The sequence below is a fragment of the Aethina tumida genome, chromosome 1 (genome assembly GCF_024364675.1).
Source record: "Aethina tumida isolate Nest 87 chromosome 1, icAetTumi1.1, whole genome shotgun sequence".
Classification (NCBI taxonomy): domain Eukaryota; kingdom Metazoa; phylum Arthropoda; class Insecta; order Coleoptera; family Nitidulidae; genus Aethina; species Aethina tumida.
Window position 1 is genome coordinate 42,083,452 of NC_065435.1, and position 264,385 is coordinate 42,347,836.

General features: G+C 31.4%; 18 protein-coding genes and 4 long non-coding RNA genes across 33 annotated transcripts; 14 read left to right on the top strand and 8 right to left on the bottom strand.

The window, feature by feature from the left end:
- Positions 1-3,973: 3,973 nt before the first annotated feature.
- On the top strand, positions 3,974-8,889 carry LOC109594361 (ras-like protein 2). Its single transcript, XM_020009581.2, has 4 exons — positions 3,974-4,190; positions 4,406-4,493; positions 5,197-5,384; positions 6,452-8,889. The coding sequence occupies exons 1-4, from the start codon at positions 4,086-4,088 to the stop codon at positions 6,671-6,673; spliced, it is 603 nt and encodes a 200-aa protein (XP_019865140.1). The 5' UTR covers positions 3,974-4,085; the 3' UTR covers positions 6,674-8,889.
- An 86-nt stretch (positions 8,890-8,975) lies between these two features.
- LOC109594351 (CDK-activating kinase assembly factor MAT1) lies at positions 8,976-10,333 on the bottom strand. Its single transcript, XM_020009567.2, has 3 exons — positions 10,187-10,333; positions 9,940-10,067; positions 8,976-9,885 (listed from the first exon to the last, which is right to left on the bottom strand). Exons 2-3 carry the CDS (start codon positions 10,061-10,063, stop codon positions 9,074-9,076), a joined length of 936 nt encoding a protein of 311 aa, XP_019865126.2. The 5' UTR covers positions 10,064-10,067; positions 10,187-10,333; the 3' UTR covers positions 8,976-9,073.
- A 387-nt stretch (positions 10,334-10,720) lies between these two features.
- LOC109594354 (pterin-4-alpha-carbinolamine dehydratase) lies at positions 10,721-11,514 on the top strand. Its single transcript, XM_020009575.2, has 3 exons — positions 10,721-10,995; positions 11,048-11,170; positions 11,229-11,514. The coding sequence occupies exons 1-3, from the start codon at positions 10,855-10,857 to the stop codon at positions 11,409-11,411; spliced, it is 447 nt and encodes a 148-aa protein (XP_019865134.2). The 5' UTR covers positions 10,721-10,854; the 3' UTR covers positions 11,412-11,514.
- On the bottom strand, positions 11,503-13,970 carry LOC109594344 (L-threonine ammonia-lyase). Of its 2 annotated transcripts, none has more exons than XM_020009560.2 (9): positions 13,751-13,970; positions 13,198-13,317; positions 13,073-13,143; positions 12,732-13,019; positions 12,519-12,681; positions 12,249-12,404; positions 12,062-12,198; positions 11,782-12,007; positions 11,503-11,724 (listed from the first exon to the last, which is right to left on the bottom strand). In XM_020009560.2, exons 1-9 carry the CDS (start codon positions 13,796-13,798, stop codon positions 11,584-11,586), a joined length of 1,350 nt encoding a protein of 449 aa, XP_019865119.1. In that variant the 5' UTR covers positions 13,799-13,970; the 3' UTR covers positions 11,503-11,583. The 2 variants fall into 2 exon arrangements, with proteins under 2 accessions (XP_019865119.1, XP_049816955.1); XM_049960998.1 differs by lacking the exon at positions 13,751-13,970 and adding an exon at positions 13,520-13,642.
- Positions 13,971-15,061: 1,091 nt separating this feature from the next.
- Positions 15,062-17,067, top strand: LOC109594364 (protein farnesyltransferase subunit beta). The gene is made up of 9 exons (XM_020009586.2): positions 15,062-15,362; positions 15,415-15,558; positions 15,609-15,721; positions 15,770-15,895; positions 15,952-16,122; positions 16,182-16,311; positions 16,453-16,582; positions 16,638-16,846; positions 16,904-17,067. Exons 1-9 carry the CDS (start codon positions 15,270-15,272, stop codon positions 17,012-17,014), a joined length of 1,227 nt encoding a protein of 408 aa, XP_019865145.2. The 5' UTR covers positions 15,062-15,269; the 3' UTR covers positions 17,015-17,067.
- A 674-nt stretch (positions 17,068-17,741) lies between these two features.
- On the top strand, positions 17,742-43,731 carry LOC109594363 (unc-112-related protein). The gene is made up of 10 exons (XM_020009585.2): positions 17,742-17,782; positions 17,849-18,029; positions 38,184-38,346; positions 38,425-38,773; positions 38,831-39,018; positions 39,080-39,290; positions 41,658-41,848; positions 41,907-42,144; positions 42,196-42,408; positions 42,463-43,731. Exons 2-10 carry the CDS (start codon positions 17,888-17,890, stop codon positions 42,898-42,900), a joined length of 2,133 nt encoding a protein of 710 aa, XP_019865144.1. The 5' UTR covers positions 17,742-17,782; positions 17,849-17,887; the 3' UTR covers positions 42,901-43,731.
- Positions 25,948-34,021, bottom strand: LOC126266494 (histone H1E-like). Of its 3 annotated transcripts, none has more exons than XM_049970607.1 (3): positions 31,289-31,412; positions 28,713-29,081; positions 25,948-26,505 (listed from the first exon to the last, which is right to left on the bottom strand). In XM_049970607.1, exons 1-3 carry the CDS (start codon positions 31,383-31,385, stop codon positions 26,051-26,053), a joined length of 921 nt encoding a protein of 306 aa, XP_049826564.1. In that variant the 5' UTR covers positions 31,386-31,412; the 3' UTR covers positions 25,948-26,050. The 3 variants fall into 3 exon arrangements, with proteins under 3 accessions (XP_049826564.1, XP_049826632.1, XP_049826602.1); XM_049970675.1 differs by lacking the exons at positions 28,713-29,081; positions 31,289-31,412 and adding exons at positions 30,920-31,288; positions 33,923-34,021 and having other exon boundaries at positions 25,986-26,505; XM_049970645.1 differs by lacking the exons at positions 25,948-26,505; positions 28,713-29,081; positions 31,289-31,412 and adding exons at positions 30,385-30,919; positions 33,554-34,021.
- LOC126266531 (uncharacterized) lies at positions 28,212-34,096 on the top strand. Its single transcript, XR_007548859.1, has 3 exons — positions 28,212-28,594; positions 30,802-31,372; positions 34,007-34,096. It is a non-coding gene; the product is annotated as an uncharacterized LOC126266531 (long non-coding RNA).
- Positions 43,732-45,694: 1,963 nt separating the features above from the next.
- LOC109594349 (ubiquinone biosynthesis O-methyltransferase, mitochondrial) lies at positions 45,695-50,831 on the top strand. Its single transcript, XM_020009565.2, has 5 exons — positions 45,695-45,793; positions 45,916-45,983; positions 49,757-50,029; positions 50,140-50,550; positions 50,607-50,831. The coding sequence occupies exons 2-5, from the start codon at positions 45,977-45,979 to the stop codon at positions 50,723-50,725; spliced, it is 810 nt and encodes a 269-aa protein (XP_019865124.1). The 5' UTR covers positions 45,695-45,793; positions 45,916-45,976; the 3' UTR covers positions 50,726-50,831.
- Positions 50,832-52,069: 1,238 nt separating this feature from the next.
- LOC126265378 (uncharacterized) lies at positions 52,070-52,576 on the bottom strand. Its single transcript, XR_007547876.1, has 2 exons — positions 52,502-52,576; positions 52,070-52,327 (listed from the first exon to the last, which is right to left on the bottom strand). It is a non-coding gene; the product is annotated as an uncharacterized LOC126265378 (long non-coding RNA).
- On the top strand, positions 52,533-55,505 carry LOC109594341 (transcription factor TFIIIB component B'' homolog). Its single transcript, XM_020009556.2, has 4 exons — positions 52,533-53,245; positions 53,301-53,503; positions 54,009-54,250; positions 54,345-55,505. Exons 1-4 carry the CDS (start codon positions 52,651-52,653, stop codon positions 55,147-55,149), a joined length of 1,845 nt encoding a protein of 614 aa, XP_019865115.2. The 5' UTR covers positions 52,533-52,650; the 3' UTR covers positions 55,150-55,505.
- A 216-nt stretch (positions 55,506-55,721) lies between these two features.
- On the top strand, positions 55,722-57,934 carry LOC109594340 (transcription factor TFIIIB component B'' homolog). 4 transcript variants are annotated; one of them, XM_020009553.2, is made up of 6 exons: positions 55,722-55,860; positions 55,915-56,102; positions 56,279-56,354; positions 56,406-56,590; positions 56,715-56,908; positions 56,981-57,934. In XM_020009553.2, exons 1-6 carry the CDS (start codon positions 55,848-55,850, stop codon positions 57,732-57,734), a joined length of 1,410 nt encoding a protein of 469 aa, XP_019865112.1. In that variant the 5' UTR covers positions 55,722-55,847; the 3' UTR covers positions 57,735-57,934. The 4 variants fall into 4 exon arrangements, with proteins under 4 accessions (XP_019865112.1, XP_019865114.1, XP_049822500.1 ...); XM_020009555.2 differs by having other exon boundaries at positions 56,295-56,354; XM_049966543.1 differs by having other exon boundaries at positions 55,915-56,101; positions 56,288-56,354.
- Positions 57,935-57,998: 64 nt separating this feature from the next.
- Positions 57,999-59,221, bottom strand: LOC109594339 (tRNA selenocysteine 1-associated protein 1). The gene is made up of 4 exons (XM_020009552.2): positions 59,063-59,221; positions 58,653-59,007; positions 58,229-58,597; positions 57,999-58,175 (listed from the first exon to the last, which is right to left on the bottom strand). The coding sequence occupies exons 1-4, from the start codon at positions 59,099-59,101 to the stop codon at positions 58,051-58,053; spliced, it is 888 nt and encodes a 295-aa protein (XP_019865111.1). The 5' UTR covers positions 59,102-59,221; the 3' UTR covers positions 57,999-58,050.
- A 427-nt stretch (positions 59,222-59,648) lies between these two features.
- Positions 59,649-61,582, top strand: LOC109594338 (ras-like GTP-binding protein Rho1). 2 transcript variants are annotated; one of them, XM_049966593.1, is made up of 2 exons: positions 59,649-59,754; positions 60,529-61,582. In XM_049966593.1, exon 2 carries the CDS (start codon positions 60,534-60,536, stop codon positions 61,110-61,112), a length of 579 nt encoding a protein of 192 aa, XP_049822550.1. In that variant the 5' UTR covers positions 59,649-59,754; positions 60,529-60,533; the 3' UTR covers positions 61,113-61,582. The 2 variants fall into 2 exon arrangements, with proteins under 2 accessions (XP_049822550.1, XP_019865110.1); XM_020009551.2 differs by lacking the exon at positions 59,649-59,754 and adding an exon at positions 60,248-60,410.
- A 1,417-nt stretch (positions 61,583-62,999) lies between these two features.
- Positions 63,000-63,647, bottom strand: LOC109594355 (dnaJ homolog subfamily C member 5-like). Its single transcript, XM_020009576.2, has one exon. It carries the CDS (start codon positions 63,645-63,647, stop codon positions 63,069-63,071), a length of 579 nt encoding a protein of 192 aa, XP_019865135.1. The 3' UTR covers positions 63,000-63,068.
- Positions 63,648-63,884: 237 nt separating this feature from the next.
- LOC109594359 (dystroglycan 1) lies at positions 63,885-181,110 on the bottom strand. Of its 4 annotated transcripts, none has more exons than XM_049966496.1 (14): positions 181,031-181,110; positions 159,219-159,244; positions 140,642-140,670; positions 81,567-81,589; positions 70,410-70,689; positions 69,236-69,553; positions 68,596-68,887; positions 68,279-68,478; positions 67,818-68,219; positions 67,148-67,761; positions 66,508-67,078; positions 66,119-66,451; positions 65,598-66,063; positions 63,885-65,541 (listed from the first exon to the last, which is right to left on the bottom strand). In XM_049966496.1, exons 5-14 carry the CDS (start codon positions 70,647-70,649, stop codon positions 65,288-65,290), a joined length of 3,690 nt encoding a protein of 1,229 aa, XP_049822453.1. In that variant the 5' UTR covers positions 70,650-70,689; positions 81,567-81,589; positions 140,642-140,670; positions 159,219-159,244; positions 181,031-181,110; the 3' UTR covers positions 63,885-65,287. The 4 variants fall into 4 exon arrangements, with proteins under 4 accessions (XP_049822453.1, XP_049822460.1, XP_019865138.1 ...); XM_049966503.1 differs by having other exon boundaries at positions 159,215-159,244; positions 181,031-181,090; XM_020009579.2 differs by lacking the exons at positions 140,642-140,670; positions 159,219-159,244; positions 181,031-181,110 and adding an exon at positions 97,451-97,712.
- LOC126265377 (uncharacterized) lies at positions 141,777-143,000 on the top strand. Its single transcript, XR_007547875.1, has 5 exons — positions 141,777-141,894; positions 141,964-142,353; positions 142,410-142,438; positions 142,501-142,803; positions 142,863-143,000. It is a non-coding gene; the product is annotated as an uncharacterized LOC126265377 (long non-coding RNA).
- On the top strand, positions 165,021-165,416 carry LOC126265709 (membrane-associated progesterone receptor component 1-like). Its single transcript, XM_049968053.1, has one exon. It carries the CDS (start codon positions 165,021-165,023, stop codon positions 165,414-165,416), a length of 396 nt encoding a protein of 131 aa, XP_049824010.1.
- LOC126265374 (membrane-associated progesterone receptor component 2-like) lies at positions 168,641-170,681 on the top strand. Its single transcript, XM_049966608.1, has one exon. It carries the CDS (start codon positions 169,776-169,778, stop codon positions 170,325-170,327), a length of 552 nt encoding a protein of 183 aa, XP_049822565.1. The 5' UTR covers positions 168,641-169,775; the 3' UTR covers positions 170,328-170,681.
- Positions 171,463-172,490, top strand: LOC109594360 (membrane-associated progesterone receptor component 2-like). Its single transcript, XM_049966596.1, has one exon. It carries the CDS (start codon positions 171,685-171,687, stop codon positions 172,273-172,275), a length of 591 nt encoding a protein of 196 aa, XP_049822553.1. The 5' UTR covers positions 171,463-171,684; the 3' UTR covers positions 172,276-172,490.
- Positions 177,966-184,524, top strand: LOC109594331 (myrosinase 1-like). Of its 2 annotated transcripts, none has more exons than XM_049966524.1 (7): positions 177,966-178,029; positions 182,757-182,863; positions 182,922-183,497; positions 183,559-183,656; positions 183,709-183,958; positions 184,013-184,301; positions 184,356-184,524. In XM_049966524.1, the coding sequence occupies exons 3-7, from the start codon at positions 183,038-183,040 to the stop codon at positions 184,489-184,491; spliced, it is 1,233 nt and encodes a 410-aa protein (XP_049822481.1). In that variant the 5' UTR covers positions 177,966-178,029; positions 182,757-182,863; positions 182,922-183,037; the 3' UTR covers positions 184,492-184,524. The 2 variants fall into 2 exon arrangements, with proteins under 2 accessions (XP_049822481.1, XP_019865103.1); XM_020009544.2 differs by lacking the exon at positions 177,966-178,029 and adding an exon at positions 182,649-182,696.
- A 46,908-nt stretch (positions 184,525-231,432) lies between these two features.
- On the bottom strand, positions 231,433-241,204 carry LOC126265380 (uncharacterized). Its single transcript, XR_007547878.1, has 2 exons — positions 241,068-241,204; positions 231,433-231,615 (listed from the first exon to the last, which is right to left on the bottom strand). It is a non-coding gene; the product is annotated as an uncharacterized LOC126265380 (long non-coding RNA).
- Positions 241,205-264,385: the final 23,181 nt, after the last annotated feature.

Consider the following 264,385-nt stretch of genomic DNA (forward strand, 5'->3'; position numbering starts at 1 on the left):
TAATTATTATCTCTAGTTTCCCAGACAATTCAATAATAGTTTCTGAATAAATTTAGTCAAAATACATTGTTCTACAAATTTTAAGAATATTTTTATCACAGATGTGAATGTTTATACACTATAACACAATTTACACTCTTTCCCCAAAAAATCAATAATAAAATTAGATTGTTAATACATTTATCCAAATACTTAACTATTTAAAATAAAAGTAAAATATTGAATACTTTTAGTTTATATTGAAATTTTTTATAATAATTATTACCTCTGGTAATAACAATTTTGAAGTATTTTTACTCAGACAATTTATTATTAAAAAAAGATTTAAAAATATTAATACAGAGAATTGTAACTTTTTAAGAACAAAGTTTTATCAAATTAGAGGATAAATTTTGAGAATAGTTTTATCACAGATGTGAATGATTGTGCACTTTAACACAATTTACAATCTTTCCTCAAAAAATTAATAATAAAAAATAGATTGTACTTAACTATTTAAACCAGAATATTGAAATTTTTTATAATAATTGTTACCTCTGATATCCAGAACATTTTTGAAGTAAGTTTTTCTAATTAAAGAACAAATTTTGAGAATAATTTTAACACAAACATTACTCATATTCTTTCCTTTATTTTTGTTTTTTTTAATCAGTTAAAAAATAGTAATTTTATTAAAATAAAGTATCTTTTTCCATATTTACTTTTTTATATATTCAAAATTATGAGAAAAATATTTAAAACTTTCAATTTACATTCAAAATTATTTTTTAATATTTATTTACTGAAGTAAAATAATTTTTCAATTTTTAAATGAACTGATTAAATGACGTTATGTGTGTTTAACACATTTTAAAAACTAAACACTCAATTTACATTATACATTAATTTATAATAATTAATATCCAAAAGTAAACAAAGTTTTTTGAGGTACTTTTTCTGACATAATTTGATAATGAATTTTAACAGAAAGATGATATTTTTATAATTTATAATGATAATAACTATCCGAAATAAATATATTTTTAATTTATGCAAATTTTATTTTACGTCAACTTAAAAACATATTATTAAACCTTTCCTTCCTGAGTTATGAGAACAGGTGTAATTTGTAATCCCATTTAAATGCTTTTTATACAAAATGAACTAATTTTAATAATCAATTAAGTTCAGACGTTTAAATCCAATAAGATATTTTAAATTTGAAAATAACACTCCTGTATGTTTGTTGTGTTCACTTAAAGGTACTTAAAAATAATTTATGTTTCTATTCAATAAAGGGGTTTGGATTACTTTATCAGATATGTGGCATTATATATTTAATTTTTAAATATTTTAAAGAATATGTCAAAAATCTATTTTTCTCAAAACTCAATAATAATTTGCTTCGGTGTCAATAAGGTAAAATTTCTCACAATTTTAATTAACAATGCCTTTTCCCACAGAAAAAATTCGTCAACCCCATTTGGCCGTAAAAATCGCAGACGACATTCTCGACGGCCTTCAAACCAGTACTTGAAATGTGAAAAAAGTCCAAAGCCAACCCTAATTGCACCCCGAACAGGAAAATAAGTAAGCCATTTTGTCCACATATCCTGTTGATTTTGTGGATATTTAAACTTTTGTTATTTATAAAGTTTAAAACACGATGAGGAGTGCTAGGAAAATTCCTCAATTACGGACCTGTTTGAAGGGATGCACCAGGTGGGTTGTAAGAATACGTCATCGAAAATAGTTTTTTGGGGTTGGCGGGAAATTGATAAGCATCTTGAGTATTACATAAGACATTAACTAAATAACACCAATGTGAGTAATCTGAGACAAAAATATTAATAAAGTTTTTACAAAGATTCAATCCAAACGGACTTCAAATAAATATTGATAACTGTTTAAAATAAATTTGTCCACTATTCAAGATTCCAATCCAATGGTTTTATGTATTAGTATTATATGCTGTATGTTAATAAATTACTTACCTTTTTAAATCAGTATCTGGAATTCTCACAATTTTTGGAACCATTTTGAATCTTAACATCTTAGTTTTTGGAAGTATTCCTGGAAACAAATTTGAAAATATCTATCATATTAATACGGTACATGGAAATTTATTAGAAAAACACATTGTTGTCGCATAATAATTTGCATGGAACTCTTTTATTGTCGTGAGGAAAATTAATTTGTTTCTGCCCTTATGATAGAACAAATTCTTCACACGCATTAGAGTAGTATCCGCAATTAGGGGTCATTAGCATTCCTGGTATAAAAAAGGTATAGTGGACTATTGATGGTGAGAAATAGTAAGGGTTGAATGCGTGGGACTCACATTACGTATAAGAAATGAATTATTTACAAGAAACAAAGCCCGCATCATTTTACAATTACAAGTAGAATTATGGAGGTTAACTAAACGAAACAATAAACTACGGAACTAAAATAATAAATAAATCATATTTAATTTTGAATAAACGTTTTTATTCAATTTTCTAGATTAACATTAAAATGTAACATTAAGAAACTGTGGGGAAATACATGACGTGTTGCCACTATTCTGAAAGTACTTATACATACTTAAGTGCAAAAAAATATATATTGGCGAAAACTATATATACATTGTCCGTTAAAAAAATTAACAAACAAAATCTAAAAACTGCTATTAAAATGATTTCATATCAATATATTTACGAAAAGTGGGTCTCAGGACATCTGTACACCCATCTTTTATAATCTTTCCAGTCTATATGTCGTTAAATTGCTCCAAAATTGTCGTAAAACTGAGGGCCCCGTACCAATATATACAATACCAATCAATTATGTCGATATAAATTAAAATTTCCAATATTTTCACAAAAAACTGTGCCACTGGTTGTCAACTAAACAATGTTTCCGGTTATTTGATATACAGGTGTCATGTACATTCAAAATTATAATTTTATTTATTTAATATTGTGATAAAATTGTAAATTACGCTTACATTTTAAATAATTTTGTTTGAGCCTGTTAACTAGAAATTAAATTAGATAATCTAGACATACCTAATCCTTGCAGAAGATTCATCGCAATGAAACGAAACGTCAATGTTAAAAATTATGACATCAATTGTCAAATTATATGTATAAGCTTTTAACATTTTTATACACCAATATGCGTGTGTTTTATACTGCTCCAAGTGGTAATGCTACTAAAAATATTTAATTTATTTAGCAATTTAAATTATTTACCAATTTTAAAATTATAAAAGTTCACAAAACAAATGAATAGCTTTTTGATTACTCTACAAAAATAAAATAATAATTACATCATATTTAATTTTGAATGAATGTTAAAACTAATTTTTATTAAAAAATTGTTACTTTTTGTGCTGTTTGTGACCACTCTTAAGATATTATGATATCTGAAGATTTTAAAATGTTTTGATGATAAATCTATCTTGAATAATTGTCCCTCGAACTTAAGTTTTTTCAACTCGAAAAATGAAATGAAAAGAAATGTGATACTTAAAGTCATTCTGATTATTATTTTTTCAAAAAAGTAGGTCAATATTATTAACAATTCCTCAAAAGTTTTATTATTATTTAACTAAATAAATATAAAATTACATATCTCTATAGAGTAAATTAGAACATGTATTTGATTGTATCTTTATTAATTAGTAATTAATTATTCCTATTAATTAAATATTAATAAATAATTGATTAAATTTATAATTTAAAATAGAAAAATTGTTTTAAATTTTGTACAAAGAGGTAAATGGTTAAAATCAATTTTAGATTTCGCACATTATAAATCATATTGAATAATGCATGAGCTATAAAATATCAAATTTATAACATCCTAAAATAAAATTGAACAATTAGAAATTTAAATAGTCCAAACAACCATGAGCTGTACCCACGCAATTCAAATTCTGGTCGCGTCAGTGCTGCCAATCAGACAGGCGCAGATCGAAATGTAACAGGTTAATTTGTAACTAAGTTCATTGGTAGCATTGGTAGGTGTAACTTCAAGTTTAGTTGATTCTATATTTATTTTCCCTATTTTTAAACAGTAGTTGAATAAGGTCAGATAATAGTTTTTATTTAAATAATACAATGTCAAAACAGAATGATAGGGCCCCAAATTATCAAACTTATAAACTAGTCATTGTCGGGGGAGGTGGAGTTGGAAAATCTGCAATAACTTTACAGTTTATTCAGGTAATTAAACATTTTTATGTCGTGAGGCATCCCTTTGTTGATTAATATGAATTAAAATATTTCAATTAACCAATTAATTTGACGAATCTTTAACTATATTATTTTTTCATAATTATCTTTATAAGGCATTTAATATTTCATTACCTTGTAATCCTACACATAACATTGGAATTATGTTTTGTCAAAATGTTAATTATTTCCATGTTTCTTTCTAGGGTTACTTCATAACAGACTATGATCCGACAATAGAAGACTCTTATACAAAACAATGTGTTATAGACGATATACCAGCCAAATTGGACAGTGAGTACTTTAAAATTTGTTTATTTAACATGTGTGTTGTAACATCTCTGGTAAAACACAGACAGGATATATTCAGGGCCAAGTCTTAATAAAATAAATTCTGTGTTTGATTCTACAAATAATTTTGTCTCAGTTTTTTCTCTTTGGAAAATTTTTTAATAAAGAAATATTTTTAATTTTATTCAGAGAAATTCAAATAATTGTTGTAAATAAAGTTAAAACATATAAACATTTTGTATAATACTATTAGTCTACTAATAAATTACTTTATTATCTTTATTCCAATCAAAGATAACTAATGTTTTACAAAAGTATTATTTTATTACATTTTAAATGACATCTAACAATTTTGAAACCTAAAACTTTGTTAATTAAAATCGTATTATTTTTAGCATTTTTATACATAATTACGACATAATTTTTAAGTGAGTTTTTACATTTAACATTCATATAACTAGTACCTATTAATTATAAACTGTATATAATAATGGGCACGACCTTGGTGATATACATAAGGACTGTAATTAATAGAGATAATTTTTCCATTAAATTTGCAATAATAATATACCAAATATATATACAATATACTGTACAAAAATTCTATAATCAAAGATAAGATGATATACTTTAGCAAAACAATTAAAATGTATGTTTTTGACACACACATAAAGGAAAAGATGAAAAAATTGAAATTGTTGTTTAGTCCTGGACACAGCAGGGCAGGAAGAGTTCAGCGCCATGAGAGAGCAGTACATGCGATCAGGTGAGGGTTTCCTGTTGGTGTTCTCCGTGACGGAGAGGTCCAGTTTCGAGGAGATCTACAAGTTCCACAAACAGATATTGCGGGTGAAGGACAGAGACGAGTTCCCGATGCTCATGGTCGGGAATAAGGCAAGTGGAAGCTAGTTAAGACATTTGTTTTATAGTGGGTGGTTATTTTTAAATCTATATTTCGTACAGGTGTTTGTGTCACAATCTGATATTTTTAGAATGTGACCACGCGTTTTTATCCGATTTTTTCTTTCACTGGTTCATTACGAAAAATCATGTGTATCTCATTGTGGTTTTATTAAGGCAATTTGCAATATTAAATGGAGTAATACTAATATTTATGTGTAAAGTGTATTATTTAAACTATATGAGTAATTTGTTTCTAGAATTTACAACTTGACTTTTAAGTGCGTACTATTTACAAAACAAGAATTTTTTTGAACTTTAATTTTTAAAGGGTTGTATTTTTTTAATGTAATAAAATAATTGTTTTACTTAACCTTCTGGCATATTGAAAAACACCCTTCTGTTCTGTTGTGAAATTGTTGTAGATAGTACGATTTATTGTAAAGTCTAGACCACCATCTATTGAAAAATATATTGTGCAAGAAAAAAAATTGTGGATTTCTTAAAAAAAATCTAATAAAAGTCCAACAGAAAATGAGACAAAAAATGTTAAAGTTTGTAACAAACCTTACTCTACAAAAGCTGTTCAAGGTTTTTTCATTGACCTGCAAGCAAACATGGTCCCGTTTTATCCAATTTCGTCGCACTAGTTACAACGTTCCTCCTCGCTGCTGTTCCCGGAGACGCAGGTTATAGACAGCCATTGTATCCATTCACCGATATTTTGTACTTCCATACTGTATACTTCGATTGAAACAACCAAAAAACAGATAAAAATTGTTTGGGTTACAATAATTGAAAATATTAAGAAGTAAATACTATATACAAAAGTACCAAAACAAGGTTTGTTACAAACTTTTAACATTTTTTATCTCGTTTTGTGTTGGACTTTTATTAGAACTTTTTTTAAGAAATCGACTAAGATCGTATTTAACATAGTTTAAGGAAAACTTCAAAAGACCCTCTTTCGTCTTGTTGAATATGGTTGTTAACTTGTGCCATTAAACAAAAATAATTTGTTGAAATACTCAACAATGAAATGAAAGGTGACTTATGTGTAGGTGGATCTGGATACTCAAAGAGTGGTGTGGCAGGAGGAAGCCCAACAGTTGGCCCGCCACTTGAAAATACCGTACATTGAGTGCAGTGCCAAAAGGAAGATGAACGTGGACAACGCGTTCTTCGAACTAGTCAGGGTCGTCAGGAAGTTCCAGCTTTCGGAACGACCCCCAATGAAGCCAAATTACTTGAAGAGGAACAAGAAAAAGTGCTGCGTGCTTTAATTGTATGTATTCAGCTACTTCCACCCCGTTCACGTCACGATGATACATCACTAGCCGATTATTTTTTTTATATATATATTAGTAATTCCATATTCAATACTCACACGCTCTGCGTATCAGAAAATATATCTTAGACTCCTCAAAAAGAAAAAACATACCTCAGCCTTGACCTCAGCTTAGTGGATCATTTGCAGATTCGCCGAGTTCTGTGCTACTCAAATACTTACCTTATATGAGGCCTTTATTATATTTTAACATTTAAACAAAACAGCATTTACTTTATGGCTAAATTAATCAATTTACTTAAAAAAGCAATATGAATTTGACAAACCTTTGGCCTGGTAATAAAAAAGTTGTTTCTCCAACATGCAAACTAATAGTTTTCCATATCAATAGTTACTTTTGACAATAAATGTTGGCGAAACTAATTCGATAATTTAGGTATATTTTATGATATAATGAAAGACAGCTATTTTAAATTGTAATGTGCAGTTTCTTCAAACTTCTACACACTCGTCTTGTATGTTGTGCTGTTATTTTAGAATAACTCATTTTTTATATATTAAACCAGGAAATCATCGTTTCTCTTTGAAAGAAAAACCCTGATTGGCTTATTTTTTTTATTAATTAATAAATTGTGTAATAAAGAAGTCAAGGTGTTCAGATTATTCATGTATATACCCAAACACAACTAACTATCTAGGCGTATAAATTTTAAATTCTGGAAGACTTTGGCTATTTTCGTATGCCATATGTATGTAAAGATATGCTTAGCACAAAAACACAACAAGCATCAGTATATTGTAATAGAATTAATGTTAGCACAGTGCATTTTGCTAAATACTGATTAGTGAACTGCGCTGTGCATTCTGTGTTAATGAGTGGTGGCAACGACGAAATTAAATTTAAATCTTGTTACAAGTGGATGAGAAGTGCATTCCGATTATTGGGGAAGTTGAGGCCTGTTTTGTGTATTTTCTGCCAGCAAGCAACTGACCAATATAGTTATTGCTGTACTTATTTAACACAGAAACAAGTTTATGAAAGTGTGTATATAAAAATATCCATCTAAAGAGTGAAAAACACCAATTTTATTTTTATATAAATTATATTTTTCTAGACTATAAATTTAGCTATGTTATTACAGCTATTATTAATTTGCATATTTGTCTAAATATGCATTTAATAATGTTAGTATTGTTCATTTTTCTAGATCTCCTAGTCCGTGCAAGATCTATTTCAGTAATGAAATAGTGGCGGAATGTATAATTTCTTTTAAATTCATCTCAAATTTGCAGTCTTAATAATTTCGCTATTTTCATGCATAGTATTAATTACACATATAAAGTTATCAAATGAATTTAAATGAAATTATAATTTTACACTGCCATTTTAAGTAGGCAGTAGGTCAACAAGCAACATGAAGAGTGTAATTTGTCAATTAATCTATAATATCATTGTTAATTTAATATATCTATTGGAAAACAACTCATTTTAAGGTAAACGTGAAAGTATATTTTGTTTAAGCAACAAATTTATTATCCCCAAAAACTTGTGAAGCTGATGATACTTCTCTATTTTATAAATCACTATAAAAATAACCAATTTCTTTTCTCTTTAACATTTACTTAGAATTACCAGGAACGTCGTTGGAGAAGAAATATTGAACAATTCTCAAAAGTAATTATCAAGTGAAAAAAATAAGTATTTGATATATCAATTATTGTACAATTCTTATGAAAATTCTTGCCTCTTGTCTAAGCTTAGTTTAATTTTTGATTAAAATGAGTTTTTTCCTATAAATTTAAAGTGACTATATTGTATCTAATGTTTAAAAATGTGTTATTAATTGCTTTAATATGTTAAAAATGATCTTATACTAGTTATAAAATTTTGACGTAGATTAAAATTTAGAATTGCAATTTAAAATCAACTGGTTCATTGAATTACTTTTCACGTAATTAAAAATATTGTTGAAATCTCAATTCTAAGTTTGTTTCATGCAACTAATTTTATTTATTTATTTTTTAATAATGTAATAGATGGTAGCTAATTATTGATACTGCAGTCCCATTTTACCATGAACGCACATATTTTGTTGAAGAAGAAATATTGCCTGGTGCTATTTTATCTACTCAAACACATTTTTTTTATTTACACAAATGTTTGTTTTAGATAACAGTTTATTAACGATATAATAAATGTTTAATGTATTATTATCTTTGTTTTATTGTATTATTTCCTTGACTTTTAAAATATCTCTCTAATAAAAAAATGTTAAACAAAAAGAAAACAAATAATATATACTGAAAAATCAACTTTAATAACTTAAATGTTTGTACAAAATAGTAGGTGAGCTCTGTATGTCACAGACAAACAAATATGTACATGAAAACAAAATTAGACTTTTTTAGTGTGGTACAGTCCCATCATAGCATCTTGCATTGCCCTGGTACAAGCAATGTTACACTTAAATCCTCCAGCCCTCTCCTGCTCAGTCTCACTTCGAACATGGTTAATAAAGCCCCTGCTAACAATTTCTATATCATTTGGTGGTCTGGGTCCATTTGCTTCTAAGACTATAGGTTTGTAACTGTATAATGGACCTTCATCTGTAGGAACTGGTAAGAAGGTAGTTTGAGACTGCCTGCCAAACTGTATGCCACTGGAAAACTGGGAAAGTTTTGCTGGAGCTTTGGCTTTTTCTTCTTCAGCTTCTTTGACTTGTTGAACAAAAGTGTCTAGGATATTTTGAGCATTTGCATTGGAAAACATAAGTTCATCAATTAAAGCTTCCTTTTCAAGAATCTTTTTCTTCTTTGCCTCCATCTCTTCCTTTTGAATTTCTTGTTTTCTGGACTGCTCCATTTGCTTTTCCATTTCTAACATTTCTTCAAGCTCATATTCTTCACGTCCCAGCCTATTTTTACCTTTCAGAATTTGTTCCCTATTGTCTTTTTTGTATTGCTCAATTTTTTTATTAGTATTTACTACATCAATATTATTGGTTAAATTATAAATAATAGTTTCCACTTCTTCCAAATAATTATTATATTCCTGTAATGTTTCAAAGTCTTCTTCTTTCTTATTGAAATCACGAAGTACTCTTTTTCGTATATCAACTTCTTTTTCCACCTGTGGATCTTCAAACAATTGCACACGAAAATTGTTCCTTCTTAGTGGGATTCTACACTCCGGGCATGATCCAGATCCTAATAAAAGTTGATTAATTACATAATTTTCTCAGAAAATAATTTCAAACACACCTTTTAAAAATAGTAAATCAACACAACTTTCACACAAACCATGTCCACACACATTCACCATCATTTTTAATGATGGATTTTGAAATTTGGATGTTCGACATCTTGGGCATGTAAAATCTTCCATGGCTCTAAAAAGTATATAGTAACAATAAAACACTAATAATTGATTTATTGAAACAACTAAATCAAATGAAAACATAACCTAAGATATCTTTTTAGTTATAGAAAAATTTAAACCTATGTATACCTTAACTTTCGTAGAAAATACCTTTACTAAATAATTAACTAATAACTATCACATTGAAAAAATTAGAGGTCCATAAAATTAAGGAAAACATTCACTCATTTTTGTTGCTTTACAACTGAAAACCTACATAACCAAAACCGAAGAAACAACAGAACGGTTGCACTGCATAAAATCTTATGCGCAAAATTTTTGAAATATTCCTAACTAGAGTGTTATATTTTTTTGTATTTTCATATTCAAATTAGAATTTGTTACTTCGATTTGATATTTTCAAACTTCAGTTTGGAAGCTATGTTAATTTTATTACTTATTAAAATATTTGATAAAAAATTCTTTGCATGTGTCCAATTTGTCATGGAATCCTCCATTCAGTATAATAAATTAAAAATAATAATTAAATATTCAATATTTATTATTATCATTGTTTTTAATAAATTTGAAAAATAAATATTGGCGCTCTAGTAGTTCTTTCGCACAGTTATCGGCACAGAATCTGTGCTACAGACCAGTAGTTCCAAAGACTAACGTCATAGCCGGTCAAATGTTTACAATTTTATGAAATGATAATTATCATTAACATAAACAAATTTAATTAATGCGATTATAAATTAACAAACAACCGGTTTATCTAATAAATTAAAAAATAAATCAAGGTTATTTTTATTAAGATGTTGTTCAATTCTTTTATCAAACGTTTCGCCTCATGCGCTTTAAAGTCAAAGAACCACTTTCTCTTTATTGACCACAATTTCCGTTCAACAGCCTTGAACAGTGCTCAGTGTTATTCATCGAAAACTAAAGGAAAAATGGTGAGGTTACTTTAAACAATTTTTAATTGTTCATAAGACTTATTTTTAAAAGGCTGCAAAACTCACAACTGAAGAAAGAAACACCACACTGTCCGCCCTCCTCAACCAAGGATGGTCCATGGTTAACAACAGAGATGCAATTTATAAAGAGTACTTATTTAAAGATTTTAATCAGGTATTTAAAATATATTTCAATGTTCAATACAATGTTTTAACTGATTGATGGATTTCAGGCTTTTGGTTTTATGTCCAGAATAGCACTGATGTCAGAAAAAATGGACCATCATCCAGAGTGGTTTAATGTTTATAATAAAGTGCAAGTAACATTGTCTTCCCATGATGTTAATGGTTTAAGTGGACGGGATGTTAAGCTTGCCAATTTCATGGAGACTGTTGCCAAAGGTATTTCACAATAAAATGTTTCAAACAGGGAATTACATGGTATTACATATAATAAATATATTTAGTTATTTTAAAATTTTATTATACAGTTTTAATAAATGTATGTAAATGCATAAAGTATAGTATTTATTAATATACAGATATAACAAATAAAATAATAACAAGTAATAACAACATAAAAATACTTTAGTCACCATAACTAGAAGTTGAAGATACATTGCTCTTGTATTGAATATTATCAAATCTTACTCTTTTGTATCTTGATAAGAGCAGATCTCTTAATTCTACACTATGTGTGTAATCTCTAGTTTCACATACAACTTTTACCTGAAAAAATATTTACGAATGAACTATTTAATTTTTAACTAGGATAATCAATTTTACCTCGACGCTGAACACATCAGATGTAACCCAAGCTCTTTCATGAATTACATCTTTTATGGAAACTCCAATTGATCCAATCAGTTTACAAAGTTCCGAAATACCTCCTGGTCGATCACTTACTGTAACTTTACATTTAACGAGACGACCATCAGCTGCTAATCCACGCTCTAAACATCGCCCTAAAATGGTGGTGTCGATATTTCCTCCACTGATGATTAAAACAACTCTAACAAAACATAAAATTTAATATATTAAAAATATTATAATATTATCTTAATACCTTTTGCCTTTGAATTCATCTAATTGACCAGCCAAAATAGCTGCTAATCCACATGCTCCAGCACCCTCCACAATACACTTCTCCAATTCGACGAAACGTAAAATTGACACAGCTATCCATTCTTCCTTTACCACAACCTGTAAAATTCACTTCTAAATGTGCTGTATTTATAAAATGTGAGCATTACCATTTTGTCAATTAAGTCTTTTGCGGTTGCCCAGGCATTATACCCAATCATTGGTACCGCCAAACCATCAGCTAGAGTTCCTTCTATACTGGTGAATACTGGCTTTTCCGCTTCTATTGCCTTTGCGAAACTTGCACATCTTTCCGACTCTACCCCCTGTAGTATCCATTAAAATATTTTTAAGAAAACAATTTTTTTATGTTATCACAACCACATAGGCCTTGACCCATATCAGTTATGTATGTTACGCTAATAAAATTGTTTACTTACAATTATTTTAATATTCGGATTCAATGTTTTTATGGCGACCGCCACACCCGCCAATAAGCCACCACCACCGGTGGGCACCACAATTGCATCAATATCGTCAACCTGTTCGAGAATTTCCAACGCAATTGTACCTTGTCCCGCTATAATTTGCGGATTGTCATATCTAAAAATGTGGACATGAGCGTGATATTTGAATAACGTTCATCCACATACCCATTTATATAGGTCAGTCCGCGTTCTTTCGACAATCGTATGGCGATTTTTTTCGCCTCACTCATGTCTTTGCCCTCCATTATCACCTGGGCGTTGTACTCCCTGCACTTTTGGATTTTCATTATGGGGGCGATGATGGGCATCACTACTGTCACCGGAATGCCCAACTGGTATCCGTGATAACAAACGGCCTGGGCGTGATTACCCAACGATGCCGCCACCACACCCTTCGCCTTTTGCTCTTCCGTCAACATCAGCATTGCATATCTTGCGCCTCTCTCTTTGAAACTGCAATGAAACAGAAGTTAACAATTTGTTAACAAGAGTTTGGTGAGGAATACCTTCCGGTGTGTTGCAGAAAATCTTTTTTCAAGTATATGTCCATTCCTGTTATGTTCGACATATGTGATTTCTGAAAATGCAAATTAATTAAAATAATTTATCTAAGAATGATTATGAATTTTACCGAACATGATGTGTTGACGATGCCTGACTTAATTCTATAGGCTGCCGAAGTTATTTCTTCAAAAGTAACTTTAACTGGTTTGTTGGGGTTGCACAAGGGATCTTCTGTCTCCATGATTTCCTAATAATAAAAATACATGAATTATTAAAATGGATACGACATTTTTAATTCTTATAATTTAAATAAAATGTTTTTAATTGGGATAGTTAATGAGTGCTGTTGTTTTGAACGTAACAAAACAATAACTACAATAAATTAGATCATGATAATAGCATTTTGGAAAAATTAAAGCAAAAAAGTGGCGTATTACATAGGTACTTACCGATCGCATAATGCTCAAACTTTTCATTGTAAACAATATTTAGACTAAATATTAAAGAGCAAACAGTTAATCAAGGGTCAAGAGTCACGATAATACGAAAAAAATCGTAGAAGACCTGAGACACCACGCCATTTTTAGCGAATTCCATTTTGTATTGTTGGTATCGCACTTTAATTGTTTAAGATGTGTATTAGTTATCCCAATAATTCTATAATTGAAACGCTTACTTACATTGGTTTCCTCTTCGGAATCGTCTCCAGAATATGTGTAATTTTCCATGTTTCACACGCAAAGTTCTAGCCAAAAATTAAAACTAATCGTGAATCGAACCTTCGTAGAAAATTATTTAGATCTCCGGCCTTGTAACCCTTGACTCCTCAACGCGATAAATAATTATCACAATAGATGTGAAGACCACAACCCAGAGTGGAATTGCTTTCTCATCTTCACTGGTGGTACCTATTTATCTAACATTAAGCAAAATTAAATAAACACACTTTATTTTGTATTTTTCCTTAAACATTAAAAGATAATTTACCGATCTTGCTAATCGTTGATATTAGAATAGGTCTAATAGTGATGGAAAGCACAAACAGGTAATCAAATCCTTATTTATAGGTAATAGCTGATATATAATAACAAAATTTACATAATAATTTAACAAGAACAATTTATGAAAAATAGCAAGGCACGGAAAATCTGACTTATTGATTCACAAAGTTAATAATTGGAAGAAATCGTGTCTTATCTCGAATGTCAAAACGATACTGAAACATAACAAAGTGAATTCTTTGAATATTAATTTCCAGATTTTATATATAAAACCAATGTTAAGCAACTTTTATCTATAAAAAAATGATACATAAAACATGAGTGCAAGTTTGATATTTTCAAGGTATAGGGTATGCGCGTGTTGTATATTTATAATAGTATGCATTCCATAAGAACAAATCCACTTTGTATAGCAGTTAAATAATTTTAATTTTAGATGTATTTATCATTACAAATAATTTTGATCAAAAAAGATTCTAAAAATTGTGAACTCTAAATTTCTTCTACAATGGATCCTAAATATATTTTAATATTTATTAAATATTAATTTTTGTTTGTAAATCACATAAAATATGTCGTTACAAATTATAATTAGACCGCTAATTTTTATAGCCATTTTAATTTATTAATAATAATCAAGAATAATCTTAAGTTTAATCCATTTGTTCAAAATAATTATAATATTAAAATAAAATATTTAAATATTAATTGTTAAACACGAGAAATTATTAAATATTTTTACTGTTATCTTCGATTTTTATATGATAAAATTAGTTTGAAGACTATAGACCTAAATTTTGATAATAATTAATTAATTTACCTATTGTCATACAAATAAATAAATATATTCAATATCCTATGTGTAAATCACAGAACATTCATAAACAATGTTTTGTTTACATGAAGTTTATATCCAATGCGCTTTTATCCTGTGAAAATTCGTGACTATTATAAAGTCGCATTTTTATATACTAATCTTTGGTTATGTGCGTTGTCATTAAATGCCAGTTCGTTTCTAAATATACACATATTTTTTGATATTAATTAACTTTTGTACGGTTGTTACAAATTATAAAAGTATCAAATAATAATAACACCAATCAAATAAAGGTGCATTGTCGATTAAAATTAGTGACGATATTTAACAGTGTAAACAGTTAAATTTTTAATTCGATATTTACATTAGTGCTTTGTTAAAATGGCCAAGAACTTAACTTTACGAACTATTAATGAGCTACGAGATTCTGTTCAACGGATTGAGGGTTTACCAACATTGTCCTCAGAAGAACAGGTAATACTTGAATAATTCAGTAAAACTGTTACTTAATATAATATTTTTACAGTATGCTACAGAAGAACTTTGTGCTGCTAAATATGAAGATCTACACAAAAATATTTTAGTAAATAAGAACCTCCCATTGTTATTGAGAAAACAACACATAGACTTTTTACTTCAAAACCTGAGTTACCTTCCTAGTTCATACCAAGTATGTATTATAAAAAATTGTGAATAATGCATAAATTAAGAGTAATTTAGATTTTAGATGCAAGCCGGTCATGGATGTGTTATTGGATTTTACATGCATTGTCACTGTTAGGGACAGATGTAAACAAAGAATTGAAAACAAAAATAATTTCCTTTTTAAGAAAGTAAGTTTTTGTAAATTTGTTGAATAAATACTAGTTTGGTTGTTGCAGATGCCAACACCCAGATGGTGGTTTTGGAGGTGGACCAGGACAACTCAGTCACTTGGCACCAACTTATGCAGCTGTTAACGCCCTAGTTTTATTGGGTACAGAAGAAGCTTATAAAGTAATTGATAGGTAACTTTATCAGTTGATTTTCTTTTACAAATTTTTGTTTTACTGTGCCATTATAGGGTAAAATTGAAGGAATACTTATTGAGAATGCACCAACCTAATGGGGCTTTTACCATGCATCATGGAGGTGAGGAAGACATTAGAGGAGCGTATTGTGCATTGTCAGTGGCAAGTCTAACAGGTATATTAAGTGATGATATTTTTAAGAATACCGCTGAATGGATAGTAAGGTATAAATTGAAAGGAAAAGTTATGTATAGTAATTTTTATTTTTGTAATGTTTTACTAGTTGCCAAACATATGAAGGAGGTTTTGCGGGATGTCCGGGAATGGAGGCGCATGGTGGTTACTCATTCTGCGGACTGGCTGCGTTAATTCTACTCCAAAAGGGCCATTTAATGGACAAAAACTCATTTCTGGTATGGTATAATTTTTTTTACTTATAACTTCTTAACTAAAAACAACTTTCAGGGTATCAATACACAAGCTTCAATTAAATAAACTTAAATTAATTTTTATATGGACCCCACATATATGAAAAATTATTATGATTGTTTTAGAGGTGGCTTGTAAATAGGCAAATGAAATTTGAAGGCGGCTTTCAAGGGAGAACTAATAAATTAGTTGATGGTTGTTACTCCTTTTGGCAAGGAGGCGCGTTCTATTTAATATATTCCTTACTTGCTTATGGTCAGTAATTTTTTATTAATTTATCAGGATTTTTCAATTTTCTAGATATTTTCAGATGACAACAGTCCAAAGTCGCATTTATTTGACGAGAGAGCTTTACAAGAATACCTGTTAATATGTTGCCAGAACGTCCATGGGGGTTTACTAGATAAACCAGGCAAACCCAGAGATCTCTATCATACCTGTTATACTCTTAGTGGTTTATCAGTTGCTCAACATTTTCAAAAGGAATGTCTCATCTTAGGTCCTTTACAGAATGAAGTGGTAAAACTGCGGAATATGGCTTCAGTTAGTTCATTTAATCTTTATGTTAATTTTCAGGCACTGATACATCCTCTTTACAACGTCAGACCCGATTTAGTAAAAAAAGCTATATTATATTTTAATTCATTGATTACCTGTACGGATTCAGAGGGACTTAACACGACGTAAGATTTACTTTTATAACAATCTCTTTATATCTAATAAATGAAACATTAATAGTTGCTAATATTTTTATTTACAATATCCTTATTACCATATCAATATATATTTTTAAATGTTTATGAATTTATTGTTGTTTCGTTTCTTGATCAATTAATATTTACAAAGGCAAACTTTCCATATAACTCTTAAACAGAGTTATTATTAGAAAATTATTTTTAATTTCAGCACTATAGTTTACTCACAGAATTTATAAAATAATCATGATTGAATTTATCAAGAATGTAAAGTAATTAAGTAATTATTACTTATTATTATATTATGTATATAATATAAATAATATTATTACAATCTATAGTGTGTTACTGATCACATTATGAAATAGTTTTCTTGAACAAATTATTAAATGGATATATTTTAGATGTAGCAATTGGTCAATAAATGATTTCAACTAGCTGAAAATGAGTTTTTATTAATATTTTCATATTAATTAGAAAAAAAAGAACATTTACAAAAATAAATGGGTTGTAATTGTTACTGATAGAAATAACTTTTATAAGTTTAAAAAAATATCAACGAGATACACATAAATGTGGGGTTGATTTGACTGTCCCCTCGTACATGCACATCCTGTGGAATGCGTAGCGAGCGGCATCTGGGGCTCCGTCGCTCAACCTCTCGTTGAATTTATTTTTGTTTGTTGTTCAGTGTTCCCGAGGCGCACGAATCGGTGGTAAACAGTCGTGCTGTTCGTGTCACGTAGTCGAACGGGTTGAGGTTATAAAAAGATGTGTTATTGTTTTGGTTCTGTGAGGTTCTGACTGTGTGATTTTCTGACCCCAGGTTTTGTGACGGTGAAGTGATACCACAACTGATACGAACATGATTTCGAACGGCCACTTAATCGGAGATGGATCATGGAATTTACGGGTGCTCGTAACTGATTTACAAGCGGAACGATTAATCCGGGTAAAAGGAGATGTGCACATCGGTGGAGTCATGCTCAAGCTCGTCGACGACCTGGGTTAGTATGTTATTTAATCCGGTCTTCTTTGCGTATTTGTTATACTTCTTCGTTGCACCTGTTGCGAACATTGCCAAAGGGTTATCGATATAAAGTCTGCAATTTTGTTTATGTTTATTATTATCAAGTTGATAACCGCAGATCGGCATGCACGAAATTCATTGGTACGAGCGCTGACAATATTTTTCTTCGGTTTTACTGCTTTAACCTCAAAAGGAAATGTAAAACGATATTGTAGGCGTTTTACTTAGGCGTTTTGTATTGGCGGAATGTGAATGACGTGCCAGACAATAACAATAATCCCAAAATAATTTTGTTACTAAAAATCGTGCTATAAAATTCTCTTAATTCCGATACTTAAAAACAGGTTATTATTAACAGACTGCCGTTGGCCCGTCTATTATTTCTGCAATGTCCCAGAATTTATGACATTAATTTTCACAATATGTGTTGTGCAAATCCATATGTTTACTGAAGTATTACGAACAACCAGATAATTTCTACATGGATGCAATAAACTTATTTTTGGTGATTGTTTCATTCAATTTAATTTGCATATTATACGTTTTTGTTAACGTAATGAGTTATATTTGTGGCTGTAAATAATTTAATTAGGTACCGTCATAATTATTACATATTAGAATCTTTAAATATGTACATTATGTATGTATGCATATTTTATTGATTATTTAATTGCATCTCAGTTTTAAATCAAAGCTCTTATCACCTTCAGACCCGGATTTAAAAATAAAAGGGCCTGGGCAAAATAAAATGTAAGATTTTTGTTGAAATTATATTTAAAGATAGTTTTACTTTCATTTATCAATTGAAGCTACTTAAGCTATTTCTTATCATCATATCAAAAGTATTACTCAATCTCTTACCTTGTTCGAATTAAGTAAATATGGAAGTAATAATAAATAAATAAATATGCATACATATAATATCCCGTATATGGAATATTTAGTCATAAAAAATTGTATATGATATACTCCTGTCTCCTTTTTAATGGCAAATTTAAAAATTAGTAAGCAAGAGGATTGTGAAAACTTCAATAAAATCGATTTTGTAAAAAATATAGTTTATTGTGATAGAGCTGAAAACATTCAAAACTGTATTTTTTTGAGGAGTATCTATTAAAAGTGTCGAGGAAATCATCAATCCACACATTTTAATTACTTCTGATTCTTTTCTAGCTTTAATAAATACTTGAACAAAGTGAGAAACCTTCAGTCGTATTGCAGACCATCAGTGGCATGTTGTACCTAGTTAACAAGAATCAATTGAATCAATTTAGAAATATTATGCCGTCTTAGAAGTCCTTCAGCTGGCATTCCGTGTAATGGTATTCAAATCGGCGTTCCCAGAAAAATGATTTTTGTACGGCCAAGAAGGGCGTGACAAACAAATCCGAAGCTTAAAAATCGAAAGTCCATTGTTGCGTTGCGTTGACACGGACTGCGGTGGCGGGCGAGGAAGGGTGTAATCTTCCTCGTGAACGACCGAGTCGTGTCACGGCCGTTGTAGATGTCCTAGGCAACCTATCGCGACCTTGCCCAATACACCGACCGGTCCCCCCTAGTTCCCCCCCGAACGGACGACCGCTTTACAGCAGCAAGAATCGCGCGTCGCCATTTATGGACAAACTACGTGCTTCCATATGCGTGTGCAACCGACAGTCCCTGGTTGTTTATCAAAAGAATTGTTTCGAGCGCACGACACATTAATATTTTGTGGTGTGCGGGTCAGCTGAGACAACAAAACTGGGACGGGTAGCCGATTTTTGCACGGTGAAATGAGGTTTTGAAGGCTGGAAACTAGACATTGGTTTGGCGCCCAACGATTTTACAGTTATTCACTGTCGTCTGGAATTGTTTCCATCGCACACCCATGCTGGGAAATCTTTTTTAATCTGTTACAATACGTTGGTTTTGAGATGCTATGTTTACTCAACCCACAGAGATAAGGATACGTCTTCGTTTTTGTTGTAATGAAGAATTTTATGAATAAAGATTTTTATCATCAAGTATAAGTAAATATCTTGGTACACGAGTCTTTGGCTTAAATCAGGAGTCTTTGGCTTAAATCAGGGGTCGGCAACCTTTTGGCAGACAAGAGCCAGTTATTGGCAAAGCGATAATCCATCCCTGTATCAGTGATAATAAAAATACGAGAATATATTTTAGTCTTTCAACTCTTCAGATACTCATGAGGAGTGGACTAACTAAAATGTCTGAATTATCAACATTGGTAATATTGATAAGTTCATTTTTGGTGTGCAAATTTACCAAAAGACATAAAAGTATGAGAAACCATTAATATTATTCCAAAATATTGTACAGGGTGTTTGGTGTTTCCATTTACTTCTTTACTACTTTAAATATCATTAACTTTCTTATTTCAAATGGAACCTCCACCTTAAAGTTTTTACACCATTTGACCCAGAATTTAATTCTGATTGATAAAATAGAATATTTACAGAGATATAAAAGGTGTCTGGTATTTGCATTTACTTTTTTATCACTTTAAACGACAATAGCTTTATTATTTCAGGCTAACCACCATAAAATTTTTGTATCAATGGATTCAGTATTTTATTATCTACTAATACATTATTATATTCCGTATCTAAAATGAATATTTACGGAGGTTTTATTAAAACTGGTGAAAAACCTGTAAAACTAATTGAACCTGATCAAAGTTCCTAGACCTATACACCTATCGCCAGTTTTGATATACATAAATGATAGGTTTAGTATCCAACATCACATTATTTTGGTGTTTGGCGTCGGGCAATTTGCATCAGGCTTTATTTGATCCCATCTCGATTTGCATGTTACTCAATGGAGCTATTATGTCACACCTTTTATGGGGTTCGATGACGGACTTTCTAGTGTCGCCCACGTAACTCGCACATGTGTACCCCCTTTACGACCGCACAGAATAAAACATCGTGGCGAATTTTTTCGTAAACGTTCAATTAATCTAATGCGGTTTATTAGGTGCAATTTATGGCGGTCGTAAATTGGATTGATTTATTAAGAACCTGCTTTGCAAACGGTCGGTCGATTCTAGGACAGCCAGACAGCTTAGATTTCCAATAGTTTTACTGGAAGGGAGAGAAACAAAAAAATAACATGGATAGTAAAAGTGAAAATCTTATTTTTTGTTTGATCAAGGATACGATTTTGCTCCGATTACGGTTGTTACAGTTTGCGGTGGTGTTGCTTATAATTCTCTACGAGTTTTCATCCTGCAAATATTTATTTTATTACATTTATTTAAAATGATTCATTTCTTATCACATTTTTCAGGTGTGAATCAAAAAACAACGATTTTTCTGCTCCAGCTTAAATATTAATTGGCCAGACCAATTTGATAAATGTTAATGGACGGCGACATGAACCGAATTATTGAAATATTTGTCGTAGTGGAACGGACACTCCTATTGTTTTCATGGTCAGATATCGCACATGGTTTTTATTCCGGTGATGTCACAGGAGTTGTGGCATGTGGACCGTGCATTTGTATAATTGCTCAGCTATTTGCACAACACACGCCAAATGGTTTTAAATCAGTTTCACTGGTTGATGTTAATTAATCAACGGTTTAACATACAAACAGTGACGTCATCCACAACATTAATTAGACAATTTCGATTTAGTGTTTTCTCAGATTCATTTACAGTATCTTATATTACATGATAATTATACTTATACTTATATATATATACTTTTTTATAAAGTTACTTTTAATTCAAATTTAAAATCAAAACCGACAGAATTTTTCTATATATATTTGATAAATATGTATCAAAAAAATTCATTTACTTGTTTAATATATTGATAAAACTCCAAAAAAAATTGTTCAAAACGTAAACAAAATGATAACATACTGTGTAAATTCAGAAAAAGCTAAAAATTTGAAATTCGTGTAAATAATTTCTACAAATAAGTTGTGAAATAAAAATCTAAATTATATCTTAAGAAGAAAAATAAATAGGAGAAATAATTACTGTTAAAATACAGCATATGAAATTTTTTTGTAAAAACTGTAGTAAAAGCTCGAAAATTGTGAAAAAATGATCTTTAATATATATTTAAATAGATAATCTTTATAAAATTAAAAAAAAAAAAAATCTACAATCTTATCCTTAATATTTATTAAAAAATATTCATTCAATTCATACAATTTTTAAGAAATTAAAAATCTAAAAATAGTAACAGAGATAAAATTTGATTTAATACTTAAGTGTGGTAAAAATCTAAATTATATCTAAATAATTGAAAAAGAAGTAACACTTATTAAAACACATTTTATGAAATTTGCCTGTGAACAGTTTTAAAATTGTAGTATAAAGCTAAAAATAAGGGAAAATTGAAAAGTAGTAATTACCCTAAACAACAAATCAAGGAAAGATTTATTTATATCACAAGAAAACAGTTTTTTTCACGTTGTTGAAAGAGGCGAGTTCAATCCATAGTTGATGATTTATCTGGGTTAGCATAAAAAGTGAGGTTATGACTACTATTCTGGCCAAGAACCAAAAAATTAACCTGTTCTAATAAATTGGCAAATGCGCCGTGTTGTGTAAAAGTTTATGAAAGAAAATTAAATCCATTCTATAATTAAAGTAGCTTTAAATTATATAAAAATAATATAATAGAAAAAAAAATAAAAAGCAGTAGTTATCCTAACCAACAAATCAAGAAACTTGTCTGGGCTGCAAAAAATGTGAGGTTATGTTTACTTTTCTGCCGAAGAACTAAAAAATTCAAATAAATAGGGACAATGTATCATATTTTATAAAAAAATATAAAGGCCAAACTTGTTGCTTTCCAAAATGCGGTTATAATAAAATATTTAGATAATATTTGGAAAATGATGCGCAAAGTCCAACCACATAAAAATATGTATTAAATACGAATGTATATTCAATAGCTGATTTGTTACAAGCCCTGAAACATAAAAATAGAAAAACTGTTCTAATGTTAGAAGGCTCGACGAGAAAAAAATGCCTTAACCAAACACACAGGTAAACAAACATTTTAGTGGAAAAGCGCCTCGAATCGGTCGTAGGTGGGCACGTTTTGCGGCCAATTCTCGATTGATTCGATGGCACGCCTGAAAAATAATTCCGTTGGAACGGCAGCAGTTCAATTGTGAGAATCTGTGTACGGTTTGTTTTCCCTGTAACATCTGCATATGCTCAAAGGCCGATGGAGCGGTTGTGTCAAGAGCCCCGCCACCATATGCCACAGCCAATGCGAGATGGTGAACCGCACCAGCAGCGTTGCATAATCACGAATATTTCCTTTGGCGCCGTCGACTCGAAGCGCACGACTGTGTAGTCTGCCGTTGCGGCATAAAAATTATGAAAGTTGACGGTCCGCGGTCGCCTGGGCACAATACCATTTAACTCTGTCTTAAAATAGATGACCAGGTGTTGACATCGTCCCGTGTTGAGATGTTACCGTCGTCTTCCACACTGGGATGATCAAAGCTACAATTAAACTTCAGAAATAGCCAACGAACTAATAACTCTTAATTTGTTGCCTCTAACTATCTATGTCTGCTCGACAAACCAACATTCAAGATAACAGAGGAAAACGTAAAAAACACAACAAAGAATATATTTAAATTTGAACATGTTTAATTATATTTTATACTATTCTACTTGTATTATTTATTAAATTTTACTTACCTTTATACTATACTTGTAACTTTAGGGAAAAATTCAAGTTTTAACTTTTTATAACTTTTGATTGTTTCTCTTAAGTATTACTGTACAAAATAAATAAAACATGCGGCATATTTTTCAAAAATTTTTAAACAGTGTCTAAAACACCATAACAATTGTTAACATCATATCAAATACTTTAATTAACTCAACTAGAGTTTACATTGGGGCCGTGAAGCGAACTCTGAGATTCTTCTTAGACTCATCCGCTCTGTTATTCTTACAGGCTCTAGGTAATCTTATTCTTAACGATTTAGCGCGCAATCTGACCATCTTTCGCTTCTTGATTCTTCTTCTGTTTGCTGTGGCTGCAACCGTTTGGTCTGAGGTTACGTTCCTTTTTCTTCCCCTTTTCTTTGGGGTAGTCGTAGCATTGCCAACAGCAGAGGTGCCCGCTGAGCTATCAGTGGATGGCCCAGCTGCAACCGTTTGGTCTGAGGTTACGTTCCATTTTCTTCCCCTTTTCTTTGGGGTAGTCGTAGCTTTGCCAACAGCAGAGGTGCCCGCTGAGCTATCAGTGGATGGCCCAGCTGCAACAATTTGGTCTGAGGTGACATTCCTTTTTCTTCCCCTCTTCTTCGGGGCAGTCGTAGCATTGCCAACAGCAGAGATGCCCGCTGAGCTATCAGTGGATGGCCCAGCTGCAACCATTTGCTCTGAGGTGACATTCCTTTTTCTTGCCCTCTTCTTCGGGGCAGTCGTAGCGTTGCCAACAGCAGATGTGCCCGCTGTGCTATCAGTGGATGGCCCAGCCGATGCGGTAGCTAAACTAGCAGCCGAAGTTGAAGCAATGGCCGTATTACTAGCAGTGGCAGAATCATTATTGATCTTAGCAGCACCTTTTGTACCAGTTTTAGCTGCAAGATTGGTGTCCGGTTTCTTGACGGGTTTGGTGACTGATTTTTTAGCCGAAGACGGAGCCGCTGAAGAGGTGGAAGGAATAGCAGCTGCAGTAGTAACAACCACGTTCGACTTTCTACCCCTCATCTGAGGCAGAACGGCCGTTCCTGACGTTTGGGGCTCATTTGTCATTCTGACAGCTTTAAGGGGCAACATGAACGATCCGCAAGTACCGCGTCCGGTCTTGCGAATAAGTTCCCCGTTGGCAATCTTGGCCTTAATATGGCGTTTCAAAAATGCAGTAATCCTTCTCGGATTTACATTGTAATGAGCTAGTACGTATTTTTTAATAGCAATCAAAGACGAACCTTTGCGCTTCCTCAGTTCACGTAGAGCTTCGGTAACCATTACGGCAGTTGGATCAATGAATGGTCCTCTAGATGCTGAAGGAGGTTGGGATGCCATGCTGATGAGAATGCGACTCACGACTGAACTGTGTGTGCTCAAAATGACAGAAGCTAGATTGACATGACCAATAGACTTTGAAAAATTACATTGCTGTCAATTTTGATTTGTTGTAAGGTTTAAAATAATTTCCATTTTTTATCATTAACAAATCATGATTTGAAACATCACATAATTTTCAGGTGTTTTTTAATTTAATGATAAAATCTTTCACCATTTTTCAGTTATTTTAGGAAACCAAATAAACTTTTGTTATATCTATGAGTTAAAAGTAACAATAATAATAATAAGCAAAAGATCGCTAATAAATACTAGATTTAAATTCACAGAGAGCAGCGGAAAACAATAAAGTAAAAAGTTGCTATAATTTTATATATTGAAAAATAAAAAGAATTTAATAATAATAATAATATCATACTGATTAGTTGCAGTTATTCATTCCTTCAAATTAACGTCAATTCTAAAATGTAGATTGTTTTGGTTGCGTAAACTATTTAATACGAAGAGGATTATAAACAATAAAATTTGACCTTTAAAAACCTTCCCTCAACTGATATTCGTAAACTTCAGAAATAGCCAACGAACTAATAACTCCTAATTTGTTATCTCCAACTATCTATGTCTGCTCGACAAACCATCATTCAAGATAACTGAGGAAAACGTAAAAAAACAGACAAAGAATATTTTTAAATTTGAACATGTTTAATTATATTTTTTTAAGTTTTTTGTTTTTATCATTTTTTGACTATACGACTTGTATTATTTATTAAATTTTACTTACCTTTATACTATACCTATAACCTTGGGGAAAAAATCAAAGGTTTTAACTTTTTACTGCTTAAATTGTTTCTTTTATGTATTACTGTAATAAATAAATAAAACATGCGGCATATTTTTCAAAAATTTTTAAACAGTGTCTAAAACACCATAACATTGTTAACAGCATATCAAATACTTTAATTAACTCAACTACAGTTTACATTAGGGCCGTGAAGCGGACTCTGAGATTCCTCCTGAATTCCGCTCCTTTATTCTTACAGCCTCTAGCTAATCTTATTCTCGACGATTTAGCGCGCAATCTGGCCATCTTTCGCTTCTTGATTCTTCTTCTGTTTGCTGTGGCTGCAACCGTTTGGTCTGAGGTTACGTTCCTTTTTCTTCCCCTCTTCTTTGGGGTAGTCGTAGCATTGCCAACAGCAGAGGTGCCCGCTGAGCTACCAGCGGATGGTCCAGCTGCAACCATTTGGTCTGAGGTGACATTCCTTTTTCTTCCCCTCTTCTTCGGGGCATTCGTAGCGTTGCCAACAGCAGATGTGCCCGCTGTGCTATCAGTGGATGGCCCAGCCGATGCGGTAGCTAAACTAGCAGCCGAAGTTGAAGCAATGGCCGTATTACTAGCAGTGGCAGAATCATTATTGATCTTAGCAGCACCTTTTGTATCAGTCTTAGCTGCAAGATTGGTGTCCGGTTTCTTGACGGGTTTAGTGGCAGAATTTTTACCCAAAGACGGAGCCGCCGAAGAGGTGGAAGGAATAGCAGCTGCAGTAGTAACAACCACTTTCGGCTTCCTACCCCTCTTCTTAGGCAGAACGGCCGTTCCTGACGTTTCGGGATCATCTGTCTTTTTGACAGCTTTATGGGGCAACTTGAATGATCCGCGAGTACCGCGTCCGGTCTTGCGAATAAGTTCCCCGTTGGCAATCTTGGCCTTAATATGGCGTTTCAGAAATGCAGTAATCCTTCTCGGATTTACGTTGTAATGAGCTAGTACGTATTTTTTAATAGCAATCAAAGACGAACCTTTGCGCTTCTTCAGTTCACGTAGAGCTTCGGTAACCATTACGGCAGTTGGAGCTATGAATGGTCCTCTAGATGCTGAAGGAGGTTGGGATGCCATGCTGATGAGAATGCGACTCACGACTGAACTGTGTGTGCTCAAAATGACAGAAGCTAGATTGACATGACCAATAGACTTTGAAAAATTACATTGCTGTCAATTTTTATTTGTTGTAATGTTTAAAATAATTTCAATTTTTTATCATTAACAAATCATGATTTGAAACATCACATAATTTTCAGGTGTTTTTTAATTTAATGATAAAATCTTTCACTATTTTTCAGTTATTTTAGGAAAGCAAATAAACCTTTGTTATATCTATGAGTTAAACGTAACAAGTAGGCTTTTTCCAATTTAATAACCATCAAGTTACCTTACCTTATTTGGTCATTTTAATTTTTGATCCAACTAAATCAAGTAGTTTAACTTGTTACTATGGAAACAAATTTCTCGAATGTTCTTAACCTATTTTTTCATTTTTTTTTTTTTTTTTTTCATATCCACTCCGATTATTTAATGTGGACTATTAATATTAATTTACTATTTTTTTAAACAGTATTATAAAAATCAATATTTTTTTATTTTTCAGAATTGGGCTAGACATAAATATGCTTAAAACGTAATTTTGAAAGGGATTTTTATTCTCCATGTTCTTTATAGGGTTAAAGTTTGGAGATTGGGCCAATTTTAGATTTGTTTTGGGTTGTTTTGATGTTGAAATTCATTTATTAAAAGCAAATTGTTGTTTAATGTATCCCTGTATATAAATCAGTCTAAGGAGCTTATTTGTTATTATTATATATTAAAAATATGCAGCATAGCTAAAGACAGATGGCAATACTAATACAATGATACAGATATAATACAGTACACCACAGGATGTATAACATAAGCAAATCCATAATTTTTTTAAAAATTAATTTTAAAGTCGTCATTAAAAACTACTCTCTTCTCCTCTGCTTGGTTCAGTGAATGTGATCCTAATTAAGTCAAAATTAGTCATTTTAGTAGAAACCGGTGTTTTTCTTCTTCACTGACGATTGATTTATTTCTTGTTTCTCTCGGTCTACTAATCTTTTTTTAGTAATTCCACTTCGACTAATAAGCAAAAGACTATACTACTTGTATTATTTATTAAATTTTACTTACCTTTATACTATACCTGTAACTTTAGGGAAAAATTCAAAGGTTTTAACTTTTTACTGCTTTGATTGTTTTTTTTTTATGTATGACTGTAATAAATAAATAAAACATGCGGCATATTTTTCAAAAATTTTTAAACAGTGTCTAAAACACCATTACATTATTAACATCATATCAAATACTTTAATTAACTCAACTACAGTTTACATTAGGGCCGTGAAGCGGACTCTGAGATTCCTCCTGAATTCCGCTCCTTTATTCTTACAGCCTCTAGCTAATCTTATTCTCGACAATTTAGCGCGCAATCTGGCCATCTTTCGCTTCTTGATTCTCCTTCTGTTTGCTGTGGCTGCAACCGTTTGGTCTGAGGTAACGTTCCTTTTTCTTCCCCTCTTCTTTGTGGTAGTAGTAGCATTGCCAACAGCGGAGGTGCCCGCTGAGCTACCAGCGGATGGCCCAGCTGCAACCATTTGGTCTGAGGTGACATTCCTTTTTCTTCCCCTCTTTTTCGGGGCAGTCGTAACATTGCCAATAGCAGAGGTGCCCGCTGAGCTATCATCGGATGGCGCAGCCGATGCGGTAGCTAAACTAGCAGCCGATGTTGTAGGAATAGCAGTATTATTAGCAGTGGCAGAATCATTATTGATCTTAGCAGCACCTTTTGTACCAGTTTTAGCTGCAAGATTGGTGTCCGGTTTCTTGACGGGTTCGGTGGCAGATTTTTTAGCCGAAGACGGAGCCGCAGAAGAGGTTGAAGGAATAGCAGCTGCAGTAGTAACAACCACTTTCGGCTTTTTACCCCTCTTCTTAGGCAGAACGGCCGTTCCTGACGTTTCGGAATCATCTGTCTTTTTGACAGCTTTATGGGGCAACTTGAACGATCCGCGAGTACCGCGTCCGGTCTTGCGAATAAGTTCCCCGTTGGCAATCTTGGCCTTAATATGGCGTTTCAGAAATGCAGTAATCCTTCTCGGATTTACGTTGTAATGAGCTAGTACGTATTTTTTAATAGCAATCAAAGACGAACCTTTGCGCTTCTTCAGTTCACGTAGAGCTTCGGTAACCATTACGGCAGTTGGAGCTATGAATGGTCCTCTAGATGCTGAAGGAGGTTGGGATGCCATGCTGATGAGAATGCGACTCACGACTGAACTGTGTGTGCTCAAAATGACAGAAGCTAGATTGACATGACCAATAGACTTTGAAAAATTACATTGCTGTCAATTTTTATTTGTTGTAATGTTTAAAATAATTTCAATTTTTTATCATTAACAAATCATGATTTGAAACATCACATAATTTTCAGGTGTTTTTTAATTTAATGATAAAATCTTTCACTATTTTTCAGTTATTTTAGGAAAGCAAATAAACCTTTGTTATATCTATGAGTTAAACGTAACAAGTAGGCTTTTTCCAATTTAATAACCATCAAGTTACCTTACCTTATTTGGTCATTTTAATTTTTGATCCAACTAAATCAAGTAGTTTAACTTGTTACTATGGAAACAAATTTCTCGAATGTTCTTAACCTATTTTTTCATTTTTTTTTTTTTTTTTTTTTCATATCCACTCCGATTATTTAATGTGGACTATTAATATTAATTTACTATTTTTTTAAACAGTATTATAAAAATCAATATTTTTTTATTTTTCAGAATTGGGCTAGACATAAATATGCTTAAAACGTAATTTTGAAAGGGATTTTTATTCTCCATGTTCTTTATAGGGTTAAAGTTTGGAGATTGGGCCAATTTTATTTGTTTTGGGTTGTTTTGATGTTGAAATTCATTTATTAAAAGCAAATTGTTGTTTAATGTATCCCTGTATATAAATCAGTCTAAGGAGCTTATTTGTTATTATTATATATTAAAAATATGCAGCATAGCTAAAGACAGATGGCAATACTAATACAATGATACAGATATAATACAGTACACCACAGGATGTATAACATAAGCAAATCCATAATTTTTTTAAAAATTAATTTTAAAGTCGTCATTAAAAACTACTCTCTTCTCCTCTGCTTGGTTCAGTGAATGTGATCCTAATTAAGTCAAAATTAGTCATTTTAGTAGAAACCGGTGTTTTTCTTCTTCACTGACGATTGATTTATTTCTTGTTTCTCTCGGTCTACTAATCTTTTTTTAGTAATTCCACTTCGACTAATAAGCAAAAGACTATACTACTTGTATTATTTATTAAATTTTACTTACCTTTATACTATACCTGTAACTTTAGGGAAAAATTCAAAGGTTTTAACTTTTTACTGCTTTGATTGTTTTTTTTTTATGTATGACTGTAATAAATAAATAAAACATGCGGCATATTTTTCAAAAATTTTTAAACAGTGTCTAAAACACCATTACATTATTAACATCATATCAAATACTTTAATTAACTCAACTACAGTTTACATTAGGGCCGTGAAGCGGACTCTGAGATTCCTCCTGAATTCCGCTCCGTTATTCTTACAGCCTCTAGCTAATCTTATTCTCGACAATTTAGCGCGCAATCTGGCCATCTTTCGCTTCTTGATTCTCCTTCTGTTTGCTGTGGCTGCAACCGTTTGGTCTGAGGTAACGTTCCTTTTTCTTCCCCTCTTCTTTGTGGTAGTAGTAGCATTGCCAACAGCAGAGGTGCCCGCTGAGCTACCAGCGGATGGCCCAGCTGCAACCATTTGGTCTGAGGTGGCATTCCTTTTTCTTCCCCTCTTTTTCGGGGCAGTCGTAGCATTTCCAATAGCAGAGGTGCCCGCTGAGCTATCATCGGATGGCGCAGCCGATGCGGTAGCTAAACTAGCAGCCGATGTTGTAGGAATGGCAGTATTATTAGCAGTGGCAGAATCATTATTGATCTTAGCAGCACCTTTTGTACCAGTTTTAGCTGCAAGATTGGTGTCCGGTTTCTTGACGGGTTCAGTGGCAGATTTTTTAGCCGAAGACGGAGCCGCAGAAGAGGTTGAAGGAATAGCAGCTGCAGTAGTAACAACCACTTTCGGCTTTCTACCCCTCTTCTTAGGCAGAACGGCCGTTCCTGACGTTTCGGAATCATCTGTCTTTTTGACAGCTTTATGGGGCAACTTGAACGATCCGCGAGTACCGCGTCCGGTCTTGCGAATCAGTTCCCCGTTGGCAATCTTGGCCTTAATATGGCGTTTCAGAAATGCAGTAATCCTTCTTGGATTTACATTGTAATGAGCTAGTACGTATTTTTTAATAGCAATCAAAGACGAACCTTTGCGCTTCCTCAGTTCACGTAGAGCTTCGGTAACCATTACGGCAGTTGGAGCTATGAATGGTCCTCTAGATGCTGAAGGAGGTTGGGATGCCATGCTGATGAGAATGCGACTCTCGACTGAACTGTGTGTGCTCAAAATGACAGAAGCTAGATTGACATGACCAATAGACTTTGAAAAATTACATTGATGTCAATTTTTATTTGTTGAAATGTTTAAAATAATTTCAATTTTTTATCATTAACAAATAATGATTTGAAACATCACAGAATTTTCAGGTGTTTTTTAATTTAATGATAAAATCTTTCAGTATTTTTCAGTCATTTTAAGAAAACCAAATAAATTTTTGTTATATCTATGAGTTAAAAGTAACAAGTAGGCTTTTTCCAATTTAATAACCATCAAGTTACCTTACCTTATTTGGTCATTTTAATTTTTGTGCCAACTAAATCAAGTAGTTTAACTTGTTACTATGGAAACCAACTTCTCGAATGTTCTTAACTTAATTTTTTCATTTTTTTTCATATTCACTCCGATTATTTAATGTGGACAATTAATATTAATTTACTATTTTTTTAAACAGTATTATGAAAATTAACATTTTTTATTTTCCATGTTCTTTATACGGTTAAAGTTTGGAGATTGAGCCAATTTTAGATTTGTTTTAGGTCGTTTTGATGTTGAAATTCATTTATTAAGAGAAAATTGTTGTTTAATATATCCCTGTATATAAATCAGTCTAAGATAATATTATTTATTAAAAATATGCAGCATAGCTTAAAGACAGATGGCAATACTAATACAATGATACAGGTATAATACAGTACACCACAGGATGTATAACATAAGCAAATACATAATTTTTTTATAAATTAAATTTAAAGTCGTCACTAAAAACTACTCTCTTCTCCTCTGATTTGTTCAGTGAATGTGATCCTAATTAAGTCAAAATTAGTAATTTTACTAGAAACCGGTGTTTTTCTTCTCCACTAACCACCTAATTTTTTTATTAATTCTGAAAACGGTTGATTTATTTCTTGTTTCTCTCGGTCTACTAATCTTTTCTTACTAATTCCACTTCGACTAATAATCAAAAGATCACTAGTAAATAGTAGATTTAAATTCACAGAGAGCAGCGATAGGCAAGTAAAAAGTTGCTATAATTTTATTCATTGAAAAATAAAAAGAGTTTAATAATAATAATAATATCAGACTGATTAGTTGCAGTTATTCATTCCTTCAAATTAACGTTAATTTTAAAATGTAGATTGTTTTGGTTGCGTAAACTATATAATACGAAGATGATTATTAATAATAACAAAATTTGACCTTTAAAAACCTTCCCTTAACTGATATTCGTAAACTTCAGAAATAACCAACGAACTAATAACTCCTAATTTGTTGCCTCCAACTATCTATGTCTGCTCGAGAAACCAACATTCAAGATAACAGACAAAGAATATATTTAAATTTGAACATTTTTAATTATATTTTTTTTAAGTTTTTTGTTTTTATCATTTTTTGACTATACTACTTGTATTATTTTTTAAATTTTACTTACCTTTATACAATTTTTGACTATACTACTTGTATTATTTATTAAATTTTACTTACCTTTATACTATACCTGTAACTTTAGGGAAAAATTCAAAGGTTTTAACTTTTTACTGCTTTGATTGTTTCTTTTATGTATAACTATAATAAATAAATAAAACATGCGGCATATTTTTCAAAAATTTTTAAACAGTGTCTAAAACACCATAACATTGTTAACATCATATCAAATACTTTAATTAACTCAACTACAGTTTACATTAGGGCCGTGAAGCGGACTCTGAGATTCCTCCTGAATTCCGCTCCGTTATTCTTACAGCCTCTAGCTAATCTTATTCTCGACAATTTAGCGCGCAATCTGGCCATCTTTCGCTTCTTGATTCTTCTTCTGTTTGCTGTGGCTGCAACCGTTTGGTCTGAGGTTACGTTCCTTTTTCTTCCCCTCTTCTTTGGGGTAGTCGTAGCATTGCCAACAGCAGAGGTGCCCGCTGAGCTACCAGCGGATGGCCCAGCTGCAACCATTTGGTCTGAGGTGACATCCTTTTTTCTTCCCCTCTTCTTCGGGGCATTCGTAGCATTGCCAACAGCAGAGGTGCCCGCTGAGCCATCAGTGGATGGCCCAGCCGATGCGGTAGCTAAACTAGCAGCCGAAGTTGAAGCAATGGCCGTATTACTAGCAGTGGCAGAATCATTATTGATCTTAGCAGCACCTTTTGTATCAGTCTTAGCTGCAAGATTGGTGTCCGGTTTCTTGACGGGTTTGGTGGCAGAATTTGTACCCAAAGACGGAGCCACCGAAGAGGTGGAAGGAATAGCAGCTGCAGTAGTAACAACCACTTTCGGCTTCCTACCCCTCTTCTTAGGCAGAACGGCCGATCCTAACGTCTCGGGATCATCTGTCTTTTTGACAGCTTTATGGGGCAACTTGAACGATCCGCGAGTACCGCGTCCGGTCTTGCGAATAAGTTCCCCGTTGGCAATCTTGGCCTTAATATGGCGTTTCAGAAATGCAGTAATCCTTCTCGGATTTACGTTGTAATGAGCTAGTACGTATTTTTTAATAGCAATCAAAGACGAACCTTTGCGCTTCCTCAGTTCACGTAGAGCTTCGGTAACCATTACGGCAGTTGGAGCAATGAATGGTCCTCTAGGTGTTGAAGGAGGTTGGGATGCCATGCTGATGAGAATGCGACTCACGACTGAACTGTGTGTGCTCAAAATGACAGAAGCTAGATTGACATGACCAATAGACTTTGAAAAATTACATTGCTGTCAATTTTTATTTGTTGAAATGTTTAAAATAATTTCAATTTTTTATCATTAACAAATAATGATTTGAAACATCACAGAATTTTCAGGTGTTTTTTAATTCAATGATAAAATCTTTCACTATTTTTCATTTTTTTAGGAAAGCAAATAAACCTTTGTTATATCTATGAGTTAAATTTAACAAGCAGGCTTTTTCCAATTTAATTTTTATGCCAAATAAATCAAGTAGTTTAACATGTTACTATGGAAACAAATTTCTCGACTGTTCTTAACGTAATTTTTTCATTTTTTTTTTTTTTTTTTTTTTTCATATTCACTCCGATTATTTAATGTGGACTATTACTATTACTATAGTATAAATATAGTATATATAGTATATAAAGTTGCTATAATTTTATCCATTGAAAAATAAAAAGTTTAATAATAATAATAAAATCTTATTAATTAGTTGCAATTGCATTATTTATTTTATTCATTCTTTCAAATTAACGTTAATTCTAAAATGTAGATTGTTTTTGTTTCGTAAACTATTTAATACGAAGAGGATTATCAGTAATAACAAAATTTGACCTTTAACGTAAACCAGTATAAAGTACCATATCCATTATACCTAGTATTGCTACTATGTTATCAATTATATCCTTAAGTGCTGTTGAAGATTATACATTCCTTTGGTGTGTTTATCAATGATTTCTATCCATTAAGTGCATTCGGCGAAAGATCTTAAAACTGAAAAGTCATGGCATTAAATTGTGTACTCATACCTTGTCCCAAACGTATTGATATTCATCAATCGGAATTCAAATTTATTCCTGTGCTTACAGCCTACGTTTTTTATGTATCTGCTTACAAGGAAACCGTTTTGTCTGCTACCGTTTATAATCTTCCGACGTTCTGGAATCTGTTGAACTAGATCTTCACTCTACAATCATTACCATAAACATTCCACTTCGTGAAATCGAACAGATTATCGATTATATTTGTACATTCGTCACAAAAACATTGCAAATGCAAGTTTACAAGTCTGCGTAAACGATTAAGTACTTGGTTAATTTTAGATTATGTGTCATTCAGAAGTAATAAGTTCCATGGAAAACTCAGTCCTCCATGCGAACGAAGCGTTTGAAGTTAAAAACTATTAAGCGACTATTTTAAAACTGTTGTGCAACTAACGATTTGCTAGAATAAGCATAATGCATAATAGAAAGTCCATGTGTACAAATATTTATGTGTGCTTCCTACATAAGGATTCTGAACAGATTGGTAATATGCCCGAGATTTACATTCCAATCGAGCAAACATGTCCATTTAAGCAATTAAGGCCATCGAAACACAATGGAGAGATTCAGCTAATTTAAGCAGGAGCAAACAAATTGTTAAGCACGTGCGTGTGTGAAACTTATTGCTTATCAACCCCGACCGTAGAATGGCCAAGTGATAAACACGATCCTCTCGCACACGGTGCAATCGTGCACGCGTTTAAATCTGGTAATGCAGTTAAAACAAAGGGGAACAAACTTACGTTCAGATAATGGCTTTCGCAAAACGAAATTGCCAAGGTTCACTAAACCCATCGGCGGCGACGGACGGACCCCGATAGGTTTGTATTTCGGGTCGTGATTGCACGTGCCGTTTTCTAAATGGGTTAGGTAAATAGGTCAGGTCGATCGTGTTGGAAGACGGGAACGGCAATTTTCCGGAGGAAATGGGACGTAACGCCCGTGTACGTGATGGGTGTTTTATGGCGACCAGCTGGCTCTCTGGGGTGGCATAATATCCGCTTATTATCTTGCCGACCTTTTGTGGAGTTGCGACGAAAGTTCTTTGCCAATCCGCATGGACGATGCGGATTTAAATTAATCGGGCGACATATACTCGGAGGAGTCAATGTCATGTGATGTGGCGCCAAAAATATTTATTCTGGTCAAATTATAAAATTCGTGGTTATGACATTTTCGTTAATTTATGCCGTCTCATTATTTTGGCAAAAACATGAATGACTTAAGACGCCAGTTATATATATAAATGTAGCAAGCTAACTCGCCTAACCGGTCCCAAAGCAAAAATAGTACTAAGCGGGGAACATCAGAAAGATTCAAGGATATTTAAAATTATAAAAATACATAAACAAATTTTCAATATTTACACTTTACCTCTTAATACGTACAAGATGATTAATTAAAACTATTTACCATAAATACATGTCCACTCATAAATTTACTGTAAACAGAGAATAACGCAATCTCCTGAATCGTTAAATTTAATAGTAATTTTCTTATTTGAAGACGTTACAACAGGAAATGTGTAGTAATAAAAAAAATCACTATTATTTAACTAGTCCACCTGTTTCTACTTTACTCCAAATGTGAATAGTAAAGATAAAGTTAGTGATAAACCGAAAAATTAAATAAATTTTATGTAAATTACCCTAAGCAGCGTTTCGGGGTGACGTAAAAATATTTTGATAACGAACAGGAAATCTGGCAGGATGTTTTAAATGTTCTACCGCTCGGAAATGTTCGTGTATGGCCAACACTGTTCTTGAAATTTTTCTGTTTATGCAGCCTTGCATCAAAAGTCAACACAAACTTAAATAAACAAGGAAACACATTGAGAAATGTATAAATTGTTTCTATTACCATTTCCATAGTTCAATAGATTCAAACGTAATTATTAATAGATAGTTAATTGGACATTTCTGTGCAGTTTTGAAGCAATTTACGTTTCTCCACGACCCATTTTGTTCTCAACATCTGGTCCAGATTATTTTTAGGTCAGTTATTAAAAGTTGAGGTAAATAAAATAGTGACTCAATCAATATTTCTATCGTTTACCAGACTTCTTAAATTCCATCAATTGTTCAAATGAATCCAGCCTTGACGTTAACGTTTGTTCACCCACATTTCATAAATTATTTATGACCCTATCTATTGCTTTACTTATGTTTATTGTTATTTTTTTCAATATGTTTATTATTTACGTTATATTATCTTGTTAAAAACAATTACATGTTCGTAACGTATAAAGAATATTTTATTGTCTGGAGAATATTTCCACAAAAAACCATAGTGTTTCCACTATTGTTATCAAGAAATGTGTGTCACTGAGTTAGATGAGAAATGAAATTCGAATACGCAAGCGATATTTATGACACATGCACGTTGTCTGCATACTAAAAATGGAAAAAGTACGCATTACCTCAGTCCGCGGATATCCGTTCTGAGTTTTTCTGGTGACACACAATCCACAACCTCAGCTTCCCCTCGCTTATCGTGGGATCCTATACCTTATGGTTATATTATTCAATTATATTTCTGCAAGTTACTTATCTAATATTAGAACATTAAATAATAATTTAATTACAAAATGTTTTCATAAAACAGTTTTGAAGAAAATGTTATATTAAAAGGAGAAAATACTAAAATATCTAATTTTGTTTAAACATGCTATGATGTTTGTCTTGTAATGTAAAGAAATATATCACATTGTATTAAAGTTTATTTATTACACGATTATAAATTACAGCAGGAAACATTGTTTAGAATAGTTATGAACAATCTATTCCCTGAAAATAGTTTTAAATCAAGACTGATTTAATGTGAATTTAAAAGGAAACGATTTTATCGAGGAGATATTCTGTGTAAAAACTCTCATTTAGTATTTTAATTAAGAAATTTCGTCTTCTTTACCCGATTTTTGATTTACATTTTTAAATATCAGTTAACAGTTCCGCCTACTAACTGATATCCAGAGAATTTTCGCCTACATCCTATAACTTGAATATTAAATTTCTGGTGGGCTTAAATAATACACACGTCCCACTTACTATAAGTTCACCTTTTAATTAATGCCGTAAAAATACACAATCGCATAAAAATCGACTACGCACCTGTTGTAGTCAACAAGTCTAATTGCAGCTCAATGTTTGAAGTGGCACAGATTTATACAGTTCAATTATATATGGATTTGGTTTATGTAATTGATCATAAATAAGTTCAAGTCATGCCGTATCAGCGTGTAACAACAAATAAAAATATAACAGTAGTTAATTCATACATATTTATTTTATAGAAATATTCACGGACTGGTCGGACCATGCGTTGTGGTGGCCCGAGAAGAATATGTGGCTCACAAGAACGAGAACAACTTTGGACCAATACGGTGTTCATGCAGACGCCCTTCTTCATTTCACACCTATGCACAAAATTTTACGTGTGCAACTTCCAGACCTAAGGTAAGAATCATCGAGGTTGTTCCCTGTTTCATAGGCAACTCAGATAACATCATGAATCTAATGCGACCGTTTTTCCAGATATTTGGACATGAAGGTGGATTTCTCGATAAAAACCTTCTCCACCGTGGTCCAGTTGTGTAAGGAATTGGGCATTAGACATCCGGAGGAGCTGTCTCTCTGCAAACCGCTAGAACCGAACCATCTGAAATACAACTACAAGGACATGCCCAAGAAGAAACAGCAGGAATCGAACGGTCTTCAGAAGAACGGCCATTTGCCGCCAGACACCAACACTTTCATCGCCAACAGCAGCCCGATAGGCAGCACAGGAAGCTTGGACAAGTCCCATTTCATGTGCGCTCCCGTGACGCCGTCCCGAGGTCCTCCGTCGTCGACGCCGTTCAACACTCCCAGTCCCGCAAATCATGTGAGTTGCTTTATTTGTTTACTGTTCCCTATAATACAGGTATCACATTCATTTCAGACTCTACGACGAAATGGCCAAGACGTGTGGAACACTTCGTACTCTCCGAACATAACAAACAGTTTGGAGCAACTCAATGGTAACGGCTTCGATAGCTCGCTGGCGCACACGAAATATCCCAATAATGAAGCTAGAAAACACTTGATTCGGCCGAAGTCGCTGGTTGAAAAAGCTAGGATGAACGTAGCGTAAGCATTCTCTCTTACCTTTCTACCATTATTTTGTGTTAATAAATATCTGTGGTTGCAGCTGGTTGGATTCATCACTGTCCATCATGGAACAAGGTGTTCGGGAGCATGATACGCTATGTTTGCGTTTCAAATTTTACGTTTTCTACGATTTGAATCCTGCATATGATGCTATCAGGATCAATCAGATTTATGAACAGGCAAAATGGCAATTACTTAACGAAGAAATCGATTGCACTGAAGAAGAAATGCTGCTGTTTGCTGCATTACAGGTATGTAATAAAAAGTTAGTTACCGAAATTGATAATTGTCTTCATAACTTGGTAAATAATTCGGAAATTATAAAATCTAAGCTTCATATTAGTAAACTTGTGTGCCCATTGCACTGAGAACAAAATACTGAGTCTGTAAAATTCCTCACAAAACACAAATCTTTCAAGTGGGTATAAATAAACAGGGAATTAATTTAATTGCAAGCATGGTGACTAAATTTACGTTTTAAATATTTCTAGTAAATGGAGCTTTATAGTGATTTGACTAAAACCTTTAATAACACAATTTATTTATCAGTCAACCATGGCTGAAGTCTATAAATAATACGTATTGAAAAATTGCAGAAATAGATTTAACTGAACTATAAACTTAAAAACAATGTAATTGAATTGTAATTTTGTGTATGTAGAAAATGTTTAGCAGATTAACAAAAAAATACTTCCAATACATTGTTAAGATAATTAACCGAAAATTAATTGATATCAATATTTTATACTATCATAAATAAAATATCATTTAGATTTTATAAATTATAATATATTTAATTTCAAAATCTATACATTACGTTAATATATATAATGGAATGGCAAGTCGCCACACGTCAATATACATTGTCACATGCCAGTATATACTCATTTTAAGAAATATTTAATACTAAACATAAATAGTAATTCCATTACAAAGAGTAAAATTATTTTTTTTACCTCCTTTTGGATACATCTTTTCCTTGATAAGAAATAATGTATTCTGGATAAAAGCTAAAATCATCATATTTTACAATAACATCTTCTTTCTCATTTGTTGTTGTATCATAATCATCATAGGGTACTATTATAGAATTTGATCCTACACATTTATTTCCCACCATTACTGATGCAACAAACATAATTTTATTATATGTTTTATCAGAATAATGTGTAGCATAATAGCTGATTGGGGTGAATGAAACTCCTTTACCAAACTTGTGTTTTCTGATACATCTCCAGTTGAAATTATTTACACAAATATTTGTAACATTTTCATAATTAGTTCCATGATAAAGTTCTTCTACTTTTGTGTGTTTTTCCACACTCATTGATAAATATTTCAGCTTAAATTGGGCATACAAATATGCGCTCTCAAGGCGAAGAATCTTCCTAATTTTATAAAAACTTTTGTTGGTTTGTTTAAAATGGTCTCTTACTCTCAAAAAATCCAAATCAGTAGGTTCAAGTTCGTTAAAAAAAATTGTACCTCTGTTAGGGTTGTGCTCAAATTTGTAGTTGTCATCTTGTAGTAATTCGGTAAGAATTCTTGTATTAATCTCCACTCGTTTGTCGTGTGTAATGCTCCTTGATTCACTCGCTGGTTGTGTCCTGAGATGTGAAAAATTTAATTCCCCTAGCTTGTTACTCAATTCTTCACACGCCTCGTCAGTTTTGCAACTTTGTGAATATGACGGCACACTCCTAGATTCGTGAAAAGGCGGGCCACCTCCATATTGTTGAAACGACGCCGCACTTGTCTCAAACGAGGGCACTCTCCTCTCTCTATACGAATAAACAGTGTCTTGGTATTGTGGTGTTGGTTCTGAAGAGAATAAATTTCCCATAGTGAAACAACTACTTAGTTTACGAGTGACGTTATCAGAGTGACACCAAAGACTATATACACTTTGACACTGCCACGTTTGCACGGCCACAAATGGTGGCGCAAAATAGGGTAATTCCCCCAGCATGCGCGTCATCTGTTCGCAACACTATTACTTCAGCTGGTGCAGTGAATACGAGGGTCAATCGTTACATTTTCAATGCAAGGTCACATCAGTTCAATTTTTAAAAATAAATTTTTTATTATACTATTAATTATAATATTATTATTCACTATGCAATTTCTAGAAATTATACGGGATTGATCAAAATTAATTTTTAATTTAATATTTCCGTGTCAAGGGAATTTAACACCACTGACACAGTTTGAAATTTCTAGAGGTGTAAATGAGGAGTACTTTTTCTAATCGGATGATTTGGATAATGATTTATTCACATACATAGATATTTTTTTCTGAATCACTGATATATGTATAAGTAAGTACTTACTTAAGTATATTTCTCAATCACCGACTTATTAGTCAAATCCGTTTCTCCCTAATTTGCCATTAAATTGTATATTTAAGATACTTAATATTTTTTAGAAGGTTTTCCGTGCTATTTTTATTAAATATTTTATTGTATTTACATATGTAAAATGGCATCTCTTTGAAGATAAACAAGATAAAATTCTACAAAAACTAAATTTGTCTCAACTTTACCCTATTTACCAAATAAAAGTTAGTCGCTAGAAAAAATAATTCGACAACTTCATAAAATGAGTTATGTGTATTTCAGTTTCAAATAAACAGACAGGCAGATCGCCCGCAACCTGAAATGGAAAAAGTTTCAACGCCTTCGCCGGTTGAAGATGACATTGATGCGGCCTTGACAAATCTCCAGACTACATTGGAGGGCTCCAGTCTAAATTCAACTTCAAATGATATCACAGAAGTGCCTGAATTAAAAGACCAACTGCGATTTTTAAAGTAATATATTTCTTTTATTATTGAACAGCAATAATATGTAACATGTTATTAATTACAGACCTAAGAGGTTTACTTTAAAGGCTTATAAGAAGTATTGGTTCACATGCAAGGACCTAAATTTATACATGTACAAATCTCGAGAAGATATGATGCACGGAGGTAACACAACCATGAAAATAGAACTTAAAGGATGCGAGGTTTCTCAAGACGTTAACATCAGCCAGAATAAATACGTGATCAAATTGGATGTGGCCACTCCAGAAGGGATGTCTGAAATGTTGATTAGATGCGATGATGTAAGTTGAATTTTAGATTTTTTTATTTGGGTTAATAAATGTACTCCGCAGGAACATCAATTTGCAAGATGGATGGCTTGCTGCAAATTAGCCGCAAAAGGTAGATCATTGGCCGATAGCTCTTACGAAGCTGAGAAGAAGACAATTTTGGATTTCTTGAATTTACAAAAGAGAACCGAAGGACCTGCAATCAATCCAAGCACTATTGACATCCCTGTTGAAGATTACATCTCTCCAAAATACTTGAAAAAGCCAAAGGCAAAGGTATAAATAACTTTAAATTTGTGGAAACATATGTTAATTTATTTTATTCTCTAGTTGCAACATAGGATATTGGAAGCTCACGCCAATGTGAAAGACTTATCGTTGATTGAGGCTAAATTGAATTATATTAAGGCATGGCAGTTATTGCCTGACTTTGGCATAACACTCTTTGTAGTTAAATTTATGGAGAACAAAAAAGAGGATTTACTTGGTGTTGCATACAATAGAATTATGAAGATGGACATTAACACTGGAGATCATCAGAAGACCTGGCGATTCAACACAATGAAAGCCTGGAATGTAAATTGGGAAATTAAGCACATGATGGTGCAATTTGAAGAGGGCAACATTATGTTCAGTTGTCAATCTGCAGATTGTAAGGTTATCCATGAGTTTATTGGAGGCTACATTTTCCTGTCCACCAGGTCTAAAGGTGCGAGTCAAACGTTGGACGAGGAACTCTTCCATAAACTTACTGGTGGATGGTCTTAAATTTAGTGCCTAAAATGCAACATATGCCTTAGGGTCTTTGTGGCAACACAAAATTGGTACTGATAATATAAATCTTAAAATCGGTTAACAAGGTGCTATTCAAATATATTACAGCTAATGAAAGGATAATTTTTAATATGTGGTTCAAAATGATACCATTAAATTCACATAATCATATTTAAATCGTTTTCCGCTTTGGTAATAGTTCCAGTAAATTTTGTGTTGCTGTAGATCCATAAAAATTGTAATTGTCAATTACTTTGTAGTCATTGTTAATTAATTGTAAATTTGTTAATTTGCACAATGGTTCCATATATTTCACCATTGAAAAATAACTTCCACGATTAATATCCGATTTTTGTACATAATGATTTATAAATCAGTATTTTGCGAGAAATTATACATATAAAATATATTTATTTTGTAATTTGTAACATACTTAATATAGATGCTTTTATGCAATTTGGCAAATGATTTTGTTGCTTTTTCATGTTATATAGATACTTTCGTGTTTTAAAACATGAACTTGATTTTACCTTTGTAGTTTCACTGTCGATAGTGATGTACGTTAAATTCCTTAAACTCATGATAAAAGATTTTTGTGACTTTTTTTATTCTCAAAGGAAGCATGTAATATGGTAATTTATAAAGGTATTATCAAGTGGGAGTTTATCAATGTTACTAAAATTTTTAGACAATATATTTTTACCATGTTTTACAATTTTAATAAAAGTCTTACATAAACAATGTATAGCGCCAAAATATTTTATATAGTTTGATTTTTATTGTATAAAAACTATTAATAAAGTATATTAACAGTTAATAAATTTTTTATTCGTTCTTTAAAAAAATAACTAATAATAAATATATACACTACTAAAGCTGAAATGAAAAAATTAAAATATCTCTTATTTCATACAAAATTAATCAAGATCTGTTTAAGAGTTGAATTTTCTTGCAGATGGAACAGATTCCAATATAGCCTCATATATTATAGATATGTATAATATAAATCCATAAAAATTTACATAAGTTTCTTGAGCTTGCTTCTCTATTTACTGTCGTAAAGTCAATAATAATGGAACTCTTAAGTGTAAAATGCATATCTATTACACTTTTTTGAACCTATGAAGTGTTTCTATATACGCAAATACTTGTGATAATTTATATTACAAAATGTTGCTTTTTTCGTCTATAAAACCTAAATTAATTTGTTAAAAAACTTACATTGCGTTCCCAGCTGCCTGGTTAACTTGGCTCATTCAGAACCTACCTAAAATAATTCATAAAACACTCAATTAAACGTGATATTATATAGAAAAAATATTTATTATCTTAATGCTCTCTCCCTATTGTCTGCAAGGTCTGCAAGGATTTCAGGAAAAGCTTCATTTATTCATTAATGTTAAATTAAAAAATTAATAAGAAATTAATTAAAAATCTCTATCTACGATAGTCTGTCCTGATTATGGAAAATTAAATATGAGAAAGAATATTATTTATAAAATATTTATACTACTTGTTTAAATAAAATACTTAAGAAATCAAATCAAATAATTGATTTTAAAAGAAAAAAAATAATTATTTAATTTGACTACATAACTGATTATAAATCGTTTGACTGTGTACAATAAAAAAGGAAATCCTAAAAAATTTTGTATTATACAATATTTTGAAGTAATATTGATATTACTTATTGTCATTATATTTTTTCATTTAGAACAAAAGAAAAAATATTATATAATGTATCAAACAAACAAATTATAGATTCATAAAACAATTACGTAAACAAAAAACAAAACAATAAAAGTATGTAAAAAATCAATAATTAAATTGAAATAAAGTATTATCTTCTGTAAAATATTAATAAAAAACAAAGAGAAACAACATGCCCAAGTTCTGCCACAATATTTATATTACTAATATCAAATCTAATAATATATTACTACTTTCCAAAAGATCACTAAACACTACACCAATTAAACGAAACGAGAGAGACCCTAATAACAAGAAAATCGAACCACATAAAATTGTTCTGATTCATCCGCTGACCTGGAACGTTCTGAAATTGGTTTATTTAGCGTAAAGGATGTTATGAAACCTATTGAGTGTATAAAGTGTGTGTGATTTTACCGAATTAAAACTTAATAAATGAGTAGGTAAGTAAATAAAAAACTCTTGTTTTAGTTTTTGTATTGATATGATTAGTTGACTAATGTGCGTTAAATTCAGCGCGTCTGTTAGTTTTATGACTATTCAAGCAAAATGAACTATGTGCATTATGAATTTTACTTGTAAACATAAATTAGTGTCAATTTTGCATTTATTACTAATAATTTTGGTATTTACCGGATTTTTGTCTTTATTCTGAAAAAAAGTTACGAATTCTCAAGTATAGTAATTTTATTACTAAATTTCGACATCATATCTCTTTAAATTAAAAGTTTGTGTAAACTCGAACAAACTCTTTAGTTGCTTAATTAATTAATTAGAAATCAAAAGAACATTCAAATTAACAGCAAAGATTGACCGCAAACTTATTAAATTCTGTGTTCTGATCTATTATTTATTTATTTAAACATTAAAAATGTTTCCCCGGTATTTATTGTTTCCATTGATTACATTGTTTACATGATATGCTAAATAATATTTCAAGTTAACAGACAAAGTTCTGTTCTGTTTTGTCGTATCATAAATTCTTAAATTATGATTTATAATTAAATATTAATACTTTTGAATAATTTTTTATTATATGTTATATAGAACTACTAACTTTAGTTCATATCATATATGGCAATATAACCTTAATTTTTTGTTAACAAAAAGTAAGGTTATAATTATTGATATTTTTTTAAATAAATCAAAAACAATTGTTTATTACTTCGAAATAAAGGTATGTCAAATTCTTCAATCATATGCAAAACTATTTTAAACGACGTAAAGGTATAAATTAAAAAAAATAATTATAAAATTTGTGACCTATTACAAAATTTATACTGATATATGTTTTTTTAGATACCATCAAGACGAAGTAAACAGTTTTCCATTTAATTAATGTGTTCTGCAGTTTCTCACTATGATTGGTATGTATATTAATTTCCACAATCTAATCAAAAACCGCTCTTATTAAACTATTGGTATTTTAAATATGTAATTATATTTGTAGTAATTGTGATTTTAAGAAGGTTAATAACTCTATATGTTTTCTTTACAATTTTATAAATATTTACTATAATAATAAAAATAATTTAAAGGCTATGCATAGATCAAAAATCTCCTAAAAGATTTATTAATTTTTTTTTAGTGCTACTATTTAATACAGATCATTCACTATTTATCTTTATACTGATAATATTAATTATAATAAACAACAGTTGATACAGATTTTGCTGATAGTACTAATTCAATTATTCCTTGTCTTGCTGTAGAAATACTCACAGGAACTTCTGTCTCTTTCCTGAAAAAAAGAAATAAGAAATGATAGTTTTACAACTTACAAAAATCATATACTTGTTTAATGCCACGACTACGATTCCTCCGTCAGGTCTTTTAAATGCGGATACTGGTACATCTTTATCTACTTGGGTAGAATTTATTTTATAAGATCCCCTTGGTATAAATTTCGAAAAGTGTCCCATCACATAATACATGGGTTGTTTATAAAATTCGTTTGACGTGGTATTTACTATAATCGGGGAATCTACGTTATTATTTACATATGTGGGTCCTCCTTCGGTATTCAATGCGATGTTCCAATCAATCCATCCAGTTGACCACGTATTTAAATGCTGGAAATCATATTATTTCTTATTGTTAGATAAAATTTTAGATATTGAACATCTATAACACCTCAATGATACTTGAAGCGTATTTCTCTCCTCTTTCCCAGTTACCTAGCATTACATGTTCTTCACCAATATGATCACCTTGGTAGAGAAATAACATTAGTACATTATACATATTTAACAAGTTCAATTACCATTGCAAGCTTCTGTCATTAACATAAACTTTTCAGGGTGAGATTCATGCATCACGTTGTTCAATTCTGGTGTAAACTTATCGTCAAAATACCAATGAACAGCAATTCCATCAATGTAATTCGCTGTTTCTTCATTATCGAGGACCTATCAGAAAATAAAAGGATTTTTGGTATATTTATTTGACTGCACTTCTTTGTTAACATACCCATTCTGGATACCAAGGGAGGAAAAATCTCTGATCGTCCAGCATCATAATGTTTATATCCGAAAAGTTGGAATTTCTGAGAGTTGGGCCAAAATTTTCCCTTATATATCTAGACTGGAAAATTAACACCGTCATCAAAAGTATATTTTTATATTTAATTAACTTACCATATCCCAGGGAAACCAGGCGACCGAATTTATCAGGGTAAAGAATCCTTGAATTGGTTCATTTCCGGTCGTTATTCCCCAGAATCGAATTCCTTGATTTTGATAATGCTCCAAAAATTTTAAATGATAATTTGCCCAAGACTGATACATAGCCTGTTTCAAAAATCCAAATGTACCATTGTAGGAACCATTTAATTTCATCCATTTCGGAGCTGACCACGCCGAGGCAATCAATTTCAAGTTACCTTCGGTTATATTTTTTGCCCACAAAATATATGGAATCTAAAAACTCAGTAATTATGATAATGCATAATTACAAGTTAGTTATTAAATTACCTTGTATTTATAGTCTTCTAATTGGAGTGCAAAATTTTTTAGTTCAATGTCTGGATCTGTTGTGTCGCAATATGAATATCCATGCGTTGAAAAATCAGTACCTCCAATTGGTACTCTACATAAACTGTATTCTAATCCATCTTTCGAGAAATATGAGCTAAAGATAATATTATTTTATTTTTCTATTTTAGTCTAGTTTGTAGTATTGTAGTATTTTACAATAGAATTGTACTAATTGATAACTGAACCTTGTAATGTGAGATTATCTAGACAATTCAAATTCTTATTAAGTTTTAATCCATAAGAAAGTTAATATTAAATTAAATTAAACATCTTTATGAATTATAGAAAAATATTACGATTCTATTGCTAGTTTTAGAAACATACAAAAATTTCAAAACAAACTGAACCGAAACGACATTTACATTTTACAGTCTATCGAAAATTATGTACTTACTTCATGAGTTGTTCTTGCAGATCATCAGTTAGCGAATTTATATTAATTCCTGCGGCATCAGTGAAAGCACCCCCAAACCCAAGGATTTCTTGCAACGTGACTTCTTCTTCAATTTTAAGCGTGTTTGTTTCCTCACTGAATACATTTTTTATTCGTCCATTGTTTTTATCGAATCTCTTTCCTTCCTTATTTGTTGTATATACCACATATTCTCCTGATTTTGGTATCTCTAGATGTGGTAATGTATCACACGAATTTAAAGAACACACACAAACTGTTCCATTGTAACCATAATCTCGGGGAAGGCAGTCATTGCTTATTGAAGATTTTGCGAAAAACGCTGTAAATAATAGGTCAACAAAACTTACTAGAATATTTTTAGTCGAAACATACCAATTGATATAAGAAAGATATAAACATAACTTGTCATATTGTTCACTTTTTATACTCTCTATAATGTATTGTGTTTGTAATATTTATATATCTCCCACCACTTACTAATGAGCAGAATTTAAAAAATAAATTTTTGTTTGACGTTTATCTTTTTAAAAACTTGAGATTATAGACTTTGAACGGTTAGTGTAAATCACATGAATATACGGATTATCTTTATAATATAGAATACCTTTATGTATAAACATAGAGATATTAAAGACCAACAATATTTTACAATTATAATATTTCAATTTATTGTGATAGATCAAGAAGGCAGCTGAAAAACAACAGCTTTTAAGTGTAAACCTTACCGAGATAACTTAAACCAATTGAAACATAAACAAGAATTTAACTTGCAATTAAATCTGATCAATACCACGAAAATAATAACTTATCTATTAATCAAAATGGATGACCATCGTACTTCAACCACAAAACAATATTATTTAAATCAAATTATTTGTTTGATTGTCCGTGTACGATAAAAAAGTGAAGAATTTAAATTAACTTATCTATTAATCAAAATAGATGACCATCGTACTTGAAACATGAAACAGTATAATTTAAATCAAATTATTTGTTTGATTGTCCGTATATTTAAAATACAATAAAAAAGTGAAGAAGTCAAATTAAATTATTCCCTGATGATGTCAATCATCTTAATTTAAACAAAAAAATCAATTACCAATCAATTATGAATTATTGGAATTAATTGAATCTTTGAGGAATGTATAAAGTAGATTATGATGTAGTAAAAAATAAGTAATTAATAAAAACAAAAATACACTAGTTCATCCTGTGCTATTGATTATATTATTTAAATAACATGATTCTCATAGATATCCTCAGGTTACAACACATAATTCGGGATAAAAGTATCAAGAGATTTACTATCAGTCTGCTGTGGCAAAAGATAAATAAATAGATGAGTACTATACTCCCGGGATTTTAATTTAATATTATGCAGATACGCCTATAATACCCACTTGACATATTGTATGAATTATGTGTAATCTATCCGGAATTAAATTATCATTACTTTATCATAATCCTTGTAAATCCCTATAACATCTTCATATCTTCTATTATGATACACACTTCACATGTTTATCACAATCAACTCTGACCTTGGCTGATACTTTGGGGTCAAGGACATTAAGTACTTGAAGGACATCTAAAAATTTATTTTGCACACGGGTGTACTTAACATAGTTTACCTAATCCTGGGAGATGTTGTCCATTAAATGTTTAATTATGAGCAACATTTTCATTTCAGGAAACCTGCCAAAAACGGTCCTTTGTACTCTCCCTAAAACGTTTACCAGATATTCTTCAACGACAGTAGATGCAACAGAAATCCAACAATTTTCAAAGTTCGTCGAACATTGGTGGGACAAATATGGACCGATGAAGCCGTTGCACTCCATGAATAAACTGCGAGTACCATTTATTCGAGAAGGTTTGATTAATTCGGGAGCTCTGGAGCCTGAACAGAACAAAAATCCATTACCCCTGCTCGGAATAAATGTTCTCGATGTTGGTTGTGGAGGTGAGAATGTTTCATTCTTTATTTTCTATCTTAGGTATGTTTGGCTATGCTATCTACTTGTTTATTTAGTGTTTTTTTTTAAATTTATATAAACGTTTCGTTTATATCAGGTGGAATTCTTTCCGAACCTTTGGCGAGACTGGGCTGTAAAGTTACAGGTTTGGATGCCAATCCTTCGATTATAGATCAAGCTAAGCTCCACGCTAAACAACAATTGTTGGATATAGATTACGTAGCCAGCTCTATAGAAGAACACGTAAAAGAGAACGGTGACAAATATGATGCTGTTGTGGCATCTGAAATAATAGAGCACGTTACTAACAAGGATGAATTTTTAAATGCTTGTTTAGATTGTTTAAAACCGAAAGGTTCGATCTTTATTACAACCATAAGCAAAACTGCTTTGGCGAATTTTACGGGTGTGTTTTTAGCAGAAAAAGTGTTTAAACTTCTTCCAGAAGGAACTCATGAGTTCAACAAATTCATAGAACCCCACAAACTGCAGAGGTTGCTAGAAGATAGTAAGTAATTGGATGTTTATGAAATAAATTATTTTAAAATTTTTTTGTGTTTTAAGGAAAATGCAAAACGAGTTTAATACATGGGATGTGTTACAATGTCTTTACTAATACCTGGAGTTGGAGTACGGACACTTCGATAAATTATAGTTTGCATGCTATAAAATATACGTGCTGAATATTGTTGTATTATAAAATTTGACTAGAATAGTGCTTTAATATTTAAATGTTGTTAAAAATTGTTAATCCACATTTATTAATATTAATAAAAAAATTCTAAAGTATTGTTGTTAATTTAAACATTTTATAAAAATGACAATAGAAATAGTATTTTTATATTTATATTTACTAATGAAAATAGTTTAAAATGATTGATTGAAGGATTTTGATTTAATCAATGTTTTAAATAGCGATAATTTACATGCATTTACTCGTAGCGTGACTATTGTTGCAATTTAAAAAAAATATTTATTAGTACGTATTTTAATTCAAATTTCAGATTGTTCACATTATCTTGGATTGTTTACTAACGTAATATGATATACTTCTAAACTGAAGTTTCTAAAAATGTGGTTACAAATTTGTACAAGAATAATAAGTTATAATTAGGGACTAGAGAAGTTGTTTGAAAAAATGCTTTACAAGGCTAGTCTCTGATGCTTTCTACGAAAACGAAATACGAAAACTGAGTTATGACCAGACTTCAAGAGCGTAATATTGCGCAAATAGTTATATAGTGCAAATTTTTTATTGATAATTTGTTTGTTTTCCGGACGAGTGTATTTTCTTCCTGAATGGTTTAATGAATCGCTACAATTGTCATTACTGGGCTGATCATAATCCAAGGATCTACGACGAGGCAGCTGCGAAAGTAGGAAACGACCACGCATACAATGAACACGTCAACAGACCGAGTCTTTTAGATTGTTTGTTTGTAAGTATTTGTAAAAAAGTTTAAAAAGTCTCCATCTGACACATTCAAAGGTCTACAGGAATATTTAACGCATATCACGAAGTAACACCGTCTTCCAGAATGAATATAAACATTTACTTGACGATTTTCAAAAAATAAGCAGTAATATATAGATAATTCATTTCATTTTAATCCCCATTCCCATTTGAAAAAAAATTAATTTCACCTTCACTTAAGTAGTTGCAGGTTTTTGCTATGCTTTTTGAATTTTTCGTCAAAAAATCCAATTCCAGCCTGTAATGCCTCGCTATAGGTTTTACATGAGCCAGGCTGTATATTTCTGGTTATGTTCGAGATATTTAATATTGTTATCTCTGTTTGAAGTAAGCCGGTAGGCGTGTACGATTTGGATCAGTGTGCTGCCTTAAATTTGTCCTTCCTTCGTAATCGTGGTTGCCTATTATTACAGTTTTTGTGAAAACAATTAAAGGCAAACCATTGTTACTACCTTTTTCGCTATCAGTATTTGTGGGTTTATATACTCACAGTTTTAACTTAATCGATTTTTTAAATAAATTTTTACAAGACTTATATTACCAGTTTGCGCGCGCATCGCACCATATTTATTTGATATTAATTAAAATTAATTTTATAATAAATATAAATAAGTACAATAAATATATATATATAAATATTAATTAATATTAAATTAACTAATAATAAATATTACCTACAACGAGACAAAATGAACAGTGGTTTTCAAGCAAAATGTTATTAAGGCGATTTGTTCGATGAAACAAATTTGGTGGGAATGGCGATCATTTTTTTTATTATTCTGTTCCTTAGCTCCATGTCATGCTGACAGATCTGAAAATTTCTAAATTAATGCGAGTTACGCAACAATTCGATTTAAAAGATAAGGCGCAAAACCACTCTCAATGTTGAACTTGCTTCGTGAGTTTAGCCACGGGCATTTGTGCGGTTGCGTGTTACGGATGCCCCCACTTCCAGTGATTGGAGTAGTGCCAAAAAATAACAAACCTTTAACTTTCTTATAGCCATGTGCTTTTTCCATAGCATAAACGTGTATGTTTTTATATCTCCCATATGGACATATGATGATTTAAAGTCGCGATCGTGTAATGACTGAATGAGCTTCGAGAAGATTGTAATTTTTGTTTCCTATCACTATGGCATCAAGACGAATCCGTATTAAAGGAATAGCGAACATTCCTCAGCGAAAAAAATCTGTTGTGACCGATACGAATAACGTGAGTGATGATACCACGAAAACCGATTTAGATTGTGCGAAACAGTCAGGTAATGTGACTTCTCCAGATGCTAATAAATATAATGATGAACCTGTCCCAAGTTGTGCGAAATCTGATCCTCCAGACAATACTGATATTTCTGTAACATTAAATACGAATGTTTCGCAAAATGAAACATTAACAAATAATTTACCATTGATCTCACAACCAGAAACTGCCCCAGTAAAACAAGATCCAGCTGTTTTAAGGCGAAAATTTATTAAACCCACAGTAAATGTTATAAATAGAAAATCTAAAGAGAAGGTGATAAATGAGAACAACAATCATGTACCTGAAGTTAGTAAAATATCTGCAGAAAAAATCGTTATACTGAATGATCATATGATCAAACCTGCAGTTGTGGAAATTAGATCACCATCACCCCAAAAACCTCATGTCTTTGATACACAGGAGATTATTTGTAAGGAGACATGTTTTGTTGGTCAAACAACTAATTGTGAAGTCACACCCATTGGTAAGATATTTAATATTCAATTTATTGTATAATATATATTTAATTTATATTTCAGATAGACCCATTAAACCACCACCAAGTATACATTGTGTACAAAAATTGGATATGGAATATCCTCCACCACCATCAAGTCCTAGCAAAATTAACAGATCGCGGATAAAACCTATACCTAGATTACATCAGAGAAAAACTAGTTTCAGTGCTAGTGAATCAGAAGATGAGACTAGAAGACAGTACAGTAGAATCCGAAATGATTCAGTAAGTTTCCTCATTGCAATTACTAAAAATTGCTAAAAAATCGGTTACGTAATTATTCAATATAAATGTGAACTATTTATAATTTATTTTTTCCGTTTAATTGTTTGTTCATGTTATTTGACGTAGATTGCACATTTATTTGCAGAGATCAGCAGTTATTTCTTTTATCTTATTATTGGTTATTTCTATTTTTACAATGGTATCTGCAATCAAGTCATAAATTTATTAAAAAGCAATGAACTTTAGTTACCAAGTGTGTAATTAAATTTTATAATTTTTACACCATTAATTTTGCTTAATGACCATTTGCAAAGTAATGAACTCATGGGACCATAAAATGCACAAGTAATCTGGTGGTTGGAATGTGTTCATTGTAAATTTCAATAAATTAACATACCTTTTAGTTCACCTTGAAGCAAATGTCACACATTGCTAAATAAATTATAATACCTTTTCCATAAAATATTTGAAAACTTCCTTAAAAATCCGTTTTATTTTATTATAGGTGTGTTCTACCGCTTCGATTGCTGGAGAGGCGTCATCAATTTCCGAGTGCATGTCGCCACAGAGGAATGCCCGAGAATTCAACACTGTCATAAGAGAAAAGTGCAAGAAGAAAGTGCACTCTCGTAAATTAGCTGAAGCACGCAGACAATTTAACATGAAATATTATGGCAAGATGCCTGACAGACAGAAATTGACAATGATTGACCTTATTTTCTATAATCCAACAACTAATCCCATGAAGTAATTATTTTACATTTTTGTCATGCTAGAACTAGAAATATAAATTAACACACTTCATAATGAACAATAAATTAATATATACGTATCTTTTCAGGAATGAATCTAAGAAAAAGGATGATGACACAATAATAGAGGATGAACTGGAAGATGATCCTAGTAAAGAAGAAGACATTGATGATCCTTCAGTTAACAAAAGCGACGAAGAAAATGAAATGCCTGTGCCGCAACTAAAAGTGGGTCCTGATGGAGAAATTATCTTGGATGAAAAAAGTCTGGTGGTTGAGAACAAACAAACAAAAAAAGGTCGCGAAGAAATAGAAAAATCAAAAGTTATTGATGGGGATACTTTTGACACTGGTTATGGCATTTATAAAAGAGCCAAGAGGTCTAAAGATTGGACACCATCAGAAACATTGAGATTCTACAAAGCTCTCAATATAATTGGCACAGATTTTACTTTGATGTGCGATCTTTTCCCTAAAAGAAATCGTAGGGAGTTAAAACTTAAATTCAAAAAAGAGGAGAAGGTTAACAAGAACCTTATTGATAAGGCTCTTATGAATCCTTGCACCTTTGAATATGAAGAACTGAAGTGGGAAGTTGACAGGGAAGAAAAAGAATTGATGGAAATCAGTAAAGAAGAAGAAATTAAAGCAAGGAAGGAGAAGAGTAAAGCAACAAGAAAATCGTCAATTCTGAGCCCTCCAGTGAAAAGATTGAAGACAGCAAATGGAGAGTTTAATTCAGATGAAAATACTCAAAAAAGTCAAGATGATAAACCCGCCTCTAGATCTAAGAGGTGGAAATCGTCTGATATTCAGCACATTAACAGTGATGCAGATGAATCAAGCTTAGAATCAGAGTCTGAAGCAGATTTTAAAACCAAAACTCTTACGTGAACTCGACATTCATTTGCATAGTTCTGAAGTAATTTATTAATTTTATCAATAAGAGTCTTAAGGCACAATTAAAAACCAAAACTGTTACATGAACTATATCATTTGTATGGTTGAGATAATGTATCAATTTTAGAGTCTGAAACATACTTAAAAACAAAACTTTTTATATGAATTCTACATTTAATTTATATAGTTAAGAAATAGTGTATCAATTTTATCATTTTAATATACAATTAATTTATACTGTAAATATAATGTTGAAATTATATAATATATGATGTACATAACTAATGTTATTTTAAATTTTTACCTATATTCTATTTAAAATTTTACTATAAATAAAATTTTCTATTTTATGTTTGTGTTTAATGAAAAACTTTTACGTTCAGTTTCTAGTTAAGAACAGCAGCCGCTGTTATAAATAACTTTCTCTTCAGGAATGTGGCTTATATATTTGATTACTTACACGTGTAATACCATTACCATACTGGCCTCAAGCATTAAGTAACGCGTAATCTGTGTTGCCTAAGGTTGGCTAATATCAAATGGTGCGACTGCGTGTTGCTGCCTATATCACATGAAGATTGTGAATATGAGAAAGTTTATCATCGTTTGACATGTGTTTATCAAAACATTCTTGGTTCCTTATAAGAATTCTATGACCACAGCGATGCGTAGAATCAAGTGGTTGTCGGTTGATGTGTATTAAAAGTATTACATTTAAGAACAATACTACTAAGAACGTAATTAATCAAAATTTTTTAGTGTCGGCCAGATTACGCAGTAAAGATAACCCCAATATTTGTCAGCGAACAAAACCCTATACAACAAATTCTAAAGGCAGTCTAGATGAACCAAATAGATATAAGTTAAATATTATGGATAACATTTCCTCACAAAATGTTGCAAAAAAAGAAGTAATTCTTCCATCTGAGATGACACCGGAATATATAGTAAGTAAAGAAATAAGTATAAATATTTCTGACAAAATTGAGGTGAATGAAGAACTTGATATCAAATCAAGTCAAAAATTCCAAATCCTGAAATTAAACATGTAAATGAGAATGGTAACTCAATTTTTCAAATACATATAAATAAAACATACAAAAATGATAAAAATGTTATTCAGGATAAATCAACCTTAGGTTTCACCAAGGAATCTCAGGATACTCCTGGCATGATTAGTAAAGAATTTGATTTTAATGGTAAAATATTTATTATGTATCAAAACTTAATTATACATAAGTTGATTTTAGGTAAACTACCAATAGTTTGCAACACTAATACATCTGACAATATAATACATACACTTTCACCAGATTCCAATAAAATTAATAGTAATAGACCTAGAATTAAACCTCAACCTAAGTTAAACCAAAGAAATGCTACCAAAATTAATTTTAATAAAGTTGAAAATGAAAGTAATAAGTTCTACAATGGAGTAAGTATTTATTTAATATGTCAATACAGAAACACTTGTTCATACTGAATTTCATCATAATATTCTTATAGTTGATATATTGTGACAAATTGAAAGAACTGTATTAAATGTTTGCATCCTATAGGTTTGTTCAAAGGATAAGAATGCTAAGGAAACGGCTACATTTCCCATATCTACGTCATTGCAGAATGGTAATATGTCAGCAAGTAAAACGGCTGATTATTCCACATGTTTCAAAACAAAGTGTCTCGATGGAAGAGTTAATAAACTGACCATGGGTGATTACATATATTACAACCCAAAAACTAACCCCCCAAAGTAAGTCCACAATTTTATTATATTTAAACTCATTGAATCTATAGTGGTTAAAATAACAATTGTGATTTTTAGGAATGGTCACAGGAAGAGAAGAGTGGAGACTATCGTCAAACCTGAAGATAAAATTATAAATGCAGAAGAACAAGATACTAATGTCTATGCTAATAAGAGTGATGAAGAAAATGACATGCCTGCACCACAAGTAAAGGTGGGACCTGATGGTGAAATTATCCTAGATGAGGCAAGTTTGATGATCGAGAATAAACAAATAAAAAAAGCCCGCGAAGATATACAGAAATCTGCCGTCATTAACGGTGACGACGCTTCTGATGCAGAATGCAGATCCAAGTTAAAAACCAATCGAAGTAAATCTTGGACAAAAGACGAAATATTGAGATTTTACAGGGCGCTGAGTCTAGTTGGAACTGATTTCTCTCTTATGTGTGATTTGTTTCCAAATAGAACTCGTAAACAAATTAAATTAAAATTTAAGAGGGAAGAAAAAGCAAACCCTAAGTTAATAGACAAGGCATTATCAGAACCTCCTTCTTGTGAATATCATGAATTGAAGTGGGAAGCTGAAAGAGAAATAATAGAGTCTGAATTATTGGCGAGCTTTAAGGAAGACGCGAGAAAGTTTAGAGAAGAGAGAAAAGAGCAAAAAAGGATTAAATTTATTGAAAGAAGAAAAATAGAGGAAGAGAAGGAAATGCTTGTGAATGCTAATAAGCAACAGAAAAAAATACCTGCTCCTAATGTCTCTGCTAAACCTACTAGAAAGAGATCTTTGAATATTTTTTCAATCCTTAGTGATGAGGATTTGTAATAAATTAACTTCCATTTAAGACTGAAAACTTAATTTATACTCTAAGATATATTTATTTTATAGTTTAACTTATTTATGTATAATAAGTTTATTTAATTGTAGTTGAATACAAAATTACATATTCTATGACTATTTTGCAACTTAAATTTGTAAAATTGTAATTGATAATATAATAATAAAAATTTATAGTTTCTATTTAATGAATTTTTACATACATACAATATTTTCTGTTTTAAGGGAGATCAAAAAAAGTAAACACTGCAATTTGTGATTTGATAAATATACATCACTTTAATGTACATACTAAACAATAAACTTAACATAAGGCCTCTTGGGCTTCATATGGAAACCATTTAGAACTTTCAATAGCATCCCATAAATTGCAATCTTGGTCAATTTTCTCTCTGTTAATTTTGTCAATATCAATTGGTATTGAATGATCTGAAAATGAAAAATATTAATCATCAAATTAAAATTTGACAATAATAATATACCTATTAATTCCAAGTCATCATCTTTTTTGAGTTCTGCTGCTGCTACCATATAACTTTCTGTTGACTGTGTTTCACTTGTTTGATCATAATAACCAGCAGTTTGCCAGGAGGCATAATTCTGCCAATATGTGGTAGGGTCATAATACTGACTGTAGTCTGCTGAGGAATTTGTAACTGTTGATGTGGTACTCGATGTAGTCCCTGTAGTTGTGGCACCTTTTGGTTTAGGTACTGCATTGCAAATTTTCAGTGCCTTTGACCCTAAGCCTATGTAACCATTCATATTTGTTAAACTATCTTTCATTTCATCTTCACTACCAAACCTTACAAAACCGTAACCTTTGCTGTACCCACTGTTGTCCAGTATTACTAAAAATTTAAATGTTATAGATTTTCATAAATAATGAAGAAAAAAATTGAGTACCTTTAGCTGTTTTAATAGTGTTGTATTTTGAAGAAAATACTCTGTACAAGTTGTAATCATCTACATCTGGGCTTAGATCACCTACCCACACTGAGAATTCCCTATCCAAAAGAGATCTACCAGTGTTGCTTGCATTGTTTAATCTAAATCTGACTATTGGTGATGTTCCAGGAATTGGCTTTGAATTTAATTTGTGCATAGCATCTAGTGCTTCTTCATCAGTTGCAAAATGTACAAAACAATAACCAGCAGGTTCGCCTGTAAATTTATTCCGCATAACTTTCACATTTAGAGGATTTTCACCCATTTTACGGAAGGCGGTTATTATAAATGTCTCCGTCATGTAGGGCTCCAGCTGAAAATAAAGAGTATATAATGTCAGTTTGTTAAAACCCTAAATAAATTCTTACACTGCCCATCCATAATTGACAATGTACCATGTTTGACATGTTTGCAAATTTTGAAACAAAAATACACTTTGCTATAATACGTAAACAATATCGCTAAGACGAGGTTTAAAATGCTCCGCTTGTTAGGTTAAGCTTGTTTTTATTCACTGACAAGCAGTGTCACCAACTATAATGACCTGAATGTTCCAGGTAACTCTTAAGATTTGAAAAATTTGATATCAAAATAGAAATATTTATTTGAAAAGGATTAAGAATGTTATCTATGCCTGAAAAATAACCGTTTTAATATCACATTTTCACTCTCATTTTTTCTTTGTCTGAACGCTGATACACCTACCTGTATTCAAAAGGAAAAAGACGTTACAATTATCAATTAATAATTAAACGATAAATTTTATGTTTAAGTTTATTGCTTTTTTTTAATATACGAAACTACGATCGAAAATTCTATAGATCAAAAATAAAAAATTTTGATCTAGGTTGGTTCACATTTTGTAACAAATTTATAAAAATTTATTTGAAATCATATTTAATCGATAATGTACGGTATTGAATCGGAAAATTGTAATCATTCGGAAGTTCTAGATTAGATAAGAACGTATCAAATGTAAAATTTTGCCGAAAGTATTTCAGTGAACATCCATTAAATTTTCGAATATGGCAAATCTATAATAGTGTGTTCCCAACTAAAGGTAACAATGTTGTCTTTGTAAAAAGTATATATAGTATAAAATTTTAGTAAAACATATATTTTAAAATAGCAGGTTTATTTATTATCACAATCGATAATGATAAGGGGAGTCCTTCATTTCTTGTATATCTGTTATCAGTGCTCTGGTTTAGTTAAAAGAGATCAATCTGTATTAGTTAATAGATAAACAAATACATAAAAATGGATAAAAAATCAATTATTTTCGTTCGTTTTATAAAACGTTAAAACATAAAAGGCGAACATCGTTGACTTAACATAGTCATCGTTATAATCGGCGAAGCCATAAGAAATGAAAGGAGTTTTCGTGGAATTGGTAGCCACAGAAAATCAAACGTAACCGAAATATTTCGAATGTGACGCCAAAAGTGACACAGCGATGAGTTCATCAGAGAAAGAACGAGCACCGACAAGAGTGTGACACAGACGAAGACCGAATAGCCGGGGACTTGCGCACATTAGTACCAACTTTTTAGTTGGTTTGTTTATCTTATCCGAAGTTGTGTGTCAAAAACTAAATCTATATTGTATGTTATAAATAGTTTTTTAGTGAAGAAGTACGGTAAATGAGTAAATAGAGAGGAGAAAATCCCCGCTGGATGTTTTGCTGCTGCTCGTATTCGGACGAATCTAGAAAAGGTGCACGAAGTAGTTATTGTATCTGTCTGATTGGTATCCCCGCTCTCTTTATCGTGATTTAATGTCCGCCATCTTTAAGTTCGTAGTTACTAGGCGTTAACATTTTCTGTTTTGGCAGGTCCGATGGCTGCTATAAGGAAAAAACTGGTGATTGTGGGTGATGGAGCATGTGGAAAAACGTGCCTTTTGATTGTGTTTTCGAAAGATCAATTTCCCGAGGTGTACGTGCCCACCGTATTCGAAAACTATGTGGCGGATATTGAAGTGGATGGAAAGCAAGTGGAACTGGCCCTATGGGATACGGCCGGACAGGAGGACTACGATCGTCTCAGGCCCCTCAGCTATCCGGACACCGATGTGATTCTTATGTGTTTCTCGGTCGATTCGCCCGACTCCCTTGAAAACATCCCCGAGAAGTGGACACCAGAGGTGAAGCACTTCTGCCCCAATGTGCCAATCATTCTGGTTGGGAACAAGAAAGATCTTCGTAACGATCCAAACACCATCAATGAATTAAAGAAGATGAAACAGGAGCCAGTCAAGCCCCAGGATGGACGATCAATGGCTGAAAAAATTAACGCGTTCGCTTATTTGGAATGTTCCGCTAAAAGCAAGGAAGGAGTTAGAGAAGTGTTTGAGAATGCTACTCGTGCTGCTTTACAGGTGAAAAAGAAGAAGAAACATCGTTGTGTTTTGTTTTGAACCAGCAATATATTTTATATTATTCGTTATTCGTGTCTAATCATTTAAGGGGGCTTTTGCATGTACCGACTAACAAAATAAAACCCCTTTATTTTGTCTTTAGTTCTCTTTTGTTCCAAATCCTCTCCTGTCGTGTGGACACCACATATTTTTTATATTCATATCATATCCATTGTGCAAATTTTACCATGGCTAACCAGTGTCCAATGCACAAAAATCTTTTTTCATAAGTCCACATATATTATTATTATTATTATAATTTAGATTATTTTTAGTTCTATAATGTTTAAAATTCGATTGCAACTGAACAAAATATCTATGGTGTTAAATAAAATTGTTCATTACATACATTAAACTTATTAATTTTGTTGACAACACTTAGTATACACTAGTTGTCTATGAATGTAAGCTTTAACTTTTTCCATACAATGTATTCAAAAAAAAAACGTAAATAAATTGTTTTCCTATAATTGTTTGATTTATGACTTACAGCTGCTGTTGTTTATTCTTTGCATTTCACTGTTTATGATTCACAACAATTTTAAGATTACAGATATTAAACAATCCTTCATAGAAGATGACTAATGTTAAAAACTTGACAGGTTAGTTTGTTCAAGGTAAGTAATAATTTTTAATTACTGTGTCATAAAAAATACACTTCTTTTATAACCACTCACTATTTGCTTATTGCCCAAAATATTAATTATTTTCTTCAAGTACTTACTAATTACTCTTAATAAATAAAACGAGAACATTTTGCTTACCATATTAATTAAAACATTTAAGTTAAAATTAATTTGTTTCAATAATTAATACAAATATTTATAACTTATATTTAAAATAAAGTATAAATGAATTTGGTTGCACTGAAAAACATGAATGAATAGTACAAACATACTGTAGTTCCAATAAAAGTGTTTTTTTTTTAAATCTTCTATAGAGAATTCATTCGTCCAACGGAATAAAATATATTTTCATGTATTCTTTAAATTGTTGACAGTATTTTGATGAGGTATTTGACTTCTTTAACAATTAAAAATTAGGAAAATGCAATTTTTCTAATTGGAAAATTTTTCACTTGCATCACGTATAGTAAATATTCTATAAATAACATGATTGTAATTAGAACAATTTGATATTTATTTTGAGAACTTGTAATTTTGTTATTATTTAATTAAGTTAGACAGTATCTATGTATCAGATGTTTAAAAGAAAAATACATTGTGGGAATATTGTGTTGAAATTATATAATTCGTACTAAAATTTAACTGACTATTACTCCCTAGTTTTTGCGTATGTGCAGCCAATTATGAATATAAGCATATTATGCTTTCTATAAGTTCTGATATGCGTCTCATGTCTAAATATAGATCTTTGGAATTTAAGTATTTATTTTACAAATTGAAACCAGGAGAATGAAAATCATAAGTTTCTCTACTGTATGTGTAAAATATCTAAAAAACTAGGGTAACAGAACCTGTCTTTAACTGGATAATGGTCACTTGACATTGCATTGTTACATTAAATTACATAAACTACAACTGTAAATAACATAAAATGAAAATATCACAAACATTAATAAAAATTTAAAATTTACAAACCATAAGAAACGACATTTTTCACATAATCACTTTCAAAACGCTGCAGTAAACAAATTATGAATTATATATGAATAGTCAAAATATAGATAATATATTTATTAAATAATATATATACATTATAATTATATTACTTATCATCTGTTGCCAAAAATTTGAAATTTATCTATGATAAGCCCAAAACTTTATTATTAAACAATAGTAATAATTATAATTGATAATATCTGTAATGAATTCACACATATATAAACACAGGGAACGATCCTATCCTAGTGGCGTGAACATATTTTCAAGAATTAATTTAAAATATGTGCTAATTACATCAGTTGGAATTCTTCTTCGACGAATCACGACCAAGTCAATTCGACACGTCGTGTCGGTTTGGGATCGGACATTTTTCCATTTCCTGAGCCGGTGGCATTATAGAAATTGATCGAGCACATTGGTCATCTAATAACGGTTGCGTTGTGATCGGTACAACGTCTTCGATGCTCGCATCTCCTTGGTATTCGGACGCGTCTGGAATTCCAAAACCGAACATGCTTGAAAAGAATTTGCAACAACAGAACAGACAGAAGCAGAAAAAACAGCCTGTGAGTATGACGCAAATCAACAACAACACTTTGCTCAATGTTGATGTGATCACGAAGTAGGTTTTTGCGTTCTCTTCTCCGAACTGCTCGGCTATATACAATCCCAATGTCCCGTGGTCATCGTAAATACGCTTTTTGGCGGGATCGCTGAGAATTCTGTTGGCGTGATTGATCTCTTTGAATTTCTCGGTGGCTTCGTCGTTGTTGGGATTTTTGTCAGGATGATGTTTTAGTGCTAGTCGTCTGTAGGACTTCTTAATTTCTTCTGCAGTCGCTGTTTTCGGTACCTCAAGTATATTATAAAGTGTGTCGTTTGTAGACGTTAGATTTTGATATTCGTCCATATTTCATAACTTTTCGAACAGATGCAATGTAGCGCAGCTTGATTAAAAATTGACGGTTTTCACTTCGAAAATATTTTGACAAGTCACAAAAGTTGTCAGTTTTGACAAATCAATGTTGTAACTGAGATATTTTTTTATGTCATAAACGAGTAATTTAGGATATAAGATACTTTTAAAACAATAATATACACATATACAGGATAAAGTCTATAAAACTAATTTTCAATAAAAACTCCATTATCATTTTATTTGTTATTGATTTATTGAACAATTAATATGACTGGTTAATACAAAAGTATGATATGAGATACATATGAATGATATTTCTGTGATATGATACATATAAACCATTAAAAATTATATTAATATATTCGCAATGAAGTCTTATTACTTAAGATATTGTTTGTATATTATGCCAGATCATATGACCGTTTAGGAAAAAAGGTTAATATGGTAACTTAATTAAAAAAGATACATATTAAAATAAAACAACGTTTATACAGGGTTATGCATAAACCTTGTTTAATTTATAAACATGTCACAATAGTTATATAAAAATAATGTACAATTGGAAGAATTAAATGTTGTGCGCTGCATGTGCGCTTTGTTTTTACATGTTCATATATTAAACGTACAAAAGCAAATTAAAAACAGCCTTATTTACTTCTCTAGTCTACGTTATAACGTTTTAGATATCCTGCATACTAAGATTCTAATTATTAGACAGAATGTTGCGCAAGTACAGTCCCATAATATGTCTCTTCACATGTAAATCGCACCAATTTTCTATATAGTATATTAGGTGAACTTGCATGTTGCGAGACAAAATAAAAATTAATCAATAGATAAATAAATATTGTGCAACACTCTGGTCAGTAGCTTCTTAAAACCTAGAATTGCCATGGGCAGTAATTAAAATATATTTTAGTCACATTCAGAATAGGGAAAACAATATTTCATTAAATATTATTCCATTCAGTTAAAATTGTCTGTTTGTCTAGTTCTAAAACAGTTGTTTTTGTTTCAATTTACATTCATAACAATTAATTAAAAGTATTTTTGGTTCATTGTCGACTAAAACTCACGATATTCGGATATAAATCAAGCCGGAACACTCTTCAAGAAGATATGTCAGTGTATGATATGAAAAATACAATTTCCAAAGAATTAAATATAGTTTGGTTTGTGAATAAATTGCAAACTATTTATAATGTGTATTCTTTTGAAGAATGCCTGGCTTATACCAAGTTATCAACCATAATTATTCAGTTGAAAACATTAAATAATCATGGTGAAATATCACAGACAAAGTCAAAGACAATTTTTTGTTTTGGTTTTCCCCGAATAAGGAGACGATTCGTAGTTACTATACATACACTTAATGCAGGATATTCACAAATATTTATATACTCTACAGTAGTCTTACTTTTAAGGTTTCTCGTACTTTAAGTACTTCATTTTAAGATACATTGTGTGATACATATGGTGGGTGATGCATAAATTTGGCAACAGGGAATTAGTATATAATGTACTATGATGTTAGTTACATAAAAAATTGTTATGGCAGTAAACTTGTTTGTTTTTCTCAATTTTTAAATTTTTTTCGGAAATTATTGCTGAAAAAATGTGAAGTGTAATTGTTAAGGGGGCACATAGGGTGGTGGTTTCCTATAGGTAGGGGTGGGTTTTGGTCTAGATTGTCTGCCGTTGTCCTGGGTGCGTGTGAATGGTGGCGGTGGCTGATATGGCTCCGAATCGTCGTTCAATTTCACTGATCCGCTTTTGCTGTATTCCGGCGGCGCTAGGGGAGGTTTTTCATCCTTCAATATAACCGGTGCTTTGGTACCTGGTTCAGGTTTTTCTTCCAGTTCCTCTTGAAAGATCACAGGTATGCCTGTAAGAGAAAATCATCTTCAATCATCAATCTTATGTAAATGGAGACAAGCTTACCTTTATTTCCATAACTCGTTCTTCCGTCTTCCTCCACGTTCATCTTGCCGGACATTCTCCTCCTTCTGTATAATACGCAAGCTGCAACTGCTGCTACAAATAACATTATTGATATGATGACTACAGGCACTATGAATGTAACCAAATATTCCGCTTGACCAGATTGAGGAGTGCTCTCATCCACTGGTATAACATCTGGTGCGGGTGCAACTTTAATTTTGCAATTTCCTTTTAGGTGAATTTTAATGGTGGACACTGCAAATTCTGGGTCCATAATGTTGTGAACCCGGTGTGCGATACCATGATCAATTTTATTGATCATAATGGATTCGAGTCTATTAATTTCCGATGTCGGACACTGCCAAGTTGGTAGAGAGTTGTTATACCATGTAACAATGGTTGTTTCGAATTTCGATTTGAATGGTAAAAATTGGAAATTCTTACTATTTGGCTCATTGAAAAGGGTCTGAAAAAATAGATAGAAATTAACAGAGGTAAACGTTAGCAACAAATATACCTACCATTAACTTCTCGACGAATTTTTTCTGCATACTAGCACTATGTGCGAAAGTTTCATAGCTCGTTTCTAGGGCCATACTGAACTCAACATTGTAGGATACTGGAGGGTGTTGATGGACAACCACTTCCAAACTATCAGTCACTGATAAACCTCCACTATCAGTGCATACAAGTTGGTACTCGGTACGTGAGGTCTTAAATGGAATACCATAAAACTCCCTGTTTTTACTGTCAAATTGTAACCAGTTATTTGGTGGTATTGGTTGTCTGGTTGCGGTTAATAGGGATATGTTCAAAGTACGTGGATCAACATCTTCCGGATCGTAAAAAGTGTCCTGAAATAGAAAAGTGTTTTATATTCTTCTAAAATGGATGATTATGGTTCACTTACGTCTCTAACTTTGTAGACTAAGAGTTCTCCGTAAGTGGCGTTTACACTGTCGACGGGATTTCTTAAAATTGGAGAGAAGTTGACAGGCGGAGTAGCTGGATTTGTTGGTTGTTCACAAACACCTCTTTCACTATATGTCACCTTTTTGACTCTTAATTCAGGTGCCAGGGCTAAGTTCAATTCTCTAGACGGATCACCTCTATCATTTGCTGTCAGGACTTTGTAAAGGTTTAGGATGTCGCTTCTGGGACAGTAATTTGTTGGAATGGAATCATTGGACCACGTAAACACGACCAACTCGCCACTGGCATTTATACTTCTAACAGTTATTTCCGACATATTGGTATTGTATATTTTTCCAAGAGCTCTTAATGTTTTCAAAGACCAATCAATGTAATGTGGAAACTCTTGTTGTTTTTCAATCCTAATGTGCAACGAAAATTCGTGGTTCACCACACGAGCCATCTTATGTTGTTGAACCTGTATAGTCAGTTGATCTTGTTCGTATGAACCTTCAGTGTCTGTAGCACGTACATAGTAAGTCCATTTGGAAATGTCCTTCTCCAATGGCCTTGTAATAAATAACAAAACATGTTGATAAATTTGAAAAAATATGAAAATATAAATGCAATATACTTACAGTCCATAGATTTCCCTTCTGGCAGGATTAAATTGGCACCAGGAACTCTTTGATATGTTCTCACCATTCGAGTCCAAAAATTGCAGACTTAAATTGTACTCGTCCTCGAAGTCCTTGAAGGCGTTGATTGGTACCACAAATCTGAATATCTTTCCAGCCATAACTGACATCTGTTGTAACCTGTTTTCTATGAAAGGTTTGAAGTTTCTAGCTTCGACAATTTCAGTTGTTTCGATAAATTCACGAATCGTTGTACTGGTTCTAGGAGATTCTGTTACGTGTCTTGCTGTAGTCACTTTAACTGTTGTTGTATCGTCTGGTTGAGTTGTTTTTTGTTCTTCAGTAGTTGTGGCTATTGGTTCAGTTATTGCTTCAGGTTCAGGTGATGTTACCGTAGTCATAGGAGTTGAGCTGACTGTAGTTGTGGCGGCAGTGGTTGTTGTCGTTGTAGTAGTAGTTGCTGAAGTTGTAGCTGAAGTTGTAGTTGTCAGATTGACAGAAACCGTCGTTGGAGCTTCTGTTGTGGACGTTTCCATTGGGATTGTTTCCCCGACAGTATAAACAGGAGGGCCAAAATCCTCCACAATTGCTTCAGTTGTCTCTTCCTCCACAATCTGTTAATGTAATTTGTTGCTAAATAAATATTGATCGTAAGTATTAAAGTACTTACCGTTGGTTCTGTAACAATTTGTGGTTTAGTCGTTGGAACAGTTTCCGGAACAACTTCTTTTGTTGTTTCTTTTGTGGTTGTCGATTCAGACGTGACTTCATTTTTGACCTCAATTTCAGGTAGTTTATCTAAAATTGTTGGTACTTCTGTCTCACTTTCTTCTGGACCGTCGCCAGAATCGTCACCTTCTTCGTAATAATCGTAATCATAGTTTAATGAGCTGGTTGGTTTCGGAATTTCTCTGTCATTAGATGTTGTGAGTTCTGGAACTCCCACTGTCGTCGTTCTTACAGTCGTTGAAGTGGTTGTGGTGCTAGCTGTGGTGGTAGACGGATGAGTTGGTGGTAAAGTAGCAGGAACCGTGTGCGGTATCTGGTCATGATTGTGGTGTTCCGTGAATATCTGGATTATAATAAATTTAATTGTAATAAAATTATGGGAGTATCCACGGTGAAACTTACGGTATCACTGGGATCGATGGGTTTAATGCTTTCTCCGTGATGATGTCTGTGTGGATGCGTTGGGGTGGCCTCTGTGGTCGTTGTAGTTGTTGAAGTAGTAGTAGCTGGTGGATTTGTGGGTGGATTCAAGTCATCATCCAAATCTTCGTTATCGTAATCGTCCTCATATTCGTCATAATACTCATCGTAATTTCCACTTCCTATAATGATACAAATTCACGGTTTATTTCTTTATTTTTATCTCAGGCGACAATCACGTAGCCTATAACATTGCGTTACATCACAGTGATTATGTTAACAAGGCGCAATTCACTCACCATCTTCCAATTCCCGTTTATGTCTCACAATTGGCCTGGTTTCAGTTTTAATTCTCCAACCGATCAAGGGAAGTCCTAATACTTCGGATACAGTACCATCCCTGGCCTGTTGTTTCAACTGGCGTACCATGGACGATGTCGAATCCCACAGTCTACCGTCACAACCCACGGCAACTTGCAACAACGAAGAGACTTTCGAACTTTTCGATTTCACGTTGCCAGGTCCGGCCAACACCACAGAACTGTCCGTTATGTCATCGGGAGTGGTTTGGGGTTTCATGGAGAAGGCACTCTGAAATTGGTTCGGTTGATTTGTGTACATATTCGATTGCAATGCGGGAATTTGCGTTTTTAAGTTTCCTTACAAAATAAAAATGCAATAAATTTTGCCGGAGTTGTTTTCTATGGTATGACATTATTCAGTTCTTGGAAGTGGTTTTCCTTATTTGCATTTGAAATCGTGCACTGCATAGCGCCGTAAAAACAAATACGCGGTTGTCTAGACGGAAGCAACGGCAACAGTAATTAATTTTGTTTTCTGTTTTTTAAATTTAACACGACTTCAGCATGCAAAACTCATTATACCGTCATAAGTAAAATATTTGTAATTCATGCGAAATAAGTACAAAAGTATACTTACATATGGTAATCCGAAAAATTTCGCTATGTTATTAATAGCAACTACCCTCTGCTTTGGTTTAACAGCCTTCAGACTTTTATCTATTAATAATGACAGCAATGTGATGTCCTCGTCCTGGGGACACTTTTGAACACCTTCAATATCCGAGTTTTCCATGACATTTATAGTTAGCTGATATGTTGATTTGTCTTTGGGTATTGATTTGATTATAATCTGGATGGGACCCAAATCATCGTTCAGTGGAACGCCCCAAAATGTTCCACTCGTCTTGTCGAACAGGAGCCACGATGGTAGAGGTTTGTTACCTAGACGTTTTGCCTACATGAAAACAGAGTGAAATTAAAATTCTCCCAATTGTAACTGGTAAATGTACAAGTAAATCAATATTTATTAGCATACTCTCAAAGTTTTTGTCAATGATACTGAATTATTTATTATTTATAATTATTGAATTTAATGGTGGACTCCCCAGTTTAAAAAGCATTTCTAGCGAAATAAACAGCCCTAACTGCCCTTCCTCGGAAAGGTACGCCGTTAGTTTTAACAGTACAGTAACCGTTTTTTTATCTACGTTTTTGTTTCCATTCGGAAAAATACTACAAAGTCACTTTTTATGAAGGTCATTATGGCTCTCCTTACTTATCCCCTGGCACTGTCTTGGGATGGAAACACGTTTCAGACGGCCTTACGTAACAAGTGAAAACACTGTGTTTGATGTTGTTTCGTTGTAAAGTGAGTCATGCATATAAATGATATGGTGAAGGGAATCTCTTCCTTTTTTTAAACGATTTAACGTCTCACAGGGATAGTAGTCCATTTATGGGTGTACGCAAATTATTATTTAATTTTAGAAACCAGTCCGTCCGCGTTTAAAATTAATTTGCAAACAAAAACTTAACGTGTTGAAGGATAGGTCACAGGACCCACGTCAAAGTAAACATTTATCTGGAACAGCGGCGGGGATAATTAAAGGCGGCAGCGTGACTCGTCCAAAGATATAAACCAAAACACATCGCAGCTTTGTCGGGGGCTGCGAAATACTTTACATTCGGGGATCGCAATCATTTCGCAAATGATTAAAAAAAAATTGTTCAGAACGGAACGAACGACGAGGGACGGATTGCCAGGTTTGCGCCGCGGCCTGATGAATACTCCAGCGCGGCACAACACTTACGTCCAAAGTGCGGGCGTGCGGCCCGAACTGCTCCATGGGCACCACCAAATGGAAGGTACGTCCGACCGTGGCGGTCGTCTCCTGACCGGCGCGCATTCCCGCGCCGTCATTGTGGCCGTCGAAGTTCACCGCGAAGTCGGTGATGTCGAAACTGAAGTCCTCTTCCGGCGGCACGACGGAAAACTGGGCGGGACACGCGATTGCCGCCAGCAGTACGATCAGCACACCCAGGGAAGACATGTCGATCTATTTTAGTATGAGGATGTCACGCTCGCATGGCCTGCAACAAAAGATTTGTTTGTGTTAGGATTGATGGGCGCAATCAATACCGTTCGGAGAAAGTTCGAGCTTTCATGGAGTTAATGTCACGTTTTTATTCCTATCCGCTTTGTGATAAGGACGGATTGGTTGGTTAATGAATGCATTAAGTCCACGGCCAAAACTGAGGGTGGCATTAAAAGTTTTTACTATTCTTTAATGCCCGAGGGAACGTGGAAGCGGTTTTCATCACACTGTTGCGAGCTTTATGATCTTAAACATTTAATTAATAGGAGAGGGAAACTACAAACTATTAAACACAATTATATTTTAAGTTTCGGAGAACTCGGGCCAAAGTTTCGCCAGCCACCCGTTATTATCGATGAATTCTGGGGCCGCTGAAAATGTATTTAAGTAATTAATTCCACTTCATTCCGGTGTATTTCTTGGGAGGCGCGATAAACTTGGCGGATACGGTAGTAATGTTTCAGGATGCTGAACTTTTATTTACTTAATTACGTAATTAACTTAAAAACCTTCTACCTTTGGAGTACATTGTAAACATTTTGATAAACCTTCCGTATTTTACATTAGGCGTAATTCCTCGAGTTCCATTAGCGGAATGAGTTGTTTTTTAGCGGGGAGATAGCTAAGACTTAAAATGGAACTGATTATTTCTATTTACAAGACGGATTTTCGCAATTTTATTTGCCGTATCACGCATCAAGAGACACTTTTCACCGGATCGTTCTAAAATTCCACTAAAAAGAGTCGATTTGAATCCACAAAAGACATAATAATCCCTTCGATTATGGCCACACAATGGCACAATATAATACGGTTTATATTATACGCATAGATTCGATCTGAGGAAATGGAAACGCATGCATCAATCTGTTCTCCATGTCTGGTTTGTAGTGCCATTAGCTCTGTAGAATCCCTCCTTCGTTCGCCACTTCCATAATGGCTTTGTAGCATGCCTATACCCATATCGATTTCAAGCACAAATTTTTAAATTTCACCAACAACCGTGTCAAAGTTCAACGTCGATTTTATTACATATATTTTGATTTGTCGGCTGTAATTGAGTTGTACAGAACAAATGTTTTACTTGTTTCAAATGATAATAATTTACAATTTATATTACTATGCAAACTTTAGTTAATGTCATTTTAACAACGGAAAATCTAATTTGAAGTTTAAATATTTTATAAGCATTTTAATTAAACTCGTGGCTGAGTCAATATTGATTTAGTCACATTCAAATAAAAAGCCAGAATGTCTCAAAGGTTTTTATTGAAATATTATAAAAGCTTAACTATTAAGTAAATCCACTAAAATATAGGTTTCTTTGAAAAGCAAAATCCCATTCATTTTAAAATGAGCGCAGTGTATAAAATTGCATTTACGAGTTTGTTTTATGTATGGCTCTTAATGTATTCAATGTTAATTATCCTTGTTACACAGCTTCGCTAGAACTCTCGGAGTCGAATCATAATCGGCATGAAAATTTGTGACAGTTTAACAAATCCTAAAATAATATTGAAGTAGAGGCTTCAGGATTGTTGCAGACGCGTCCCTTTCATGTGAAAATATACATGCTCGTCTCGCTCCTTTGTTAATTTTAAGAGGACGTATTCAAATGGATAAACGATCTTTTTGTTATCTTAAGAAAATTTATATTCTATCAAGATTACAACGAATTAAACACACCGAGTGTCTATTGAATTATTTAAAAAATCAGAATACCAATGGCATTATATTTATTTTCAAAATAAATTTCAATAAACATTGTAATTTCTGAAGGAGATAAATTAAACAAAATTCTATTAACAAAAAGAACTTTTAAATAGGTAATAAAATTAGTGTTACTAAATTATAATAAAAAACAGAATATTAGCCGTTATGTTTTCAATTGGATTGAAGTCTGGTACACGTGGGGGTCATATGAGTAATGTCGTGATCTGTCGTGATTTAGAAGTTTTGCTCATGATATCTTTCAACACGTTCAAGCCATGTTCAAATATCCTTTCCAAGTAATAAAATACACATTTTATTACTAGACACAAACAATTACGCCATGTTTTGCGGTGCTTCCTGTGTAACAAAGGGTGTCGAAAATGTCTTCTGGCTCCAAGATCAACTTCATCAGGTGCACGAAGCTTAGATATAAAGAATGTGTAATTTCGTCTTGTACAAATAGTCAGAAAACAGTCTTGTCTTCTGATCGTAGTTAGTTGTCCACCACCATTTATTAAACTTTGTAAGATACTATATTCAGATGCCCTGAAAAATTTTTTGTGTGGCACTGTACGGCGCTGAATAACAGAGAAATGAAGAATGAACCGAATAAAATACACAAAATGAATGTTTGGAATATTTTTATTTCAATTCCAACAATATTACTGGTCAAAATAAAACCTACTGAAAATATTTTTAAATCTATTTTTATCCAGGAAATTCAAATTAACCACTTCAAAAGACGCGCAGTGTATTTTAATTTCTGACCGTCTTTTTTTTGTTGGCGCTAGACGTTTAGTAGTAATTCGAAAAAAGACTGAAATCCATGAATGATTATGTATGAGGTATTGTCAGATCAGATCCGATTATTATTCGAGGCGTCGACCACAGCACACGTAGAAATGTAAATTGAACAAACCAAACAACTATCTTTGCATTTCTATAAATAAAATACAGGAAGCACTCGTGCACTATCTGTCTTCCTTTTACTGAACCGCAATTGCATACAGCACTGTCACACGCGTCTTGAAAAGCGCCATTCAGCTTTGTTCCATTGCGAAAACAATGGACGGTTACAATGCTATGTCTGGTGGTAAGTCTTTGCTCGCGCTCTGATGTTTTGCCAAGTGAAACTCAACCCTTTTCAGTTAATGGCCGGTTCCGTTTACTGTGCGACGTTAAGACATTAAATTTATGACTAATGCGGTGATAGCGGCGTCTCAGTTTTGCGAAATACAGTGCGAGAAGCGTAAATTCACGGAAACGTGCCGTCTCCACACTTCCACGATTCGGGATTAAAACAAAATTTCAAACGGCGTACTTCGATTCGAATTAATTAATTCGACTTCAAGATGTGCGACTCCACAAAGACGTGTCTCCTTATTTAACCATCGTTTTTCCCCATTCGCTTCTAAATGATCAGGTTTCAAATTAAAACTCGAAAAGGTTATTCAACCGGCGATCAAACGGAGTGCCTCATCTAAATGTTTACGTTCGCGAATAGCCAGCAAGATTCATATTCCGCTCTCCCCGACTCTTAATCCTGTTATTTTCCGTAATTTATAGATGCGAAACTTATTTTCAAGCCAAGGAGAAACCAATAAAGTGAAATGTTTTTCTAATCAACATTTCCACTTTGGCGTATAATTCTCGTTAAGCGCCGCCACATCCGGGGGGAGATATTTATAGGGCGAAACAGAATTACGGTGTTCTGGCCTAGGACCAATTCTCTGGCCGTTTCATAATTACGATTTAAAGGTGTACAAATTCGTAAACTGAATAAAACCCGAATTAAAATCGTGAGTGTATCCTCGACCGATCTACAATTCCATTAACACAACATTTCAGTAAATAAAACCCCTAAATCCATTTCCATTTGCTCGCTCCACTAAAATAATCGAAACCGGTTGAGCTCGGTTACTACGTTCGTCAGATCTGCCGTACTTAAACGGCAGTTGTTTTGCAAGTAAATTAATTTTATGAGTTGTTATTCACCCCAATTGTAGCAGACTGAACACTTAATTAAGTTTGCTAGACACGTATCGGCTAAATTGAAGTGAGTGTGATCAGTGATTTTCGGCGGATCGGGCCGCTTCAAAACTCGTTGTAACGAAATTAACGATTCGAATCGTTGTGCCGTGCAAGAAAATTAATACGGATCTTCGCGTCGCAATAAACAAACGGGGTGACGGCGTCGTAGGTGGGGTTAATTCCACGAAAAACAACGCCGAACTTTCACATCGTCGCCGCGACCGGAAATAAACTTTTTGCGACAACCGCCCTCCAAAAATAATAATAAAAAAAAATGATGAATTTAATATCGCATAAAAATCGGATTAAGGTGTCCCGTAATTGAGTAGCAAACGGTACCCTTTTCAATTTGCCGCGACGATCTTGTTCTTTTATCGGCGGCAGATAAGATAAATCCGCCGATTATTTTAATTAAGGAAACGAATTAGGAGGAAGAATTTATACGAGATTAGTTTTTGGGGAATTGTCCGACGATGCTCGGGTGGAATCATCGTGCGGACGACCTTTTTCGGGGGGTAGGTAATGTAAGTTTCACGAAGAAGATCAATACTCACCTGCGTGAGGATGTCAGCTTCCCCACGGCCTATCTTAGAACCAGACTTCTTGTAATCAAAACACGACAGGTCCGTATTTTATGCTGAACGCGAAACTTCAGAAACAATTAGAACGATTTTTGTTCGCAAAGTAACTGCTGGTTTGGATGTTAGGTACGGGAAAAGTAATTTAGTTGTTGTTTCACGGTTTGTTTATGTAAAAATTTTGAAGCGTTTTTTAAGATTATACTACATGTACTATTTAGTTTTACCTACACTTTATTTAAAATATTTTATTGGGTTAAAATGATGTATTTAAGTGCTACAATGTTTGCAAATTTGTTTATTTGTCCAAAAATTGGCTTAAAGCAACAGAAGAGGCATGTCGCATTCGCAATGCTTTTAGAGGGTAGTGCTGTAAGTGATGGAATCGTATTATTTTGGTTTCGTCAGTTTAGAAGTGTCAATAAATGCACTGAAATAGCCCAGTCACTAAACTGTCATCAATCAATCCTTAAAAAGGGACTTCATGCAACGAATTTGATCAAAAAGTTGCACAAATGGAATCCACATACAGAAGTATGGGCACTACAGACCCTTATTAAAATATATTAAAATTAACAAAAATGCCAGTACCTATAATAATTATTGTTTTTTCTGTTATTGTTGTGTTTACTATGCAACTGGTCTATCTAATGTTACTCTTTAAAAAAGTGCGTAATTTTTCAATGGACAAAATCGTAGTAACTTTTTATGGTCTTTCATTACTCTATGAGAATTTAATTCGATTATTTACTAGGGATATTTTGCTTATTATAATTAAATATATAGTAATATAATATTATAATTTAATAATTGGTTGAAATGAAACTGTAGGAAAATTATAATTCTGCGTTAAAAAGACCGAGAGAAACCAAGTTGTACCTTCGAAAAAATTTCTCTTAGTTCGAAAAATTTGAAAGAAAATCGAATGTCAAAAAAAAAATCCAATCTTATCGTCTACGGAAATTAAAGTCAATCTGGAGGAAATGCGGTATGCTGAAATTAGTTCAAGGTCTGTGAGAAGATGGTTAGTGTATGGAAAAACCTTCATTTCTATTAAACGTCAAAGTGTAATTTTAATTTGCTTAGGGCAGTGGGGACGAGTAGTTTTTAGGGACGAGTAAAATTTAATTGTAGTTTATAACGAGATCAGGGAGTTATTGAATGATGAATATTTTTCACAATGTTTATTGGAGAAAAAAAGCTGCAGCTTGACTATCTTTTAAAAGCATCTTAGAAACAAGAAAAGTGATAACTACAGACAAATTGTTACTGAACTATTGTAAAATTATTGTGAATTAGTTGCACTCAAAACGTGTTTTGTGCTCCTTCACCTTTGAACCTTTTCTCACAAAACCTGGGTGCGATGAGCGATGAGGAGAAAGTGTTCATCAAGATTTAATGGAAGTTGAAAGAAATTATCAAGGATTTTGGGACAAAAGTATACTGGGAGATAATCCCTGGACTCGTGAAACTTACCCAGAGAAATACAAACGATGTTCAAACATCGCCATTCACTTTTGAAATTTTCTTTATTTGTGAATAAATTTACGATTAAAAAAAAAACATTCGAAAACAATAATATTTTATGTTTTGAAAATCTGACCTGTTACTGATTCGAATTCATCAGACCAAATTACCTTGATTGCTCCAGTCCAAAACCTACTAGGGCTAAACTAATCTATTTTGATAATAGACAAGATGTTCTGCTGACAAGACAAGACAAGACCCTAAGTGGCATTATATTTATAGATTTAAAGAAAGTTTCTAAAAGTTTTGTAAATTACAATACTTTTTCCAATAACCAAAATTTTCCATAATAAATGTTTTAGTTTACAGTTCAGAAAGTAATTATTTATGTGTAAATGTAATTGGAGAGTTATTATGCCGCTTTTATTGTATTAATGATTTATGTTTCGTGTATATGTGTCATCCAGTTTGAATTGACAAAACATTACGAAATGTTTATGTGTCCCAGCATTGTCTTTTACGTAATTAGTGTTAACTAAATGTTTAATTAATAAAACGAATAATTTCTATGTGTGTATTTAGCAACCGGAAGTGTATCGTAAAATTGATGGCCTGTTAGGTTTACTATTATAATGATAAAATTTTTGTACAACTGGCACACAATGCAGCTTCCATTGTTTTAACGTTAAAAATTCAACATCCGCCAAATATATTCTATTTGTTTGTCACGTGTATAATAAAAACTGAAGCGAACTGTCGAAACGAATCTAGTTTACATTAAGCTCAATTACCAAAATTTCAGGATATTCCAACATGATTTTCAAACGTCTATTTTAGTTGCAACGCGCCTCCCGTTTGTTTAATTGACTGTGTTTACGTATATTTTTTTTTTTTTCACGTGCTACTTCCTTTTTTGACGGTTCCCCTAAAATAAACTTCGACGAGGTAAAGTAAACATTTATTTAATTTTTTGGTAGCGTCGGCCGTCTAATTAAAACACGCGCGTCAATTTTTAGTTGGAATTTTAAATATCGAATTTAATTCCAACTAGATGATTACGAAGACGCCCGCGAACTTGTCGCGGGGTGTTAAAAATTTTCAACCGGTCGCGTCGTTTAGCCATGCATATTTTAACGGACCGATTCCGTGAATACAATTTTCACTGAATTATTGACGGACGTCCCCGGAGGAGAAATTACAAGACACCGCTCGATCGTTTTGTGTCGCACGCCATACGATTGTGTGTTTTAATATTGCACGGCATATTAATCATCATCATCATCGATGAAAAACATGGAAAAAAATATAAACGATTTTATTCAATCGGTAAAAATCGAACGGCCGGCCCAGACCGTCGTCCGAGTAACAGACGTGTAAACGGTAAATATGAAACGAGAATGAAGTCAATTTTTAATGATACATCAGACATTCGCGTCACGTAGGTACATTTCCCTGGCAACTTTCGGGTAACAAGACTGTCGCAGGACTAACGAAATTTATTGCACGAAAATGAAATTCCTGCAATCCAGAAATTTCCCAGCAGTTTCTGTAATTAATTTCGACGCTCCGCACGGATACTTCTCCTGTGCCGACTATTTTTTTTTTTTTCATCCTTTCTTATTTTCGTCCGAGTCAGCGACACCGGCAGACACGGCGTATAAATTATGGATCGCATCGATGGGGGATTATTCAATAATGGGTTTTAAATATTTATATTTTAATCTGTTGACTTGTTGACTCAGATTCATTAATTTCTTAGGACGGATTCAAGGATTCAATTACACGAGTTTACAGTAAAAATACGGACACACACTCTTTTACATATTCGTCTGTTGTGCTGAACACGAAAATCATTTTCATTTTTTTTGTTTCGTTAAGCTCGTTCACCTAGATAATGGTAAATTTGTGTTTTAGATTCATCATTTTACTTAATGCGGTGTCCAGTTTGAACGCCTAATAGGGATGAATAATATTTCGTTATAAAGATGAGTAAATTATGCTTCTAAGGGTGTTTAATACGTTTCTATCGCTGTAGAAAGTTTAAATTTCCTGAAATGTTTGACGATTTTCAGACATTTTTTTACAATAAATAATTTTAATATTCCAAATTTTTACACTATTAATCCACAATTCAATCAATTACAAATATTTCAAACCCTAGTAGAATCAGATCGGATATACAATAGTGGCCATATTTATGGCAACTTATTAAAATATATTAAAAATATGAGCTCTACTTGAATACATTGATGCCAGTATATATTATTGTTTTTTATGTTGGGTTTCTTGTAAATCATTAAAAATCCTATTTATGATAAGCTCAATTCAGAAAAATAAATTTAACATTTTATAGAATATGAATATAATAAATTTTATAATACTGTATAAAACAACAGTGGTAAATTAATATTATTTTAACAGTTCACATTAAACAAAAGAGTTATGGCTAAAATATTGAACGTTTTAAAAAGTTGGTATAATAATAACCACTACTGTATAATGAAAATGTTATGAAGGAAAGAAAAATAAACGAATATTTAAATTTGCTGGTAAATGTCTATGTTTCATCCATTTGAACACTGTAAAGAGCTTCGACTTGAGTTTATCTTTTTTTATAAGTCCGAAACTACCGAGAGTCCGTCATTATTTGCTCGTCCCTGAAGCTTTTATACCTTCTTTCTATTTCAGTCGTGAGTTGCTGAAATCTTTTATCTTTTTCATCGCCCTGTCCACTTAGATTTTTTGATAAGAAAACCAAATGATTAAAGAGAAAATGAATCTAAATTGTCTTGTGTGCTCTTGAAAATTGAATATATTCATATGAGTATCCATTTATCTTTTAATGAATGAGTATTAATTGAAACACTGCCACTCGTGCATACCAATTGCGTTCTCCTTTTGTAGTAATGCGTTGATATTTTTAAATCTAATTTGGACATATGTATTGTCTCAATAACTTGTTAACGACTCTCTGCAATACTTCTAAGTGTTCTGCTCGTTATTTAATAAAATGATTTGACGACCATTCTGTAATAGGGCTTTGTAGTAGAACATTGGTTCTATGTCTTGGTATGGAGATATATTATATTATATTATAATATAGCTTCAGATCATCAGCATAAGCTAGACTGCAGCATAAAAACAAACTCAACAAGTCATTGATGAATAAATAATGAATAAATGAATAATAGTGGTCCCAAGTTAGGTCCCTGAGGTACGCCAGACGATGCAGTGTATGTGTGATATTTAAATCCGTTGTAGTTGACGTAACAAGTTCTGTTTCTCACATAACTCTCAATTAAATTAATAAGACTAGCACTAAGACCAAAAGTATCAAGTTTACCATATATCGACTATATCATGAGTCACACATGGTGGACCTGCCTAACATAAAACCAAGCTGATTAGGAGAAATTTTACAACGAACATTGATAAATGACAGAATATAACACCTGCTCAAATATTTTAGAGAAATTCTTTAATATAGGGATAGGTCTGTAATTTCTCATCTTTTTTGAATACTGGGGTAATTTTCGCAATTTTTAATGGTTTCAAAATTGTATTTTTGCAATACTTGATAAAAAATGCAGTTTTTTTGTTGGCCAACTTGTCGATACTACTTAGTATTAAGCTGAACACATAGATGATTAGAAAACACAGATTCAGCGCATCAGATCAGACGAGGTAATAAATATCCTACCAAATTCATGAGCAAATTGATACACGGCATCTTGAAGACTAACTAGTATAAGTAACGCTATCATCCCTCATTACTGGAGGTATTATAGTAATGCCTTGTTTTTGGTGAACGAAATTGCAGTAAGGCTTGAGAAATTGGCAATGTAAGTCCAATCGATTGCAAGAAAATCATTTTTCATAAAACAGACGCTATTTAAATATACCAGCTATACAATTACTTTCAGTTATCCATTTTTTATCATTTCATGTAACTTATACACTACCATCTTATTATTGTCACAACGCATTATTTTTTTATTTGATTGTAGCCTGTTATTGGTTAAAACGTTTTTCACTGAATCAACTAACGATTAATAATATAAAACTTGGTGTACATGTTGAAAAATTTACAGAAATGGCGAAAGCAGATAAAAATCGACGAAGAAGGCATTTGAACTTTCTACAGCTACTTTTCTTCCAATCGAAACGAATTATCCATGATAGGATGCACAATTTACTTATCATTCTGATGAAATATTACTTATCTCAATTGATTTCAATGTTAATTCTGGCTACCGCTTCGAATAAACAATAAACAGTAAATAAGTATGGATTGAGAGAGTCTTTTATATCTCAAAAGTTGAAATTTGAGTGAGGGAAAGTTGCTAAAACATTATTTATTAAACCCCACATAAATTCAGTCCATTAGGCACCGATCGTCAACCACATAGAAACTACAAAAAGCCAATTTTCGTTTGTTAACCGCATGCGAACAATAAAATGCGGTGCGAAACTGAATGTTGCGTTATAAAGGACAAAAAAAAAAAAACGTGCACCGTGAACGTGGGGAAAAGAACTTTTAAACATTCAAACGCACGTTATTAAACGTGTCCTTTGAAAATATCATTTTGCGAACGACGACGCAGCACGACCATCCGTCCCGTTTAATTTCGAATCGATTGAAGTCGCATGTTTTCATTGCACAGTTCAAAGACAAGATAAAATATGTTTTGTGTAAACGGCCGCGAGGTGAAGTGTAAAATTTATCGTGTATCATGAGCGAAACAACGATTTAAATATCTAGAGAGACGACGAATTTAAGGCGAAACTTCGTAATTGTAACGAATGAATTTTTCTCGACGGCCCGTCTGTCATGCCGAAATCCGCCCCTGAACATGACCCCAAGGTGCACGGTAACGAACGCTGAATATAACATTACAGAAACTGTACATTTATTTACCTTAACAATGTAAACATGTACAATAATTGCTTTGATTTAATCACAATTATGAAGAGGCAAACTTTATTATGTATTTATCGTTCGTTTGTTACGGTTTTATTAAATTATATTAATTGCGCTGGAAACTGTTCTGTTGCGTCTGTGTAAGGGTCTTTTAATACTCACCAGAATTTGACTAGTTGAATTTTCTGAAACAAAGACAGAACAAGGTATAATAAACTTGTACACATAAGTTTTTATTTGTTAGAAAAATGATTTCGTTCAAGATTATATATATATATATATATATATAACATATATCTTTTATGTGAAGGAAACACAGAACACGGATAATGCGATTAGAAAAGTATGGATTACGTTTCGATCCATCTTTTATCCTGTCGTTTGTGGAAAAAGGCAAAAAGTTAACATTTTTCTTAGACGAATTAAATAAAAAACCATTAATGTTACAACGTAAAAGCATTTTCGTGGCATGCACCTGATTGGAGCTTTGGGGAATATAATTCTATTTATGGAATGACTCCGAATTTCACAAAAAGTTTTACGTATCTTTGTTATAATTGTTGCGGAACATCTAGAATATGTTTTTACGTTGTTCTTCTAGGTGATGAAAATACAACACGGATAATAGGATTAGAAAGGCATTATGGATTACTGCGGCTCGATCCAGCCTTTATCCTGTCCTTTATAAAATATAAGCAAAAAGCAACATTTTTCTTGTTAAGATTAAATAAAAACGGTTAATGTGACACATTCAATTAATTTTGATTTGATTTTTTTTCATGGAGTGTGCCGAAAATAAACTAGACCTTGGTACTAGATACTTCAAACAAATGTTTATTTACTATTTCGGTTAATATTTATTGCAGTTAATAGAAGGTGTACGAGAAAATTTATTTTTAGATCTTATTAGAGTTGCAATATATCTCTTTGACGTATGTATATTTGTTAATCAATGAACCACACGCTCATAAAAATGTTTTAAACTATCGATTTTATTTCAAATAAACAGTATTTTCATGTTATATATTAGTTACTGGAAAAAGTAATTTAAATTTTAACTTTAATTTTTTTAAAATAACATTTATTTAACAAAATAATCACCACTAATATTCCAGGAGAGAACACTTTATTACGTAAAAAATAGGAAAAATGATAAAAATAAATAATAGTTAATTGATGAAATAACTGGACTATATGGTCAATGAGGTAGAATTTCCCATTTAACAAATTGAAGCTTCCTTTCAATGTTGAGTTAAGAACTTCTACCAGGTTTATCAGCTTCAACCTATTGTCTAGACCAAAGAAAAACGATAAGATTAATAAGATTTTTTTAAGTACTATTCCACCAGAATTACCAGTTTCAACCCATTGTCCAGACCGGTAAGAATTATCATAATCAAACTATTTTTCATCGTATGCAACAATATGGTCATCAAAAGACTCATCTGAAGAAGAAAATTGGAAGCTGTCAAATCCCTAATTTTGTTACACTCCTAAATTTATGTGACATTCTGATGAAAAATTATATGGAGCCTCTTTCTAACTATTGTTTAATGATTTTTTAGGAAGTATTGTTTAATTTCTTTGTTGGTACTGGTTTCAGAACGACTTTGATGTTGTTCATCTTCAATGCACTTATTGCTACTTCTAAATCGACTTTTCAATATTTTTTCAATACAGCGTAGAAAGAAAAATCTGGCAATTAAAAGTTGTTAAATAATACAACAATATTAAGATAAAAATGCATTAAAACTATAAATTACTTTTTCCGGCACCTAAAACGACATATTTTTGTAATAAATGTGGGACCCACTAGAATTAACACCCAGAGTTTTGAGTGGCATTTTGAATTTGCTTACCATATTGAATCTTAACAACCAACAATGCGGGTTAGTTAGTTCCATTTATTACAGTGTTCCCGATTTATGAGATAAGCAAATCCTTTGTGGTGGTAATTACCAAACCAGGACGAAATTGAGTATCTGTAAATCTAGTGCCCGGGCCGGTATCTATTAAATTTCGACCTCGTGACGAAGTTTAATCAAACGGCAACGGCAACACGACCGGACCGATTCAATCGTAACGAAAAACTTGAAATTATAATGGCGTCCTTGCGGCAGCAAACACGTACGACCGCTGCGTATCTTTTTCCCCCCCTCGCAAAAACGTTAAACGGACCAGGAAGAAAAAAATGTTTTGCATCGAGCAGATTTCATCAGCCGGCCGTACGCGCACAAAGCTCATTCAATTACGGAACAATGGGGCCGGGCCCCGCGTCGCACGCGGTCCCACATGGATTGCGTTTCGGACAAGGGGGATCACTCAGGAACTGACTCACATGTCCCGATCCGGCGGTTCCCCGCTTAATCTGGCCTTAAACTGTTCCCGATACCCGGTGCCCCCCGTCCAAGACTGCGGCGCCCTTCTCGGATGGATGTAGGCCACGAATAATGTCTTGTAATTTATTGGGTCGCTTTGGGCGTAATTAAATTCAGGCATGGCTGGCCGTGTCCGACAATACATAATTATCGGGTTTAATTGGATGTGAAATTTTCAAATGCCACAATGAGGGTGTAATTTTATTGCTTAATCAGCAGAAACCGCTGCATAAGTGCATCTATTATTACGAACAATCGACACAAGTGCAATTACCAAAACGTTTTTGCGGTTGAAACTTTGAAAATGTGTGTTTATTAGGGCAAACTCGTCGTCGCCGGGGTCGCGCCTTATTTGACGAAGAAGATGTCGACGATATTAAGTTGAGGTAGGGCAAAATAATGTAAATATTTGAATATGGGTTATTATCCGGCTAAAATGAAAAACTTTTATGATTGCTCGCCGGCTTCCCTTCGCCATTAACCAAATATCATTTTCCACGTCTTAAAACGTCGCATTCACCGTTTGCTACGTTCAATAAACATTTATATTACGGAATTGTTTCTCATTTATGCTCTCAACGCGACGCATTTAAAACGACATTAAAAAAACCTTTTTAAAATGCACGTACTCAACCAGTGAGACGAAAATATCACCCCCAAAAAGGCACTCATGAGGATAATAATCACACGTCCACAGTGGGGTTGCTAAATCGCTTTTATTATGATACCAGCGTAAACATGCCCCAGAGATTTTCAATTTTTTTTATTTTTAAATAAAGTGATCTTTTCCCTATATTACGATAGTCACGTGCTGATTTTATAACGAAAATAATCACAATGAGTTCCCACAAGATACAGAGGTCCAATTTTAACAAAATTTGTCCTTGTGAGGATAAAAAATGACTAGATTTTGAAGGATGAAACATTTTTTCCCTTATTTACTTCAAATGTCATTGGTACGTATTTTGATGAAGGTACCAGAAACGAAGAACTATCTGGAGTTGTTGGAGAGCATGGTCTAAAGAAAATCATGTAGGACGCACGAGAGGTTCAGAAAGATGTCGTGTGACAAAGGAATGTCAAGACTGCCTGTCTCCTTGGTGATTTAGCTCTATGAAATCGCATTGTAACCATTCGTGAATCATCAACTAGGGGTTTACACAAGAAGGAGGACTTCAGGATAAAGCTCGACTTCATAATACGAAGGTTACTTTGGTTTCCAATATTCTATATGCAAATTAGTTGCCATGGCTAGTGTATGGAATAGACAGGAGACTTCGACATTCCCTTCCTCCATAGGTTTTGACGGAAAATAGAGGTGACATGGAATGAGGTACCAGGATGACATTGACCACCTCATCAGATCAATGCCAAAGAGAATCGATGAGTGTCCAACTCGTTATTAGTTTGAGAAAATATTTCAAAAATGTTCCTTATGCGTCCTATTTTCTATGTTCGACTCCAAATTTATGGGAGAGCCTACAATGAGTTTCCTCAAGATCCAGAGATCCAATTTTAACAAAATTTGTCCATGTGAGGATAAAAAGTGACTAGATTTTGAAAGATGATGCATTTTTTCTCCTATTCATTTCAAATATCGTTTGTAGGAATTTTGAGGGAGGTATCAGAGTCCAAGTACTATCTGGAGTTGTTGGAGAGCATGGTCTAAAAAAAATCATGTAGGATGTACGAAAGTTTCAGGAAGACGTCGTGTGACAAACGAATGTTTGCCTGTTTCTTTGATGATTTAGCTCTATGAAATTGCCTTGTAACCATTCGTGAATAGTCCAACTAGGGGTTTATAGAAGGAGGAGGACTTCAGGATAATCCTCATAATACGAAAGTTACTTTGGAGTGTTTCTAATATTCTAACATCTATGTAAATTAGTTGAGCGTGTGAGATATCATAGGCAGGAGACTTCGGAATTCCCTTCCTCAACAGGTTTTGACGGACTTTGAACGTCAAATAAGGTGACATGAAATGAGGTACCAGGATGAAACTGACCACAACATCAGATCAATGCCAAAGCGAGTCAATAAGTGTCCAACTCATTATTAGTTTGAGAAAATATTTTCTGTTACCTATACTGTTCACCAAAAATATTCCATATGCGTCCTATTTCCTATATTCGACTCCAAATTTATGAGTAACGCCCACTTTCGCACACTGAAATTCAATTATTAAATCACAAAGGGTAAAAATGATTCCGTTCCTAGTTTCAATTGTTAAGTTTCTCCCACAGTACGAGTTTCACCGTGAATTATGCCCTCGCAATAACAAACCTTAAAAGGAGAAAGAGGAAGATTGCTCATCATTAATAACATCATCTAATTAACAGTTCCAAAACAGAATCTGGCTGAGTCATTGTTGTGCTTGCTCCTGCGAAATTCGCAAATTGAATGCACACACGAATCGAATACGAACTGTAATTTAATTAAACCAGATAATTTTCTTGGTGTGTTTGCCTAAATTGCTACGATAAATTGAAAACAATACAACTTAATCGCTAATCGCTAAGCGTCGAAACTGCAGATTTCCACGGGAGCCTGAAAATATGTTGGGATAGTTTTCGAGGGCCACTCGTGCTTCCGGTTCATGTTCTTCAAAGCCCTGTAGCTTTGTGTAACTGTTTTATTAAAGTAGGAATTTGACTGTATGAACTTTAGTTCATATCTGGCGGAACGCAGTTGTAAAACCCTTATTTATGCTAATACATGTCGCATGGCAGTTGGGTCGTCCTCGTGGATATAATGGAACTTGGAGTACGCGGAATTTATATGTATGGTACATTATCCGCAATGCAGCGTTCACAGACTGTCTTTACACACTCAGATGAATCGAATATCCACATTGTTCTGATGCATCCCACATTGAAAATTACCTGGCCCACCGCGAACGCCTTGTGTGTGCCAAGTTTATCAATAATTTCGATTCGTCATAAACGAAAATTCGCCGTCAGATCATTGTGGTGAATACTTAATCGGACCCAAGCGGATACTGCGGACATTAATTATATTAATTTTAATTTATGTGCCGTGCATTATCGATTGTTGTTGTAAAATGTCAGCTCGACGAACTGGAAAATCGGAATATTTTTGTGACCACATTAATTAGAGATAATTCTAAATTGATTTCCATTAAACTAATCCACCGTGATTGGACTTCTCAAAATGATGATTTTTTAACAAAATTATTTTTTCTTACTATCAATATACTGGTCTATACATTTTAGAAAAAATAGCTAGAAGAAGAATTTACTGCCAAAATTGTGATATCAGGTCTAGTTCTTTTTATGCTGCACACAAAGAACAGAACAGTGTGTTCTCCTAGAAAACAAAACGTTTCAAATAAACCATTAGTTCTACTTCCACCATAGAATATAAAACTAGGTCTTTTCATAAACTTTGTCAATAATGAATAAAGATGGTGCTGCTTTTAAACATTTGTTAAGTGTTTTTCCTATGTTGGTTCTCAGATAAAAAAGTTATTGAATGATGATTTTTCATAATATTTTTGGAGAAAGAGTCTGCAGTCTGATAATCTTTCAAAAGCATCGTAGAAGGTGTTCTTGGAAACAAGAAAAGTGATAACTACAGACAAATTGTTACTGAATTATTGAAAAATGATTGTGAATTCACATTTGGACCTTTCACCACAAAATCTGGGTGCGACGAGAGATGAACAAGGAAAACGTGCTCATCAAAAATTTATAAAAGTTGAAAGAACGATTTTGGGACAAAAGTATGCTGGGAGATTATTCGTGAAATTGATCCACAGAAATACAAACACAGCCATTCACTTGTAGATTTTAGATTATTTTTAATAATTTTGTTAATATTGTTAATGTTTGTCCATCGAGGTAATGTAAACACCCACACCCCTCATCAGGTCTTGGCATTGATTTAATGAGGTGGTCCATTTCCTCTTGAGGAGGATACTGAGTATATTTGAAGATTATAGATATAGAAAATTTAATCAAATTTCTATTAAAAAAAAATGCACCTGATGAAATTTGTCAAGGAGCATTAAAATATAGAATCAAGACCAGATTCGACTACCAAATGGATTAGGCCCACACTATGATCAAAGTTCGTGGCTCAGTTTAGCAACATTTGCAACCAAATGAGATAGTTGGGAGTGAAACTTTTGGCGTTGTCAAAGGACCAGCAATCGCATTATTTTCACAAGCGACGAAATGATGCCTGTGGCGGAGCAACACCAGTTCTTGTGTACGACGACCATCAGTAAATGCGGTCCCAAACACTTCAGTTGAAAGTTCAAGCTTTGTAACAATTACCACACCGGGGAATACATAACTCAATTTTCCCTGTGCAGAATACACGGTTCATTCAGTATTATCTTCGGTTAGTTAACACACACATTGTAGATATGCCAGTACGGCCCTGACTTAGGGAAATAACGTATGAAACTGGGTTTATTGCTGAAACGTTAGAGAACCGGAGTCGGGGTTTTATCTTCATTTTCAGTCACTTTAATAGTACGTACGACGCGGCTCCCGTCCGTATTCTCCATCGCCATAATGGTTTTAGTGTTTCGCTAATTGAACAAAAGAACTGGCTGTGCGACTTCGTATTACGCCGATAAGATGTTCGAAATGGATTCATCTTAATTAGGGAGCCAGTATTGCCGGCGGGGGCTGCCGGATATGATGTTTGTAATTGCTAAGGAAATTTCGTTTATAAATTGCACCCGAAACTAGACTAGATTTTCAAGATCCAACTGCGTACGGATCGTGTTCGATGAACCGGCCGAAGGCACGGGGATGAGCGCCGCGGTCTGGGAAATACTTCTTGGGCTTTTACCCCCGCGCCCGCAATAATTTAACTAAACCCGCATTATCAGATTTAATGGGAAACGTAACTGCGGTCGGTCACGTGAACAACAAATAACTTATTAAAGTGCACACATAAGTTTTATCTCGGGTCAAATAGGCAGCCAGTTGATAACGAGGCAAGTTCATATCGGGAATCGCAAACAGTGAACGAACCCGTCGAGTTTCCATCGAATCTAAGTGTTTATCAAGGTGTGTCATTCTGTTTTGGTTCTAGACTTTTGTCGTGATATTTTATGTATACGTTTCACTCGGTTTACATATTAATTTTTACACGCGACTTATGCACCATTAATTGACAACATGAAATGCTAGGTTCTTTATTTAGAATTTGAAAAATATTTTGATACTTTGATGGTGGTTTTGATGTGTAAGAAAAATTATAATAACTGAATAAGTTAATGGTTTTCTAGATTATTTAAAAAATTGCAGAGATTGGCCAAGTGGTAATTACGAAAAAATTTGGGTTTGAAAAATTTCAAAGAAAATCGATGGCAGGATAATTCAATGGGACTCGCTGATATTATTTCAAAGACTATAAAAAGACGGTTGGTTTAATATCTACTCAAAATATGAAAGTCCAATTTTGTCTTGAACAGGACCACATCCACTGGATCACAGTGGGGACGAATAGTTTTTAGTGACGAGTCTAAACTTATGTTATAATTTATGTTTATATTAAACATCCTAAAGGGATAAAACTACTCGAAAAGTTTGTTATAACCATTAGTGAAACATGATGGTGGTTCAATTATGGTACGGGGATGCTTCAATCCTTCTGGTGTAGACCCTCTTAGACTGATTTATGGACAGGGATATATTAAACATCAATTTGCCTCTACATATTGATGAAATATTGCTCTTTATGAATGTGTTTTTTAACATGAAAACCACAAACCCAAGAATTTGGAGGAATGGTTAAAAGATCAAGACCCTCGATGTTTTGCCTTGCCCGTCCCAATCTCCAGACTCTATAGAAAATATGAGGGATCACATGTACAACACTGATCTACAAATTAAAAAAAAATTGACTGGAAAAAAGGATGTTTATTAAGTAATTTGGGTGCGTAGAATTCAAAATTGTGCTATCAGGTCTAGTTCTTTTTATGCCGCACACAAAGAACAGATAATTTTCCTGAAAAACAAAACATTTCAAATAAACTATTAGTTGATTCATATGACGTTCTACTTCCACCACTGCATACCATATATAAAACTATATATTTTCAAAAACTTTGTCAAGACTATAATAAACATGGTGCTACTTTTAAACATCTGTTTTTCCTAAAATTTCTTATGCTAAAATTAAAGAAGACATATTTGTTGGTTTTCAGATCAGGAAGTTATTGAATGATGATTATTTTTCAAAATGTCCTCAGCCTGGCAATCTTTCAAAAGCATCGTAGAACGAATGAAAGTTGAAAGAAATGATCAAGGATTTTGAGACAAAAGTGTGCTGGGAGATTATTGCTGGACTCTAATTCGTGAAACAGACCCAAAGAAATACAAACGATGTTCAGAAATCAGGGATATTTTATATTTCGTAAACCTGAACTGATAGAGAAAAAACAATTACAAATTCGAATTCAACACTCCAAATTACTTTACAAACATTATTTGGTTTCTCCAGTCCAAAACCTTGTATGTGTCATTAATAATGGAGTCAATAAAAAAGATATGGCCAAAATACGTAACATTTGTCTGTGAATATCAAAATTGTCTGTAAAAGAGTTGTACAAATTTTTTGTAAAATATTTTTTGTTTTTTTATTTTTTGCGGTTCTTGGGGCTCGAAATTCCGGGAAAAGGGCGAAAAAATAATTGCATTTCACACGAGCAGACCAATGTGCGACTTCAACTACTGCGATTTGCATGAATATAACTTTTTCCGACTGTTCCAAAAACGGGGGCTCTAACTTTTAAAAAAAAACTTGGCAAAAAATTTAAAACCGGTGTTATTTGCCTTTTTTGTGTATTATCAAGTTTTATGGACTTTATTTTGACACAACTTCCGAACGATATTCCCATTCCGAAACTTTTGCAGGAACAACTCCAAACTATCGGCGCGACTTAAAAGTCGAAAGAAAAGAGATGACTCCAACGGCAGCTTTCAACAAGTGCAATATCGCCACGAACTGGAAACTTATCCCAGGTTCGCGGTACCCGAAAGTGAGTGAGCTAAATTACGACTCCCACCAAAACGAATGACGAAAAAAAAAAAAAAACGCGTAAGAAAATCAGTCGAGCACATCACAGGTAAATCAAAATGGATAAAAACCCCGTGAACCGAAGCAATTTCAGGGTCAAATGACCGTTTTTCTTTGTTCGATTTTTCACGGGAAACTTCATGCGATTAGGTCCACACGTACTGGCGCAAACATTCGCCCGATTTGTTGGGCGGTTATCTGCGTAGAACTTTTGAAGTTCGTTACACAAATAATGGATAATTTAGGAATGCAAATATTTGTCTTAAATAAACGTACCAGTTCAGGACGACGAGGAAGCTTGCACGACTGCACCAACAACACAACTGTAACCAGACAAAATAAATATCTATATATATTTTTTTTAGCAATGATTAAGTGAGTTTCGTGCATATCATATTGCCTTGTTTTAAGAATATGTGGTCTTTCCTGCAAAGTTTCCAGTTACGATGAATAATGATTTTATCATATTTTGCATGAGACAAGTTGCGGTCTTCTCAGCGAACTGACCCAAAAATAGACGTCAACAAATGACTGTTATAAATAGATCCTTCGTAATTAGGGACAAAACACAATTAATTTCCAGTTAATAATGTGATTTTCTAAGAGCCCTTAGTATTTTGTTGGTGAATTTATGAGCCTCACAATCTAAGCATTATCGTAGGTGAATTTCAGTGACGATATAATTATAATTTTAACATTAAAAAGGCGTTTCACGTCTATAATCGCAGGATATCCCGGAACGTGAGTTATGAATTTACCCTTGGCGTTCGGGGCAGTTCCGTAATAAATTTCCCAAGGCCGTTATTAGAATTTTACAGCGAAACTTTGGGAAATAGTCGCTTCGTAGGGGCGCTTAAACAACGCAATCAATAATTAAGCCAACGTTGTTAACATAATACCACTTATTCCATTTAATAACTCAATGATTTTTACTTTGTGGGTTAAAAAATAATTGGACTAGAAAAAGCGACGTTGAAATATTTCAGCCAACATTTAACATTTAAACAGCCTGAACAACTTTATGATTGATTTCCATAGAATTTGAAATAAATGATACGAAAATAAACAGCATATGCTGAAATAATAAAAAGTCGTCTGTTTTAATTAATTTTTGGTTAGTTATCCAGTTTGATTTATGGCCCAGAAACTTCTATTAAACACGACACTGTGCAATGGTGATTTCAGATTAACTAGCGAGATCCTCCACATCAAACGGTGGAAAAGTGAACGTTTGGCCGGGAATCAACGATTCCGGGGTTATTTAAGTTTAGATTTATTATGTCTGCAACGTTTAGACACAGTTTCCATTTACGTGTACTTGAGATTAGTTGCCAGTGTTTTCAGTTCCCGTTAAAGTAAAGCTCTTTATTATGTTCTCTGAAACGAGGCACATAAAAAAAACTCGGACTGGTGCTAAATTATTCAGGATCAATTTGATTACTTTTCGTAAAGAGCGAGATTATGAGGGGAAGTTTCTCGTCAATAATAAATGAGACGACTGTTTGTCTTTTCGAATTTGCTTTTATTTTGTATTGTAAATAAAAAACATATTTTACGCGGCCTATCAGGTTTATTTTTGTTGGTTTGCGTTTGGAACATATTAAAGATTGTTAGGAAAACAGTTTACTCACAAATAGGTTAATGTACTGTTACAAGGTGTTTATTGACATACCCGGTCGAAATTTACTTAATCGAAGTAGAATAATAAATCATGTTAAACAAAATCGATCTGATTTTGTTACTTCGGTCTTGAACTCATTAAAATGCTCTTGGCTGAATAGAAAATGTAATCTGAAAACTTGTCCTTACGGAGAGTCTTTGTAAAAGAAATTGAAAAAGTTTTATGACTATCCGTATTCTCCAAGCAATTTAGAAACTGTCCTGTTCTTTAGATCCATGCATTGCCTTTAATTTTTCATTATCTCCATGAATGTAAAGGGAGCAAAATAAATGCACTTCTGGAGGAATTTCAATTTCAGCAACATTTCACTAATCAGCGGCAGCTTAAGCGATATCCGCAAACGAAGAATTATTTAATTTTAACGTAAATAAATTGACCGAAACAGATAAAATGTAGCTTGAAGCAATTTACACGGAATTGAGTCGATTAAATCATTACGTCGGATTCTGGTCATATTCCAATTCTCTGCGGCTCCAACAAATCACAGTTCGGTCTGATAACGCCAACATTCGAAATGCGTCGCGTAAAATATGCCACGATTGTTGAATTCGTGAATATGTTGTGTATCAATAAAAACCGACGCTGAAATACGAAAACATTAAATAAGCAAAAAGCGATGACATTTTAACCGATTCATTTTCGAACCCGGGGATCAATTGCAACAAACATAAAGCAACAAAATAATGAGGATGGATGTTTCGTTATCAGGAGACTCCGGTTAAGAGCCGGAGCAACAAAGTGCTTTTCACGCCGCCGTATCTTTTGTGAAAAATTGTTTCTAATCTGCTTTGAGATTTGATCCGGCAACGGGGAATGACGCGCCTCTAATAACTTATGATCCATTTTCCCGCTACTAAAAGGAAGTTATCTGCGTTGCTTCGGAATGCTACGTCAAAATTCCCGGGTCGGTCCTCTTAATCTAACAGTCTACGACAAGGTGAAGGCATTCATTTGGGCCGCCGCATCACGCCTGATAAGATACGACAGATCGATAATTAAACTAAATATGTGACATGCCGCGATTTACATTTTATCCGGCGACACCTGGAACAACCCGCCGCCACCGTTACATCCCTCCCAAGACACATGTGCGTGATCAATTAGCTGCGTCGGATATTTTTCTCTCGGCACATGTTCATTCTGCAGTAATAAAATTATAACGTGCAAGAAGACCTAATGAAACATGTGTTAACTACTGCTGCGAGGGGTTATTTCATGCTGTCAGTTTGTAGTTTAGAAAATATGGAAGAAAGATCGCTTTCGACAGTCGTAATTAATGACAAATTTCGATTTGTTCTTTGACAAACTGTTTTATCGAACGATTTTCTACGATTAACCAGCTCATAATTATAGTACCTGCATAATTGCAGTAACAATATGTTAAAACAAAGAAAGCTGCTTTGGTCCAAGAGGAGCAATATCATAAATTTATGGATGCACTTTCTCTTTCAATAAATGTGACAGAAGGCTCTAGAGCATGTTGTTGACGTAAATCACTCGGAATAATATTGAGCTGAAAATGGGTTAATGCACTTTTATTAGATATTTATTGATGTTACTTGGGAGAGTTAATTGCTTCAATTTAACTCTGTTATTAACACACAATTACCAATCGCCACTTTATTACTTCAGTTTTTATCGCAAATCGTTATGTTGTTTAATAATAAATTAAAATGTTAAGACATTAACTTCTTATGGTGATGTTTTTATTAAACAACTTATTAATTTTTCTGAAATTTGGATGAATATCTTTTATTGCACATGCTTTAATTACGTTGTGTTTTGTCTTCTATCTACATTAACAATAATGAATGCATTGTGTAAAGAAGATATGGTTATTCTGCACTCTTTGACCTCATTAGCTGACTCAAATATTTTTAAATGACGTGTGCATTTTCCAAGTTACAGATAAAAAGCACAATTGATCATATGATCTAATAAGAAAAATGAATAATGGTGTTTATAATAAGATAGTATAATGTAACACAACGGTAGGGTGCGAACGCAAATCAGTTTTCCGATATATTTATTTATAGACTTCGATTGAGTCATCCTTTCTAAATAGACAAAATTTCGATTAAACATAAAAAAGAGGTCAATGTGACGATAAAATCGTCGAATGATTTATGTCAAAATTAATGATGCATCTAATTGTTGGTTAATTATCTATATTGAATAAATAAATTGTTGTTCCTTGCACTATTTAATCGTTAAGTGTGTGTGTGTGTGTGCGCGAATGTTTAATTAACTGTTAAGATTATAATTGGCAGTAAAAGGTTTCGCATCTTGCATCTCGAACGGTTTGCGAATTGCCTTAAAAGCTTTGTTTATTGGGGATTCAAAAATTAACGTCGTGTTGTTGCAAGGTCAATTAAAATTTCGTATGCGACACAAGCCTTTGAAAACAATAAAAAAATTCGCGATGTGTGTGACTCCCGGGTTTCAGACATGCAAAGCTATTTATGTAAAGGTTGGACTTGCAATTAGGTATGTTAAAAAGTCTGAGTTGCTTTATCAGTGACTTGTGTGGTATGTTTATGTATGTGATTTATAAAAATCCAGAAATGCATCAAGTTTAGTTTATAAAGTGACACCTTGCAACGAAAAAAAATCATCCCTACAGTGAACCCCCTTTCAACTGATAGTTCTAACCCCCATAAATAAATGGAAAGTAGGGGACTGTATTGAAGTATTGATTTTAAATTTATTGCATTGAAAATACAGTAAAATTATTATATTTAGAATTGTAAAATTTAAAATAAAATTACTGCAATAAATAATGATATCAAATTATAAAGATTTGAACTTACTGTTATTTTTTATAATAAATTTGAAAACATCATTATTGAATAATGAATGAAGAGATCTTTTAAATGATACATAACAAGCCCCTACTTCCAATTTAAATATTTAGGGGTCACAACTGTCACTGCAAGGAGGTGTATAAATTTCATTATATAACCTAAAATTTCGCGAATTTTTATAAAAATATTTAATAATTAAAGTAATTAATTTATTCCATATGACAGACCCATATCTTATTGATTTATAATATTTTCCTTACATATTAAAAGATGCATTAAGATATTCTAATAAAATCAGTGGAGATCAGGATTTAATTTACAAAAATTATTTTCATTAAAATTTCATCCCTACAGTGAACTCCCTCTCGTGTAACAGTTACAAACCCCACATTTTAAATGGGGAATAGAAGCTTATATTGAATAATTGATTTCAAATTTATCGACGTAAAAATAAAATAAAATTATTATTTTTTGATTTATTATCATAATTAAAATGACTCCAATAACTAATTGTACCAAATTACTAAAATTTAAAGTTAAATTTATTTACTGTTATTTATTTTTGAATAATGAATTAGGAGACCTTTTAAATGATGTATACCATGCCTCATTTAAATATTTGAGGGTTACAACAGGGGGTCCTATGTATGAATTTAATATATAAACTAAAATTTCGTGAATTTGTATAAAAATATTTAATAATAAATAATAAATTTACTCCTTCCGGCTGTCCCACACTTTACTGATTAATAATATTTTCCTTATATATTAAAAGATACATTAAAATATTTCTAATGATTATAAAATCAATAAAGATTAGGATGTAATTTACAAAAATGATAAAAAATACATACATACAACTACACTGTATAAATAGTAGTCCATTATAGATTATTTCTACTATAATTACTAAAAATGATATTTTGATTGTGGAGATAAACGTGATTATTATATGCACATTCTGTAATTGTTTATATATAAACTAAAATTATTGAAATTAGTATTTATATCGTACATGGGAATGTCTCATAAGTATAACGATGATTTAAGAATTGTAAAAAATATAAAATACTCGTAAAAATACCAGATGCTGAAAAATTGTAAGATAAAAAAATAAATAAATAAAACACAAAATTTTAGAGATAATTTAATGTTCATAAATATAAAATGGTAAAAATAAAAAGAATAATATATAACTTTAAAGGAGATAAATTCAAATATTTTATAAAAAAATATAAATATAATGATAATTTAAGAAATATAAAAAATATAATATATATATATATATATATATATATATATATATATATATATATATATATCAGATGCTGAAAAATTAAAAAATAAATAAAACACAGAATTTTAGACACAATTTAATATTTAAAAATATAAAATGGTAAAAATAAAAATAATAATGTATTTAAATATTTTATCAAATAAATAATTTTCTAGTGCTATTGGATGAAAATTTAAGATTCACAGATTTTTCGAAGCTAAATATATTAATTAACAAAATAATAAAAATAATAATAAAACTGGAGGAATAAAATTAACTTAAAATTATATTGGACAATATTGTCCCAAATATGTCACCTATTACAACTATTATCCAATTCCGATAATACTTATTGTTGTGGCAAAGAAAAGTTAAGTATAATCTTAATAATTATCTTTATTGTGGCAAAAACATTAAAACCCAAGTATGTATAAATTACAAATAGCAACAAAACTAGAGAACAAAATGTTTCCATATTGCGAGTATTGTATGTAATATATCCACAACTCGTATTTATGTATCAGTTACTTTTAATTTTTATATCACACAAAGTGATTGAAAACAGTTACTGTTTAACATTCTCATATAACAGTGTCAATAAATAAAAATAATCGACCAGTAACCATTATCTGTTTAAAAATGTCGTTCTTTATCAAATTTTGTTTGAACGGGAATGTTTGTAGCTCCGAAGTCCAGGTAAATTTGCTCATAAACATCCATGCTTCAACAGAATTTCTACCTGCAGTTCGCATCTCATTCCCAAAATAAAATCGTCCAATTCGAACAGAAAATTCAAAAAAACTACAGCAAAAAAGAAACTTAATTTAAAAACAAATCGCCGAACTTACTGAATCCCTTCGATGGGGGGGGGACAGGGTTGAACACCGCTTAAAAAAATAAAACACCGAATCCAATCGACAGGCACCGGTACCTCCGTGTCACACAAACGGCACAATTCGCATCCGATGAAGAAAAACGCGGCGGCGGGCGCAGCCAGACGAGTTGTACTGCTGGACGTCGACAGTGGAAAACCGTCTCGTTCGACGGCGAGCGACGCTTTGAGTCGACCGCAAGTTGCGAGCGCCTCGTAACCAGAACCTCCCGTTGCCGATCCAGCCGGCAGACTGGTCGAATGTCAACACATCGTACTTTATTAACACCAGAAGGGTATGTTGGCATCCAGTGGCGGCGAGATGCCGAGATCGGAGCCCCGGCCCGACGGATTTACGAGGGGGGCCGCATTCGCGGGCGGGCCGAAACGACTGTCGCTCCCGAACGTTTAGCTAGTTGACCGTGCGATAATCGGGAGGAGTGTGCATCGGAGCGTGTTTTCCTGTTTTTTTTTTCTGGAGAAAATTTCGGCGGTTCGACGGTTCCGGAACCCCGATATTTCGGGTATGGCGCGTCGGGATTCCGCCCGGCCGTGTTCGATGCTCGAAACGCATACACACCACCCGCACATTTACGATTTGGCGGGTGGATTTCGTTTTGTTTGCGTTAGGCATCTGATGTTGGGGGGTTGTAATCTCGATGGTATGCGTTAATCAATGTTACCGGATAAAAGTATTATTATCCCGGTTCGAGTTATTCAGGAAAGCACGGACGTTTTTCGGAAAACTTACGATATTTATTGAAAATGTTTAGAATTTTAGAATTTTGCGTGGACATTCATTCAGGGAGAAATGTGATTTGCTATAAAAATACCACAAATATCACTCTTTTGCGTTTAAACATTAAATAACGCAATTTGCTTTGATTAAAGCAGTTGCGGTATAACAATTTTAATTAATTACTAAATAATTGTAATAAAAAAGTTGAACCATTCTATTGGACAACAATGTTCTTCAATTTAATTTGAAATTTTAACGAATATTGTTATTTTTCTATGCATGTAATAATAAAAAGTAATCTTTGAACATTTATTTTAAGATTAAGATGAATTCTTATAAAATCTGGCTATGAAAATTATTGTATTACTTGTGTTTGTTTAAATGTCGAGTTTTCTCTATAATTTTGAATCGTTTATATCTTTGTTAATGTGTCAAATTTGCACGTTCGCGTGTCTTTGTTAAATTTCTCCGCCATGTTCAATTTTCATCATATCATAATTTTTTCAATCATTTTCATATTATTCTTGTTCGTTTAGAAACAATATGACCTAGGTGAGAGTAGTGTTTTCAGATATCTAATATTTTTATTTAATTTATTTATGATACTGCGTCATAATTTTTGTCCACTAATTTTAAATTATTATGTGCAAATTGTTGTTCAGAATTATGTTGTTACTTATGTCATTTTCCGTCCGTTGAATGTTGTTTTCACATTAATTATTGATGTATTTATTTATATACTTAGTTATATTGTTCATGAGATGTTGTGAAGATAACTGCGAGGGGATTTTTATTACGTTTATGTATGTTTTATTTGTGTTATTGTCGATAACTGATTAAAAGTCCTTCCTTTTGATGTTCTTCTAAAATTGAGACCAGGAGGAAATTGGCTTCAGTACTCGATAGAGTAGTGCATGACGATTAACAATAATTCATTTGATTTGATTAGTTATAAATATAATTACAAGATAGATTATATTGATATTCATAAAGATGTAAATAAGTCATATTTGTTAATTTTAATTGTGTTTATTATTTGTGGTCTTTCTTGATTATTCAGTTCTACGCATTCAGAATGGGGTTACTATATTTTCGTAATTATTTTCTTATCATACACAACAAGAGTTCCTAATTATTCTAGTTGATCACGTGGCCATTTCTTTGTACTTTTATAAATTCCAATGATACTCCGATTGGTACTATTACAAAGTAATAGATAATAGATAAAATGAGAAGAATTAGATAATAACAGAAAAACAAAACTTATCAAGGGAAGAAAGTAATAAAAATATATTTGTAATATATAAAGGAACGAAAATCACTGATGCAATTTTCGTCATGTATATAAAAGAATGAAAACATTGAAAACAATCGCAAGAAAAAAGAAAAATCTTGTAGAAAAGCTATATGATATTTCAATTATTTAGGAATTACAAATATTTTTGTGGGATAATCAAAAATTGAGAAAATTTAGATTCTTTTTCATAAAATTTATATTTAAACATTACATTTATATTTGTTTCAATTAAAATAGTTGTGGTACAATTTAAATTATACAAAATTAATTTGTGTCAATTTTTTCGGAAATATACTCTAATTTATCAAAATCATATATATTATCTAATTTTTTCTGAATATGCCAGGTAAACAATTAGAAATGCTAAACTTAAAAGTATATATATTTCCAAGAAAAGAAATATAAACAAATATATTTGTAATTTATAAAGAAAGGAAAATCATTTGATGTAATTTTCGTCGTCTATAAAATATATGGTAAAAGAAAATATTGAAATTAATGACAAAAAGAAAATATATTTACCTAATTTGAGATTTTTATACAAATAAGTTTTTGTGTTCATAAAGAGAAATATAAATAAATATGTTAGTAATATATAAAGGAAGGAAAACCATTGATGTAATTTGTATCGTATGTCAAAAATAAAAGAAAATATTAAAATTAATCAGAAGAAGACAATATATCAACATAATTCAAGAGTTTTATGTGAATATAATATTTATTAAAATAAACCTTGTTCTAAATTATGAAATTATTATTTTTGAGATCTTATCGAAAATTTATCGAGATTTTTATTCAAATATAATATTGATTAAAATAAATCCTTTCCTTTAAACAAAATTTATAAAGTTTTTGTATATATAAAGAAATAATAAATATAGAAGTATAATTATATATAAAATTACAAAAAATATTACTGTTTCTTTTAAACATTCGATGGAATTGAATTTGTTTAGACTAAAATAGTTATGACACAATTTAAATTTTACAGTAAAATTAAAACAAAAAGTTTCGTCAATAAAATAAATGAAATTATAATTCTTATGTGTTTAAAATTAATTAATGAATACAGTATAAAATAAGGTAAACTAAATATAATTCAATTTGTAATTTGCCTCTTGATGATTTTATAATTAATAATTGAACAAACCTTGTTAAAAATGGAATTAATTAAGAAATTATTATTATTCTATTCAAATCGTATTTATTTATGCGTAAATAACACAAATATTTACACATATACATACAAAGCCCATTCAGTAAATAAAATATTTGTTTTGAATTTAATGAAAAATATTTATGTCTTTGTAAATGTTTTAAAATTAAAATATTCGAATATTCATCCAATATTATACGGGAATATTCGAATTAAATTCGCATTGTGTTGTTGTGATTTACAGTTTATTTAACGTGCACGTCAAACAATTCAAAGGATCTAATTTGTTATTCCGCTAAATATTTGTTTTAATAAAAGTACGATTTATTAACTTTCAACTTTTGAATATGGCGTAACCGAAACCATTTTAATCCGTTCGAATTACAACAAATATTTTTGTTGGTCAAATTATGAATACTTAAACACCAATTCTCACCCCCTCCGAACCGAACCGACTGAAACATTAAATCGATACGCCACCATGAAAATTCCCCGACAAACCAAAAAAAAGCACGTGAGATATTAATTCGAAACAAATTATTCCCGTGTTTTACGTTTTCTCGCTTCGGAATACAATTCGGAGAGAACCAGACCGAAATAATACATAAACAATGTAATATTATACGTTTCCATGCGTGTGTGTGTGTTTGTTCCGTCGCATTCTTTTTTGTTGTTGTTATTTTGCGACTGCTCGATACCCGGCGGCGGGTGAATAATTAAATGTCACACGATTAGTTAGATCCATAGTGCACGTCGACTCTTATCGAAATTGATGGACGCGGGAACATCATTCGCAGAACATTACGCCAGGTTACATGTTAATCAAGCCCGCAACTGTTATTTAAGGCCTAATCCGTACTAAAACACCGATAATTATCCGAACGTTGCGCCGTGTCCGAGGCTGCGGTCATTTAACGCCGTACCTCCCCATCGCCCCGACCATTGTTGTACAAGATGCGAAACACCTGGTCCCTTCACAATTGACCGAACTTCGTCGTATTTTGCGAAATTACAGGTACACACACACACCCCATTCGACTACCCTAATTTCGTTCTTCAAGGACGCCGGTTACGGTGGCCCTCCCCGTGCATAAATCATGAGTTTCCTGCACGAAGATTAATCGTCGGCGATATTAAACTCACCAACGAGGCGGATTAACAACAAGAATCATTGACAATTGATCTTCGAAACATTTGACTTCTGAGGTTATCTCGTATTTATTTATAGATGTATAAATATTATTAGTTGCAGCCGAGATAAAGCGTGATGGTTCTGTGAAAGGGTGATTAATAAAGAACATTACATGCCACAATACCGACGAATATAAACCGCGATAAATTAGGAATTGATCCGGAAATTGCGACGTTTTTGTCGAATAGTCAACGGTTAATGACAAAGCCGTATTTAATTGCCAACGGAAGCTTTAGTGTAAGGTTCTTATAACTTTTGCGCCGGACAAAGACCGAGTTAACACAAAGTGAATTCATCGAATCCTCTTACGGGACCGTAAAATTCCGATGAAAATGAAAGCCGAAACCTGACTATGTAAACATAGAGAACATTTTAAAATTAGGTGTGTAGGTTAATTATACACCAGTGTATAAATACCATGACAAAGACATTAAGAAACGTATGTATGTAGATTCGAGATCGTTTATTCTGTACTCCCACGCAATTCGGGGTAGATAAGCCTCGTCACTTTGTTTGGGATCTTGGGATTAAAATTTAACGCTTCCTAGTGGTTTTACAGAAATCTTAAATGTTTAACGTTCAAAATTAATCCGAGGAAAATGCGGTTTATTTTAGACGATGATTACTTGAATGGAAATACGACACGTACAAGTTATTTTATCTTGTAACTGTTTTACTCGAATACTTTCATTAAAAAACTATAGATTTTACTTTGCCTGACACGATTGATTAATTTTTAATAAATCAACTATAAAAAATTAAGATACTTTTGTTCCTTTGTTTTCTTGCTTCAAAATTAATTTTTTAAGTGATTTTTATACTGAGTTATTTAAAATTACTATTCAAATATATGTTATATTTTGATTGTAAAACAAAAATGGCTCGATTTTACAAAAATGTTGTTTTAATTATTTACTTTGAAACCACAAAATATAATTACTTTGGTGAATCACCATGTTCCTTTTGTAGTTATGTATTTTATAATCATAAATAAATAATTATGTTGAAATTTATCTTTCCGGGAATAAAATTGCAAATATATATGCACTTTGATAACATTAATATGTTTATATTTGCGGTAATTTATACGAAAATTGATAGAAACGTCGTCAATAAGACTGTAAAAACTGGATCCATTGCCAGATAACGTTTGGACAACATAAGCTGTTTGTTAAATTGTTGCTGTAAGTAAAATGTTTACAACAAATATCAAATTTAGCACTAGGATAAAGTACTTTTATTCACACATGTAGTAATTTTATTTACTGTGCACTTGCATATAATTAACAGGAGAAAATATCTATTCACAGGGATAAATTACTTAAACAAAGGGGGGGATATTTTCGAAAACCTATTCAAGGTCTCTGGAGTTGGGAATCATTAAAAATAGGCCCAGGAGTCACTACAGAAGACCAGGGCCTGCAACATCTCATCCCGAGCTTCAAAAGCAACTTATTCGAGTATTTCGGTCGAAACTGTTAGGAAAAGGTTCGAGAATTATTTAGCAGAAGACAATTAAGGGTTCCACAAGTCTCAGCGCAAATAGAGAGCCGCTTCAGTTGACGTACGGAAGGTGTGACCGAATTGGAGTGGTTTTCATTTTCGTCTGATCTTAATCCCATTGAGCACTTATGGGTAACATTAAAGTTCCCTAAGAATATATAGATATATTTTCATCATTAGTCGAACTGAAACTAAGAAAAATTATAATTGGACGTAATGGCTAAGAGTTTACGACAAAATAAGTCAATCGTTTCCAAGTATTATTAAAAAAATGGAAAAACAAGCAAGCAAGTGGTTATTACGAAAAAAGTTGAAGGAATATCGATAACTGGATAATTCGAATGTCAAAGAACTAGCCAATCTTACAGTCAACTAAAATTAAAGTCAAGCTGGAGGAAATTATTTCAAGGACTGTGAGATGTTCAGTGGATCATCAGGGAGTTCGTTTGACAGCAAACCTACAAGAAAAATCCTGGTTTTTAATGATGAGTCTAAATTTAATTTATAAAAATTGATGGTTCTGCTTATGTTAAATATCCTACAGGGACAAAACTATAGAAAAAGTTTGTCACATCCGGTGCCGGAAATATGGTGCCGGTTCAATGATGCTATTTATTAACGACATCGACAAGTCTTGTCTTGACCGTTCTAATCTCCAGAATTAACATCACAGCAATGCAAGATGTTCGAAGGAATATTGACTTGTCGTATATTCAGAAGACTGTCGAATATATGTCAAGAATATGGGCCAAACACATAAAGCAAAAACATATTATTAAGGAAGTTTTAATGTTAAATTTAATAATATAGATTTAATTATTAAAAATACCTCGAAGTTATATATACATTTTATAGAATAAAAATATAATATTTTTTATATGAAAGACAAATAATAACAAAATTAGTAGAGCCCAATAAAAAAGAATAATCGAACAAACTGTCCCAACAATAAAGGAATCACGTATAATAAGAATATAAAAATGTTCTGTAAAAAGAAAAATCTAATAACCGAGCAAAATGTAAGAGTGAACTTTCGGAATCTACTTTCGTGGATGTGCGTTGAGGGAACGGACAATTAAATATAATTCTTAAAAAGGAATAAAAGAAAATATTTTATATATAAAAGTATTTCTGAGCCAATAAAGAATCCGTTGCGCAGTGTATTTCTCTAATTGCACGAAATATTTCCATGTTCATCGAAAAACCAATTCCGTATATTGAAAAACAAATTTTAACAGTTGGCTTGTCGCATCCGTCTTCATGCGATTTCCAACCGACGAGACAGAAACGTCGCGACGCCGATGTCGCGTCAACGTTCCTGATATTTTACATATTTAAATACACATATTTCGCGGGATTCAATCGAAACCCGTTCACCGTAAAAGTATACGTTTTCCTCGTCGCTCCAAAAATGTAAATATCAAAACTGCTAAAAACAACTTGCGCATTTACACAATTCCAATAACTTTGTAGCAGCAATTTAATTCCGTCCATAAATCCATACAGAACGAGATTTCCATCTCGCGCCGAAGACAATAAGAAAAACGTCGACTGTTTTGTCCTCTCGAAACTCCCGACCGAATTGAATTAGTAAAGTTTTTCTTTATATTCATGGTTCGCCTTTACTGAACTCTCACTACACTCTAACTAGGTCTGGCCTTTTTCATCGCGATTTAATGATGCAATACTTTATTTTCCCCCTTTTTTTTTTTTTAAAAAAAAAAAAAAAACTTTAGCCCGGATCGAAATTTGAAAACGGGTTGCCGCGCCAAATTGAATTTCGCCGGGCGGATGAAATTTATTTCAATCTCGGCTTCGTTATCTTTATTTAACGACTTGTTTGCAGGAAGTTTTTCCGTTCCTTCCCCCGTGTGACGTCGTCCACGACGGTTCGGAAGCTTTTCGTCCGGGCTCGCGCCAACCGCGACCGAGAGGAGTTAATTTATTTGCGGCGTGACACGGATTTGCAAAAATAGCCGCGATTGATCTAGGCCAATACGGACGGTATCGGCAATGAAAAATGAGCAGTGTGTTATTCGTTTCTAAAACGTTATCGGGCCGCGTAAATAAAATAACTTGGATGCCGCGTCCGATCGATCGACGCGACTTTCCTGCACTTGTTTAATTGCCGCGTAATTGACAAATAGATTGCCGCTTCGACGTATCAGAAGTGAATGAAAACCCGATCTTAAATTGTGGATTTCGAATTTCGAAGTAGGTTTACTATCTAACTAATTGAAATTCTTCGTGGTTCACAGAAATGTTTATGTTTATTACGTGCCTTGATTGCTGTGCAGTTTCCAATGTTGGGTACATTGAAAAAAAGGGATTTGTAAAATTACATCGATAATATTTGGTCGCTTATTGCCGCAATCAACTGTTGCAAACTTACACGAAATGAGTTTACCGATGTTAAATATCTGTACTGTAAAATTACAATTTTAGCGCTAGAAATGCACAGTCACGGTTTATCTTCTTGTAAAATCACAGTGGCATTTAAAAAAATATTAAATTATATATTGAAATTTAAGCCAAGTCACAATGTATATTTTATATTATAGTATAGTATTTCTACTATATTATTGCGAAATTACTGTGTGTAATATTACATATATTGAACAACTTACTTATACACAAACAATTCTAAATTAATTACATGTTTCTTTTTCTTAGTAGACTTGAAAAAAATATTTTTAAAGTTGTAATTTAAACCTACTAAAATATTATACGGTACTTCCCATCTAGATAAGCTTGTCGTACCCTTTTTGAGCAAACTCCAGTGTGTATAAAAACAAAATTAATGTTCAATGTTCAATGTTTAATGATAGTTATTTACAACCAAAACATTTTAACATTTAGTTTTGAAAAACATCGTAATTGTTTTAACATTATTTATACTATGAATTGATGATGTAAAACAGCACCTATCAATTTCCTAAATACTCTAATACTCCATATTGTTCAAATAGTTTATATCTTTCTTCCAATGGTTCTTGGAACTGTAGGCGATGAAATTAATTAATTTATGGTCACAACTAGAACATATTTTTTTTGATAAAATTAATCAACCATTTATAGATTATTTCATATACAACATTGATATGTTTTAAAATATATTTTATATCCAAAGAATCTTCAATATTCTGTTTAACACTATATACTCACTAAGTGGAACAACTAGTTCGTATATTTGTTAAAGATTTTTACATTTTTGGTAAAAATAATATTTATCGATTTTTTCATATCCAACATACATCCAACGTTTTAAAAATGTTTATATACGTTATTATTTAATTTTCAATATTCTTTTTATCACTCACCAATTGGAACAAGTTACTGGGATATTTGAAAAAGATTTTTTCATTTTTTGGTACAATTAATTAGATATTTGTAGATTTTTCATATCCAATATCGATATATTTTTAAATATCCTATATCCACAGAATATTCAATATTCTTTTTACCATTTTATGCTCATCAACTAGAATAAGTAGTTTGAATACTGATAAAGATTTTTCCTTTTTTTTATAAAAGTAATAAGATATTTACGGATTTTTCCATATATAATATCCGTATATTTTTTGAAATCTCTCTATAAATCTTTATATCTATAAAATTTTCAATATTTTTTATCATTTTATACTCATCAACTGGAATACGTAGCTCGAAGTCTTAATTCATATACAACAGATTATCTAAAAGTCTTTTATATTCATAAAATCTTCAACATTCTTTTTATCACTTTATACTCACCAATTGGAACAAGTAACTCCCATATTTGATAAAGATGTTTAAATTTTTTGATTAAATTAATCAGATATTTATGGAATTTTTCATATCTAATATCGATATGTTTCGAAATATCTTTTATTTCTATAGAATCTCCAAAATTCTTTTTATTACTTTATGCTCTTCAACTGGAATAAGTAGCTATAGTATTTGTTAAAGTATTTAACATTTTTTGGTAAAATTAATCAGATTTTTATAGATTTTTTCATATCTAACACAGATATGTTCTAAAACTCTTTTATAACCATAGAATATTCAATATTATTTTTATTACTTTATGCTCACTAATTGGAACAGGTAACTCGCATAATTTATAAAGAATTTTACATTTTTTGGTAAAATTAATTAGATATTTGAATTTTTTCATATCCAATATCGATATGTTTTGAAATATCTTTTATAACCATAGAATCTTCAATATTCTTTTTATCATTTTATGGTCATCAACTAAAATAAGTTGAATGTTTGATATTGATATATATGGATTTTTTCATATCTAACATCGATATATATTTTTTTAAATATCTTTTATATCTATAAAATCTTCAATAATTTTTTTATCATTTTATACTCATCAATTGGAATAGGTAGCTCAAATATTTAATAAAGATTTTTACATTTTTTGGTAACCTATTCAGATATTTATGGATTTTTTTATATCCAGTATATCGATGTTTTGAAATATTTTTTATATTCATAGAATCTTCAATATTCTTTTTATCATATTGTGGTCATCGACTGGAATAGTAGTAATTTATCAAATTATTTTACAAATTTCGGTAAAATTAATTAGGTATTTATGGATTTTTTCGTATCTAAAAGTTCTGAAAAACTGTTAAAACCATAGACTCTTCAATATTCTTTTATATAAATGATAGATTAGCGATTGTTAATCTGTCCTTTTAGTTTGATTATAACACACAAAAATACGCTTTATTACAACAAACATACATTAACCCTCGACATCTTCAGATCCTTCAAATTTATTTACAAAACAAAATAGTCTAAATAGATGTGAGCCTGTCGCATCGGCCCATCGGTGAAGATGATGGCGTAAACTAACATAAATTTATGCCCATCAACTGGAATAAGTAGCTCGAATATTTGATAAATATTTCTTGATAAAATGAATTAGATATTTATGGATTTTTCCATATCGATATGCTCTAAAATATTTTTTATATCTATAAAATCTTCAATATTATTTTTATCTTTTCATGATTATTAATTAGAACGAGTAGTTAGCATATTTGATAAAGTTTTAATTTACATTATTAGATATTTTAATTGCACTGCGTTATTACTCCAACTTTTCCAGTGCAAAGCAACAGAAAAAATTAAATTTTACGACGTATTTCACGTAATAATTAAAAGGGGAATATCGAGAAAAAAGAAAAACGAAAGGGAGAATTTGTAATTATTTAGAAGTCCGTCCCCGGCTCCATTCGTATCGTACTCTTTTTCTTTCTTTTTTTTTTTCGTTTATTTCGTGTGTCCCGGCACTGTTTGCATTTATCAAAGCAATTCGCAGAATTACAAACCGAACCACTTCATTAAAAAAAAGGAAACGGGACGCGATAAAAATCTGCTTCATTCTTTCGGGGCGGCCGCCCACAATGGCCAACTTTTTTAAGGATACTTTCAAAACGGCTTATCTCGCGGTTAGTAAGCCGAAAAAAAAACAAAAAAACAACGTTAATCCGGCCCGGTCACCGGTCACAAAGGAACAATCCTTCTGATACCGTATTTCACTTCGCACAATTGAACGTGACCACAAATAACAACCGTTAATGTTGGGGGCCCGGTTTGTTTCCTCGCTGACGGGGGGCGCGCGCGCGATCTGCGACCACTGAAAGGAATACGTACTTATCGGGACTCCCGATTCGGGAGCCGGGGCGAGGCGGCAAAGCGGCCGTGGATGACGGTTCTCTGATTTATTGAATTTAATATTCGCACTGTGACGTGCGGTAGTTGGGAGGCGAAAGGCACGCATCATTTGGGCCGCGTTTGACAAGCACTTCTCGGCTTTTCGCCGGCGAAAACGACCCAATAAAACGGTTAATGCGTTTCAACTTAGAAGACGCGTAGCAGATCACTAAATTGTTAATAAAAGGATCGTGGAAGGAGTCTTTTCGATATTATTTGATGAAATATATCAAGGAAAAAATGTGAAAGTTTTCTAGACTGATAAAACGCGACTGATAAAGTATTGAAATTTCCTAAAACATGTTGAACGAAAAAAAAAAATTAAGGGAATAATTTTGTTGGCTATTAATGGAGAAGATGTACTTTATCACTAAATTGTTAATAAGAGAATTTTTAATGAAAAAATTATGGGAAAAATTTTTTAAGATAAATAATTTCCTGAAGAAATAGAATACACAATTTTCAAAAAACATTAAAAACATATAACCAAAATAGAATTTATATCTATAAATTGAATTTAATTGAACATTTGAACTTTTATAATTGAATTTTTTGATCTTTCATTTAAATAAAAAAGAAAAATGCATAAATAAACTTTAAAAAATTTATTAAATAAAGTAATAATAAGTATTGAAAAAGAAAAGGGTAAATAGAATAAAATATTAATGGAAGATTAAGATAAATAGTTTCTTGAACAAATAAAATTATCGAAAATTTAAAAAAAAAAAAACTTAAAAAATATATGTCCAAAATCTATGTCTATAAACTGATTTTAATTGATTATTTGAATTTTTATTAATTGAATATTTTGATCTTTCAAACAAAAAACAAAAATGTATAAAATAAATCGTTTAAAAAAATTCTAAAATAAAGTAATAAAAAGAAGAACATGGAGTGAAATTTTTAATTAATAATAAACCTCAAAATAACCAAAACTATTATTTTTGACAAACGAATGTGGCGTATTGAATAAAATATTAATGAAAGATCATGAAAATAACTTTTTTAAGCTAAATAATTTCTTGAAAAATTATCGAAAATTTTCAAAATAACTTTTTTTTTGATTTTTCATTTAAATAATAAAGAAGAATGTATAAAATAATGTGTTTAAAAAAGTCTAAAATACAGTGATAAAAAGAACATGGAGTAAAATTTTAAATTTTAGAAAAATCACAAAATAAATAAAACTGAAAATAAAACTAATTTTTGAGAGTAAATTGAATAAAATGATTATGAAAAGTCATGGAAAAGAGTTTTTTAAGATAAATAATTTCTTGAACCAATAGAATTATCGAAAATTTTCAAAAAACTTAAAAAATATATGTTCAAAATCACATTTATGCCTATAAATTAAATTTAATTGACTACTTGAATTTTTTGATCCTTCATTTGATTAAAAAAGAAAAATGTATAAAATAAACTGTTTAAATTAAAAAGAACATGAAGTGAAATTTCATAATATTAAAAAATCTCAAAATAAATAAAACAGAAATAAAACTAATAATTTTGAGATGAATTGAATAAATGTTAATGAAAAGTCAAGGAAATAAATTTTTAAGATAAATAATTTCTTGAAAAAATATAATTGTTAATTGACTATTTAAATTTTGACCAATTGAATTTTTTAATTTTTCATTTAAATGAAGAAGTAAATTTACAAACCACACACTAAAATAACGATAAGAAAAACATGTAGGGAAATTTTAAGGTATTGAAAATTCTCAAAATATGTAGAATTAAAAAATAACAATAATAATTCTGACAAATGTGTGTATTAAGAATATATTCAACTAAAAATAAGATTTCGATGTGGAAGCTGGTCACTAAAATAACATATTCATAAAAGGAATGTCAATGAAAAGATCATAAAACGATTTTTTTTAAGATTTACAATCTTTTAGTTAATCAAATTATCTGAACTTATTTAAAATTAAAAAAAAAAGAGTATACTAATTTATGAATATAAATAGAACTTTATTGAGAGTCTGAAAGTTTATCAATAAAATCCTTTGAACTTTCGTTTAATCCGAAAAGAAAAAATATACAAAATAAATTGCCTCAAATATTTTCCAATAAAACGTAATGACAAAACATCAAGTGAAACATCGAAGCGACGAAAAATTCCCAAAAGACATAAAACGAAAAATAAAAAAAAGATTTATTTTCGTAAACCGTACGTAGGTGTGCCGTGCGTAAACCGTACGATTCGTCGGCGTTAAAAGCGGATCGGTCGTTTCGGCCGTGTGTTTATCAATCGGAAACGCGATAACTTTCGGATTAAACAATCCGCACACGCTCCTTTAGGGCACATCCAGTTCCTCAGAACTGAAATAACCGGGGCACGTTTCAAAAACGAGAAACGTCCGGGGGGGTGGGCGCCGGCAAAATTCACTCTCCGTCCGAATGGTTCCATTTAAAATAAAATCGTCCAATTAGCAGTTTTCCGAGCGACTTAATTTACTAGCAAATGCTTTGACAAAGCAAAATTGCGAGAGTTTTAATTCCGAGTTGCCGTGCCGCGGCCGCATAAGGGTTTCGATGTCATCCGGACGTGCGGAGAGAAAGCACCAGAAGAATCTACCTTCGCGTAAAAGATTCTTTCGTAATATATATAAGGTCGCCTTCAATCCGTTTAATACCAATTGCAAGTTAATAAGATTCGTTATAAATTCACCAAACATGTACAAGCTAGTTTTTTTTTCAGCCGTTAACGATCTTGTAGGTAAAAATCAACGAAGATCCTTTATGTTATTGCTCGTGCATGTTTTAAGTCTGGTATTCTAGTCAAACAGCTACTGTATTAATTAATTATGTCATTACGTTTAATTTGTTGATTTCATTAGTTTTTAGTCATTCCAATTACCTATATGTTTCCCCAAGCGGTTATGGCAGCTCTTTAATAATACACATCTAATTAATGGTACTGTAGTTTATTAGCCAATTAGAGAATTTAATTTTGAATAAATGATCACGTCTTTTTTAATTGTTACATACGTGTCCAACGTTTTCCATTCAATCCATTAAACTCCCCAACAATTTTAGTAGTAATAGCCGCACCATCAAATAAATTCAACCAGTTTTTTAACAATACTCCTCCATTTTAAAGTATACGCGTTTTAATTGTTATCAGCGGTGAAATTTTATTTTTTATTGGGTGCGCTGAATTGTCTAAACTAAACTCTAAAAATTAAAATGCGTGTCCAGTCGACTCTTTGATTCAACCATTTTTGTAAATCCATTCATTCCATTCCATTAAATTTCCTGCTACGGAATGAATCGTTTAAACCCCCCTTCAAACTAATTGAATGCCTTTCAAAGCAGCAATCTTAATTAAAAAATTGTTTACACTAATAATTTTAATTAAATAAAAAATTAGATTAGACAAAATAGTGTCAAGCACCACATCAATTAGACCCACAACATCGAATGTAAATTGACCAAATCAACTTAATTAATTGTCAATTGTGAAAAAATTTTGGCCTTTTTGACACTTGTCGTGTATTAACGCGTCAAACTTTAGTGGACAATTTATCGAACAATACACGTAATTATCCCCAACAAATCATGCCATTAATGAGCAGCTTTAATAGGTTTATTGCATGTTTATGTGGTTATTTTTTCCTGCAAGTATTCGTGACCGAACACCCTTAGCTCGCGGCCGAAACTTTTTATTTATAAAAAGCCGAACGAAAACTTTTACCCGATGTAAAACAAAAGATTATCCGAAACTTGCGATATGAAAGAGTTTCTAAATTGTTCGACGTCAAATATAAATTTCAGTCTAACAAGAATTTACGTATAAATTATTTACCAGTTGCTATTCCACCATTCATCAATCTTTTTTTGTTGGCATAATACGTTATGAGATTTTTCTTTTAATTAACACAACTAGGAAATAATAAAACTAGTTTACAGTAAACCTTTCGAACTTTTTCAATGTTTATTCGATCTTGATCTATGAGGGCTGTTGATTAAAAATGTGAAACATTTAATCAGACCATCAGATTTAGCAGCTCTTATCTGGATAATTCCCCCCTAGATACTTATTATCTTCTATCTACCTTGACCTTGCCCAGCTCAGTATATTATTGAGCTTACATGAGGAAAGTTGTGCTATTACTTTGTGTAGATTTTTAGCCTTGTTTAGTATTAATACAATGAACTAAAACCATGGCATCCATAAGAGATGATAATTTTATAAGAAATTTCAACATCTCAAAGGAATTACTACTGAATTACTTGCATCTAGATTAAACGAAAATAATCTACTTTATTCAGGTACCAACATTCCATTAGGACACTAAATTTATCGAAGACCTGTATCAATGAACAGATTAAAAATTTCTAAAATAAAATATTAACAAAAAGAACATAGAGTGAAATTTCAAAATATTCAAAATATATAAAACTAAAAATAAAACTAATGTTTTTGGCAAATGAATGTAGTCTATTAAGAGTAAATTGAATAAAGTGTTAAATAAAGATCATGGTAATAACTTTTAAGATAAATAATTTTTTGAACATAAAATAAAATTTAAGTCTATAAACTGACAATATGAATTTTTATTAATTGAATTTTTTAATATTTCATTTAAATAAAAAAGAAAAATGTATAAAATAAACTGCTTACAAACTTTCTAAAATAAAGTAATATTAAATAGAAGATGGAGTGAAGTTTTGAGGTATTCTGAAAACATTTAATTAAAATAAAATTAACATTTTTGGCAAACGAGTGTTATGTATTAAGGGTGAATTGACTAAAACGTTAACGAAAGGTCATGGAATTTGAATTAATAAAAATATTGAAGATTTAAAAAAATTTAAAAATTATACCCAAAATCAAATTTATATGTATAAACTGAACTTAACTGACTATTTGAATTTTTATAAATTGATTTTGTTGATTTTTAATTTAAATAAAAAAGAAAAATGTATAAAATAAACTGCTTAATCATTTTCTAAAATAAAGTAATAGTAAGAAGAACATGGAGTGAAATTTTAAAATATTGAAAATTCTGAAAACATTTAATTTAAAATAAAATTAATATTTTTGTTAAACGAGTGTTGTGTATTAAGGGTGAATTAAATTAAATGTTAATGGAAATAATTTCTTGAACAAATATAATATATTCGAATTTAATTGCCTATTTAAATTTTAATCAATTTTTTTTATTTTTAAACTTTCATTTAAATGATGAAGAAAATGTATACAAGAAACTGCTTAACAAATTTTCTAAAATAACGTTAAGAAAAATATGGAGGAGGAGTACTGATAATTCTCATAATATGTAAAATTAAAAAGAATATATTTTTGACAAATGAGCGTAATGTATTAAGAATATATTCAATTAAATACAATATTTCGACGTAGCTCTTCACTAAAATATTAACATTGAGCGTTTAGATGGCTACATGATGGTCGATTATTCGATTGAGATTGTGTTAATAATGTCAAAAATCACAAATTTTCAAGGAAAAATTAAAAAGTTATTGATACCAAAACGGTGTCTGGATTGGACGCATCCAGACCACTCAGAAAACTCAGTAAAAGTTTCTATATTCCGAAAATTGTAAACTTGTAAACCAGTGTAATTCAATTTTACAAATTGTCACCGTATAAAGTTCGCGGACAAGCCTGCATAAATAATATCTATCTAATGCATTTTACTTGTCCAATTTGGAAAGGAGCCCGACGCAAAAAACCGTACTTGTTGACACACGAGAACATTTTCTCGTGGAACGCCAAAGAATTAGAAAAGCCCATCAAAACGGCGTTCTCTTTAATGGCGCTAGTCAAGAACGCAACAAAAATAAACAACACTTAACATACATAAAATGGCCATACAGCCAGAACAAAGGCGCGTTTCTGCGAAGATCTATTTTAATAACCCCACATGTAACTTGTTCCCGGGAAACCGTATACGAAAAAGTAAAATGGAAACAAAAAAAAAGGAAAAAATGCACGGGACGGGGCGCGGCGGCGGGAGGGGGCGGCCGGTTGCACGGGCCGTCGGCTTTCCGATACGATGGGAACTGTGTGAAATGGGACACTGCCCTCGGACCTCTAATGCACCGTCCGGGGTACGGACAAGAGGAGCGGTGCGCCCGCTACAACGAAATAGTTTTAACATGACGACTTTCATCGGAAATTACGGTATCGAACTTCTGTTGTACAACGGTCGAAATGATAACGCCCTTCCGAGCGAATAATGGCTAATGCCGAACGGCGGGGATGATGATATTTTTAGAGGAAATTACAATGTTGTTGCGATTTTTTTTCTATTATTTTTTTTTTCGCGGTCGGCGTTTTCCCGTCGTCCCGAAATGGAAATGCGCTAAGTCGACAACGGGTTCCGCATCGATGCCGGCCAAACCGGATAACCTGGTTGCTCCTTTTTATTTAGTTTTCAAGGGTTTCGCAATTGCCAACCTAATTTGCTTCCTTAAACGTTGCGCAAACACAAATTACCTCTTATATTTAAATAGGTTCGGCTCCCAAATAGAATTCGATCCGATGGACAATTCAAGTTTACCCTTTTTTTTTCGAACACTAATGAAAGTCGGGATTCGGGGAACAACAAGGGTTTTGCGGAGAATTGGATAGCACAATGAGGGAGTTTGCTTGCTTGTTGCCCATTTCAAATAGTTCAATTGTAAAACCTCAAACTGCTTGAGTTGTACTAATGACCCAAACAAACACGGACTCCTTAACAAAATGTTTGTTCAGACGCTTTTAATATGTAAAACTTACATAGACGTTAATTAAAAAAATATATATGTGAACTTGATTGCAGTCTTTAAATTTAACTTATACACAAAAGATTTTAATATCATTTAATGAGTTTCTTTCACAATCTGTCTAATTAACGTCTCTCTTTCTATAAAGAACCCTTTGATAACTTTGCTGAATAACTTTAATTTGTTTAACGTATCACCTCCAGAAGCTTTTTTAATTACGTATGCACTGTACTCGTAAGAAAGTTATGTTAAACTTGTGTAACAATAAGACAGAGAATAAATGTTGACGTATGAATTGGACAGCTGTCTTGAAATTTAAATTAGTTGCAGGAAATTGTATTATAATTGATAGGGTAAAGTTGTCAAATGGAAATGGAATGACCAAGTGTTGTGCAAACACTGAATTTATTCAGAAGATCCTGGTAAAACTGTTCAGTATGCATCTTCAACGTTCTAACGTTGCGGTAAATAATATTTCATTTGAAGATAATTAAATATGCACTGCATACGAAAGAAAGTTAAGTTAAACTTTTGTTCTCATAAAAAGAAAATAAATGTTTACATATGAACTTGATTACTGTCTTTAAATTTAAATTACTTGCAGGAAATTTTACTATAATTGATGGGTAAAGTTATCCAGTGGAAATTGAATGACCAACTGTTGTGAAAACGATGAATTTATTCACAAATTCTTGTAATACTGTTTAATTTGTGTGTTCCGACGTTGCGATAAATATTATTTCTGTTAAAGTAAACTTTTTTGATTAAATATACACTGCAAACGAAGGAAAGTTACGTTAAACTTCCGTTAAAACAACTAGAAAATGTGAACTTGATTGCTGTCTTTAAATTTAAATTAATTGCAGGAATTTTTGATAATTGATGAGCTACAGTTGCTAAAAGGAAATTGGAGTGACCAAGTGCTGTACAAACGCTGAATTAATTCACAGAATTCTTCGAAAAGTTTTTAATTCACATTTCCAACGTTCCAAGGTTTCGATAAATAATATTTCCTTTAAAATAAACTTTGCTTAATAATTTTAGTTTATTTAAAATACACATCTAAAAGTTTTTTTATTAAATTATACACTTTACATGTAAGTTATGTTACATTTGTGTTACAATAAGACAAAACATAAATGGTTGCTATCTTTAAATATAATTTAGCTGCAGGAAATATAATTGATGAGGTTGTCAAATGGAAATGAAATGACCAAATGTTGTACAAACACTGATTTTATTCACGAAATCCTATAAAATCATTTAATTTGCATCTCTAACGTTCTGATGTTACGACAAATATTTTCCTTAAAGTTGATGTTGATGGATAATTTTAATTTATTAAAAACATTTCTGCACCCTACACAAAAATGTACCTGTGCTTGTTTTATCATAAAATAAGAAGTAAATATTTATAATACTTTATTGTGCTCCTTAATTTTGAATTAGTTACAGGAAATTTTACAATAATTATTGAGGTAAAGTTGGAAACCAAGTGCTGACACGAACACTGAATTCACAAAATCCATCAAAAATTGTTCAACGTCCCAATGTTTTCATAAATAATATTTCTTTTCAAATTAATTTTGCTGAATAATTTTAGTTTATCTAAAATACACGTCTCTGTTTTTTGATTAAATATGCACTTTATGCAAAAGAAAGTAATATCAAGCTTTTATTAGTTACAATGAGACAGAAAACAAATGTTTAGATGTGAATTGGATTGGTGCCTTTAAATTAAATTTAGCTGCAGGTAATGTAAGTGATGGGGTACAATTGTGAAATGGAAATGGAATAACCAAGTGTTGTACGAACACCGAATTTATCCGGGAAATCTCCTAAAACTGCTCAATTTGCCTTTTTAACGTTACAATGTTGCGTTAAATAACAATTCCTTAAAGTTAATGTAGCTGGATAATTTTAATTTATTAAAATATTTCAACTCTAAAAGTTTTTGATTAAATATACAAGGTACCTTAAGCTTGTTTTATAATAAAACAAGAGGTAAATATTTATAGTACATGTAACCTTTATTGCTCTTTGTAAATTAAATTAGTTGTCGGAATTTTTACTATAATTGATGAGGTAAAGTTGTCAAATGGAAATGGAATGACCAAGTGCTGCGCTAACACTGAATTTATACACAAAATCCTCTGAAATTGTTCAATTTGCATTTCCAACGTTCCGATGTTACGATAAATAATATTTCCTTTAAAGTTAACCCCGCTGAATAATTTCAATTCATTAAATAATTCACCTTTGAAGAAACTTTTCTGATTAAAGATGCACTGTACACTAATGAAAGTTTCCCCGGTGCACACTACTTGTAAGACTAAAACAATTTACTTCGTAATAACCCATTAATTATTTTTGTGCGCCGTAGTTTGTTTAATTAATTGTAGCGACTAATTACCCCACTAGTAAACTTAGATTGCCCGCATAATGTCTGAGGTGATATCATTTGGACGAAAGGGAGGAGTTCCTTTTGATACGTTCGTGTCGGGCGTTGATAGCATCTATAAATAAATTGAGACTTCAGATAACGTCCTGTCCTCCACTGGCAGACGAGGCTTTTAACTTGTTTCCACCCTTAAAAGCGCCTCTAATGATGCGTCTAATTATTTTTCTGTCGTGTCCCGCCGCCCTCGATTTGATGCGTTTATTTAATTGCCGAACCCACGGTACCCAGTGTTCGTAATTAGACCACTTATTCGGGTTAATATTATTTAGATTCCGTACGGATTTATGTGAAACTCTGTTTTGTCTCAGCTCTTTGATTTATTTAAACGGCTTTAACGAGACGAAACGTTCCGTAGTAAATTGTGTTTATAGTGTAGCTGTTTTGTATGTATAAACAGTGCTGAATATATTTGAAAAAAACGTGTCTTGTTTAAGATAGATTCTGGAATTATAAAGGCATAAAAGTCACACTGTGACTTTAGTGGCGGCAACATTTCTGTAAAATATCCTTACCAGTTTGACCAGACATGATTCATCGACTTTGTACCTACCTGAAAATAAAAAAAAAGAAACAATGCATTAATGAATGATCAAGTCGTTTTTGTGGTTGATGCTGCGCGCTAATTAATGAATTGATTGATTGATCTTCCCCTTAATTCGCCTCCAGGCCATCAAATTAGGCCGACAGACATAAAAAAAACGAACGGAGAACGATCAGACTACGTATGCCACTGACGTCCCTTTAGAAAAATCCAGTCAGTCTATACTACCCTCTTTTCGATACAATGGCCACACTATATCCGTTTTCGGTAACGCAAATAGCACGACGGAGCGGAACCATTGAATCGGCACATGTAGGACCTACAACGATCGCATCGTCCCAAAACCGCATGTGCAAAAGGGCGCGTTTCCCGCGAACGATATCAGAATATGGGGGGCCACATTTTAGCAAGGATTTAAAGCACGGACATTTAATTGAATGAGATTTCGCGACTAACGGTCTGGTTCGGCCGTCATGTCGTGTTTTACATAAAAGATTTTGAAATATCATATGCGCAAAATGGATGGGCTTAATTTGCTTTTCGGCGTATGCCGCATGCATAATTTAACTGACGGGTTTTAGTTTTTTGACAGGAAATTTTTGCCCGATAATGGATCTTTTATTTAAATGCACTGGAAATGTATGCGGAATAACTGGAAGGCCTTAAACATTCGAACCGGATGAGAGATCGGCCGTAGGTGCGCCTTTTTTCGTTTTCGGCCGTCCGCACAGGATTTATTCATGATCGTGCACATTATGGGCGAGCGCACTTTTTTTTTCCGCAAATAATGTTCAACAGATGTGCTAATTCTAACGGCCGATACATTCGGAGTGCATGTGTAATCAATTAACTTGTTTGGACAGCCGAAATTACTCGTGTAACATAAAAGTGACGGCAATAAAAAGAAATTAAATAAATTTTGATTGTAAAACGCTGAATGGCTGCTGAACCGGTAAAATTGCCAGTAAAATTTGGACCTTAAAATATTGGGAATGGGGAAATGTAATTTAAGTTTGGTTCATGATTTATTCGAATAAATTTTTATGGTACATTTTAACATTTTTGTATTAAACTGTATAAATTATTTCAAAGCTTTTTGAAAAGATGAACAATGTCAAGGTCGTCCTGAAATCTGTACCAAAAAAAAAAAAAAATAAAAAAAATAAATGAGCAGCAATATTCCGTGAATCATGTCCAGTCATTAAATTGTTATGAATTAACCATTAGAAAGAGGCTTCATGCAATACATTGACTGAACAAATTGATTCACCATAAATTAAGTGACAAATGCCAATTCTCTTTTTGCATGCAATGCAAATGAGCCTTTTATTGATGGTATTGTTATATGCGATGAAAAATAGGTTGGTTATGGAATTTTCGTTGATATGGACCGTGGGCTGAAGTAGGTAAACCTGGTGGAACCATTCTTAAAAAATTGTGACTTTTAGGAATTGTAATAGCTTCCCATGAAAAAGCCTAATTTTTAGTAACTAGCGAATTGTCCAAATTCATTTAAAACTTACTTAAAAAGAAGCTTATTTTTTCAACGGAAAAGGAGTTCTGGTTTTTCATATGTCTCATTAAAGACTCACTAGAAGGGATGGGAAATTCAACCTCAGTTACCTCATGATTTATTCGAATAAATTTTTATAGTACATTTTAACATTTTTGTATTAAACTGTATAAATTATTTCAGAGCTTTTTTATGCTGTCCCAAACTTTCAACTTATTTTTTTCCTACTTTCGTCTATTTCAAAGTAGTAAGGGATTTATTGAAGATGAACAATGTAATGGTCGTCCGGAAATCTGTACCAAAAAAATAAATAAAAAATATTAAACTACTTTGAATTATCCATTAGAAATAGGCTTCATGCAATAAATTCATTGAACAAACTGATTCACCATAAATTAAGTGACAAATGCTAATTCTCTCCTTGCATGCAATGCACATGAGCCTTTTATTGATGGTATTGTTATCTGCGACGAAATATGGGTTGATTATGACAATTCTCGTTGATATGGATCATGGGTTGATGTAGGTAAACCTGGTGGAACCACTCTTAAAAAATTGTGACTCTATTATGAATTGGAATTTCACACATGGCTTTCCATGAAGAAGCCAAACTCTTTGTAACTAGCGAACTGACCAAATACATGAAAAACTTACTTAAAAAGAAGTTCAACCTCAGTTACCTCATAGTCCAATTACTTCTTCGTATAACTATTATTTATTTTCAAAACTGGAGTCGATCTATTTTTCATTGTCAGGAACTTATTATTTTATTGAATACAAGTTAAACTTAAGATACTTCATTCGGCACTTAAAATTATATTACACCGTTGTCACGCGGCGTTCCATCGAAGTACAATATTTTGAATGTGATTGGCCGCATCTAATCGGATGTCACACCCCGCTACCTCTCGCCGTTCCCGAAGGATTGTCAGCTTGCCTTTTCATCAGTCAGGATATCACGTTCCAGGACTGTTCCGAAGGCTTCAGTGGTCAAACCAACCGAGACGTTCGGACCGCTCGATGGCAACCAAATTGCCGCATGGACAGGCCAGTGAATGGACTTAAATTATGGAAGAACGAATTCGGGAGAATGCATTTAAATTATTGAACACTGGACCGGATCATTCGTTGGACCGTTATCGTGTTTTTCTTTACACTCCCGGAGTCCTTTGTCCGCGTAATAACATTGTGTGGGAAAAACTTTCCGTTATTTATGAATATAAAAATAAAATTCGCAAGAACGAGCTCGCAAAGAAACAAAACATCATTTACACGTCATCGGTTCGGTTTCAAAAAATCCACAACAATTAGCTCGTTTGTATAATTTCAAAACACATATTTGCCTTAACACATTCCCAGCACAAAATCGGATTGGCCAAAGCGGATGTAAAGTTTTAATATTTGTTTTTAATTAAGTGCGTGCTTGTTTATGCGCGGGGATTAAACCAAATGTACATGTTAATCCCGGGTTGGCGTTTCCCTTTTTTAATAATTCCGATCTTTCGGTACTTTTTCAACGTCTGAATTTGGGTGGAAAAATCGATGGGCGTGAACGGCGGCCAAACTTCCAGACGAGCACCAAGTTATGTAAAACAAAGTTGGGCGCAAAGCCTATGGCCAACAATTTCAACGCCGGTTATCTTTTTAATCGGGGATTTACAAGACGCGAGATACTCGAAAATTATTAATTAAATGGGTCTGGCCTCTGCCCTTAAGTATCTGTTAATGACTGCGAGGAAAACGTCGAGGAATTAAGTGGAAGAAGGAAAAACTTCTTGTTGTACGGACGCTGCAAAATTGGTTTAGTTTGCCAGAAAATTCAGTTTGTAACACAATTGTACGTTGACAGTACGATGAAATTTAAACTTCATTATCGCAAGAGAGACGACGTTCATTGAATTCGTTAATTATTTAAGTAATAATTTGCTAATGTTTATAATCAGACAGGGGACTTGGGAACCGTCGGATAATTTGTTAGATGAGCGGCACAATCTTGATGGCGAAATATTAAGTCGCACTTACACAAAACTTTAAAAACATTTAATATTTCCATTCCCATTGTTTGCCACCGTGAATAGGTATTTGTCCGACACAATCGTGTGTAATTCAAGTTGTAACTGTCTGCTGGAAAATCCACACATACTATAAAAATCGCCCTTTTTAATTACTGACGCCATTGTTGTACGTAATGAACAGTACTTTTCGCCCTCATCCACTTTTTTTTTCGCAGAACACCTGCACAAATGCCATCCCTCCCCGATTATAATTGGCATTCCTCCAGGCGACAATTAGGCACTGCTTTCTCGGCTATTCAAAAACTCTATGACACGGACGTCTTCGGCACAATCCTCCCCCATGTCTGGAATGTTTAGGACGATTTTGAATACAAAAAAAAGTTTATTATCTTGTCTGAGGACGCCAAATGGGGATTTTAATTTCATAATTTATTTATGTAATCAGGCCGGGGATAATTATGGAAGCGGCACGGGAATACGGACGAAGATACGAAAGGGGATTGTCTAAGAATGAAAATATAAGCACTAAAGATATAAATTTTTTTCGCATTCACGCATATTATTTGAAAGTAAAAGTGTGTTTTGTTAAATTCAAATTAGCACAATTTTATCCAGCATCCCGAGGCTTCACATCATCCAAACACAACAAAAACTTTATTGTATTGTCTCAAGACTACGAATAATGGAGATTATTCATTTATGTGATCAGTCGATGGATAATTATGAAAATGATGAGAATACACGAAAAGAGAGAATACTAATGAAGTTTTCTGGTGGGTATTTGCGAAAATTTGTTCAATTGGTCGCAATTTGATCCGAGCACTTCAAGAACCTTTTTAGTAGTCTTTGTAAGTGTCATATTTAAAAGAAATTTGCAGAAAACCTTTTTGATTGATTAAACGGATTTAAATGCTTGTCTGGGACATAATGGATCGTTAAGTGCTTAAACTGGAGAAATAAATTACTTCAATAATCTTCAATTTGATTTATTCCAGTCTGGAAGAAGTAAATTTCTTTATCGTGCTCCAATGAAAATATGAAAACCATAAAATTGGTAGTGCAGAGATAAATTAAAAAACTAATATTCTAATGAATTTTATGGCCCAGTATAAAACCTAGAATCAATAGCAAATCATACCGCGTAACACTAACATCATACATCGTAAAACCGTAAAACGTCGGATCTATTATAAATTTTACGATCGTGTATTTAATGAATCTAATAAAAGATTTGCTTGAGAAAAACCCGTGCAGCTTTCCATATTTTCGAAACATCTCGCCGGTATATAAAATTATAAAATAAACCCGGAACGTTAGTCAACCTTTCAATATTAAATCCGTTCAGCAATAAAACATGCCTGCCAGACGATAATCTCGCAACTGACAAGGTGGCATTCGGGCATCCGTTCGCAGGATAATTCAGCGACGTGTTCAGGAGCGCGGGCGATGATCGCGCATAAAGAAAAGAATTTACGGTCCTGGCGTGTAGAACTCAAAGCCGTTTACGGAATGCGTCCTTAATTTATACATAACTCCTTGGAAACCCGAAGTGGGTTACATTAAAGGATTGCTTTGAGGACGTCTTACGGTTGCGTCTCGTCGCAAAAGGGGAACACAATTGTCTTCTACCTGCGGCTCCTGTGAAACTTAGTTGTGCCAAACACCAGTTCACAACAAACATTCAACTCTGTTTGGCGCAAACGAAAAAATCGCACGAGTAGTTTTGCATCGGAGCACGAAATACGTTAATTTAATTAACTGTTAAAAGGGTTCATTCGCTCGATGTCGCATTGATGTCCGTAAAACTGGGATATTGGGGGAATTCCTGCGAGAATCCCGGATCCTGGGGGTGGTTGTTCGCAACGTCTGGCCGGGGGATTATATCTACAATGGAAAGTATTGAATGCGGCCGAGAGATTGGAATTTAATATTTCAGATTCCGTCTAGACTGGCGAACTAATGGGGCATTACGAATTCACTGCGAACGGTTCCTCTCGAATTTACTTAATGCGTCCCAACAAATATTCAATTTTCTTATTGTTTCCGCGCGTAGAGCGGAATAACAGAAACACATTTCCACCGGTATTTATTGGCGGGGAGACGGGCTCATTTACTTTACGGGATTTCACTTTCGGGCGAAAGGCGAAAATGTCACTCCGTTTTTGGGGTTGATCAAGATCAATTAGCGGATCAACGCCGGCACATTTTCCAATAAAACCGCGGAAAGGTAATTTAATAAAAAATATCCTGTCAAATTGAAACACGGTCATCATCTACCACGGAGATTTCTTCAGTATAAATTAAAAGTGATTTATATTTGATCGACATCAATTAAATTATTAAATAAACATTATTTTTTGCACGAAAGAGAAAACGTTTCATCCTCAAACAATTAAAATTCAATTAACGTAATATTGATTGATTTTGGTAATGCTGGGATGAAATAGGCCGTTATAAAATCATATTTAAACATTTAGGTAAACATTTATCACTGTTTATTGTTATAACAAACATGTTGTTAATGGTCACAATTAAATTTAGTATTTAATTCATTTAATTAATTCGTTTTAATCTGACAGGTTTTTAAATATTACAATAATTTAAAATATTTTTCAAGAAAATATTCACCATTATAATCAACAATTTTCTGCGTCATGCTACGAGAAAAAAAAATCTGGGTTTATGGTACTGAAGAAAAAGTCAAGCTCATCTTTGACCTTCTCTTCAAAATTAAATCGTTTATTATGTAAAATATCTGGATTGGAGAAGGTTGTAGATCATTCCAATTAACATTTCTTGAATCTCTAACGTGAGATGTAGTGTTGTGTTGCGATGAAGAACCAGTACGCCTTGTCTATTAATTAAAAAAGCTCTACTTTGATTAAGTATTTCATGAACTTTATCAGTTTAAGAGTACCAGACCGTTACATCTTTTAGTTTCTTGGTGGTTTCTGGTTGATTGACGACATTAATACATTTTGATGAAATGCTTTATATGAAGCCTCTTTCTAGTGGTTAACTCAACACTTAACTTAACTTAACTGACTTACTTCCAAACATGTGCTTCGTTGATATAGATTTCAGGGTGTCCTTGATATTGTTCATCTTTTAAACGGAAAAACTTCAATTTTTTCCACATAAATCATGAACTAAAAACTTATGCTGGTAGTTATTCAACATTTTATAAAATTTTCAGAAACATTCCAATTAAGAAACTAATGATAATTAAAGCAAAGAGATCGAAAAAACCATTTGTATATAGACTTTCGCGGATACTATTTAGGAATGTACAATTAATTCCATGAACTGGCAATTGATTAGTGGATGATTGATGTAGTAGATTGCATTTTGTGTTTAATAGTTTCCTTAATCATCGCGAGACCTTTCCATTACCAGCAAGGAATTTATTTCTACTAATTGGCTGGCGGCCAAATTCTAGGATCAAGAACTTGGAGTATTTATAGTGCATCTTCCCGTTTAACTGTCAGGTTTTCAGCAAACAAAAAAAAAAAATTGAAAAGGAAGACGCCGTTCAAATAAGAGACTTTGAGACATTTAATATTGTCCCAATTAATTAGTTTAATTACATCGATTTAAGTTTGATGGAATTTTTTAGTAGTCAATTATTTTAACTAGTTTTCAAATTAGTAAGTCACGGCTTAACTGCACAGTTGTAAACTGCAGTTAACACATTCAAACAATTATATGTGCATATTTATTGCTCATTTGAAACAGATTGTGAACTGCATGTGGAAATCATATTAGCAATATTTTCTAATTTAATACACTTTCATTTGAATGCAGGACCGAATTTAAAACTGCCGGATGGTCAATTACTCACCCAAATTAATATTTAGTCTGGCATCCAAATCGGGATAATTAATTCCGCTAACCCATTTTAAAATTTAACTGACTACTGAATGATTGACATAGTTTCGCATTTGTCAGTTTCTATAATTAATCCGGCGAATTAAAAAGTTAAAGTCTAAATGTACGTGATTATTCAATAAAAGCCAAATGGAAGGCATGTAAATTGAAATGTAGTAAACATAAATTGATGTTGATAAAACTAAGTTAGTTGAATTACCTGCTGATGGTGATCGATCACCCTCCAGTAAAATAACACTAGCTTCAAATTACGAAATGAGTTAACACGTCGAAACAACTCCCGGACGATTTATTGCGCTGATTGTACGCTGCATGGGAAAATAACGTGCGATATTCCGAGCATGTTACACAAATTAAAATGACGATACGTTCTCGTTTTATTGCCCAAACAATTGTTTGAATATTAACACATTTATTGACACCGTCGATTTTATGGTGGTCCAACCAGTGTTGGCAGTTAGGTAAATACTGGATGGGTGTGTCGATAAAAAATGGGTGACTACCCGGTATTATTTTAAACTTTTAAATTTTTTGAGATTCCCCTTTTAACTCATATTTATCTTTGTCTAACCTAACTAAATCTATCTAAAAATATTAATTTTTTGACAACAAAGTAAAATAGCCATAAATTGTTTAAATATTTATTCTACATAATTATTTTCATACATTCATTAAATTATAACATTTTTTTAGAAATGTTTATTAATTTTGGCCTATTCTTAGTATCTTACTTGTTTGGAATACTTTAATTGGGGTGAGCAGGACACAAAAATCATATTTTTTTTCATTTTGATAAGTTATCGAGATAATGATAATCTTTGTTTTTCCATTTGTTTTACTTGTGTGTCCATAATAAACGGCAATTCAGTAGTTCCAATATCAATTGTTAACTGGTATTTTATTCAAATACAGAAACCTTGGTGGGTCAAGATCCGATAATAAAAATGATAAAATATATTTGAATTTACTGCTGAATTTTTTTATGCTACATAACTTTCCTATAAGTGGATCCTATAGGAAATCAGACAGAATTAGTCCCTGATAACGATGGCTTCTTTCTATTTAAGTCATGTGTTGGTTGAACTTCTTCTTTCTTGTTCATTGCTTTGACCACCTAGATTTTCTGGGAAAGAAATCAAATGATTGAACAGAAAATGAATCTTAATTGTCTTATTTGCACCTGGAAATGGAAATAGAATATTTTACTATGAATATATCTTAGAATGAATGAATATCAATTGAAAGATTGCGACTCGTGCATAGCAATTGTTGTTTTGTATCAATTCGTGGATCTTTTTGAAGTAATGAATGAAGTGTGTTGAAAGAAGTTGAGAATTAACTGGTACCTTCTTTCTCCCATTATAATTTTTTGTTACATCATTGTTTATTAAGGTTTGAAATGTTTGTAATTAGATAAACTATCGTTTAAAAACGTAAAACTGGAGATATTGTACTTTTTTGTTGTTAGTAAACATAAAACAACATAAATATGGCTGAAATTCGTGAAAAATACATGAAATTTGAAGATTCATTAGTTTCTATTTCATTCCGAGTGTAACGAATGCAGCTCTAGATAAGTAATTTAATCTCCTTTAAAATGAAATATTATACATTTCAATCAGAATCACAATTAATTCTAGACGTAGCTTACAGTAAAATGAATAAAAACGTTCATATTTTAATAAACGAAATTTATACACGGATGCAATTTTTAATTAACTTAATTATTCAGTGATTCGTGTAAATCTAAGAGATCATAAAATATATAAAACGAGAAAGTATTTGATTAAATACGCAAACATTTTACTCATCGAGTCCGTTGCCATCACCAATAAGAGATGATCATAAGGGACCTGCGGTTTTCCCGTAATAATTGGCCACTTTGTCTCCAAGGTGTATTGTACAACGAACAGTCCCTCCGCAAATTCCGATTGTTCCCGTCATCCCATTTTCAATTATCGACGAAAACAGGGAAATATGACGCCCGAACGATTTTTGAGAGTTCGTTAATTGGATAATTTAATTTCGGAATAGCTTAAATCCACAACACGCTCGTAAAAATACGTTTACGATCTTAAGCGCGATATGTGGAGATCGTTTCACTTTTCAATTTAAGCATTCCGCTACGGCGTAAAGTTCTGTGAGGTCATTCGACTCTCAATTGTCGAAGTAAATCTTAAACGGACCTATTTATAAGTACACCGGAGCGCGGTAATTTATGTGCTTAGCAGGATTCTATTAGCTCACACGTGACCCCGATGTGTGAATTCTGACCAACAAGTAACACGTGATACTCTTTATTAAGCCTTCGGTCTTTTTGTAAAAGGATCACGTTGCTCCTTAATCGACGGCTACTGAGAACTGTCCGACAAATTTCCGACGCTCTCCCGCATTAAATAAGAACTTAAGCCATCTCGTCCACCTCATCTGTAAACTATGGCCGTAATGAACAGTTTTTTGCCCCCCGCATTATAATATTATATTATAGTTTCTCTGTTTTCCCTTGCATGGAAACGTCGGACGGCCGTCTGTTCCGAGATTAGAAGCGGAGTGAATCCGTTTAATTTTTTTTACCGTGTGGAAACCATCCGACATCGAGTGTAAAATGTGTTCTCCAGATTAAGCCTTTCAACCCGAAAACTTTCGACCCGCCCGAAAACCGAGGCAGCAAATGGAATAATTCGTAACACGTGTGTCTGAGGGAATGGCCCGGTGGCACATTAGCGGCTAATCTAGTAATTTAGCTTGAAATTTCGTTATTTGATGTTGTTTATGGTGGTCGAGCAGCCGTGGGGAAAGGGCGGGCCTTGAAATTAGAAAAAAGGAAAAAACCGAAACTCTCCACGTCTCCATTAACGGGGAAAATGGTTCGGGCCAATTGGAGTGGATAAGAACTTTCTTGAAACCTTTGGTATGTTAATGCAACGAAGCATTGAATTATTTACTGACATACAGAGTGATTTTTATGTTCATATAATATTAAATTATATATTAAAAGAGTCAAAAGAAATCACATATGAACTTAATCTCTTTCTATATTGGAACTTACCATTAAAATGGAATGATGGGTATAGGATGTCTAACAAAGAACCAATAAAACATTTTGTCGGTGGAAGTGAAATTTTGTTGGAGAATCACAACAATTCGTAGAGGGACCGTTCCATTGGTACAAGCAAAACTGAACTTTCATAAAAAATTAAAGAACATTTTTATCTTTTGTTTAATTTTAATTTTAGCTATGCTATGTAGCGTTCCTATTAGATCAGTAACCATTTGTTACATATCAACTTAAATCTCAACCTATATTGGAATTGGTACTAACTAATTTGTTCATCAATATGGGGGATACGAAGTGGAGAGATCAATAGAAACATAAATTTATAAAATAATATTATTTTGTATCTGTAACAATGAAACATTAAAACTTTTTGTTGTGGAATTGAAATTTTGTTGAAAAATCACAACAATTCGTAGGAAGATCGTTCCATTGGTACAAGCAAAACTGAACTTCCATAAAAAATTGAAAACATTTTTAACTTTTGTTTATTTTAATTTTAGCTACGAATGTAGCCTTACTACCACTTCAATAATCATTTGTTACATATCAACTTAAATCTCAACCTGTGTTGGAACTGGTACTAACTAATTTGTTCATCAATATGGAAGATACAAAGTGGAGAGATGAATAAAAATATCAATTTATAAAATAATAGTATTTTACATCTGTAACAATGAAGCAATAAAACATTTTGTCGTGGAAGTGAAATTTTGTTGAAGAATCACAACAATTAAAAAACATTTTTATCTTTTATTTAATTTTAATTTTGGCTACAAATGTAGCCTTACTACCTCTTCAGTAATCATTTGTTACATATCAACTTAAATCTCAACTATTGGAAATGGTACTAACTAATTTGTTCATCAATATGGAGGATACGAAGTATAAAGATGAATAGAAATATAAATTTATAAAGTTATAGTACTTTCCATTTGTAACAATGAAAGATTAAAACATTTTGTCGTGAAATTTTGATGGAGAATCACAATTCGTCGTAGGATGGTTTCGTTGGTACAAGTAAAACTGAACCTCCATAAAAAAATAAAAAAATAAATTTATCTTTTGTTTAATTTTAATTTTAGCTACAAATGTAACCTTACTACCACTTCAGTAATCATTTATTACACATTAACTTAAATCCCAAGCTGTATTGGAACTGGTACTAACAAATTTTTTAAATCAATATGGAGGATACGAAGTGCAGAGATGAATAGTAATATAAATTTATAGAATTATAGTATTTCGGATAAGCAACAAAACTTTTTTCGTTTAACTGAAATTTTAATGGAGAATTACAACAATTCTTTAAATCATTAATTGGTAGATGTAAAACTAAACCTCCATAAAAAATTGAAAAACATGTTTAATTTGTGTTTAATTTTAATTTTAGTTGCAAGTGTAGTACGACTCAGTAACTATTTGATACGTATCAACTTAAAAACAAATCTGTATTCAAAGTGGAAAAATGGATGGAGGTATAAATTTACAATACTATAATATTTATGAAGAACAACAATTTAATTGCAGATGTAGTTTTGTTACAATCAATTCAATGATCAATATTAGTACTGGTACCAACAGTAATAATTCTACCACCAACTTAAATGAGTAAGATTTTGAATCAGCTCGTCCCATTCATTGACACATAAAGAAACTTCAACAAATAAAGTTTAGTTTCTATATCAGTTGCATATATAGCTTCGTTATTGTAATCATCTGTTACTAATCCCATCAGCAACTTGAAGATTATAAAATGAAGACACAGATAGATGGATAAATTGATAGGATTACAGCATTTCGGACGAGCAACAGTCAGCGAAACAATAAAACGTTTTGTTGCGGAAGCGGAATTTTGCTGGCAATTCGTCGGAGGACCGTTCCATTGGTGGATGCAAAACGGAACGGCCATAAACAATTATCCGTGGATGCGGCGCAATTAATCTTCGAGCAGCACCGTCCCATAAAAGCGAGAATGCCTTGGATGCAGTCTCGTCGTCCGCATGCGATACGCGTTTATTTTAACCCGATGACAAATGGACGAGGTGAACGATCGCCGACGCCGCGCCATCGTAGCTGCAATGTTCATTACTCCGGCCATCGTTCGGCGTTTTAATCATTGTTATTACGTCTCCCGGTTAATTGGTGCAGTTTTATATGGTTCAATTAATAGGTTCGGCCGCTGCTGACGTGATGCTGGGCCGACGCCGCGGCCGCCGTGCCGGTGCACCGGACGCCTCCGTGCGCCGTGGCGCACGTGCGTTATTCACTTTCCGGACCCGAGCTAATGCAAGCGATTTTTCAACTTGATTATCGAGGGCCGGAGAAAAATCGACCGTTGTAACGACGGCATATGTTACTGTTTATCGCTCTTTCGATTTTTGTTTTGTTTTGTGCCTCCTTTTTTTTTGTAATAACGAGTGTGCTGAAATAAATTTGCTTACAGCTGTAAAATTAATGCATCAGTCCGTTGAACGATAAATATTTTTAGTGTATCAGTGTTCGGGTTTATTGGTCGACGTTTGTTGGAATTATTTCCTAGCACGAGTGGCTAACATCTTCAAAGGTCTGATTTGGTTCGTGTCACCAAAATCGTTGGACAGATGTATAAGTGACACGAACCAAATCAGACCTCTGAAGATGGTGCTAGTGAAACGTCACAAAATAATTCCAACAAACGTCGACCAACTATAGATATGGAAATAATGCTCACGAAAGCTTCAACCTTTACGTTAAATATTTTTTAAATTAATTAGCAAATTATTATTGGACAATAATAGAAGAATGTTTAATTCAACGTTAATAAAGTTTTGGTTTAAAAGTTTTAAAGGATGCCTCAGAAAAATATATGGACAGTATTTGTTTGAAAGTACCGAGTGGCCAACTAATACAACCACTAATTGAATAGGTAGCACTCCAACTTTCAAATCATTTTCATTTCTAATTTGCTTACTAAAAGTACCTATTTGTATTAAAAATAAAGAGATTTCGTTAATCTATCCTCCATATTTTATAAAAATTTAGTAGTTTTTATACGTCTTTGGTCAATTTTCAATTTTTTGTTTATACATCAGTAAAAAATTATCAAAATATAACTCCAACTTCTTTGTTTTTAATGCTTTATTTCCCTATATCTATTCATATTCCATATGAAATTTTCAAAAAAATTAGTGGACAAACTATACTTGTTACTGGTTGATGTAAATAAAATATAAAATATATATAAATACGGACGATACAGCAAAGAAACTTCTTTCTTTCTATACCAAACTTATTGACTTTCGTTACGTCAAACAGGAGTTATCTCTTTCTCGATGTTTAACTCGTTACCAAAACTTTATTTTAATAAAATTTGAACAAAAATCATGACAAAAGTCCTCAAGATAAATAATCAAATATCCCTAATGCACTTTTAGTATGCAAATTAGATTGATCTTTATGAAAAGGTATTATTGTTCTTTATTTCCCACATTTTTACAAATATTTTTTAAATGTATTCGATTAATAGTTCACGGACCTCTACAATTTGGCCACCCAATATGTTAAGTATGTCAAGCCAGTAACTCTGACATTGAAACCAATTTAGTTTTACTAGGTGTAATAAAAACCAAAAGTTCTAAATACTTATAGTTAGGTATTCTGGAATAAGTTTAACTAACCATAAAATTTAAAGTGCCCATTTAAAAGGCATAGCTGAATAGAGTGAACAATTGTTTAGTAGAACTAGAAAATCACCGGAAATAATTGCTTACTGTTTTATTGCCAGTAATTTAAGGCGTGTAATAAATATAAATATTTCTAGTACTTGCTCTATATTTTTAAACACCCTGTCGTCAAATTTGTGTATAAATTTTTGTTTATATTTATTATACAAATTTTCTAAATATATATCTTATTTTCTTTTTACACGAATTGTTTTGTTTTAACAGAATTTTCAATATTTTATGATTTTTTTTTTGAATTTCACATTATTATATTATTCTTATTATTAAGTATAATTTATAAAATATTTAATGAATTAAAATGTGTAAAGCATGAAATAAAGTGAACTCTAACAATAATTTTTTATTATTGTTTACACCTAAACCTAATTCTCTTTTGACACGAATTTTTTGGGTACGTATCCATCGTGTAAAAAGAGAATTAGGTGAATAAATCAGTTCATATTTGACAATCGGTTTATACGTGTGTGACAATGTAAAATTTTGTTATGCGTTTTGAAGATCGAAAATAAAGCAAAATATATATCTATATACATTGTTGCAATTGTAGTAAATTCGATTTTACTACTTTTACAGTACCAATGATTTTGTAATTTGCCAATAAAATCTTGCGCCAACAAGCAATTTCGGTTCCAGTCAGCGTCAGATTTTAATCTGACATTTCCAAGGTACTGATACAATTAAATGTAATAAAGTCGTCTATTTTTAATTGTAGTTATACATTTTGCTACTTTGTTATTATGTTTTTTAGTAATATTAATTCTAATACACATACTTTTATTATTTCAAAAGCAATAAGCGGCATGAAAAGCCTTTAAAATGTAATCTAACCAAATTTAGCCATAAAGTTGCCATGTATCAAATTACCTTGCGCTATAGGGTACTATCAATTATTATTTTTATAGAAGGGGTGGAGTTGTCAAACCTTATTTGAAAGATATTTTTACTTTCTATTTCATAATATTTAGCTGGTTAAAACAGAATAAGTATTTACAGAGTTTTATGTGATTCATTTAATGTAATGAATAAACTTCAAAAAAACCTAATTATTGTTTATTATTAAAAGTTCGATATTTCTATAAAAAATAGATACTACAGGTCAATATTTACACAACATAACAGCTGTAATATCTTGTTTACTTCTGAAATGTTGGTTGAGCTTATAATAGTTATCAGGGGAGAGTCCCACTCTATATCGCTTTTCTACTAAATTATTTGTTTACTCAAGTTAATATCTTCATTTTTGAACAAATGTGATTAAGCTCCCATATAATACATTAAAGATTAAAAATCGACTTTTTTAAATACTATTAAGATTATTTAATTCCTGAAATTGTCTGTTTATGTTGTTGTGAATAAATCTAAGAAATCCATACTTCAAAAACATTCAAATCATCAAATTTAATTAATAGAAACGTTTAATTATGTTTACTTATTTATTTTACTATTAAATCATTATTTTTATAAAAATCAGATTTTAGTTGTTTTTAATTTCAGAACAACCCCGTCCACGTTCAATAAAAAGTAAACATATTTATTAGCAAATAAAATTCGTTAATGATTATATTTCCATTGTTCAATATGCGGCTTTTATAAAAGTATAATTCAAAAATGTAATAAGCTTCAGATGAACATTTATTGGTCCATTCGCCGGAACCACTAAACATTTTTTCGCTTTTTGCATTCCGGTCTCGAAATGGGTTCGTTGTCTAGTGGAGAGCATCCATTTAAGGAACATTACGGCACTAAATTACAAGTGTCTGCGACAGTGCGGCAAACTTTCGGGACGCCGTAATATACGGTTTTAGTGACGTTTTATTTTTTTACTATTTTTTTTTTTGATATTTATTAAAGTTTTTCGCACAACGACTGGAAACCAATTTTTCAGGCGGCTGCAGGAAATGTTATATTAATTTTGCGGAACGGGCGTACACTTCCTGGCAGTCGTGAAATGTGCAATAAAACTTACCGAAACTATTTAATGCATGTTTTAATAAGTAAAGCGGTGCATGCGATGCGCATTTACTGATTTTAATTAGGTGCCTGCGATTTTCGTTTCGTACGTCGAGTCGAAACATCGAAGCACAGTTCGAAGGAAAAAAGGTTGTTCCATATCATTACTTTCATGTTCGGCGACTTCATTTTCGGTGACTGATCTTACATCGTACATTTTGTAAATGTCATGCCGAAACGATAAATCAACTTCTTCAAGGGCCTGGCATTTTTTATGCGACGATTATAAACATCACATAGGTCGTAGAGTCGATAACTCGAATGAAATTAGTTGAGAATAGCAGCAAGAGTGAAAATTACATGGAATTTTTTTAAGAGAATCCGTATTTTCGTTGTTCCATTCCACTGTATTCAATGAATTTTGATGACTGTCGTCAGACCATATATTTAGGGGATAATTTAGAAAAATTATTTTGAAAGAATCTTTGAAGAACTTTGAAAAAAGAAAAGAAATAATTAAAATTACAAAATTTTTTACTTATATTAGTCTCTTTAATAGATGATAATAGAAAAAGAAAAAATATATATAAAACATAAAAAAGAGACAAAACCAAACCTTTTCTTTCAATGCTAAGTTTTATCGACTGTTCTTCTTAAATGACGTAATGTCCATTTAAATTAAAGATTAAAAACCGACTTTTTTATATACAGCCCACACTCTATTAAGATTATTTAATTCCTGAAATTGTCTGTTTATGTTGTGATTAAATCTAAGAAATTCATATTTCAAAAACAACAAATTATCAAACTTAATTAATTGAAACTTTTAATTATGTTTACTTATATATTTTATATTTTATTACTAAATCATTATTTTTATAAAAACTTAAACTAAAGCACCTTCATGAATTTATTCATGTTTTTCAGCACCAGATTTTGTTTGTTTGTAATTTCAGAACAATTCCGTCCACGTTCAATTAAAAGTAAACGTATTTACTATTATATTATTATTAGAAAAATTCTTTTGAAAAAATATTTGAAGAACATATAACACAATATATATAAAACATAAAAAAGAGACAAAAGCAAACTTTTTCTTTAGATGCCGGAATTTATCGACTTCTGTTCATCTTAAATGATTTAATGTCCACTTTAATTTTCTTCAAATATAAAAACTGAAATATTTTAAAAATGTTTAACCATAGATTATAATACTTTTTCTATAATTTATTTGATAACTGGACAACTCCATTTTTCTTTGACAAATTCTTGTTCAAGTTATAGAAGTATATCCATTAAAAAAAAATTACGTTTTGTTTTTGCACACTGCGATAAAGTTTGTGCAGTGTGGCAGCCTAATGAAATTACTTCTAATTCTTTTCACGTTGCAACGCGAAGAAAGTTATAAAAATTCGGAATAGTTAAATCAAACTTTTAACAGAATATTAACCCAAATTCACGGCGCACGAGAATTTACGACCGTCCAGAATATTTCTGCGGTGCTAAATCCAAAGCATAATTTCTTTTATAAATCAAACGCCATAAAAGCGCCAAACAAAAGAAAGCTTCGGGCCATAAATTTCCAGACTTGCTTAGAATAGTAATGGTTGTGTTCCAGTACAAAGGAGTAGTGAGAGCGGCCACTTTAATAGGAGTTAATCGAATTTCAATTCGGGCCAGTAATTTATTGCAGTTAATTTTGATTGTGGCAACAAGTGCTTATGCCGTATTATCTTAATACCATTTTGCCTCGTTCATGCGATAGAATGTTTTTATCTAAACCTGCGTATGGGCATTAAATTTTGACTGGCATTTAGACTTTATAACTTATTGATCAAACAACAGCCACTCCGGCTTCGTGCAATCAAAATTCAGTTTGCACCTGCTGCACTTTACATAATGATGATATTAATAATTTTCGCATCACGGAAACCGTTAAATAAACAACCACACGAAACAACTAAGCAGGATTTATCAATGTTAAATATATTAAAACAATGAAGTATTAAATGTGAGTTCAAGGTTCGCATATTGTGAAGTGTTCCGAGCTGCCGCTTGACACGATTTCAATAATGTTAACCGGATGTCGGATATGTTTAGCATTTGAAGAATATCGGATTAAGTGCCATTGAAATGCTTGCTAAAGAGCGTTCAATCAAACTTCAGCCAATAGCAAACACACATTGACATGTCTGAATACTCGTAACGACCTACACACGTTGGAATAATTAAAAAGTGCCTAAAATAGGCGGAATATAAACGTAAATCAAATAAATGTGTTTGCAAGAAATCGAATTAATTAGAAGGTTGACAATTTTATTTCGAATTGTTAATTAAAACGGGAAAAAGAAACAAAAAATTAAAATAGCCGAAGGCCACTTTTGATAAGGCTTATCCCCTATCACCATGGGAAAGTCAAATTAAGCGACTAATTGTATAAATTTAATTAATCAAATAAAAACAAACCGATCTCTTTGTTTATGACAAACAGCAGTGTAATTAAATGGGAAAAAAGGTCTTTGTAATGTTTAGTCAAAACAGCCACGGTTCTATTTTCCCGGTTAATAAAAAACGACGCTTTTCAACGGCATCCTAAGAGAAACATAAAACATGCGTTAATTGAAGGCGAGAAAAAAAAAATGTTTTCTGCCTTTCCATCTCCAAAGCACAGAAGCGCACTGAGAAGAGGATAAACAGAATGTCATCTTTCAGCAAAAATGCACAGAACAACTATTGTATGTGAGATTGTCCTGCAAGAAATTTCGCTGAGTACGAAGTACGAAATGTCGGCATCGGGGTTCGGATTAACGATCTTATAGGTTACGGGGGACGGTATTTTAATCATTACGCCACAATCCTTCAGGTATTTACTTAGAGATGAGAACTATCGAGTGATGCTGATCATCGAATAGTTAGAAAATGAATACACCCTACAACTATCGATTGCAATCATTCAATTAATTTTATTCATTACCATTTACACAAAAAGTTTATCCACACAGTGACATATGAGGGTGGGTCAATTGAAATGATGCTTTTAATAAATGTATTTCAATATCTGAAAACAATCTTAAACACAAATGAAAAAATTGTGACGAATAGATTAAAAGAAAACATGGGGGATTATATTTATAACCAAATTCGACAAATTTTACAAATCTAAATTAACTTATTACATCAATTCAAGTTGCTTGAAGGGATACAGACTGGTCGTACATTCGGAAATTTGATAAGTTAATTGTAACACATTCAAGAGTACTATGGTTCGAAGGGTGGTATGTAATGAAACAGGATATTTAATTAAATATAATTTAATTAATTGTTTATGCGAATTTTACTGAAACATAAATTTTACACCACATCTAATTTGGATAACTAAACACATTTATTTCCATCCGTATCCAATTAAACGCAGACAATTAAATTAAATTATTTAATGAAAGATTGAAACTAAAAAATATGTTTGAACGAAATTAAATTAAATTAATCGACTATAAATGTGTACTTATAATAAAATTAAATGCAAACATGTATAAATGAATTTATTAGAAACATCTAATACACTGAATATATATTTTAATTACTTTATGGAATTAATATAATAAAATATATTAAAATTAATCGCGAAATTGTGTTCAGTTTAATTTAAAATCAATACTAATTATTACGAGGTAAATATAAATTTCAATATACTCTGGTCAACCTGTTAATTTAGGATATTAATTTGATAGAATTTGAAATTTATTTAAAACAGACTTAATTTAATGTGACATTTATAATGACAAAGCTGAATAATTAACTTTCATTATTTAATAACAATTTAAACATTTTAGATTTAGGTTCATACCCGGTGAATTATCCAGTTTAATCATTTACTTTCGTAATTTATAACTAAATATTTGTCGTGAAATATAATTTTGTTATAAAACCATAAACTAAATTCCCAAAATTGTTGCCACAGTCAAATATAAATCTTTTAATATTAATTTCATGAAATATTATTTCAATTATTCGGTAAATATTTTGGATAATCCTAGTAACATTTTCATGTTTATATTATGTGTTTATCGGAAATGGAATGTGTAACCACATGACATCCAATAAAATAAGGCACATTTCGATATTTTAACGAATCATTTGTATGAAAATATACTGCTAGTTAATACGGTCGGTAAATGGAATAAATTGTAAAGTCAAATATCGAAATGCCGAAATATCAAAATATAAATCCCAGTTTTATTTAATATCCACGATTTACATTTCAAAAATCACTATTATCATAGGCGAGTTGAAATGGAATAAATCAATTATGAGAATAAAATAGACGAAATTAATTTCCCTTCGTGCTGATAATGTCATTATCGGAGCTTTTACAATTAGTTGAATATAATGTTTACATTTCACACGAGATAAAAACTGAAGTGTTTCATTAGTGAAGTATTAATTATCAAAAGTGTAATTAAAAAACGATAATTCTATTACTATTTCACAATAATATTGTTTCTACTATTCCATATCAACAATATTGCGTGTATAGTAAGTATTTAAATTGTTGCACATAAAAGGATATGTCACAGTGCTTTTACATGCAAAATACAACAATAAATTAAAATACAGTTTGCTGTTATCTTTTTAAACCATGCATTTACTATATTGTGCTCAGCATTTTATTGTTTATTTTAAATTCAAAAAATAATATGAAAAAAATTTATATTCTATTTACTATGCGAAAAAATACATAACTGGATTTTATATTTTCATTTAACATTATTACCATTCACCATATTTTTGTGATAATTTTGTAATTTGTCATAAATTAATTAAATAACAATTAAATTTAATAAAGGAAATAAATTATAACAATTAATGTAAATATTTCTCCTTTGTATTCTCAGGACCCTTTAAAAACCCAGTTTTCCAACAGGAACTCACATTGAATGGGTTGCTTTGCAGTGTTTCCAACAATGAATGAGTGTGGACAAGAACCTTTGAGACATTTCTCCACAGACTTTGGCGGACCTTCAGCATCATGAAATGAGGTACTCCAGGACAAAAGTGATCACCCCATTAGATTAATACCAAGATGAGTGAATGAGTATTTGAATTATCTTCGAGGTCCAACTCATCGTTAGTTTAAAAAATTGAATTTTGAACCATTTACTATTTTCTCAGAAATTTTACCATTGGATCCATGTGTGTTACCGATTGATTGATTTTATAAGCAATTAACAGACACGCATCCAAAGAAAACAAATAAGTTATCAAACACGTAAGACTGTAATTTCACGTTTCCTGTTCCTTAAAGCTGGCTTTAGTCCTATGGCAGTAAAATTGGAGAGCGTCCTGTGCATTTTGCCGTTTTACGACCCGAATAAAGGAACGATTAGTATGCCTTTATACACAAAGTTAATCTGCCGACCTTAATAACGAACACTCAAATAAATTAGGGCAATTACTATGAAAAAGCCTCACGCGACAACCGGCCATAATTCAACAAGTTTGCGACTGCTCCACACTACGATAAAGTACGCCGGAACACTTATCGCAAACACCGAAATTATTATGCAATTTACTTTTTTATTTTAGAGTTATTGTATTTTTCAGGTCTATAATTTCGGCAGCGTTTTGAATGTCCGTACCATCTTTCAGCCTTTAATATTTATGCGCTGCGGAAACTTACCTTTAAACAGAAAAATGCTGTTTGCCAATCTGAAAAAAAGAAACGGTTTATTAGAATTATTCGGTTTCTTCATCCGTATCATGGTGTTTCATTTACGTGGAAAATAATTTAAATAAATACAGGATTTGTATATAAATTGCAGTTTTCCATGGCTAAAGTGAGGATTGGCGTGTTATATGTTAATTTAATCATGCCGATGCATCTACCTCATTACTAATTAGTATTGCAGCAGGACAAAAGCACAAAAACCCGCAGTGACAGTGATGAATGTCCCATATAATATGCAAATGCAATTTTCTAGTCCCCAGTTATAATTTTTTGCAAATTATGAGTTTTCGTTACAATCCAATTAACGACCATTTCAATTATTCGTCGCCCACAAAATAAAAAAGAATTGTCCTTTTTGTTACCGCTCAATGAATATCCCACACTATTATCTGTTGATTCCGCATAACTTCCTAGGCATCCATAATTTACCAAGATACCGGGGAAATTTAAACCGACGATCGGAGATAATCCGCCCGGTACGTGGATTTCGTACTAATTACGCTTCGCAATAATTGGTGTTAATTTACACACATATTTGTGTATTAAATTGAACGATCAAGTTCACTCGATTACGCTCAATTACATATAAAATTAGATCTTGTTTCAGATGATGGGACCAATATTTCAGCAAACATGCAGGCGATTAATTCACCTAGACATTGGATCATTAAAATTAATGCTCCCGCAGTTCAATCAATTAACTATTGAGGCACTATTAATCATGCCATATGAATTTGTACGGGTAAGTGATTGGAACTGTGCCATTGTAGTTACAGCACAGATAGTATACTAAATGCTTGGATATAACAATGAATAAATAAAGCATGAAATCCAGTTAATCGAAGAAAATATCTGTACAAACAATTAAATGAAAATCTAATGTTTTCGTCGATAGCCAGAGTGATCAAATAAACATTTTTAAATTTTAAAATCATTAGGAGAAGATTTTTCCATCAGTATAATAAATTGTTTTATTCATCATTTATTGAAACTACGACTTCTCTAATATTTCAAATATCAATGATTCCTATTTTCAACTGAAGTTTGATTCTGTCAAATTTTATCAAAGCTTTCAATATTTTGAAGACGTATACCTGATTTATCATCTTTTACAAATAGTTACAAGTATGGCTATATTAACACGTTTATTCCGTACTATGTTCTACATTGGAAACAGTATGACATTACTTTTGAGCTTGACAGAGGTGAGATACAATTTATTATAAAAAGTATTAATATAATTAATCTTATGCAATCCTTCATTTTATTTCCAGATTCGGCATGCGTGCTTTCTGGTAATGCTGGTGCTCTTTCTGGCTTTTGGTTTATTAAGGCACCTTAAGCGTCCACTTAATTTGAGAAACGCCATTGTGGCCACCATCTTGACCTTCCATTGGGTATCAATTTTTTTTCTTGTAAACCTCTTCTTAAACTATATCGGATCTTTTTTGAATAATTAAGTTTAATTCGCACTAAATTTATATTAACATTTTCTACTGATTGATTGTGGTATTCCACAAGCTAATGAAAATTTCAGTTTACATTTTTTAAAAAACTACAAACAAATTAATTTTCTGGTCCTCTCTGTCAAATCATATCTTTAAAATAATGTATGTGATTTCCTATATTTTACAATATTCTACAATTTACAATTACTTTGGAGGGTAAGTAACAATTAAACATTATTATAAGTAATATAAAATCTTAAATTATGTTTCAGAAATATATTGTGCTCCTAGTGGGAAGTAAGTAAGTAACACAAAAAAGTATTAATGTTATTAATCTTAGACAATCCTTTATTTTATTTCTAGATACGACATGGATGCGTTCTGATTATTCTGGTGCTTCTTCTGGCTCTATGTTTATTAACGCAAATTAAGCATCCATTTACTTTGAGAAACACCGTTGTATCCACCGTCTTGACGGATATTTATTGGTTTTATTGGTTGCTAACCTTTTGTAAAACTATTTTGGATCATTCAACGACTAATTCCATTTTCGTTTTTTGAAAAGAAATTAATTTTCTTTACTTTCTGATGCTGTCTACCAAATCATAAAAATAATTTATCTCACCAATACAAAAAAATCTACAATTATTTTCGAGATTAAACAGAGTAAGTAATAATTAAATATTATTATAAATTATAATATAAGGTCTTACTTTTTATTTCAGAAACTTTATGGTCTGCATATGGTTGTACGTTTATTGAAGTATGGCCTCCCACTGGAAGTTTATATTTTTTACATTTCATTATTCCAAAGATGTGACAAAAATTCATTTTTTACCCCAATATATATATTTATATTAAACTACGAGGTTTTACTGATTTTTGACAATGACTCATAGATTAAGAGAAGTAACATGTACAAGAATAACTTCGTGGTCGTATTTAAATAATAGTCGGTTCTAAAATAACTGAACTTTACGAATAATCTTTGGCACAACTAATACCCCTGTGTTTCCATCTGTGCAGTGTCATTTCGAACAGCTATTTTTAGTTTTGTGACTCATGAAAGTGAAAAAAATATTATATGCATCCATTGTGCATTCACACAAACAATAACAGCGAATATGGCATTTAACCTGACCGCAGAAACCATATGTTTCCTTAAAATAGGCATTATCGTCCATGTACTATAGCCATGTGAATCATATCTGATATTTAGATGTGCCATGCCAACACTAATAATTAGTGCAATGAACAGAATTGCTTCGGTTGTTTGTAAGTAAATTGTTTTTAATTCCCATCGAGTTTATTGCTACCAGCATGCAGCAATCAAATATTTAGGCCGTTTTAATAAGTGAAATGTGTCATTAGGAAGCGGAATCACAAACACACCAGACCTATTTACATTATAGATAAGATGGCCGCTCTGCGGTCTTGATTTATTGACCAAACCATATCAAACAATCCACTTCACAGCGGTTTGCGTACAACCATTCTGATTTATATGAAACGTTTTCGTTTGGGATCCGGATTATGTCCGGCACATGTAACTCGACGCCGTAAAAAAAAGGACTGTGGCGCTAAAACCGTTGATCGGTGAAACGCGATCCGGTGCAATTGGGTTACGTTGGATTATGTGACACAAAATTGATATTTTAATTAACTTGTTGATGTAAAATTTACTGCTTGTAACTTGAGGTGTTGCATTAATACCACCAGACAATGGCGTCTAGAATTTTTGATTTAAATACTTGTTGCTTTTACTCAGATGGTCTACGTTCTGACTTCCTAAACTAAAACAGGTTTTTTTTCTGTATTTTTATTTCTTACAAGCTAATAGAAGTTTAGTTTTACTTCCATTATTCGGTATGAGAATGATTCAAGTAAGTACTTGAATACAATTTTTTGGTTTACTAAAATTATTCAGGAACTTCTTTCTTCCAATTGGCGTTGACTTTCTAAAAATATGAAAAAGTGGCTAATTTTCAGTTCATTTCAAGTACTACTTTTGTCTTAGAACTTTTATACTTCCAAAACAAGATTTTCTATATGTTTAATTATTAAAAAGCATATACAATTTTTTGCTGAATTACAATTGATTAGATACCTCCAGTAACTTCTTCCAATTAGTGTTGACGTTCTCAACATGATTATAGCGATATGAAAGTCACTAATCGTTCAATTACTGCTTTTATCTAGAAGATTTTACACAGCCAAAACGAATTTTTGTATATATTTATTTAGTGACGATATGAAACAGTGACTAATCGTTCAAGTACTGCTTTTATCTTCGTGTTTTTATATTATCTAAACAATTTTGTCAGTATTTTTATTTACTGAAAAGCTGGTACAATTGATTGTTTTGATGAAATTGATCAGGTACCTCTTCCAATTGGCATCGACTTTCTAAAAATGATTGTGACAATATGAAGCAGTGACTAATCGTTCAAGTGCTGTTTTTATCTTGGTGTTTTTATACTACCAAAATAAGCTTTCCTAAATTTTTATTTACTAAAAAGCTAATACAATTCTTTGTTTTGATAAAATTGATCAGATATTTCTTACAACTTCTTCCAATTGGCCTTTTTTTTTATAAAAATGATTGTGTCGATATGAATCTGTGCCTAATTGTTCAAGTACTACCTATATCTCTGTGATTTTATACTGTCAAACCAAGTTTTTCTATATTTTTATTTGTTAAAAATCTTCGTCCAATTGTCTTTCAAAAAAAGATCGATATGAAACAGTGACTAATTCTTCAAGTACTACTTTAATCTTGGTGTTTCTATACTGCCAAAATAAAATTTTCTGTATTTTTATTTATTAGAAAATTAATACAATTATTTATTTTATTAAAATTGATTAATTATCCCTTACAATTTATTCCAAATGGAGCTGATTTTCTGAAAATGAATGATGCAAATCGATTAATCTGTTCTGTAGTGAAGTATTTATTTAGGCGAAACATGATTTTCAGTATTTTTATTTCTTAGAGGATAAACCAATTGTTTGTTCTAATAAATCTGATCTGAAATTTTCCTTGACTTTCTAAAAGTGAATGAGTTCTATACGCAAAAGTAATTAATCATCATCAAGTACCATTTGTATCTCGATGTGTTAATACTGCCACACAATAAAGTCTTCAATTTGATTTAAAAGCTTGTCTCGTTTTCACAGGTGCGGCTCCATTTTAACCTACAACAGGATTTTTACATAAATCAACACATCATCAAACACAAACTTTTATGGACTAAAAAGGGAATAAAACTTTTCCTCGCTCTGCTAAAAAATGAATGTTTTTGATCTGCAAAAGTGATTAATCGTTCAGGTATATAAAAGCGTAGAAAAACTGGCACACGTTAACGTCAATTTACGGTACATTTCGATTAATGCTAGAGAAAATTGATATAAATCCTTTGTCCCGACGGCAAGACCATAAACCCGATGTTTTCAATCAATTCGACGGCAAATCATCAATCCAGAAAACATTACTACACATATCAAACGGAATGGCCTCAAAGGGCTGCGGCTTCACAGTAAATGAAAGTCTGGGTCATAAGAAAGAACGGATGAAAAGCGGATAAATAACCAATACAGCTGCGATGGAGGAACAGAAGATGAATGATTTTAATTATGTCGTGGACGTCGATAATTCATGTCGCACACAAAAATAAATTGCAAAAACGATCGGGTTACGTCGCACCACCGTTAAAATTACAAACAACGCTGAAAATGAAACATATGCATGTAATAAACACATTAAAAACATTTGCATAAAGATGTACTTGAATAAACATGCAATAAAATTGCAATGTTTACGAACTCGTGCCGAATTGATAAAAAAAAATCATGTAACAGTATAAAACTGAATTTATTAAATTGATATTGACAAACGTTCGAATTGAATCGGACAATAATAACCGATTTTTCACGATTTAAAACGGGATATAAAACCAAAGCCCCATAATGAAAAGGATCTGACGATCTGATCAAAAGATTACATAATTAATTGCACGTATTTTCACACCGAGTTATTCACATTGAAATACCTGCACAGTTTCAGGGGATTTGAAGATTGGGATAAGCCTAACATAATTAATGCATTCGCCGCGCCGCTCCTCACAATCCAACTCGATTTTCCACGTTAATAAACAAAACGCTGCAAACGTGTTTTCACTGATATCGTTTATTAACCGGCATTACCGCATTATGCGATGCACTGTAATTGTACACAACACTACAAAGTTATACTAAAACATAGAACTTTAGAATGTGTTTAAAGTTTTATGTTTTAATTTTATTAAGGTAAAAGTTTCAAGCAACATTTTATGTCAATTTGGAAGTTACACGAGTCAATTAAATAAAATGGAACGTGATGGACTGGAAAAGGCAACAAAAAAGTTTCGAAAGCTTAATGCTATTAAAGAATATTACCATTTAAGCAACTTCAATAATTGAATGCTTAAGTGGACGCAAGTGTTAAGTACTATTTTGCCTAAGAGATACGAATGAATTTGTAACTCCTCACTATTAAGTTGCACTCTGGAACTTTTCTATTAAGCACATAAAAAATTTCAGCTCCATAAGAGTCAAGTACAGTCAAGAGCTGGGGAGTTCCTTAACAAAAACAATGTTTTAAAAGTTTCCCACTACAAAACACTGTTCACGTAAAAGTATGTCAGATGCTCAGATTTGCATCTTATGTAATTTCACCGGTTAATAGGACAGCCCAAGAAAAAGAAACAACAAAAATAATAAAAAAAAAAACGTTAAAGTCGTCATTGTCATTCACGATGTGGAAAGTGCGGGTTGGTTAATCGCATAATTAAATTCAACGTGGCGTTACCTGCGTTTTTGCCAATTGCCTCGTCGAGATTGATGCAAGAGTCAGTCACAGCGGAAGCTCGCAAATCATGTTGGCGCGTGATATTAATATGTAGGAGGCAACACTAGGTAACTCGCCTGAATGCCGACTAACAAAATTGAAAAGAGCTTCAAGTGGTTTACATTTGTAATTTAAATCGCACATTCCGGACACATTTGATTAATTACGCATCCGAATGGACCACCCGATGCAATGGGCAGATAAAAAAAAAAACACAACCAGACGAGAGAGGGTGTGTAGAGTTCTGCAGCTGCGCCGGCATTCGGAAAAAAATAACCTCGGCAGAGTGTTCTGAATTTTAATTGTACTTTTTAAAGGATGTACATGCCCGGAAATTGATTGTTATTTTTTTTTTTACATTGGCGAGTTGAGCGGTAAATAATATCGATTAAGCGGCGGCTTAAAATTGAAACGTAACGCTAAATCTGATATATGGCTAGATTTAGAAGGTTTTTTGTTAAACCGAGTTGAAAATTTGCGTAAACCGGTTTCAAATCGAGTTATCCCAACTAAGTTGGCAGGATCCATCTGATAGTACCTAAGTGTTAGATATGAAAAAGTATTTGATTTTATAATAAGAAAATTACTAGGAAAATATTAATTTTATACATGTTTTTATCAATTAAACTGTTATATGATCTTTGAAAGAATACAGAATGAAAAAACATTATCTCTAATGAATAACATTTAATATTTAGCATACATTATAAGCAAACTACTAATTTTATATTTTACATAATACTTTCGAAAACAACAAAATAAGAAAAAAAAAAACATTATCTCGAAAGAATAGCTTTTTTTTTCTTTAAATGATTAATAGCAAAATATTCATTCTATAAATGTTTTACCAATTAAAATATTATATAACATATTTGACAAAAATAAGATAAGAAAAAACATTTTCTATATAAAAATCATCTAATATTTAAATAATAATTACTTGAAAATAACAAGATTCAACATTATTAACAAAATATCAATTTTATCAATGAAAAAAAAATAAGATTGTCCCGAAAAAAACATTTAATATTTGAAAATAATTACTAGAAAGCAACAAAAGTCAGTCAATTAAAATCTGTGAAAAAAATAAAATATGAAAAGACATTATCTTGAATGAATAACTTTTAACATTTTATGATTATAAGGATATAACAATATTTAGCACACATTACTAACAAAATATTAATATTATAAATGTAGTTACTAAGATTATATATGATACTATGAATATATAATAATAAAATAAGAATATGTTAATATTTAATATTTTAAAATAATTACTAAAAGAAACAAGAATCACCATCCATTATTAGCAAAATATTCATTCTATAAATATTTTACCAATTAACACCATATAACATATCTGAAAAAATAAGATATGAAAAAACATTATCTCGAAAGAAAGACATTTAATATTTGAAAATAATTATTAGAAAGCAACCAGAATCAGTATCCATTACTGGAACATTAATTCTATAAATATTTTGTATCGATTGATCTATTGTATACCTTTGAGGAAAATAAAATATAAGAAAACATTATATCGAATGAATAACATTTAATATTTTAAAATGATTACTAGAAAATAACAATATTTAGGATATATTACTAACAAAATATTAATGTTATCAATGTTTTTAGTTACTAAAATTTTATATGATACTTATGAAAACAGTATGATAAGAAAAAAATATTATTTCGAAAGAATAATATTTAATATTTTAAAATAATTACTAAAAAAAAAACAAAAATCACTATCCATATCTAGCAAAATATTAATTCTATTAATGTTTTTACAATTAATCTAATATATAACATCTTGAAAGAAAAACATTCAATATTTGAAAATAATTACTAGAAAGGAACCAGGGTCGGTATCCATTACTAGTACATTAATTCTATAAATGTTTTTATCAAATAAATTGTGTATAACTTTTTTGAAGAAAATGGTATATGAAAAAACAATATGTCGAATGAGTAACATTTAATAATAATAATAATATTTAGCATACATTAATAACAAACTATTAATTTTATAAATGTTTTTATTAACTAAGATTTTATACGATATTTGTGAACGATAAGATAAGAAAAAACATTATCTCGAAAGAACATTAAAGACATATTAACATTTAATATTTTAAAATAATTACTAGAAAATAACTAGCATCCATTACTACTCAAATATTATTTCTATAAACGTTTTTACCAATTAATCTGTTAAATAATATCTCTGAAAAAATAAGATAAGCAAAAACATTATCTTGAAAGAATAACATATAATCTTTTAAACGTGTTCTATTTAAATTTAAATTTAAAAATGGTTATTGATGAATATTCGGATACAGTATGATTGTACTGATTGAAGTACTGATATGTACTGATTAGTATTTTACAACAAAATTAGAATCCAAATCTAAGAAATATTATGATAATAACCTCAACTGCATTAACTAAATAATAGTAGTTTATGAAACAAAAATTTAACTTAACTAGGGACTAATACCTAGTGAAAAGAATTGACAAAATAAGTAGGTCAAGATACTTGGTAAAATAAAAGCGTAAACTCATAGTAACTCGAGTTAGTTATAATCCAAGTTACACGAGTCGACTCGAATTAACCACGACCGAAAGTTAACCTGGTTTGGAACGTGGAGTTAACCCATCTGTAGTTAGAGCCAGTCAGCGCGAAGAAAAATCCCGTATTATTCGGAAAGTTGCCGCAGCGATATACGGTGATATATACATATAAGAGAAAAATCCCAATTCGTATATTTCCCATTATTTTTGTTGCTTTATTCCGTGCCTCGGCAGCATTTATCCTTTTCAGTCCCCGCGCCACCTGCGATTAATACCTTCTCCCTTCGCATCGTTTCGCGACCATTTCCGTACACATCCGAGATTTGTTCCTCTGCAACGGAGCACGTCATCTTCCCCCCTTTTATTGTTTTTTTTTCTCTTTTCACGTTTTTCCTGGTGGGGGAGGACTGCGGTCCGTCGCAATCGTGGACACGGAGACGCGGCCCAGACCGGAAGTTGTTGCTGCCCTATTAACTTCCGATTGTCCGTCCGTTAATGGGCCCACCGCACCCCGGCCAGGCCGACGCGCCCGCCCGCCTACAATACTGGGGACTTACGTGTGCGGCTTTCCAAGTCGCAGATGGCTGGCAAAGGTGCATTCCGTCGTTTTGTAGTTGTCGTCGACGACGCCGCGCGAAAAAGAGTTGGAGGAGAGTGCAGATGTAAAACGACATCTGCTGTGCCGCCTTGTGTTGCGACTGTGACGATTGTACACATTAATAACGAATTTCTAATAAACAGTAAAAATAGTTCGGACAGCTATAATTAGACGTACTTTTGGACTGTGCCATTATAAATTGGCCGATCGATTCTGGTTGTGATTTTAAATTTTGATAGAGTTTGCTATTTTAAATTAGTGGTAATTCGTAAGAAAGTTAAATAATCTAAAATTATGAACCCTCTACCTAGAGGGTTCACTTTTACGAGAGACGAAAGATTTTTCAATTTCTTCTTTTATATTGATTAAAATCAATATAAGAGGATATTTTTTGCCTAAGCTTTTATTATGGTTCTTCTTAAGTACTTCATTGCAAAAATATAATTTTAAAATTAAGGATGTATGAAATTACCATTTTTAATGTAGTAAATTCTAAATTATTGCTTAATTAAGTAACATTGTAAATAATCTGATTTAAATCAAAGTTGAAAATTTTTTGACAATGAATATATAATTTTATTTCAGTTGAAATAATGGTAAGTAGAAAAATTTTTATTAAAAAATTCGTATTTCGAAGAATTTATAAAATTTGAATTCATCGATAATTAAAAAAATACAAATAAACCATTTTAGACCAATTATAGGTATTTTGAAAACGGGCACATTATGGGTATTTTCCAAGAGGGCATATTTCACATGTTTTTAAATCGTTAGTTTTAAATTGTTAATTTAGTTGAAATTACGAGTATGTGAAAATAAAATCAATGAAAAATTTCCACAAATTGACAGTAAATATATTTTACAGTCGAAAAAAAAATTGTTCATGAAACAATATAATTGTGTGCGATTATAATATAAAATCATAACCAGAATCAATCTGTCGATTTGAAATGCAATGGGTCAATTATAAATATGAAAGTGCATTAAATAAATGTTTTCAATATTTCGTTCCTCATATTTGAATTGTGTATATAATTCGATTTTAATGAATATTTTCAGATGAACAACAAAAACATGTCGTAAAAATTGTTGTTTGTCACCCGACAGATATCTCTTATACCGGTACAGTCAAAAAAATGAGAACAATGTTTTCTATTGAATTTATCTCTTACAAAACTGGTAAATACTGTATTTCATGTTTAGATTAGATATTGACTTAACCCATTAGTTTTCACAATGAGATAATAGTTATTAAAATATCTTTAAATATTCATCTGATTAAGAGAATACGAATATATTACAGTATATATATATATATATATATATATATATATATAATATATATATATATATATAATATATATATATATATAATATATATATATATATATATATATATATATATATATATGTATATATATATATATATATACATATATATACATATATATATATTGTACTTATTGTATATTTTCATTTTTGGGTATAAAAAACTAATTTTCACAATGTACAATAAAATCGAGTGTAATAAAAATAAATAAATAATGTTTTACCACCCAGTATTCCACAAATTAGTATATTTAAGACATCATATGAATTTTTTTTTATTAAAATGGACTTTGTATTAATTGACATTAAAATGAAAAACTTAAATAAAAATAAATTGTACATAAGGTATAAATAAATAAATCTGTAAATGACACAGTACTGTATATTATAAAAAATTAAAAATTAACATATAATACAATACCCATTATTTACGTTTCCCAGAGTGTTTGGTAAAAGAGAAAGACAAACACACCGAATCTAAAGCACGTATTATAAAAATATTATAAAATGAGATTCAATTATACGATAACTATAAACATATAGTAAAGATTTACTAGACATCTTTCTTTTATTAATTCAATAAAAAATTGAGTTGTAAATGTTAATACAGTATAAATATGTTTAATAAATAATAAAAAAATATTTACGTATATATTTAATTTACATACAGGGTGTTACGGAAATTCGTTAAAACAATAACTTTCTCAAATAAATTTTTTTCGAAAAATCCACAAAATTTCGGATAAATTATAAAACATCCTGTATAAAATCGAAAATGATGATTTAAACTTATATTTTCAGTCACTTTTTTCTGCAATTTACAAATAAATAAATCTTAATGGTGAATGATGAAATACAATGTTCTCTAGATTTTCTTTTTTCTTTTTTCCTTTTTCCTTCTTTAAATATTTCCCAATTTTCCCTTTCCAATACTCCACTTTTCCAAATTTCCAATTCTCCACACTTAAATTTCCTATTTTTAAATTTTACAAATTTATCTTTTCCAGATTTTCCATGTTTCCTTTTTTATATTTTTCCACGTTTTCAATTTTCCATTTCTTCAAATTTTCAATTTTCCAATTCTCCACTTTTTCAAATTTCAAATTCTGCACTTTCTCAAATTTTCAATTTTTTCATTTTCTCTCTTTCCTTTTTTAATTTTTATATCTTTTCGATTTTTCAATTTTTTTTTAATTTTCTAATTCTCCACCTTTTCAAATTTCCAATTTTACAAATTTACATTTTTCCATTTTATATCTTTCCATTTTCCATATTTCCTTTTTTATATTTTTCCGTATTTCCATTTTTTTCAATTCATTCATTTCATCATTTTTTCGATTTTTCAATTTGCCAGTTCTTCACTTTTCGAAAATTCCAATTCAAAATAAGTCGATTTCTTGAAAAAAATTCTCCAACAGAAAACGAGATAAAAAGTTTTTTTAAGAAATCTGGTTAAAAAATGTCGGATAAGTTATGAAACACCCTGTATAAATAGTATTATTGAATTTTTTATCATACAATCTTCTAAATGAGTATTTTAGTTCAAAGAAGAAGAAATAGCAATAGAGTTAGCAATAATTTAATCAAGTAAAGCATCGGCACGCGGAGGATACATCGGCCGCGGTGGAGCTTTTGAACCGTCAGCGTCGATGCCGATATATCTGTCGGTCGAACCCCATTAAAAATAAACGGTAGAACGTAGAAATTACTGACATAACAGCTAAACGGTCTTGACATTTGAATAAATGTACTCAGAGCAAAACGTATCTCACCCTTTGCTCAGCGCTCAATCTCGAACAAAGTAGCGCAGTTATTAAATTTAAATTGCACATGAAAACAGCCGTCCCGAAATACCCCCATGGCATGCAAATGAACAATTCCTTTTGAGCCGTTCGAAATGGATTTACCCAGAAGCCATTAAATTCGACTTGCGTTTCGGAGTGCCGTAAATCGCTATCACCTAATAGAGATCGCGAAATATCATGGCGGGGCATTAACATTAACACTTTTTGTGAGCATGAAAGAAAAAAAAAAACGAGCGGAAATTCGAGGGCGTTCCGTATAGCGGCGCGGAACCAATGAGGGAGAAGTGCCCGAGCACGGATCCGGGACGCGGGGGAAAAAAAATTTAATATTCGGATAAAAACGGAATATTGCATTAAGTCATTTGTAAAAACCAGTAATGAAATGTAAAAGGTCCGTGCGTCAAGCGTCCGTGATCTTTCTCCGACAATGAGAGTGATGAATGTTCGAAATGTTCATTTTCGCGTTCGGAGCGAACGGTCTTTCAGAATTGTCGGTATTGTTTGACTTTTCTCTCTCGATCAAACGCCTTCATTACGAAGTTATAATAACAGATAAATATCTCTTTAGTTGTTTGCTGGTGATTTTCAACAACATTCACTTCGTTGCTTACAAACAGATTTGTGCGGTTACTAACAAAAGTTTATTAATTTGGATTCGTCTCTATTTAAATTATAATTTTTCTGATTTTTTACATTCTATGACACAGTCAAACTGTCTAAGGAACACTTAAGTACTTTTAAATTATTACAATACAACCAAAAAGACAAATGTGAACATATAATGAATTAACAAAAACAAGTGTTTTTTACTAATTAAATAAAAAATATATTTGAAAATGACGATAAAATAATAAAACCCATCAATTATCCAAATATTTATTATTATGTTATTTATAATAATTTGGTATACTCAATATCACCCTATCGAGTAGGTTTTGGTCCAGTTTTCGTCATCCCTCCTGTACCATCAAAATTAGCTGCTGCAGATCCCCATAATGGTCTTCTTTAAATGGCATCCCATACTTTTTCTATTAGATTAAGGTCTGAGGAGTTTGCTGGCCAAGGTAAGATACTTGTTATTCTCTTCTAAAGCTGATCTGAAAGATGTTTTTGTGCCCAAGTTGAGCACGGGATCATCGAGGTACCCTTAAAGATTGTCTCTGAAATAGACGTTGCTCTTGGACGCGGTTTCTGGCAGTTTGAGCTGAAACAATCACATCGTGGGTCCTAAGAAGCTCTTGTCTTAGCTCAGGAGCTGCTTTTTCTGGGTGTCTCTGAGCTTGCAAAAGTAGTCTTGTACGGGGTAGTTATCCTATTGCGGCCTGGATGTCTTTCTTTTACGTTATTATACTCATTGTAACGTCTCCACAAATTGCTTATAACACACCCTCTATTATCCCAATTTTTGTTTCTCAATTACATTGTTACACTGTTTAACAGGTACCCAGAAATACGATATATTTTTTGCAATAAAAAATGTGTTATACAGTCTCTTCTTTTATATTTAGTTGTTATTTTATAATTTACAAATTAAATTATTTTTTAATTTAAGTTAATTCTATTTTTCTGGATATGGATTTCTAATAGAAAAATTCTAAAGCTGAACAACCTCGTGTAACTCCTACAAGAATCAATTTATTTTCTTTTTCCCAAACTGTCCGAATAAATTAAATACGAAAATAAAAAAGGTTATTTATTGCCCCCACAAATATGTTTTTGATGTTCCAATATTTACACACAAAACCACGAAACATTCTTTACGACAATCTTGCGTTTCCCGTTCAAATCAATATGTTATTGATAAATAAATTTACCGTTTTCCCAGGGAGCATTGCGTAAATCCTGCGGCATAACTCTTCCCGAAGGCAAATAAATTTAAGGAAGGGAGTTTTTACGCTGATTTATTTTAAAATCTTCATCTGAGAAATGCACGTAACGGTGATGTTTGCCAACCACAAATGTAAACACCGTACGCGAACGTCAAAGGAATCAAAGGAATAATAAAAAATTATATTTGTTTGTTTTATCTTGCCAAAGAGTTCGAGCTTAAGGCGAGATTTTCACATTATATGTATAAAAAATTGCGGAATGTCTAAAAAAAATATGATTAAATGATTAATGGGCACTCATTGTTTCCGCTAAATGAATCACGGACACTTTTTTAACCGCAATGAGGATACATTAGATGCGGTTTTCGCAACCATTTCATATTTTCGGATTGAGGTTTGTTGACGTCATCAGTGCTCTCTGCGTCTCTTACTATTATCGTTCAGTTAGGTTGTTTTTTTTATTTGTTAGATTGATCAATTATATTTACTAGGTTTATAACTGTGAACATGGAAGGGATTCATACTGGGTCAGTCAGATAACGAAAATTGATTCAATACAACAATACAATAGCAAGTTATTTTGTATAGAAATCGATTATTCGAAGACATCGAAGTAATAATAAAAGAGCGCTACAAAATAGGCAAATTTTTGTATATATTAATTTATTTAAATGTGTAGTGTGTGGCTTAATTTTAAATTTAAAAGAAGAATCTAAGAGGAAAATAACTATTATTTAATCTTATATTTAAGAATTTTAAAGAAAATAAAGTATATATATATATATATATATATATATATATATATATACATATATATTTAGGAGAATAGAAAAAGATACTGATTTGAAATTTTTATAACAATTCTAACTTGACTGGAACCACTTTTTTAATTTATTTTTAACAAAATTTGGGCTTGGTATAACCATTTTATTTGAAATTGTACATACATGTAGAATTTAAAAATCCAAAAACATACAAGGTGTTCCTTTGAAAATAATAAAGTTAATGTCACTTACATGATTTTAAAAAAAGGCTGTAGAAATTGGGTGTTAAAATTAATTAAACTTTTTTTGTCTGATTTTTTTTTTGTTTTATTTAACGTTTATATTAACACGTAATCAGCATATAAAAATGTATGATTAAATTTATATTTTAGTCGAAATATGTTAATAAACATTTTTACGATCAGTTTAGTTTTTCTAAAATATTATACAGTTCTTACAACTTTTATCTATAAGTTAGAACAGTATGCTACAAAATTATTGCGAAGTCACTTGGATTGCTAGAGAAAAAAATCCAAAGGTGATGCCAAAGTTAAACGAAGAACTTTCAACTAAGCAATTAACAAAAATGTCGTTTGTGCCCTCATCGCTTTTGCACATTTTCGCAGTTGCGAAATCAGTGTTTACGTATGTAATTTGGCGTTCATTGACAAAATAACACCCCTTCCGCATAACATATGTTAACAAGATAATTAAGGCAGATAACGTTACGCATCTCGTGTCTATTAAATAGGTGCGAATTCGCTACCACGCATAGTAATAAACATAACGAGCATGAGAAACTCCCCTGAAACGAACCAAAACACAAAACCGTTAATAACATACGATATCCAACTTTTATCCGGACAGAAGCGATTTATTGACAAATCGTAAGCGTACACTAACATGGTATTAATTTCGTTCGGTTTCTTTCTGCAAAGTCCATAATTTCCAATTATCTTTGACAGATTGAATCACACCATCCTTGAGTTCTCAACATCTGTGGATGCATTTTAAATCAAAAGCTTCCAGTAAACCATAAACAGCGTTGTGCGAATGTATTTTAATTATGTTTATAGGTTACCAAGTGGTTTCTATGATAAATTGTAATTTATTACTCGAAGCCTGTTTAATAATGATCGCCGGTTTACTATTTAACACATTGCTAATTGTTTATATGTTGCAAAATTAGTTCGTGGTAGAGAGGTCGGTTATTAATAATATTTAATATTGATCTTAAATCACATAAACTAACTTGTTTGATTATCGCTAATATGGCTGTTAGATAAATTTACTAACTGTAAGTGTCAATTATAAAATGTACCAGATAAATTTCTTTTATTTAGTTTGTTAGTTTAACCTCAGTCTCGTAATTTACTTAATCTACGGCCATGGCCGAAAGTAGTGCCATAAATGTTACGAGAAGACTTGGAAAAGCTGGTTTAAAAGGATGTAAGGCCCGAAAGAAACCTACGAAGTCTCGTTTAGAATGGGTTTGAGTGGGTAGTTACAGATATTTTACAGAAGAACACTGGGTAAATATTATGTGGTCTAATGAGTATAATTTTCACGAAGGTTTTATTTTAGATCTATATAAAGTTTTAAACAATAATATGTATATATTTGTAATTTTTACAAAATTTTACATAAAATTCAAGATTTTTCAAAATCTATGTGTACCCACTGTAAATGATGGAGAAGGGAATATTATGGTAAGGAAGCATTACTAAAGAAACAAAATTACTGGAAATCAATTTATATAAATTTATTTATTTTATCTTTAATAAAAAATTATGATGTCAGAAACCTAGGTGGTTCTAGGAGAATCAAATTAGGCGGTGTCTTTGAAGAAGGAAGGTAAAGTGCTCAACATAACATTGAAGACAGACCTAAACGTCATCCTGGGAAAATATGGAATGGATGCAATTTGTTAACTATATTTACAGTTATAAAATATAAATTCAACTCAAAATAGGGTGCCATTAATTTTTCGGTTAATAAGTATTAAATACAGAATGAGTTTTAGGATAATCAATTTTTACAGATTAGATTACTTGGGTCTAGTAAATTAAATCTGTAAAGTTTTTAAACTAGAATGTAAAATGAGGGTCAGATTACTCTTATATAGACGTGTTGGTTTATTTTTCGTTAATAATTATTGAAAATAATTGTTTAAAACATTTGTAAAAAATATTTTTATTCATACAAGGTAAAATATAAGAAATTAAAACTTCCCCTGTCTAGATTAAAATTTAAATCCAGTTAACATAAATTTGTGATCATTTCAAACGTAAATTTCAATCGCAAATACGTCGGAATTCATTAAAATCGTGCTGTGATAACTGAACGATGATAATTTTTAAATTCAGAATCAATAGAAAAGGTGACCAAAATTACAAATTTGTTACAGTTTACTTAATTATAAAACTAGAAGAGATAGACAATCACTTGAGTGGAAGAATTTAACAATGTTATAAAATCAAACAGTTCCCCGAAAACGTGTGAACTTCCCAGAGTACTTGGAAAGCCGCAAACAATAAAACCCCTCCATAAAATGGCGTGTATCAAACGGAAATCGAATTCACCAGACGTCAAGAAAACAAATTTCGCAAACACCGCAGATGAAAACCGCCGAGTAAACGAACGAAAAACCATCAACAAATTAATAATGTTTATAAGCCGACCGCCACAAGAGAACCATAAAACTACGTCACTTTCGAAGAATGCTGAAAGCGGCTGCGGGCCCGCGTTTATGGCCCAATTGTTCTAATTAGAGCATCGTCTAAATTTAATCAATTAGATCATACGATCGGCCAGGCCGCTCCGTGACATTAGCTCGGAAGAGCGTTTCGCAAGCGGTTCGCGATGCCGTTGCATGGGTGGCTTCGCCGATGCAATTGTATCCGAGAGCGAGGGTGGTCTCGGAATTTTAACGGTCCAGAAATTATTACTTCTTTTATGTGTCCGTGATTTTTCTTCCCTCCCTCCTTCCACGGACGAACGTTTCCATTAATTGTTCCCCCACGGACGTTAATCAATTGGGCCCAACTTAATTTAATCTTCGTATGATGCACAACGCCAGAAAAAAGCCCTAAATATTAAAGATGCCACCCCGTTTTGACAGTTGTACAGGCATAAATTTTGTCTTAAGACGGAAGACGCACATGGAGTGTTTAACTTGTCTTAATAAATTTTATGCGCTCACCTTCCTTGGTGTTTATTAATAGCGTCTGATAATTATTCTTAATAATGAGGACTTTTATTATTTTATTTAATCTAACTCTATTTACCTACATTAGGAAATGGACTAATGTCTGAACCTGAAACAATAAAATATTCTATTATTAAAATCCTATATTAAACATTTAATTTTACTTAATACTTATAAATTTATATTCAATTACATATGTTTCAAACCCCGGTACACCAAGATCTGATAAATACTTAAAATATTACGATAGAAAAAATAAAATAGACGAAAATTTCTTCTTTCTTTCTTATTCACTGAAGCTTTAATATATTTTTTCCATTTTCATCATATCTTGGTGAAACTTTTCACCTTGTACATTGATTTGACCATCGATATTTTCTAAGAAGAAAACCAAATATTTTAAGAGAAAATTAATCTTAAATGTCTCATTTAAATCTGAAAATCGATATTGTATATTTTGATATGAATATGTCTTAGTATTAAAACACTGCGACTCCTGCATACCAATTACGTTGTACATTGATCTAATTGGAACATTTGTATTGTCCCAAAAGCTCATAGGAATGCTCCTAAATGAACTGCTTCCAAATATTCATTAAATACATTTGTCATACAATGTAATTAATGATTCGAAGATATTTTTAAATATTTACTTCAATTAGTTTCAATTAGTTTACATGAATGACAATTATCGAGATTTAGGAACCAACTTATACATTGGTTTCTTCTTTCTATCTATAAGATTTTCATTTTTCATCCATCCATCATCTTCGTCTCTTGAGATTTACAAAGTTTGTATGAATAAACTACTGAATAAATGTGTAAAATTGAGGATCCTGGAATTATAAATGTTTATGTACTTTAATATAGAATGTGTTGAAAATTGTGAAAATTGTATGAAATGCAAGTTTCATCGGTTGTAATTCAGCCAGTTTGCTTTTAATAGAAACGAATTATGTACCGTTGGATGTATAATTTAATGGCCTTTCTCATGAAATATTATTCATGTCAACCGGACTTACCATTAATTGTGTATACCGTTTTAAGTGAAATGATGAAAAATTTAAATTTGCCTTCATCTAGGTGAAATTACCCAAAACAAATGCATATTTCAAAAGTGGTTATTTGCAAATCAGTGTTATCATCCTATTAGCAGGAATCAGAATTTTAAACACAGAAAGAACCGGCTTGTTATTATCCGAAAAAAAAATTTATTTGAACACGTAAACCGTTTACCACCGACTACATTTAGAAAGTTACATTGGCATAAACGAGTTCCGCAGTTAATGCAATAAAAATGAAACACTCCAAACTTTATATGCGTCGAAATCGAATGGGGAGGGAGAGAGAGCAAACGTAAATTCACAAACATTTCGGTTTGCCGATTGCGTCAAGTTTTCGGATCGAGTGTTCGAACGCGAAAGTTGGACGGACGAAAAGTTTTTCTTTTTTTCTTTTTTTTTTTGCTCGGCATTTTGGAGACCCATTGTCTTACACTTTTCAGTTGGTAACTTTCACCACTTGACTGAAAAACTCAAACATCCTCGAGCGCGGGCTGAAAAAACGGTTTCAGGGTCACTTCAGGACTCGGCGAAAAAATTACGGGGCTGTTATCCTTTAATATGGAGGCACTTGAGGGGGAAGCACCGAACGTCCGTATAATCTGACCATCAAATTATACGATGTTATACAAGTTATTTTGGACTTGATCGAATTTACAATAATGGCGGATGCGCCGGTTTAATAATTCACTGCGCATTTTCTCTTATACGGATGTTTCGTAATTAATAGCGAGTCCGGTTAAAAATTAAAATATCGATAACTATGATATTCCAACTACATCAAAGGTGAATTAATATTTCACAAAGTCTTTGTGGTATTAATTATAAACAGAGATATATATTCAATGTATTAAATTGGAACTTTGACAGAAATTAATTATTATATTTATCACGAAGCAAATTGAATAAAATTATCTTCACTAGATTAATTAAAAACATATTCTCATTTTACAAAATAATTTTAATTTGAAATATAAAACAATATTGTTGTATTTTAGTTACAGTAAATTATTGTTGTCAAATAACAAAATATTTCTAGTATAATAAAATTTAACATAATTCATCAAAAATATATATCTTTTTAAATGAACAGAGTCAAGCGTTTAGGGAACACCTAAATATTTTTAAATTATTGAAATAAAACAAAAACTAATGTGAAAATATGATGAATTAAATAAAAGTGTTTTTTACTAATTAAATAAAAATATTTTGTAACCCCTTCAAAAATTAAAATAATAACATCCACCAAATATCCAAATATTTATTATTATGTTATTTATAATGATTATGCCATATTTATTTTTTTTATTAAAAACTTATACCCAGATGGACCCCTTTTGTTGATTATGACTGTCCTACATCGATTTGACGTACTCAATATCAGCCTATTGTGTAGGTTTTGATCCATATGTTGCCACAGCCTCTGTAACGTCAAAATTATCTGCTGCTGGTCTCCAAAAAAGTCTTCTTTTCATAGTATCCCATAGTTTTTCTATTGGATTAAGTTTTGAGAATTTGCGAGGCAAGATAAATCGCTTATTTCATTCTCTTCGAATGCAGCTCGAGTGATCAGCGTAGTAGCTCAGCGTTATCCTGCTGGAAAATGGAATTTCGGCCCATATTGGTTAAATAGGGTAACACAATGGGTAAAAATATGTTATCGCAATATCGAACTACGTCCAAAGTGGTTTCCACTAAAAAGAGCTCGGTTCTTCCGCCAGTATTAATTCCTCCCAAAAATATCAATGAATCTCCACCAAAATTCACCACCTCACAAGCATGTTGTAGTCGTGCTTGGTTTCCAGGTTCCCTCCAGATACGTATCCTTCCAGAATTTGGGTGGTGGCAAAATTTTGACTCATCAGAAAAGAGAATGTGGCTCCGATCATCAGGACGCCACCAGGACCCCAATAAAGATGTTCTTGTGTCCAGGGTACCCTTAAAGGTTGTCTCTGAAATAGACCTTGCTCTCGGTCACGATTTCTGGCGGTTTGAGCTGATACAATCACATCGTGGGTCCTAAGAAGCTCTTGTCTTAGCTCGAGAGCTGTTTTTTCTGGGTGTTTCCGAGCTTGCAAAAGCAAAAACCAGTCTTGTACGAGGGTAGTTATCCTACTGCGGCCTAGATGTCTTTCTTTTAAGTGATTATGCTCATTCTCCACAATCTGCTTAACACTCATGGATGTGTCTGTAATTGCTCTTAATTTTTGTTTGTCACTTAGATCGTGACTTTCCATAATAAAAGTATTTTTATAAAAATTTGGTGAATATTGGGTCATAACAGAAGATATACTAAATGGCACTGTTTACCGGGTATCCATAAATGCGATATTGTTATAATAAATCGACTACTGGATTTATGTGGTATGTTAAATTAATAAATTAAAAATATATATATTTTCTGACAATTTTCTTATTCAGTTTTATAATAAACGAGTATTTGAATTATGAGACAATTTAAATATAATTGTTAAAAGAAAAAATTAGAAAACAGAAACATTTTCTTATTTTATAAAACAACTTTAATAACAAATTATTAATAAATTAATTCCAAAATTTAACGAAATTATTTTATTCAGATTATACTAAATTATTGTATCAAAATATTTCTTGAAAATAAAAATATAATTCAATTTATCGACAACATTTTAATTGAAGTGAATTTGATGTTTTTCTCATTGAAATAAATAATAAATAGAACGTTTTTTAAGGTAAATTAAATTAAAACGTCACAACAAGATAAATTTGTTTTATAAATAAATATTAATTGGAAAAATACACCAATAATGATTTATTTTAATCATTCACCTAGTGTGATAAAATATCAGATGTAGATTAAATATGTAAAGCAATTCATCAAAAATATTCATTAAAGTGTATTTAACTAGTTTCCCGTTCAAGTCATTAATAAACTGGGCATTTGAATATGGCGTCATCCGAATGTGGCTAATCACCGAAATTAGTGAATTGAAAACAGTAATATGCACACTGATTCGCGACAAATTATAATTATATTTCATTTATCCCAATTTGACTGTATCGCGTTCAAATTACGACCAAATTAACGTACAAGTTTACTGTTTGAATTACAGGTGCGATCACGTCGAATTACGAGCAATTTAATTACAACAAAAGCGATTTACATTCATCATTCCCATTGTCTAAACGCTAATTAATTGTTTTTAAACGTTGACTAACCGAATTTAGTGCGCAAACCCATTCGACGGCTGTGCACAAAATCAAATCCTTCATTAATGCAATCAGCAAATTGAATCAACGCCGTGTCATTTCTGTGATCTGAGACATCGCGGAGGGCACGCGGCGACGTTACACCGCCCCAATTCGATTCGAATTCGTTATTAAAGTTAGACAATCGATGCAGAATCCTAATTAATCCGTTTATGACATGTACAAGTCACAGTTTCGGTTCGGGCGTGTTCGATGTGTAAATTTAAACTGAAATTATACAGTCCGATATATACTAGGATGCTGGGGGTGGATTCAATTTGCCGGCATTAATATTGTGCGGGGCATATTTTTGGGCACAATGCGTGAAATTCTTTTGGTTATTATGCAAATTGCCGCGTGGCAAAGCGCAATTTCAGACGCGAAACAAAATCGAATGAATGTTCGACGAACAATGTGTAATTACTCTAATAAAACAAGAGGAAAAAAAGATTGGATTAACACACGTGTTTTGCAACTTTAATTTGTTTGGTGTCAGATCTGGGAAAGAGAAGGGAATTGTGGTGTAGTGTCCATAATTTTCTCATTTTACTAAGCAATTTTTGGAAAACATTTGAACTTTTAAATCAGTAATTACATTACAAAATTATTTAATATTAAAAAAAAAAACAGATTGTTAAGTGCAACATTTTTCAATCAGTACTTGATCACATGGTTGGTTCCTCTTTGTTCTACGAACAGCTTCCATGACATACAAAAAATTAGTGAACGAATAAATTCTTGATCTATAGCTCACTGGTTTCGAGTGTAAATTTTCTCTTTGAAGATGGTCCCAAACTTGTTCAATGGAACTGCAGTTTGGTGGAAAACGTATCCTGTTTCTAAGTCCAGCTTCACACAACCTTCTTCTTATCGTGGACTTACAGCTATAACTATAAAATGTAAAGAGTGTGTGATTTCACCAAGCAAAAAGAATCACAAAACTGTCCTGTCTTCTGGTCATAGCTCGTTGTCGACCGCAGTGGACGTATATTATACTTTGTGAGACATTACACATATAGAATATATTATATGTTATTGATTCAGATAGTCATGGTCTAAAATTAAAATAAAAGCGATAAAATCTTCATAAAAAAGTCTACTTTAATGTTTAACGGTGCTAAACAACAGACAAATTTAGAATGAACCGAATAAAATCTATCAAAATCCACAAAATACGTTTTCTGAAAATAAAAATTTTACAAGAAATAGATAAATAAAAATAAAATAAATAATTTTTATGTTTATGTTTATATAATACATATAGAAAGTAAAAAAAATAGTGGAGCTACAAATATTTGAATAACATTACTGGTCAAAATAAAACATTTTTAGGTACTCCAAGGCATGTGTTTCTCTCATGTAATAAAATTTAAATTTCTCATGTTTGTACTGCTTAAATATTTCGATTATCTGTGTTACTGTTGGTAGTTCCGTAAACATTACTTGACAGTTTGGACAATTCACAAGAAAAATACAAAATGCCATAAATACTTCCATTTTTTATTTTCATAAATCATGTTATATTTTAGTTTATTGTATTTTTTACAATTTGCTACAACCCCTGCACCCCTCACTCTAATTAGTCGTCGGTCCGCCATGGATTTTTTTGTAGAAACGTTCCAAGCTCATTATATTCTGATAAACGTTACCATATCCGTATTGATACTGGAGATGTCCCTGTTCATAGAAATTGTCCACGAATCTGGACCGCCAGGACCATACCTGTCGAAAATGAAGAAATGCGACTTCACACTGTACGAACTGAAGAAGTACAACGGGGTACGTAGGCAACGTATTCTCATGGCCGTGGACGGTCAAGTGTTGGACGTAACAAAAGACATCAATCTCTACGGACCGTGTGGCCCGTACGAGTCGTTCGCCGACAGAGATGCCAGCAGAAGCTTCGTCACTTTCAACACCCTCAACGTCAAGTGGGGCGAGTACGACGATCCTTCCCAAAACATCATTCACCACCTCACGAGCATATTGTAGCTGCTCTTGGTTTCCAGACTCTCTCCACATACGTATCCTTGGTGGCAGCAAAATCTTGACTCATCGGAAAAGAAAATACGACTCCAATCATCGGGACCCCAATTAAGATGTTCTTGTGCACAAGCTAAACGGGCAGTACGATTTTCAAGGAGCAATCGAAATACCTAATAGTAGACTCTCTGACACCGTTTCTGGTGGTTTGGGCTGACACGGTCACATCGTGGGTGTCAAGAAGTCCTTGTCTTAACATGGGAGCTGTTTTTTCTGGGTGTTGCGAGCTTGCAAAAGCAAAAAGAGGTCTTTTACCGAGGTAGTTATCCTACTGCGGCCTTTCTTTTATATGGTTATACTCATATATATATAACATCTCCACAATTTGCTTATAACACTCACAGATGTGTCCATTTGACGAGTCACTTCACGTGGTGATGATCCACCCTCTATCATCCCAATTGCTTTTAATTTTTATTTGTTACTAAGATAGTACCTTTCCATAATAATAAAAGTATTTTAAAAAAATAATGAATATTGGGTTAATAACCCAAGATATACTAAATTGCCCCGTTTGAGGGTACCCAGAAATATGATAAATAGTAAAAAAATATTATTACATTGTTTTGCATTACACATTAAGAAAATGTGTTATAAAATGTGTTCTTTTATTTTTAGTTGCGTTATTTTATTATTTATAAGCTATGTTAAAATGGAGTTGTAAATATTCAAATAATATTAGTAAACATGTTGAATATACTTTCAAATCTATTTAATCTGGTGTAAATAAAATTTTCAGCACCAGATAAATTTGTAAGAAACACATTTTCTGATTTTATTAAACAACATAACCAAAGACAAACGATCGAATTAACATAGGTGTTTTGTAACTAATTTGTTTGGTGTCAGACCTATAGTGGAAGACAATATTGTGGCGCCGCCGTACATGATGGTTATTGCTTGTCACAAATCAACTTGAGTCATCTCGCATTTAGGATGGATTCGAGTTTATTAAATAGCATCAAATTTACGAGCCTGTTAATGAACCGGTGACGCAGAAATAAACTTGTACGGATCGAAATAAACGCAGCTAAAACGCCAGCTTTGAAATAAAGTTACTGCAACAAAAAGAATCCTCAGGTACGAGAGAAAAAAAAAACATACACAAAAGACTGTAGTAATGAACATCCATAATGAAAACTCCAGACTTCCTCTCGAGACTATACAACAATAACCTGCATATTCCTTTAAGATGCTCTTGAGAAATTGTTTGATGTAAGTTTCTTTTCAACAAATTCTTACAACGTAAATAATCCGATGTTTGCCGTAGGAGTACAATTGCCCGAACACAATTTCGCTCTTTAACTTCGACTCAGAGATTGACACACGTTGCGTATTGTTCAGGTGCAAATTTCAGTTCAGTTTACCGCCCCGCCGAAATTTTTTATCATTGTTCGAAAGTTAAAGACGCAATGACTACCATTGTCATCATATTGCTGAACTTTGGCAAGAAGTTGTCGGGAGAGTTTTGGGAACACAATTCCGCACAGCCAAGCAAACTAATTTCGTCCGGATCTTGTTTTGCAACTTTCCGGATTCTATAATATCACGTCAGATAAGAAGCGACGGTTTCAAATTTCTGGAATTAAACGTCTTTGTAGTTGCGTTCGGAACGGCGGGGATTTATGATTTGCGGTAAATCCGGGACTGATAAGTTTGCCGAGTAAAAAATGTATGCGAGGCACGCGCTTTGTTGTGTTTAATTTTAATATTGGAAAAGCGTTTTCCCAGGAAATTTAAATAAAATATCCTTCCCGTGGAAGTGAACACTCTCGTCTTGTTTTCAGGAAAACATTGCAACGGCTCTGCGTGAATTATTCATGCCACGTAATAAACCATATAATGGTATTATGCGAAATTTTATAATATGTTGTGTGTGTGTGTGTGTTTTTTTTTTAAATGGCTTTAACATGTCAATAAAACAATCAGTTAGCTCGGCATAAGCAAACACGACAAAAATACAATCAAATATCAATAAATGCATATCCACTCGTCGTTCAGTTCAAATTAATTTAAATACAAATACAAATCAAAAGCAATTAATCAAAACGCCGATTCAATAAAATCGAACGTTGATGAATGCAATGGTCCGTCGATTAAGCACGGATTGATAACTGCATAAGCCGAATTTGTGTAAAATATACTCAGTGACATTGAAAGTGACACACACTTTTATTCTACAGTTTTTATGTGTGTTAAATTCGTATAACGCAGTCAATGTTCAGATGAACTGACTGATAAACGACGAATTTTTGGTTTAAAAGATGCAGATCTTGTCGGAAATTGGTAATCGGATGAATGGAACCGAAGAACTGTTTGAAATTGTAGAAGAGAGTGGTCTGAGACTTCTAATAGATTCAAGAAGACGTCCAACGACAATCGAATGTTAAGACCAACGCCTTAGGGTCCTAACTCTATGATATATAACCACTTGAGCAATTGCTAATTAGTGGTTTAGAGAAAACCTTTTGGAATTCAATTGAAGTACTTTGGATGACAATAATTTTGGGATGTGGAACGGAACGAATTCGTCTTCAATGATAAAATTCTTGTTTGCTCTTGAAAAGGTACCTAAAATTCATCCCCCTAAACCAAAATACCCTTTAATATTTAAAGGATTTTTTTCATTTGTATCTTGTAACACGTGGTTTGAAGAAGATGGTCAACTTCAGCTCTCCGAGATCATTCTGTGACAACTTCCGCCAATGCCAATCAATAGTTTACAGAAGAAGGAAGGTTTATCAAAGACTGAAGTGGTGTAATGAGGGACAGTATTGAGATGTGGAACGGAATGAAGTAGTCTTCTGTGATGAGACTCAATTTTGTATGGCAATGGATGACGGGGTACGTGTCACAAAGCCTTTCTATAGAACTCTTCAAAATCTAACTTAGCAATTGGATAATGTCCGATGTGACAAAACGCATCTTCGAGAAAGGTAAAGTCTATATTTTTTTGAAGAAAGGTGTCTTTAAGCTATATTGAATAGCTGGTTATGGTTTGGTGTGCCATTTCCTATGGAAATTGGTCATACGTAATCCATTCAAGAATACATCCAGAAAATTATGGAACCACATTTCCTCCAATTTCATAGGACACTTCAAAATCCATTTGGATAATACCCGACGAGACATAAGGCACTGTGGGGGAATCTTTTTGTATAAATGTTTTTATATCCAATAGATGGAGTTATTATTTGATGTGCCATTATGTATGGTCACTTGTATCTTAGAGGTAATTTGACAGCTCAGCGATTCATTCAGGAAATTATAGAACTTCAAAATCGAGTATCCCAACAGGATAATACCTAGTTCCATATTGCGAGAGATACTTTGAATTATTTCCGACATTGCGATATAAATTTTTTACAATGGCCATTAGGATCTCCGGATTTATTAAAAATTAAACTCGCATGGGACGTTCTAAGCGGACTTTGGAAGTTCAGCTATTCCTTTGGCGAAGCTTCAGTGTCAAGTAGAATTATTGTCCAGGTGAGTCCGTGAGTGTCTGGATCAATCTCATCACTACCATCATCATCATACACATTAGTAATTAAAAACAAATTATACTAATCTCTATTATCCCAAACTCTACACTAAAAACCAAACAAATCTCACCACTGGATTTATCTATTTATTTTCTATGCCATTGAGTGTACAAATCGTTAAATAACGGTAGAAAATTTGCAACTGTGATTATTTGATTTAACGGTTTAAATCTTGCGTGGCAAAAAAACAAACAACAGCCCGGCAAAACTAAACAGAACTCTAATAATTCCGATAAAACCCAGAGTGCATTAGCATATTGCGAAACTTTCAGTCATTACAAAGTTTCGGTCGGAATGGCTTTAGGGCCAACATAAACGATGTTTTGCAAGTCGCGAATTTGAAATATCGATGCAATACGTTACGCTCGCCCCGTTTTTATTGCCAATGGAAAACGGTCGCTTTAAGTAAAGACAGTTTCCCGAAGTGTCCGGAAGAAAATTTAAAGTGTGCAACTCCTGACATTGGCCTGTTTATACTGTTGCTCGTCGAGTTTTTTTTTTTTCCTTCGTTTTGATGTATCGTCGAAACATCGATACTTCCGAACGATTATGTAAACAATGCAGCGTGACGACGACTTTCCAAAATTGAAAAATAGATTGCGTTATACTGATAGAATTTAATGCAGCAAAGTTTAGACGCAAAGTTAGCGGTTACGTGCGCGGAATATTTCCCGCATAAAAATAAAATTACAACCGATTGGTTGCGGCGACGAAACTGACAAAAACTTCAAAATGACATAAACATAAACGAGATTTCGCTAACATGGATGGGCAGGTTGGAAATTCAAGTGGGAATTCGATATTGGAAACAATGGGCACCCATTACATTCTCGCCAATGTCGTAATAGCAGCAATAATTTTGATTGTCGTGATCGTGGCCGAATATTTCCGGGACACCACGGCTCTGGTACCTCACCTGCCCAAAATGAAACGGCAGGATTTCACGCTGGACGAGCTCAAAAAGTACAACGGGAAGCGTCGGAAGAGGATATTGATAGCCGTGGATGGGTACGTCTTCGACGTTACCAAAGACCAAAACCTGTACGGTCCGAATGGTCCGTACGAGTCGTTCGCAGGTAGGGACGCTTCCAGAGGCCTGGCAACGTTCAACACTCTCAACGTTAAAATTGACGAATACGACGATCTTCGTGATTTTACCTTTGATCAAATGGACGATGTGAGAGAGTGGGGCATTCAATTTAGGGAAACGTATGATGTGGTCGGAAGGCTCATAAGGCCCTGGGAGTCACGCAATAATTACACTGACGAACAATCTGCCCCAATCAATACCCAAGATCATGAACATTATCAATAAACATTTAATGGCTGATAAAATATAAGATTACAATCTTTTATATTTGTTTTGCTTGAGTTAGTGTTTCAAATAGAAGTAGTCTAAAAATAATAAATGTTAGCAGAAGCAGAATTATTTAAAAAATCAAATTAATCAAATAAAATTAATTTAATTGAAAACAGAATATTAACAGATATATTTTTCCAATCACTACTTCCACCTTTGCTCTACGAACAGCTTCTACCGTCCTTGACGTACTTAATATTAATGAACGAATGAATTCTTGCTCCATAGTTCGCCATTCTTCTCCAAGAGCATTAGCAAACTCCTTCAAATTTTGAGGCTGGTATCCAATGTAAATTTGGTTAAATAACTAAGTTGGTTGAACTTTTATAGTTTCTCGTATAGCCTCTAAAGAAATTCCATCCTATACTCCTACAGAACCACCTCCAAAAGTAACAGTTGGAGTCATGTTTTCTTTAACTACATTCACGTTATGTACAATATGGTTATCCAAGTAGCATAATGTTTACTTATCTGTGAACAAAGAGTTACCCTATTCAACTGTAGCCTATAGTTGGTGATCGTTGGTCCATGTTCTACGGGCAATCAGATGATTCCTGTTTAACAGAGGGTGCCAAAAACGTCTTCTGGTTCTAAGACCTGCATCATACAACATTCTTCTGATGGTTGATAGACTTACAGTGACTCCAACGTCTGCACCAAGCCAAGATGTAGAGAATGTGGGATTTCGTCTAGCAGGAATAATCACGAAAAGGTCGTATATTGTCATTCATTACCAGTTTGCCAATAAATATTCCAAGCCCGATTTACTAGACTTTGTCATAGGCTAAAGTTACAATTATACCAACAAAATCTTCAGAGAAAGGTCTTGTTTAATGTTTTACGGTGCTAAACAACAGACGAATTAAGAATGTATCCAATAAAATGTATCGAAATCCACAAAAAGTGTTTTCTGAAAATAAAAATTTTGTAAAAAATTGAAAGCTTTTTATGTTTACGTCTATTAATACATATACATAAGTAAAAAAAATAAAATAATGGAGCTACAAATATTTAAATAACATTACTGGTTTACGAAAATTTTTTAGGCAGTTTAAGGCATGAGTTCCTTTTATTTAATAAAATTTAAATTTCTCATGTTTGTACCACTTAAATATTTCGATTATCTAAGTTACTGTTGGTAGTTCCGAAAACATTACTTGACAGTCTTGACAATTCACAAAAAAAAATTACAAAATGCCATAAATGCTTCCAGTTTTTATTTTCGTAAATCACGATATACTTTAGTTTATTGTATTTTTTACAATTTGCTACAACCTCCGCCCCCTTCGCTCCAGTCAGTCGTCGGTCCAGGATGGGAGACCCGTGCGTTAACTCATCAGCCGCCATGGATTTTTTTGTGGAGACGTTCCAAGCTCATTATATTCTGATAAACGTTACCATATCCGTATTGATACTGGGCATGATGCTGTTCATAGAAATTGTCCGCGAATCCGGACCGTCGGGACCGTACCTGCCGAAAATGAAGAAACGCGACTTCACGCTGTACGAACTGAAGAAGTACAACGGAATACGTAGGCAACGCATTCTCGTGGCCGTGGACGGTCAAGTGTTCGACGTAACAAAAGACACGAAGCTCTACGGTCCGTGCGGCCCGTACGAGTCGTTCGCCGGCCGCGATGCCAGCAGAGGCTTCGCCACTTTCAACACCCTCAACGTGAAGCGGGACGAGTACGACGATCTGGGTGACTTCACGTTTTCCCAGATGGACAACGTCAGGGAATGGGGACTGCAATTCAAGGAGAACTACGATCTGGTTGGGAAGCTGATCAAACCGTGGGAGTCGCATACGAATTACTCCGATGAGGAACCAGATCCAACCGACATGGAGGATGCTAATGCTGAGGACGAAGCTAAGAAGGTGGCCGAACCAGATAAGCAATAGTATTATTCATAATTTTAACGAAATTATTAGTAGCATAAACGAAAGTGTATATCTGATTTTGAAGATAATACTGAGACCTAATATTACATTATAATATATATGTATTTCTACAAAATTTATAGCCATATAATCGTGTGACAATAATATTCACACTGTTTTATTATACCAATTTTTTTGTATAAAACCTGAAGCTATATAAATATATATGTATTATGTATTGATTAAAATCTTTTTATCGTAAACTAGACGTTACATTTTAATATCAAATGCTACAAATTCTCTTCAGTTTATCTGACAGATGGAAGTGATAATATAGAAGATTTATGATGTTACAGATAAAGGATCATTATTTTCTCGAAATATTGCCTCGAGAACCCCGGTACATATTAAAACATCTTGTTAACACAACACCCTTCTCAGCACTTGTTCAAAGAGATCGAATTTCAATGTTGTATACATATGGGGTGTTAAATTAATTGTAGCCATTTGTAACTGTTGACATAGGCATTTGTGACGAGGTGAAAGGTTTTTAAGTATGTTAACTAGTCTGACTTGAAGTTCAGTTGATATAAATAGGTATCACTGAAATTTTTCATTTACAGTACTGACCATAATTGTAGGAACTTGTCAAAATGTATTTAAAAATATGAGCTGCACTACCAATAACGTTTACTGCTTTTTATGTTATTGTTTTGTCTACTGTGCAACTGGTCAATCTAATTTTATTCTTTAAAAAACTACGTCCTTTTTTATTTCTCCATGGACACAATTATAACAACTTATTACTTTGGTAACTTTCATTGCTCTAAATTTAATCTGAAATTAATTTAAATCGATTATTTCAGTTAGGCTATTGAGATGCTTCATTTCTTTTGGTGTAGGCCCCCTTAGACTGCTTTATGTACAGGGGATATATGTATACTTAGTGACAAAGAAATTGCATCATCATAAACATTGTTTTGGTAAAACATAGATATTATAGCAAGGAGTAAATCATTAAAACATCAAAGATTTTAGATTATTTTTAATAATTTTGTTAATAATGTGTTTGTTTATCGAGGTTATCTAAACACTCCCCAACAGGTCTTGGCATTGACTCAATGAGGTGGTCTATTTCCTCTTGAGGTATAGTATCCCAACCTACCTGTATTTAATGTCTTAGAACCTCCAAAGGTCATGGGAGCTGGGATAAAAGCTTTCTACTCATCATATCCCAAACATGTTGGATGAAAAAGGTCGGGGGATCTGGTCATGGCATCATATTCACATGGGTCTCTTCAAAAAGGTTTAAACTAACACTGGCGAGATGGAGCAGAGCTTATATTGCTGAAATTTGGATTCCTGGGCCGATTAAGGTAAGGAAAAACATTCGGCTCTACTACTTCCTGAAGATAACATTGCGCTGTCATGTTGCTTGTAATAAAGACCTACTATTATGAGCAATTTAAATGAATTATAGCAATTCAAGAGGCTTGAAGAAATATAGACTTGTCATATATTTGGAAATCGTCACATTAAATAAAAGAGTTAAGGCTAAAATATATAACATTTTTAAAAGCTGTAATAATGACCACTACTGTGTGTAGAAATCGAAAAGTTAATTGTTTAGACACGCGTATTTTAATTTGTAATTTTTATATGGAACACTTGTTGTTATGTGTTGCACAAACTCCCAAAAATGGTAAAAATTTAATTTAATTGCCGTTTGAAATAATATTTACTGCATGATACTCAAAATATTTACTCGCAGGGAAAAAACAAATGATGTTTACGAAGGAAATACTGTAAATAATTTATATTTTGTTTTTAGAGTGACATATTCCTTATCGACATTTATACTCATTAATTGTAAATCGATGTGCAGCAATAAACTCAAAAACACTTTTATATAGTGTTCTAGCACACCTGTTCCTCGAAGACCACCCATGCACCGTACCAATGGGGTAGGAACGTCGCGTTCGCATCAATACATAAATATCGGGAGGCCCATATGTGTCGGAGCCGTAAAGTCAAATAAACCGGGTACCCGGGGTGACGTTTGATTGATTGCGTGCAAAGAAATTTGTTCGAGACGTACTCAAGTCCCATTTTCGGTAAAGCGATACGACAATGGTTGCGCTCTCGAAATATTTCACTGCCATGCCGGAGGAGCCATCATATATCCTCGATGAACCCTAAATGGGCAGAGTGTGAAGGAAAATGGGAACGAAGTGACAGAAGCAGAGATACACATATTTTAATGTACCTATTTTGTGCCTTTTATAAGATGCGGTCTGTGATTTATAGTGGCCGTGGTATTTTTCAAATGTAGGTTATGGGAGCGGTCGCACATCCTTCTCCAAACATATTCGCATCCAATAAACGCACCGGCATCTATCCAAAAGCGGATTTATAGATTGATATTGGTTTTTTAACGCATCAACTTGGAAACGCTCGCACATATTTCTTGTGGTTAGCCATTCCGCTCAGTTTCAGTGCTCAATTAATCTTTGGGATTGATTGCATCAACCACCAATGACATTTTAAACTCCCACGTCAATCTTAACGGTTCCTTTAAACCTGTCGAAGCACAAAGGAAAATAATCGCCGAGGATTCCCTCCTTGAACCAACTGCAAAGTCAGCCTTTAAATCGGGCCTTAAACTTGCACGGTTTTTCCGGCGCGATAGTTTAGCTTCAACCGTAATGATTTAGTTCAATCCGGCGATTCCTTAATACTGTTTCGTAAATTGCGAATGTTTTATTCATGCGTTTGCGGATGAAAAATGGAAAGACGTGACTTAGACCCGGCATGTGAGTTTTCTTTGATGTCGGAAACGAAAACCGGGCGAGACCAAAGGGCCTTGACGAGTCCGAAACAAACTTTGTGCAAAGTTCGTGTTTATAATTAAGCCCGTCTGCCTGTCCGTGTTCCTTCGGACGCTTTTTGTTTGCTCAACAATAAGATAAATATGAGCCGGGGTTTCAAAACAAAAAAAAAAAAAAAATCCACCACCCTCTCGTGTTGCGTTGGAAATTAATCGTGCATTAAGGGATCAGTTTTCGGCTGAACGTTATGACGTGTGGTGTATTAAGGACGCTAAATAATTAAATTATTTACCAACAGAAAGGGGTTTTTCGCTTTCATAATGTAGGAGAGATGCTCATGAATATTTTCCTGTGTCATAAAAGAGCGCAGAACCTGAAGATAAAAAGACTTTGGAAGCGGGTATTACACATAAGCATGTATCAGATTATATTTTTACTCTCGGAGTCGCAAAAAGGGGCATAAAATTCAATCAGAACTTATTACAGATAATTTACGAGTCTTCTCTGCTGGCGTCGGCTTTAAAACAGTCACAGCGAAATGTCATCATCGATCCATTAAAATGTCAACGACCAAAAACGTGGAAACTCTTCGGTTTTACGAGGAACGCTTCTGCAGAACTTCCACATCGACTCATCGACTCCTGTGTGGTAAATGGTACAGGAAAAAGTAATTTAGGATTTGAGTTCGTGATTTATTTAAATCAGTTTTTATATTTTAATATTTATACACATATTAAATTGTAAATATTACTGAAAAGCTTAATTAAGTTATTTAAACTATTAGATTTTTTTATAAATTTGTTTTATGAATTCAAAAGTTAGATAATGTTGTATGAGCATTCGGAAAAGATGATGGAGTCGCACGATTTACCATAGTTTTCTCGGATTAAAAGCGACAATGAATGCATTGAAGATGAACAACGTCTAGGTCGTGCTGAAACGAAGAAACGTGTGATATGGAAATAGGCCGTGATTAGAAAGAGGTGCACGCAATGAATTCGATAAAAAAATTTGACAAATGGATTCTATATAAATTAAATGAGGATAACAAAATTAGCCCTTTGACATTTGCCAATTCTCTACTTGCACGCAACACAAATGAGCCTTTTATTGATCATGTTATTACATATGACAAAAAATGGCTTGATTACGACGATTCTCTTCACTTTAGCTTCGTCTAGTAATCCTGGTACGTCTGTTAAAAAAATGTTTATCCCAACAATTTGCTTGATGAAGAACAGATTGAAACTGAATAAGGTAACGACATTTTTTTATATTTTTTATTTAAGAAGAGTTAGATTAGACAACACTACAGCACGTGTGGCATTAGAGACTCAAAGGAAACTTCAAATTAGTAAAGGTTTTCTTTGAATTTCCTAAATTAAATAGATTTATAAATACTTTTAATATATTTTATTCTGATCATATATAGACGGACAATATATTAAATTTATTTTACTTTTTATATATTTAATAGGCATAAAAATAAACAACATTTCATTTATTATAAAATTTTTAATAAAAAAAAACGCATTTTTTATATTTAAACACATTTTATTCGGTTTATACTTAATTTATCTGTTGTTTAGCACTGTAAAATGCCACAAAGAAGACTTTCTTCTAAAGATTTTTAATTTTTTGAACCAATTAAACATGTGTGGGACCGTCTTCAAGCACATATTGACCCTCTACCAGTCTCAGAAATTGGAGAAGCTTGCTAAAACTCTAATACAAAAATGGCTATGGATCAAAAATTTAATCGTTCACTAATTTTGAGTATGTCAAAGAGGGTGGAAGCTGTTCTATTCTTTTGAATTTGAACTAATTTTGTTATATTTGATTGACTAAAAGTCATGGGTCAATTTTTTAGCTTAGAGGAAATCAAAAAAAAAAAAAAAAAATTGCCGTATAAATTTATTTGTAGAACGTGGACAAAAAATTGTTGAATAAACGTGACGTTATTTTAAAGTTAGAGGTTAAAATGTAAAAATGTAAATTACTTTTTCCGGTGCGCAACATAAAGAAAAGTATAAAAAATTCCGTATTTATATTTGATAACACATTGAAAGCAAATTGTATTTTAAAGCAGTGAATGAAGCTTTGAAGTGAAATAAGTTTTGATGCAATATAAAGTCTTGATATCAAGTTATTCGGAAACAACATTTTACAATTGCACGAGACATTTCATCACTTTCCACATTTCTTTTTCAGGGCACAAAAATGTATGTATATTAAATAAACACATAAAACATACTTACCGTAATAGAAGTAGAATTGGAACATGTCAAAAGAATTCCCGTCATTTTTATTTACTCATACCAGAGTTTATGGCATTTATTTGCATAGAATTCAAACGTTTCCATCGTATTCATTCACACGCAATGTACATATGCAATAATGTGTTAAAATGACATAAATCATGTTTATACTCTTACAATATGCGCCACTTGCTAACAAATAAAGTTTACGTCTCGCCATGAGTCACAACCGAACAGTTCCATCATGGAACTTCCATGGCAAACGAGTAAAATCAGCTTTTCCAGGATATTAATTAAAACCAACACCATTAGGACCGTGATAAATTTATGCACCTGTCTGAATTTTAAGTTCGATTCGGTCGCAAAAGCTCGATATCACAATTTATGGCTGCAACCGGCAAAAATCTGAATCGGTACGTCTGAAATTCAGATTATCCGCACAGACAGATAAACTATTTTAGGCGTTCGGTGATATATTTCGTTATTTTCCATACAAATTTCACCTATTTATTCCCGAGCATGCCCCATGGAAATCCAGCGTTTCACATTCGTCCCGCGGGATCGGAAATTTTTATCTTGGCGCGTAACAATCGTCGGCACCGGATCAGTCCGAGTGAACGTTCGCGTCGATTGTTTAAAATGCTACATTTAAAGGACTCCTAATTGTCCCGGAGCAGAAACAGTTACAGGTGAGCCCGATAAATCGATAAGCATCTCAAGACGTTCCGGGACCCGAGGCGGACAAATACGGATAGGTTTAATTTTGCGGTTGTCGCGGCGAAGGCTACGAAGTAAACAGGACTATATTTTACTGTCCACTTTTCCCTAATTAATGCGCCTCAGTGTCACAAAACCAACGCAATTAAAACGGCGGGGACGCCTTTTAGTATTCGTAATGGATCTGGGCTAATTTCGTGGCCATGAATAATTTTTGTGTTCCTTAAAATCGTTAAAATTTTAACGGATAAGCCCAGATTTCTTCGGGCCTTCACGTCGGGGGACCTTTTTATTGCCCCGAAAAGATAATATTCGGAAGCCGGAGATGATTAAACTTCTTATTTACAAAGAATATCAATTATTATTTTCGAAGTTGCTTATTAATTGGACCTTCCCCCTGGAAAAGTCGCCGTTTTTGCTGCCTTTACGCCCGGGTATTAATTTCATTAAAATTGAATTGAAATCATAATCCCACATTAAATATTATAAACAGGTTAAATTGCAAATAATGAATTGTTTACCGCTCACAAAACACTTCGCACCAAATGGATAATTAATGTTAACAAAACGGTGCAAAATAACGAACCGCAAATAACACAATAACGATTAATTGCCATCCATTAACTGCAAATAAATATTATGGTACATGACGCCATTTTAATCATTAATTTAAATGCGATAAGGAGCCCGTACCAAAGTCCTTAGATGTTTTAATGAGGCCATAATTATATATCCACCAAACTTCGACAATCACATTGTGAAAAGGATTTCCTGCGAGCAGAGGCTGATGATATTCGTGCTTTTGAAGTTATTCCGACAGGAAAAATCTCAAGATCAGCAGGGATTATTAACGTCAGTTGTCTTTAAACGAACTAAAAGAAAATGCTTATTCTGTCAAAGTGTATTTTATACCAAGCCGCGTTTTCAACCCTCGACTTCTTTTACCAAGATTTGCATTTATTACAACGGGAAAGTTTTAATATCGACGACGTGAAATGTTACATTTACAGATATTTGTAGTGCAAAAGCGACGCGCAAATTCGAAATGTTGTAACATTTAATACCATTTAGGTTGTTAACTTTAATATGACATACAATGTTCCATGTAAATTCCTTTACCTATATCGCCGTTAATTCGCAAACTTAATATGCGGGAGTTCTATTACAATAAATTTATACTGTAACAATGCGGACTGACCTCGTCTATTACACGTAACGTCGGTTTGCATTTTACATTAATTAACTGTGTGTAGTTAATAATTCTTATTGTTAATTAATTCAACAAGAATTTCCATGAACAAACTGACAAGTTAACAATACAATTGTCACTGACAGCAAATCAAACATTAACGAACCATCTCAGACATTCTCTCCTTTATCAGTTGTTCGTTTTCGCAGGTTATCCCGCATTCAAAATTTTCTTTCAGTAAGTCACATATGGGCAGAAATATATTTATATTTTAACTCGAAAATAAAATCTTTCATAGCTAAATTATTCATCGCATTTTTATAAATTTAAACGGGCATTAAATAAATTGTATTATTCCGCTGTTTACAAATACGAACACATAAACTAATGCGATTGTTCGTAAACTTTTATTCTCCAAGTTCCGTTGCATTGCTGTGACTCAAAACAGTGAATCATACAAAAGGTAATAACAAAATGTTTAGTTTCATTTAGAGAAAATAAATATCAAGTTAAAGAGCCTTAAACGGTTGGAACTATAAAATAACTTACTTTTATTTCAGACCTTGTTTCTGTTTAAGTTAACCGTTTTAGAGTTAATAAAACTACTTTATATACTTTATGGGTCACGGTTTGAGATCACATTGTTTAATTCATAGCTTTAACAAGCAGGTATTAAGTTTTATGTATTGGATATCAGTAGTGTAATAACTGTGGTCGTACACGAGGACTTTTAATACATTTAGAGATAATGTAGTGGTTAATAAACGCTTGCAAATTTTTGACACGGATATCGTGAACGTCTGCCTAGTTAAATCTAGTCAATTTTCATTTAAACTTGCCGACAAATACTTGTAGCAACCGTATACATTCCAAATGGAATACGCGTATGTTTCGAAAACGGAATTTGGTCTAGACAAACATGTGTGTTGATTTTCCTCATGTTAGAATGTAATTAGGATTAGGATTTGTACAGGATAATGTCTACAAGTGCATTAGAAGGGATGATTGATTGATTGATTGTCACGAATTTAATTAAATTTGTGTCTGAAAAAGATTCAGAAAATAATCAATTCATGTTTATAATTAATTAGAGTTAAACAATTTTATCACATTATTAACGCACCACGAGGTGTTCATTCACCCACGCAAACGGCTCTTAAAACTTTTATTACTGAATGGTCATATTTTTGCATCTCATTTAATGATATTGATAACTTTAAGCTAAGTAAATTTGCGGACAAAGGAAAATTTCATTATAACTATAATAAAGTTTATATTGTGAAATAAATTAAATGCGTGCGGTTAATAACCAATAACAGGTGTAATTTATATAAAAATAAACAGAGTCATAAACTCTACAATAAATATGGCAAAAATAAATATTATGAGTCGCATTTAACGCGCGAGATTGATACGCTTATAAATCAAAACGAATCAATACATGCGAAAAGTAAATAAAAAGAATCAAAACAAATAAAAAAATGTGACCGGATCAAAACAAACAATAAAACATTTATTTGTAGCGTTTCCCCGTTATTCAATTAATATTTTCGAATTTGAATAAAAGGCCAGTTTCGCAATAAATTCCAATAACACACGAAATTTCGCCGTAAGCACACGCACACAAATACACACAGAAACGGAGACCAAAGGCCCCGAAAACGGCGAGAACAAGGACAGACATATACAAAATAAAACCGGCTTTTAGCAGCACTTGCACATGGATTTTGTCCGGTTGATGACAGAAACTGTGGCCAATTTATGAATGAAATTGCTTTACTTACCTAATCGAACGGTCGTGAACTGGCGGCTCGGATGGAAAGCCGGTGAAAAGTTTTTATTGGTACGCACAAAAACACCGCCGACCGCGTTCACTACCCCTGCATCGCTTACTATAGTAGTAGACTGTCAATTCTGGATTCACTACGGCCCATTCGCCCCTCCTCAAACAGCTGGTTTTTCAATAAATAACATTTGAACAACTAGCAGCATCTTGTTGAAAGTTTCCCAACTATGTAAAAACCGGTTAGGGTTAAAAACAGAATTCTTCTTTTTTGAGTCTTGTGTCCGATAGATGACACTACAATTCGTCAGAAGAAAACTGTATCATTATTTCTACAGTGTCCTATATCTATAATTTTCTATAATTACAGTTTCCTATAATTAAAGTTTCCTACAATTAACTAGTTTTTAGATGTAGATTTCTATTTCAAATAGAGTGCGTTTTCATTTTTCGTCAATAGATGAGGGTAAATAAACTATTTGTAATTAATGGAGGCATTTTTAAATTTTATAATTATATATTTGTTTAAAATTTTATATTATATTAATATGCACATATTTTTAGTTAGATGAAATAGATTGATTTAAATGACACGAGTACATTAAGTGCTTTTATCACATTAAGTGCCTTTTATATAACTTATTTATTTTTTGTCAAGTAGATAAAATTATGTAAATATAAAATAGATTTTTGACTGATTAAAAATAATAAATATTGTACTTATTAAATATCAGTTTTTTTAGTTACAGTTGAATATCTACAATTTTTGCAAAAAAGTATAACATACGCAAACAATAAATTAAAATTGATAATAATTTTATTTATTTTTAATATAGTAATTCGTATTTCTGGCAGGGAAAGGAGTTATAAGACGTTATAATCTGCAAATTTTCCCCACGACACCTACTGCCGAAATCTCTTCGATTCAGTATATTTACCAATACATCTGTTATTATCCTTACTTGTCAAATGTTTGTCCATGGTAACACATTTGTCAAGATCATTCACATGAGCAAGAAATAAATGCGTATCAAAATATCACAACTAAGCATGAATAATTTTCCTTCAAATTGAAAGCTTGAAATTTCTCACCGTAAAGATATAAACGTAATTTTTATCTGGCTTAATGGATAATTGGTATACTATTTTTTTTCTTTGCGGGTGAATTATATTCAGTTACATTCTATTAAATAATTAAAATATAATTTAAGATTTAAATATATATATATATATATATATATATATATATATATATATATATATAATATAATATATATCAATATCATCAATGGCAGATATTATTAAATGCACATTGTGTACTTTAGATTAATACAAAATACACTTAGATAAATATAGTATTTAGGATAGAAACAGAAATTATTTTTTAGTCCCATGGTAACAATTTATATACTAATAAGATAAAGATCTACATACTCATTTTCAATTGAATGTAAAGGAACACGTCATTTTAGGAATTTTAATAAATGAAAAAACAAACGTGTTATGTTAATTAACTACTTTAAATTGCTTAATCTCAAATAAAAACAGATAGTATCATCAAAATATTTAGCTGATAAATCTTAAATGTATATATAAAGCAGGTACTAGAAATTTTTTGAGGTAGTTTTCAAAATGAAGTGTGTGGCGATTTTGTTTGTTGCCCTGTGGTCAGTACTACATTTAAATTTTATACAACTCGTTATTAAAATTTTTTGTTTTTAATTTAGGGCCTGCGTTTTCGCAAAGGTCCGTCAAGATTATTATTTCCCAGACGATTTTCTGTTTGGAGCAGCAACTTCTGCCTACCAGGTCGAGGGCGCTTGGAATGTATCAGGTCGGTACTTGAATGTAACTCTGCGACTCTTTTTAAGCAATCACTAATTCATTTTTAGGTAAAGGAGAAAGTATTTGGGATCGTTTCACCCACACTCACTCAGATTGGGTAGCGGATCATTCAACTGGCGATGTAGCCTGTGATTCTTATCACAAATACAAAAGGGACGTTGAAATGTTGAAAGAAATCAACTCTCAGTTCTACAGAATTTCTTTGTCCTGGACTAGAATTTTGCCTAATGGCGGCAACGACACTATTAATCAAGACGGAATTGACTACTACAATAACCTAATCAATGAATTATTGGCGAACGATATCCAACCTTTCGTTACCATTTACCACTGGGACCTTCCACAAGTACTTCAAGAAACTGGCGGATGGGTTAAAGACGAACTCATAGATTATTTCTTACAATTCGCCAGAGTTGCATTCGAAAACTTCGGAGACAGAGTTAAACACTGGATGACTTTCAACGAGATCAATCAGATCTGCGAAGCCGGCTACTCCGAAGGTTCATTCGCTCCAAATATTGTCAATAAAGGTATTGGCGGCTACGAGTGCACACACAGAGTACTGTTGGCACACGCCAAGGCTTACAGAATGTACGACGAAGAATTCCGACCAACTCAAAATGGTATGCTAGTTTTGATTTATACATTTATTATGTTAATAAATAAATAAACACGCGTGTTCAGGTTCTGTGGGAATCGCTATTGACACCTACTTCCACGAGCCAAGGGACCCAAATTCCGAATCCGACAAACAAGCTGCTGAGGTTGCACTTATAATGAACGTAAGTAAACGTTGCTTTCTTTTACACTAGATTTTAAATGAAGATATTTTAGTACGGCTGGTACGCAAACCCAATCATGCTTGGAAACTACCCAGAATACATGATCGAAAGAATCAGGAACTTAAGTTTGATTGAGGGCAGAAATAAGTCGCGTCTCCCCGAGTTCACACCTGAACAGGTGGAGTTGGTAAAAGGAACGTACGACTTCCTCGGATTGAATCACTACAGCTCCGACCTTTCCTACTTTGCTGGACCCAATGATGGTGACAACCCTTCTCACTGGAGAGACGTTGGTGTACAAGGTATTGGATAGTTTGTTGCTTCGTTATTCATCCTAATATTTTGTAAATGCCTAGGTTATCAACCTGATGAGTGGGGACAATCAGCTTCCGGTTGGCTCCGTGTTTACCCAGACGGTCTTAGAGGCATTCTGATTTGGATCAAGGAGAACTACGGCAATCCTCCAGTTCTGATTACCGAAAACGGTTTCTCAGATCTCGACGGATTGGAGGACGACGGCAGAATTAATTATATCCAAGAATATCTGTACGCCACACTTGAGGCTATTCATGAGCACCAGTGCAATGTTATTGGTTACACATATTGGAGTTTAATGGACAATTTCGAATGGAACACCGGATACACGTAAGAAATGTGATGAAAATTGTTCAGACACGTTTTATTTATTGATATTTTTAGGCAACGATTTGGACTTTACCATGTGAATTTCACAGATCCAGAGAGAACGAGGACACCGAAAAAATCGTCGCTTGTTTACAAGAATATTATTGACACAAGACATATTGATTGGGATTTTGAACCAAGCAAAAAATAATTTATTTATTTTTAATAAACACTTTAAACACTATTTTTTGTAAGTTTTATATATAAATTTAATTTTAATAATATATTACTCACAGTTTCAATAATTTAATTTGGAAGATTATTAAAAAATGTAATAATTTTTAATATTAAAAAATATTGAAAATTAGCAAAAAGTTTGCTCCAATCAGCTTCATATTGCATTTATTGAGCACGATTGTTTTATACAACATTCAGTGCCCATTTCAAAATACTAAAAACTAAATAAAACAAATAGTGGGTATATCAAATAACTGCGTTTAAAATGATGCGGTTTCAGTGACGTTTTTACGGGTTTCAACAAACGATTGGAGTTATACTGATTATATTTTTTATTCGTATCATTTAATTTGTTGAATGCACTGTCAGAAGGTGATTGATTGGGATTAGTCGGGACTGAATTGATTGTTTAATAAAAATAATCATGGGCGTATCGACATTGCTAATATCCGTTTTACTGCCAAAACAGTGATCGCATAAATTTTATTCCCGAATCAAAATCCTCGTTGTTCGAATAATAAAATTAATTTTGGTTTGAATTAAAATTATATTTTTATGCGATTTAACTAAAGATAATAGACATGTTTTAATTTTTTGTGTGTGTGTGTGTGTGTGTGTGTGTGAAACTGTATGTAAATGTAGTGTTCGATGTCGTGCGGTGCATTGTCACGTAAATTAAGAGTGAATTCAATTAACGCGATAAAGACATTAAAAGATCAATCCAAAATGTCTACATCCCGCGGGTTCGAAAATCGAATGATAATCGATGCGTGTTTAATTAAACTGGCAGTGTCAAGTTTCATCTGCTCCTGTCGTGTTGCAGGTGGTTTCGTCCCTGGCCGTCTCCCCCTTTCCCTGGTATCGGAAAATCTGCATATAAACTAATTTAAAAACAATAAAAGCACCCGCATCCGACCCAGAAGCGACACAGGGGCTTCCATACAAACTGTGACGTCGCGTCGTTTTCTGAAATTTCACATTTATAACAATTTCCGCGTCGTTATTCCGACGCTGGGGCCGGGAATGCGAAACCGGACAAATAATTTAATTCCGTTCACAGTTTGACGCCTAATTACGAGGCAAGTAATTGAAACCCCGCAACTGTCACTTGTCTTGGTTGGTGGGTGTCGGCGCCAACGCGACTATAGATAGACATTATTTGAAAAATCATTTGCCGAACAGTGGTGTAGTAAGGATCCTTGAATATTCATATTTACTATTCAGAATACAGAAAATATCATAAATAGTCATTAACATAAATGTTTAATATATATTAATGCTTTGAAAAATATAATCAAAATTTTTATTTTCTTATTAAATTATGTATTTTTTATATTCATTTATTTTGAAATTCTCTTCAAATAATGACGATTTCCTAATTGGTCAAAATAAACAAATTAATCGTTCTTTTATTCAATTAATTCTTTTATTTTGTACTTTTACTTGGGGCTTTCAATTTACGAATAAATAAATTTCCTCCCTTAAAACCGATTAATTAGCTTGTTTTTTTTTACCAATGTGACATTCGGAGGTCATATTTTAAGAATCTGTTATGCTTTTTGAAATTTTAAAGACTTTATTCCTAAAATTTTAATATATTTTATTTTTATGTTTCAAAAACTATTTACATACAATAAATTAATACACAAATAATCCTCTGTAATAGACAATCAGAACAGACTAGTTTAATTCGCGAATATCATTGTATATTGGTCGTCTTCACCGTGCTGTGTCATGAACAATGATGCTCTTGGAAAATTTATTGTACGTAGAAGACATCTCAATCGAGATGACATAGTTTGCTCCAAACAAATCAGCCGGTTATTCAATGGAGTCTTCTCTTTACAGATGAATCCAGATTTCGTTTAAGATCAAATGATGTACGACATATAAGAGTATATAGACGCCGAGGAGAACGATATTTAAATATGTAGCTGAGAGAAGAGCTTTTGGAGGAAGATCTGTAATGGTATGGGACGGTATAACTTCAAACCGACGTAAGTACAGTCTTAACAGTCAGGCGATACATTGACGATATTCTGCAACCTATCCTGTTACTTTTGATGAATCAGTATGGATCAAATTTTACTTTACAACAAGATAATGCCAGACAACACACTGCCAGAGTTGTTCAAAATTTATTTGGAGAGCATAAGTTGAGAGTTATGGAGTGGCCAGAGAATAGTCCCAATATAAATGCGATAGAACATCTCTGAGCAATGTATAAGAAATGTGGAACCCGCAAATAACCTTTAACAATTAGCTCAACAGTTTCTCTCTGAAGATACAATGTATTTCAAGCTTATCCACCGGTTGATACCAACAATACTTTAATGTTACATTAATTTTGTTAATATTACTGCATATTTTCATTTTTCTTACGCCCTTGTCTACTATAATTAAATTCTGTTTCTGTCTGATCAAAATTTCATTTCGATTATCAGTCTACTTACTATAAACTTCTAGAATTAGAATACCTTTAAGAGTTTCAAGACTGCTACCTAGACACAGCATATTAAGGATGGCATGGATCCATGTTCATCAAAATTGGCTTTTGCCTCAATAGTTAATGTTCTATCGGATTTGTCGGATAAAAAGAGAATAACATTGGTGAATGGTGACTGCCGAATTTGAGCATCCTGTCACAAATTTACATAAATCTTATAAATAGGCATATTGAGAGAAGGTGGTCCAGGGGTGTGGCCACCGCTTTCTCAGGATATGAGCTCAATTGCAGGCCTACAGTCTCCAATTGAGGAATGGAGTAATATGTCTCAACAATTTATTGACAATCTAATAAGAGACATGAATTTATATTGTTATTGTTTTGTTAAAATAAAATTCGTTGATGGCGAAGGTATTTTTCTTCTATTTCTTTTTAAATTAATTATTCTCTCTTTGGTAAATATTAAATTGCTTTATGGCTTCTGTAAAGACGTGGAAATAGCCTAGTAAGAAGTACGGTTTAATAAAAACTGTTAAAATGTTAATTTTAAGTTAATTTTTAGCGTGGTGCAAGACTTTTGTATTATATTTTAACATTTTTGTATTAAAAGCTCTAATTATGCTATATAATTTTACCTACATTATATTTAAAAGATTTTTGGCCTAAAAATGGAGTATTGAAGTGTTATAATTCGTGCAAATTTGCTTTCAGAATTCAAAAATCAGCTTAATTATATTTTTTTCTCGCATCATGAATTTGTTTGTAGAATGTTAGTAACAATTGTTGATTACAATGGTTATTATTTTGTTAAATAAATATTATTATATGGTACGAGTACATTTAATACATTAAACACTACCTAATATTTTATTATCTAATAAAATTGTAAATACCATATACAAGCCTTTTTATAAAAATATAATCGGCATGTGAGGACACAATAAAAATCCAACTAATCCAGAAAGTAACGGCAACTTTGGCGGGCCAGTTTTGCAGACTACAAAGTGTGTAAAACTATTTGTATTTTTTTTTCGTAAAGGGTTTGTACGCCACTGTTAGCAGGCGGAGAAAATAACAACTTGTAGGTTATCTCTTTAGCAAAATAATTCTCATTGTGCAGCATCGATGCTAATTGGTTGATTAAAGCCCCCCCGATGTCGACCGGCTTATTTTTATTTCTCTAATTTGCTCCGGAGACAACGGAAATGAAATAACGATTGTGAAAAATATGTTGAAAATAACGAACAGGAAACCAGACTAGTGTGTGTCGCGACAATGGTTTCGTAATTCTTTCTCTTCTTAATTAAATTTTTATTTGCAGCGCTTGTTTGTGTGTGTCGGCTCGCAAATAAAACCGCCGGACGGGGTGCACTATTTTATGCAAGGTTTAGGCACACTCGAACTTCCAGTGCGAACGTATTATTATTCCATTTTAATTTGCTAATGGATTCAAAGTACCCGAGTTTTCCTAATAACTTCAATTTCGACTTAATTATCATATTATTAATTCAATAGCTACCGTAATTATGAAAATTATAATCAAAACTTGCCGTTAAAATTATGTATACATTGTGATACAGCCTATGTACCCATTGTCTCGTTGATGCGTTGCAGTTTAATTTGATTATTTTTAATGTTACGTTATTTATTTGTGTAATAAAAATTCGGCACCTCAAAACGGTGTGTAAATCGATGTGACGAGAGAAAGCAGCGCAAAATGCAAATACAATACATCAATTAAAATTTCCATAATCACAAGCTTTGATAATGTCACGGTAAATTGAGCATGAACTATGATGTGATTCTCCTTTGGAGTCATAACAGTATCTTCCGCGCCATTGCATCCCGAGTATTGCCTGACGCCGTCAACCATTTAACAATTAATTTGCAAATTTGTATTTAAATTAAAGTCTCTACCCGGTTTAGCACGATATTAATGAAGTGTGTTCGGTTAAACAAGGACGAATTATTATAATTTTATACAAGACTGATCCCTGCCTCCCTTTTTCGCTCGTCTTTTGCATTTTCAAATTTTCCACGCCCGAACATTTTAGACTTGCTTCAATAAAATTCAATCATGTATTACGTATAACAGCGATATCAAACTAATCTGTTTCATTTGCATTTTTGCAACAATATATTCCTTTTGTTAATATTTTAATTGCCAATTAAATTTGAATAAGTGCCGGTTGATTTGACTAAAATTGACTTACAACATCAAATATGTATTTTGCTCTATATTAACATTGTATATCATTTATTATTTTTATAAATAGACTAAAGTGACAATATCATTTGATAAAATAAATTAAAATGATGGAATTGTTTGATTTAACTTTAAATAATTATTATCAGTACAACCAAGTATGTTAACAATTATTTTGTTAATAACTGTTGATTAAATGATGAAATTATAAATTATTTTTTTATAAAAATTAACACGTGATTTACCCAAATCTATAAAGGAAATGATCCGTTCGAATTTTCCTTAGTAAAGAGAAACAAAAAAATATAACGATGTTTCTACAATAATGATAAATATAATTGACAATGGGATACGTAACTATAATTAATCAATAATTTGAACTAAATTTGTTCAAAATTAAATTGCTAATAACTGTCAATAACTAGGAAATTAATAGTCCGCAGATTTGTGTGAATTTTTACCAAAAATTATTGATTCTAATGTCAAATTTAAATCGCAATCAAATTATGTTACGGACGCTGATAAAATTTGAATTTTCTGACTATCGAAGCGAAAAAGTTTTCCCAAATAACATATAAATTGACATTGTTGTTCATCTTGTCAGTAAGGACAAAATATAAAAATAATTCTGCTTCTACAATAATGTTTATACATACATATAATGTCAATGAAATACATGAATATAATTGTTAAAATTATACTAAATTTCTTCAAAATTAAATTAATAATAACCATTAACTACTACAAGAAATTAATTGTTCACAGGTTTGTCTGAACTTTTATGAAAAATCATTTATGTAAATGTAAAGATTAAATCATAATTAAATTATATTAAGGACACTGACAAAAATAGGATTTTCTGTTTATATAATAAAATTTATACAAACACATAATAGTCAATGAAATACGAGATTATGATTAATAAAATTATACTAAATTTCTTCAAAGTTAAATTGATAATAACTATTAACTACTATAAGAAATTAGTTGTCCACAGATTTATCTGAATTTTTACCAAAAATCATTGATTCTAATGTCAAAATTAAATAACAATCAAATTATATTAAGGGCATAGATAAAATTTGAATTTTTTGACTAGTAAAAGCTAACAAGTTTTCCAAATAAATATAAATTGACATTTTTGTTCATCTTGTGAGTAAGAACACAATATAAAAATAATTCTGTTTCTATAATAATGTTTATACAAGCACATACTTATCAATAAAATACGTGATTATAATTGTTAAAATTATACTAAATTTCTTCAAAATTAAATTGTTGATAACTATTAACTATTACAATACATTAATTGTCCGCAGATTTGTCTGAATTTATATCAGAAATTATTGATACTAATGTCGAAATTAAATCACAATCAAATTATATTAAGGACACTGATAAAATTAGCGAAGCGAAAATGTTTTCCCAAATAACATAAATTGACATTGTTGTTCATCTTGACAGTAACCATAAAAGATAAAAATAATTCTGTTTCTACAATGATGATAACAAACACATAATTGTCAATGGAGTATGTGATTATAATTATAAAATTAGACTAAATTTCTTTACAATTAAATGTTGTGTAACTATTAACTACTAAAATAAATTGATTCTAATGTATATCTAAATCACAAACAAATTATATTAAGGACACTGATAAAATTAAAATTTTCTGGCTATTGAAACGAAAAAGATTACGAAATGTACGAAAATCATAATAATTGACTTTGTTGCTCATCTTCATAGTAAGTAGAAAAGAAAAAAATAATTTTGTATTTTCAATAATGATATACAAACACATAATTGTGAATGAAATACGTGATGATAATTAATAAAATTATACTAATGTTAATGTTAATCACCATAAGAAATTAATTGTCCGCAGACTTTTACCAAAAATTGTTCTAATGTCAAAATTAAATCACAAATAAATTATATTAAGGACCCTGACAAAATTAGAATTTTCTGACCAGCGAAACGAAAAAGTTTCCCCAAAAAAAAATAATAAGAGGAAAGGAAAAAAGAGAATCAAGTTATAAATGTCTATAATTAATAAAATTACCCTAAATTAAATTGTTAACACTCAAGTTAAAAAAAATATCAGCCTGATTAATTTGAATTATTGACGAAAATCAGCGATCCGAACGTAAAAATTAAATGTACACTAATCACACACTGATGAAATTATAATTTTTAAACTAATAAAACGGAAAGGCTGTTAATGAAAGACGTGATTTAAAGGAAGCGAGAAGGTTTTCGAATTTATATAATAGAAATATGGTTAATTGAAAGATAATATTCGGATTGCCGATTAATAATAATCGACAAACAAAAGTGGGAAAATCCACTAACTGGACCGAAGCAGCTGAATCGTGAACAAGAGCGGGTAGGCAAATGAATTAGCGGCATACGCCGCGTGTAAATACCGAAGGCACAGACACGGGGTGATTGTTGGCACAGGGTATTAAAAATGGTGATCAATAATTACTAAATTACTGGCGATTAACGTCTGTTTACACTTGTCACGTGAAACTGGCCATTATGAAATTAAGTGGGAGCGGTCGCGCAACGTTCACCCGCTAATGATATACTTTCCACGGTTTTTCCTTCTTTCAATACCTGCCAGTGACGTACGATAAATGTGTGTTTCTAGCTTCCAGTACGCGAATCGACGCCCGGTTAAATGTTCAATCACGTTTCCTACATACTTGTGTGCCCGTCTAATTGCCGACCGCTTCGCACATAATAAAATCAATAACAAAAGCTTTTTTTTTTTTAAAAAAAAATGTGGAAATTGTTTTTATTGTGCATACGGAAAAACATTTATTTCCAATTTCCCATATATTATACGTGTTATATCAATTTTACGAAACATAATCCGCTACATCCAAAAAAACATGTGCATCCCGACAACATATTTTCGGTGGAGGTGTTAAAACTAAAATTTCCATTTTGTTATTTCGAAATCCGATGGGAAAATAATCGTTCGCCCGAAGGTGCTCTAAAAATTAAATACGAATAGACTGTATTAAATTTAATCACGTGACATGATATACATATGCATGGTGCGACATGCAAAGTGGCACCCATCCCTTCAGTGCACGGCCTGTCAATTACACAAATTGATATAATCTGGGGGCAAATTTTATCTTAAAACGAATTTCATGGCGTTTTATTCGAGACAGACCGTATATTTCGTTTAAAAATTGGCCGTAACGGTGCCACATTTAATAACAATTTTTCATTCTTACTTACATTAAATAACGCTCGTGCACGTGAACATTTAAATAAAACCGAAAAGTCCGTGATCAACGAACTTTCCATCGTCCGAAATTTATTTTCATATAATTAAAAACATTTTTTTGTATTAAGGAACTTTTTAATACGGTACAGGGATTAGTTTTATTCTTCCCCGAGGCGGTATCTCTTAAGAGATTGTTTTGTTGGGCTTTTATTTACAGCTTAAAAGCGACTTAAATTACATACTTTGTGCTTTCATATTCTTTAAAAATAGATAAACAAAATAATGTCTAATATAATCGCACTTAATTGCTTTGCATTCGCAGTTTAATTCACAAACGACTTTATTATCCCCCCGGAACAACGAAAGAATATAATTTACTGTAACTGAAAACATTTTTTTTACCAGTCACATTTTTTATAAACATGTTTTTTTATAATGTTTATTTTTCGTACGAATTCGGATTGTTTTTGGACTGATCTGTGCGTTGCCCGCTTGATTGGTTATTCGATACGAAATTTGATTGTTTTTGACGATGTATCCAGAAAAGGGTGTAATATGTATATTATTTTGAATACGCTAATATTTCATATATTCAATTTAGCATAAAATAATCATATATATATATATATATATATATATATATATGTTGTTTGTTTAGCGAATGCCCCGGAATAAAAATAAAATCGCATCATTTTGATTCCGCTGAATAATATAAACAAAAAATCGTGTGGAAATGCAAAAAATGTTACTGAAAAACTAGCGTAAATCAATGTAGGTGATATTAAAAAAAATATTGCACGTGCCCGATGACAAACTAAATGTCTGTCAATATTTGTATTTTTTTAGTTTTCGAATTGAATTAAATGTTTTCCAGTTGGCCAGTCTCACTACCAAGCCTTTTTTAAATAATGCATTAATGTTGTTTTATTTATTTTAATATGCAAGTATTGTATTACTTTTTTAATGAAAAAAATCTTTATGCGCGTTTCTTTTTTTTTAAATAAAACCAAAAAACTATTTAAATTTTTGTTGCCTTAATTAAAAATTCTTGGCTGGAAAAAATCAGATCCTTCACTTTATTTTGTTGTTCAATAACATTAAAATCTAGAATTTTGTGTTTATAAAAATAACTATCTATTTTGTTGAATAGTTTTCCTTAATTTTAATAAACTTTTTCTAGTTATGGATGCCAACTCTGCAATGGTTTTTCGGAAGGTCTCGAAAATACTCTCTATTTCCACTTTATTAAAGAAAATCGTTTTCCAACAAAAGATTTTTTTTGTGTGAGAAGAACCCGAAAACTGAAGAAGCAAAATCTGGCGAATAGGTTAGGTGTTGATATTTTAGTTCAACGTCAATTTTAGTGACAGTTGTGTGAACAGGGACATTAACTTGGTTCTTCTTTTTAGTGAATTTTTGTATCCAAAATGTCCTAAAAACTACAGTAATAATCAGAGTTTATTTTGTTTTATTAGTTTGGAGTTAACTGATGAACCTAATAACTGATAGTAACAACTTTTTGGCCGCTTTCAACTCACTTCAGAGTTGAAAAGTTTCAGTTATAGTGAAACGGAACACAAAATCCTTTTTATCCTTTGTATAACGTTCCAAATGTTATTTACTATTTACTATTTTATACACAGCATTTGGAATCCAGAACTATTTGAATTATGCCTAGGCTTTTACGATTTCTCTTAGGCGTTTTTGGACATATATTGATCAAGTTCAGTAGGACTGGTTTTATTCAATTATTTCTAAAAGCCAAAAAAAAAAAAATGTATGCGACAAAATTAAAACAACTTGTGTATTTTTCGTTTTTCATACATGAATTTTGTGTTTAAATAAATAGATATTATGGCCTATAATTCAGGAAGATCACAGAAAGTTATGAGAGAATAGTTTCTTGTATCAAGTCTTGTTTCGAATTCATGGAAGAATCGAAAACGAGGTGGGCGAAACAGAAAAATCTCCAGAGCATTACATGGTCGCATAAAAATGCTTATTAAAAATAATCTATGGATGTACGAAACTCAAATTTAGAAGATAAATCAGTTAGTTCAAGAACAATTCACCGTCGGTTAGTGGAGGCAGGGCTGTCAGGAGACGTCCAACAAAAAACCCTGTCTTTCAAAAAAGAATCGAGACGGAACTGGACAACTAGAAATTGGAAAAAAGTAGTATTCTCGGATGAATCAAAGATTAATATTTTGATGGTGGGCAATTTATTCATTGCCCTAAAAATAGTAGAGTGCCTTCAAAAGATGTTACAACAACTATTAAACATGGAGGTTGTTCTTCCGCTTACGGTATGAGCCTGATTCACAAAATAGAAGACAAAAGGGATCGTTTTGTGTATCGTAGCATATTAGCAAGATGTTAAGTTACTCTATTGTGAATGGTAAATGCCGTTAAAATTTATATTTCTGTATAACAATGACCTCAAACACATTGCCAAGCTTGCCAAGCTTTGTCAGCAAAAAATTAATGTCTTAAAGTGGCCAGCTGAATCTCCCGATGTTAATCCAATAGAAAATTTGTGGGATATTGTGGATAAGAAGATTAGAGCATATTGCATTACTTATGAAGCAAATTTGTTTGAACAAATCAAAAATGTTCGAAACAATATAAACGAGGAAATAATTTCCAATCTAATCTCGTCTATGTCAAAAATAACGTTGTTATAGCCAATAAAGGATATTGGATGAAATATTAAATATATATAAATGACATTAAACTAAATAAAACAAGTTAGTTTTTTCTAGTTCCTAGATTTTGTAAGAAAATAAATATAAAATAATTTGCACTTTCAGTTCACTAGAATAATAAACAATATATATTCGAGATTTTACAACACTGAAAAACAGAAAATCTGTTATCTGTTATTAGTAAAGAGTCTAAGCACTATTTAAAATTTAGATATTAGAAAATTACTTGGAAGATCGATATAAAATTTTAGCTATATTATTTTGAAACATAGGACTATGACAAAAGTGAACCTTTCAGAAAGTCTTCAATAGTTTTGAATATTTATATAATAAAAAGATCCTGTTATTCTGTTTCTCATTTTTCAATTTAAATAGCTTTTTTCAAATCGATTAAAAATTCTATGTGTATAAGAATAAAATTAAAATAAATAAGTAAGCAAGTAAACAATAAAAATACTAATACAATTAGTTTATTCTAATCCTTAGTTTCTGGTAAAAAAATAAAAAGGAAAAATCAGATGTTTCAATTCTGTTTGCAGCAGTTAAATCCACAAAAACTAAGAATTTCGTTTCTAAAATAAGAGAAAATAATTTTATTGCTTTAAACAAGGAAAAACGGTAAAGTAAGTGACTTATCAGAAAAAGGTTTTGAGCAGTATTGTTGTATCAAAGTTAGAAAAATATAATTAAGGAAAAACGAATTGAAAAGATACTTATTGTTAGATTTGAGTGTACCTCATGTGAACGGAACACGGCTCATGAATTATTTGCTGCAAGAGGAATCGCAGCAAACGAAGGGATTTTAATCAATAAAATATTATTTAGAAATCGGGTTTTATTCTCATGAACGTCGGATACGTACGATGACGTCTTCTTCCGATTGTTGTTTTAAAATTCTTTATCCGTTCGTTTTATTTTTTATTATATATTTTTTTTTGTGTTTTTGATTTATCAATATTCATGCACAGAAATGGGGCGGACGTAATATAATTTTTATGCATCCAAATGCGAATGTGTAGGTTCGGTGGTATACGGACCGAGAACGTACGAAACATTCGATTTGTTAAATGCCGCTTTATCTGATTGCGAATATAAAGAAACCGATTGGGCGGACATAATTTAATAACTACCCCTTTTTGTTGTGCGTAACGTCCTCGTGGGCCCATTAAAATGCACGAGTATAACCGCCGTAATATATTTATTTTTCGTAACATTAAAGAAATCTTCCCGCCTAATAAAAACGGCGACTGTATTTATGAAACGTGTGGCAGGGGAACGTGGCAAAAATTCGTCCATGGTAGCAACTAACTAGATTTTGACGCTCATCTAGAGCGCTCATCTAATTTTCTCCGCAAGGAAGGGTTGCCAACCGTCACGTCCTTAATACACTCAACCATTTTATTAAGCGAATCTGGAACCAATACACTTTTAAAACCGAGTCCTGTCGCTTTATTTTATTTACCGCCTGGTACGTAATCCACTTTTTGGGGTGAATTAATTTTTGGCAATATTAAAACCGGGTGATATAATTTCGCCAAATTTTCTTTTTGCCACCAACAAAAAGACATTAAATTGCGTATTTTTTATGACGAGGCGTCTTGTAATTTAATAAATGGATGTGTTAAATAATGAGCATAGTTAAAAGCTGTACGAGTACAGTACTAATTGATGAGATCAACTTCGAGTAAAGATAGCTGGCTGAAACTTGAAACAATTTTAATAAATTTATTGTATAATCCTCCAGTCTAGAAACTTAGTTAGACGTGGCGGTTATTTTAGTTTCGCATCAAAATGTATTAGTGCAACAAAAAATAATAAAAAAAAAGTAAAAAAAAACGCGATTTAACTTTAATGAAGAAGAAGAAAAAAAAATTGATACGACATTGCACAACATCAGGTAGGTGTTGCATTCCCCAATCAATACCCCCCAGGGGAAATCACTAAACAGGACTGATCCGAACCCAGCCCCATTCTTTCTTTCCTCCGCTGTCAATGGGCGTTTGTCCCTCTCTCGGAATCCTTCCAGACTCCGAGCCAACGTCTAATTATTCCCGTAAGCTTACTTTAAATCTATTAAATCTACATCACAAAAATTCCAATATCATGAGCTAAATACTAAGTAAACAGATTTATACTGTCCGAATGAGGACTTCCAATTTCTTTAATGCCGCCAACAATATTTATCACTTTCGGTACATTGTACCCGCGCCGAGTGTTCCGAACACCCCCGTGAAAAACGAGGTGGCCCCATTAATAAGTAAATAGAGCGAAACGACCAACCTGTAACATAAATCCCATTAAAAAGTTTGTCGTTTAATAAAATTCTAAAACTGTATTAAATAACACGATCTTGTTCGCCTTATTATAAAACTATTTAAGGTTTTTTTTTTTCATCCGTGGGAAAAGTTTTCAGTAAGTGCTTTAGAAAGGTACAAGATTAAATCTCCACGATCTCAATCTATTACTTAGTTATTTCGCTAGACTTTTAGAAGTCGTTGAAAGGACGGCTCCGATGAGACGAGCCGCTTGTGTATAAATAAAGATGGCCTCTGAGGTGCAATCTGCCATCCAAGATGATACGACAATCACAGAAAATGTTTTGTCAGTTTGTTTTCTACTTATTTTCGTACTTTAAAGTTTATTCTTTGCTAGTGGTCGAAAAAACTTTCCAATAAAAGAAAACTTTCTTTTTTTTTTTATTAAGCGAGAGTATGAATAAGAAATTCTTTAAATTGTGTTGGAGGAACGATTGAAATTTATAACGATTCCCGCAATATACGCACGCAAAATTTTTATGTTCTTTTTCCTTTTGGTTGCACATTTTTTGCGTCCGCATTTTCGATTTGGTAACTCGTGAATAAGGATTTTTTAAGCTGCGTCAGTTGACGATTGAAATCTATCACAAACACATTCTACATTTTATTGAGGGATGAAAGAAAAAAACAACATCAATTAATAGCATACACTGTTAGATGTCTCAATGCTTTAAACAATGGGGGTGGGCCACTTTTAATTAATAATATACATGTATATCAAATATTTATTGGAAAATATGATTCAGGCTTCAATTGTGTACATTTATATTGTCTTACTTCCAATATTTCTACAATATAATCAAAAATTCCTCATGATCAATATACGTTAATTAATGATTAAAAGAAGAAAGTTGATTGCATAATTTCAAAGAATTTTTTCAAAAGAATATTATTTGTTTTAAATTATTAATTGAATACAGTGCCTGAATCCAGACAGCCATTAATTTCCTTCCTAGTTTCTTTTCAAAAATTTGAGCTTATTGTCATTGGAGGTATAATATTCTCTCAAAACTATTTGTTAAACAAATTTTGGAGGCATTTGATTATGATATTATCGATTAACATATTGTAATTTCAGATTATCCTGAAATAGGATAATTTAAATAAGTGCACTGAGATTAGAACTATACTGAATAATAATATACTGTTTACTAATTACTATAAAATTTGTTTAGAGGGGCGACTATTAAAATCTATCACATACACATACTACTTTTTATTCAGGGATTGTCAATTTATGAAAAAAAACGACATCAATTAATTTGTAGCGTACTCTGTTAGATACCTTAATTAAACATTAGGGGCGAGCCACTTTTAATTAAAAAATATACATGTCTACCAGAAATTTATTGGAAGATATGATTCAGGCTTCAATTGTGTACATTTTTATTGCTTTACTTCCAATCTTACTATAACCAAAAATTCCTCTTGATCAATATACATTAATTAAGGATTAAAAGAAGACAGTTAATTGGAAAAATATACAGTTTTTGTTGGGGTGTTTTAAACCTTACTTAATAAAAAAGTAAATTCCCTTGAATCAATAAAAATACATTGTAAAATATTCTAATTAATTGCCCGTGCAGTTACTAATAAATTTTCAACAAACGAAAACTTTTTATTGAATGAGATTATGAATAAAATTGTCTCTAAACAGAGTTGGTGAATTATTGAAGTTTATAATAATCTGTGCAATATTTTACGTTCTATTTTAATTATATACTTTTTATCACCATTATTTAAAAATTAATTTTTAATTTTTAGTCACAATGATAAATATTCCTCAATATACAGTGGATTAAATTAAATAGAGGATACGCTCACTTTTGATTCTCTCTCTCAACTGAAAGACGATAGTAAATCAATATTATTTTAATTGTTTTCATTAAATAAATGAATTATTATAATGTAGTAATAATGTATATTTAAATTCAAGCATATAAACAAATAATGACATTAAAAATTTTAATAGTTTTTTCGACAGACAAAGTTTAATGGTGCTTTTGGGAGCTTATATGCCTTTTAAAAAATATATTATACGTATATATTAATTAAGGCATAAAAGCAGACAGTGAATTGAATATGATACACAGTTTTAATTGTCTCATTTTAAATAGCAACTTAATAAATTAATTAAACTCCCTTCTACAAATAAAATACATTGTAAAATGTCCTAATTAATTACGTATGCATTTACTGACAACTTTTTAACAAAAGCGAATGTTTTTTATTAAGCGAAATTATGAGTAAAATTTTCTCTAAATTGTGTTAGTGAAACGATTGAAGTTTATAACGATTCCAGCAATATGCGCAAACAAAATTTTATAACCTTTTTTAAATTCTACACTTTTTATTGCCGTTATTTTAAAATAAATTTCTCACAATCAATACGTAAAATACTCAGTAAAACGCTTTAATTTGCTGTAACATATAAATCATGGAATAAACAATTTTGCTTGTGTTTTTTTAACATATTTGCGATATTCAATAGTTAAACATTTCCGAAAAAAATGTGTCAGTAGGTTAATGTTTTTATCTGGATCAGTGTATCTGGATATAAAATAATTTTATTGCCACATTGTAATATTTTATATTCAGTTTTATTTACTTGTACGTGAAATTTTCCACCGTGAAGGGTTACTACTCGAAAAATGTTCTGCGAAGGAGTTACCCCCATAGGAAACATTACGAGGTTATAAATATATGTTGTAATAAAATGCAGCTCATTTGAATTTTGACGATGTGTCACTGTGTTAACGTTTGGGTAAATAGTAATGAAATGGGGAGTTTTACTTTATACACTTTTTTTTATTGCCGTCGTAACCTCAAATGATTTTAATGTATATGTTCTCGTCTTTATTGCACACTTATAATAAATATTAACCATCATTGATTTGCACTCAATTTTGTAATAATAAAAACAGGCATGACTCATTTCAATTAAATCATCAGGTTCGATTCTAAATCGAAAGCGATATCTGTCTAATGCAGATTTGTAGCACTGAATAAATTCCCGATCAGACCACCCCAAGTTAAGGGCTGCCGGCTTAATTACAATATATACCTTGCTGATCGTTTTAATTCGAGATCGCCGTCTCAAAAAAAAGTCCCACTCACATAGAATTAGGATTGGTAATATCGAACTCACTCGAATTGAAAGCTTAATTACTGGACTATTAGCTGCACTGCTTAATTAAATTATGATTAAAAAAAAAATAAATAAAAATTCAGATTACTGGTTAGGTAAATCGGATTTTTTTGCGATTCAATGCGTTATTGATTTGTGTAGTTTAATAAGCCGAGATTTAATACGGTAATAGGTGGATGGGTTCGTAAAATCATATTGCAAGTTTTCGAAAAATAAACTAGTTAATCAAATCATTTCGAACACCACCAATTATCTGCTGTGCTGTTTAATGAATTTCAGTGTGCATGAAATTGAATATTTTAGTCATTAGATACGTGATACTAGAAAATCGAGCAGTGTAACTATAATGCGACAATAAAATTAACATTAACGAATTAATGTGCATGTTGTCAAATAACAGATAAATGGTATTTCCAAGATCGTCCCCAAATTAGTGATATTGTATATTAATTTGTCATCGGATAAAGCGCTAATAATAATAAACGTGTATAAACAGATTGTATTGATTATGATAATTATGCTTAATAATTCAATATTATTATTCTGTTCTAAACACCACTGAATTGTTTAAGTGATTTAATATTTTCCAAATTGACAAATTTACAAAAAGTTTATTGCAATTAATTTAATAATTTGTAATGTTATTATATTATATATATATATATATATATATATATATATATATATATATATATATATATATATAATTTAAATTTCACAAATATATTTATTTGCACTTCGATAACTCGATCGAGAAAAATAGTAAAAGTGGTCCTGAAAAATATGGAAAAAATTTTCAGGTTTCGTAGTTTGCCCCTTTGTGGCTAACTCCACTGACTTTTCAGGAAAATCAATTTTTCTTTGTAAATCATCAGTTAAAAGAAATTTGAAATTAAACATTTTGTAAGATATTTCTTAAAAGAATTTAATTCAAATTTTGTCCAGTTAAGTATAAAAATTATTTCAAATAATTTAAGTTTTGTGGTACTATTTAATACTACCCTAAGATTAAGAATTTATTCTTGGTAGAATTTATATTATTTTATTGAATTACTCACTTTCAGTGGGAAGAAAAAATCATTGCGCTGCAGAGAACAGGGAAATAATAATTAATATAAAAAATCAAGGTTTAAATACTGCTGACATTCCTAAAAACTTATTATATATAATATTATTAACCAATATGAAACAATACCCTTAATTGAAAATACATTTAAAAAAATCCTAACAAAAAAAAAACTTCTTTAATAAACAGAAAAATTGGAAGAATCAGTTAACGAAATCCTTTTTCGTCTTCTAGGCAAATAAAAAATAGATTAATTGAGTCAACAATTATCAATAGACAATGGAGACCATTGGAAATAATATTAGAATAAGTCTAAAGTTTGCACAAAAATATATCTTTCACAATTTTGGCAAAGAGTATTTTGGAGCGATGATGAGCTCAATAGAACCGGATCACATGGTAAACAATACGTTCGTCGTCCTCCAATTAAAAGTTTTGAGCGCAGATACACAACAAAAACTTTGAAACAAGGTGGAGGAAACATTATGGTTTGGGGTTCCTTTTTTTCGTATCGTATAGGACCATTACAGAAAATTATTGGTAAAATGGACTGTTCCATGTAGACAGATATCATAAGAGATGTAATGGAATAATGTGCCAATGATAATTTACCAGTTAAATGGATCTTTATGGACGATAATGATCCAAAGCTTGTGTCTAAGTCTGTTCAAAATTGGTTAAAATTTTTTTTTTTTATTCTTTCAAAATCATTTCAAGACAAACATCAAAATCCTTCGAACTGAGACAAAAATAGAGATTCCCTCCAAAAAAAGAGTAGTGACACTGAAGATATCCAATATTCTCTTAAGACTATTTGTTAAACATATCTGAATATGATATTATCGATTACTAGCACATTTTAATTTTAGATTATCCCGAAATAGGACAATTTAAAAAATGTGCATTAAGATTAGAACCATAGTGAATAATAATATACTGTGCACTAATTACGATAAAATTTATTTAGAGGGGCGACTTCAGTATGCAAAACGGGCAAAGTTAAATTATTTTCGTTAAAAAAACCAATTTAAAGTCGATTTTATACATTCAAAAATTTGATTAGCATGCATAAAGTTGGAAAAATGTCATAGCGAGTTTAAAAATTGACCAGGATACCTCCTTGATCGTGAGGCGGCCACGTCGCATGCATAAATAACAGGAGACACTGCGGCGGTAAGTATGTAAATGACTGGGAACTTCTTTTCGATACATAATCAGGCCTTGTCAAGAAACGGCATAACGCTCAGCTGCACTTGGATTATTGACAACAGTGTCAAAAACATTCTAATTAAGCACGGATTGGAAATTAAAACAGGGACCAGGATCGAGGGGGTCGTGAGGGGGGGGGGTTGGACGTTTTACGTCAATCGTGCACTTGTTTCTGGGCAAAGGGCCGCACGAAGTCATCGACAATAAGACCCTCTTCTATTCATTTTTTGTTCTTTGTTTACATACGCACAGTTACCGAACAATGTTCTCTGTGTAAACGATCGGCTTTTCTACTACTTTTCTATTCTTCGATTGTTTTACAAGAATGGGGGATGTTTTAAAGTTGAATTTTTTGTCTAAACTAAGGACAATTATTTGTAACTTTTATATTATTACACTAGTTTCCAGATTTTGAAAAATCGTTAATGATTGTTTAAAGTACATCTCATATTGTGAGATTTTATACAAGGTGTTTCACAACTTATCCAAAAAATTTAGTACATTAAAAAATATGTAACAGAGCAACAGGAAACAAGATATAAAATAATTCAGTCAAGCTATAAAAGCTGTTCGAAATTGTTCCGATTGATTTGAACGCAAGCTTTACCCATCGAATTCAATTTTAGCACAACGTTCTTTTTAACCTTCTATACAGGGTGTTTCGCAACTTATCCGACAAATTTTAATCACACGTTTGCTGATGCATAAGTAGTCGGTTTATAATTTTTTTAATGGCCTTCTTATGTAACTGTGAGTATGTGGTTAACATTTTTCGGATCTCATATTGTCATGTTTCAAAATTGTAATTATGACGGCAAAATCGGGAAAGTTTTTTTTTGAGACATTGTACGGTGCTGGAAAACAGATCAATTAAGAATAAATCAAATAAAATGTGTTTAAGTTGATCAAATGCGGAATAATGTTGCTTATATTTATGTTTATTTTAAACTCACATAATGTAAAACAACAAATGACAAATAGACAGTCAAATTACTGGGCATTAAAAATGTAAAACTTGGGATGTTGGACTAATATGTTACCGAGAATAAACTGAATGAAAATGGTTTGAAATTTGAAATTTTAATTAGTATAATGAAATAATGAAAAATCAAAAAAGGTTTTTATAAAATATCTCAATACTTTTATTATATAATGTTACAATGCCATATTATGCAATAATATTGTCTTTTTAAAATAACATTGATTGAACGGTAAGTATACATCTGGCAAATCTCCCCTAATTTACAAAAACAATGTAAATATAATGGAAATTGTAGAGATTTTTTGGCAAAGCCAAATATAAATACATGAATCCATTAAGCAAACTCAATTGCCTCTATTGTCCAGAGGGAAAATCCCACCAACATTGTCTGAAAAAGCATTATGTACAATCTCATAATTAGGACTCTTCAACGCATATATTTTGGATATCTGTCAATAAAATCGTATTTTAAATTAAAATTTTGTGAATGGGAGTAAAATTTCAAATTACGATCAATTTTGTCGTTAGTTAGTTTATTAAACTATATACTTGGAGGTGTAATAAAGTATAAACATCCGTCAGCCAAACCAAAGGATTTACCTGCCTGTTTATTTATTCTCGTAATAATTATACCGTTTAAACTGAGATAAATAATATATCACGTACACCTCAAGTTGGTGGAAAAAGCGATTATAACGTTAAGCCCCACGAATGTGCTAGTTGTAAGTGTATCCAACCTCTCGCCACTTTGCTGCCTTTTAGATGTCAGATGGTTTGATTACAAATTCGTCAAACAAACCACAAATTCAACACCACCACGTCTTGTGCACCCCTTGCCGAGGATGTATAATGTACAGGATATAATTTTGTTGCTCTCCACTTTTCACCCCACACTTACTTTTAATTGCTTTGTGTAAAGTACATGTTCTTTGCTTGGTTATTCCGAGAGAGTTTTCTTGAAAATTATACGCTGATAGAAAGTTAAGAAGCTTGCGGTTTTGTTTGCATGTGACGGCGCGAAATGGAAAAACGCCTTTCGCCCTCGCCTCTTACCTCAACACGAGTATGTTAGATACTTTAGCAGTTTTGAACGCTGCTAATGAAGACATTTGAAAAATATTTATTCCGTTATCATAATCCACCTGGCTTAATTAACTCGCATTCGATATTAATTTAAATTGCGCCCGCAGCATCTTCCCTCTGACGGGGTCGAGTTCCAGAAAAAATCACTGGGTTAAATCGAGCTGTTGCGAACGTGGTGCTGTTGTTAAAGGACTACCGAGGTTAACCCACATTTCATGCAAGTCGAATGCAGATGCATCTATAATTATAACCTGATTATTTAACCAATTAGAAAATTATCTGCCAACATATTATTGCAAACATTGTGTTTGATAAATTTAATTAAATTTAACACAGTCGACGGGTTCTGTAAAGTTTTGTATTTATATGTATACTAACTTTGTGGAAAGAGTTGAGTTTCATTTGGGAGACCATAATTAACATTGAAAAGTGGACTATAAATAGGAGATAGTGCCTAAAGTTTGGTGTCTCGTAAATATCAAAAACATTAATAGGAACAATAGCCATAAATAGGCATGACCTTAGCTTGAATCGGGAATAAATGGACAAATCCTCGTCTTGACTCAATAATAAGACTTCTTCTTGCGCTGCCGGAAGATAGTACAGGAACATCAAAGACCAGTGAACAAAAATACTTTGAGGCAAATTTCACAATTTCTTAAAATTACAATCACCAAGAAGTGAATCTTATTATAAGAGACATGATCTTCATTGTTTTATTTGCATTTTGATTAAACGAAAATAATCTACTAGGATGTCCTATATAAAAAAAGTAATTTTTAAATAAATATTTGACTGTGTGTTTGAATTTTTAACTGGTAGCCAGTAAAAGTATTAATAAAGTTATAAAATAAAATTATAAATGGTGTCAGTCTTAGAAAATAGATTTGATAGACAAAATCTAATGATTATGTCTTTTGGTTTTTTTTTACAGGGTGGTACAGCTATATGGAAAAAAATAATGATTTCGTTTATTGAGTATATTTATAAAAAATATCGAAATACTTCTATTTTAATATATGGAATAACATTCTAGAACGAAAAATAAATAAATAAAATAAGTATTTTTGAATGAGAAGTAGAAGCATTTAATAGGTTTCCTCATTCCCTGTTTAAAATATTATTATTTCAAAATTTCTTATGGTTGTATTTGAGTGCAAAACTTGACATTAAAAATATTCACTTTAATGTACTAAAAACTAAATATATAATTAATATGTATGCTTTATTTGCTTTTGTTTTCAAACTTTTGTGTATAAATTTAGCATACCGTCCAACAAAATAAATTATTTTACAATTTTCAACATGCTGATTCCAAAAATGAACAAAACAGCTTTAGTTTAGTGAATTACTAATTGAATTTATTTATGATAAATGACATCAATAAAGAAGAATATTCCTTGTAATCAAAATAGAAAGTTTCATACTTAAAATTAAACCAACTAGACCTACATACTTGGAATTATCCATGATTTATCCGGCCTTCTTATAAGTTTTAATTCTAAATATTTTTAATTTAAATATGTGGTGATTATACTTTGAAAGTACGTAAAAATCACATTACTGACTTTATGGAAAGTGGCTTTCATCAGGGAGACCACGATGTGTTGTACATTGGACAGTGTGCCACAGGAAGGAGACGTCTGTCTCGTGTCGTCTAAAGTTTCGTGTCTCGTAAATAGGAACAATAGCCATAAATGGATATGCCCTCATCTTGACTTAATAATAAGATTTGTATCTTATTTTTAAGAAATACATATTCCATGCTTCAGTATTCTTCTTGTACTGCTAAAAGATGGTACAGAAAAATCAAAGATCATTGAAGAAAATTGCTTTGTGGCAAATTTAACAATTTCTTAAGGTTTTCACCATCAAGAACTAGACCATCTGACAAGAGACATGAATTGAATCATTTTATTTGCATTCAGATTAAATGAAAATAATCTTCAAGTCTTTTATAAAAATAAGTAATTTTTAAATAATTATTTAACTGCGTGTTTGATATTTTAACTGGCAGCCTAGAAGTACGAATAAATTTATTATAAAATGATAATAGTGTCAGTCTTAGAAAAGAGATTTGATAGACAAAATCTAATGTTTTTTTGGCTCGTTTTATAATACAGGGTGGTACAGCTGTATTGTGGTACGTTGAACCCCCTTCGAGGGATAGTTATAACCCTCAAATGTTTAAATTAGAAGTAGAAGCATTTAATAGGTTTCCTGATTCTCTGTTTAAATTATTATTATTATTTCAGTTTTGAATTTGAGTGCAAAACATAATATTAAAAATATTCACACGCGCTAAAAATTTTAATTTTCATGTTAATTTTAACAATAAATTTGAAAACAAGAACTTATTTGGAATAAAGTACGAAGTAATGTAACATACAGGACACGTCACAAGTCTCTACGTCCCATTTGAAGCCTACAACTATCACTCAAAGGGGGTTCAATGAAAGGATGAAATTATTTTATTGCAGGGTGTAATTTCATAAATTAAAATTGACGTGTGTTTATTTCATTTGACTGTTCCATACTGTGTATTAATTAAGTTTAATAATGGAAAATTAATATCAATATTATCAGTAAGAAATAAGTTTAATTTTTACGTATTTAAATATAATTGAAGAAATTATTTTTTCGTTTAGTTTTGTTAAAAACAGTAAAATGTTAATGACAAACATAAATTGTTTTTTTCCTTTGCAGATGTGAAAGATAAAAATTGTACGTGAATGCATGTAATAAATGTGAACCTGTCACCGTGTGTATATTCTTGGTTGGCTCGGCGCAATGTTGAAGTAAATCGCACAAATGAAGTGATAATTTCGATAACGACATCTGTCCGATTGCAGATAACGGCACCCCGCAATTGATAAAAGACGATGGGAGCGGCCAGGTGGTTATCTCTCCCCGTTTGTGTCTCCTCTCTAAAATAATGACATTTAGTGCGAGACTGTTGTTCGAAAATTGCTGTGTTTTTAGATAAAGGTTTATTGTGTTAACCCCTTTCATGCCGCTTTTGCGCTCATTAAGGAAGCCATTGTTTAAAAATTTGCTTTGTGTCTTCTAATTTTGTATTTATCGTGTTTTCTGATTGTCCTTTTGCGGGTTTTAAATGCCTCAATAACGTTTTAGGTTTTTTAACGCTCACTTTAGTAATCCGAGATGACAAATTAAGCAACGTTCGACGTGGTCGCGCGGGTAGATTCTCATTTTTATGCGACGAATTAATACGGGTGGAAATCCGACGCAGCGGCAACAATTCGTCCTGAAGCAAAGTATCAGTTTGCGATGCCTCAAGAAAATTATGAAATAAATGACGGGGCCGCATGTAAGACATCAGTTGTCTCTTAAAGCCGCTGCCGCAATACAACTTAAATCTTAAATCATAATGCAAAAGAAAATTGCATAGGTTCAAATCCTCTTTATTTGACGACAGCCTACGTCTCTACTGGAGACGGGCTATAGGTCGACGGTAAAGTATCCTCTTTTACATCAGCTCAAATAAGTATTGTTATTAATGTGTTAAGTATTTACTCTACTTTATTTAATTTTTTTAATTATTTATTTTTTTAATTATACGAATTTAACTTCAGTTACAATGTTGGGTGTTATCAAATTTGGAATCAATCAATCAAATTTTTCAATCAAGATATCCTATATCTAAATCTGATTATTAATTTGTGGTTTTAAGTTATTTACCAGATCGTATTGTATTTATATTTTGTAAATATAGCTGGGAAAATAATTTCATTTTGTTTATCTTCCTAAAATACTCCAATATACCAATCCAAGAGTTTTATTCCAAAAAGTTGAAAATTTAGCTCAAGGTAGATCAAAGAGCACTTTTTGAAAATTTGAAGCACTGTATTGAAACCGGTAGTGGACGGTAATAGGATATGTTTTAGAAAAAATGTAAAGTTTAATAAGGATAATAGGAAAATAAAAAAAGAACCTGTTGTCACAAGTGGGCCTTGGATGAATTAAAATTTTATATTTGGCAAATTGTATGAATATGTCTAAATTGACTTTCCTGAATATTATTGCGCAAAATTCTACGCCACAAAAATTAACAGTTAATATTTAAAATAAATTTAAATCCATCTAAAGTACACATACAAATCGAATGAACGTTTTTTCATATTTTTTTAATATCTCGGTAAATATTCATTTTATCTATAGAGTATTAGTAGAGAATAAAATTCTGCATCGAATGATGTGAAACGAGAAAAAATAAACTGAAATACCAAACATATTGTTTAAATTTTTGGAATAATGCTAATAGCTCTTGATGTATTGTTAACATGTATACCAATAACAAACTTTTCAATATTACATTTGTTAAAAATATATATTAGGCATTTAAATTCCTACAAAAATTTATATTAGGCATTTTATAATATTTACTTATCTTCGAGTTTTAAAATTTAGAAGTAAAAAAGAAATTTTTATTAAATTTTTCAAAAGTTGACCTCCGATATCTTCTAAACGGTAAGAGTATGTAAAAATTGTAAGATATCTTTTTTGTATAAAGTCCAATTTCCTACAAAAAATTTAAATAGAAACTTTCTGTACTATCAAGTAATGGCGAGATATGGATTCTGCCATGTGGGACTGAAGAAAAAATGGAAAACTGGTATGACGACCTTCTTATTAAAATTAAGAGCTATCTTTGGAGAACATTTTTTTAAATAAACATACATAATAAATAAATATACATAATAATCACGTACATCACATGGTTTAACAAAAGCAAAAGTATTATTTTTTATAAATTTAATTTAGACTGTGGTCCAGTGAATATAATCCTAAGCAGGTCACAATTGAACAAATTTTTATAACTCAGACAAATTAAAAAAGAAAAAAATTATGTGGTTCCATTTGAAATTTGATATTTTAGAAAAATAACTATAGCCACAATCAAAATTTATGATTAATAATTCCTTTAGTACTCTATAGCGGTATCACTCTGTATAAGATTTGCAAAATTATTTAAAAAAAAAAAACAAAATGACAAAATATGAAAAACCCCAAAAATTCCCCATTAAAATAACGAATAAAAATTTCAAATCCAGTTAATAAAAGTGACTTCTAAGTTAATTAAGATTTGAGTGTAATTTAGAGACAAACATAATGATCGAGATGTGAGAGGGGAGGGGGGTAGTTTTGGGGAGTTGTTAGATCTCCACGTTCGCATCCACCCCGTGCAAAAAGTCGGGAAAAACAGCGACTGCAGGCGAATTGAAACGAAACGAATCGAAAGGTTAGGTTACCTCGGTAACAGAGAGCGCAAACAGCGCAACAGGATAATCTCTGGAATCGAGTCGGTTTGTAAGTCGACTTCAATGAACATTTCTATGATTACCAAATTTCTAAATGTCGGATGGCGACATTGCTTTAATGCCCCTCCGGTCGCGTTTTGTTTGTTATTGTTTGAAATTTAATTTCCCATCCAGTTTGCAGCAAATCTGTGTTTCGCCAGTTCGCTAATTATCCAATGTAACCGTCTCGATGTATGAAATGGAACTCCAGGTTCTACTGCCGGCATACATTTTTGCTCATTTCAATTTAACTTGTCCCTTTATGTTGTGCCCACACGTGTCATGTTTTATAAGATTTTTCAATTTGTTTTGTACAATAGTTTTCGTGGAAAGGAGAAAGAAGGAATTTGCTTTACTATGTATTTGTTTAAGATGGCCACATGACAAACGATCTTTCTTATATTATTTGGCATTTTTATTACGTTTCAGGAATTCAGATTTTGCTTTTGGATGCTTTATGTTGTTACTTGAAAATTTTTTCATTTACCCTTTATTGATCTGTTGTGTTCTTTAAAAAGCGTCGAGCTAAATAACCACGTTATTGGGGGAATTAGTATCAATGATCGTAATTATTAATCGAATACGTAGAACCAACATTTCACGCAAATTTACACATAATTCTTAGCTGAAATGTATAATGTTGTAGGTTTCTGTATTGGAGTTTTAGCTGCAATTTGATATTCCGTTCATATACTCACTAATAATTGTCATATAGCACACACAAATATCTCAGTTGAAATTTATGTTTGAAAACTAGATTAATTTTGTGGTTAAATCATGTTAAAGGAGAAATATTAATCCTGTTAATAGTTTGCAAACTTAATAAACAACAAATGACATATTAACAACATAAATTGATTATCATTAACAAAATAATTATTCAGTTTAATTAGATTTGTTATACGTTTGCATGGGGTGCGACCACAAGCAAATTTAAATTGCACCACAGTTTTTTGGTTTATAATACTAAATTCAGCCCATTTTTTACTTGTTCCTGAAAATATTTACTTATTAATAATATTTAATGCTTCTTTTTGAATATCGAAGGAAGTGATAAATTAATTTGGATTCTGTGTTTGACGTAAACTGCATAATTTCGGTCGTCGATCAATTTAATTCAAATTCACACTAAAATGTATAAATTACGTACAAATCAGCAGCAATTTAATTAACGGTCACGCACTATTTATATAATATGTATGAGTATGGATAAATCGGATCGAAAGTATATGAATGTTCATTATTAGTTTGCTGGGAGAACAGTGAATAAAATTATTAATTATATGTCATTAAATGTTAATGATTAATTAATACAACATTTGTATAAAACTAACCCCGCACTATATTGCATTAATTAGCTTCTTTGATTTATGTACAGGGCGGATAGGGTTATGAAGAGCTTTGATGTCCTATAGTTATAGCTCGTTAGGACGAATATAAATTATCTTTTTCTGTGTCACTGCAACTTGTAATTATACTCAATTATATTGTATTCTATTCAGCTTGGTTAGTGGAAGATTTTATGGTTTTACTTGGAAACTGTTTTTCCTGGGGTTTTCACTAATTTTTATTAATATTATTTTTACAAAAATTACGGTAGAATATTTCATTTCTCATTTCTGTATTTCTCAAATGTAGGCAAACAGATTCTGTTGCCACATTAAACATTTTATTGTCATATCTTGGCCGTTTTATAAAAGTGATTTAATAATGTTAATAAAATCAGGTAAAATGAAATCAATATATGCTTCGACAGGTTATTACAGTAAAAAGTTTAAAAAGTGTTTCAGCCAACATTTTAAAGTTAGTGTGATGAAGTAGTAAAAAATTGAATGATTTCATGAAAATCTGAACGATTAAATAGCCTTTATAATAATTTCAAGTAGAATGTATGGTATATCCACCGGTTTTTTATTAATAAAATCATATATTAATAAATTTGGTCTGTGTTTATTTTAGAAATACATAGATGTAGGTGGTTAATATTTTAAAGCCTACAGCTGAAACTAGAATTAATATAAAACTAATAGTACCCCCATAATATTAAAGATAAAATCGAAATGTGGGTCTTTCCAAAACACAATTTTGTATATCTTAACGATTAGCGAATCTAATTTGAACCGTACGAAATCAGCCCGACGGATTCGACTATTGTACAGACTCGTGTGTTTATTTTTCCAGCAATTATAATTATATTCGTGGTTCCGTCTGCAACAATCTATGGCCCAGGATTTAATCAAATTGAGTGACTTTCCTGAACACCGAGTTTTGACTTCGCAGCATCAAACTAATTTAGCACATTCGGAATGTGCAATTAATAAGCCCGATGTAATTAGACTTCCAGTTAATTCCCACACACCTCGGAACTCGTCAGTCGCAACTCGGACATTCGCGACGGGTTCGCAATCGCCAACAGAAAACACCACCAACCCCCCACCCCGGCCGGTCGGAGCGGGTCCGAAAAAAAAAATCGCAGCATCCAATGCTAATTAATATAATAATCACCTGCACTTAGACATCCTCCTAATTTTGTTTTGTAGGTTTCGAGGGGGGTGCGTCCTGTCGCCGTGGGGTGGGGGCGGCGCTTGCGCCCTCTCCGTCTCTGGGGTGTGGCGGTCGTCGGTTCTCTCGACGGTCTCAGTTGTTCGTGCGTCCTCCCTACAACCAGTCCACCTTTGGCGGCGTCCCGGGAGCGTCGCCACCGCCGTCGGCAGGCACACGGAGGCGGCACTTCTCAGTCCGTCACTCGACCGGCTTGCGGTAAGTCATGTTACATGTTTAGGCTGGTAGTTGAGTAGTTTTGGGCATTAGTGGACGGGGGTAGTAGTTGACAAATGTGGCCGGACTGATCGTGGCGGGACGGAAGGCTGTTTTTCCGGCACTTCACAAGTGTGAGTATTGACATTAGTATATTAGATGTTGTTCTTAGATTTTAAGCGGAACGAGGAGGAATTAAGCGTGGGCCATTTTTTGATTAAACTTTTTTTTTCGCGCTTAATTCTTTCTCAACAATAATATTAATGTTGGTTACCAAAAGAAACTTGTAAGTTTTTTCAAACAGTTAAAATAAATTTTATTCAATTTAATTTATTTCCCCTTTTTTTCGGCAAAAATATTAAATTAAATTATTTTAAAATTATTTACACGATTTATCAATTTTTTAAAAATTATTTTAAAAAATTTCAAAAATATTTTTATTTAATATTTTTAATATTAGTACGCTTTTATAATTTTTCTTGGTGTCCAAAAGGAAGTTAAAGGAAATACTATTTTTAACATTTGTCTTTTAATTTTCTTTCGGATACCAAATAATTTTATTACTAAAAAAAAAAATTAATATGTATAATAGTTTAGTTATTATCGCAATATTGGTATAAAAAATGAATATTAATTAAAATAATATATAAAAAAGAAGAAACAAAATATTCAATTTTTTTCACCACCAAATAATTATAACATAATAATAATTATATTCTTTTGAAATTAAAACCAAAAAACTGATTAATTATATATAGGTAGGTAAATATTTGTAAAACATTCGAAGAAGCATTTTTTTTACATAATATATTTTCGTAAAATCCGTAAAATATATTTGTAAAAGTATTTTGATGTAATTATTTTCATTATATATTTATGTGTCATGTATTCCAACAACGTTATCAATATTTTAACATTTTTATTAATTCCATTAAATTTGATTATTTCAATAAAATATATTTTAAAATTAGTCGGTCAATCAATAAAATAAAAATTGCCTGTCTTCTGATCTTCCTGACGAATAAAAGCTGGAACTCAATTTATTAGATTGTCGCGTTTAAAATTAATTGACAAATCAATATTTTCATAAAATACATTACCGGTAAAACAACAAATAACATTATAATTTAAAGTGTCCTTTTACAATAAATTAATTTTTAGTTTATTGTTAATAAATCGATTTTATCTATGCGGTTCAATGAAATATAAGCTCGAACATGTTCGCTTTCAATAACCATTTATATACATGTAATAAAATAATTTAATTCGTTTTAGTCAAACTAAAACACTTTTCACTTTAACAAAAGCAATTTGGTATTGATGTATTAGGCCTGTTCATGACAACGCACAACTAGAAACTTTAATCGTTGATTATCGCCCTATTATCTTCATCGTGTTTTTTCCATATTCTGCTTATAATTTAAAAGGGCGAGATTAATATTGACTGCATACGTAATAAAGAGTACACGCATTACATTATGATTCGAATAAGATAGGGCGAATCCAATAACACGCACAAATCAATAAGTTTATTTGCGATCGCTTAATATTATTCACGTACGAACAACCAGAAGGTGATAATTGATAATGGTGTATTAAAAGTTTTTATGGGGGCAGGTGAATATCATTTAGGTGGCCTTTTATCGTTATCTGTTCCAAACAAACAGAAAGCAGTCATATAGATTAACACATCTGTTCCTTGTTAGCAAATAAATGAGCTAAACTTCATTTATTTAACAACGAAATACGGCGTTTTATTAATTCAAAATAAAATATATTAGAAGCAATGTAAAATACATTCAATAACGATAAACTGGCAATTGGTCGAAATGTAATCACTTTAAAGTTAAAAAAGCGCAATGTTTTATTCAGGAAATGGCAAAAAAAGAAAAATAAAAAATAAAAAAATGTTATTTTGTTAAACAAATTGTATCACTGTTCACAATTTACTAATTAGTTACGGTTTAAATTTGCGTTTTTAGTATTTCGTTGTAAATATAATGGCACTAAAAGCATTAAAATCTGTTTGGCAATAGTCAATATCGCTGAATGTTAATAAAATAGCTCTCTGTTCATTTGTTTTTACTATTTAGTTTTAATTATAATTAATTTTATTTTGAATAACATTCAAATAGCCACACGAATCCCTATTATATTGTTCGGGGAATTACATTGCAGTGTTGGCATTATTATTATTTTGGTTGTAATTTAATATGAATAAATTGTATCTGCGAGTGCTGTAACAATTATAAAATATAACGTAGTGCGCTAATTGTAATTTAATTTATGAATTATATTTGACAAAAAAAAAAAAAATAGTCGCTTGTATCGTTAATTTGATCGGGGTGTCCAGGAATCGATACGCTGACAACATAAATCCCGCCACAATCGCCGCACATTTTCTATTTCGGCGGTGCGTGTGGTTCGTCGTACACATTGTCTTTCTCCGTGTCTTCTTGAGCAAATAACGGGATTGAAAAACAGTTATTGCTTGAGAATACACGTAGAAAGTAACATTTTACAATTCATCGATGGAGCAGCGAGACAGCTTTTTGCCCACGTTTGCCAAAATTCTCTGCTGCGATCGCATAGGTATGTGGAGTCATTAGAATATTTTGTTTTTTGTTTCTAGAATTAGAGTTTGGTCTTTTTTGTTGGTAGAGAACGTTCCTTTTGTACATCGACGGGGCGAGTATAATATTTTTTTGTTTTACCTGTAAATATTGGCTTGTTGTAGATTGTAACGCACCCCTCGGTTCTCCAACTAAAATTGTGGTTTGTAATTGATATCATTAACTGCACAATTCATAGGCAAAATTTTTGTTCAATTTTACAGGACTGCTCAGAAATAGGACTCGCTGCTTTAGACGTTATCAAAAATTTAACCGATTTCGAATACCATGAATCATTTGTCAAAAAACCATCTTATAAAAACATGAGATGAAGTATATAAATGATTGCTTGGCACAGTTGTCTCATATCATGACCGGCCTCTTTAATTTAATGTTTTAAGTTCCTTTTTATGGGTTTCCGAAAATATTTTTTATATTAAATTATTGTGGACGAAGGTAAGATTGTTGGAAATAATTAAGTTCGTTTATGGCAATGTTAAGTAAAAGTTTTAAATCAATTAGTTTGTAGCGTGAGTAAATTAAAAATAAAAAAACTACATATCAATCAAACAATTATTTTAAAACAAAAAAATATTAATAGACCCAAGAAAAAGAATATAAGTTGTTTAGTTTCAGTCAAGAGTTATTAAAAGTACAGTAAGCAAGAGCTTATACGAGAGTTAGTCTACATTCTAAAAGCTTACGGATTTCCGCAGCTTCGATCAAAGTTTCAGAACGTCAGGAAGCTCAGAAGTGACAATACAACAGAATTATCAGGTTTATATTATATTGGCTGAAAATGTCAGTTTAAATGTATCGATATATTACATATTAAAAATCAATTGAAAGGTTTTGTATGTTTATAATAAATAAAACAATAGCATTTTAATTAAAACAATAGAAAATTGATTTATCTATAAAAAAATTGTTTTAAAATCGTTTGTTTGTTAAACATATTTTTAAGTTTATACCGTATATTGTTAGTTTTAATTAAAATCTTCTCTTGGTTAATAAAAATAATTTTATAATTAATTACTATTTATACTGAAATAATGTTATATTTGAGATAAATTAATAAACGTAAATGGTTTTTCATATTGTGTTTTTATTATATTAAAATTTGCACCTCCACAAATGTTTTACTATATATTAATTTATATAAAGCGAATTAATATTAATTTAAAATATTTTCTCCCGATGTTTATTATTAAATAAAATATATTTATCAAGAAATATATTAACTTCATTTGATTTTCAATCAAATTTTATATAATAAATTTTTTATTTCCTACATAATTTTATCAAATTTACTGATTTAAATTTTCAAGAATTAAATATTCTTCTTTATAATTTTGTATATTTTTTCTAAATAGTCAGAAATTCTTTAATTAGAAATAAAGTGATACAAATATTTTATTCAATTTAAATATTAAATATTTTCAATTTCTGTATTTTTAGTTTTAATTTTATTAAATGTAAATTATTATTTTTCAAAATTTAAATTTTGATAACTTAATACAATTTTATGAATGTGATAAAAAATAAAAACAAATCATTTCTAGCATTATTAAAACATTATTTTATGAAATTCTAAGTTGTTATTCCAGAAAAAATATATATAAAATATTTAATTTTAAAATATGAAAGATATTCTGTTGACAACTACTTTTTCATAACTAAATAAATTGAAACGTTAAAATTAATGAATTAATGGGTATATTTTTTAAATCCAACTGCAATTCTGTGCTAGATTTCATTAAGCTGATATTTTCCTGCATAAATTTAATTAAATGTGTTCAACTGTTTTTAAAATTCCACTTAAAAAAATTAAATTTATGCTCATAAAATAATATAAGAATTTATTATATATAAAATTTTTTGTTTTAATTAAATTAATTTTTCCCCAGTTCAAATATTATTTAAATATTTTGTTAATAAAATAAGTATATCGATTAGTATTTAAATTTTACTACTACGCTGTGCTAGATTTCATTAAGTAAATATATTCCAGCATTTAATTTAAAGCATAAAACGGTATAATACTTAGGCGGGCTATATTTAACATAATTACACTTAGTCAATTTCATTAAATGCCTGTGCCGCAAATTATGCGAGCAAATCGATCAACAAGTTTCTCTTTACATCCATTACACGTTTAATAATAAATTAAGATATGTCGTGTCGTCGTTAGTAACTTGTATTGTGAAGTATACTATCTGCATTAGAAAATACCGGGTGATTAATTATGTATTCCCCATTGCCCGTATGAAACTTTTCTATTTGAAACACTATCGATCCGCTTAATTCACGTATGTGGCAACATAACAACAACAACAACACCTAATCTAAACCGCAGGAATTAGTTCGCGTAGGCATTTAAATCGGCCACTTCCCCGTTTTGTCACTTATAATTTCTTTTATCCCGCCTCAAATCTATATTTAACAGACGAAAAAATTAACATACTCAGCGATGCCATGTGCATTTATTATTTTTTTTTTCGCCGCCGTCGGAGCAAAAGGAGTACCGAAGCGGCCACTTTAATTTAAATTAAAAACTTTCTGTCGGGTGGTAGAGAAACATCGACTCCGCTAAATTCAATTCCACTGTTTTTTTAACACAAATGTCAAGTGAATTAATTTCGCGTATTGTTTGATATTTTTATTATAAAACTGCACCTTCCTTTTCAAATCGCATATTTTTCGATTCCTGTGTTGACTATCCTGTATGTAGGCAATTTTTTTTTAAGTTTGATTTGGTTTATCGAATTACGATTTTAGCTACAATAAAATCAACAAATTTTTATATTTCATATGAATTTTCGCCGTCGATTGTTTGTATTTAAAATAGTATTTGAACAATTTAAACCAGACAAATCTGTACATGTTCAAAATGCTTCACGTAAGAGATTTACTACAGGATTTATTTACAATTTTTTTATTTAACAATAACAATTGTTATATTGGCGAATAATACAAGCACTTTTATTTATCTAGAAAATATTTTCATAAATAATTTTATTTAACTAATGGTATTTGTTTTATCTCGTGAAGAACAAATTCAAAATCACCGAACCAGTTTTGATGGCAATATGAAATTGCATCACGTAGTATTAATTATTAATTGTATTAAGGTATATTCATTATAATTTACATAAAATTCCAATTATCCCTGTTGTACACATAAACTATAATAATTCGCATGTTCATAATAACGCGGTATAATTTGTATGCAACTTTTTTTTTTTTTTTGATAAGAAAAGCTCACGTTAAAAGGTAATAAATTATGCCGGTAATTAATTAAAAATTCTGCTGAACAAAATGTTTTAATTCAATCATATTTTTAGTGTCTTAATTTACATTGCCTTGATAATGGAAGGTTTATAGTATCTGATATCATGTTTCATTATAATACAAACACGACGAGTATTTTTAGTCTAAACATTGTTGTGAAAGTAAAAACGAGAGTGCAATTTATAATTATAAATTTTAAAAAATTGGTGGATGCGCCATTTTTTACATGTCGGTGAATGCGCCACTTTTTAAAATTTATATTTAATATTTTTTATTACAAAAATAAGTCAGTTCTAGCATTATTTTAACATTCATTCATAAAATTATAAACTGCAATGTAAATATATTCAAAATATTAAAAAATCCCCCAGATATGATTTTTCTACATGTTGGCGAATGCACCAATAAATAAAATAAAAAGTACATATATTTTTTAAACCGGATCAAGAAAATTTTAACATTAAAACAATAATTACTTGAAAATAATGCAAAACAATATTCATTTGAAATTAAAAGAAAAAAATGTTATTTTTAATTTAATAAATTGAACAAGCAATATATAAAATTATTTCCATTTCTTATTAAGTAATAAAAACACCGAATTGAATGACAGAAGTAGTAGAGATCTGTTTCGTATTCACTGTGGCATAAAATTCGTATAGATTATTGGACTTTATTCAACATCGTGGTACCACGAGTATACATGGTGAAACGATTTCAGGCATGTAATCAGATTTTCCACAATTTACTTATATGCATTCGCCAATACTGTTTACTTACTCTATAAACAGATTTCTAACTGCTTCCGAACCTATTTTGTAACCTCTTTAATTTATGTAAATACAATTTTTCTGAACATTTTTAACGATATTATCAACCGCATCAACCCCAATTTAATTCGTTAAAATTAACCACATAAACTTTGTTAATTGTTTTGTAAATTGTGAGAAACTTATTAATAAAATAATGTTTTAATTTAATTTATTCTTCTTTTTTTTCAGTTGATGTTTAGTAAAAATAAAAGATGATAGATTTAAGTGGCGCAGCAAGGTATGTATATATTTTGGCCCTAACCCTTAAATATATATATATATATATATATATATATATATATATATATATTATTCGGCAGCATTCAATGTATCCACCCGTGTTTTTTTCTTCATTCGCGTTTCTCCAACGTTTAAATGCTTTCAACCCCAATTTTAAAACGAGAAAGGAACCCTGTTTGCCTGATCGAAATAAAAGCTAAAAGCGGCGGTTGCCGCGTAACCTCCGGCTATTCATACTTAAAAAACCTTTCTTTAATTGCTAACTTTTTAAATATATTCGAAACGTTCAAATGAAAATAAAGTGTTTTTTTTTTTTTTTGAATTTTCACGTGCTCTTGTTATCATAAGCCCTTTGATCAAACGCTCTGAAAAATGTCAGTTGACTGGAGAGATAGTCAAGTGTGATAAAAAATATTAAGCTTTACTTTGAGCAAATAAAGTATTACCGCTTTTATTCGCCGCCGCAGAAATTACCGTTTATACACCGTACTTTTTTACGACTTATAATGGAAGCATCGAAACAAAAATCACAATTATGCCGGACTACATCTAATTGCTCAGTATTTACAATTGTGCTCTCAACCCGACGTAACCTAATAATTAACGTGTTAGTTATGATTGTCAAAATTGTTATAACGGACGCTTCGGTGACGCATTAATGGTGTATAAAATTGCGTATATTATTTTTAAATAAATTCTACGTCATTAAAAATTACTCACTGAAATTAATCAGCTAGAAATTATGATGTGAATATACTTGAATGTGCAAACGTTTCCGGATTTTATCGCCATTCGATTTTCCATATAAATAACGTAAATCGAATAAATGGTTAAACAAGGTCAAAAAAAAAAAAATTGTATTAAAACATTTAAATATTAAAAAATGCACCGTGTAATAAACAAATTTCATTAATATTTGATACCGTATATGCACGTGCCTCCCGTTACACATAACTTACGGAATCAAAAAACATATTATGAAATACATACAAACAATTATTTATAAAATAAACAATTTTACGAGAGTACAGTGCATTTTGGTTAGGAGGATTTTATTTATCAATAGGTTTATTTATAAACAGAAAGGGAGATTTATTTAATTAAATACAGAATGAACATTTGTATTTTACAAATAAAAAGTTTAAATAAAATAATAAAATATCACTGAATCGCATCTAAGTATTTTATTTAATTTGTTTTCGATTTTTTTTATGCATTCACCATATAGTAATCTAAAAATGTACACTCAATAATATTTAATAATATTAATTGAATGATTTTTTTCATTTTCGAATATTTTAAATAATCCTATGTTTGATTTCTGGTGCATTCATCATTTATTTGTGACACATTCAATAAATTGAATAAATTAAAATGAATTAAAATTAATTTAATTAGATTTATTTCTTTAATGGTAATAATTGTGTTTCATACCTCCTGACCAAAACAAATTGCAGTAATTCTCTATTCCATAAGTATAGTTTATTCTTTCGTATAATATGAAAATATTATGGTGTACGTGTATATTATACATTATTAGGAACATGTCACCAGTAAAATTAAGGTTCAACCAAAAGGTAGTTTATATTTATTGCTAGTCAAAAGTTTTAAGTTTTTCACAACCATTAATTTTGTCCATTTAGCAGTCAGATTAATTAAAATTAAATTATTATAATTATATCACTTGGTGAAATTATCATCGGTACGTAATCGAATAATTTCAACGTGTTGTAAGGAATTTATAGTATTTAAAATTGAAACTAAAATTGTTGTGGTATACACGTATATTACAGTTGATTAAAATTTTATAACGATCAAATTGGAACACACCATATGTTCACACGTATTCTAAAGGGAATGTTCTATTGAATAGCTGGAACTTTATAATGAATTGTTTCCTGTCCGTGAGGATTATTCTGGTAGAAACTCCATCATTCGGTGGTTGATTTCGATTAAACATACAAAATACTTACATCGAATTGTATTAAAAGTTTCAGTTGGCCTAGATTTATTAAAAATTGAATTCGAATTTTTCAATCATTTTTAATAAAAGGACTGCTTTTTAACTTCAGTTTCAGTTACATTCATTTTTTGATATCGATAATAATGTGAATTAAATGCAGAATTTAGTAATTAAAAGGCAATTAAGTGGTGTAAAAAATTTTCAGCATTTAAATTTGAAATTTAAATTGTTCCATGATATCCCTATGCCACAGCTGATTAAAATTTTATAACGATCAAATTGGGATAAACCATATGTTTACATCGTATTCTGAAGGGAATGTTCTATTGAGCATCGGTAACTTTCTAATGAATTGTTCCCCATCTACGAGGATTACACCGGTATTCGTGGTTGACGTCGATTAAACATCCAATTTGAATTAAAATTTAATTTATCAAAAAGAATATTCAACACTTTCGATCCTTTATATTTTATTTAAAAAAAGGACAGAGCTTAGAACTCACAATTTAAAACACAATTCTCAGTTACATTAGCTTTCTGATATTTATAATAATTTTTACATAAGCAAACAAAAGAGAATACGTTCTCGTGTAAAATTAAATTTGAGGATTTAGCGTTGGAGGATTAGTTTCCATAATTGAAAAGTTTGTTATATATTCATGTATCAGTGCTCGAATTATTCGTTAATGTACTAATGGATTTAAACAGTTAAAATGTTTGCTCTTTATTTGAAAATATTTAACATACCCAACCGTATAATTGTCAGTATATAATGTTGCCGATTCTGATAAAATTATTAATTTGACTGTGCCGTGCTCTCTAATTACGATTGGAAAATGTGTACGCGTTAAATACTAATATTTTTTGTGCTTTAATTAGAGTGTGTCAAATTAATCCATTGCTTTTTACAAATGGCACTGTATGTTTTCGAATAGTGCAACAGTATAATTTTAGAGCAACAACAATTTAATTAGCATAATTTTGGTACAATGCTTATACATGGCCGTATCAGATATTAACTCTCCAATTTATCAAAATACATTTAACACTACTACATTAATACGTAACTACTAACCGTAATAAATTATAGTAGAGTAACTAAATTATTGCACTTATGTTTTATTGTTCTTGTTTTGTTTATGACGGAATATGTCATTAGATATTTATCGAAATGTGATTACAATAATATTTCATAGCCCATTTTTATTACAGTCAAGATATGGAACCATTCACGTTTAATGTAAGTCGATTTACTAAGTAATTTCATTTATGATCTAAAATTATTAATACGTTAAATTACAGTGAAATTTTATTTAATATTTTATAGTGATGCATATTTTAATTGCTTTACTGAAACTTATTGTAACTATAACCTTTTTGTAGCAATATTAATAATATTAACAACAACAATTAATTAATTAAAAAAATGTTCAATAAATAAAAACATTTAAATTTTGCAAAAAAATGTAAAAATATATAATAAATATAAATGATAGATTATTTTTCGTTCCTTTTTAGTAATAGCTTAATAATATTAGCATATAAGGCATACTAAAATACCATGATAATATTAAAAGGATAATAATTTCAAAATTTCAAAGTTACAATATATTTTAAATTAGTTATAAGTTTTTTAATCAATGATTAAATATTTAAAGTATTTAAATATTAAATTGGTAGTTACAATGAGAAAAACTGTAAAAGATTAATCACAAATAAGTTTAATACCAAAAACTTGGTAATTTAGCAAATATAATTCCATAAATAAAAACAATTAAATTTTAAATTAAAATTTCAAATTTATTTTTAAAATCATAAAATAAAAAATTTTAATTTATATATTTGAGTCAAATTTGTGCCTAAATTAAATATTTTGTAGTTTTGATAACCAATAATTACAATTTTCATTTTATTTTCAAAAAAATAGGAAATCATTTTTGGATTTAATTTATTTAAATAAAAAAGTATGTATTAAATTCTACAATTAAATTTTATATAGTTTTGATAATTTAGCAACTATTAAAATTTTATTTTGTAATTTTCAGAATTTTTCAAAAAATTAGAAAATTATTATTGAAATCAATTATTTAATTCAAAAAGTATTATTTTTTTATATATTCACTTCTTTATTTTAATTTTAGATAAATAATTCATTTAATTTTTATTTTTGGCTTTGGTACTAGAACATTTTTTTTAAATAAAGGACTTATTATAAAATGTTGTTGCTGTTTCTGTGATGAAAATTCTACAGATAAAAACAACAAAATAAAAGATTTAAAATCACTAAAAATTTTCACTTTTTTTAGAAATTTTATTTAATATAAAAAGTACTATATATAATTAAATCTAATATATGTTAGTTTTGATAATTTAGCAAATATTTTAATTTTATTATGTAATTTTCATATTAAAAAAAAAAAAAATAGAAAATTATTATTGCCTTGAATTATTTAAATCAGTAAGTACTATTTTTTATATTATAATCACTTCTATATTTCTATTTTTATATAATTCATTCTTTTTTGGATTTATTTTTAGAACCAATAAAATAAAAGTTTTATAATCATTAAAAATGTTAATATATGTTTTAACTGTGATAATATTTTTCTATATATGAAAAATTTTAATTTTTTGCATAAACTTATTATTGCATTTAATTTATTTAAATAAAAAAGTTCTATAATTATATTTATAATGTTTAATATATATTTTATAAATATTTACCAAAATTAAAATAAAAATACGAAATTAAAATTGTTGTTGTTTTATTAATAATTAATCTAATTTAAATAATCTGATTTAATCTCTTTTATATATTTGATTTTAAGTCATTTAAATTAATTCTTAAGTTTTATATCTAGGACGTTTTGTAATTTTTGTATTTAATTATTTTGAATAATAAAACATAAAATCACTAAAAAATATTAAATATTTCAGTCAAATTCTTGTTAAGTAATTTAAGATTTTAATTGTTATATTTAGTAAAGTAGCAAATGATATGCGACAATTACGTTTTTATTGTGGACAGTCATTTAACAAATAATTATTAGAATAATTAAAAAGAATAAAGCACATTTGCGTCGAAAACAAACGCAAAACACAATGTTGGAAAACAACATGACCTGTTAACGGCAACATAAAACAGTAAAACTGCATCAAATAAAATAATTTACGATGAATAACATAAAATTGAATGAGATGTTTAATGATTGTTGACATTGGTTAAATATTAACACAACGACCGAAACTAGCATTCACAGATTTCAAATAATTTAAAATATCGGCCGGCGCGATTCAAACAAATCGCACGGAATGAAAAGGAATAAAGTTCGACATTTCGGTAATTTGTACAATGGAATCAATTGATTGCGCGATTTCGGGGGCGTTTAGAGAGGCAAATTAAAAAATAAATTTAGCACCGGCATAATTGCAAAGCGGTCGCGGCCGAACGGGACAAACAGAAAAAGAATGAATCGATGCCCGGCCATAATAGGACTTCGCATGTGTGTCCTTTATGAGCCGCACAGATTGGACCAATTATTAAATAATTCATCCGGCAAATTCACATTAAAATTTATTGTTACCGAATTTTTTTTTTTGTCTCCGTGACGTGTAATTCGTTTCTGTACAACTGTATCAACACTGTTGTGTTGTGTGCTTTTTTTGTTTCCTAATCGGTCAATCATTTTCCTGATGGAGGAGCAACAGAGATGTGCGGTGCGGTCATACACAGACTCGATTCGTTTATGCTGCCATACTACCTGGCGAAGATTCAAGGGGTGGGGGTTGGACGCTAAACTTTATTTACTAGTAAGAAATTGCATTTTCTCAAAGTTTAGTGAGGTGTTTACTCAATCCGGCGCTGTTTCACAATGGAAAAGGAGGAACTCTACTAACTGTTAATTCCGTAAAAGCTTTCCTGTAGCGGCCAAATGCGACTATGGAATAGCATTTGTGTTAGAAAAACGGCACACTTTACCCACCCTAACTTCTCTAAACAGGACACAAAAAAGTCCTTACACAAACGAGATATACACTGGATATTCGGAAACGATTCAGACACTTTTATATCCTAATTGGATAAGTTGGGAGTGGATACATATCATGTCGCTACGTGTTGACTTACTTCGGCGCTGTATTGATAAGGTTCTGACATATTTTTCGTGATCTGATTTTTCTTGTGTTCGATTTATTTCGGCGCGGCGAAAAGCAAACAGCCGAATCAAATATTCTTACACTGTTTTCGACTTATGTTTATTGAAACGATTTATTTGGCACAATGTCAAAAAACACAATTTTCGCATTTTTCCGATCATGATCAGATAAAAGTAAATTACATTGACTATGTAAGCTGACAGTCGTTTTTAAAAACTCACCCCATACGGTTTTCTGAACTGTGACATTTTAACGGGGGTGTTCAAATTGTATGACAAGGTGCTTCAGGAAAGAAGATGTAAAATAATAATTATTTGAAATGATGTGTAAACATTAGACCATAAAATTATTAAATTTTTATTTCATAATTAAATCCGAGAGAACAATTGTGTGAGTATAAATTATTTTGTTGTTGCATCAAATTATTTTAACAGAGGTGTTTTAATAAAATATAAAGTAATGCCATAATTATACAATAGTAACTTATTAAAAATATGAACCGCACTATTTGAATTGGGTTTCAGTACCCAATTTGTTTATTTTTTTGTTTAATCTGTTCTTGTTGTGTCTATTATGCAACTGTTCAATCCAATTCAATAAAACATTGTGCACTTGTTTATTTTCAATAGACAAAATTATAGCAAGTGTATACTTAGTGGTTTTCGTTGTTCTCTGTGAATTTAAATCAATTATTTACTAATGATATTTTGCTTAATATAATTCGGGAGAAAGAAGACATGACATGTTTAAAAAAAATCGTAAATTTATTCACAAATAAAGGAAATTTCAAAAGCGAATAGCAGTATTTGAACATCTTTTGTATTTCTCTGGGTCAGGTTCACGAATTAGAGTCCAGCAATAATTTCTCAGCATACTTTTGACCAAAATCCTTCGTTAAATCTTGATGAGCACGTCCTCCTTGTTTATCGCATACCGCATCGAGGTTTTGTGGGAAAAAGTCTAAATGTGAATACAAAAAATACATTTTGTGTAGCGTTCGTTTGGCAATAAGTTTTCAATAATTTAATAACAATTTGTCTGTGGTTATCACTTTTCCTGTTTCCATCTACGATGCTTTTGAAAGATTGCCAGGCTGTACATTCCTCCTCCAATACACACTGTGAAAAATAATCTTCATTCAATAACTCCCTGATCCGAAGACCAACAAATGTACCTTTTCTTTAGGAAAAACTGGTAACAAATGTTTAAAAGCAACACTATATTTATTCAGACCATTGACAAAGTTTTTGAAAAGACCTAGTTTTATATGCAATGGTGGAACTAGAACGCCATTTGGATCAACTAATGGTTTATTTGAAATGTTTTGTTTTCCAGGATAATACTCTGTTCTTTGTGGCCACCATGCGCCATAAAAAGAATTAAACCTGACAGAACAAATTTGAATTTCACGCACCCAATTTACTTAAAAAAACATCCTCCTTTTTTCCAGTCAATTTTTTTTTTTAAATTTGTAGACCAGTGTAATTAAAAAAACTGGCCAAGTGTTAGCTACGAAATAACTTGAAAGAAAATCTATAACTGGACAATTTAAATATCAAAAACTAATCCAATCTTATTGTCAACTGAATTTAAAGCCAATCTCGATGAAATGGGACTTGCTGAAATTAGTTGATGGACTGTGGGAAGATGGTTAGTGGATGAGGGTTCGTTTGATCTCATACCTACAAGAAAAACTCTAGTATCTATTAAAAAGAATTTTGACTGGTTCAGGATAACATTCAATGAACTAAATTTAATTTATAAAAAATGGTGGTTTTGCTTATGTTAAACATTCTACAGGGACACAATTATACAAAAAATTTGTTATACCCATAGTGACATATGGTGGCAGTTCAATTGTGCCATGGGGATGCTTCAATACTTCTGGTGTAGGCCCCATAGACTGATTTATGTACAGGAACATATTGAAAAACAATTATGTTCTTAATAAATGTATTTCAACATGAAAACGATCCGAAACATAAACACAAAATTGGTCAAAAGACCAAATCATTGATTCTGTAAAAAACATGACAGATTACGACATATAAATTTTACAAATTTAAATGATCTCATCAGGGCAATTCAAGAAGCTTGAAGTATATAGATTTGTATATTGAGAAAATGATCGAGTTTATGCCATGGAGAAGAGCCAAAATTATAAAACAATTGGTCACTAAAATTCCCTTTCAAAAGTATTGACAGATAGTAGATCAATATATATATATATATATATATATATATATATATATATCAATATCAATATATATAAAAATATATAAATTTCTACCGCCCTGTATGCAAATCTGATACCAATTGTGAAGACACTGTATACAACTATATCGGTGAATTTGTTGTATTGAAAGTAATTCTGTTAGCTACAAATCAAAAAATTAAATATTTTTTCTGCCAAAAAAGTAGTATATTACTTATCGTTCTTTCAATCCGATGAGAGAAAAATCAATATCGCCCGATTGTAATGCGTGTTTTACAAGAATTTTCCAACTGGCGGACCAAGCAAAAACCAAAAGGCTTCAGGATAAACAAATTTTATCCTACTCCTGTGTCTACTTGAAGCACAACTTAAAATTATTGTTTCTTCAAGAAATGTAAGAGATTACTACAAGGTGATTTTCATGCGAGAAGACCAGCCACAAACCACTACTATCACAGAACAGAAGAGCGAGAGTTTAACAGGCCCCTTTTACACTGATTTTTAATTGATTAGAAACGAGCGATCTGGAGTGATGAAATCAAGTTTAATCTGGTTAGCAGTGATGGGATTTTATATGTAAGGCGACCTATTCACGAAAAGTTTAACCCAAAGTTTACCATACTCACTGTTAAACACGACAACAGGTCGGTAATGGTATGGGGCTGCTTTCCGAGACTTGGAATGGCTCCTCTCCTTCGAATAGAGAGTATCATGGATCCCCTTTTATGTATAAAAAAATATTGAGGAACAACATGGTACCGTATTCGGATAAAAATATGCCACTAATACATTTTTTTCGACAAGATAATGAACCGAAGCACACTTCACAATATTTGAAGCAGTGGCTTTTAAGGGAAAAAATTAATGTTATGAACTGGCCATATCAATTTCCCGATCTAAACTTTATTGAAAACTTATGAGAGATAGTTAACAACAAAATAAGACACAAATATTAGGAAGAGGCCTGGCAAAATATGGATCTAAATATTATTGATCATCTGTTGCTTTCCATGAAAAATAGGTGTTTGGAAGTTATTCATAATAATGGGAATTTTACAACATATTAGTATAGAATTAATTAATTACAAATTATTTGTAATAATAAAACTTTAAATAGTATAAGTTGCTATACTTTTTGCCAGTCCAAACCAAATAATTATCAGTAGAATTAAACTCCTTAGTTTTTTATTGTTTAACTATGTAATTGTTAAAGTACTTTAAATAAAAGAGTTATGGCTAAAATATTTATCATTTTAACACACTATAGGCGGGCAGCAAAATAGTCCAAACTAAGTTGTTGAATTATAACAAAAATTAAGAGATAATTCTTTCAGTTCCGTATGTAAACCAATAGAGTAAAATCATCTCACCCCGCTTTTAAAGTAAGTACATTCAAAAAGGTAAAAATTACCCGGTTCACTAACAATCAACAGTTCTCGAGACGGGTATTTTTACCCGACCCGCTTATAGTGTGTTAACAATTATAATGGCTACATGACTATACATGACAAAATAATAATAAGATAAAAAATCAGAAATTACATGAAAAATTGTTTCACTATAAAATATTGTTATTGTTTAGTGGAGATGAAATTTTAAATTCATAATTTTAGATGTCACCTTTTAAAAGCAGACAATAGACAATATAAATTTCATTCAAAATTTAATTAGACTTTATCTCAACCGTGAGGACTACAACTTTATAATTACTATTATTTAATATATTTACACAGATGTAGTGTGTTTTAGTTAATTCGTCCAAAAAAAATTTATTAAAAATGTTAAGTATCAACAAAACATGTGTTTGGTTTTAGAGTGAATCAATAAGTATTTAGTGGCAATCATTAAAAATAAAACAAATTTAAATGAAGTCGTTTAACGGCTGCGCTCCGAACAGTTCAAGCGTTGTACACCCCCAAGGACTAACACTTATTATTTATAATTACGAAAAAACTGTTAATTCCCGAGTTTGTTAATTACATGTACCTACTGATAATAAAATTTCATAATGCAGCATGTTCTTCCGCGTTAGAAGTAAGAAAAGCCAAAAAACAAAACTCCATTACCGGAACTAACTAGAGGAAATTCAGGTAATTTGGCGTGTGTACAACATTAACATGGACGGAAAAGAACTATATCGTAATGGAAATTTAAGGGAAAAAGCTCGTAACAATATGGACGAGAGTAACAAGCTTATGTTGCATCTAATCATCCGTGTTACAGTCGATCCAACGTGCAGTGGTGTCTGTTCGCCTGTACGAACCGTTCCCGTTTACAACTGGCCAACCGGTGGCGCTTGCAGTTTGCAAATTAATTCATGGTCGATATTTAAATCTCGTATACCATCTACCTGAAAAGAGTTACTTATAATTTTGTTTATGATTTTGCAGTTAAATTTCATTTGTATGTTTTATTATCGACCGTGGACAACCTATTAAAACGTGAAATGACATTAAATTACGTTTCGTCTATGCTACCGAATTCAATTTTGCAGATAGGCCTTGGTTAATGGTCTGTCCGTATTTTATAAGTCGATTAGTATGTGTACAGAGTGTGTGCATTTAATAACGGGAACACAAGCAAAATAAACAAGAAATAACTCCCCATAAAATTGTAGTAATCAAATAACATATATTATTATACAATTCGCTGGGACATCGTTGACTAAAAGTAAACCATTTTTTCTAATAAAAGCTCATATTATCCTTTAATATTGTTTTCGCAACAAATAAGGATGGCATCCGAGCGTTCCGCCGGAGAGAGAGAAGGGCCTCAAGGAGGGTCAAAATTGAACAAAATATAGAATCCAATAATGCGAATCCACTTTCGTAACTAATGAACACGCAACAAATCTAAACACACAATAACAGATTGTTGTCTCGATGGTAGTCGATTGAAGTCACTGAGGGGGATCAATGAGGACTGATTAATTTCGTAAACGTCTTATAAAAGACTTAAAGGTGGACACATTTTTTTATATATAGTATATAGAAAATATCACTGATCCTTTTCTGTATTCTTTCGTCACCAAATCTTTATGACTGTTAATTAACTTTTGTATTACATATTGATACAATACTTTTTCATTTGAAAATACCTAAAGACGATTATACTCAACTAAATAGAGAATGAAACACAGAGATCCAGTTGATAGATTTTATTGATTTTTATTGTACAGTTTGAGGAAAAGACACTCGTCTTGGTACTGATCAATTTAGTCTTGAGGTACCTCATTTCATGTCACCTCCAAAGTCTGTAGAGGAAAGGCAGGATATACTGACCATGCTCCACATGTGTTCAATTGATGTTAAGCTCGGATATTTTGCTGGAATATTGGAAACACTCGAAATTAGTTTGAGATGAGGCATTGCCTTGTTGAAAAAGTGTATTTTGAGAGGTTGTCTGATATGTACCCAATGATTATGCATAGCTAAACAAAATCGGGACTCATCACTCAAAACGCCTTTATTCTCAACCTCTTCGTTCAAGGTCTTTTTCTTCCACTCCCATTCTTTAGATTGGACAAACGGAAATTCAGCTTCTTTTAAACCAATAATTCACCGTCTATCACACTTACTTAGATGACTAACTACCAGTAACTAAAACGTTTTCGTACCAATGGCATTTGAGAGGAAGAAAAGAATCCTTTAAACACAATAAAAGTGGAGTGAACCCTGGACTGTGTCTGCGTTATACAAGTATTGTACAAGAAAAAGCGTAGCACAAAAATTCTTAGACAAACAATTTTCGAAACCTAACCATAAGGACGAAAGTATACATCAAAATTTCGTTAAAACTGGAACACTGGATATATTTATTGCATTTAGTTTCTATGACAGCGAGTCTATTAATTAATTACAAGCAAAAAAGGGGTTTATAAAAGATATTATCTATATTAATAGATCATTATGATTAGTTTTATTAATTATATTAATGAACAAATGCCGTCAAAGAAAAGCATTTAATTTCCTAATAAAAAATACAAAATGACTTTGGAATTAATTTTTATTAAAAACATTATCTTTGTGCAAGTACCTTTGAATAAATCCAGAGACCCCTGTGGATAAAAATGTTGTACATTGTATCTACTCTGTACGTATTATAAAGAAAAAACAAAATCGCAAGCTTGTTAAGTTTAGTAATAATAAAAATCACATTAAAAACCTCGGGGGTCTTTATAATATTGGCCATAATTTAATAATCAGTAAATTAATAACAAGTGAATTCGCGTATATTAAGACCATAATGCTGGTTTATTGTTAATATCATCTTACAATGTTATGTGTCTTATTATGCTATAAGGGGATGAATTAATATAATATTTGTAACGTATTAAGATAGTTCTAATTAATGTAATTTCCGTTTATTTACTTCCTATTTCGTTACATTATACCTGGCCTTAATGAAGATCAAAGCCAAGTACAAAGATTTATCACCGTCGCGGGAAATAAATGAAACACGACAATATATCTGTCTTTATTACATTCAACATAATCATTAACTTAATTTAAGTTTATAGTAATTTCCGAAATACCAGGAACAATTCTGCTTTAATACACTCTTAGCATGCCTATGCTCAATTAAAGCATTTTTATGAAGCAATTAGATGAATTACTTAATCCTGGCTGAGTTATTTATCCGGCGAACTTTACACGAAAAACGCATCAATTCCGTTTAATGAATTTAACTGCATTTCATTTGTTAAATAATAGAGACGGCGATAAAGTTAATTTTATGGCTCGGATGTCTATAATACTAAAAACAAAAATGTGCGCCGGAGGAATCTTGAGTTTAAAACCGAATATCGGGTTACGGATAATCTGCCCAATATAATAGGAGGACGAAATGGATCTATATAAGAATACCCTCAATTAACTTCTTACAGTTACACTTTTCTATCAACTCGATGTCTTAATAAAAAACACTCTAATTTTTATTTAACAATTAATTGCCGAATACACTGGCGGACAAAAAGTATAAAAGTATTTTATTCCGTTACAACATTATTTGGATTTCATTTATATTTTTAACGTTGACACTTAATTAAAATAAGTACGGTGCTCGCATATTGAATGCACATTTTGTTAATTAATCATGTTAATAATTTAAGCTACTTAAAATATGGACAAATTTTGTCATGTACAATTTGCAATTTAAAATTAGGAATAATTAATAAGTAAATATGTATAACTGGTAAATGAGTTTGGGGTGTAACATCTAATTAATTAAAAATGTCGTGTAAAGTGATATATTGGTGTTTAAGGGTCGCCCAAATCGATTTTTGTATTATTTTCTCATGTAAAATTTCATGAAGTAAAAGTTTTATCTTTCGAAAATGCGTTGTAGTTGTGTCAGGCATTTGGTAATTAGAAAATTATTTTTTTTTATTAATAAATTAAATTATAATTACACTAGTTTACAGATTTCGTGAAACAGTACACGATTTATTTTATAGGGATGCCGAGAAATTTGAAAATATTAACGGTTTCTTAAAGTTACCCCCGTTTTTGAAATATCCTCAAATGCTTATGTAAATTGCAGTATATGCAATCACATATTGATAAGTCTAAGCCATATTTTTTATAAAAATTTGCTCTATTTCTTTTGTAAATCATAAAGGAAATATTTTGAACCATTATACTACTTCATAACTACGGTAGTTTAGTAACTACGAAAATGTGAAGGTAAAAGTATACATTTTTTCCTTTATTTTTTTAATTATTAAGCATTATAAATCACAAAAAAAACTACACAAAAAATTCAACAGGCATGAAGGGCTCATTTACATTTACAAATTGAACCTATGTATGTCTATAGGTTCAAAATACTTGTACAAATTGTTAAAATATGTTCAATATATGGGCTGTGTTACTTCTACTGTATGGCCCAATCTCCAGACAGCAACGCTATAGAAAACAAAGGGGAACACTTTTATAACCACATTCGGCACAACAATTTAAATGAACTTTTCACGACACTTGAAGGAACATAGATTTGCCGTATATTCGTAAATTGGTGGGGTTTATGTCATGGAGATGGGTCACACAGATTTATTCATTAAAAATCCCTTAAAATTAAAGTTGCTACATCTAGCTCAATTCATAAAAATATATTTTAAACAATAGAATAAGAATATAATAATTTTATAATACTGTATAAAGCGACAATGGTAAATTAATGTTATTTTAACAGTTCGTATTAAATATGGCTACAATATTTAACGTTTTAAAAAGTGATCAAGATGAATACAGTCTTTAACTGAAAACATTACTCCTGTTATAACTCAAATTAAATCAAATAAAGTAATTTCGTATGGCAATAATCACGAAGCATGCCTTCTTTTCAACAACATTGATACCTTATTTCCATAGTAATTAAATTTTGGTGGAAATGTTTACCTTGTTCATCATTTTCAGCTCCTAAATTAGGGGGAAAGTAATGTAAACGAGAAAGCAGGAAATGTATTTCTGAGGACATATTGAGACCTAAAACGTAGTTCTAGAAGTACTAAATTGTTATACATAATTTCAGCTCTCTTATTTTCAAAATAACCATAAACAACAGCCTTACATAAAAACCATGATGTTTTAGACATAAATACTTGGAGTGTTTTAGAAAGACAGTTTTGAGAAAACGATGATAAGGTTTAAAAAGTCTCAAATATACGAAAAGCAGTATTTATCAAATGCGAAGTACTAGATGCATGCCTATGTGCACAAAATATTCGTAAAAGAGCCTCCAATAAAGTCAACAAAGAAAGCTTTGGTTTTGATCTGTTTCCTGTTATTAAACCAGTGTTATTAATTTTATGGGTACGTCATTAAAAAAACATATATTGTTTTGTTTTATCGGTGAATTAATATAACTTTACTTAAATAAAAAAATATATTTTTGAGTTATTATACCTAAAAATATATTGTGTCAATATTTAACGAAAAGAAATTCACTGATTAAATTTCAGACAATTTTTTCTCGCAAACATGTGTTATTTTTATATTAAATTTGAGTTATATCTGTTCGAAAACAGTCCCTACACAAACACAATATTGAAAGCTTGTTTTGTTTGTTCAAGAACTGATATTTTAATTAAAATTTAATATTAATAATTTTTTTCAATTTTCGAAATAAATGCTTTTTTAATTATAAATATATTACGTTTCAAAAATTTGTTTATATTAATGAAGTACAGGGAAAAAATAATAACGGTGACCCGAACACGGCGTTTTCGGGTGCGCCGATCAAAAACAGTGAAACAGTGGCCAACAAATTGGAAATTGAAATGTTAAAATCTAAAGAGAGGAAGGAATACACTCCGCGAGTAGACAAGTTGGTGCAAGTGGGTGCTTAAATCGCCTGGCTGACGAGGGCCCTCAAACCGAGTTGCGTAACAAGTGCTCCCGCTATACGTTATACTCTCCCTTATTATGCCAACATGTAGGTATTCCTGTTTACTCGGCGATATCAAAACTCCTTTAACATGTACATAAACAATTAAACTAAGAACTCGGCTTGCATTATTAATAGCCGATGAGCCCTTTCCCTCCACTGTAACGCCTCAAGTCTACACCGCACTCTATAATAAGATTAACGTTTTCGCTAAATTATCCTTTGTGCATTATTAAATTGCGGCTAATATGCCGAGAGGTGACATACACTAATTGCAAACCTGCTTATTGAGTTCGACCGTTTTAAACTGGTTTAAAAAGTTAATCGGGTTCTATATCAAGTCAAACGCGACCGTGGTACTACGAATGTGGGGAAGAGTGAAATTTGCCCAAGGGGTGGACGTCCACGTCCGAGATCGATATCTCTGTTTATGTGTGAGACACAATTCAACAACACCGGGCCATACGTTCCGTGCACCACTTTTTTATAAACGGAAAATTACATTTGCTCAATCAAAACGCTAAAATTGTTGTTAGGATACACTTTTTAGTTTTGTTCTTTTAACATTTAATAGCATTTTTAATTGTCGAAACATTATAAAATGTTTGAAACAATTTTCATCATTGTTGTGTCTACTATGCAATTGGTCAATTTACTTTTATTCTTCAAAGTATTGCATACTTTGTCTATAGATAAAATCCTAACAACTTTATCCGTTATGGTATTTAATTGTGAATTTAAATCAATTATACAAATAAAAAAAATGACTGGTAAAAAGGAGGATGTTTTTTAAGTAATTTGGGTGCCTAGAATTCAAATTTACAACTAAAATTGTGTTATCAGGTTAGTTTTTTTTATGATGCTGAGAAAGATCTCACATAAACCATTAGTTGATCCAAATGACGTTGTACTTTCAGTACAGTATGAAAAACTAGGTCTTTTCAAAAACTTCGTCAAGGCTCTAAATAATGATGGTCCTGCTTTTAAACATTTGTTAGCTGTTCTTCGTATGCTAAAATTAAAGAAGACATATTTCTTGATCCTCAGATAAGAATGTTACTGAATAATAATTATTTTTCACAATGTTTATTGGGGAAAGAATCTGTAGCCTGGCAATCTTTCAAACGCAAAAGTCAACCAGGTGAAAATGGGACTTGTCGAAATTAGTTCAATGACTATAAGAAGATGGTTACTGAATCGAGCTTTATTTTTCACTAGACCTACAAGAAAAGCCCTGGTTTCTACTAAAAATGTACTACATTCCACTATATCGAACCACTTGGTTCCACATATTGAAGAAATGTCATTGATGATAAGTGAGGTGGTACCTCAAAAATGTCATATTTGAAAACAAAGCCAACTTTACCATTTCTAACTGGTCATTGTCGAAAGATACATCCCTGCTGGTCAACTTTAGCTTCTGCTCTTCTGTATTTGAAGCTGCAATTTTTTTATTACCTGTTTCAACAGGTCAAGGAGTGAAAAATATTCAACAATTCAGGAGGAAACAAAATACTAAAATTATCTTCAAACACTGAATAGTTTTTTTGAAAGAAAATTCTAAAATTGTATTTTCATTAAAAAAGATGTGCCCATATGGTACTAGTAGTATAAAAAATTATATTGTTTTTGATCCACTGAAACAGGGAACTACCTAAATTTTATAGTTTTAAAAAATAAAACATTTAATTCACATGTATAAAATAAAAGCAGGCTAGATATTGTTGGTGCTTTAAATTATTCAACAAATTAAAATAATTGTTTGAGTAATGTATTATGTATCACATAAAATACTTTACATTTTAATTTGTATGATACATAGTAATTACATATAATAAAACTAGAATAATTTTAATTTGTATATCACATTTTGATTAAACGAAATAAATAATTTTGACAAAACATGTATGGTTAATTTAAACAAATCATTGAGTCGTGTAGTCGCAAATAAATATTTGAAAAGGCAAAATTAATTTTAAACAATTGACGCAATGAAAATTTATATTTAGAACGCATACAAACACACGTACACGTACATAAAAAAAAAACATATTAAATAGTCTCATCATTTTATATAAAAAGTCAACTATTTTGAGAAGGAGAGGCCGCAGTATATTTTTTCCAATTAAACTCGGCACACGAACGGAGGGTCGTCTCCGAGTCCCCAAAATTTAATAGGATATTAGCGGAAACACATTAATTTTACAGCACGGGATCAAACGAACAAGTTCAAGAAAACAACGGTTGATATTTTCCGTGACTGGGGTGCATATAAACATACAAAGACACTTCGAGTTACTTTGGGGCCATTTTGGTAAATGACGTCACCGGCCCTTTGAGAATAAACCCTACCTTCACTCAATTGTTTTCTTATTTCTTATAAATTGTTTCGTTCTTAAGATAGTCCCGCGAGGCAAAACTTTCATGTCAAATGGTTTTAATTTAATATCGGATACTTATACATAAGCTTCCTTGTTGTGTTTTTATTTTTTATTTATTTATTTATTGCGCTTTGTTCGTTCTACCAATAATATAAATTGTGTTTTGTGTCCTTTTGCAGCACCCATGCTTTAATTAGAACTTTTTTTTTCAGACGACTCGTCCGAGTGAACTGCTGTAAAGTAAGGTGAGTAAGTAAATGTTTGTCATGTAAAATTGGTTTCTTGTGCGAGAAAAAAAATCGGTGTACTTTTACCAACGTATATATATACACTCGATAACATAATGTGTGAACAAGGATTTTATTATTTGAATTGAAAAAACAAAAAACTTCTGTGCGTTAGATACTGAACGTAAAAAAAAAACGTTTTTTTTTCCAGAAAATACAATATAAGCATGTCAAAGACAACCGATATCAGTAGAGTTTTCAATTTTCTGCACAAGTAAATATTATTCCGGACAGATTTTCAATTATATTACGGTACTTAAGGAAAAATATGTCAAATAAATGACAACAAATTGTCTCGGATGTATAAAGGAAAATTACGATTAACTTTTTCGACCCGTAATTGAGAGTGGGCAACGTAATAATCAGCCCCCGCCAGTCATAACAGCGTGTGCCGAAATAATAGAAGACAAAAAAAAAAAAGAGAAAAAAAAACCATTAACTTTATCTTTCCAATTAGAATCCACGTACACACGGAAAACAAACAGGTCGCAATTGTACGGCGTGTCACCCGGAATTAACCGGGCAGGAAGTGGGAGAACAAATGGAATAAGTTGGCAGTGCAGTAATGAATTAATAGCGTTTTACCCCGGCGAAATCTCGCGGTGAATATTATAGGTGGCGCGGTGAAACGGCGCGGCCAAAGCAAGTGCGAGTAAATGCAGTATTTATGATCCAACTGTGGTGGCTTTATGACGCTAAATGGATATAAATGTATATTTAATAGGTTCATCGTAAAATAAGAGTAAACTGGCCCGATCGGCCCTTACGAGGTGCGCCAGTCTATAAAATATGTCTTAAATATGTAGTATAATACAACGTCTTCACGATACGCATCATCGTGTATTCTCCGACGATCAATTCTCTTTGAGTACCCTTTTCTCATCCACGTATGGCTGGCTAAATAATTAAAAACTATCCCGAATAATTCTACTAAGAGCATCTCAAATTGACGTCTTAATATTAATGATTTTCTTAAGACTGTTACTCTATTTTATTTATTCGTACGTAAGACATGTGTATTCTCAAGCAATATTTAATAATTTTAACTAACTAAAACATCAACGGAAAATGCATAAAATAATCGATGAATTAATTTAATGCACTTTTTAACAACCCCAATAGACGTATTGTATATTAAATTGAATTTATTAATTGGTTGGCAAGTGCAAGCTAGTGCAGTTAATGCCACTAATTAGATTAGAGAGACAATATTATTTTGTATTTAATTTTGTTGTTAATTACGATTACATTTAGTATTCATGCTTATTTACATGTAAATCCGACAGTGATTTACTCCAGTTTACGTCTCGTTATCAGCTTATAATAAATATTATCACTTTAGAATATAGTAAATTGTAAATTGTTTCCTTTACGTAATTATTATAATTATTTGCACCGTTTATTTTAGGAATATTAATTTCTATTTTAACAAATAAACGTGGGATAGTTTTAAACCTCTAAGCCATTCAAAAATACAGTCTCAAAATTAAATATTTGTGACAAAATTTACAGAATATTTTTACGAAATGTACAAATTACTATTATTTGGTAATTAATTGAATTTTAAAAATCAAGTTTAACTTAAAACATTTAAATTCCCTTTTTTATTTTAAATTTTATTCTTTACTATAAAAATTAGTTAAAACATTGATTCTTTTTGAATGTTAAGAATTAAGATTTAAGAAATTTAAATTAAAATAAATAATAGTTCAACATATTAAAAATATTTCATTTATTTTTACCTTAATTGACTACTTTACTTCTACTATCGCAGATCAACTAGATAATTCTTTTATAACTAATTTGACGAACGTTTAAATCATCATATTAAACCTTAAGACATAAATTTCAAATACATATATACTTACAAAATACACAAGCAACTATAATTTCGTAATTAACAGAAAATTAGAAAATAAATTTCAACTTAAAATAATATAATATAACATTTTTCAATAAATTAATTTTATTAATATTGAGTTATTTCTGAACGTCCGCAATATATTATTAAAAATTTTAATAATTTAAATTTTAGAAATGTTAAATTAAAATGAAAATTTTGTAACATTAGATTAGTTGATTATACCTTTATTTTAAAAGATCATTGATGATAGTTTTGTATCTAACTCAATAAATGTTTAAATTATAATATTATACCTCCAACACACATAAACCAATTTCAAATTAACATATTTTGTGGAGAAATTTATAGAACATATTTGCGAAATATGTAAATTACTACAATTAGGAGATTAATTAAAGCTTAAAAATAATTAAATTAGCATTTTTTAAAATATAAATCCACCTTTTGACTATACAAATTAATTTTAATATCGAGTTCTTTCTGAATTATCAGGATATATTTATATTAACATTAAAAATCTTAATGAATTAAATTTTATGATAAATTAAAATGAATATTAATTAGTTAAATAAATTGAAAATATTCTGTTGTATCAAATTTTTTTTATACATTAGCTGATTATATTTATTTTAACGAATTAACTTGATCATAATTTTATAACAACCCCAACAAATTATTATTTTATTTAAATTACCTATAAGACACACAAATAAATTAAAATTAGGTGATTAATTGAAACTTAAAATCAAAATTTCACTTAAAAACATATTAATAAACATGTTTCTAATAATCACAATATATTTATTTATTTTATCAGTAAAATTTAATTAATAATTTAAGGCGTAAAATTTCACAGTACCTTGTAAGGAGACGGATGTTGGTCCTTTCGATTCGATTAAACGTAAAACGCACTTAACCCGTCACCGCTCGAACAGCTTCTGCTTGAAATCGTTCGACTCCAAAAAACTTTGAACTAGGTTTTTGTGAACTTACCGCGATTACGTGCTACAACTTTTAGCTTTTATATTTAAATAGCAATTTAATATGATCATATTTTATATTTAGGTTGGTTGATTATACCTTTGTTTATTTAACAGTTTAACTTGCAGATAGTCAAAACTAGTTCAACAAATGTTTAAATCATAATAGTAAATTAGTGAGTTTAAAATTCATAATAAAATTTCAAATTACCATATCCTGATGATTTACAAAGTACCACAATTAGAGAATCAGTTGGAACTTATATCAAGAGTTCTGATATGTTATAACAAATAACAAATAGAATTTATTTGTTTAAAAATTGCATCGATGCTAAAAAAAAATTAATATGTTTATTTACAGGTTCGACTTGATGTATTTTAATCGGCCATCCTTGTAGATCTCGTGAAGAATTAATTTTAATATTCAGAAGCAATTTAATTCCGGAAATAGATGTTAATTAAATTACTTATCATTTTGCATTTACGTTAACGCATTTTACCTTTGTTTATTTTAAACGAGTATTTAATTAAAACTGGGAAAATTTAATTATATAAATTAGTCTACAATTTACCGAATGTGAAACATAATTTTCGATGACATGTTCATAATTAACTGCATGTCTGACGCGGTATAATTTGATACACTTTTTTTGTCACAGCTCCATGTAAAACAGCCGATTTAATCCGGCCAATAAAATGTGTAGTTATTGCACTTATATTTAGGGCTACGCCCTTATAAACGGACCGAAAACGTTTCCTAGTTTTGCACATCGTGTGTAAAGACATTTTAAGAGCAAATTTGCCTGAAATTTAAGCGGTTCGAGCATTTCGCTTTCTTACAATTTGATCAAAACGGGTGCAGATCCAAACACGTAAACGTGCACAATTTTAGTGATATTGCCCTTATAAAACCCACTTGGATTTTATCGCGAACGACACGACAGTTGTGTGTGTGTGTGTGTGTGCAACGGGGAAACAGCCAGCCACCAACCAGTGGCAATATGTGTAGAAAACACTTAAAATGCAAATGTCTCTATCGGGTTGTTCAGCCGCCCGCTTCAATATTACAGATTTATTGGCTTTATTACCGCGTTAGATAGTAATTTTAAGCAGAGAACTTTTATTCACTGTCAGTTTAAACTATATTAAATGATATCTGCGGCACTGCTCTACGTAAATCTCACCAGTTTGCCGAGAAATATCTTAAAATAGTTATCCGGACTTTTCCCTACATATAGATCATTTCGAGGTTCAGGTTTTAAGGTATTATCTAATGTTATTTGTATTTCTTTTGCCTGTTATTCTTCTAAAATATGATACAGTTGACGTGTTAGACTGGAAGATATATTTACATACAATATATTAAAAGTTGATTACACAATCACAAAAATTTCATTGTTCAAGATATAGTTAAACTGTGATAACTGAAACTGTAATATGAAAAAAATTCGACCTATCAAGACTTACTTATGAAATAAGATTTTAATTTATTATTTAGAAGCTTCCTTTGAGTTTTTAATTTGATATGTGGCTTTGTGTTCACGATTTTAACGTTTAACATAGAAATTTAACAAATCACAATTCACCATTATCAATAATTTAACATCCTATAAGCATTCTATGAAAAAATATAGGTTCTTAAAACTGAAGAGAAAATCAATCTGAATTTTAACCTCCTGTTCAGAATTAAATCAATTATTATGTAGCAAATTGGATAGTGACATAAATAAATAATAACTACTTGGATAAATATGCAGATTTCATGGAGGATGAGGTAGAACTTGTTAATTAACATTTTGTCTTTGAGTCTTTAATACATGTTGGATTGAACATTTGGAAGGTAGCCAATATGTAAAATTCTACCTTCTGTCCACTATGTGAGTAATCAAATCTTTTCTTGGGTAAGACGTTTAAAAACTAATCCACCAGTCTCACTAGCTTCAACCTATTGTCTAGAGTGTACCAAATTATCATAATCAACTCATTCTTCAAGACTCATTTGAATTACGTGGAAATTTTCAAACGCCCAATTTTATTATCCCGAAACCTTTATGATATGATGATAATTGTACGAGGATTTTGTACGAGATATTGCTTAATTTCTTCGTTGTGCAAATATCAGGATAATCTTGATACTGCATTTATTGTCACCTTTAAAATGACTAAACCAAAACCTAAAAAATATTTTAAAGAGCGTATATTGTAAAAGCATAATTAAAAAGAGCATAAAAATTTTTTCATATGATATATATGGTTTATTAATAAAAACTTATGCATTTTTGAATGTGATGCTGCAATTTTTCCTTTAAAATATCCTCCATTAGGTCTCCATCAGTATCACCGACATTGTCAAATATGTGAATCGGATTCAGATCTGTCAAGCTCGATAATAACTAAGTAAGAAAAGTATTAATGTTAAATTACAAGCTTCAAAATTACTGAAGTTGAATATTTTTTTCACTTTTTTTCCTGTAATATTCACATGAAAATTTAAAGAATATTGTTTTGAAAACTGATCAAAAACTAGCTTTTTTGAAATAATTGAAAATTATCTATCGTAAATTCTTTCAAGAAGTACGAACAGTACGAACTATTCTGAATTATCAGACATATAAATAATAAGAAGTAGTTTTTCAATGAAATCAAGTATCTCCTCCAAAAATTCTATTTACTGAATGTCAAATATTGTTCGAATTATTGAGTTATTAAAGTTTGAATTGTTAGATGAAACCAATTTGATTTATTTATTAAATTAAAGTCAAATCATTGAGTTATCGCAGTTCGACTGCTTATTTAAATTAAAGTAAAAAACCCTTAATAGAGATTTATACAATTATCTGAACATCACTGAAGTAAAATTAATTATTTCAGCTAGCTGTTATCATAAAAGGAAGAGACATAACAAAACATAAAAATAATTAATTAGTTTTAAAATTACCAGACAGTAACATAATTGTTAACTAGATGAAATAAAGTTATTATCAAAAATAGAAACTCGCACATTTTAATATAAGGTTGATTAGCGGATTGCTCGTGCATTGTGAATATCAAAATATTAAACTAAGACAATAATTACCCGGAGCGCGGAGTATCTAATTAATAATTAATTATTATATAATTTTAATTAAACATTTCAGAAACAAGGTGCCCGGAATATTTCGAGGTAGTTGTTTAGTGACAGAAACCAATGTTAATTAAATTACCGATGAATTGCCTCGCAATTTCGCGTCGGAATTGTGAGTTTTACTATACTGAATTTTAAGTAAAACTTTATTTAATTTAAGCGAAACGTCAACCGAAATGCAATTATATAAATTGGTTTACTCGTGCATTATTTTTGTTGGGTTTGTGAATAAGTGTCGGGATGAGCCAAAGTGATTTTTAACGTTCGACTATTGTCTGAAAAACGGTTTTTAAACTGCACTTCGATTTTAAAACCTGTTTATTATTTACCCAAACGTTGACTACCGCGAACATGCTCCCGGGTGTGGAGAAAAAGCGCGAATGGAAATATTTAAAGGGAAATCTGCTTAAGTTCTTGAATAAAGTTTTAATATGAGGCACAATAGCATAAAGTTCACGGCTCAATATGATAATGGGGTTGAGTTTAACACAGATGTTTCCAATGCCACTTACCGGATTCTTTTCAAAGCCCGAGCATTTATTACATTGAATAAGCATTTACCGTTCCAACATCCGGAAATCTTTCCGCGACAAGGGAAAAGAATGTGCTTTAAATGCAATTTGTACACTATTCAAAAGGAAAGCATAAATATTGTTAGTGCTTGAGGTAATTGGTCATTTCGAATTTTTCTGTTCAACTTCAAGATAGTACTTACTACGTTTACATGCACTGTTTATTTAAGTGTATTTATAGATCTTTTAAGTTTTATTTAAATACATTTTACGCAACTATTTACGTGGTTAAAATGTTCTTTAAATTGTTCAAATATGTTTGATGTAATTAAATCTAAAAGATACGTAAATATGCAAGTTAGGTGAATATTTTATGAGATGAAAATTAAATTGACTGTCAGCAATTAGGTTTGCAGACGTTTTATCTCAGCATTTATTTCTGCAAAATTTAGTCCTTGTTGAGTAATAAATTCCGTAACATAAACAACTGTTTACATAGTTAGCTTCTTTACAATTATTTAAATACAGTGCGCGTCTTTTGAAGTGGATAAATTGAACTATTTCAAAAACGACAAAAATAAAAGCAGTATATTACATACATTTTAATAAACAATATAATCTTCTGCCACAACAGAACTTCTCAATCGATGATAAAATTAAAATCACCAAATTCCTTAGAAAATTAATCACACAAAATTAATTAAAATTAAAAAAAAATGTAATATTAACCGTTACATTTTTTAAATTAGTACTTGGTTAGTCCCTCCTTGCTCTACGACCAGCTTTTTTCCTCCTTGGCATACTCAAAGTTAGTGAATCAATAAATTCTTGATCCACAGCACGTCATCCTTCTCTGAGATCATTAGAAAGCATCTTTAATTTTTGAAGCAGGATGGCTTAGACTGTAAATTTGTATTTGACGCCGGTCCCATATCTGTTCAATTGAACTGCAGTCTGGTGAACGCGGGGGCCACTGCATCCCAGTAATATCATGATTTTGCAATGACAAATTTAAAAGTTTCGCCACCTCTAAAAGCAACAGTTGAAGCTGTTGCTCATGATATTTCTCATCACAGTCACGCCATGACTAGATATGGCAATTCGAATGATATATGGTAAGTGTACTCAGACTCATCTTTGAACAACCAATTATGCCATTTGGCTGGAGTTCCTTGCTCCCTGTTTAACAGAGGTTGTCGAAAGTGTCTTCTAGCTTTAAGATCAGCTTCATGTAACCTTCTTCTGATGAGAGACAAACTTTCAGTGATTCCAATGTGAGCACGAAGTCTGGATGTAGAGCATGTGTCTAGCAGAAATAATCAGAAAAGAATAATCTTCTGGTCGTAGCCACCATCATTCAAATTATCCAGTTCAAAACATGTGTGTAGAATATTTTCTTTGAATTATCAAGATTCAAACGACTTATCAAAACTTATTAATAGTTTGTCTATATACGTAAATATATAAACTAAGTGATTATTTTATTGGATGAATATTAAATTAATTGTTAGCAATTTTATGAATTTATGTTTGTAGACGTTTTATCTCAGGCATTTATTTCTAAAACTACTATAAAATTTAGTCCTTGATGAGTAATAAATTCCGTAACATAAACAAATATTTATTATTTTAATTTCAGTTAATAAATATGTATATTTGAAATTTGCCGGTAATAACGGGGAGTTAAGTAAGCATAAAAATACGTCTATGTACATTCAATATAAAATTGGGATTTAAATATTGCATATGCATTTCGAATTTAGTTGACTGTAAATTAATATTTGTTTAAAAATATTTCAATTTCGAAGCAAAATCATTTGGAAATTTGTAATAATTAACAATTGGGAGATGTATTTTAATTTTGTTAACAAATTCTTGCAGGGTATAATTTTCAATATTATATTATCAATGTTTCAAGTGCTCTTGTTTATGTGATTTAAATGATTTGAATTTAATTTTAATGGAAATATTATTAAATGAATATTTTTAAAAACAATTATAATTCACAAGAGGTTTTAATAAAATCCGTAATAAATTTATGTTTAAATTAAATTTGATAAAAGAAAATGTATTTTACAGTGTTTCAAATTGTGGCTAGAATATCAGTATACCTTAGCTAAAGATAATTTGTATCTAGACAACAGCCTCACAACAGGTGACTATAATCAATTTGCACCTACTCTACATGCATGTACATGTCAGATGCGTCCCTTACAAACATTATTTTTTTTTTAAAAAAAGGAAACTCGTCCAACACTTCAGAGCTTGATTTTATTTAATGTGTTCAAAGCTTTACAGTATAACTGCCTGAGGTTTGTTGCGAACAATTGTAATGCACGAATTAAAAGTGCCGACTCGGTGCCGCTTGAGCCAAGGGTGCAACACTGTTGCACTTCTTGGATCGCCGAGACCAAGGGTGTCCGGCTGATAAGGGTTTGACAATGTTGCAATGCACTGTCAACGTCTGCCAGGTATCCGGTTTAATAAGGACGAACTTCGTTCAAGGTCCAAACATGCATTAATTAATTTTTCATGTTTACAATTAATAACAATGCCCTGCTAAATTTTAAACAAGTTTAACTGATTTAAAATTTTTAATTGGATTCCACTTGTTGAAACGAGCGACTATTCCGTTTGTTTCCATATCAAAATTAATATGGATATAATTTCACCTTGTACGTGCACATTAAAAGGGCGTGAGTTACATAATTAATTAGAGTCAGTTTTTGAATAGGACTGCCATGCAGTGAATTCATTAAACTCCAGAATTATTTTATTAAAAAATGTGTAGCTGCAAAACAAACTGCAACTCTAATGAGTAAAAACGCTTTAAACTAAAATCCGTTTAATTTAAAACTATAGGATGAAAATTTAAAGAGAGTTAATTTATATTTCGCCGTAAATGGTAACACGGTTTATGATTAAAATTGTATGATATAATGATGTCGAGAGCCCGCCTGGCTTGCTCTCTGGACCAGTGGAGAGTCTCTGTTGACACAGTAGTTATTAATTCGTGCCGTGAGCCAGAACTAACTCGATCCAGTCGCTCCAGCACTGTTTTACTACAGTTAAGTGTTGCTTGCTGTAATCAAGTTTATTTCGCAACAACCCCTTTCATCATTTCTGATATTTATTCGCCTCTACCTGTTCCTATTCTCTCATGGCTTGTGTTTGCGTCCGTTTTATAATTTAACTAGAAAAATTACCGTTTATAACTACAGCATGTTTCATTTTCGTTTATTCCTTATGTATTTATTTATGTATGCAATTTAATTATAATTATTAAAATAATTAAATGTTCCAATTAAAATAATATTGCGAAACAAACATTTAATTTTGGTTTCAGTGTTTACAAAATATTAACTGATGTATTTTTTAACATAGAAACAAAATAATATACTGCATATTATTCTCACTACAGTATGTTGTATTTTATTTATTTATTTGTTTTTTATATGCGTTTTATGTGCTTCATTCGTATTATTAAAAAAAGAAACTTCCCATTGAGAATTAGTTTAAAAACAACCATTTACTCTTATAAAATAACATTATGATTTACTTTGTCATTTAAATTCCATATTTGTTTAATCAAAGTAGAAAACTGATACAGTTTGTAAACGTGAGTATAAAACTGATATTTTTATAATATAATAAAATATATTAAATACATTTTTATATCCTTTAATACTAATTTAATTTAAAGATTTTATAAAGAGTTCAATAAAATTGTAAATGCACATTTTTGCACGGTATTTACGAATATAAATACTGTATCAATCCAACAGAAAATAGTACATTTATTTATATTTAATATTATTATTTTTAAAATTAATTTATTTTTACATAATCTACTTATAACTTGATTCATTTTGTATAATAATATTTAATCTGTGTTCTCCATAACTAATTGAGTATTTGCAGAAAATAAATATACATGAAATAATATTTTATGATTCAAATGAAGAACTGCATTGGAATAACAATTGTACTAATTGAAAAATATTTATATTGTATTTTATAAAAACAATATTCGAATTAATACTACTTGAATAATAAATCATGTTTAAATTAACGTTATTGTTAATGTAAATTAAATTATGAACCATGTTCTCGAACTCGTACTGAAATTAATAAAAATAAACTGTGTGAAATCAATTGCAATCAAAATTTCGCATATTAAAATACAAGTTTGAAATTATTTCATGGCATAATATTTTCATAACCTATTGTTTTTCGTGAATATGCGGCTAAAAATAAAAAAAGGTGATTAGTTATTGAATTTTTTAAAGATTAACTAAAATAACATACAATAATAACACGAGTTTACTATGAAAACATGGAAACTTTCTTTTACGTACTGTCGGGGTGTGGTGAACATGAAAATCATATTTATTCCTTTTTTCATTTGGGCCATTCACCTAGATAATGGCAAACTTGTGTTTTTCGGTTTATCATTTTACTTAATGCTCCGTCCAGAATAAACGGCAAGCCCAATCGAGATGAATAATATTTCGTCAGAAAAGTGAGTAAATTATGCATCCCACTGTACCTAATTCGTTTCGTTAGGAAGAAAAATGACTGACTTCATGCTACTATTGTTGATTTTTAGCCACTTTCGCCATTTAAGTTATTTTTCAGTTATAATTATTTCAAATCTAAAGTTTTTCATTCTTTGTAGTTAGTTTATTCAATTAGAAGCATTTTAAATTACCAAGATTGGATAAGAAATGAAAATGTTATGATAGAAATAAAAATAAATGAATATTTAAATCAACTGCAATACTTATACTTGTTTCATCCATCCATTTGAGTTTCGATTTGAAGTTTTACGTTTTTTTATAGTTCACATTGTTGATAAGTTTTTTGAAAAGAAAACTGAATGACTAAAGAAAAAATTAACCTTAATTGTCTATTTGAAACTGGAAATCGAAATTGAATATTTCAGTACGAATCTGTCTTTGAATCAGTATTAATTGACACGTTGCAACTCGTGCATACCAATTGCGTTGATATTTTTGACGTAATTGACATCTGTATTATCCTAAATTTGTTGTCCCGGAATGCTTCTAAATGAACTGCGTTCAACCATTTTATTATATACTCACTTTTATTACAAGGGAATTTTAATTAAATATTTTTTATAGGTTTAAATAGTTTATATGAATGAAGAAAATTTTTAGTAGTTTAATAGTCTTCTTATTTATTTATGTTCAAAAGAATTTCATTTTTTATTTGATCTTGACCTGATATGACAAAGAAGCTTGAAAAAGTTATTTATTAAAAGTATGAAACTTGAGATATTGAAATTATTTGTTGTTGAATAAAATTACTTAAATGTGAAATGTGACTGAAGATTGATAAAAATTTCATGGATGAATTTTGTTCAGCTGCAGAATTTGATAAATATCTTCAAGTAAATGATCAATTTGTATTATGTCTATAAATGTCAAAAAAATTAATATACTTTTCATTTTCGGTATACTGGAATTAAAATTAGAAACTTGTAAATGAACGTAATACTATTGAGTTAATTAATATTTTCGGATCTTAGGGAAATGCAATAAAGACATGATTGTTTTAAGAAAAGTAATTAATAAAAAATGTAATAAATTATTCAAAACAAAAAATCCGCCGGTGTTCAAAGAAAGGACCTCACGGGAAAGCGCAGTATGAAACGAAGAAGAAAAAAAATTTGTGTATAAAGACTTGTTTGTATCTATTATTGTCGAAATTTGACAAGCATCCCTTAATTTTAAATTTCATTCAGAAGTAAATTCAACGTTTATTCTGGGATTTATTGTACGTTTTCCGTAATTGAAATAAAAATACTCAAGTTTTAATATTAAGAAGAGCAGGGAGATTGCACAAAAAGAAAAATACGAAATAAAACACGTCTAAATTCGCGGAGCTTAATTTCTCCTTTTCTTGTTATACATATTGAAAAATTCATTAAAATCTATTTCTGCTCGCTATTAATCTTTCAAACTTTCATTTCTGATTTGATTTTCGTTCTACTCCCGGGGTACGGAAGGGAAAACATGGGGGCGCCTCAAATCTCCGAGATACATGTCCCGGCACGGATCACTAATGAGGCTTACCCCTATTATGCCCATGTATTTACCTCTGTCTCTTTCGCCATATTACTGTCATTGCTCCCCGACGCATAATTTATATCGTTCCGGAATCGATGTGTGTACGTACCGCTTATTAACAATTTGTTTGTCGCAAAACACCAATGCAAAACCGCACATATGGTGGGCATGCGATGCAAAGTATATTTTGTGCGGCAAATTATTATTGTGCAACACGTTGTAGCCGATGTCAAAGGGAACGGGGCTTCAATATCCTAATATAAGAGACATGTAATGGGACGTCGGTTTATATTTGGGTTCGCTGCCTTGTAGACGTACTGCTGTCCTGCACAGTGTTAATTATGGTGGTATTTGCGGTATACGTACAGTGGTGAGCAGTGGCAATACGTGGTTGCACAACAGGTGACACTTTGCCCGTATGGTCCTTGCCAAAGGATATCGATTATTTGGTTTACTGTAATTTGTTAATGGTACATGTAATTTCTCTGTAATAGACATGGCCTTTAATTAATTCTGATAATTAAAACAGAAAGCTCTCTATTTATTTTAATGCCACATACCGTACTATTTTTGATTACCATTTTATCATCCTACACGTTTTACATACATAAATTATACACTCATTTATGAACATAAATCAATTTGTGGAAATCTATGATTAAAATCAACTTCCTTATTATAGACAAATCAAAGGGAAATTACATTCGTATTATAAATATTAAATTAAGAAAAATCGAAACTCGTTTAATCACCTCTAAATATATCATTTAATTAAGCTAAAAAATTTATTATAACTCCGTACTTTTTTTACAATGTCGATTTTAATATTTGATGGAACTAAAGTTTGTTCCAAAAACAATTTCAATAAACACGTTTTTTTTCGACCGAAATGCCCGAACATTTTTTAATGAGAAATAAATTCATGTCGATAGTTAAATAAACATAGTTGAAAAGATTCCACGTCACTTGTTTAAAATTTCTCGACAACATATTATAAAACAAAACAGGACTAACTACATGAAAAGTTTGTTCACATTCAAATTAAAAAATTATTCGAAAATTGTGACCGTTTTCTGTAATTGTAATCAATATCACAAACATTCAATTAGGTCTACAAAAAATTCTAATTTAGTTTTTAAATAGCACTTTCTCTATATAACAATAGACAATGGATATGTAAAAAAGTAACACATTTATAGAAATTTTAAATAATTTAAAACATCGTGTAAATTAAGTGTAAACAATATTAATAAATTTTTGTTCACTTAAGAATTTATTTCGTGCTTACACATTTTATATGTTGAAAAAAAATAAGATTCAAGAAAAATTTATAGAATATTGAAAATTGTGTTCAAACAAAACAATTCGTGTAAAAAAGATTTTTTTTCTTTTTAGCCCGTTGTAAATTAAATTCGTGTAAATAGACAATTAGGTATAATTGTTAGTTAAAATTACAGTAAAAGATATTCACCTCACTAAATAAAAAAATAAATAAATTTCATTATATTTTTTCGGTTTTCTAGAACAAAAAAAAAATACACAAACACCAAAACGTTCACACTAAATTGTGTACAATTTATATTATTTATTTACTTATAAATTGTTTATATTAGAAAAAAATTATACAAAAAATAGTTCTATAATTTAAAATATCTAATCCAATGTAGTATTTGTATAAAAATTTAAAAATAATACTTCTTGATGAAGCTTCTATATTCTATTATGAAGATAATTATTGGTTTGAAAGATAATAATCAATCATCAATCATCAATCAATTTTTTTATTAATCAACATTTATCTGAAGTTTTATTGTTAATTATTTTAGAAATAATTAATATATTTGAATTGTTCATAAGTTGGACTTGACTCATAATATAAATACAAAAATATTTATTAATTATTAAAAAATTTAAAACTAATAGAAAATAGAAAAATGGAAAAACAAATATTTATAGGTATATTTTTCGGAAAAGCTATTTTTAAAAGTTTTAAATGATTGAATTAATCGTGTATTTACTTCAGCACTACTATGATTATGTGATATAAAATACAAATGAAAATATTTGTAATATTTATACTCTACAAAAACATTTTATTGGAAGTGACTTGCCAATAATCAGTGTAGTCAAATTTGACAACTAACTTCATAAGTTGAACTTTTCTTACCTCAAATTATAATAAAAGAAATTTAATAAACTCATTTCTATATAAATTGACCTTTAAAATAATTTAATTAATTTTATACATTGGACATTTTAGTATTAAGATTTTCGACTTATTATATCATTACACCCTCTAAATGAATACATAACATGAAAAAAAATGAAAAATATTTATTCATATTTTAAAAGCAACACGAAATTTTTTTTCGGCGGAAATATCTAATAAAACTGATCATGAAACAACACAAAAACCATAAAATTATAACCAGAACAGGTCGATCCGAAACAGGAGTAGGTCAGTGGCAAAAACTGAAATCATCGCAACAACGAATAGTTTCCCAACGATCTTGAAACTAGATCGCCGAGTTATTAAAAAATTTAACAAGCGAAGGACACCGACGATGCACCGAGCACATACATACTTAATAATCAAACGGAAGTCAATATTTGGCATAGAAAATATTATTTGCGGCATCCGTTCTATTTACTGACGAATTTTCAACCATAAGTGCGCAAAGAGGCCAACAACATAAATAATAAATGAGCGAAGTTTATTTGAAGTTAAAGTTGACTCACGCCACAAACGGAAATTTCCACTAGGTAATCCTGTATGGTGTAAATTTAAAGTACCGAATCAGTGCAAACTACACGCGATGTTTTTATTTAGGTAACCGTGTTTCGGTCTACCTACATAAGAATGTTAAATTTAAAGCGAAACGATAAAACCCCCATTCGGGCCATAAATAATTCAATCTGTTTTATATTTGTCTCATGTGGAAGATATTCTAGTTTTCATTGACCATTCTCGTACGTTGATGTTTAGATATAATTTCCGATGTGTTGCTGGTTTTACTTGTTCGTTTTACTTTGTCATTTCTTCCCTGTGACCGTCACAAGGACGCTTTGCATCCACCAAACTGGGCGAGACATGGACGCATTCGCCATAGTGGAGCATCCACCAAAACTTTGGCGCATCCGCCATTTTTCCGTTCGCCAATAAATGAGGGAGTGAATGTCAAAAATAAAACGTGCAGGACTGTAGTAAAGTAAAAAACATTTAAAGCTTATGAACGTTAAAAGAAATAATAATAAAACCTTTCACTAGAACTGCTTATATCGTAGTGAGTATTCGGTAAATCCAATATAAATTTTATACACAATAGTAAACGTATAAAAGATGTTTCGCATCAAACACTACGATGTAATTTAAACGTTGCAAAATCTCTTAGGGTTTATTGCGAAAAATGGCCGCCCCCTAAAATTCAATACGGAAAACAAAGAGACTCTTCATAAAATAAAATAGAAGTACCTTTTATTGGGGTGTCAAAACGTTCATAAACAATGATGGAACAGTTCCGATCAATCGACGCCATATTGGATGCCTTCCTTGTGGAATGTTTGGTATATTAGCGTCTCAGTTATATAATAAATGTGAGAGGCGGACGGTCAAATGGCCAATGCGCCTTTGGTCAACTGCCCGGCCACTCTACAGGCGTCGATATCTTAAGTGACACTTATTCTGTACAATTTACCGTGAATTATGGTGCACAATTTCGAACGTATTATGCGTAATGATATTAACACAAACACCAATACATTCACACTAAATTCTATATAATTTATATTATTTATCTACTTATTAATTCTCTACATTATTATAGATAAATAAAACAAAATGAAACAATAAATATTTTATTTAAAATATAATTTAAAAAATATAAGTATCACAGCAGTATTTATATTAAAATTTAAAATCATGCTTAAATATTTTATTATGAAGATGAAACAAGTGAAATCAGTTCAATATACAGGGTGGCACCAATCGATTTCCTACAAGATTTCCCACATTACTGTTCCCGATCCTTTAAAGAATCAAAGTTTTAAAGAACGTGATTTAAAATAATTTTGGTAATACATCTGACTAAATTATGGTATAAATATCGTATAGTAGTGGTCACAATTAGAGAAACTTATTAAAATATATTATAAATATTATTACGTGCTTTTTTAATATACAAAATTATAGAAAAGTTTTACTTTATGGTACTTTTACTTATTATAATTATTTAGTCGTTGGTCAAAGTGAAACTGGAAGAAAAATTATAATTCACCTTTACCAAGACAGAGAGAAACAAAAGAGGTGGTTAAGGGTTTATGGATAAATAAGTCATTTGTTTATAGCATTATTAAAAATTTTAGAAAAGCTAGCTAAGTGGTAGTTACGAAAATTGTCAGAGTTCAAAAAACTTGAAAGAAAAACGATAATTGGATAATTTGAATGTCAAAAGCCAATACAATATTATCGTCAAGTGAAATTAAACCCAACCTGAAGAAATTAGTTCAAGGACTGTTAAAAGATGGTTAGTGAATGATTCAACTCAAATCTACAGGAAAAACCATCATTTCTATTAAATATGTGAAATTTATTTAATTCTAAAAGTAATATGACTAGTAACATAAGATGAAAATCTGTAGCATCTAAAATATATTTTCTTTTCTTTTATGAATATTTTTTTCCACTTTTTTTTTTTTAAATTATATTTTACAAATATTTAAATAATAAACTGTTACATATCAAAGATATTTTACCCATGGTTTTTGTTTAGCTACTACTTCTCCAAATATCTTCATTATTACTAAACTAATACAATACAACTGCAGACTTATATTTAAATACATCAATATTATCAAATAACGCTATTAAAAATTTAGTAAGTGCTATTTTTTTATTTTTTTTTCTGCTCGCTATTTTGGTGTAAGGACTTTTGATTCAAAATATAACTGGCCAGAAATCACAGAGACCTTTTACGCCATTTAAGAAAAGAAATACTTATAATTTTAATAATAGACAACAGACATATTTTCGAGTCGATTCACAACAAACTGAATGCTTAATATTGAACACCAGAAATTTGGGTATTTTGCGTGATTTACTTATTTGAATATAGACAATTAATAGATTGTTTGAAGCTTTTGGTCTGTTGTCAAACTTCCTTTAGTCGTATATAAGCAATTATGCGAACTATTGGCAAATTGTATTAATTGTCTGAATTTCCTTATTCGTATCTTTGTAAAACAGTGAATATTCTGAATTCATTACAGGACATATTGCATAAGAAAGCATATTTTGTTTGGTAAATTTCGTATAATATACTAGGATATGCTCAATTTGCTAACTTTAACAAATTAATTACTTAAATTATGTTTTTCCTTTATAATTGTACAATATTATACATACGTTGTTAATTTTGTAAAATTTAAAATAAGGACATAAATTTTTGCTTTGTAAATATTGTTGTACTATTTATTATTTATTATGAATTGCAAAACTAAAAAATTAAAAACCACAATTTATCCATAAATAAACATATACATACATCGTTGTGTACTTTATTTAGTAAAATCTCAATACAAATTGATTTATAAAACTGACAAATAAATTAATTTTACTAAATTATATGTAAATATTGAACATAATTTATAAATAATTATCTTTGATGAGTTTAAAAATTTATGGAATGTTATCAGAAACATATAACATAATAATAAACAAATTAATTAAATGACAATTAATTTACTAAAATACGGTTAATTAAATTATGATATGATTAATAATTTTTATAAACCGGAATAGATAGATATAAATAATTACAAAATATTTCTGTACTAATGAATTGTTATTTGTAATTATTTTCGACCTGAAAATTACCGTATAAAGTTGAGCATAAGTGACACAGAGATATAAATATGATATAATATAATTTCAGCAGTTACATGTATTTCGGGACAGGACTAAGTTGTCTAATTCATGCAGATTGTCGTCGTAATTAACACTTACAAGCCCATAGAGGTTGCAGATGGGTCGGAAACTAAGCCGGTAATAAATTTGGTGCTCCTAATACTTGAGCCGACACCTGTAAAACAAGGCCTTTATCGCACTTAATTACCAAATACATCTGCATATTCGCCTCGACCATTGTTAGCTGTCATTATTTCTGGAATGTAACCATGTTATGTGGGGCTTTACAACGGAGAATCGGATACACGCTACATCGATTGTTCTATTTCCAACGATATTTTGGGCAAGTATGTTTCATAAAATCGGAAAGTGCTTTTGCGGACATTGTACTCCATTTAGTTTCAGTTTTGGGTTTTAGCGTTCATCGCTTTTTACCTACCTTGTTTCGTAGTTTGGTAAACAGCTTAAATTGATTCGGGATTCTGTTCATTAACAAAGCCACTTAACTTATTAATTTTTTCATCAATTATTATGAATTTCTAAGTAAAATTGTACGCTTCGAACTTATATACTATCGACCATCGATTTAACTTTTTTACTTGCATCAAATTTGAAGAAAAACGAGTTTACAAATTAAAGACGGGATAAATAATTCTTGAAAATGAGAAATTTTAATTTAATTATTAAAACACATTCTTAATTATTGTTGACACAAATATTTAAACAGTATCTTTACAAATTGAAGGTTTGAACATATTTAATATATTTCAAAGATTTCAAAATCTAAAAAGAAGTTTCAAAATGTTCAATTATAAATGTTGTGCTTTTATCTGGCCACCACTATGGTTAATTTTGAAACTACTTACAAATTTGTGTACCTATACCCAATTTTTAAAAATCTATTTAATTAAATTTATGTAACAAACTGTTATTAGATATTGTAGTGTTCAAATTATTTATTATTATATTTTTCATACTTATTATTATTATTTAAAATAGCAACATTATAAAAATCTTTTACATTTTTACTTAATTTAATAATAAAAAGAAATTTCAAATTAATTAAATATTAAAAAGAAATTTCAAATTAATTTTTAACAATTAATATATGTAACAAACTGTTATTAGATGTTTGTTATTTTTTCTTCAGTTACTTATGTTAAAATCCATATCTCTTCATTACTTGTTTGTATCTATTGACATTGAATGCTTGATAAAAAAAGCATCTTACAACTCATAGATAAATAAACATTATAAAATGCACAATATATATCTTTGTAGGAAATTAAATACTCTACAAAAAAGTCTCTTGTGGTTAATCGATTACTCTAACCATTTAGTAGATAGATAGATTCGAATCCCAATGCGTACTAATTTTAATAGTATTTTAATAAATATTTTAAATTTATCCATTTAAGTCATAAATAACTTCTTTTGTAGGGCATTTAATTTCATACAAAAATATATATTGGATATTTTATAATATTTACTTATCTACGAGTTATAAAAATTAGAAGTATAAAATAAAATTTTTGTTATATTCTTCAAACATTGACTGATATCTTATAATGGGTAAAAGCTATGAAAAAATTATAATGTACCTTTTATACAGCATAATAATAAAAGTAAAAAAGTTACATTCCACAAAAATTGAAATTTTGTATTACATTAAATAAGGTTCATTAAACTTTTATTAACGTAATAAAACATTTAAAATTTAAAGTGATTTCATTGATAAATAAAAAACTAAATAAATAATTAAATAGTAGTTTAAAAAGTTTAATTATGGCATTGAAAATACTTGTATTGTGAGCCATGCAAGCATTTAACAAAAGTAAATTAAGTAATGAAATTAAATATAGAAAAATAAAGGCGAACGCGTCGGCCTAATTATTCGAATGGAAAACGTATAAGTAATGAAGCGTAGAGGGAGTAATTTGGTACACGTAGGTCGGAAGAATGCAGTCATTATCAGAAATGGTTCAGTCTGTTGCATTAAACATGAAGCATACATATTTCAGGATAACTTTCGACACGTTTCACCAGGACTCGTTTTCGGCACGATGAATTTTATCACTGTTCAAATTGGCTGCTCCTCTGTTCCTTCGTCGCTTTTCTGCCATTCGCCTGGCGCTGCGCATCAATTCTTGCGATATACGAGCTCCTAACGTACACACAACCACTATTTGCACCGACAAAGAAATTGGAACGATTTATATTGAACACCGCAACTTTACAGTCGGCAACCATATGACTGTGAACTGAAGTTATAAAATTATATTGTGCCGCGATTTTCTTCTTCACTTTTTACATACCGCAACATTTTTCATTTAATGAACTCCAGTCCGACGCAATCGGTTTTCATATTTGGCACGTACCGGTATAAAACAAGTGTGTACATCGTACGCCGTCACCAAGGAAGTAATTAATGTTCGACTTTGCATCCCTTATAGATGCCGCTCACAATGGCGACTTAATAAAATTTGAGCTTTTGAAGTGGCTGAAATCAAAGGCAGAGCTGCCACTGTGTCAATAAAGAACGTTCGAGTCAACGAGAATACTGTCCTTTTATGATAAAACTATTATAGGTAGCGTTTAAAGCCTGTTGCGGTGAGTTCCAAAACACTTGATTTCGACGTTAAAAAGTTCCAATTTTGAAACAGCATTTCGGTTTGGCCTGTTAAATATGAGGGGATGTGTAATGGAGTTTATTGGACGGGCTAGACGTGTCGGCTCAATATACGCGCGACTTTCCACTCTTATATTATAGTTTTTAGGAACTGGAAGTCTAATGTTCAATATAAATATTCGAAGGGACGATCCGGATAAACAAAATAAACAAAATATCAACTTGCTTATCGAAAACTAATATTAATATAGAAGCACATGAACCTAAATTATTATTAATATGTTACACTAACCACAAATAATTAAAAAATTGTTCCCATATATTGTAAAGAATATAAATAAACTTTAAAAAATTGATTTTACATGATAAAATAAAAATTTAATATTTATCAGTCTTTTACCAACTTATAAATTTGAAATTTACTATTAATGGTAATGAATGAATTAATGAAATATTTTCATTTTAACAAGAAGCTCAGCTTTTAATTTTTAAAATATATTACTTACCAGATAACTTTTGAATAGAATAAAATATCAACCTGGAATGAAAACCATGAAATATGACATATGTAAATTGTTCAATGTTATTTAAGCACTATAAACTATTTACTTTTTTAATGGAAAGAAAAATATTTATTAAATTACTAAATTATTCGATAAACCTATAAAGTATAGGTTATTACAGGTCAATATTTACAAAACACAAATCAGCTTTTGTATTTTTGTTTAGGTTTTAATTATTTTAATTTTAATTTAAAGTAATCTGAATTAATTCTTAGTAAGGTTGGTTATATGTAATTACACAATATTTCCTTATTCCACAAGCAAATATTTTTTTCCTAGTTTGACTTTTGTCAAACCATCATCAGGCAAAATTAAAAATATAGAAAGAAGTACATAAATGTAATGTATAATTTATGTAGTCAAAATTACACAAACATTTATGTTTAAGTGACATTAAAACAAATTTTTATACGTCGTCACTTGTGTGTCTGCGTGTTATGAAGTTGTTTAAAAATAGGAAGAGAGTTTAACTTGATGTGATCATTTAGGATAACGGCAACCTACTTTATCTGAATGTTTACCAATTTCGTTAGCCTTAATTAATATCAATTTGAAACTCAATTTGTGTCCAGTTAATTGCAAAAAACTTCTTTTTTACCTGATGATGGCTGACAAAACCGAAACTAGAAACAAATTAAATTATTTCTGAACAAAGGAAGTTTTCTTTTATTTTAACCACATAATAATAGACTAAATTATTTTAAATATTTAAAAATATATTAAAAAAGGAAAATTTTGAAACAGTTAATAATTTTAATAGTTTATTATATGTAAATTTTGGTTTTTAATCGAATCACTATATCCATCTATATTATAATACCTCTAAGTTATTACAAATTATTATTATTAATATTATTCAGAATTAATTATTGTGTTTTTAATCAGTATCAGTCATTAAAAATTCTTAACTAAATTTCTAATTACGTAATTTAGTTTTAAATATTTAATTATAAAGATAATATAAAGATAAAGATGATATTTAAAAAATGGGTCAATAGTTAATTTAAAAAATATTATTTCAATCCCGAATATCCAGTTTTAAAATCAAGTATTTTACCTAATTTTTATTAATTGATCCTAAAATTTGAATTTATTTAATACACTTCTTAATTTTTTCATGACATTTTGTGCAATTCTCATATTCAAATGACAAATAAAATTATTTTTCAAATTAAACATTAAAATTTTTAATTATTAGTGTTTTAAATATGGTACAAATATAAAATTACGATATTTAAAAAATGGGCTCAATAATCAAAAATATTATTTAAAATATTATTTCAGTCCCGAATATCCAATTATAAAATAAAATTTGTTCTGAATATTTTATCTAAGTTGAAATTTTTAATCGTTTATTCTGAGATGCCAATTTGAATTTATTCAACACACTGACGTATTCTTTATGGAATATTAATATTTGTTTTTGTATTTGTGTTTCATAAATTGGAATTTTGAAATTTTTACTTTGGTATGTCGATTCAATAAATTGAGCTAATAAAGTATTACTAAACATAAATTCAAATGATTTTTTAATTTTTGTATAATTTTTATATTCAAATGTCAGGTAAAATTATTTACAAATTGAACAGATCATCTTCATTAATATTCTTTTTAATGTTTATATATTTATAAATAAAACATGTAAAATAAAATATAAATGTTAAAATATGAGCAATTATAGAACATAAATGTTTCTAGTTGCGAACATTCCCGTCAACTGCATCGATTACAAAATTTCATAATTGGTTAAAATCGATTATTAATTGCGCTAAGGTGGATTAACCGGAGCCGACAATGCGAGCAAATTCTGAACGGATACAGATGTTTCAGGGTTTCAGAACACAAATTTCAGAGTGCATTATCTGTTAGACTGGGTTTAAGTCGGGATGACAGGACATTGTTAATCATTGCGGAGGAATCATCGGCCTTTGTCTCTATTAATTTAATCACTCCAATAAACGAGTAGTAATAGTTGCTGGGAAATGTCACCGGAAAATAAACATCTCGTATTTCACGATAAAACGTAAGTTAACCGCCATGTCATTTTTCCAGTTTGCAAAGTTGTAAATTATAGACATTTCACGCGGGCACACCTATTTCTTAATATTTAATAAGTGCGAGTCGATTTTCAATTTCGAAAACATCTGCAACTTTACGCTCGCGTGCATTTCCAGTCAGACGTAGCATTTCCACATGATAATTACACCGAAACGAACGTACTGACACAGTGTAAACTTACCACTTCGATATCCCGTTCCTGAACGTTATGGAAAATGTGGCGATACAATTAAGAATGTTTGGATGGAGCAAGAGCCGAGGATTGGATACAGGATACCGAGATTTGCGGATAAATAATGAATATTGGTGGATTGCGGAAATCGCACAGTGTACCGGAAGTTGAACCGTCACAAGCACTCCTGCAAGCCAGGACGCGTCTTCCGCTTCTTTATTCCACCAGGATAAAGCATCCGACTAATTTCGAGCTCAAGTTCCCTAAAATAATTTCGACTCTCTTGAAAGGTTTTCTTATTATTTTTTCCTTATTTTCGGGGGCCGGCAATTAATTCGCTTAGTTCTTCATCCCCCATTTATAGTTTGATTTTCGCATTGATTGCGCGTTCATTTTTTCGGTTTTCGACCGCCGAAGAAAATTGGATGCGGTGTTTTATTAATGAACGGCTAAAGTGCCGTGGTAAATGAATATTCAAGGACTGTTTTCTCTTTCGTTGTTTCCGACGGTGGAATACCCGATTGTCGAAACACGTATTCCGATAAAATTACTTTTTATTTAGGTCCATTGTTTGTGCCCGCTGGATATTTATCTGGCTCAGTTTGGCGGCTTTAAAGACCAGCGTCGTGGAAGGCATAGAAAATAAATTTTTGGGAAGGGGTTAATCGACCAGCGTAAGCAACGTCGGGGCGTTCGGGCCGCAAGTCCAATACATTTATAACAGTTTATTACGGGGGAATGCAATCTGTCAATGTCGCTTATATTCGGACAATCTTTACGAGATTTCTCTCCCCGTGGCGCTGCACGGGGTTCGCGGAGGGGCAGGGGGACCGTCGCGCACGGGGGGGAAAGGTTCAGGGGGGCATGTAATGACATTTCTCGGCGGGAAGCCTCGTAATTGAGTTACGTAACGCGACTAGTTCCGCTCGAACACCAGGTGGCGTTGCTCCTCAACTCCTCTACTCCAATATCGTCCGCCACCGTCAAATTGATATTCATCTCTTACTGTCCCGCTTTCGTACCGGCTCTCAATCCTCATTACCAGACACACAGCAACAGACTGTCTCTGCGACCGGGGGCGGCTATGGCCGCGACGCCGCACGATATTGTCTGTCTGCACACGGATCAAATTAATCCACTGATTTTCCCAACAAAGAACAACTGGACACTTGTTCACACTCAATTTCACTTAATTTTCTTTCATTTTTTTTTCACACGGTTAATTGACAGCTTTACGCGTACGCTCAAATTCGTCGAAATGATCCGTCCAAACCGTTCCCTTCATCGGCAGCCCAACACTTTGAGATTCGCTGGTCGTTTTAATTAATCACGCGGCCCATCTCCTCGCACGGTTACATTAACAAAGTGTCAATCTGACAAACTGAGATTTTCAATTGGCGAAATCCGTAACAGTTGAGGAAAAGACCGCCAGGGCATTTAATCGCGATAAATTAACGGGACCTAACATGTAAAACAATTAAGTTAAGTTAGCTCGCTTGAATACGGGGACGTAAAATTTACAGGTGTAGATTGAGCGCATAAATCCTCCAGCTGGAATCACACCATAAATTTTCGCGATGGCAATAAACGAAACTGGGTATTTTTGGCAGTGGAAACCACAATGAGTTACAAGTTTCGCATGCACACGGACGACCGACCGAACGGTCGAATCCGGTTGATGGGAATTTTAGTGTGCAGAGTCATCGTATAATCAAGTTGATTGTGATTGACTTGATTTATTTCACCGTAATTTACAATGCTCTTCGTCAAAATGGAATGTGTGTTTTCATCTGTTCGGGCTTTAACAATAATTTTAATGGGACCGATGTACAAATTCAGATATGTACCAATTCTCGTTCGGTTATATTACCACCTAATTAGGGTGTAATATGAATTTGAATTTCAGTGGGTGGTAAGTGACAATAACGGAGCAAAATATACAAAAACTTGCAAGCTATTTTAGTGGTGTTCGTGTACAAATTGTGTTCGTCATTGATTTAAACTGTTGTATGTTTGTAGTACAAAAGTACACTATATTTTAAACCGAGATTAATTTGATAAAAATACCGCAGCTAGACATTACACAGCAAAAATTAATTAACTACAGTAACAATATACTTTTTAGTACAATAACCCTTTTTCCTC

Excerpts from the sequence above, each read along its gene's own strand:
- LOC109594361 (XM_020009581.2), top strand. The coding sequence starts at position 4,086 with ATGTCAAAACAGAATGATAGGGCCCCAAATTATCAAACTTATAAACTA. Across the intron at positions 4,494-5,196 it reads TATACCAGCCAAATTGGACA|TCCTGGACACAGCAGGGCAG; the intron begins GTGAGTACTTTA and ends ATTGTTGTTTAG. Across the intron at positions 5,385-6,451 it reads TGCTCATGGTCGGGAATAAG|GTGGATCTGGATACTCAAAG; the intron begins GCAAGTGGAAGC and ends ACTTATGTGTAG.
- LOC109594351 (XM_020009567.2), bottom strand. The coding sequence starts at position 10,063 with ATGGAAGATTTTACATGCCCAAGATGTCGAACATCCAAATTTCAAAAT. Across the intron at positions 9,886-9,939 it reads TGATTTACTATTTTTAAAAG|GATCTGGATCATGCCCGGAG; the intron begins GTGTGTTTGAAA and ends AACTTTTATTAG.
- LOC109594354 (XM_020009575.2), top strand. The coding sequence starts at position 10,855 with ATGTTGTTCAATTCTTTTATCAAACGTTTCGCCTCATGCGCTTTAAAG. Across the intron at positions 10,996-11,047 it reads CGAAAACTAAAGGAAAAATG|GCTGCAAAACTCACAACTGA; the intron begins GTGAGGTTACTT and ends TATTTTTAAAAG. Across the intron at positions 11,171-11,228 it reads TATTTAAAGATTTTAATCAG|GCTTTTGGTTTTATGTCCAG; the intron begins GTATTTAAAATA and ends GATGGATTTCAG.
- LOC109594344 (XM_020009560.2), bottom strand. The coding sequence starts at position 13,798 with ATGGAAAATTACACATATTCTGGAGACGATTCCGAAGAGGAAACCAAT. Across the intron at positions 13,020-13,072 it reads TTTCTGCAACACACCGGAAG|TTTCAAAGAGAGAGGCGCAA; the intron begins GTATTCCTCACC and ends GTTTCATTGCAG. Across the intron at positions 12,199-12,248 it reads AAGACTTAATTGACAAAATG|GTTGTGGTAAAGGAAGAATG; the intron begins GTAATGCTCACA and ends TGAATTTTACAG.
- LOC109594364 (XM_020009586.2), top strand. The coding sequence starts at position 15,270 with ATGGCCAAGAACTTAACTTTACGAACTATTAATGAGCTACGAGATTCT. Across the intron at positions 15,722-15,769 it reads ATAATTTCCTTTTTAAGAAA|ATGCCAACACCCAGATGGTG; the intron begins GTAAGTTTTTGT and ends TGGTTGTTGCAG. Across the intron at positions 16,847-16,903 it reads GTCCTTTACAGAATGAAGTG|GCACTGATACATCCTCTTTA; the intron begins GTAAAACTGCGG and ends GTTAATTTTCAG.
- LOC109594363 (XM_020009585.2), top strand. The coding sequence starts at position 17,888 with ATGATTTCGAACGGCCACTTAATCGGAGATGGATCATGGAATTTACGG. Across the intron at positions 38,347-38,424 it reads GTGCAACTTCCAGACCTAAG|ATATTTGGACATGAAGGTGG; the intron begins GTAAGAATCATC and ends CCGTTTTTCCAG. Across the intron at positions 39,291-41,657 it reads TGCTGTTTGCTGCATTACAG|TTTCAAATAAACAGACAGGC; the intron begins GTATGTAATAAA and ends TGTGTATTTCAG.
- LOC126266494 (XM_049970607.1), bottom strand. The coding sequence starts at position 31,385 with ATGGCATCCCAACCTCCTTCAGCATCTAGAGGACCATTCATAGCTCCA. Across the intron at positions 29,082-31,288 it reads TGAACTGAGGAAGCGCAAAG|GTTCGTCTTTGATTGCTATT; the intron begins GTTCGTCTTTGA and ends AGAAGCGCAAAG. Across the intron at positions 26,506-28,712 it reads AGCTAAAACTGGTACAAAAG|GTGCTGCTAAGATCAATAAT; the intron begins GTGCTGCTAAGA and ends CTGATACAAAAG.
- LOC109594349 (XM_020009565.2), top strand. Across the intron at positions 50,030-50,139 it reads TCTCGATGTTGGTTGTGGAG|GTGGAATTCTTTCCGAACCT; the intron begins GTGAGAATGTTT and ends CGTTTATATCAG. Across the intron at positions 50,551-50,606 it reads GCAGAGGTTGCTAGAAGATA|GAAAATGCAAAACGAGTTTA; the intron begins GTAAGTAATTGG and ends TTGTGTTTTAAG.
- LOC109594341 (XM_020009556.2), top strand. The coding sequence starts at position 52,651 with ATGGCATCAAGACGAATCCGTATTAAAGGAATAGCGAACATTCCTCAG. Across the intron at positions 53,246-53,300 it reads TTGTGAAGTCACACCCATTG|ATAGACCCATTAAACCACCA; the intron begins GTAAGATATTTA and ends TTTATATTTCAG. Across the intron at positions 54,251-54,344 it reads CCAACAACTAATCCCATGAA|GAATGAATCTAAGAAAAAGG; the intron begins GTAATTATTTTA and ends GTATCTTTTCAG.
- LOC109594340 (XM_020009553.2), top strand. Across the intron at positions 56,591-56,714 it reads GTAATAAGTTCTACAATGGA|GTTTGTTCAAAGGATAAGAA; the intron begins GTAAGTATTTAT and ends TGCATCCTATAG. Across the intron at positions 56,909-56,980 it reads CCAAAAACTAACCCCCCAAA|GAATGGTCACAGGAAGAGAA; the intron begins GTAAGTCCACAA and ends TGTGATTTTTAG.
- LOC109594339 (XM_020009552.2), bottom strand. The coding sequence starts at position 59,101 with ATGTCAAACATGGTACATTGTCAATTATGGATGGGCAGT. Across the intron at positions 59,008-59,062 it reads GTCAATTATGGATGGGCAGT|CTGGAGCCCTACATGACGGA; the intron begins GTAAGAATTTAT and ends CTTTATTTTCAG. Across the intron at positions 58,176-58,228 it reads TGATGACTTGGAATTAATAG|ATCATTCAATACCAATTGAT; the intron begins GTATATTATTAT and ends TTTCATTTTCAG.
- LOC109594338 (XM_020009551.2), top strand. The coding sequence starts at position 60,371 with ATGTTTTGCTGCTGCTCGTATTCGGACGAATCTAGAAAAG. Across the intron at positions 60,411-60,528 it reads TTCGGACGAATCTAGAAAAG|GTCCGATGGCTGCTATAAGG; the intron begins GTGCACGAAGTA and ends CTGTTTTGGCAG.
- LOC109594355 (XM_020009576.2), bottom strand. The coding sequence starts at position 63,647 with ATGGACGAATATCAAAATCTAACGTCTACAAACGACACACTTTATAAT.
- LOC109594359 (XM_049966496.1), bottom strand. The coding sequence starts at position 70,649 with ATGTCTTCCCTGGGTGTGCTGATCGTACTGCTGGCGGCAATCGCGTGT. Across the intron at positions 68,888-69,235 it reads AATTTTTCGGATTACCATAT|AGTGCCTTCTCCATGAAACC; the intron begins GTAAGTATACTT and ends AACCAATTTCAG. Across the intron at positions 68,479-68,595 it reads TAAACGGGAATTGGAAGATG|GAAGTGGAAATTACGATGAG; the intron begins GTGAGTGAATTG and ends GTATCATTATAG.
- LOC126265709 (XM_049968053.1), top strand. The coding sequence starts at position 165,021 with ATGGATTTTTTTGTAGAAACGTTCCAAGCTCATTATATTCTGATAAAC.
- LOC126265374 (XM_049966608.1), top strand. The coding sequence starts at position 169,776 with ATGGATGGGCAGGTTGGAAATTCAAGTGGGAATTCGATATTGGAAACA.
- LOC109594360 (XM_049966596.1), top strand. The coding sequence starts at position 171,685 with ATGGGAGACCCGTGCGTTAACTCATCAGCCGCCATGGATTTTTTTGTG.
- LOC109594331 (XM_020009544.2), top strand. The coding sequence starts at position 182,662 with ATGAAGTGTGTGGCGATTTTGTTTGTTGCCCTGTG. Across the intron at positions 183,657-183,708 it reads AGGTTGCACTTATAATGAAC|TACGGCTGGTACGCAAACCC; the intron begins GTAAGTAAACGT and ends AAGATATTTTAG. Across the intron at positions 183,959-184,012 it reads GAGAGACGTTGGTGTACAAG|GTTATCAACCTGATGAGTGG; the intron begins GTATTGGATAGT and ends GTAAATGCCTAG.